This window comes from Phalacrocorax carbo, chromosome 4 (assembly GCF_963921805.1).
Source record: "Phalacrocorax carbo chromosome 4, bPhaCar2.1, whole genome shotgun sequence".
NCBI lineage: Eukaryota > Metazoa > Chordata > Aves > Suliformes > Phalacrocoracidae > Phalacrocorax > Phalacrocorax carbo.
This window is the reverse complement of record NC_087516.1, coordinates 65,894,370-66,144,165: the sequence shown is the minus strand read 5'-3', so window position 1 is coordinate 66,144,165 and position 249,796 is coordinate 65,894,370. Positions and strand designations below refer to the sequence as shown.

The following is a 249,796-nucleotide window of genomic DNA, read 5'->3' as shown; positions in this document are numbered from 1 at the left end:
TATTTCTCTCAAGTCTTCACCAAGGAGGCATCCCATTTTAATGTGCATTGCCTTAAATTTATACATATTAGTAAAATATAAATCACTGAAACATTACATACTTCAGAAATAACTTTGCACAGTATTTATAGCAGCACTTACAAAGTGTATTATGTGCATGTATACGAATCCTCAAAAATTATGTAACTAACCTCTGGAGGTTTCTCACTTTACTTCATTTCTGATACAAAAATAAAACAGAGAAAAGAAAACCCTCCAACAGATTACTTCAGATCCCTATAAAGATGTCATATACACACAGATACTCACTTACCATGTCAAAGGAGGGAAAAAAATGTGGCAATTTATAATGTAGTTTTATTTTTTAAATAAATTAATAATTAAAGGTAAGTGAATGAAGGTAAGGATGCAGAAAACAGTTGGCTGAAGACAGGTAGGGAAAATAGCCAAACAAGATTGCAAGCACTGGTATAATTACAGGGGTTTCCTCTCTCCTTGAAGTCCAGTAGTTATGCTGCAACTTTGGCAAGAAGCCTAATTGTTCCTTAAAATTTTTACTTCCCTTCCAAGCTGGGAGTGACCCTTTCAGAGTAGGTGCAGCCCAGTTCTTCAAACGGCAGACTGCTCAACAGCAACCATACCAGAGCTGGTCCTTTATCACCAGCTTGGTCTGGCTCATTTCAGTAGGTAGAGCAGTACAACCTTGCCCTTCTTCAGTCTCTGCTTCTGCAAGACGCAGAAAGCCGTATTAAAAGCATGTTCAATTACATTCTGGAATTAAGCCTTCAGGATTTAGGAAGTGTCAGTACCAATGCTGCAATACAGCCTTATCTCAGTCCCTTGGGCATGTGTGCCTTATGATGATCTTCAATTATATGATTGTTATTTTTTGCAGCGGCATGCAGCGAAGAAACACTGATATCTCAGTGGAAACCAGTGGAACTGCAAGTCCAGCTCTGGGCAGTGGTTGGCTGCATACCAAAGCGTGCACAGGTACTCTTGCCTATCTTTAACAAACTTCAGCCCCTGCTCGTCTCACCTTCTGCTGTAAGTTGTCCCTATCCCTATCTTGTCACTTTTCTATTCATGGCCTCCTTTCCTCTTCTTTTTGCTTAACCTTATCTCCCAAGGCTTCTCATCCTAACCCCAGTCTCTTTATCAAGGCAGACCTAGTTTGTCTTCTGGGTCTCCTTTCAGAGTCTGCCTCTGACGTTCACTCACTTGCTTTCCACGCCCAGGTGTATTTCTCCCAAACATCTTTCTTTGGATGTAGTTTTTGTTCTGTGTTTTAATTAGACAGATTTCTCTTCTCTACTGCATGGATTCCTACAAGACCAGGACCCTGTTTTCTCTGCTGGTGTCCAGCAAGCTGAAAGTGGCCATTATAAAGAATGTCCTTCTGAGCTACCATAGGCATTGGGGCTGCACTGTGATCACATATACATAGTATGAGTTATCTGGTTGGTCCTCTAAGTTTAAGCATTCAATGAGGTTGTAATTTTCTGAGGGTTTAAGTTCTAAGAGTTCTCCCTTGCAGGTAATGATTTTCTGCTCCAGAGCCTGGGGATATAGAATATTTCAAAACAAAGGTCCAAAAGATATTTTATATTTTTTGCAAGTCTCTTTCTCAGAAATAGCTGAACAAGGTAGTCATCTGACATGGAAAATTTAAGCTCAATCACTTAAAACATTTGGTCAAGTTATAAGAAGCCGAATATAAAATAATTTATTTTGGAGCAGAAAGCAATGAGAAGATGTCAGTCTGGATTTGGTCTTGAATGTATGCAACACACTATTAAAGAAATAATAGTGGGATAGCTGCAGCCACAATATAATCAAACTTAAAATTATAGTGGGAGAGAGCAAGCTAAATAAATTCAGTACAGATATTTTCAGTTTAAGGACAGAGAACCACATAAAAATGAGGCATGGTCTCCAAAAAAAGCCTTATAAGGAGCAGCCTGAAAAGCAAGCAACCTGAAAGCACCCTAAAGGATGTTAAAAGTTGCTGTGTTAGAAGCCTAGGTAAAAATTGTGCCACAATTCAAAAAGAAAACAAAGCAGTCCAAAAATCCCCTCCATGGCTCAATGTGAAAATTATGCAGTCCATCAAAAGAAAAAGGAAGGCTTTTAAGAAATGGAAAGCTTGCTCAAATGAGAACAGGAGAGCCCATAAAAATGGCAGGTCAATTTCAAACAAGAAATTAAGAAAGCTAAAAAGAATTTGAAGAGAGCCTTGCAAAGAATGCTGAAACTGATAGCAGAGAATTCTGTAAATACACCAAAAGCAGGAAGCCATCTTGAGGCTTAGTAGGACCACACAATGGCCAAAGTGTAGAAGGGGCTGCAGCAGGTCAAGGAAGCTCAATGAACTCTTTGAGTTGTTTTTTACAGCAGAAGCTGTCTGATTCCCAATTCTGATGCATTCTTTGTAGCAGATTAAGTCAGTTTGAAGTAAATACACAGGATGTATTAGTCCAAATAGCTAAGTCAGATGTGAGTATGTCACCAGGACTGGATAGCATCCACCCAAGAGTCCTGAAGGAACTCAGATATGAAATTGCAGAACTGATGGCCATGGTGTGTATATAATAACAGAGCCAGTGTGCTGGAGGGTGGGTGCATGGCCATCTACAAAATTGCCAGCTTCCATCTACCAGAAGGGCTCTGGTAGAGCCAGACAGGATCTTGAGAACTACAGACCAGTGAGCCTTACTGTCATTCCTAGCATAATGGTAGAGTACCATCTATAATAATAATTATAATTATGATAATAATAATAATAATAATTAATAAGATCAGTGAGCACAGGAATAAACTTGGCTTGTTCAGAAGCAGCCAGGTTGGCCTCTGTAATGGGAAATTCTGTCTCACTAAGCTGAAGTTCTTTGACGGTGACAATAAGAATATGGATAAAGGGAATCCATTGGACATAATATATTTGGATTTTCAAAATGCCTTTGCCAAAGATTAGAATAGAATAGAATAGAATAGAATAGAATAGAATAGAATAGAATAGAATAGAATAGAATAGAATAGAATAGAATAGAACAGTTCCAGTTGGAAAGGGACCTGCATCCTAGTCCAGCTGACTGAGGTTATTAAAGAAATTAAATTGCAGTAAGACTGGAGGAAAGATCCTTGTATGGACTGAAAACTGGACAAAGGATGGGAAGGAAAGATTAAGGATTAACGGGCATTTCTCAGGATGGAGAAGAGTCAGCAGTAAGGTCCCCCAGGAATTGGTCCTGGGACCAGTTTCATTCAGTATCTTCATCAAAGAGCTGGAGATGGGTATGAATAGTGAAATCTTCAGGTTTGCAGATGATTATCAACTGATTTTGCACCACAGGTTTTAGTGTAGATAAATGTGATCTAATGAAAAATAATCTAATCCCTACCTGCAAGACGCTGGACTAGGAACTGAGTTGATGAACTGAATTCAGGAAAGAGATCTTGGAGTCATTGCTGTCACTTCTCTGAAATCATGAGCTCAAGGTGCTGTGGCAGGAGAAAAAAAAAACAACCAAACAAACAAACAAACAAAAAAAAACCCCAACCCCAAAACCCGCAAGGAAAGTACTGGGTACAAAAGAGACATGACATTTTGCCACTGTAAAAAGCTGTGATGCACCCTCACGTTCAGTACTGTGTGCAGTTCTGGTTTCCACATCTCAGGAAGGGGATAGTGGAATTAAAGAAGATACAGAGGTCAGTCAAAATGCTTACCATGATGGAACAACAGCCTTGTGAGGAGAGACTAAAAAAGCTGATATTCTTCCATTTGGAGAGAAGGGTGAGGGGAGATGCAGTGAAGGTTCACCAAATCACAGATGTGATGGATTAGCTAAGTCTTACTAATATCAGAAAGCTCAGAAAGGAATTAGATAACTTCATAGGCACGATGTGCATAAAAGGATACTAGAATGACTACGCAGGAAGGTAACCTCTAAAATCTCTACAACAACAGAGAATGCTGGAGCAGTACAAGGGGAATACATGGCCAATAGCTGCCAAATTCACATGGTCTCCCTAAATACCGTTTCCTTCCATTGTTATCCCTGCTGGTTTCTCCACTGTGGGCCAGGCATTAGCCAACCCCCCACAAAACTTCCCATGGAGAAAGATCTAAGGGAAAAGTAAATAAAGGAAAAAAACCAAAACCATTTGAGGATGCAAAAACAACTCATGGTGCAACAGCTAAAAAAAGAGAAGGGGTATGAGGGTCAGAGTATCAATAATACATAGACAGGGCAGTGGAGGGAAACACACCGGAAAGCACCCAGGTGTGTCTACCTACAGGTGTGCCTATCCCTGAAGAGCTCCAGGGATAAAAAACTGGAAACAGTTGCCAAAATATTCCCTCTACCAGGCTGGATGGATCACTGGTCTTACTCCAGTGGGGTGTTTCTTATATTTGAATGGTCTTTTATTGGAGGCATTCTTGGCCATCCTAGAATTCAAGACAAAGAGTTGTAACAGGTTCTACAGAGACTTACCGTATAATTTGCATCTATGTTAAACTTTAAAGTGCAGTGGCAGTTTCCAACTGAAAAAAAGTATAGGGTATTGGATAGAAGACAAGCAATACATGGAAGAAGCTGCGAAGGGAAATATTTAGGACAGATATAAGAATATAAAGCTGTACCTCACATAAATCCGTGCTTTTTAATCCTTTTTGATTTCCAGTGTAGGTGTACAGCAAATTTAACCTACTTAGAATAAGTTTGCTTCTTTGAATTTCCTTTTGCAGATCCCTTCATTCTCTACGAGTTCTGCAGACCACAGGTTGATAACCACTACAGAAAAGATACAATCTTGGAAGTTACCTATTTCTAGATTCTTTTGGCAAAGTACGAGCAAATCTGCATGGAGACTGACCAGATTATAACAACAATGACCATGCTGTAGTAATATTTCTTCTGTAGAGCTGAGTAATTGTATAATGCATAGCTGACTTTGGGGCTTAAGCTTTTAGGCAGACGCTCATCTGTTTAGAAAAGCAGAGGGAAGGCTCCAAATATTAACATATGATCTCCCCCCATGGTGCATCTGTTCAGCTCAGACTTGCAAGGCACTGGGTTGTCATCGTCTGTGAAAGCGGTCACAAACCAGAACAAAATCCTAGACAGTGAAGCTTACATGTCAGGAAGAAGTGTTACGTTTTTTGTTTCTAATATGGATAACTGTGCTTATCCTTCTTTGTGATTCCTAGGTGCTACTGCACTGAAATAATGAATGCATCTGTTTCCCTTTCTCTGATACCAATCAAATGTGATTGTGAAACAGTTCTTCAGCTACAATAAATAAACATAGGTCCATTAAAGACAATTTCATTTACAAGGAGTGAGAATTTGGTGTTGTATTTTGTATGTGAGAAATGAATGAACTTGATTAAAAAAAACAAACAAAACAGAAGCAACCCTGTATCTTTTGCTAACAATTATGCAAATATTTCTGATAAAATCATAGAAGATTGCTGGAGACCATTTGGCAAAGAGAAGAATTAGGTAATAATTTGACTCTAAAGCAACCTTCTTTGTATAAGTGTTAGTGTCCCCACTAAGATAAGATGGTAAAATCAGGTCCAGTGGGCCCGTTTGCTTCTATTATACATTGAAAAGCACGTGCATATGTGTGTGCGCATGTGTATGCCTATAACTGATACAGTAAAACTTTTGCATACTGATGTCAACATTGCAAATTGGGGGGGGGAAATTCTGCCCCTTCTGTCCTTGCTACTCCAACTCTTCTCTTAGCTCTTTTGTTTCCTTTCTTTCCACCACTTTTATTTTCATTCTCAATGCTTATTTTCCTCTTCCTTTTTCTTTCTCCATAGCTATCATGCTCTTACCCCTTAATATTCCAGTTTTTCAGAGTTATTTTGAAAATGGCCAATATACTCCCTATTACGTCTCAAATCAATTTCATTTAGGACCCAACTGTGATCACCACTGAATCTGAACACTCCCTTGCCTTCTGAGGGCTAAGGAATACAGCACAACTCTGCATGAATAAAGGTATTGTAATCTGTACCTTTTTGTTTTAATAATTATTTTAAAGATTTTTCAGATTAATTCATTTATCATTTGAATCATAATTTGCGTGAGAAATTTTATGGACTGAAAATGGGTAAAACACAAAGGATGACTGCTTCAGAGGACTAATTGTTCACAGCCCTTACTTTTGTTTCATACATCAGCATGCACCTTTTGTAATTAAATACGTGAAATTCCTTTGAAATAACGTGGGCCAAGTAGTATATCCCAGAACTGCCTGCCCAGACACACATCCTGGCAAGTGAGATAACCTGGGACTTCTGGAATCCAGAGAGGTTTTTTTGTACATGCTACTGACTGGACAACTACTATTTAGCTTCCTGAACCCTTTTTCGAAGTATGTATTCTTTTATTTGACTCACCCCAAAGCCCACCTTGGTGTTATATAAACTTGAATGCAATTCATTGGCCGTGGGAAGTCGTGAGGCAGGCTGATATACTGAGGTTGGGACAGAACTCGACGGTCTGTGTCTCTTGAGCTGCATGTGGCTCTCTAACTATTTAAGTACAACTCCTTGCTGGCTGGCAAGGGGGCTGTGGCATAATCCCTGCTCTCAGCAGTGAGTCAGCAAGAGCCTCCAAGGCCAATATTAGTGGATTTCCCTGGCCTCTGCCTGCTTGTCTAGCTGAGCCCCATTCCTCGCGGCAACTCTGCAAAGCCATGTTATCACCAGCCTCTCAGAGCTGTTCCCATAGCCTCATTGCTCCAGAATGGGATAGGCATCTTGAGGCTTTCAACAGAGTGAGGTTTTTGACAAGGCATTTCAAGGGCTAAGAAGATCAGACATTATGGGAAAAGACTGTGAAATAGTCTGATAGGTTATGGTTTTAAATTATATCTTTTCCTCAACCACAGTAAATTTTTCCAAGCCATATGATCCTCAAATTGCCAATACAAATGGGAATACAATTAATAGTGGTGCCATATCTTTATAAGGAGCATCTCATTTTTGTGCCAGGAAGGCATACCGTTTATCCTATTAAACGGAGCAAAAGTCTTCTCCTGGGCCTCGTCTTCTCTGTATGGTGCCATCTTTTCAGGAATACATCATCATCAGAGTGCTTTGTCCCAGTGATGTATTACACTAATACATCTGTTGCTTCAATGATATATTAGTGTAATACCTTATCAGAGTGATGCATACCAATGATCTATTACTCAAATGGTGGTACCATTCAGGAATCAAAGAATTCATGGACATATTCAGTATAATTATACAGATAAAAGCCAACATACATTACACTGGAAGCTGCTTTCATGGAACCAAGAACACCAGTATTATGCTAGCCTGTTCAGTGCCATTTTCTAGTGCCATTGCACTAGATTTCCAATGCTGAGCTTGTTACATCTCTTTTAAGCCTTTTAAATATACTAAGAGCAACTACCATTAACCTTGGGTCACCGTGAAGCAGACTGTATCCAGTTACATTATTTTTACTATATAGTAGTACAGTACTTACTTACCCGTAACCATATGAAACCAAGTAACATTAACCTCCAAATAGTCTGAAGAACATATCATATCTCATTATAATAATCTGGGCTTCATCCTTTGCTTGACTTTAATTATTGTCCATTCTCAAACATTTTCGATTACATGACAGTTGAACTTCAGCCTGTCATTAACTGTAGGCCTCTTTAATCTCTACCTTCATTTCTTTTACCATTATATTTTTTCATTACTTTAGCCACTGAAAAACAGATGAAGTCGGTCAGTTTACATTGTTTTGTGTAGTATTTTAAACATTTCAAAACACCACCAGAGATTGTAGCAAAAACCAAGTTCTACTTCCTATTTTTTAAACTTCCGCTGCAAAGAAGGGTAAAAAATGTAAACCAATAATATAAAAGCCTCAAAACTCAAAGCTTTTTTCCCTCTGCCTTAACTTTCTCACTAATTGGGTCCAAGCTAAAGAGAAAGAGAATCAGAACAACATTTTGGCTTCTGGTAATTTAACTGAGGTGTAAATTATTGATTAGCTCATTTACGTTTCCCCTAAATATGTTTTACACCAAAGTGTGATGAATGTTGCTTAGTAGAACACTAAAGCCTCCAACTTGTTTCAGGTCACCAGAGTGAGGAAAGGTGTGTAGGTAGGTACCTCTAGAATTTTTGCCACATAAACCAACATAAAACAACTAGTAACACAACTGAGGGAGAAAAGGACTGGAAAAGCGTTTATAGTATGTAAATGCTGGATTTTTTTCCCCCTCTTTACTTTCTCTTCTGTTATCTTCAGCTTCGTTGCTAGTGACAGGTATCATTTTAATTTGCAGAGAGGGTTGCTAAAGCAACTTTCAGGAACGTATTTAGTTAGGTGGTAAACTGAATTCACAGAAGCTGTAAATAGGGATAACAGTATGATGGATGCAAAACATCCTACTCTCTACATTCCTGCTCCTCAAAGGTCACTCAGCTGACCTGTGACCTTCCAGTTTAGAAACTGCTGACCCAGATCTTTCTCCTGCCTGATGGGGGAATGAAGGAGCAGAAGCTGTCTTTGTAAGAGTCTGATGCAAGAAGTAAACTGCTCTCATGGGTAGAGCAAGACTGAGTAGAACAGCTGGTGTAAGTGTTATGGAATAGCTAAAGCAGAAGGTGGCGTAACAGGTTACAGTAGAGGGTGAGGTCTGGCATTGTGCAAATGAAGCAGCAAGATAAGGAGCAGTGCAGAACTTCTGGGGCAGTAAGTGGCAGTGCCACTAGTGGGGGCCTTTCTGTCAGAAGGTTTATCACAGCCAAACTAAGCCTTGGCTTGTGAAGCGTCAGGGTCTGAGAGGAGATTGCTATAGCTGAGTGACCCAGTCATCATCCTGTGAAACACCCTGGTTGTTTTTTTTTTTAACGTTTTATACTATAATCTCACTTATAATCTGGGAATTCATGGGTGGGGCTATGCTACCTGATCTCTGTCAGAGGTGGAAGCAGCCTGCTAGCACAGCGATGCAGGAAGTATGGCCGCAGTGAAAAGAGGGTCCTTCAATAAGAAACAGTGACAGATTTATTCTGATCAAGAAACCTGCAAGTTACCTAATTGCATCTTGGGGGAGTGGAGGAAGAAAGGCATCCATTTTATCTGACCTGAGAAACCCTAAACCTCAGCAGGACTGACCTCCAGGGCCAGGCTAGAAATCAATATTTTACCTGAAAGTATAATTGCTCAAGTCACTGCATGAGGATATTTGCAACCTTTCCTGCTCTTCTTATCTGAGGAAACAAGTTTTTTCATCAGTCCTGAAAATCTACTGGATCTGGCAGCTGAAGTTTCTGTAGTGTTGGCCTCCCAGTTGTGGTGTGTCTAATATGTTCCTCATAGAAGCCTGATCTATGACAGAAACCTTCCAAAGCATTTTTAACTCTTAATTCTGATAAAGTGCAGGTGAGCAAATAGACCTTTGTGTAACTCCCCTTCTGTGCTGAGCAATTGGAAGGCACAGGTTTAGTATGGGAAGAGAGGCCAGCGGGTGGATTTCTGATACTGTTGCTCTTCTTGTGTACATACTTACAAAGCTTATGCAATAACATACACATTAACAGCTTGTGACATGTTATATGTTTAGGATCACAACAGTCTAGTAAGGTAGGGGGTGTGTTAGTCTTTTCTTAAGAGATGGGGATCTGCATGGAGAAAGAGAATAGAGTGAAATGCTTAATAGTGTACAACAGCCTAGGGGACTGCAGGCAAAGTGTGTGGTCTTACCCGGCATGTCTTTAATGGCCATTCAGTCGTAGGCAGCCCTTGTTTTCTGCTTTAGAGGTGCAGTTTGTGGGGTCTTTGGGAACCCATCTGAATGATAAGTGACTTTGGGGTTAATTTTAGCAACATCTGTTGTCCAATCTTGTTCACTGTGTGTTACACAAATGCTTTTGCTAGTGTGGTGCAGAAAAGGAAGAATGATAGACAAGGTGGGTGGCAATTGCTTACATTTGCTCAAACTGTACTGCCACTGAATGTCAAACCATGCCATGTTGCTAGGCTGCGTCAGATTACGTGTGATGGCTTCGGACGCAGCACTCCTGTTAGTTAAATGGCGTTCGTTTTAGTTTAATGAATGATGGAATGATAATTGATTTTTTAAGAGTTGGAGTTTGCCTTTAAACTAGGTTTAGGTATCCACAAATTTGATGTTTTGTGCTGAACCAGTCTTTCAGTTCCCTCTGTAGTCTATGGAGAGAGCAAGGCTTCTCCAGAGAACTTCATCCTACCTTCCACTGGATGGGGAACAATTGCCAACTGGTTCTGATTACCTTTCTCTATTGACAACAGGTAACCTAGAAATCTAGTTACATTAAATTACTCTCTCTGTGTCATAGTGAAGACTAGCAGAATTTGCATTTGCTATCTACTGCCTAAAGCTCCCCAAGGCTGGTATCTTCCAATAATTTTAAAAAGCTTTGAAACAAAACCTGACACTACTGCATGGCTGAAACTCCATCAACCACAAAGTGGCTAGATTAGCTAAAACTGGCTTGAGGGGGAGAACTGTGAGGTGGCACACAACTTCTGACAGCTTACCTGTATTCCTCTGCTACAGGCTGCTATCTAAACAGCACAGTCTCCAGCAAAAGCTTAGTGTATCACCCTATGTTTTGTGTTTCTTAAAATAAAAAAAAAGCTCCTAAAACAATAAGATTGCAAATCTGAACTGGAAAATGGTAAAGCAGAAAGTGAAAACAACAGAAGGGAAGGAGGACAGGGTGCCAAGGCATCAGAAATGGGTCAGCAACTACTTAATCTGGATCAGGAGCAGCTAGCAGAGTTTGCCTGATTGTCTCTTAACACCTGGACTGCAAAATGCAGGGGCTAAGGTGAAGGTATATGACTAATTCTGCTGACTCTGTTACGGGAAAATTGACCTCTGGCAAAGAGCAGTTGGGGGAAATAAAGTGGCTCAAGCCTTGGAACAATTTGCTTTGGTGCATGAAAGCTAGAATCATTAGCTTCTATGAGCAAAACCCCAGCTATGTGCAGATCAGTGAGGATTTTGTCATTGATTGAATTGGGACCAGGCCGTCACTGTAGTTACCAATTATGGCAAATGTGCAACAGTTGTGCTGCTGCTTAGAGCAGAACTGTTTAATCCTGGGTTTTTTTGGTCAATGATAGAAGATGGTTCCTTCCCTCTCCTAGCTTTTTGTCACAGGAAGCAGGGCTCATAAATCCCTGTGCTACTTGCTTTTAAAATGTGTGACTTGAAGAAGTAGGATATAGCTGATGAGGATGGATGCATGGAAGATCCATTCAAGCAAATGAATGGTGAGTTCTTTCCTCTTCAGCCCCTCAGGCACTGCTTGCTGATCTAAGTGAATTAAATAACTGCATAAAATATTTGTGGATGTGGATTCAGGTGCAGTAGAAAAAACTGATTAAAAAAATAGAGGAACTTGTAGCAGAAAAGGGTCTTTCTGTAAAATACTAGTACTATGTCAGTGGTAATACAGGCATTCTCATCTCCTGTTGACATGATAGCCGTTTCTGTTTATAGATACTTCTTGGGGATACTTTTTTGCAGAATAGCTCTCTTCTGTTTCCAGTCTAGCTGATCTCCAAAGAGCTGTGATAGTCAGTAAAAGATATATAAGCCTAGAAAACAAGTTCAAAAAACTGGTGGATTCATCAGGACAATTGAAAAGAAACTGTTAAAATTTGAGGAAAATCTGTCATTCATTTGGAAAAAAAGTACTTTTGGGGAAAAGTGTGCAGAGGACTGTTGATTTATCAGAAGCCAGTTTTCTCTAGCAGTGTTGGCTTAGCTCACCAGCTGAATACCCCACGCCAAGTTATATATGTACTGGCTAGTGGGCCCATCCTCTAAAGTAGAACAGGAACATACTTGGTAGGATTTCAACATCAGGATTTGATCCACCTTTTTCTCTAACATCCACTCCTGGAAAAAAAAATGCTGAAGTGCTTTACAAAAGGATAGGATAAATAATGCTTTAATCAGCTGCCCTGTAAGTCTTGGTCACTGGATAAGCAGCCTGATTGCCACCTGAAGTTGTGTTGGAGTGAGAGCTGGTATGCATTGTGTTCTGGCCTGCAAGGTTTCCTTCAGAAGGAAACTCTGATGCATGGGGAGGCAGAGAGGCTGGTGGCCAGGAGAACTTCCCTGCAGTGAAGATGCAGTCTGAGACAGACTGACAGGAAAGTAGCTGAAGACTAATCCTGTTATTTTGGTTCCTTAGCATTTGTCCTATATCTTTACAGGATGTTTCCATCAAACACCCAGGAAAGGTTATTACTATTTCTCTTCTATAGAAATAAACTGAACTATTGAAAGTGGTGATGGGGAAGATACAATGAGTTGCCCCATGCTTCTGTCTGCCCAGACCATGTTGAGGGGCTAATGTTAAATAGTTGGTTAAAAAAAAACAAACGGCCAAACCACAAATCAAAAAAAACCCCAAACCTACCCAGCTGCCGCCTCCTCTTCCCCAACCTAAACCTTGCCTACATCTAAGATTGCAATTAGGGAAAAAATCCTCAGCTGCTATTTAGCTCTGGAAGCACCTAAACTTAGCTTTCCAGATGCTAACTGAGATTGAACCATAGCACAGTTTGACCAGTGATCATAGTTCAGCCTGATCTGAATCAAGAACATGTTCACCAGCATCCATTGATGGGTGGCAGTGGTAAGCGATTGGGCTGCTCAGAAAAGGCATTGGTTGCTGCTGTTATCTTCCAGATCAAAAGAGCAGAGGAGAAGGGAAGAAGCTAAGAGAAGAGTTGATGACACACAGTCTTCCATACTGTAGACCACTGGGTAGTGAACTCCAGGATACAGGTGAGCTAAGTTCAGTTTATTTCTTGAAGGAACTGTTTCTTTCCAGCCTATAACTTACCCTTTATTAAAGTGTGCCTGTATTACCTGATATTTGGCTATATAGGATGGGGAAGCTTATTGAGGAAAATGCATAAACCACTTGTAAGAGTAAAGTCCATTTTCTACTAGCCCTAGGCAGCTACTCGGTGTGTGGGTTGGTCACAGGTCTGGTTCTGAGGCACCTGCAGTCACAAGCTATGTAGGGACCTCAGTAGCCTAACACAATTCTGGATTCTGCCCTAGAGGTGAGACTCCAAAAAAAAACCACTCTTTTTTTTAAAAACCAATTTTTCTATATTTGTACATTGTGTAATGCTTTTTCTCACATTCAAATGTGACTGCATCAGCAATGCTATTGCTATGACCAACTTAATAAAATCAAATGAACAAGCAGAAGGTGCAGACCTGAGGAAATCACTCTGTTTTCAGTGATAAAAGTAGCAATTTTCTAGATGCTCAGTAAATAGTCATCAAAAGATAAAACTAGAAAAGGTTAATAGTGACAACTGACAACTTGGCTCTTGAAGCCAGGATGAGTGGGCACATTCAGAATGAATCCTTTAATTCCAGTATGTGTCCTCCAACTCGGAACTTTAAAAACCCACTGGTTTAGGATTGTACTATCGCAGGCTATTGAGTTGCAATGGCATAATGAGGTAGCTGGCTGTGTGCTTTTCTCATCTCTGGCACGTTTGAAGTGAAACAAAGGTATTTTAGTTTAACACATTGTACTTGCCATTACAACAGTCTAAGAGGGTGTGCAAGAGCAGTTAGGGAAGCTCAGCTGATGAGCAGCAACTTATTAAACCACAGTAACTTACCATGGGGGATTATCTATATCCTAATTTCTGTGTTTAATTCTTTCTCTGACACTGCTATGGAGTTTATGCATTTTAGCAGCAGTTGCTCTCTGCTTTCCTGGTGGGTAGCAACATTCACAAATACCCTGTGAAGAAAGGCTTAGGATATAAATTGCAGTACCAGAAAACTCTTTTTGGCAGTTGAATGGTTAACAGCATTAGCATTTACACGTTTGACTGGTTTGAGACTAATGGGTGAAATTCATAACCCCTCTAGAGTCTCGTTGGTATTTTCTGTGTTAATAATGAGCAGTTCCACAGCTAAACCCACATGGGAACAGCCCAAGTGAAAGCTGCTGCTCAAGTCCTGTGGCAGAACTTACATGAGATGGGACTGGGGAAGGTGGGGAGATGTTCAGGGATGTACAACAGCTTTGGTTCATCGAGAATCTGGTGGAGCATGTGGGGGGCTTCAAAAGTGCAGGTGGATGTGCTGTTCTACTATATAATTTTCTTTAAACCATTACTACATGTTGTAGTTTTAATTAAGCAAAAGGAAAAAGTCGGCTGCTAAGCACAGCATCTTCGAGCACGTGGCGAGGCACAAACTGAGCCACACAAACTACCAAGCAGCTTGGGTTACTTTTAAGATGGTATTGAGGAATTCTTCTGAGCTGTTGGTTCCCCCCCAATTCTTGTGTTAACTTGCTAGAAAGCTGACATTACTACAGTTTTCACAACATAAAGGCCTGTCTGGAATTTTGCTTTAATCATCAAATTTTTAGTGATTCTGCATATTTAAGGAGCAGAAATAGCAATATAACGGACTGTTGCATGTTTCCAGGGGACCTGGGGGTTTTTAATAGTACTTTTTTTAACACAAAGAAAACTAAACACTTCCTTCGAATGGAAGGAGTTCCATCCAAACCCCGTTCAGGATCACCCTGTAAGAATCTGAGATACAATCAGAAGCAAGGAAAGCCAAAGTTAGGGCCAGAATCGCCCCAAGAGCCTCTAACACCGCAACGCCACGGGATATATCCTTAAGTAATTTCTAAAAAAGCCGCCCGCGGTGCATGCTAATGCGATGAGGCGGCTTGCTGCCCCCCCTCACGTATCACCGCGGCGTCCCCGTCCGACGGCGGCTCCGGCTGAGCGCTGCCCCCCCGGGCGGGCGCGCAGCCGTGCCCTTGGCGCCCGCTCCCGCGCGGCCTCCGCCACCGCCCGCCGGCCCGGGCCGCGCCCCGGGGGCGCCCGCAACGCCGCCCCACGCTGCCGCGCCGCGCCGCGCCCCACCCCGCGGGCCAAGGGCGGCCCTGGGAAGGGGAGGCCGCCATCGCCCCGGTGCGGCCCGGCCCCGCCGAGCATGCCCAGAGCGCGGCCCGCCGCGCCGGCAGGGCAGGGGAGCGCCGGGAGCGGGGCGCCCGCCGCCGCCCCGCTCTTAAAGGCGAAGGCGGGAGCCCCTCCCCGGGGAGGCCTGCTGTCAGGGGCTGCCGTGCTGGAAGGGCTCCCCTCAAACCTCGGGGGGGAGACCCGCAGAGCCAAAGGAGCGCTCTGGAAGAGTCGGTACTACTATGGGTGCACTGTCTCTTAGCACCTGTTCAAACACATCAAAAAGGTGTGCTGTGTTTCAAAAGGTAGCTGTGTCTCGGGCTGATAGAATGATGAGCTTGTCCTTGCTTAGTAAGATGTAAAAATCGCTTAAATTCGTGCAGGATTTTTATTCCTGCACCCATAAATTAGTCACTATCTTCAGTATTCTTAACCTTATCACTAGGAAACAAGTATTGGCCTCTAAAATAATCTTTCTGCATTCGTGACTTTGTCATCCTCTCTATAGTGACACAGCCTTTTCCCTCAGCTGACTTTCTCCCTTTTGTGAAAAAGATTTTGAATGCAGAAGTTAGGATGTTGCCTGTCCTGAAGTTAGGCCTGGAGAGTTGCCTGCCTCTTGGATGTGGGCCAAGAAAGAAGCACCTTCACTCCAAGTGTCTGCTAGCATAGCTGCCTCAGCCTGGGGCCTGAGGAGGTACAGTCCCTTAGGACAGAGCTCTAAAGGCTCTTAAGGTTTCTTTAATATTTTGTTTTCCCTCCTAATTATGTGGAAAAATCACATTACCACTTTGTATATAAAACGGCTCTACTGTGCCAGTAAAAACCTGAGGCTTGGCTATACAAAGAGCAGCTAAAAAGAATAAGACACTCAGTAGTTTGGGAAGCCCCACTGGGTACAATGTCACTGAGTTAATGGGAGACTTTAACAGGGCCTGGAGATGAGCAATTTGTCAGAGAAGGATGGTTTGAAAAGTATAGGCCGCCCATTTTGAAAGACACTGGACAAAGAAGCCTTCATACTACAGGAAGTTGTTGAAGGCACAGAAATCTGGAGATGGGAAAGAGTTTGGTAAGGATGGTTGATTTTTAGCAACAAATTAAGCTAGAAGCTTTGAACTAGATAGGATGGGTGATCAGAGGGAGAATATGAAGTTTAGGTATTCATGTAGGTTGCAATGTCCTGAGGCAGAATGAAGAGGGATGTGCCTCAGTTGTAAAGACAAAATAATGGGAGAAACAGGGAGGAGTAACAAACTGGATGCAGCAACAGTTCAGAAGTAACTCTGGGAAGAGAGGGGGCCCCTAAGCGTAAAAGGCTTATAAGTTAGATATTCTCTGTCATTACATGACGGAGTGACAATCTCAGTCAGCTGAAATGTTTGAGCTGTCAAGCCAGAAAGTTAAGACTTTCCTCGCAACCTAAAATGTCTTAATCTTTTTAGCATCTTCTGGGGGTTTTTATGTGGTTTGTGGGTGATGTTTTTGTTTTTATTTTTTTGTACTTTGGAACCTGGAGTATCTTGCTCCAGGTAACTTGTTGGACTTCATTCTTTTTAATAATATATAGGCGCTGATAGCATAAAACAGAACCTTTGATAAAAGACCATGAATTGTGAAGATCTCCAACAATGTCAGCAATGGAGGATGACAGTCTTCATATTTTTATATTCTCAAGTGAAGACTGTGATGAGCTCTCAGCATTTTTGATAAGCTGATTAAAAGCTATGGGTGGGAGGGAAGTAGGTTAGGGTCAGACTTGACCCACCTTCCTTGATTAGCATACCCTGTTGGGCAGCAGAAGTAATTGTATGTGATGTGGCACCACAACTGTGGGGACTGGAGGGTTGTATGAATCATATAAACATGATAAGCCCTGAGCAGGGGAGTTCCTGGCATATTTTCTGCGTTACTCTTCTTCACTGAGCAGACTTTTTTCTTTTTTACCATAGAAGATCAGAAAGATGTTCCACACTGCTTCTTCCTAATCTCAGCTCCACTGCAGTACCTTCTCCAATGCTGTTTTCTCTTGGAAAGCCACACTTGAGTACCTTCTTGGCCCTCTTCCCAATTGCTTTGCTACTCAGCTGATGATTTAAAAGCCACCAATTTTGCTTTCCCCCCGCATGTAAATGAAGGCATCCCAGTATCTCCCTCCTGAGTTGACCTGATACAGCTCTTGTAGGGTATATGAGGCAGCCAAAATGTTTTGTTTCTGATGGCCACTGTTCTTGGCACTTTGGGGTAGAGGCTACCTAACTTAATGGTTTTTGAGACCAAGAAAGATTACTTGTTTTCTCATTAGTTGCCATTCAATACATTGGAATGAACAAAACTTCCCAAATATAATAAAGATTTCCAAGAAAACACAACAAAAATATCTTAAATCTGATAGGCCCTGTGTGAGTCTACTGCCTTGCTGGACCTCTTCTCTAATAGTAATTCACTTTGATTTTTCCTTTATATTGTCTGCTTGATGACCTTCACAGGACTAAGTGAGAGATCTGTACCTTCTCTGGCAAGGCAGAGAATGCTTACTATTCAGGCTCCTGCCAGCTTCCATCAATTTGCCTCATGCAAAATCCTCCCCATGTAGGAAACAGGGAAATAGTACTCCTCCCTTTACTTGAAGAACATTTTGGCTTTTCTCTTCCCCACTTTATTCTATAGTACGAAAATGTGGGACATGTACAAAGGGATAAACAGGTCCAATCAAACGCTTTCTAGTATATTCTTCCATTTTTCAGACCCTCAATTCTTCATTCACACAGTTGCCTTTCGAGGAGGGAAGCATACAGAGGGGCAAAACTCCTGCCCCACAACTCCTTCATTTTGTTTCCTCACTTGGGGGGAAAGAGGTGTGCAAGGGTGTGTTGCATGGGACCGTTACTCCCTCTGCAGGCAAGAGCATGCTACTCTTTGCCAAGAGCCACCATGGCCTCTATGCAGTGTTGAGCGCCTTAGCTCTTGAATAACACTGCTTGAACCAATGGGTGTACAGCTGTGTCTGTCCCAAAATCTAGATAAGAACAAGAAGTCAAATCATGTGGGTACCTCATGAATTTTACTTCCATGAAATAGGAACCTTTAGGGCAAGCAGCCAACATATATGAGGGGATATACGAGTAAGCTGTATGCTTACTGGTGAAGGAAGAGAGTTGTGCAAAGGAAAAATTGGTGCAGGTTAGCAAGAAAAGCAGTTAAATCCTGCGGCCACATCACCCATACATCAAGTATGTGTTGGTGATAATGGTTTGCTGGGAACAGCGCCTTAAAATTCTACATCTAGCTTTGTTATTGACTACCAAGTGCTGCTGTTGGAGGCACAGTCCATGTCCCCAAATGAAAAAAAAGATAGCAAACTTCAAGTGCATGCATTTTAGAGGAGCTAAAAATACAGTTGCCCTTCTACCTGCCCTGCAGTTTTCCTATAGCTTCATTTAGTTTGTAAAATCTTTGGGGTAGTAACTATATTGAGGAAAGAAGAGTGAGGGAGTAAAACACCAACCATGGTTTTGGTATGATTAGTGAACATTTTCTATTAGGAAGTAGCTCATAAACCAGTAGTAATTTTAAAAATATGTATTTGGACATTAAAGAATTCTGGATATCGTAGGGGTGTCTTCAGTGAAGAGTCCTAGTAGCTAAACAAGCAGAGTGGAATATTTGTATTCTGTAAACTACTCCCATAAACCCAGACATGAATGCCATGTTTTGGAAACAGTAAATGCTCATGTTACAATACTTTCACAGGACCATTTAGATTGGGAGGGTCCTCCTGAGATCATCTAGTCCAACCTCACTGATCAAACCAGGTCAGCTAAAGCAGGTTGTTCAGTCAACCCCTCTGGGCAACCCATGCTAGTGTTTGACAATCCTAACAGTAAAAAATTGTTTTGTTGGGTTCAGATGGAATTTTCTGGTCTGGTTTTGGTTTTGGGGGTTTTCCTTGTTTTCATTTGTGCCTGTTGCCTCTTATCCTGTCAGTAGGCACTGCTGAGAAGAGTCTGGCTCCTCCAACTTTACCCCTGCCCATCAGACATTTGTACAAATGGGTAAAATCCCCCCGAGCCTTCTCTTTTCCAGGCTAGACAGTCTCAGTTCTTTCAGCTCCTCCTTATAGGACAGAAGCTCCGGTCCCTTAATCATCTTTGTGGCCCTGTGCTGGACTCGTTCCAGTAAGTCCAGATCTTTCTTGTACCAGTGAGATGCAGCACCCCAGATGCAGCCTCACCAGTGCTGAGTAGAGGTGCAGGATCACCTCCCTAGACCTGCTGGCAACAATCTTCCTAATGTTGTCCACCTTGGCTGCAAGGGTGCATTGCTGGCTTGTGGTCAGCTTGTTGTCTACCAGGATGCCAAGGTCCTTCCTGGCAAAACTGTTTTCCAGGTGATAGGCCCCAGGATGTGCTGGTGCCAGGGGCTATTCCTCCCTAGATGAAGGACTTTGCATTTCTGCCTTTGAACTTCATGAGAATCCTCTCTGGTCACTTCTCCAGCCTGTCAAGGTAATACTTCTGAAAGGTGGCACAACCGTCTGGTGTATCAGCCACTCCTTCCAGTTTTACATCATCTGCAAACTTGTTGAGGGTCCACCCCTCAGCTTTTTTGTGTGGGAGTATAAGCTGCTTCCCTCCAGGCGTTCTCTCTTCTCCTTTCTTTCTACTCATGAAGTTTTCTGCTGCTCTGTGTCACTATTATTAGTCTACTTCTCATGGACAAATAACTTATATCTTACTGTAAACTACAAACCTGAAAATACTGCTGGCCTTAGGGTTGCTGAAAAGTAGGGACTAGAAAGAATATTTTCATCAAACCATGTCAGCAGAGGTTGTGGAGACTATACTTTATTCCTAGTATCTCAGAAGACAAATAACCTTTTCCTCTGTTCTGTTCGGTATGATGGGGAATTGCCAGTGCAAGAAGATACTCCCTACAGGAGGAGACTGGCCACATGACTTCATCCTCAGCAGGCAGCGGTGACAGCAGGCTGACTTGCAGCCCAAACCCTTCTGCCTGCCAGTAGGTGAGGGCTGATTACAGAGGACATGCAGCATGGTGAAGCATAGCTGAATGCCATGTGAAATTCATCACACCAGGCAGGTGAAGTCTGCTAGAAGCTTGATCGTCATGTACTCCTCCTCCTCCCTTACTTTAATATGTTTCTTTTCCCTGTGAACATAAGATCTCAGCACCACCACCTTTTCTTGTCTCCCCATTGCCCTTCTATTCTATCTCACCCTTCCTTAAGCTGTTAAAGTATTGCAAAGAGGACATAGTTGGCATCAGTACTGCTAACGTCCACTCCTCTGCTTGCTGTTCTCCTGCAGTATTTCTGGTAAGGTGCTATGTCAGAGAGAGAGATGAGTTTGGTAAATGCACAGTCCTAGATGGTAGATGAGCTCCTTGGGATCTTGCCAGTTCTTGGGGTCCAGAGCAGTCTCAGTATTACTCTAGTGTTTTCACAGAAAACTAGCTAGTGAATTGAGAAACCAGAATTGATTTCCCTGAGGAATTTGCCACCTTGCTGGTGCAGCAGAGACTCTGCCTCTCAACGTATATGTAACAAGGTGTTTAGGAACTTAGACACACTTTCATTTAGCAAACAGCTGTGGCTTAAAATGCTATTGCCTTGCTACTTAACTAAGCTGCAAGACTTCACACTGAAGCAGATGAGGAGGCCAAAACATTCTGTTTTGCCTGTTTGGGGGTGGAAGTAGTTAGCTTCTCCAGGAGGGCGGTAATGTCTTAAACCATAGCAGGTGTTTGCTAATGAGCATGTGCCTAAAACTTCAATTAACCAGTGACTAACAAAATGTTAAGCAGATGCAAAATGACAGAGGGAGGGCTCTGGGTCTTACTCTGACGTAATTTAAACCATTCTTAGGATGGGGTACAGTTATTGATTTCAATGCATTTAAATGGAGAATGGGAAACGGTGCAAAAAGATTAGAATTGGAGCAGATATTTATCCTTTTTTATTTCCACATTTGTAACTGTAATAGCCTTGAGCTAAGTGTTCCAGTCCCCAGTTGACTAAACAAATTCTTCTCATCAGTTCAGAAGTTGCTTAGTAATTTATGTTGTAAAATATTAATTTATTTTTACTATATTTAATCTGTACTGGGTAAGATGTTGCTGGCGCAGATTTGGGGGAGAAATTCTGCATTTCAAGAATCTAGCTGTAGACTTACGTCTAATAGTCATAGGCTCAAGTGAGGTTTTTTTGCAAAATGTGCTTACAGAAAAGGGGTGTGAAGAGGTGGTGTAGTGAATTACAGAATTGAAAAGCCAACTGCACTTATGGTAAGATAAGAATCACAAGGCTTCCTTGGTAAATATGAAGAAACATCCCATAGCGTTTGAGTAGCAACAAAAAGGTGTGGATGCTAATGTAATCCCTCTCCAGGCCTGTGTGTTTCTAGCCTCCAAAATACAGGATTATAAATAATCATGGGTTTATGGCTAGCAGCTTTAACTACTGATTTTTTTTTTTGTTGAAATTAGGAGCTATATCACCTTTCCTAGGTAGTGTACTATACTAACAGCTGAAAAAATATAAACACTGTGGTTCTTCTGAAGAGGTATTAACATCTTAAATTTGCATTTCAAGTGGAAGCATCTTGTGTTGAAATTATTATAAAATTATTATGGCTAGTTTGCCAGGATTTCGACAAGACACTGAGAAAACCAGTTGTGGATTAGCTAAGAGATACAGGGTATATTGCACTCCTTGGTGCCTCTCCACTCTGAGGCTGCAAGATTGTAGTGGAATTCATGAGGATCTTGGTCTTGAAGAACATTCCCGATTCAATATATTCTCTGTTCCCAAGCATGGCATAGGCAGCTAAAGAGTTGGGGGAGCACTGCCAGTGACTTCAAGGGTTGCTAAAAGAGTTCTTGTCTAGGTTGTTATGATAGTTCATTGACTGTGGCTTTTCCATTTTCCTTTCATTTTAAGAAGGAAGAGGTTACAAAAATTGGAGGAGGAGAACTTGGTTGCCTTTTACAAAAGCTAAAGGCTCTCTGTCGTTTAGGATCCACTGGTTATGCAACTCCGCCTCCCACTTCGTAATTGTTTGTAATCTGTCCCAAGGTAATAATCACCAGATAGTGATGACTTCTAATCATTGTTTATTGGGCTTTGTGAAACTGGTTGGTGGCCTCACCAGTCACTAACTTGTCATTATTTATTATTATTACAAATCCATTATTTAATGCTATTTGTTTACAGAGCATTTGTAAACATGGATGATGGTGTCCGTGAGCTGTTATCCTATGGATTTGTTCATCCCCTGGTGTTTGCCTCTAAAATGCTTTAAAGCAAAGAGAAGTTTGTAATCAAGTCATGTTTGCAGATTGATTCATAGTTACTGCTGAGCATAGAAATATTGACAACAATTAAAATAGAAAAGAGGAGGAGTTTAGGCCATTGAGGGTATTCCTCCGAGAGGTTTGGGGGAGAGAGGGTATTTTTGATGAAAAACAGCGTGCCTCATATTAGATATTGAAGATACAGAGGCTATAGGCAAATATCTCCTGTGTTGAATAGGGAACTAATCTAAAGATAGGAGTACCATTAAAGAGAGCCCATGGAGCCTGGATAGCTCTCCTCTGCATGCTCAGGGACACACAGCTGACCTGACCATTGTCTTGGTAGGCTGTACTTTAAGCAGAGGCGGCCTAATACCATAGTTTGGTTTTGGGCCCAAGCACTGGTTAAAATGGGCCTGTTTTTCCACTCAGTATGGTTTTTTAAAAAAATCTGAGCCTGGGAACAGAACTCTCTAAAGTTTCAAAGAGTAAAGCAAGGATGTCGGGTAATTTTTAAGTTTCTATTTAGCAACCTTCTCAAGTATTTTTTTGCATTATATAAGAGATAGTTTGGATGCTAAACACCCTGCAAAGGTTTTAAGACTGTTACATCATTTATTACTGCGTAAAATCTTATTTACTCAATTTGTTTCATTTTTCTTACATGTAAGTGAAGAAAATATTTACTTTGTTCAAAAGTGGTTTCTGAGACGGAACTTAAATCATATGTGTAACTAGGTTTGGTGTTTGGAAGGTGCCATACAATCATTACTTATTAATAGCAGGACCTGCAGAAGCAATGCATTATTTATATTATGTTGTCTGTGGAAGACTTGCAACTATTTTCTTGTGTTTGGACTAGAAATGTTCAAAAGTACGGTCAGCTGACTTAATTCTTTTTCTTACTATACCACCAAACATATAATGGAAGATTATTTTTAAAATGGTGTTATGCCCTTAGTCATTTTCCTTAAACCAATGTCTACAAGAACATGAAGTTAGGACTCGTGTATCTCTTATTTCAGTGTGATGGCTGGATATGATCTATTGACCAGGACAGTATGTGGAGTAACACAATTAGCCAGGAGAGATATGAAGAACCAAGTTGTTCCTGTACAGAGTATTTCCAGGCTTGAGATTAGAAACTCTTCAATGCTAGAGTATATAAAGTTTCTCCCTGATAATTCATTCGACCATTGGGATTTCTTTCACTGCAGAACAGGCTTAAGGCTTGGCCCACTAAACTCTTAGGCAAACTGTTGGGATGTCTATCGAAGCCAAGGTCACCCTCAGTGAGATTTAGTGCTGCTCTATTGCTTGGCAGTCCCCATGGCCCTTTCAAAGTGCTGTGTTCTCATAGTGTCTTTGCTGCAGCCACCTCAACTCCCCTAAAGGGGGTTTCAAATGATGGCGGGGGGGAAAAAAACCCACACAGCATATTGTAAATTAATGCTGACAATGTCAACATTAATTTATGCCAGAAATGCGTGAGGAATAGAGGGTGGAAAGCCCGATGATGCAGAATGCAGTATTTCCTACAACCCGTTCTCCTAGAGCACCTCAAGAAGGGCTGCCACAGCAGCAGTGGATCATAGCACAGAGCCAGTACTGTCCCTTTTTGAAAGGGAAAAGTAGCCTTTTTGGCTACTGTGTGGCCTCCCTGCACAGGCAGGATCAGACAGGCAGACAGAAAGCTGCTGTTCACAAAGCTGGCTTTAGTACAACATAATTGCCAGTAGAGTGTATTTTAAAAATAATTAAGAAGGGTTTAGCACTGCAACTCTTAGTAGTGAACAAAGTTCTGTTGCTAGTCCCAGGCATGTCAAAATTGAGGTTTGTGAGCAATAGTAAAGAATGCCTCTGATATTCTTGGTTATCATTACTAATGCTATACAAATCTCCAAAACCAGCATAATCTGGAGAATTGAAGGAAGAGACAGGACCTAAATATTCTGAGGGAATTCTGACTCTGGTACTCTTGATCATGACTAAGTGTAAGGCAGCTGTTTGGATTCGTCTCCACCCTCAAAAACCTCCAGCCCTATTTCTGTCAGTATACATTTTGGTTTTTACTTCTGGATTTAATAAGTGAATCTCTCCATGAAAATGAAGTAATTTAGCTGTATTATGAGATGATAAACCAGCTGAAGACAGGAGGTGTCTATTTTGTCTCAGTACAAGTGTACTCTGTACATGTGGTTTTAAAACTCAGAATTATATGTGCATGCTAGTGAACCTGAGATTCTTGTATATATGTAATCTTTGAAATCTTATTTAGTTTTTTTTTCCTGTAGAAAAGATAATTGTGGCTGTAAAATGGGTATAAAATTATTTGAAACCATTCTAACTTGAGGTGATCAAGAGTATAACTTGACTTTAAAGGATATAGGTTGCAGATCTGCTGTTTGGTGTTTTCCTAGACAATTGCTTAGTAAAAAAAAAAAAAAAAAAATATGAAGTTAGGATAAAAAATGATTGGGCAGGCTGGGTCAATGGGCTGAGGTCAGTTGTGTGAGGTTTAACAAGGCCAAGTGCTGGGTCCTATACTTGGGTCACAACAACGCCATGCAACGCTACAGGCTTTGGGAAGAGTGGCTGGAAAGCTGCCCAGCAGAGAAGGACTTGCGGGTGCTGATTGACAGCTGGCTGAACATGAGCCAGCAGTGTGCCTGGGTGGCCAAGAAGGCCAACAGCATCCTGGCTTGTATCAGGAATAGTGTGGCCAGCAGGAGCAGAGCAGTGATCATGCTCCTGTACTCAACACTGGTGAGGCTGCACCTCGAACATTGTGTTCAGTTTTGGGCCCCTCAGTACAAGAAGGATATTGAGGTGCTAAAGCATGTCCAGAGAAGGGCAACAAAGCTGGTGAAGGGCCTGGAGAGCAGTTCTTATGAGGAGCGGCTGAGGGAGCTGGGGTTGTGTAGCCTGGAGAAGAGGCTGAGGGGAGACCTTATTGTGCTCTACAACTCCCTGAAAGGAGGCTGCAGTGAGGTGGATGTTGGTCCCAAGTCACTAGTGATGGGATGAGAGGAAATGGCCTCAAGCTGTGTCAGGGGAGGTTTAGGTTGGATATTAGGAAAAATGTCTTTACTGTAAGAGTGGTCAGGCATTGGAACAGGCTGCCCAGAGAGGTGGTGGAGTCACCATCCCTGGAGCTGTTAAAAAACTGTGTAGACGTGGCACTTCAGGACATGGTTTAAGAGGCCTGGGGGCGTTGGGTTGATGGTTGGACTTGATCTTAGAGGTCTTTTCCAACCTTAATGATTCTATGATTCTATAATGTGCTAAAATGATGAGTCAGGTTGTCAAAAGCAAAAAAAAAAGGTAACAGGTATACATGCTAGAATAATGCATTGTTTAATTTTTGCAACACCTGACTCATGATTTAGACTATGTATTCTGCCAAGTTCAAAGTTTCCTTACACAAAGAGAGAGCTATACAAAACAACGGTGCTTCAAAACATTTTACTTCAATTGTAGTAACAGGTTTTGTAGTTTAAATCATTAACAACCTCTGCATGAACTTTTATCCAAATGACTGCAAGTCACAAAGAGAGCACCTCTCTTTTATGAAGTACCTTTTGTGCTTTAGTGAGACCCAATCCCTCTTCTTTTTTTTTTTTTTTTTTTCCCCATCACCTTCATGTCTGTCTTTGAAGAAAGATGTGTGATTTGTGAAGTAATGAAAGTATGTATCAGTTAAGGAAAACTGCTATCCTGGCTTCATAATGCATCCTGGAATTGCTTCAGGATAAAGCTTCATATACCTGCATTACAGCAGGAAAAAAAGTAAATTTCAGAAGTCCAGATTGCTGCATGCATTGTAGGAGTATCATGTAGCAGTTAAACCAACCATTAGGGGTGACCTAATCTTGATTTCCTCCCCCCTCCCCACACACACATCTCAAGGAGTTGTGATGTTCATGCTACTTGCATTCTTTCCGCTTTTTAACACCTGCATTAGAAATTGTCAGAACCTGATACTGGAAGAGCGTATCCACATACTGACTTGCCCACCTTCCTTCCTTGCTGATTTTGTACACTTGATTTGGCACAGAGGGAGCTGTATCTAACTACCTCCCCCCCCCCCCCCCCCCCCCCCAAATTGAAGTTCAGTTCCAGTAAGCCCCTCCGGCCCCTGTGCTGTGTGAAGGAATAGCTGGCCACATCCAAGAAATTCTGTGAGCTTAGCTTTGCACTAATGCAATTTTTCTTTTCTAACAAGGAAGACAGAACGTCTTAATTTGGAAAAGGGTTGTTATTATTTTGTTTCCCACCAGAAATGAGGGAATTACAGTGCGAATGGTCGAGACCCACAAATCCCCCCTCCTTTTTCTTCTTTTTTTTTTTTTTTTTTTTAAGAGCGAATTAGGAGCGGGAGCAGGACCGGGGCAGCGCATCCTCCGCCTGAGCCCCGCCGGCGCGCAGCGCCGCGCCGCGCCCGGAGCGCGGCGGGGGAGCGGGGGCACCTTCCCCTTTGCTCTGCCCGGGAGAGGCGTGTGTCTGTGTGTGCGTGTGCCCGCCCGCCGGGGTGTGTGTGTGTGTGTGTGTGTCCCTGTCTGCCTCCCGCTGCCCGCCCGCCGCCCGCGGGCGAGCCGTGAGCGCCGCCGCCGCCGCTGCCCTTTGATCCCGGCGTTAGTGTTAGTTAGGGGCCGGGAGGCGCGCGGGGCGCAGCCCTCGGCACGGCCGCGCCAGCCCTCGCCCCGGCACGGCGCCCGCTCGCCCGCCGGGAACACATCCCCGGCCGCTGAGGGATACTGCGACCGGGGACAAGCCAGGTGCACGACCGGGTTGGGGGGGGTGGGGGGGGGGGAGGAAAAAGAGAGAGAGAGGGGGGAGAGGGAGCCCTTCGCCGTGGCTCCGGGAAAACCGGCTTCAGCCCCCGTTCCCCCGGCGAAGAGGGAAAACCCGCCCCGGCTAGCAGCTCCCCCGGGGGCCCCGGCTTTGTGCCTGTCTGTGCCCCCCCCTCCCGGTCTTATTTGATCTCCCGTTAAACCAAGGAGGAGAATGTGAAAAAAGGGGGAAAATGCCCAGGAGGAAGCAGGAGCAGCCCAAGCGCCTCTCTTCACGTAAGTGCCCCCTCTTTTTGCCATTTTCTCCTTCCTCCTCTCCCCGTCTCCTTCCCCTCTGCAGCCGCCTCCGTCGTTTCGTGCATTAGTTTAGGGTTACAGAGGTGAAACTGACAAAGACACAGCCTGGGTTATTCCTCTTTTAGGTCTGAGCTAAGGCAGCCATGTTGGTGATGAACAGCCTTGTGCCCTTTTAATTTTTCCTCTCTCTCCTTTCCCCCCTTCTTTCTTCGCGTCTCTCGCCCTTTCCTCCCTCTCCCTCCCCTCGCCCGTGATTGTGCATTTGTGTCGGGGTGGGGGGGGGGCGGTGTGGGTTTCTCTTTGGGGCCGGAGGGGGGGGGGGTGTCTGTTTTATTGGGGTGGGGAGGGGGGCTAGCACCGGAGGGGAGGGCGGCGAGAGGGGAAGCGGCTGCTGGCGTCTTGTGCGGAACCAGCCGAGAGGTCCGTCCCCGGCTAAAGGTTGCGGCGGGGCTGGGCGGCCCGTGAGCGGGGGGGAGGCTGGCGGGGGCCGCCGCCGGCGACGGCGGCGGGGGCACCCCCACACCGACCCCACGGGCACCCCGTGGGGGGCCCGGGTCTCCGGCGGCGGCGGGGGAGGGGGCGGCGGGGAGGCAGACCGTGGCAGGCGAGGTCCCTGCAGAGCAGGGAGAGGCGGCGGCGGCTCGGGGCTCCTCCTGGCCGCAGTGAAATGAAGGGTCAGGCGAGACTCGGGCTTCGGCGGCGCTGCCCCAGACGAGAGCAGCAGAGCACAGGGCTAAAGTGCATCCCGATCCGCCGCCTGCGGGCACCCCGTGCGCACGCACACACAGACAGACAGACACACATCCCCTGACACAGCTCACCCTGCTCCTTCTCGCTCCCTCCCCCCTCCCTGCCTATTTTCTCCCCTCTTTGCAAAACAGTTAACTTTTCTCCCGCTCGCTCTCCCCCCTCCCCTTGTATTAAGCGCTCGGCAGCTATTGCGAGGCAGGCGGAGGGGAGGGGAAGGGACCTAAAAATACTCTGCCCCTGCTTGGCCCCAGGGTTGGTTTAAGGAGAGCGGGGGGGTGGATGGAGGGGTCATTTGTCAGCCTCCAGCACATCTGCTCGGAGCGCGCCTGCAGCCCCTCCGCGCCGGGCTCGGGGCAGGGCGAGAGCTCAGCCGCCGGTGCGGGAGCCGGGCTCGGTCACCGGGAGTTCACCGGGGCGGCCCCGGCCCCGGCCCCGGCCCCGGCCCGGGGGGCGCCGCGGCGGGCGGAGCGCGGCCCGTCCCGTTCCACCCCCCACCCTCCGCTATGCGGGCGATGGGGCTGGGGCAGCGTGTGTTCCCCCCGCCCTCCAGCACCGGCACACGGGCCGGGGGGGGCAGCACTTGTAGCCCCCCAAATATTCCTCTCTCCTTTCCCTTTCTGCCGGAGTCGACTCAGGGGCTTGAGCAGTGGTGGGGTTTGCCTGGGGGTGTGTGTTGGTGTTTTTTTCCCTCCCTTCCCTTCCTCTCGCCGTTTGCCCCCGCGCAGCCCTTTCGCGCTCCGCCCGCTAGAGGAGCCGAGCCGGCAGCCCCGGCGCTAATTCGCCGCGCAGGGCGCCGGCCGGGGCGGCGGGCGCGGGGTGGGGGGAGCGCGGCGCCCGCCTCTGCAGCGCCCCGGCCCCGGCGCGGCGGGCGGGGGCAGGGGCCAAGCCCGGGCGCGCAGGGCCTTGCGTGGCCGTGGAGGGGCGTTCTGGGGGGAGCGGGGAAGCGGCGAGTGCCGCCGCCCCGGTTTGGCAGAATCCCTGCGGGAGCTGGGAGGCGAAAACGGGCTCTCGCGGCGGGAGGAGGCGGCGGGGCGGGCGCTGCGGCCGGCCCGGCGGCTGACCTTGCCCTCGCCCCCGCCCCGGTGCGGCTGCCCTCCGCCTGCCTCTCGGGCTGACATCAAACCTGGGCTCCATTTTAGCTCGCTCGGGCGTGCCGCTCCCGTGCGCGGCGGCGGGGGCTCGGCTGCCCCTGCCCCGGGCTGCGCCTGAGGCTCCCCCCCGGCCCCGACCTCCTGACCGCCCGCGCCGGGGGAAGCCACGGCTTTTTCTGGGCCGAGAAACAATTGGCTTCGTTGTGCAAATCGACTTGTGCGTGTGTTATTTGTTTGGTTGGGTTATTTTAAATTTTTTTTTAAATGCACGGCCTAATTTGCAGTTCTTTCGGATTAATTTTTTAGTTCAATTCATGGGAGTTTTTTTTTTTTTCTGGTGTATGAAACCCGCACATGCTATATGTCCCACACGAATGCTACTTTTTAATGCGAATTATTTAATTTTTTTCCAAAAATTTGTTTTTACAACTAGATTGCATTGGATTAAAAGCTATTATTTGACATTAAATATAATAATATAGTAGGTAATTCAGGAAGAATTGCAGGAATACTGTTCTAGGCTGCAGTCCTGCAGGTTCAGAAAATGCCTTGGAGTCCATTGCATTCAGTGTACAAACGCTATAAATAGTGATTGATTATTTTTTTTTTTTAGCAACATGTTGCTTCAGTGGGTACTCAGCATCGAATACATTTTTATTCCACAATTTGTGCTAGTTTTAACAATACATTTCTTTGAGAAACAGTGTGCGTATTTCATTTTGAAGTATTAATGATAGGAGAATGTAAAGTGCACCATGCGCGTCTAGAAAGAAGATGGCTAATACTGTGTTCAACCTTAACTCTGCCCCGTTGTGGGTATCACGCTATGATTCACCCCTAAGTTATGTTACAGGTTGCTTGCTGGTACAGGAATGATCCCCAGGGCGCCTAAATGATGCAGCATCTTACTGAACCTCTCTGTGGTATTTTGGATTCTGTTGCAGTTGTTTGGGAAATAAATAGTAAGAGGTTGATACACAGACTAATCTACCGGTGTTACAATGTAACTGAGCAAACGTAACTTAGTCTGGCAGGTCCTGTGTATAGCTCAGTATAGTCTAGTACAGCTTAGGTAGGAAGCTGTGTTCCCAGGATCTCTAGGCCTTAATTAATCTCTAATAATTTATTATGTGTCCTGAAACACACCTGAAAAATGCTGTCACACTGCTTGAAGTGACGGTATACAGCTGCTGCTGACCAGGGCCTTCATTTTGTACCTCTGTCCAGTGACTTCATTGGAGACCCCTCGTGTAAATGTAGAGGTAATTTCACAGGAGAAGACTGCACTGCCAAAATGCGTGCTGTGGTAAAGAAGTTCTCTGTACGAGGGTTTGCTAGGGATGTTGTTAGGCTGTTACAACAATTTAGTTTCAAGGGAGATACTGATGCTTCAGTTGTTGAAGGAAAAAAGAATTTATATTATTAGACGCAATAATACTGTGTTTTGGTGACATCTGCTTAAAAGGGCAGAGTTAAGGTTGAGCTTTCAGTCATTGGAGTTGTTTACAACATAATTTAGTTTGGAGGTCATTTGGCCTAACCTCCTGCTCAAAGCGGGACGAACTTCAGGGTTCAGTCAGGTGGATGGGCCCTTTGAGACTCCGGTATTAAGTTGTATTGTAAGTGGAGTTTCCGTGTGCAAGGAAGTCAAGTTTTGAGAACTGTTTAGTCACAGATGCCAGGAGAGAATGTCTTCGCTCACACTCTGTGAAATACAGGGGAAAGTACATCCTTTTTAATTTAAGACGTGAGTGAATGAGGAAAGGACTTCAGGAGTTCCTGGATAGACAATGGCTCATTCATTCCCAATCTAAATACTAGGGCCATGTAGACTCAGTTTACAATGACAGAGTTAGGTCCATAAGTTAAAAATTTTCCCAGTGCACATGTGTCTTATGATTACTTTTGGATGTGGCTAACTCAGACAAGTCAATTCATTTTCACTGGAATGTTTAAAGGAAGCTTGCTCATTCCTCCGTATGTGTGAGGGTTCCCCCCTCCCCCCTTCAGCCCTTAGTTTTGGGGTTTTTTTCCCCCCTCATCTCTTCAATTAGCATCAGAATCTTTAAAAATGTATGTATAAATACAATTTTACTCTGTTTTTCTTCTCCTTTTGGCCTTACTTTCTATTCTACCTCACACAATTATTTTCTTTTCTGAGAATTCCTGAAAGTCTATTTCCTCTGAACTGCACAAATGTGGCTTGGAAGAGCTCAGCCTGAAAGTAGAAGTTTTGGGAAGTTTTGAGGCACTTAAGTAAATGTTTAAGATCTAGACCACTACATTGCCTGAAGTGTAGCAATCGATACTCCTTGGGGTTTGATTCTGTCTCAGAGACTTGTAAGCAATGCAGCTTGTGAATGAATGCCACAATGCCATTTATACAAAGCTCGCATTTGTTATAGGGTATCAGGCAGAATTAGATACTATGTTGAGAAGCTTGGACTACTATTACTTTCTGAAGACTGTGTTTAATGTAGGACAAACTGTGATGGTACTTTCTGTTGCGTTTATTTTGTTAAAGAAGGAGATGCAGAATTGATACAATATTAGTTTCAATATCGAAAGCTAGATATGTGATAATGAGGGGGCATAACTCTTCTTGCTTTCACAGTCAGCTATAGTGTTGGGTATTCCAGATACTGTGTTGAAGTGTTTAGCTGTTTCTATACAGTTAAAAAAACCCTTAAACTCTGTGAAGCTTTTTATTATATTGTTTTTTATTGCTGCGTTATATCATCAGAGTGTAAAGAAAATACTGTCAAACAAGTAAATTAACAGTGATTTAGAGCTTCCTTCTTTTTTATTTTTGCAGCTTGCTTCATTTGATACTTTCTGATAGCAGGAGAAGATGTGTTAGATGGGTTTTTCAAGAGATTTCCCAATATCAGAAAAGCCTTTACTATCATTTGGCATTTGAGAGTTGCCTCCAAGACAAAAGGCTTTTGCCAGGAACAGGAATCTTTCTCTTTTAATAGAGTTTATTACCTTACTAGCAGACATGGCATGTACAAGAGGAAGCTTTTAACATATTGTCTGTTTACTATTTTTAACCTCTTACCACTGCAGGGATCGTGATATAGCTCATTGTCAACAACAGGATCCATGTAGGGAAAATTATTATTCTTAGTATGATTAGGTTAATAATCTCATTGCTGTCATCATGGTTGTCCTGGTAGTACTGTAATGCACCCCTGAAACGAACAGCAGCATTCTGGTGGATGAGGTAGCATCCATGTTACTTCACCTGAAAACACTGATCTTATTTTGTCCCTCTTGTGACAGCAAAGTCATCAGAACTTTTCAGAAATACCTTCTCCCTTTATGGGGATTGTTTCTGACACGGAAAGTCTCTGTCTCTTTAAATCTAGATGCCTTTTTTTTTTTTTCCATTATACAAGCTAAGTCACTTGTATAAAATCATTCAATGATCAATGTCTGAAGCCATTCAATGGTAGACTATGTCTTAGTGTTGTCTGATGGTACAAAATACGGATAAATCACACTGGAGAATAAATTGGACTACCAAAGAGTCAGTGTTGTGCTCATTAAGCCGTTTCATCCTTAGGATCTTATGAATTAGATTTTAGAGGGGGTGGGGGTGCAAAAAGATTATAGAACAAAACCCACAAACTTTTTAGCTGGCCAAACAGGAAAACCTGCAGATAGAGCAGTGGAATGGGAAATGTAAGAACATGCAGACAGAATGCATTTTTACTTTTAAATTTTAAAATGGATGAAAAAAGAGTATGACTTAATCTTTGTAGCAGTGTGATTGTTGTCTTTTTCATATGTAAGAAGGCAGGAGTAGGAGGAATTAAGTTTAGAAAAAAAAAAAAGAAGAGCCAGGAGGAGCTGGCTGTTCAAAGTGAAGTATTAGTAATTTCCTATAATTTAATCAGACCAGATCCCAGAGCAAGATAATGAGAGCATGACCTACAAAAGAGGACTTTTTGGAAGTTAAAAGGGTTTCTAACATGAAGCTTCACAAGGCATGTGATTTGTCATGAAGCGCCATATAGAGGACTTTTTTTCTTTCACATTGCAAGGAAATCATAATGTAGACATTAGTTCAGATGGTTAGGGAGAGCTAATATGGCTTATGTCTGGAATCCTTTTATTGTTACAGCTGTTAAACTACTCCAGAGTCACGCTTGAAGAGTGTGTCTTCTAAATAATATTTTGTCCTGGTTTCCAGTATACCGTACTTTTGTTGCCTAGTTTGCTATCCATGGGACGTGATTTGTATTATTTAGGTTTACTTATACAGAACCCTTCAGGATGTATGGAGGCTGAAGTATCATGTGTTTTACAAAAATAAGAATATGCAAAAAATCCAGACTACAGAGTAGCTAGCAGTATGTAATAAATCCAGTTCTCAAGGGGGTGGGGGGAATTCTCTTTCTCTCTCTTTCAGCCCCCAAAGTAAAACTTTTAATTTTTATTTTACTTTAAAAAAACATTTTCCATGAATAATAATGAATGATACAGGCATGAAGAATAATAAATTACATTGGGCTGAAGGGAAAAAAAGAGCTCAAAAAGGTGGACAATATCCCTTTCCCCAAGGATTTTTTTTTTTCTAGTGTAGTTAAATAATAAAACTCAGACTTGACCCATACTTTAGTTGAAAGAATGCGTGCTGCAGGGTACGGTCAGCATTGGTTCTGCACATACACACTGCATTGTGGCTACTTTAATGAAGGATTCAGCAACATGTATCCATAAGCTCACATGAGAGCTTGTCTTAGTTTTTCTTTTTTACAGACTAACTTAGGGTCACAGTTATGGAAGTGTTATGCTCCTAAAGACAATTTATCTTTTCCTCACGTACCTTCAGTAGCATTTACAGGCTGGTATCCTCTTAGGTCTAGACTCCAAATATTTTGAATGCTCAGTCTGAACCCTTCGGCTTAGTAGTTAGCCCTATTCCTTAAAGTTTCTCCTGCCTTTCAAGGGATTTCCTACTTGTGGTGTAATTACACTGAGTAGTAGAATCCCAGGTTAAGCCTAATGCTAAGACAAGCCTGTTCTGTTTTGCAGGTTAAGAATTCACACAGAGTCCAAGTTTGGTTAATTTGGAACCATGAAAGAGTTATGGGATTTTTTTGAGAAACATGCAGTAAGGAGAGAAAAACTGGGCTGCATAAATATCCCTTTCCTTCATTCTTTTCAGTACGTAGGCTGTAGGAATGGAAGCTGGGGGAAAGAATGACTAGTGTTGATACTATGGTAGACCAAGAGAGAGAAGTTTTTATGCAAGACTGATGATTTAGCTGCTATTTAGAATAAATTGTGTTAAAAATGAAAGGGTTACCGAGTGGTAGAGGTCTTGTAATGGATGGTTTAATCAGTAGTTTCAGAAAGTGAAATTAGGTTTCAAACACCTGCGCTGTTTTGTTTCTTTTATTCGGGATGCTCTCTCACTAGGGTAGAAATGAATTTTTTGAAGCAACTCAAAGCAATCTACTGTCATCATCCCTTTGAATTCTGCATGGCCCCACCTCTAGGGATTCCCTTCCTCAAGAAGGGTTTGTAGCTCTGCTGGCCCTCATCTGGGGTTTGCTGCTGGGATCTGTTTTTCCTCTATTGTGGGGCCTTCTCTGCAGGTACAAAGAATTCTTCCCTGCATTGTCTTAAGTTTTTCTGAAAGTTTCTGTAAGGAAGAAGATTTGGCACAAGCTTACTTTAAAATTACAACTTCCTATTTTAAGTGAATGTCTTGTATGTGCCCTGGATCTTGGTACCTGTTAGAATTTGTAAGATGTTGTATCAGGGCAAAAATGGAAATTCTGGTGAATTCTTAACAATAAATGGCAAGTAACTTTTAGGAAAATGCATTAAGAGAACTGATGGCTTTAACAAGTGTGTGTTTAGCTTAGTGAGTGATCCCCATGTGTGACTTTATTAATGGACACAAATTCTTTACAAGCTACTTTTAGACTTCGCTTTGGCTTGTGTAGTAGTACAAATAATTACTCATTAAAAAATTATCAAAAATTAAAATAAGAACAGATCTTCCACAGCTAGATGATCATGCAGTGAAAAGTAAGGAAGGAACAGAGAGGGTGGCAGACAAGTGGATTTAGATAGCAGCTGGTGGTGTAGCTGTTTGTGTTTGCTTGCTTTCCTGAAGAACAGCCAGAGTCTCTCCCTTTATAGACTACTGTGCCAAATCTAGACTTGGCAACTAGTGACTGAGGACCCATTTCTTTATCTGTGTTTGGAGCAGAACTTCCCCTTATCTACCTCTGTATTTCTAGCACTTTGAGCCCACGAAGAGCCCTTCTCAGGCACCAGTGTAAGCATAACAGCCTATGGCTGCTCTAATTTCTGCTGCCCACAGGCTCTCGCCCTGCTCCTTGTTCTGCAAAGGAAGGGCTGACACAATCCTTTTGTCAATTCTGCGTTGCCAAAGGAGTTCTTTGCACAGCGAATAACTCTGATGGGGGCTCTTCTGACCACCTTGAGGTACTTTTACATTGCCCATAAGGTCTAAATAGACTTCGCCATAATTGTTTATATTGTCTTCCTGCACAGTGCTGTGCCACGTTGTGATAACAAAGGAAGCTCTAAATAAGCTACCTTGTGTACGGGAGGCAGTTATCACAGCGGTCTACCCAGGTTAATTCAGCTATAATGCTTGTGGGTATACTCAAGCTGGCTCAGATATCACTACATAGCACTGCGTTATTTAGTATAGACATACTCTCATGAGAATCAGGGTTGTTGTCTTTGAAGGCATTTACTGGCCTGCATAAAAAGTGTTGGTAAAGCCCACAGAGTTTTCAGCCAAGAAATGCACTTTGAAAAAATAAAATCAAATCCCACTGCCATTGGCACACTTGTTTGTTTTTTCAGCAGAAAAGCCAGCAATGGAATGGACGTGAACATGAAACTTCCCCTTCACTTCTAGTTATTCCTCTGCATCAGAATTGTAGGTGGGTTTTTTTATGCAGAGTGTAGAAATGGGTTGCTGCTGTTTGTGCTGTGTCTGTGCGCTGAATAGCCATAGCATTAGTTTCTTGTACCAGAAGCTTGGCATAGAATCCTAAATCTCTTTAAAATAAGGTAAGGTTTGAGGAATGTCCACTTTTTATTCAGTGCTTGCACATTAATTACGTGACCTCTGACTTTTCTTAAGGTTGAAAGCTGAGGCAGTGCCTTAAACAGTGTGTCTAGGAGTGAGGAGTGCCTATTCCACATGGAAAGGTCTGCTTCTGTGCATTTGCCTATCACTAGGAGTAGCTTCCTAATCCTCTCTTATTTGGCTTTGCTTGTTAACCCCAAGCAATCCTCTCAGGGACAGAGAAAGCAGCTGTCTTTGGTAGCAAACACAGCACGACAAAACAAACACTTCTTGAAGCTTCCCTTAGATACGTTACCATAATATCCTTGTGGGAGGAATTAGAAACACAGAGAATATAATTTGCCATGTTTTAATCTGACTTTGGGAGAGAGGAAAGAATTAAATTATAGGGAACTAGATTCCTGTGACACTTACAGGAAGGAATAATTTCAGTATCTGAAACCTAAGGCTTTTGTTTCTGAACCAGTGAGAAAGGTAATGTGCATAAAGCACCTCAGGTGAGTAATGGGGCAGAGTAAAATGGTAAATCAGAAGCACGTTATTTACCAGAAATAGAGCAAAAATAAACAGGAACTAGTGAAAAACAAAGGAGATCTTTGTTAAAGCAGGTACACTGGTCTGGTGTCACCTGCTGTGGTTGAATATCGCCAGGTTTGTGAGCTCCTCCCTTTGCTTTGTGACCCCTTGATAGAGGTTGCAAACACAATAGGGATAATTAAAGGCACTGTAGCAGCTTGATCTGAGGCTTCCCACATTTAGTTTATTGCAGCCTACGTATTTAGGTGACATAGGGATTTCTAGTTGATTTTGTTGTTTCTTTTACTTTATTGATCACTGGAACAACCTTCATAAATGTGTTCTAAAGCAGCAATTCCATATATCTTAAAAGTCTTTCTAAGAGTTAATGTTCTGAGTGCTTAGTGTGAGTTTTTCTCATTCTGTATTCTAATAAAAGAGAAAGTTCACAGTATTTGCTGTCACTACCTTTCCAACTTCAATATTTACAATAAATTAAGATGACTTCACCAAGTTCCACTTAAAATTATTTTTAAACTAGGACTTAATATTTATTATCAGCAATGGGCCAACTTTGCAGCCTTCCTCTGATTTCCCTTGTGCTACTCGGGTGATGCAAATGTTATGGAGGTTGCCTTGGCCTTCCCAGATGGGCATTCTCATTGCATGGAGATGTTCCTAGGAGAGAAATAATACTGTTGTTTCATACATCTTCATATCACTGCAACTTAGAATAGACTGTGAATCAGAGGTGGAAGGGGTCAGAGATGAAGCCACAGCTGGAACGCCCTCAGATCTACTTATTCCTAGTTAACAGCCACTTCCAGATGCTGTTGATAAGCCAGTCTTCAGGCTGAGTCTAGGTTAGAAAACACAAGGGAGAATCGGAGCACTGAAAAGGCTCACGTCATGTTCCTCCTTTGCCAAATACTCACATGTCATACACGAATGAACCTGGCACTATGCATAAAGTGAACAGAAGTGTCTGGATTATTGAATATGTAGCGGTAGTGATTCTTCTGAATTGAGTGGAATGAATTGCTTCTGCCAGAATGCCACGGGGGCTGTTGGGAAGTTGAGATGTCTGATTCGTGCTCAGAGAAGGAAATAACGAGCTGACCAAGAAAGTCAAAGTAAGCATAGGTCAGAATGTACAACAGTACACCATATCATCAAGGCAGGCAAATGCAACCACTTCTTTGACAGTTTTTCAAACTCTAGTACTTCCTTTATAGGAAGAGCAGCCAGCCAGCCTCCCGCAGCAATAAAGAGACAGAGAGATAGAGAGAAAGGCTGTGTTCTTCCTTCCTTCCTTAGAAGCTAGCTAGGTTAACTTTGTGGTCAGGAGATGAAAACCTCCCTTTGGCAAGCAAGACTTTTTCTCTTGCTATTTCACTGGTGCTGTAAGTTTTAACTGTGTTCTTTGGAATGGTTTTTGGGTCCATGAGTTCTAGACTGCAATGACGGAGCTGTTGGGGTTGTATGATGTTTGTGGGAATGTTTGGAGGCTCGGCAGGACTGTTTACAGACATGAAATCTCCAGCTATGAGTTCTTGTTGAGCCAAAGGAAAAAAAAGAAAAAAACATGAAGCTCTCTTCAGAGGTTCTTCACACCTATTGGGAGAGCTTCACAGACAGCTTTTTTTTTTTTCTCAGCTTTAATCCTTGTGTAGCACTACTACACTGATGAGGACTAGTATTCTTCCTTTTTCTCCCAAACCAGTTGTGATATAATCACTGCTTTTATCACTGATAAATCTTCTCCTTTTATTCCACCCGTTGCTAGTCAGTGTTTATGGTAAGTTTTCTAGACCAGCTGGAGAAGGTTAGTCAGGAAAGGTAGGAAAGTAGAGAAATATCAATTTTTCATTTTGGTAATATCACAGCTTTATCAGTGTCACTCCCTGAAGACTACTGGCAGTTTCAGAAGTTAATAGAATGGGAAGTTAGTTGGAACTGGTTCAAGAGAAGTCATAGCACGCCTTTAATCCATTGGAGAAAAGAGGAAAAGTGAAGGTTGCCATTTGTATTATCCCCAACATTGTTGGCCTGGCTTGGGAAATTAAAGGCAGTAGTCATGGAGAAAGCAGATCAGAATTACCATGTTTTTCTGCAGGTCTTCTGATTACTCTTTCAGGTGAGTGTCTCCTAGACTTCTGTTTCCTATGGCAGTGATTAGACATCAGAAAGTGCTCTCAAGGATTACCATGTGCATGAGAGAGACAAGGAAATATTGTTTCCTTCTCCTTTGTTGCTTTTGTATAGCGCGTATGAGTACAAGCCAGGGAGTCAGCCTGCTGTCCTAGGCATATGTGACCTGACAAAAAATAGTTTCAGCCTGAAAGCAAGCCTGTATTCTAATGAGATGTCCTGTAGGAAAGATGCACTTGGCAGTTTCTCGGGGAAACCAAGGTAACGATGATAGAGACTGCGCACTTGTAGAGCAGCTCTCCCTCGGAGGAACAGAGGTAAGCGGGGGAAAAAGGTGGAACACATGCTCTTGAAATGACTAGATATGTTCTGGATGTTGCTGTATGTTTTTACAGTGCTGCTGAAACCTTCTAAAGAGCTTTCCTGAAGTGTTGAAGCTATGCTGGGCTTACATGAGTCTGTCCCTCTGCAGACCCTGATGGGAGTTCTCTGCTTCTCAATTCCAAAATTTGACTCTGCCTTTGAAGAGATACAGGAAACTATGTCTATTGCACAGTCCTTTGTATTTAGTAACTTCTCTGCATAGAGGAAGAAGGGTGATATATCATTGTCATTTTGGTTTCAGCTTCTGTGTCATTAGTCAGGTATTTTCTGTTCTCCTTTTCTGGAAATCTCTTGCTATTATCAGTGAGGGAAGAAGTATGGGAAGGGAAATTTTACCTGAGATCATGTGCATCTACCTTGCTATAGATTTGATATTCCATTTTGAGCCCAAACTGGTTCACTGACAAGGACGATGGCCTTCTGTGGCTTTCCCATACTTTCCTGGCACCTGTGAGGATTGGACTGTTCTTTAAATTCCCACCAGGGGCACTAAAGCATATCTGCCTTGAAGATGAAGTCAGTAACTGCAGTGTTTCAGTAGTATTTGCTTGTTTTTACCTTTCTCTATATGGTAATGATTTTCTGTTTTATAGGGGTGGGGGGAGCACGTAGCTTGGGGAGGAAGGTGATTTTGACTTCACAGGAGGAGCTGAGGGGAGACTGGGAATTTCATGCTCTGTGTATATGCTCAGCCATGCAGGGGGTATCGATGGAAGGACGGCAGGGGCTCTTGCTGTGGCGTTCAGGTGGGCTGAGGGAGCACTGGTGGTCATGCACAGAGCAAGAGTAAAGGCAGAGCCTCAAATAATGACAGAAAGGGAGCTTTATTTTCTGGAGCTATTGCTTTGGTGTTTAGAAACCTTTTTAATAAGCCTGTTGTAATCTTGTTTATAGTAATTAAGGATTTGCTAGTAATAGTTGGTTTTGGCAACGTACAGATTGTCTTCTTAGAGTACTGGTAATGTAAGGATGAAAACATTTACACAAGAATAAAAGTCAAGGAAGCAAGTAATTGACTGATTTATCAACCTTAGCAGACAATTTTTTCTGATACATCATGGAAGCTATGGTAAATTTACTCTGGATTGCTTAAGGGCATGATCCTATATGGTATGTACAACACATGAAGGCAACTTCTTGAAATGAATGGGTGAAGGAGCAGGTAGTCAGCCAGTGTGGTTTTTGGTGCCTCGATTAGCCTTTTGGTCAGTGGTTTGTCCCCTAGGAAAGTTTGGAATTGCTGTGCACAGCACAGCTCAGAGCATAGGTGATTTATGGCTTTTTCCTGGAGCTTTGAGATCAGTTTTAGACTTTCAGGTAACGTGAGAACTTTTTGTAAACTTATGGCTGTTCCCAGGCCATAATGCTAACTTGCAGTTATGATCAGGGAGTTTTTTATTTTCATCACAAATTGTTTGTATGCAACAAAGTGGCATGTTTGAACACTTTTCTCACTTTAGTCAGCCCCTTTTGCCAGCTGAATTGACACTTGCAACTTCTCATCTGCTTCCTTTCCAACTGTAAGGGTGACTAAAATCATGTTGCTGTGGTGACCCTGTCAGTTTTGAATGACTAGCCACACTAAAATGAGTTGCACGTATTGAGGGTAAATCAGCGTTACAATAATCGATAACATAAACAGATCACTTTATTCTTGGCTGCTGTAAATTGTGAGGAACGTGTGAGGATTCCTGTGCATACTTTTTACTGTTGGGATTGTGACTGTGCTGAGGCTTCCAGTGCATTTGAGGCAATGAAGGTGCATTTTGTCGCAGTAAAGAATTGAGACAGCTATCACTGCAGCCAGTTCTGGGGAGGTGGCCGGTCAGGTGCAGGCCTTAATTAAGATGAATTGTTAGCTGATGAAGGCACTGAATTAGAGCAGGCAGTTTATAGATGTAGATCAAAACCAGAGAACATAGTTATACAAAATAAAGTGGACCGCCAAATTTATTTGTTACCAAGTTAAATGAAGATCAGAAAGCAAAGCTTTCCTGACTTTTTTTTGGCATGTAGATCATACACAAGGTGACATAAGAAACTACTACTCATGCTTAATGCCTTACTTCAGTTTTGCTATGGAGGCTTCTTTCCTTGGGAAGTGCTGACTACATAAAAGTGATACCGTTAAGGGTGCTTCACCCACTTTTCTTCTGATGTTTGCTAAAGCCTTGTGGATACCACTGATAGCCAGGAAGAATATAATCACTTTAAAATGCCATGAGCCGTCCAGTCAGCAGATGAATTCTCTAAACCATGTCTTATGCCTAGTCTTTGTCTTAGAGACTGATCATCACAGCACCAAAAAGCATTGTAGGGTATGCACAAAGAAATTTTGCTGGTCTTACCTGAGCTGTTCAAGGCAGAGGCTTACCGCTCCGAAAATTAATAAATTTCCTTTATTTCTGAGCCTTTTATTCCAGGTCATAGGGTAAGTTTTTGTCTAGTTCTGTGATCATTCACATGTGGCCATCTCTCCTTTCTTGAAATCCATTGCCTTTTAAGGGATGAAAGGTGTAAAGAACTGATGATGTTATTCTGCTTTTTTCTTTTAGATATCCTAATAATATAGTATGATCTTTCAGTTTTCTCAAGCAGAATTGTCCAAATGAATGGATCTTGTCTTCCCTAACACCTAAACAGAACTGTATGATAGATTGAGAGCGCTGAGTTACTTCACTGCTTGAGCTCATAGTGATTGGCTAGTCTGACCATGATTTTCCTTCTTTCTCTCTCTTTTTCTTTTTTAAGTCAGGGATAATTGCAGCCTGAGACCTCGTCAGAATAAATAAATAAATAAACTCTGTATTTTGATGTCTTCTACCTCAAATATACAATAGAAGACTATGACCTAGAATCAAACTACTACAAAGCAAGTAGCCATTTGGAAATGAGTAACGGAGCCTGTGGTTTGCAGATAGACTATGTTTAAGATAAGGCAGTTTTGTGTTTCTGCTTAGAATGTCCTAACAGACACAGTAGTTCTGTTTCTGTAAGCAGCTTTTCAAAGATTTCATTAATGACCTGCCAAAGGAATAAAATCTCTTCTCATTCATGGAGTTAATTGTCATTCAAGGATGGCTTTAAAATATTATGGATTCCTATACCGGCCATTTGGCATTCATGTGATTATCTCCCACAATAATTTATTCTAGAGTGCAAGCGAAGTTCCCTCATTTTAGAGACCTTCTGGTTGTAGCTAGCTTTTCCAAATTGTTTGGAGTTTAATTTCTAATGAAGACCCATGGTGGGAAATCTTAAAATATTTACCCTCCTCTATGAAGTAGGCTGAGATGATGGGTCTTGACTCTATACTAAGGATAACAGAAGTTTTAAGAATAATGTTCAACTCTTCTTGTTTTGGAGGTACCAGCATCCCTATTACCTTTTGGTATTTGATACTTTCTCACTGCAACAGCTTATTGCCATAGAATTCTATCTAGAGCAAAACAAATGAACAAGCAAAGTGAATTTTGGCTAACTAGGAATCATTTTAAGGGTTTTTTTAAACTTCCTTATAACTAAGAAAAGGTAGAATTTCTAAACACCATACTGCACTTAACAGCTAAGTGAGCCCACAATGGTATATGTGTGCTGATGTAAATTATACAGTGCCGCTCCAGGTGCAGGGAATCTCTCTGGGTAGAGTTGCTCATGGACTGCTTGAACCGTCAAAGATTGTTAAAGTTGATTCCCATTTCAAATAGAGCTTTGGTAATAACAGTTGATCTCCCACATATTTAGTTTGTCCTCAAATTTATAATACTCTGTGAGTTCTAATCTGATATCATAGCTGGTTTTAGAAGACCCAGGGAAGCCAGAAATTCCTGATAAGGGACTTGAGTCTGGCTGAGAGGTTGCTGCCTAAGAAAGTGTTTGGTTTTGTAGCAAATAGTTTATCATATTGTCTGTTTTTGTCAGGTAGAAGTATATTCCTTTGATATGTCAATGTATAGATTTCAGGTTTTTGTTGGCGATATTACTTTAGTGCACAAATCAGTCCCATCACTGTCTCGTGCTTTATGAAATGTGTACCCAAACTCAGCTATAGGTTATTATAGGATGCTCACGAGGGCCCATGGAAGAAACTTTCAATAAGGCTTGCTGTGGTATTTTGCTCAGTCTCTGTAAAAGTGTTACAAGAACATCAGTACCATAAAATATGTTTTGTAAGGAACATGGTTTTCTATTGTTATACTGACACTTTATGTGCTTCATGAATCTGTCTTGAGGCTACTAGCCAGCCTTTGCAGCGTAAGCTGGCTTCAGAAATATTTGTTTCTTCTGAAAACCTCAATCATAAAAATCAGCTGTCTTTGCCTACCTTCTCTCCAGAAGTTCTAGGTATTGGTCAAGTCTGCTGATGAAAGCTTTTTGTGTAGGATGCTCTTTGTGGCATACCGCTTGAGAAATGGTCTTCAAAACTATTCCCCTCCTCTAAGGTCATGTGTGTTCTGTTGTTTCATGCATGCATCTCAAGTACTTCAGCTCACTGAGCCTCAAATAGTGGCAAAATCCAGCTAGAACAAAGTAATTCTAAGTTGTAGTGAGACAAATATACTCTATTTGTGAGACACATACTCTGTGTGTGTACATATATATCTAGCATTGTTATACATAGATATTACACTATAAGACATACTGCTCTGCCCACCTGCTTTTCAGGGTTGCTGACTACTGGGCCTTACTGTTAAGATATTATTTCTTGGTCTTCAGGACTCTTCTTGTCCTGGGAAGATGCTTCCAACCAGTTCTAGAGAAGAGGGTTTTTTGTTAGTACAAGAAGAGTCTGTAGTGGCCAACCCAGCTGCAGATGTCCCAGATAAAGCTTCTAAAGCAGTCTGCATGACATTGACTACTGTGGCCATCCTGTCTGCACAAGCCAGCTGTTCCCTGAGAGGTGTAGTACATTGTTGAGGTTTGGGATGGGAGAGAGAATCCACTGGTTCTTTTCATTGACAAGGTGTGAAATGCTTTGCACCCCAAAAGACCTCAGGAGATAAGTGGCTCAGATCATTGACTCCTCCTCCTGGTTCCCCATTCCTGCCTCCTTTATATCAGTTTTGTTCTGATTTCTTGGCAGAGTGATTAGTGAGTTCAAATTGGTTCACCAAGCAGTCAAACAACAGAGGAAATGTAAGGGAGGGCACAGGACCACCACTTCTGTCTGTCTTGAGCTTTTGTCACCTTAACAGTGTCTTCTAACTGCACTCTAAAGCAGTTAGAGCCCAGTGGAAGCAAGGGTCCTCAAACACTAATCCCACAGCTACTAACTATAACCTCTTGCCTAAAACAGAAGAATGGTTAATCTTCTGTGGAGGCAAGATGTCAAGCATCCATCGTACTAGGAGTTATCTTTTGAAGAACTTGTTTTTGGGTGATCAGACTTGTCACGATAAGGTCCTATCTTGTGGTCTGTCAACAGCACTGAGAACCTTCGTCAAGCAGTGACAGCTCACCTCAGGAGAAACCATGTATTTCTGTCCTTTTCCATGGACACTTAGCTAGCAAAAGAAGGATGTCTTTGGCAGGTAATGAAACCCCCTTGACACATTTATACTCGGGCTTGTGGCTGAAAATAAAAGGCCACTGTCTCTGTTTCCCAGGTACCACAAAATTCTTCTCCTTTGAGGGAAAGGAAATAAAGACAGTTTTATGTTATCTGTGATAAGATTTTCAGTAAGCCATCCTGCTTCCCTTCATTGGAAGGGTCCATCACACCTGCATTCTGCCTTTGAGAGGAAACTGAGGTGCTGTACATGCATTTTGACCTTCTATGGTTGTCCAGCAGTTGGCAAACCTGAATGCATGGCACTTCTACACATTCACAGTTGTTTGCGCATATGGGCAAAGCATTCTGAAGAGTTCTAGTTACTGCAAGGTAATTAACTTTCTCTAATCTTGTTTGTCTTGGGGGTCTTTTTTAAAAAAGCAGTACTAGAGAAATTGCTAGGTGAATATTCTGGAGTTTTCTTGTAAGTGGATATTTCAAAGCCCCTTTAAGTTAAGGATAAAAGTAGAGGATATATGCCTTGTCTTTAAAAGCTGTGCCTTTCTTTTCCCCTTTCCTACTTCCCTCCAGTTAGGAAAATCATTATTTTAGAAGATGTGGAGATGAAATACAGAGTCCTACCTAGGACTTCTTTTCCTGTCTAATTGTGTGCGTATTTTCACACATCTTAAACACAGGGGAGAAGGACAGAACAGAAGAGCTATGGCTTTTTGGCAGTTCCTTCTTGCAGCTGTGCTGCTCTCTCTAGGTCAGCCTGCGGTAGAGAAATTTGGTTCAAGCACCAGCAACACTGCTAAGCCATTTTGTGATGAGGTCAAAAGTTGAATAATCATCCCGTTGATAAGTGAGTGAGCCAGAAACTCCATTCAAAGAGGATAGTGACTTCCTGTGCTGCTTACCTATTATAGGTCACAGAAATCATGAAGGGAAAAGGGGGGACTGAGGGCACTCTAGCACCTGCCTGTTTATGTAACTGTGACTTTTAAGTTTTATTTGCTGGTGTTAATATAATAAAAGGAGTTAAGGCAGGCCTTTGTGTCTTTATTAAAATCATTATTTTCTTGCAAGCATCCCCATGGGAAAATCAACATAGCTGCTGCTCTGGCTATATAGTCTAATCAGATGTGGCTGTAAGTCCTTTTTAGAGGTGGAGCCTGTGGGGTGTCAATGCACAGCATGCCCAGCTTCTCTGAGGTAGTTCTACAGCACACTCGTCCACATGGTCTGGCAGTTGTGGGAACCCACAAAGGTTGTTCAGCCCAAAGAAATGCCATTCACTCTTTTTCATTTGAAATGCTTAAAACCCAGCCTGAATCCAAAAAGGGTAGTTTGTAGGCAGCTAGACTGAGCAATTTACATAGGATACCACAGAACAGTCTTCCCAGATATGAGTGCCATTTTTAGGCCTGTGCATGCTACTTTCTTTAGTACCTGGTTGTGAAATCAGCAAGAGTTTATGTGAAGCTGAGGCCCAGAGACAATGTGAATTAGAAAGTCATGTGATATTAGCAAGTGATCTCTTGTAATTATTTTTACCATTGCTAAAATGATGTTCTTACACAGTGTACATACTTTACCTAAAGGTATCTACTGTATTGAGTCCTTAGCTCCTTCATTCTTTTCTCCACTGTATTATCTAGTCTGCACTAAATTCTGATGTGACACTTTTGTGGCTGATAGTTCTCATTGAATGTGCAGTTTGCAGTTAGGACTTCAAGTTCCCCTGCTCTAATTTTACCCTGGAGCTTTTCCAGTATGGTTTCTGCTCTCCTTGTTCCACTGAAACTGTTCTGCCCAGGGTGGCTAACAACCAGTCTCTGGCAAATTTCAGGGCTTCCGTACCAGTGGTACTTACTGGGTTTGGCTGAAGGAAGTGAGCATCCTTCTGTATTCCAGTTCTAAAGGGCGTAAGTTGGCTGACTGTCGCAGAGCTAAGATGGAGACATTGTAGGCCTGTGTTCTCTTCTTGAACAAGCAGCCCTGATGTGATGGGAAACTCCTCTTATTTGGATACAATGCTGATGGTAGCAGTCACGATGGGACCTAGGTGACAGCATCTGTAAATAGAGGGTATTCTGAAGTGGACTGCCAGAAGAGCAAACGTTGCCTTGTGGCCTCATCCCTAGTTCTCGTTTGAGGGTTCTAAGAAAGCAGACAGGAGGGAGTAGGCCATGGGAAGTCGTCCCAGAGGCCAAATATGAGCATACAAGTTTACTATCTGTCTCACGTCTTCCTTGTCCATGGCTAGTTAAATGCCTTTACAGTTGTCCATGCCTTCTCAGTTGTCAGCTGCTGCTTCTCTTCATTCCCTCCTCATTTCTTGCTATTCTTGATAAAAGTCACACGTGGCTAAGTTCTAGGTTGCTCCGGTGTTGCCTCTGCCTTATTTTTGATGCATCTGCCTGTTTATTTGGCCTTAAACTGATTGCTCATCTGAGTCAGTCTGTGTTTCCTCAGAACGCCTTGTGGATAACCTACTGCTTCATTTAAGTTTAATGCATTCTTTTAAATTCTTTAGGTATCTTTGCAGATCTCCTCAGTTCCCTAGTGTAAACCTATCACTTAATCCTAGCTCCTTCAGTAGGCCTAGGTATACTGTTTAGTATAAGATAATACAGAGAATGGTTAATGATAGGTGTTAGAGATGGAATAAGATAAGCTGTTAGGGCAACAAATTAGGAAGATGACCTGGGTGCCGAATAGCCAATAAATGCAATTGTAACTTTATTTAGATTGACATAAACTTGAATGATCATCTCTGAAATCTTTATATAGATCATGATAATAAAAATGAGGTTTGGCTCTCCTATATCTTTAAATCAGAGTCCTGTAGATTCCCAGATTTTTATTGAAATGTAACTGCTGGAGTTAGGGCAATCTTACCTAACTTATCAGCAATTTTCCTCTGTGCATTTCTTTGAAATTATGACTTCTACGTACTTTTGTATTTGTTTCAATTTTCATTCTGTAATCCCATAATTACAATTTCCATATGCTTCATATCACTGTAGCTTATGGATTTGCAATGTTAATTCTGTATTAAAGTTCTTTAATTTACCCATTGCACTGAATGATTAAAGTGAATTTTTGTCCCTCTTAGCATGAAAATTCAGTCTTTTTGGGATGGGTTTCTTAGCTATAGCCTCTTCTTAGGTAGTCCGTGGTGGTCCAAATGATGTTCTTTCAATCATGTTTTCAATGCCCATGTCTGTCCCTCAGTGCCACAACTAGGAGACCCTTCCATTTTCCATGTGCTGCACAGACTGTTTCGAGATCTAGTCTGGTACATTCACATTTCTTCACTTGAAGTCCTACAGAGTGGAACTGTGGATCATCTCACACTTGCTACTTTTGGGAATGGCATGTGTACATTGCATTGGGTACAGTTAAAGTCTCCAGCATTTGAATTGGGTGCCTCAATATATAAATCAATAAACATGTTTGTATTTTTCAGTTTTCAGATAGAAGTAGCCTGGGCAAGTTAATATTTACATACCTGTTGATATCAGGATCAAATTCTAATCACCACTCTAAGTAAAAGGGCAGATGCTCAGAAAGTGAGATAACATACTTCGGGATCAATAAGATTTGTCTGTCAAACAGATCTCTTGAAGAGGAAACAGATCTCTATATTTGAAAACAAGCAGATGAGTAGGCGAGCGAGGGAAACTGGCACTTTTTCAAACAGTGCTTCTGCACATGTGGCTTTGCCAGAGATTGTTTGATATTGGGCTACATCAGTGGCAGTACTCGCCCAACAGTACTTTGGTGCCTTTTATCATCTCTTACCAGAGTGGGAAGTACTTGTGTGAGTACTCCTGTGTGCTGTGTGATGGGGTAGTCCTGAAGCATGCAGGAGACCAGTAACTTCCACTAGCCTCTGCCAGTGCCAGATGGTTTGGTAAGCAGTTCTCCTTCCAGAACTGCCATGGAAATCAGGGAGGTGAAGTATTGACAGCTCTTGACTCTTGAATCAGGTTGAGAAGGGTTAATCTGATGAGCAGTAAAAGCTGGTGAGATTCCCAGCCAGGTCTTGTTCCAAATGAAGTTGGTGAGAATTTGCCTCTAACTCTGAAGTTACCTTTTCCTGCTTTGCAACTTCCATGTTGTTTCTTACCCATGTTTAGCATTTCAGGCTGCAATAGAAATGAAATGCCAGGAGGTTAATGTTCATAAGTAATTCTGTAATAACAAATACAGTATGTATTAAGATGGAGCTCCTTAGCTGAGTTGTGAGAGGAGGGAAAAAACATGTCATGCAGATCTTCTGCCACAGATGTGAAATACAGTTGAAGTTTCTTGACAGACAGAAGTTTCTTGACTCCTGTTTCAGACAAACCTGCTCTGGGTGTCCCATGAACCATTTGAGTTCTGAGGGAAGGTTTTATTTAATTTGAATTCATAGGAAAATTGGTGGATTGGGCTGATTTCTCCTAGAGTTCTCAAGCTTATTCAAACTCACAGTCTTACAAGTCAACGTGAAATAAAATCCTGCCCTGAAGGCCTTGAATGGCAACTTTGCTTAGAAATGATATCGCCAGGCTTCACCATTATGCTTCTAAACCAGTTCACTACTGTTTAAAAGGAGGTTTGACTGAGCTCATGATAAGACACTGATGCTGGCTTTTTCAGCATTAACCTTACAGCCTTAAAATACAGTGGACTTGATACTGCAGCAACTGAGGGAATTACTGAGAAGAGGAAAATTAGAACTATGTCAGCAGTTAGATGTCTGGTTTCTGGGTGCAGAAAGAAACTGCACTGGTGGTGGTGGTGGTGGAAATCCAGCTTGCTTTTGGGATAGAGATGCTGCAGAGGTAATTTGCCCTTTTTTATGGAGACAGCTTGGGGATTTGAGAGTGCTTGAGTGGTTACAGGTAGATTAGCAACAGGAGGGGGAGCTCTCACTGCATTACCCAAAGAGGAGGGAAATGATGGATTTGGTTGCAAGCCTTTAAATGAGGAGTACTGCATTCCTGCTGCTCCCTGTCAATAAAATGTTGGTGGCTGCTCTTCATATAGGCAACACCAATGGAGAATGTGCGTGTCAGGAAAAAGCAAGGCTATCCATGTCCTGTTCCTATCTCTCCTGCTATTGCTACCTAATTTGTTTGGTTCCAGGCATAAAGTAGTTGTATTACAGTCAAAGAAAGCTGCATTGCAGCTATGCCATAGCAGATGTAGTTCCTTTCCCTACATTCCTACCATCAACTTCAAATACCAGTGTCCTGTTCCTCAACTACTGTAAGTGGTCCCTGAGATGTTAGCTTTGGAGAGGAGGAATAGATAGTGAATATACATGTGGGACATTACTTTTATGGTTAGAGCAAAAACTGGTGCAGGTGAGAAGGAATAATTCCTTTCCAGTGCAAGTAGGATGAATAAGATTGAGAGCTTTGTAAAACAGTGTTATTTAACTGGTATTTTAAAGGCTGGTTGTGACTAGGAAACACATCAACATTAAGAAGTTGAAGTACCTGGCAAGGAACAGAGAAGTTTGGGGGTTTAGCAAGATGGAGATTTCTCTAAAACAGAAACTCACTTCTTCTTGTAACCATTTGCACTTAAATATCTCTCAAACTGTAATTTTTGGATGACTTTCTGAGTGAAGGGAAATGCAATTCTCCCTCCCTATTTGTGGATGGGGAGCAGAGACACAAAAAGAATAGGGTTAGCAGGGGAGAGGAGGGGTTGTTCTTACACAGACGGATGTAAACAGACATATGGATGTAAGTGGTTGGATGAAGGCTAGCTCTGGCCTAGAAGAGTGTAGTGGTGTCAACTCTAGGCTGTGTCCCAGAGGATGTGCCTTGCTCTTGGTATATCAGTTCAGGCAAAGCACCAGTAAGATCCTTTTTTGGCTTCCAGTACAGAACATGCTTGCGTCTGGGGTGAGTGGCTGGATCTCTCAGATGAGTGCGCCCAACTGTACAGACATGCCTCAAGTTACTTTTTAGTGTTCACAGGGTGAAAAGGGAATACATTAAGTTCTCCTTTAACCTGCATAAGTGCTGGCTCAACTGATTAGCATCTATCTTCTTTATTTGAATGTGCATGTTGGCCTTTACACATATGTATTGTTAATCTTGCTGTGTCTGTGATATTAACTTGGATAATATCAAAATAATTTTAGGTAAGTGCTTTGGGTTTTGCTTGGCTTTTGTTTGTTTTGAATAGGAAAGAAGCTAGCCCTCTTCTGCTTGAATTGCTAATCTTGGGTAACTGAGTGGTTTTATTGTGGGCTCTTAAAACATTGGTGAATTTTTTTCCAAAGGGTTTTGAGTAAAAGGAACCTTCTGTAAGAGACTATTCCTCATATTCTGTATAACATTAAAAAAAAAAATCTTTCCAAGTGTATGTTGGTACCTCTATACTCATGATACATTTGGCTGGGCTTTTCCTCCTTAAATTCATTGAATCAAAGCAATAATATAAATCTAAGTTTTTATTCATCAACTTTTCTTCAAGGTTTGTAATTTGCTGGAATTAAATAGGGAATCTGGGAATAACACATGATCATAGATATAGTACATATCATGCAGGCTTATTTCCAGAATGTCAGTGGAGGGTTATATTAAATCCTTTTGTTTTGCTGTAGTATGATTACAAAGATTCTTTTGTAGCTTGGGACATTGAGTCTAAAAGCAGGAAATATGAGAGGTATCTGGCAAGAGAAGGTAATGTGAATTTAATTCTAGCATTGCTGTTGTTCTTAACTATGTTCTGATTGGTCAGCAAGATCTGCAAAAAAGTCTCGGTCATGACTGTATGACTTTGAATACCTATCAGGAAGAAGAGCAATCTGGGGTCACAGTGCTTTAAATACTGTCAGTTAGGCCTCAGGAGAGACTAGATGTGTTGCAGTTACCAGAGAGAAGAAAATGTAACTAACTGCATTGAGATGGACATTTCTTTTTTCCTTTTTCTTTTCTTTTTTTCCTCTTTTCAGCTAAACTAAGTTCAGTTTAGGATGGTCTTTAAAACCTTAACATTAATGAAGAATGACAATCAAGTAGTGTCTATAGAAGAAGAAAAAAAAACCCCAAATATTAGTTTTGTGTGCCTGATATTCCTTTCCCAAATAGTTGGAGAGATGAGAACTTTAGCCTGCATTCATGTATTAGTCACTCATGAAATAGTCATTTCAGCTATTCAGGAATTAACTGTGTGTTATTGGTACAAATTTTATTTTATTTTAGATAGGGGCCATTGCAGGATTGGGCTGAGATTTATAGTCACTGGAAGAAACTACTTTGAGTAGCCACATACCTCATCTGCTTTTGAAGGTGTGCCTGTGCTAGCTGTACACAAGTATCTAGTAATTTCTGGGCCTGTTAAATCCCTGCTTTATACCTCAGAGTTCGTAATATTTTGCAGGATGTACAGACTATGCTGATAATTAAATATTTGCAATATATGAATATATATCACGTATATTTGTATTGTTGCAGTTTTAGCTGTTATACTGACTAAAAAGTGACAGGCTTGTCATGATTTTGTCTTCAAAGAAAGGCTTATTCATTTTCAAAAACCTTTTTTCTGGTCACTGTATCCAGGCTGATGCCAGGTCCATGCACTTTAGGGGAGTGTTAGGTGGCTGTTCAGTAGGGTATTACTTCATGCTAAAAAGGGAATAATACTGGTGTTCTTGGTTCCACACAGATGGTTCCAGACAGGAAGAAGTGGAAGGTGAACTCAGTGAAGAAGAACGCTGGTTTGGAAATTCTTCAGAAACTCCTTCAGAAGCATCATATGGAGAAGTCCAGGAGAACTTTAAATTGTCTCTTGAGGACAGAATCCAAGAGCAGTCCACTTCCCCAGATACTTCTTTGGGAAGTGCAACTCCTAGCAGCAATGCGGCGGAGCTGGGATCCATTGAAAATGAGGCATTAAGGGACACATTACAGAGCAAAGAGCACCTTTCTCCTGATGTGTCATCTCTGTGTGAAGAAGAACCTCCTGGTCCAAATAAGCCACTGAGTAGTAACCTGAGGCGGCTACTGGAGGCTGGCTCCCTCAAGCTGGATGCTGCTGTTACAGTCAATGGCAGAGTCGAGTCCCCGGTAAATCTTGGCTCAAATCTCTCCTTCTCTCCACCTGTTCATCATGCCCAGCAGCTAAGTGTTCTTGCCAGAAAGCTTGCTGAGAAACAGGAACAAAGTGACCAATACAATGCAAGTAGTCACTTTATATGGAATCAAGGTAAGTGGTTGCCAAACTCAGCCACCACCTGTGGTTTGTCCCCTGATTCAGCTATCCTGAAACTGAAAGCCGCAGCCAATGCTGTTCTGCAGGACAAATCTCTTTCAAGGACTGAAGACACTCTAAGATTCGAATCCTTTTCCTCACCTTTTAGTTCTCAGTCAGCCAGCTCCACGTTAGCAGCTTTATCTAAGAAAGTGAGTGAAAGAAGCATGACTCCTGGGCAGGAGCACCCGCCTCCGGCTAGTTCTTTCCTTTCTCTGGCTTCCATGACCTCTTCAGCTGCCCTTCTCAAGGAGGTTGCTGCAAGGGCTGCAGGCACCCTGTTGGCTGAGAAGAAATCCCTGGTTGCTGAGGATCCCCTGAAGCTTTCAGAGATGAAGCAAGAGAAAGCAACTCCACCACAGTCTTTGGAATTATTGTTACTACCAGTCCCTAAGGGAAGAGCATCCAAACCCGCTAGTACAGGTATGGATACAGTTTGAGCCACATTCCAGTAAGTGAAATGTATTTATTTTCCTATAGGCTTATATAACATCTCTTCAATGGGTCTGGATTTGGTTTGATTCCATGTATTATGAGAAGAATAAGAAATAGGTACTTTAGGTAAGCAATAGAAAAGCTTTTAAAAATACCACTTGAAGACCAAACTGTCACAAATGTTCCCATATTTGAAAGATATGAGTATGCAGTTCAGTGGTGTGGGTTTTTTTTTGTTTTGTTATGTTTGGGGGTTTTTTTGTTCCATACAATGGTATTTCCCCCTCTTACGAAGTTCAGAATAAGCCCACAAAAAATATTTAATGGAGAATATCAGAGAGTCCCTGTTAGGGAGCTCACGCTATCAGTGAGCATGTACAAAACTAGTGCTTTTGAAATATTGGACAAGGGAGAATTCTCCCTCCTGCTGTCTGTATCACAAATGGACTTTTGTATAATCACTTACTACCCTGTCCTAATTTACTAGACTATATTATTATGTTGCCACTTTTCATTAAAATTTTTTGCAGCAGTTCAGTATTTTACAATCCTGTGTCATTAAGAAGAAAAAAAAAAAAGGGGGAATTGCATCTCTAATTTACACAACAAGAACCATTTTACACTTCTGACTTCCCTCCACCAGTTCCAGCTGTCAGCAGTCAAGGAATTAGGCTTATAGGGAATATGCAGAAACAGTCTTGGCAAGAACTGGCAAGCCATGCAGGGAAATTTAAATGATCCATGTTCAAAATAAGGAAAAATAAGATTTCTTTCATCTCTTTCTATAAAAAGTTCATATCATGGATTTATATTTCTGGTAGAACATAAAGCTTCAGATGTTGTCAAAATGCCTGGAGTGGCCTTCTGCTGCAGAGGGGAAGGATGCATGTCAGCTATCTTCACAAGATGCACAAAGTAGTTGGGTATATTAGAGCTTTATCAAGCTGAGTTTTATCAGGAATACTAGCTTGACTGTACAGGTGTAGCAAGCCAGTGTACAAACATGAAGCCTAACATGGACGTTGTATAACTGCACTGCCGTCTTTCTGACCTAGCCTTTTCGTTCAGAGATATTATGAGGTCTTGTCTATCCCTGTGCAGTAAAAACTTATAGCGTAGAAACTATTGGATGGACAGCAATGCTCATTCCTCCCTTGGAAGAAAAGAGAGAGGGAGGGATGCAATGAGGTGCAACTGGTACCAGTTTCTTGCTCTGAGTTACATGTGTTCTACAAATGCTTTGCTGGTGTGTTTTGCCAAGGTGATTAAAGTGGCAAACTATTCTTGGCATGGGTCTGGCCTAAGGTTTTCATTAGTTTATGTTACTCCAAAAAGGACTTCATCTAAGCTAAATCAAGAAAAGGTCCTTTTGTGTGGGAATAGGACTACCCACGCTGGCTGCACCAGTGTGACTGTGGGCGTTAATTTATTGTAACTTTCCCCATGAAGACCAACCTTCATATAAGAAAGGCAACAATGTATAGAAAAGGAGTAAGGTTAATTTATTTGAAGTTGTTAGTTTATTTCCTGCTGGAGAAAAAGCTGTTCACGTCAGAAGTTTTTACTGGGGAAAAGTAAATGGTTGTAGTAAAATCCAGGTTCTGTGTTTGACCAACAAACTGTGGGATTTGTCTGTGCGGCTCATACTAGCGGAGCGCTCTGTACCAGTGGGCAATTGTGCTGGTAGTACCGGCACTTTATAAACTAGCTCTGATACAGCAAATTCCTAGCAACTATTCTCTTTGCTGAAGGCCCAAGCATACTGTGCTGTGAAAAGATAACAATGGGGGCTGACTGCCTCAGGTCTTTGGTAACCAAGGAACAACTATTCATTTTTTATAATATATGGGACTAGTATCCCAAGAGGAAGGGTGTTTCCTTTCAGTTCATACACACTGGGCCAATGCCAGCTGGCATCCAAGCAAACTTCATAGTGCAATGTTCATAACAAAAGTTCTTTAAGTCCATTTTCTGATATGCTATTAAGTTTTTCCTTTCTAAATAATTAACCGACTGAAACTAAAAAGCAAGCTGTTGGTTGGTGTATCTGGATGTTGATTATGGACAGCCAGGTGCCTTGATTCCTTCAGTCACAGAGAAATGCAGCTTGCAAAAAGAGGTCACTGTTTAGTAACCTTTGATTGAAGATTTCATTTCTGTAAAAGTTAAGTAGGGCAGCTGAGCCTGTATATTCGCCATGAAAATAAATGCCACACGTTCCTGATTCCTTTTGCACCTACAGCCTTATGGCACTAAAAGCAGAAAATATTATTTCACTTTATAACATTTTATCTTTTTGTGTGTGTCTGATTGCTCCTTGAGACGTGGGTTTTTTTTGTCTTGTTCCCAGAGACATCTTTTCCCAGTAGGCGTAGCTTGACAGGTGGTTTTATCCCTTCTCACACTTTGAATGTTTAAGGCACTGGTGAGTTTGCTTTGTTGTGGTGGATCTGATTCACTTACCCACCAGCAACATGTGGCTTTGATTATGAGATCAATACTCAGTGAGGTTAATTAGATGTCTACAAGTAAGGAACAGCAAAGATGGAGGCTATTTAAAGAGGAATATGTTTATACAAGAGTATGCCTGCTGTTCTTTTGTCCACCATGTTAAGCTATTTGCTTAGAATTATTACAGGCAAGAAGCTGGACCCATGGCTTATCAGAGTGTAGACACCTCTGAAACTGTGTGTCAGGTTTGGTGGACCTAGCCATTACTTGCATAGGCTATAGTAAAGTGGTACAGAGAAGACTAACTTTTCTATCAATCTGTTAGTATTGCCAATTTTATAAGATGCTTGTGTGTTTTGGATGAAATTTAAAAAGGAAGCCTGGAATCTGCAGTAAAGTTCTGATGTTGTTTTTGAGAGTGTGGATGGCAAACCCTTCTTTTACTGACTGAATGCTTGTTTGGTGTAACTTTTTGCCTGCAATGCTTGCCATTTTGTTCCTGAAACTTTTTTGGGAAGCACTGGCTGATTCTCTCCTCACTGGTGTCACTCTTTCCAACTAATTGACACTGTGTGACATGAAATAGACTTCAGTATAAATGAAGGAAAGCTGTAAGCCCGCAGTTTTTTTTCTTAGGCTGAGGTTTATGTAGTAAAAAGCTAACATAGTTCAGCTTTGGAGAGCGTTGACATAATTACTGTGTGCCATTAATTGTCATTGTTATTGGTGAAGTCACAAACATTCAGGCCAGTTCTTTGTATATTTTGTAACTTGCTAAATTACTTTTGATCCATCTTATTTGCAGATTTATTTTTAATGGGGTGGAAAACAGGTAATAGCTTGTTACCCATTTCTTTTTTGATCCTTTGTGATGATAACCAGAGGCTGGAGAAAAGATATGATAGAAGGAAGAGAAATGATAGGTAAAAATGCTACCAATATATTTTCTCCTGTGGTTTGTCTTTCTCCTGCCTTTTGGGAAGAAGTAAGTAAAGATATTTAAAAACTGAAACACAAGCAATTATAGGGTTTGGCTTTGGCTTACAATTTAGAGGTGCAGAGAGGGGAACAGTTTGATAATATGTTGACTGTGATAGAATATTTCACAAGGAGAATTTCTGAACTTGCAGAAGTGCTTGCTTTGACAATGTGTCCTTTTTTGTACTTAAGTAATGACTACCTAATCAGTTGAATTACAGTGGTTTTGTTTCCTACCTAATAGCAAGAATTGTATTTTTAGGATATGACAAATCTTTCTGGAGCTTTTTATCACTTAGTTCCTCATCAAGGGAATTTGATGTTTGCTCTGTCCTTATCAGTAGGAAATAACTGATAATAATGAGATTAAATATTCTGAGAGAAATTCCAAATAGCAGGATGCACATTGCTGAGCTCTGAACATTTGAAAATAGTCTGTCTTTTATACTGAGGAAAAAGGCTTCCAATTCGACAGTAATAGTAGGCCTTTCTTTATAATAAGCAGAGAAAATCGTGGTGAGAGGATGACTGGATGGTTAGTTGTGTTAAGTCAGCAGCAGGAATTTCTCTTTTCTTCAACCTTGAGGTGGTTCCACACTCAGCAGACTAGCCATATTTGCCTGATAAATGCCACCAAATCCTTTTTTTATCTTAGGTGAATTGGGCAGTAAAGCAGAGTGCAAACATTTAGGAAGGCAATAGATTTAAAACCCTGGCAACTAGACGAGCAGAAGGAAACCCACGACCTGAAGAACCCTGATGGCTGAAGTTGCAGCAGCATCTGCTCGAGCCATAACTAAACAAGTTAAACAGCAGGGGTTCTGAAGTCATTCACTTCTGGAGTTAAGTATATCTGATATGCAATACCAGTGTGCTTTTCAGTTAAGTTGTGGATTGTTCTGTGCTTTATATCCCACTCCTCTGCTGGCTAACTATCAGATATGGAAATGTATAAATTTTTAACAGTTAAGTGTATTTTCCATACCCTACTACAACTGGCCTTTGATAGGAAATGAAGCTGCAAAGTGATGATTATGAGAGACATCCATCTCAGTTCAGTTAAATTATAAGGAACATTAGGACCAGGTGAGATAGAGTAGCATCCCCTACTGATTAGCCAAAGGATGTTTGGGACATTAACCTTTATAAATTATGGTGACCTTTCTCAGAGGGAGAATAATTAGATTAAGGGGAAAAGGGATATGCAGGGGGTAGGAACTGGAATTTCTGGTACGTGTTGTTGTTTAACTGATGTGTCTCTTTGCAGATGAAATTCTAGCATTGAAAAATGGTATCTTGAGTATGTTTACAAGGGGAAAGTATTCGACAAGTGGCTGTAAAGGATCCTCTCTTTTTCTTCCCCCCTTCTGCTAAGCCTCAGAAGAAGAAGGAGGAAAACCTTTCCAGTGTCCGATCTGTGGTTTGGTTATCAAGAGGAAGAGTTACTGGAAACGGCACATGGTGATTCATACAGGTTTGAAAAGTCATCAGTGTCCACTCTGTCCATTTCGCTGTGCACGCAAGGACAATCTCAAATCACACATGAAGGTAAGGGAAATGTTTCCTGACAATCCAAACACTTGAATCATCAATCAAACCTGTTTGATATGCATTTGCAAGAACAAAATTTCCCTAGCTGTGCTACTAATGATGCATTTAAATAAAGAGACCATAAAACCAGAAAGAAATAACTTTTTCCCCTTTGCTTGCCTTTCCATTTTATGCAGTGTGGAAACTGTCTTGCGTTATGTCAGCTTGGTGCAGCACAAGCTGTCTGTGACCAGTTTAGTTCTGGACCCGGAACCACTAGAAGCAGGGATGTTAGCTGAGATGTGACACCATGCAAACTCAGCAGTGCTGCTTTTCGGGATGCCAGCTAGTGTCTCTGTGTGCCGTTGCATCACACTAAGTGGGCATACCAAGTTGGGCAGTACTAGCAGGGGTTCTCCCCATTACTTTCTATAGACAGGCCTGCAGTTTTAACTTTTTTCTTGCTCTAGCTTTTAACTGCAGGCATTTCAGCAGTGAGGGATCCAAAATAAAATGAACGACAGATTAGACTGTAACATATTGTTTTCAGATGTTTCTGTTAAGTTTAAAGAGTGCTTTTAACTCAGCCTAAGTTTTAGGCTGAAACTGAAAATGACCTTTTGAAGGAAGAAACATCCGTGTTGATGTGGAAAAACATAAAAATGTAAAGAAACTCTGTCTGCTTAGCTGAAGCACTACATGGCTGCAACATACAAAGTGCCTGGCCTTGCAAGCTGTAGAACATGCTTGGTGAAGGAAAAATGGTACCTGTCCCATTAGCACATGGACGAAGAAGCTGAAGTGCAAAAAGTTTCCCTTGTTAATGCAGTTGAGCCTTATAATAACAGTAAAATGTTTTATTATAGTTATTTTGTCTGTTTTAGACATATGTGTCTAATAGAGTACGGGGCTGGTGTGGAGGGGGACAGAAATGCCTGGTCAGCTTTTATATGTGCTATTGCAGAATCTGAGGTCACTAGAGAGGAGTCTAACCTTGCTTACACCCAAGTAACTATTCCCTTCAGTGTAAATGATTTCAGATGATTCCACTAACCACAACAGCAGACCTTACTGTATTTCAGGTCCTTCCTAGGTCTGAAATCATGATCCTAAAGTCTGAAGGCTCATCCCTTAACTCTTCTGCTGTGGATCAATGCAGTATTCCAGGGCATCCTTGGTGTATCATGCTAATCCTTATCAAGTAGGAATAGGTTTGGTGTTTATGGCTCTTTCTCTTAGGACTTGGTGTTCCATGTTGACTAGAGGGTTCAGATGGCTGCCCCCTTCCTCCCCCTCCACCCCCCACCCCCCCAAAGGAGATTAATAGAATGGGAACACAACATGATAAAAAGTTGGGGGGGTTTTGTTTGTTTGTTTTCAGTGTTGACAGCCTGCATAGAAGCATGCACCACCTAAAAGTTTGCTATTCACTGGTAAAGACCTGTTGTTTTCTCCTGCTTTGTAAAGGGCATCCCTATTATTCCCTGCAGAAATTCTTGTTCTCTGCTTTTTTTTGCCTTTTTGGAATTGTTGTTTGCAGGTTTGAGGGCTTATCCCTTCCTTTTTGGCATGGTGATTTCCATAGACAGTCACAGGTAGTACATTGGAGAAATTAAGGGCTTTTTCACTGTCTCTGTGGTATCAAATTGATGGCTGTCTGAAGCCCTTGTGCTCTTTTCTACTCCCCATCTAACATAAACACCTTCATTAACTGAGCCCGTGTCATCTTAAAACAGACCCCTCATACAAACATGTAACATGTAGTGTTAATTATTTGGTAATATAGTAATTATTACCAAGTAATGCTCAGTTAGACATCATTGAGGTCAGAGGCAGGCCCAGAGCTACCTGACACAACCTAAGAGATTACAGCCTCCTTTAGCCTTACTATGGAGGTAAGATCTGAAGTCTCCTCAGTCAGTGCAGTCCAGCCATGCAGGTCATGGTGGACCTAGTGGTCTTTGCTGGTAAAACTGCTCCCTATTTAAGATGAAGGCAATTGTCTTACAAAACTAGACTCCCTGTAGTTGGTCTTTTGTACTTATTATAGTCTTATGGACAGATGTAAAGAATCACAAGTACAAGATTCTGAAAGATAACATTTTACCTTAATTTCAGTGGGTTTCATACACTTTTCTCAACTAAGCCATTCGTAAAAATATTTAATATCACATCAAAATTGAGGCAGGTGAATGAGGTGGGAGCATGTTAGTCATGAGTCCAACAGTGGCAGGTGTAACTTGAATTCCCTTTGGAGAAAGTACAAATTGATAACAAGATTAAATATAAAAAAATATCAGATTTCTTTTCTCATTATAAAAAAGTGCTGCTTTTAAATCTGTATGTAAATAAGTATAAGGTCATAATAACGGACACATATATAAACCAACAGTGTTCCGAATGGGATGAATACACATCAGAAATGGTACAGCACAGCTGGGACCTACATAGGATGCAGTGTTCTCGTTAAGCAAGTAGGATGTTTCAGTTTTCTTCGTTGTCCTAGGATCCTTTGGGAGCTACCTGGCCTTATCTCTTTCCTGACAGGCAACCCACAAAGGTAGAGCTGCCTCGAGCTCTCCATCCCTCTCTCCCTCCCCATAAGGCAGCTGTAGCTGCAGGTGAAGACACATTTTTCAAAACCAAAAAGGCTACTCAAAATTAGGGTACTAGGCTGGTGTTTGTGATTCATGATAAGCCAATTTTTGTTCTAGGATGCTATCATAAGCCAAGCTTTCTCCTTTATGCTGCTCTTCAGGTTTTATATTCTATTGATAAGGATGACAGACAAAACCTGTTGAGGTGTTTTGTCCAGCAGCAGTCCTCAAAATCTAATAGCGTTGTCTTTGTAGGCAGCATAGCCCTGAGCTCAAGCACTTCCTCTTTTTTCTAGGTTCTTGTAGGCATTTCCACTGAAACTGGTCATCTAGAATTTAATTTCCATGTGTGGTTTGTGTGTGTCTCCACATGGGCTTTCCTTATTGTGTGTATCTTTAGGTTAAAAAATAACAACAACTATATTATATAAATACTGTCATTTTACGGTAATTATAACATGTCAAACTGATTGACGCAGCACACAACTTTGCCAGCATTTTTGGTGTCTTGTCCCCTGCTAGAGAAAATCTTAAGCTGGATTAATTCCAGCCGTGGTCATATTCAGATCTACGTGTGCTACCCACCATGTTGATGAAGGATTCTTCCAGTAAGGGCACTTTGCCAGGACCAACTCACAACTGGAGGTGAGGAAGTGAAAGGCAAGAAGGGAAGCAGAAGGAAAGTTTCCACACAGGCACACAATGAACAAGGGACGCTGAGTAGACTGCCTTTTAAGGAACACAGTGTTATCTGTAATTGTTATATGGCATTTAGATTCCACAGTGATAGGCACCTTGGAAAAATCCTAAAATAGGCACAGTACAGAATTGTATTAGTCTGTTTTGGAGACAAGTTATAGTACATGCATAACTACAAGTTTTGGCCCGTATTTCCAGGAATCTAGGGGTAGCATCACAGGACCTGATTCTGGTATCATAGCATGGTTTCCAGGGGCACTGAGAATACTGAAAATTAAGCTGTATGAAATGAATGGGTAACTGAGGGAGGTATCTTGTCAAAGCAGGCAGCAAGGGTTATGCTTGAGTCTTTATCTCTGTTTATCTAAACATATATTCAGTTGGATTATGTTGTTTTCTTCTTGAGAGAGACTATCTTATGTACTACTTCTGCAGAAAGCAACAGAAAGGGATGGTGTAATGCAGCAAGATGTATTCAGGCTTTTCTGTTTTTCCTGGTAGGGATTAAATTTACCTCAGAGCAATACCACAAGCATCAGTCAGACTTCAGCCAATTGGTGCGTTTGGATCATGCACATATCTTCCTCAGCAACTGGTGGACGGATAGGCTGTGAGATCATACAGATACATTCCAAGAAAGCAACAGGATATTAGCCTGAGCACTTGGAAGGGGGCATGAGGAAGAGGAGCATATGGCCAAAAATAATATCTATAAATGTTCCCTGTGCTGCTATATAGACGTAAGGCAGAAATGGGTGAGCCAGCTCTTCTAGCAGTGGAAAAGAAGGTTGGCATTGTGAACAGGTGCTGAAGCATGGTGGTATAACAGAAAATCAGGAAAATGAAGATTACGCTTAACAGAAAAGATAGATGCAGTGGCAGGCAGGTTGTGTGATGCCCAACCATGGGATCTTCCTGCTTCTGTTGCTTATGAAGAGGGACCATGTAGTGAGATCTTAGTTTAATATTCCTGTGTAATATGAAGAGGGTTATAACCAGCCTCCTGATTAGGGAGAGGCTACTAATTACATGATAGCAGAAATATGAAAAGGCTCTGAAGAATGTGGCCAGGTCTTCACTACCCCTTAGTGATTTGCTTTTCCCTCTTTCTTCCTCAAGCTAGGGTCAGACAACTGAATATGCATTCCTAATCCATTTTGGTGAAGTGTAGGACAGGTTATTTTAAAGCATCTTCACCATATTGGGAGAAGGATGCTGACTGTGTTTTATGGAAGGGACTTTTGTATTGTTTGGTTTAAGCTAACCTTAAAGAGCCCTGGGAGGTGCCTGTGATTCCATTGCCTCTCTTCAGGCAGGGGAGGTAATGCAAACTCCTACAGCCTTTCAACAGGTGAAATCTGTGCCCTGAGTCTTAGACAGGTACCACAAGTGTCTTCAAATATCTGCCTTTTAATCTTGTCACTTCTTGCATATGAGGCAAGGATAAGACAGGAAATGCATTGATACCTTAAATCTTCAAGAAAAAAAAGAAATTTTTTATTTTTTGAACAACTAGTCCAGTCCAGCCCTGCAAAGAGGCTTCTTTTTATCCCTTTGCTTTCAAGCAAAGCAAGGAAATAATTTCAAAAAGAAAATACTATATAAATAATGCATGTGTCCTGAAGGGAAGGATCATATCAAAACTAGCACCATAGCACTAAACTTTTGAAAGTGCAGTATTTTAAAAATGAGTGAACTTGTCAGGAAAGAGCACGAAGTGAAAAAGCAGAGGGCACATGATAGATGCAAAATGGAGACCTCTCAAGTGTAGTCAAATGCAGCCGCAGAAGAAGGCATTTACTAAAAGAGATTTAAAAAACCCAAACAAACAAAAAAAAACCCACCCACAACCAAAACCTGAAAACCTCAAAGAGAAAAAAATCAGTGGGTAGGCAGGTGTGGCTAAATGGCCAGATTGTAGTTGTTGTTATTTGTAGTAGTTGCTTCAACAGATGCCCCTCATGGAAATGTTAATCCACTTGAAAGTTGGTGAGAAAAATAAAACCTTATAGTAGGCAAAGAAAAAAGTCATAATTAGGTCACAGAAAGTAAGTAAAGACTGAGTAGCCAGAAGCAAATATAGCAGTGAATGGATTCAACACCCCAACTCCCTTATGTTCTGATTTTGCTTAGGGGTGAAGGTTCCCTGTTAAGTCCCACAAAAGAAAGGTGAATGCCAATCCTTCCCTTCCTGAGCCTCATAACTAGAAAGGAGAGTCTGTGCAAAGCATTACCCCAACTTTAAGGAAGGAGAAAAGAGAATATCCACCTCACCAGCACTACAAAATGACAGGGCATGTCTGTGTCACCGTTTCCCTCACCCCTGCTCCTCAGTGTACCCTGTTAGGTGGGATCACATGTGTTCGTGGTACATCTGTACAGGCCAGTGTGTACTTCCCATGACTTATATTGGCTGGTAAATCAGCAGGGAAGTTGTTTTTAAGTATGAAAAGATGATTTAAGAAACTGCTTATGATACTAGAAATACTAGTATGTCAACAAAAGATGTAACATAAAAAAATACCATATACAAATGATACGATATGATAGGGACATGTGGTTTCTGTAAAAGAAAATCATGTGGTCTTCCACTAAGATGTTTTGAGCATGTCAGGAAAATCATGGACTTAAGAATCAGTTGAAATTTATTTGGTTTTTAAAAAAGCCTTTGGCAAAGCTTCTCCCTGAGAAGCTGCCAAATAAATTAAGCAATGTGATGTACTATGGCAAATTAGAAATTCACCAAGAGACAGTAAAACAAAGGGTAGGAAGGAATTAGCAATTTTAAGCATGACAAAAGGCTAACAGAGGGGTATTCTATTATTAAGAGTGGAATTGTGCATATTTTAGCAAATGCGATCTGCACAACATGACTGTGGGTAAGAGAATTGTAGACAATACAACCTTATGTGCACGAATGAAGATTAGAAAAGGCAAACTTTGAAAGGGAATAAAAAAAGGCTGGCTGACAGGTAAACAAGGAGGCAAATGAAGTTATTGACAAATATAAGGTACTGCATCTTGGAAGCAAGAGTCTAATCATGCACCTGGCTGTCTGATATAATGAACTGTAACTACTCAGGGAAAATATCTGAGTATCGTTGTAGACAGTTCAATGAAAACCTTTTCTTGGCATGTGCAGCAGTGGTTAAAAAGTATATTAGATACTTGAATGTCTGTAGAATAAAACAGAAATAACACTGGAAATATTACAATGCTATTATTAACATATGGTATGCTGCCACTTACGATATTCGCTTCTGGTCACTGTATCAAAAATGTATCAGAAATAGAAGGGATTTTAAAAGTTGGCAATGAAAATGATTAGTGGGACGGCAAGAACTCCCTTTGAAGAAAGAAGCTGGGAACAATGGGACTGCCAGGTGTGATCAAAATAATGCATGTGATAGAGAAGATAAATTGAATGGCTTCTTTTTTTCTTTCTTGCAATGTGAGAATGAGGAAGCAGCAAGAGAAACTGAAAGAAACAAATTTTTAAAAAAGAGAAAAGACAATAGATAACTTGTACCCAAGTCCTCAAGCTAGGCCTAAATTTTGTAAGGAGTATATAGTTCTGTTGAAAATTATTGCATACGTCATATCAAGCACACACTGAAAAAAACTGTAGAACCATTAAATATTATTTGAGACTGGGAAGACTGTAGGGTTAAAATAAAGATGATACAAGTACTTTGCACAGTCAAGGAGAATATACACAGTTATATGAAATAAACTCAGAAGGTAGAAGACCTTAAATGTTTGACATAAGTCAAACAGTAGTTTATTAGGATTTTGAAAGAATCATTCTCTGGGAGCAGGTTTGTGCACTGTGGTTTGTTGCAGCGTAAATCAGAGAGATCCAAATCTGGCAGCAGCTGGGCCTAGAGTGGAACTTTGGAGAACACCTGTCAGCTGTCCTCATCTCCTCGTGCCTGTGGTTCTTGCAGCAGCAGCCTAGTCGGTTCTAAAGAGGACATCTGATGGTTTGGGTAGCATTAGCACACTGTAAGACCCATTCCCTGTCTCATGGAGGGAGAAGGCAGCTTTTTGGACTGCAACACTGCATGACCTGAGTCTCCCCTGTGGCTTTCTGTGTAGCTCTACAGGGTTTCTTTTTTCTTATTCTGCACCAACTACTTGCAGCCTTGACTTTTCCCTCTGAATAGCGCAAAATGGCAATTCTTGGCTCTTTTAGCTGCTGTTAAATGAGAAAATAAGGGATAGTTTTTCCTTTAAAGGGTCTTTAACTCTTAGTTTCTATTCCTAATAGTGTTCAAATTTTAAAATAAATATCATTCTCAAAACGAAATAATAATGTGGTTTTTTTATTTTAGCTAACACTGGGAGCTGAATATTGGGCTTGACGTTGTTTCATCTCAGTGTTTCGTAGATCTAAAATTATTCCTTTCAAAACTCTAAATATTTGGGTTTGAGCTCTGTCATTCCTTGGCTGCAAGTTATAAATGTACTTTATTTTATAAGAAATCCATTGGTGATGCTGCTATTGTCTTTGGGCAGGAGAAAAATCCAGATCAGATGAATCAGCTCCCTCTATTCTCATCCATTCTCAAAAGATATTGCAGGGGTGGTATGCCATGCTCCTGGGAAGAGAAGGTGGGCTCCCACACACTTTGTGACCTGACTGCAGCAGTGACAGCCTTCAGAAGGCATCGTATTGATGATTGTGATAAGAGGCCTCTAGAAGAAGTGGTTAAATATGTAGGCAGGGAACTGTTGATTGAAGGGGATCCTGGAGAGAAACCCTGGCACACAGAATCTCAGTGGGTGTAAGAGATAAAGTTGCCATGGTGAGAGTGCTTGCCACCATTAGTATATCTCAATGCTCTTCATGAAGAAGAGTGCTTACATACTGCTGTGCTCACAGACCATCCTGTTTCTAGTAGTGTAGACAGGCAATCTGGTTGGCATTTCTGTTGTAACCTGTTAATATTTAGAATTTATCGTTCCACTATTCTTCTGCAAGGCTGTTGCTTTAAAACTGTCTTAGGTTAGTATTAGCTTCTAATTTTTTTTTGTTGTCAGGTACAATTTTAAGATTCCAGTATTACTTTGTCTGTAAATGTCATGTTTATATGATACTGAGAATGTAATTCTGTAAAGTGGCTGGCCAAGAAAAATTCTCTCCTGCTGTCTGTTTGTTTAGAACCTAATCTCTGGAGCCCTTGAAGAACTACTGAATGAAGAACTAAGCAGACTAATGAAATGTGTCTTCACTGAATGCAAAAAGAGCTAAAAGAGGGACATCTCCCAGCTTCACATTTTAGCAGATCTGAATTGAGGTCCTGTTTCTGTAGAGCTGGGAATGCTGGATACAAGCTTGTGCCTGAATTCCTCTTACTATACACAAAATTAATCAGGGCAAATCTACAACCATGGGAAACTCCAGCCTGAATTTTGACAGATCTGTGTTTGGGAAATGCTGCTGTTACCCCAGAGCTCTGCAGCATCTGTACCAGCACTCTCGGGATCTAGATGTCAGCTCTGAAGGAAACTGGAAAGTGCTGAAAGCCTTAGCTAAAGCTAGGTTCCCAGGCTCCCTGGTGTAGAGCTGAGCTTTGACTAGAGCTGGAGCTCTCAGGGCTTTTGGATTCCCAGGCTACAGCAGTAAGCTTTGGATCCCTGGCACAGCTGGCTGCTTCTAAGCCAAGCTCAGGGAGCGGGGGGTAGAGTGCCACTCAGTAGGGTAAGGGAATTGTGCCTCATTTGCCAAGAGTTCAACAAACCCCTCCATGTTTCAGGTGAAATATTTTGCGTTCAAAAAATTGCCGTTTTCCAACAAAAATCTGTCTCACTGAAATGTTTCCAACCAACTCGAGTCACAAGTGAAAACGAATGTGTGGAGCTCAGTCTGGTGCCAGTTTGTCCTGATCACATGTTCATCAATTAGAAAGGAAAAAAAATGTATGTATTTGCCAGTCTTTCTGCAGGGAGTAGCCCGGAGTGCTACTGTCAGGATTTAAAATTCATTTGTGAAACTATAGGGAAAAAACTTTTCAATATACCTGCCACTGCTATGCTGGCTCAATTATTCCTTCCCTTTCACGAGTACTGTGTTAAACAAGAAATTGTATAATTATATGTATAGAGTTTATATCAATGAGTGTGTCTGTCAAATAATATGTAAACCATTACATATGGACGGATGGAGTTCTCTTCAAAGGGTAATCAGGATCAGGCCTGAGGATACTAGGCATTGTAGTCACACTGGAGCATACAACTTCTATGAGAAAGAACCTGCAGTCAAAATATGAGGACAGTAAGATTAACTGTAATCATTAATTGACTGATAAAATAGAATAAATGGCAAACACCATCTCTCATGTTTGTATTTTATCATAATGGATGTTATTTTGTGGTCGAATTAATTTACAACAAAGTTTTTCAATAGTGCCTTGGTATTGCCAGGTGCTGCGTTTTTGCTCTAACGATACATGAATTGATGATGGACATTGCTATGCGCATTGGTGTTTTGCTGGGTTGCTCTGAACAGCTGTTATTTATGAGGTTGCACAGAATGATCATGCTTAGCAGAACATGTAATAGGGGTGTTTTGGTTTTTGCTTTTTAATCAAGAAAGCTACTGGTTATAGCTTGGAAGTCTTTTTGTGCACTGACAGGTCATCAGGATCCAGTTGTAAGGACTGTTTGATCCAAAGCAGACTTCATGATTTCCATGCCACAGAAAGAGATGTTCCTGTGTTTTTTTTTTTCAATCTGATGTTTATGTTCTTTGACTTATGTTTGTAAGAATCCTACTGTTCTTAGTGCCTGACTTCTTTCCAAGTGCTCAGAATGAAGAGTTCACCCATTAGTTAATTTTTTTTTTTCAAATGGTGTGAGAAGTGTAGAGTTGAGATTTTTGTAATGCTAGTAAACTCTTTTGCTTAATACATGCTTTTATCTTTCACCTCTTTAACCAGGTTCATCAGCACCAAGACAGGGGTGAGACCTTTCAATGCCAGCTATGCCCTTTTACCTCCTCCCGCCACTTCAGCCTGAAACTCCATATGCGTTGCCATCAACATTTCCTCAGGACAGAATCCAAAGTCAAGGAGGAAATACCAGAAACTGAGGTGAAGGGGTCACCACAGCTAAATAGTGACTCCTGCCCAGGACCACAGAGGGAAGGAGGTGGACCTGACCCTACGGGATCAGCATGTCTACCTAAAACACCTGATGTGGCTGGGCAGCCTAGTGGAGGTATTCCACCTTTACTAGTGAAAGAAGAGCCCAAAGATGACAATGGCATCTCAGCTGCACCTTTTGCTCTTAGCACTGTTGACAGAGCTCCCAACAACACAAAGCTGAAAGACTCCTCTGACTTTGTGGCCAATACAGCATCAGCACTATTCAGCCAAGACATCTCTGTCAAGATGGCATCAGATTTTCTCATGAAGTTGTCAGGTAATTAAGCAGGAAAATGCAGCATCAGCTGCTCTTTTATGGGCTAAGAAACACTTTGCTGTGGGTTTGCTAAGTCATGGAATTGCAGGGAGAAAAACATTGCAACTTCTTAACTTATAATTTCTTGTTTCTTTTGATAAGGAGAGGTGCGTGATGGAGGGAAGAGGGGAATTGGTGAGAGAAGAGGGGGATTTTGCTGTTTAATTGCTGGGATTAGGAGTGAGAACTTTTTATCTAGGCTTTCATGTTGTTTGACAGTTACCTTGGCAGATCTCATCTGATGTGTTTTTCAGGCACGCTGAATACCTGTAGTTCTGGTTTGAAATCACTGAGGGACACAAGTGCCCAGCATGTTAGAAAATTCAGCTCTTAAGTTCTCTGCCTTTAACCATCTGTTAAATAGGACCAATAAAGTATGGGTCACATTCATTTGAGAGTAGTATTTGAGGTCTAACTAGTAAATAAGTGTGAAGTATGAACATTACTGCACTACTTGATTAATAAGAGTTTAAAAAAGGTAGTCCTAGAGATTAATGAATAGTTTTTAATTTTTTAATGTTTTAATTGAAATCTACATCTACTGCAAAGCATGTGTTTGTGTTTTCTTTCACTGTCAGATTATTGCTGTGAGACTGATACTCATGTGAGATCCTGAAGTGGAGGTCGTGTTTAGGGTGACTCTGTTATATTTTATGTGCTCTTTTATTGATTTGACTGAACACTTCAGAATTATGGATATGCTGGGGGGATGTTCTATACTAAATGTTTTCAAAATTGGCCTTTAATTTTTAAGGAGAAAGAAGTCAGGAAAAATGTCACTAAAGAAACTTCTATTTCACAAGGAGATGGCAAGTCCCTATGGCAAGTTATAGAGTTTGGAGGTAGAAGATACCCTTTTCAATAGAGCATAATTTGTCGCCTTTTCCTTTAAATAGAATGAAAGTGGCATTTTAGCAAATTTTATTGTAAGGCAAACTAAGGAATTAGCTCTGTCCTAATGCCATTGCCTTGGTGAAACTGCAGCCATTTATTTTGGAAAGGCTTGCTGTCCTCATCTGCTCAGACCTTTATACCTCTGGGATTGCAGTTCTGTGGAGAATCAAGTAGAATGGGTAAACACAAGAAATCAAGCCTTGAGGCTTCATGGAGCCAAGCAGGAAAATGAAAAAGAGCTGAGGACAAGCAGGAAGTGAAATGAGCTGGCATAAATGGTTTGCTGTGTGGATTCGAAGAAGCTACAGAAATCTCGCCTTTAAAAAGAAAAAATAATCCATTGATATAATTTATTATTATGACCAACAAAAAATGAGCAAGTTGATTTGCTTGTACATTTTTTCCTGTACATTTTTTGAGTTTCAAATTTGGACTTTATATGAAATCAATTTTTTATGTTTTCTGACAGCTGTTCCATATATGTTGTTGTTCTGATCCGTGTCTTAAATTTGGGTTGCTGTGCACTAAGTGGCACAGCTGTACTGATCAGTAGATGGTAGTGCTCATGATGGCTGCATGCAGCAAGAATAAGAGCAGAAAGCAGGAGAGGGGGGCAAAGCCTGAAAGCTGAGAAAACATACAAAATTTTGGTGTGTTGTTTTTCATGTAGCAGTTGATGGGGAGCTGTTTACAGTTTGGCAGACAGTCATGTTTTCAATGTCTGATCTATTGGCACCAGAAAAAGGATACAAATGTACATTATTCATGCAAAAGGCCTATGCAGTTATTTTATGGTGACTTACTAAAGGTCTTGAAACCTGACTTGTATGCACTGTTACCTAGCAACATGTTATAAAGTCACTGGGGGAGTGAGATGTATCTGTAATTTTGTATGTGTGCATATTTGGATGAAAATGTACTGCCAGTCACCAAGTTTACTACACAAGAAGAGCAATGGTAAAGGAAAGGAATTTCTTTTCTCCTGAGATTTATATTGTGTTATATACACTTAGCTCAGGCTTTTCTCCATACAGTGTGCATAAATTTAGAGTAGAAGTAATTACCTTTTAGCAAGTTGGCTAAGTATTAGCTGCATTTTTTGACTGCTTGTTCTGCTGAACCGAGTTCCTTTGAGTGATTTCTTTATTATGACACTCTCTTGTTAGGCCCATCAGAACTTCAATTATTGGCCCTACCTTCTCAATGATATAAATCTTTTGACATCTCAAATTGTATATGCCAATTGTAACAGCCAGCACAGATTTGTCGAGACCAAATTATGTCAAAACAATCTAATTTTCTTCTCTGACAGGCCTTGTGGCTAAGAAAGAAGCAGTAGATAGATATATAGACTTCTAGAATTTGGCATGTACTGTTATTGAATATTGATGGTTTAAATGAACATTTATTTTTGCTTCCCAATGTTTATTTGCTGCTCTTCTTCTTGGTTGGTGTCGGTTCATATGCCTCCAGTTTCGTGGGAGACCTCAGGGCCTGTTGGTTTTAATTTCTGTGCAGTTTTCAGCCTCTCCTCTTTCTAAACATGTGACTCAGAGGAGTGCTTATCTCCCTTCAGACCTAAGAGTTACAGTTTCCAGAAGTTTAACTGGTATGCCTAGGGTGAAAGACAGTATAAAATTGGTGTTTATTTACTATTATGAATTTTAAAACTGTATTTTAATAAGCATGTATCTAATATTGACTCTCAGTATTATTTCTGACTGTACAATGCAGTACCTTTCTAGTCTAGGTGAAGTGGATATCAGATGGTTGGAAAACAGTACATTGAAAGTAGTTCACAGTCAAAAGAGATCTGTAAAACATGTGCAACTGTTCAACAAACAGTTGCACAAATATAAAACTAGGAACAACCAGCTAGGTGACAGTTCTGTGGGAAAGGAACAGGAGTTAATGATGTCACACTGGTGCTAAAAGGCAGTCATTGTGCTGGCATGCGTACAGAGAGAAACAGCCTCAAAGAAGGGGGAAACAGTCCTGCTCTTCTCAGTCTTGCTTAAGTCCAAGGTTTTGACACTATAGTTTATGAAGAGTGCAGACCGTTGGAAAGACTTCAAAAGAGAGCAGCAGAAATGACTGGAGGTTTAGAAAACATGTCCCGTGAGGATGGATAAACAGGAGTGAGGTTGTGAAGCCTATAGAGAAGACTAAGGAGAGTCATTAATAAATCTTTAATGGATTAAAAGGTTTGTTGCAGGGAGAAGGAAATAATCTGTTGGTGATTCATCCTAATTAGGACAAAAAAATAACAGGTTAACTGTAGGGTTTAAGTTGGCATTAGGAAAAAGCTTTCCAAAAGTTCACAGAATCACAGAATCCCAGGTTGGAAGGGACCTCAGGAATCATCTAGTCCAACCTTTCTGGGAAGAGCACAGTCTAGACAAGATGGCCCAGCACCCTGTCCAGACGACTCTTGAAGGTGTCCAACGTGGCCGACTCAACCACTTCCCTGGGGAGATTATTCCAATGGGTGACTGTCCTCAATGTGAAGAATTTTCCTCTTGTGTCCAGTTGGAATCTCCCCAAGAGCAACTTGTGTCCATTCCCCCTTGTCCTCTCCACGTGACTCCTTGTAAAAAGGGAACCTCCATCTTCTGTGTAGCTACCCCTTTCAGTACTGGTACATGGTGATGAGATCCCCTCTGAGCCTCCTTTTCTCAAGGCTGAACTAACCCAGCTCTCCCAGCCTATCCTCATTTTGCAGCCTTCCCAGTCCTCTGATCATCTTGGTGGCTGTTGAGGTAGTTAGATCTCTATGATATTTTGGCTGGAGAGATTGTGGCATCTCTGCCATTGGAGAATTTTAAAAACAGGTTAGATAATTACGGGTCAGATATGGTTGATCACGTTTTAGGCAGTAAGATGGACTAGATATGTGTGTTTCCATCAGTGAGCCATAGGACATCAGAAGCAGTTGCAAGGAATTTCAGCTGAACAGAAACAAGAAGCAAGCTGTAGAGAAGCAAAGTGAGGAAAACATTTACAGATGTTCAGAGTTAGACCTGATTTCGAGAGGCCCAGAAATTAATTGTAATGCCAGTGCTCAAAATGACCCCTGATTTTTTTTCAGATAAGCTATGGGGAGCTTTAGATTTAAAGAGGTTGAGAAACATTGGTGTGGGTAACCTTTTGAGATCCCTTCAGCCCTAATTCTGTGCCATTGCTTGCCAGAAAGATTTTCAGTTACGTATTTTATGAAATAAGGCATAACGCAAATCAACAAATTTGAATCTGAAAAGAAGAAAAAATTTTGAAATTTTATTCAGTTCTCTAGGTCCTAGTTTAAGGTAGGAGATGCTTTTAAATTCACGAGAAATTTACAAAACTTTGAAATTTTGTTTAAATTTGGAAAGGGTTTTTGTTTGTAAAGACAATTAGCAGATGACTTTTAACATAAACAGAAGCATATTTAAGCATGGTCATGTGTTTACCTTCAAATCTTCCCCCTCTTATTTCAGTAGGACTGCTTGTATGCTTTAAGTTGCCTGAGTACTTTGCTCGATCAGTGCTTTGCCAGAACGTTTTCTTCCCCCAGTCTATTATTAATTCCACACCAAAACTTCGTAACTGCATTCATATCTTAATTTGCAGAGTATTTGTTTTTACCGTCTCAAAGGTTTCAGTGGCAGATATTATACAATGCACCTCTTTAAATACCAGTGTCCTTCCACCCACTTCTAAGGCTTATTTTCTTCTGTAATAAAAAACAGCTTTCACAGTGATCCAAACTACAATGGCCAAGGTACTCTAGTGAAGTTATTACTGTGCCTATGTTGTGTGCTGCTGTTACTTTTCATAACATTTGGGGAAAAAAAAAAAAAAAAAGAATCCCATCAAAATGAATGGGATTCTTGCAGTATTGTTCTCTAAGGAATTCTGTGTGGAAACAGTAATTGTAAAGCATACTTCATTGCTGTCCGCTCTCCCCCACCTCTCTGTGTTCAGCAAGTGCATTACTCTAGAAAGCACATCTCTTCATCTTGCGATGGTGTATATTATCAAGTGTGCCCTGCTACTGCAGTTCTTTTTATGTTTCCCAAGTTACTCGCATGGAAAAATATTTTAAAATAGGGAGGAGGAAGGAGAGATAGTATGCTGAGGGTTTGGGGCTGGCCTTGTTAAGACCAATGAGAAACTATGATTTCTTCCAGATTAAGTCATATCTGTTGTCACTATCGTGTGAGGAATCAAATCTTTATTTTGGAAAATAATGCCACCATGGGATTTTTGTGACTGTCCAAAGTACTTGGACTTTGCATTTGTGTTTTGTTAGCCGATTCCATTAACGGAATAATGAAATAGTAAATCATCAGACAGCTACATACAAAAATATTAGGAGATAAGCTAAGTAATCACTTCGATTATTTGTTCTGTTTGGCTCTTGAAAAAATACTGCATTCCTTAAAGGTAACACAAATAATTTGAAATGTTGTAGCATTTGCCATTGATAGTACTGAACTCACTGGCTTGAACTCTTCAAACAGCTATTTTTAATAAAATAAAAGCATGTCCAATTAAATTGTCATAATTGATGTATTTGTGTAGCAAGTTCCAAAGAAAAGACCATGCTGCCTATATTTAGGATTCATAGCTTATGCCAGAAAGTAAAATTTCAATTAGAATATGTAAGCTCACAGGACTGGCAATTATTGAGCCATATCCTTAATTTAAAAATACTGTGAATTCTATAATGCTGCTGTCAGTGTAAATACCCTGATGTCATCAAGATCTCTTTGAAGTGCCGCTCCAGATTCACATTTTCATAATTTCTATATAGACTTTTAATTTAAAACAAAACTGAAAAAGGGCAATAGCACAACTAATTAAAACTTGGGCAAATAAAAGCTTGTACTAATCTTTGCTACTGATATAGCACCGCTGTTACAATCTCTTTTCAGCCATTGCTAGTCTTACATCCACAATTTCCCGACATCCTTAAAATCATACCCATCGTGCTTTAAACCTTGAAGGAATATGTAGAATTTAGCAAGACAAAGTAGTGTAGGCTCTGTTCTAATTCACTCATTTAAAATGCAGGATAACAAACTGCTTTTTTGTGTACTTATCCCAATACAACTTAAAAGAAGACATAAATATGATTCTGGACCAGCTCTGTGCTTAAAATTTTAGTTTTAATACCTTCACAAACCCTTATACTTGACGTATAAGACTAGACTAGACTGATGGCTCTTTTGCTTCCCTGATTACACCATTACTCTGGGCAGAAGTCCTAGCTCCTGAGCCTTTCTGTCACTTCTATCCAAAATGGGAATTTAAGACATTGTTAGTTCAATCATGTCTGATAGTTTGTTTTGGGTTTTGTTTTCTTAAAAAAATATAAAGGTCAGTCTGGTGGTGTTTCTCTCCTTCTCTGTTTCTGTTCCTTTGTAGAGAGAAGAAATTTCCATACTGCAAACAGTTCTTTCAGCAACAAATTTCCCTTGGCTCCTTTCACTGTCCCCCCCTTTTTTCTCCATCTTCCCCAGAATATTACCTGTTCTGCTGTTGTTTTGATTTTTACCCAGAATGGAGAAGATGGTCTTGGCAGATATTACAGCCTTGTTTAGCAGCTGGGACTTTGGCTGTATAACGGACATCTTGGGGCTTGGCGGGGGTGTGGGGTCCTACAGGTGCCTTAACAATTTGCCCAATTCCTCCATTCCACTAGGACTAGGACATTGTGAAATTTTGAGGGGACAGTAGGAGGACTTGACATTCTTCAGTGCTGTGTTTCATTTTGTTTGACTACAGCTCCTTAAATGCAAAGCAGCTTTAGAGAAGGTCAGGATAGTTAGCTGGCCTTTTCTTAACTTCTGCTTACACATTTTTACCATACTTAAGCAAGGGAGTTTGGAAGACCTCATATTTTAAGTGGTGTCTGGAAGCTCAGAGGTGGCAACTCTTGGCATCGTCATACTTCTCATGATGGTCTTTTCTGCTGTTCCACAGCTTTGATAAAAAAAGAAATGTTTTAATGCTGATCACCCTTGAGTCATAAGTAGGTTTTTCATTGATAGTTCCCATCCTCTTCCTTGGAGCCCTATAGATTATTTTATCTGGCTGAAGGCAGAGTAGAGAGCTTTGAAAATGAGATGTAATTGAGTTAGTAATCCCAGGAGGGTTTGGTAACATGAGGTCTCTGGGTCAGATTAATACTCCAGGGCAGAAGGCACTAAAAAGAAGTGAGAGACCAGCTAGACTGTCCTGCCAGAAGAACAGTATTTCTCCTTTTGGGCCACTTAGAGTGTAGACAGCCTCTATGTTTAATAAGTTGAACATAATTTATCAGCCCAATTGGATTTTAGTCTGGAGATTCTCCAACAGGTTCCAATTGCATGGATTTTTTTCTTACAAAGCAGTTAGCTCACTGGTGGCTTCTTCTGCAGTGTTTGTCATCAAATATAAGACAGAGTCTCCATGCAGAATGCCAACACCTACCTGCACATTTCAATTACTAGAGCAAAAATAGTGGAAGACTCAAGTCATACCCTTTATTGACCACAGCTGCCTTCAGGACAGTGACGCCCAGTGTTGGGAAAATGTGTCTTCCAAATACTGTGGAACTGATCTCTCAAAGGTCCTTCATTTCTTTTAACGACCGCAACTTAACAACTTACCACCTGGAATGGAAGGCTTCCTGTGCCATTCAGATGCTCTAGCTCCAGTAAGGACCTGGATAAAACACTATCCTTTCTTCCTCAGGTGGAACTCACGCCATGGTTCTCTTGCCATGGTGGCTCTGAGAAGAATCACAAAGGTAGCTTTTCCTGCAAGATCTCAAGGAGACCAGTTCAGTTTGCCTTTTGGAATGTGTCAGCAATTTCCCCTTTTCCCTCAGCCACGACTGGCCTGATCTCTCTTGTCTGTATAGCTGTAGTCAGGCACCACTTGTAAAATAATACCATGGTGCAGCAGTGTACTGTGGCGTTTTCATCACAGTTCCTTTCGACCCCAACTCTGTAGATACTTTTTGTCATGGCCTCTTTTGTGGCATCATTTTTGTTGTGGATTCTTTTTTATTTCTCATGTTCTTTGGTCAGACAGATGGAACAGTGACCAACTCCTTGCTGACTGTGACTTGTAACATTGAGCTTGGCTTGAAGTAATCAGCCCATTTTTCTTCTTTCAATTATAAACATTTTGAGCATTTAGAAATCCTTGTAAGTGGACTGATGCAGTTAGCAGCTTCTATCAAGAGTGTTTCAGATTAGTGGCAGATGCCCAAAGCTTTTCTTGTGGCATTTGGCAGTTTGAGGAAAGTGTTATAACTTTCATCATCTACTTTTGCCAAATGGATCAAATGATTCCAGTCTTCAGGAAGATAAAAATGAGCAGCCTAGATCCTTCTTTGGGTTTTTTGGTGGTGTTGGTGGGGTTTTTTTGTTTGTTTTTTTTTTTCCCCTGGATATGGAATGGAATTAATGGAGAATTACCAGCCCTGCTTGAGAGTGCACTGCCTGTTAGTTGCATTTGCTAGGAGGTTTTGGGATTTGGTTTGGCTTTTTTTCCCCCCCCTCACTGTGTATTTAAAAATTAAATTGCTGAGTTTTTTGGATTCAGTCTGCAGGCAACACATCCTTCAGTCTGTTCTCATTGCAGTTCAAGATAAATGTAAGTTAAATACTAATTAAGTATATGTATATGTATCTATTTTTATATGTAGATAGAAGACACTATTCCTTCTGGGGAGTAATAATTTCATAGTAAAAATATAATTCATAGACTTCAACATCATCTTTTTAATCCTCGTCTAGTACTAATTTTTAAAAGATTCCACAATCATAGGGTTTTTTAAAAACTGGTCTCAGTCAACTTTTATTTCCCTATTTGCAATGATTTTTCTTACATCTGTTTATTGTTCTCCATAATATGACTAGTGGATGCATCACAGTTGCTGTTTCCCATGTGTAGCAATTCTGCCCATAACTGTAGATCCAAGATGGGGCAGAAGCAAGGGTGGTGGCGATTTTGTTGGGTTTGGGGTGGTTTGTTTTTTCAGGTTTTTTTTCCCCTCTAGTTTTAATGTATAGATATGAGAGACTGGACAACCTCCCCCTTTTTCCTTTGTGCTCTATTTAATCTTCATCTATGTTGGAATCTGCCTTAGTATATTTCAAGAGTAAAGGACCCACTAATTGAAGCAAAAGCTCCATTAATTGCAACAATTGGGTCTGATTAATCAGACCAAATAGTTGTCTGGTTTTGTTATTTGTTTTCTGGGGGAAGAAAAATGAGGTAAATAACTCATCTGTTTTTGTGATTTGTCTACAATTAAAATGTTTGGGTTTTGGAAGGTGTGGTCAGTTCAAGCAATGTACTGTCAGTTAATTAAAGAAATAAACCCCTACTTCTTCCCTAATTTATTAATTCTATCTTTGGTCCAAAGCAAAGCAGCTAGAGCAGGCAGAACCATTAACACAGGTAAGAAGAATAGTTTGGGTTTCTTTCCCCCTTCACGTAATACTTCAGGACTTCCTCTGGATTGTGGGACTCTGACTATGTTTTATATTTCTCATAGGTGATATCTCATAGACACACAGGGACAAACTGAGGATACAAATCTTGTGGAGAGCTTGTTTAGATGATGGCTGATGTTGTGCTGGTGGGTTTGTTGTCAGCGTAGTTTTAGCGTTGTTATTCCAGGTGGCAGCTCAGAAGTGTGAGGGGGCAGTAGCTTATAGCAGCATGTGCTGTCACAGTAGAGCCAATGTGTGGGGTAGGGAGAGAATGGGAAAGTGAGGCATAAGAAAGGAAGGAAATTTGATGGATGCCCTCTTCAGGTTATTCTGGGTGTGTTGCTATCATGAAACTATTTAAACTCTGATGACCTGCCTTGAATTTTTTGGTTCTCTGAGCTATTGGAACTTGGCCTTATCTCAGTAGAGTTTGAGAACACCCTGGGATGAAGAGCATAGAGGTACCACTTGACAGCTGCCCTCAGATTGGGTCAGATTGGCTGCTGAGTTTTGGCTTGGTGATAAGAGGGTTTAATGAATGCTGATTTCTTCCAAAAGTGCCCCCTTGGATCCTCCTTCTTGTGGTAGGGGAATCCATAAGGCATCTGCCACTGCAAACGGTAGCACCTGGCTCTGAAAAATGTTCCACGTTTAAGGCTGTGCTATTATGTGAATTCTGTTACAGTGATTCTGTTTCTGTATGGATGTTTTTACATTGTTCTTAGCCTGGCTTATAATGGTTACAAACTTACACTGATCAATGTACGTGAGTTTAATATCACCTATGTATTTTAAATGGTAAAAGTGTATGCTGGTCTGTAGTGCATCTTCTGTCTGGTTTGTTTTCTGCCCTGGTTCATGGGCAGAAACATAGCTGGCTTTACAAGTTAATGATTTTTCTCAGTGGGTCATCTTTACGTCTTCACTCAGATTCATGTTTCCTTTATTTTCTGGGACAATTTGAATTAATTCCTTCTTGAAATGAATAAATTAAAAATTTTTTTTTTTCTCCAGGTTCTCTGAAATTTCAGGCAGAATGCTCTCTATCAATTGTACTCAGCTCCTGGTAGAGGTATTTTTCATATCAGTAGCAGGTAGAGGGGCATGTTTTAAAAGAGAAGGAATGCAAAAAGTAGTGTGGCATAGAAGGTTTGGGGGTTTTGGGTTGTGGGTTTGGTCATTGGCTGGTTTTTGGTGGTCATTCATCACCCCATGTCAAACCCCAGAATAGACTGAGCAAGAAAGATGTAGGCCTGAATGAAGAAGATAGATGGTTTGGGTTTTGTTGGGGTTTTGTTTGTTTGTTTGTTTTTTAAGTACCTTGGTAAAATTCAGGTTGACTTGAGAGCCTTAACCTGTATTTTGATTATTTAAAGCATGCTTCAATGTTTCATATTTCTGCTTTTGCTCTTTTCTTTTTTTTTAAAGAAAAAAACAATTCCTGATACTGGTAAAAGTGCTTATAGGTCATATTTAAAATTACACATATATAAGGTAATTTAATTTCTGAAGTAGTGAATAGCACCAATGTGTATGTACACGCCGCTTATGTGTACACTGTTTATATCACTTGCTTTAATCTTGTTCTTTGGTTGTCAACCAATAAGAAAGGAGAAAAATCAAACAATCCTGGAATATAAACTGAAAAGTTGTAAGTGCTGTGTTACATGGTAATGTGTTAGCTTTAAAAGATAGTAATAAAAACCCCAAACGCAAAGAAAAACACAAAACAATGGACTGTGTGAAAATGAGCAAAGCTCAAAGTAGCAAATGGAAGTGTCTATCTGCGACAAAGATGGCAAATGTACCCCATATTTTAGGTTTGAGGTCTCAGGGAGATGATGAGCACTTCACAGTGGGATGCAGGAATTCAGATTCTCTAGGAGTCAGATTTTGCAGGAACTGCTGAGAAGGAAAGTATCTGAGTAAATAAGCCAGGAAAGTTGGGAGTTGGAGAGTAGGTAAGAACTAGTGAAGTAGAGGAGAAAGTAGACCAAGGGCTTAAGCGGGTGAATGCTGCCAGATTTTGTTGGGTTGATTTGACCTGTTAGTACCCTGCCCCTTCAGTTGGATATCACCATCCCTGTGATATGCCAGTTCCTTGGCTTTTCCTCTTCATGTAAAGGGTTTGTAAAACAGCTCTCTGCAGCAAGGAGTGCACGTTGGCTTCTAATGCCCTGCCGCAGCCTGTGATAGGGGTGGTGGGGTACACCCTTCTTACGTGGTCCGAGTGAGATTTGACAGAGCTCATCTGCAAGAATCATGAGGGTAGGCAGGGGATTGTCATGTGGAAGGAGGAAAACATGTAGAAGAGGTAGTGAGGTAAACGGTGAGAGAGCTTAGAAAGATAAAACAGGGACAATGCTCTGTCTTTCATATTTGTAGAGACAGAGGTTTAGAGAGGTGAGAAAGATGTAAACTCATCAAAGTTTGGGGCACTGAACAAGCCATTTGCTGTGTGTTACTGGGAACTGAAAGTGAAATTTTGAACAAGAAAAAGCCACTAAGGCAGGGAAGGAAGTATCTCTTAATGGCCAAACATGAAGAATTATAAGAGCTGCTGAAAAGTAGTGCAATTTCTTTAGCCTCCTGTTTGTCCTGCAGTCTGCCTATGAATTTGTATTGCTTGGGTTTGGAAGTATCATTTAAGAGGTATTTTTGGTTTTATCCCTTCAACAAATGCAGTGTAAAGGGTCTACTGCTGTCAAGGGGTATCAGAAAGACTGTTCAAGAACAATGTTGCTCATTGTGTAGATTTTAAGCAGCACCAAGGTCTCTCTACCCTTCTCTGAGGCTGTACAGCTGCTTACATGGAGTATTTGAAAGGATTACTTTACACTTGCTCTCTTTCTTTTTGTATGCATGTAGTACCTGGAACAGTGCTCTAATAGCATCTTGCAGTGCAGAGCTGTCTTCTGAAAATCCCTCTGTTCTTTCTTAACAAATACCAACTTTTAGGACCAAAGATTTTTGCTGTTCTTTTCCCTTTTACTCCTCTCTCAGGTTTCTTATCTTTCTACTCTTCATCTCTTACCTCTTTTCCATGCTCTAAGGACTCAATACCTAGTACCCATGGTCTTTGCCAAATTTGCCCTTATGTGAAATGATGTTTTAAACTTACATCAAGACCTACAAACCAATGACCAAGGGAATGCTTTTAGGAGGAGTAGGGGCAAAAAAGTAAGAGAAGGATGGTTTCTTGAGCAGTTTTTGTGTTTCCGAACTGTCCCTTTGTACAAAAGATGCAGAAGTTTGTTTAGCTCTTGAAGCATCTTTGAATACTGTTTGACATGCTTGCTTCCAGTACCTGCTCTAGCATTTCTCAGGTTATAGTTTCTTCCTGTTACTAGCTGCTCTATGATTATATATTACATACCTCATGAAGTCTCACTTGTTTCTCTCGACAGCTGCAAATCAAAAAGAGCCCTTGACTCCAAAATTTAAAGTGAAAGAGGAACCTAAGGATGAAGAAGCTGCAAGTTCAGCCTTGTCTCAGTCCAGCTATGTGTTCAGCCAGGAATCCGAAGTCTCAGCTCCAAATGCCCCTGAGGAGAAACTCAAGCCACAGGAACCGCAGGCAAATGTGATGAGGCAGGACATGTCAGTGAAGGCAGCATCTGAGCTCCTCATGAAACTCTCAGGTAGATATTTAATTTAATAATATTCAACGGGTTTTTTTCATGTATGCTAGCAGGTTTACCTTGCAGAGGAATGTTTAGCTTTAGTAGCAAGTGAAGGAACAGTTGAAAAGGTCTGTCGACACAGGTTCATGTCCATGACATCTCAGTTTGATCTGTCGCCATAGTATCCAATTATCTGTGCTCTGGTTTTCAAATTAATGACTATGGGATAAGTCAAAAGAAATGATGCCTTCAAGCTTTTAGATGTTGTCATTTTTAAAATGTACCGAAACATGTTAATAACATTTTGTTCACGTGTCTCTTCATTAACGTCATAAGAATGTGTCTGTACTGAACTATACCTGATATAGCTTTATAAATGATGACTTTTAAAGCCTTTTATTTTTTCTGACAATATCTTGTACTCAAAATTGTAAGATACATTATTAAAAAAATGATGTAAACTGAGCCAGATTCCTGCTCTTAGGGAGACCACTTGAACTTGCCCACATTGCCTTAGTGATACATCCTTCTGCCAGACAAGTAGACAGTATGCATGTGTACACATGTACTGTTACAGCTGGAGGAAGTAAAATAAAAATCTACATTCTGTTAATTTCATTGTATCTAACTGTCAGAATCAAGGTTTAACTTTAAGGGAGAGTAAAAGAGTAGATTCTCCCTGCTGGGTCAGGTTATGTGAATGATGAAAAGGCTTTGAACTTCTAACAGACTTCAATTTTTAGGACCGAGCTGTGAAAGTCAGTCTGGGAGTCTGGGTTTCGTACTTCCGCACCTCAACTGGATCAGTTAATTTTGTCCAGTTTTGAAGCAGACTGAGACTTATTTTTTTTAAGTATGCTAGAGTGACACAAGAGGTGCCAGTGGAAATGCTTACCAGTTTAGTAACATCTGAGATCCCTGCCAACCCTATCTGAAATTCTTTGACTTGGTTGGATACTGTCAACATTGAATTTGAGCTCAAATTTATACCTGAAAGACTTTAACTGACTAGGATCTCCCCCATAATTTCTAATGTGAAGTTAATCCACTCCTGTTCATATCTGCACACTTCATTTGCAGAAGAATTTGAATCGTTGCTTTGCAAGCCTTCCATGTTAATGGTGCACAAAGTGCTTCCCAGGTACAAAAGTTGATCAGAGCCAAAGTTTCCCAATTTTTTCACAGACTCCCAAATAGTAAACATTTTGTTATTGATATAGTGCACTGTTGCTGCTGATAACTGGTTTAAGTATGGTGTTCTGGTAACAGAACTTTACAGCCTAATGAATGTTAACCTGTGACTTTATTTTTCTTGATGCATATAAATTTATATAACTATTGTAATAAAGAGCTCCATAACTTAATGATTTCTCAAGTACTTCAGAGACACTAGGGTTCTTGGTTGTGAATCTTGAATTCAGCACTAGCAGGCTGTGTTTAAAAGGTTCTATCAGAGACTATTATATTAGAATATTTGTGCCTTAAATATCTGTTTATATGAGTGAAATCTGGCATGTATAAAATCTTGGTTGAGTCTTTAGACAATTCTGTTGGGAACTTCCAATCTTCAAAGGTTGTAGTAAGAAATACACTAGTATAACATTTCTCCTACGAACTCTTAGTGATTGAGCAGATTTGCCAACAGTGGTCTTTTGGGTTAATTCATAGATCAGAAGGTAAAGAATAACTCCAGGGTTTACTCCCTTGGTATTGCTGCAGCTGGTATTCCTGAATCAGCCAGTGGGTGGGGTTATACCAAGTTTATCACATACACTCTTTCCAACTTGCACTTTTCTGAATTACCATCTAAGGCAGAAACTATAAAGGAGGAAAATACTAAGATACAGCTTAATGTAGGACAAACATAAGCGGAATATCTAAGATCAGTAGCCTCCTTGGTAGTGGTTTGGGTTTTTTTTTAATGTTTACTTTATCTAGTGGAATACTCTGAGATCACTATTTGCTTCTCAGCTTATCTTAAGCAATTCTGGACTCTGGTGATTTAGAACTTAAACAATTTAAGCCGCTTCCTCAGAATAAAGTGAAAACAAGAACAGAATTCCTCCTTTTTCTTGGTGCTGGGGCGGAGGGGGGGAGGAAAAGAGTGAGCACATCTGCATGTTCTGCTGTCTGTGGGAAATCTTCAGTCAAGTGCCCTTATTAGATTTGATACATTATGTAATTGGATTTAAGTCAAGTCCTTCCAGGCTCTATATATTCTTGGTGAAGATTGAATGGATTGCATCCTTGCTTTCTTATTTTTACTTTCTTCTGTGTAATACTAATTACCAAAACCTGCAGCGCATACAAATTCAGCAAGGGATTTCTGACATAATAGTATTTTGCTTTCTGCATTCCTGACATACATGCTTCTGTTACCCCAGAGCAATAATACTGCCAATTGTCGCAGTCTCATGGGAGCGTCTTGGGATTTAGCTATAGACCTTGCTGCCTCCAGGATACACTGGTTTATATTTTTTCACTGGGAAGTCTCTTTTTCCAAACAGAGATGCTGTGTTGCTAGCTCTTAGCTGAGCTTGTACAAAGTAGCGGAAGGTCTTTCCAGCTCTGGAGCCTAGTTTGGGCTGGTGCGCACTGTGAGAGACTCACTGCAAATCACCAGCCCCTATAATGGAAGGACTTGTCAGCTACTCAGCTGACAGTCAGCTACTTTCTAAAGCTAGGAAAACTTAGAAGAATAACCATATCTTACTGTAGCAGAACATTGACAGAACACTTACTAGTAGTCATCGTAGAGGTAGGTGTACCAAAACAAAAGAAAAATCGCACGCAGCTGTTTAGTTTTTCTACACAAGGATCTCTCTCATTAAGCTAAACAGCTGTCAGGACATTTGCGTGCTTCTAGCAGCACACAACCAGTGGTTAAGATCAGGCCCTTCCCTACTCCTTTGGTGGAGTTGGACCTTATCTGAAGATGCTGTGCACTTTTATACCAGTGTTTTCTCCACTGTTTCTGCTTGGATTCAGGTCTTCAACCTCACAGTTCACAAACTTGATACCTTGTCACCTGATGCTTAGTTGCACTTCTGAAGGATTGTTCAAGCACTTCTAGGCAGAACCCATTTCCATCCAGATCATCAAAACAAAACCTCCTAACAACTGATCTGTTATTTAAAAATAAATGAAATGCCCATTTGGAAGAAATGGTCTTTGAGGGTTAACAAGCAAAGTTCTGAGCCCCAGTGCAGACTTTCAACCTACATTTTACAGAAGAACATAAAGTTACTACCATGATTTATAGGAATGTACAAAGGTGAGCTGTGAATTCTGTCCATTACTAAGTCTTGACTGAGACTAGATCCAATGGTAAGCAAATAGATCTGAGGAGATAGCGGAGTGGGGCAAATCGCTCTCATCTCTGGAAGGGTGCCATCCCTGCAAGATTTTAAATTCCCATTAAATGTTGCACAAAATCCCTTACAAGAAATGGAAGTAATGTATTTCAAATAAAACTGAACCAATTTTCTACATTCTTACCAGTTCTCTTTCATGGAAAATCTAATTTATTTCTTAAAATGTTTAATTAAGTGGTGCATCCAGTGATCCCCAGTCAGTTTTATATGCTCAGTCTTGTAAATTGAAAGGTAGGTTTCAGAGGAGACTGAAATTTAAAATAAATGTTTGCATTTACATGCTAATGTTTGAGTCTAAAAAACTCATTTTCTGTTGTAATAGCCGTGCTGCTAATGTTTTCAGCATGTATTATCTTTCAGAAATGTACAGTGTTTTGCCTTGTCCAAAAATGAACGCTTGCTGAAGGTATATAAAATCTATTCCAGATACTAGCATTTCATAAGTAATGTTTTACCCTGGTGCCTTGAACTATGACATTAGTATGTCCCTGTCTTTCCTAGAAATGTTGTCTGAATCACATTTGCCTTTATTTTAGCTATATCTTATTTGTGAAATGTAATCATTTTGCATTTCAGTAGTAACTCAGGTTGTTTTCCTTCTCTTTCTTTTTTCTTTTTTTTTTTTTTCCCAGTGGATCGATTCTTCATGTATTGCACATATCCTTGTTATCACTGGCAAATGCATGACCTTTGTACTGTTCAGTTCCTTTGGATTTTTTTGTACTTCACTCAGGTCACACAGTGCTTCTTGTAATACAGCAATTCCCCAATACCAATGATGTATCGTAGTTTGGGGTTATCAGCAGATGCAATTACTGCATACTTACTTTTTGTGCCAAGGTCAGGAAGTAAAATGTTGCGTGCAATCGATTCCAAAAGCATTCTTGATCAACTCCATTTATTATCACCTAATTATATGGCAATTCCTCTTTCAGCACAACTGGTTATTGCAGGGGTTTGGTGTGGTTTTTTTCCTCTTTTGATTAAGTCTTTATCCACCTCAAAATGTTTATGCTAATTTCCTATTTCATGCCTTGTAGTTAATTTTTATTACCTTACATTTAACTGAAACCACATGGATTAGAACTTCTATTTAAAAAGAGGAAGAAAAATTAAAAAAAAGGAATGATGGTACAATTGTAGCATAAGATGAAGGCCATCTTATGCTCAATGCTACTCCCATTCCAAAAATGGCACATTGTGCGTTAAGACACAGCTCGTAACAAAACCAGTCCAGTCCCAACAGCACAGACTTCCAGAGGAACTAAATAACAATATCAATTTTAAAAAGTTTGCTAACTAGGAGTGCTCTATCTGTGTGTGGCTGGGCAGCTGGGGCCAGATTTACCTTATTTTTAGGCTTGGGTGACTTGATGCTTGGCTGTCATCAGCAATATGAATTGACAACAAAAACGAGTCCATGGCTAGTAAGCTGTTATTCTTAGCAGTCACAAAATCTTTCCAGGTTTAGTGGGTTGTGTTGGCAGCCTTTTGGCTTATTGTTACTATGGTGAAGAAAAATCACTTTACTGCATTCTTTGGGTGAGGTGGGGGACAAAGAAACTAGCCTTCCTTCGTGGACTGCTCCGGGAAGCGCCTGTGTGAAGCTAGGCTGCTGTCTTTGGAGGTAGCTGTTGCCAGGACCTCGTAAGAGTCTCTGTGCCTAGATTGCAGAGGAGCTGTCAAGAGTGCTTTCACCCCTCCTTAGAGAGCCTTGATAATGGGCAGAGGAGTGAAAATACAGGGAAGTCTTGTTCCTTGGTCTCTGCATAGCTCATTAGAAAGCTCTGGGCAGCAGCGGGTGCTTCTGTAGAAGGCCAGAAAAGTAAGTGAGGAAGCGTGTGACCCAAAACAAGACTTTCTCTTGATTGGGAACTAGGGAGATGGTAAGCCATGGCAAGTCACATCACCAGATTAAATCCCACTACTAGCCAAGTGGTTTTTGTTATTTGGGTTTGGGTTTTTTTAACCAACAGAAATGTGAAATACATTGTGAATGGTTAGAGTGAAGCTGTGTTTTAATTACAGTATAGAAAAAGATACAAGTTTCTAGATAGCTAGATTTATTGTTGCAATGTGTCAGGTTCCAGATTTTTTTTTAAGATTTTGAGACTCCTGCCAATGCTGTACTACATGAAGTTCATATCAGGCCGTGGTACATTCATTCAGTTTAATAAGCTTTTCCATGATATCTGCATAATAACATAATCCAAAAAGAACTCAACTAGTAATGGATTCTTACCTACTGATGGGTTTTGCCATGTTTCATGACAACATTAATGTCTAAACCAAAAAGCAGGAAAAATGTGGAAAAAATACTGCCCATTCATGGGAAACATATAGGGGTGGGAAGTATGGGAGTCTGCAAAGTCTAAGGGTTTTTTCTCCTATAGATCTTGAAAAACCCCACAAACCAACAAAAATCACAGAAAAACAAGTACCTTATAACAAAGCCTAGCTTTTAGTTCAGTAGATGCTCTACTATACCTTTAAGTTATTGGGATTTATCTTCTTCCTTTTTTCCATGTCAGGATAATCTTGACATTTAACGAAAACTACATTAATTTAAAAGATAAGATAATTTGGAATAATAAGAAATCATAATGTCTGTGGTTCAAATGTGATTCTTTTGGTGTTCCGGATTTTTTTCTTATTTTTATTAATTTATATTAAATTTTTATTTAATTTTTTAAGAATTGTCACTAAAGAGTTTAAACAAACACCCCGATCCTTCACTTTACCGCTATTCCTTGATGATGTTCAGCCAGTGGCTGCAAGGCTATGAAAAGTGGGCATGTCAATTTTTTTCGAAGTATCAGGGGACTGTGGATGCACAGAATTTGTAGAAGGGCCTCTTGCAGTCCCTCTTGCCTTTGGAGAGTTGGCTTGTAAAGACAGGAGAACTGGAGCCAGGTATAACTTGCTGTAGAAATGCTAGACCAGAATTTTCTTGAACAGGGAGACTTGCATAGATTGGAATATGTTGTAAAATAAAAATTCACTGCACATATAGACTTTTTATCACATTCTTCTTGATCTATGTTTTGAGGGGTTGGCTGCATTCTGCAAGTAGGGTCTTTCAGGTAAGCACCATAACCCCACCATTTAAATGGAAGGAGCAGCAGGTGCATATCACAACTCAAATTAGTCTATTGCTTTAATTTACTCTTTGTTTTTTTTTCTTGGCTTGAATTTTTGTAACACTAAGCTTGTAGTTGAAAAATTTTATAACACGTGAGTACAGAGGTTCCATTTGAACAAATATGAACCATTTTATGATTTTTTTTTTTTAATGCAGGATCCTTTTACATTGATTCAAGGCCCATTGACATTGTCTTACATAAAACAGCAGCAGCAAAATAAAGCATCAAGCACAGTGCCCTAGGGAACGTCAGATGTTACTTGTTGTGTCTGTGTAGCAGAACCTTCAGGGCTCGCCAACTGTTCCCTACCTCTGAGGTTTTAGTTAAGCTGTTTTAGGCCATGTTTATTTCTAGCAAATCAGAACAATTAGCGTAACAAAATGCCAGATTCTCCATACTGAAAGCTTTTGAAGTCAGTACAAGTTGACCCACTAGTTACCCCTGTCTGCTTGATTGTGAAAACTAGTACATGAGTCCAATTTATGAGACGTATGGGAAAGGCTTTCTTTTCTACGTTGATTCATAAAGTTGATTTGTAAAGCTGATGGGCATTTCAGCAAATATGAGCAACTTAGAATTTTAGTTGAAGTATGAAATTTCAGATAAAATGGTGGGAAGAACCATGAATGATTTAACAAGGATTTATTTGATTTCAGCAATGGAAAGACATTGGACAGTTATTGTATCAGCAAAAGCAATATTTACAACACGACTTGTGTTTTTTATTAAATCTGTGCATTTGGTTTTTACTTTCATTTCAAATAAAGTGAAAAGCAGACTGTGCTGCATTAGAAGAGCATGTTCAGTGTGTCCCCTCTAGAGCAGGTGAGTGCTGCATAGAATCATAGAATAGTTTGAGTTGGGGGGGGCCTTTAGAGGCCATTCAGTCCAACCCCCCTGCAATAAGCAAGGACATCTTCAACAAGATCAGGTTGCTCAGAGCCTCATCCAACCTGACCTTGAATGTTTCCAGGGGTGGGGCATCTCTCTGGGCAACCTGTTCCAGGGTTTCACCACCCTCATTGTAAAACATTTCTTCCCTATATCTAGTCTAAAACTACCCTCTTCTAGTTCAAAACCATTACCCCTTGTCCTATTGCAACAGGCCCTGCTAAAATGCTTGTCCCTATTATTCTTCTAAGCCCCCTTTAAGTATTGAAAGGCCACAGTAAGGTCTTCCTGTAGCCTCCTCTTCTCCAGGCTGAACAACCCAACTCTCTCAGCCTTTCTTCACAGGAGAGGTGCTCCATTACTCTGATCATTTTTGTGGCCCTCCTTTGGACCCGCTCCAACAGGTCCATGTCTTTCCTGTGCTGAGGGCTCCAGAGCTGGACACAGAACTCCAGGTGGGGTCTCACCAGAGCAGAGTGGAGGGGCAGAATCACCTCCCTCGACCTGCTGGCCACACTGCTTTTGATGCAGCCCAGGATATGGTTGGCCTTCTGGGCTGCGAGTGCACATTGCTGGCTCATGTCCAGCTTTTCATCCATCAGTACCCCCAAGTCCTCCTTCGCAGGGCTGCTCTCAATCCCTTCACCCCCCAGCCTGTATTGATATCAGGGGTTGCCCTGACCCAGGTGCAGGACCTTACACTTGGTATTCTTGAACCTCATGAGGTTCTCACATGGGCCTATTTCTTGAGCTTGTTCAGATCCCTCTGGATGGCATCCTGCCCCTTGGGCATATCAACTGCACCACTGAGCTTGGAGTTGTCTGCAAACTTGCTGAGGGTGTACTTGAACCCACTGATGGGATCATTGGTGAAGATATTAAACATGACTAGTTCCAGTAAGGATCCCTGAGGGACACCACTTGTCACTGGTCTCCATCTGGACACTGAGCTGTTGACCACTACCCTCTGGATGTGACCATCCAACCAATTCCTCATCCACCAAACAGTCCACCCATCAAATCCATGTCTCTCCTTTTTAGAAAAGGATGTTGTGGGGGACTGTGTCAAAGCCCTTACAGAAGTCCAGGTAGATGACATCCATAGCTCTTCCCTTGTCCACTGATGTAGTCACTCCATCATAGAAGGCCACCAGGTTGGTCAGGCAGGACTTGCCCTTGGTGAAGCCATGCTGGCTGCCTTGAATCACCTCCCTGTCCTCCATGTGCCTTAGCAGAGCTTGTAGGAGGATCTGTTCCATGATCTTCCCGGACACAGAGGTGAGGCTGGCAGGTTGGTAGTTCCCTGGGTCCTCCTTTGTACCCTTTTTGAAAATGGGTGCAATGTTTTCCTTTTTCCAGTCACCAGGGACTTCACCTGACCACCATGACTTTTCAAATATCATGGAGAGTGGCTTGGCAACTACATCAGCCAGTTCCCTCAGGACTCTGGGATGCATCTCATCAGATCCCATAGACTTATGTATGTTCAGGTGCCTCAGGTGGTCACAACCCTGATCTTCTCTTACAGTGGGAGGGACTTTGTTCCCTGAGTCCCTGCCTTGCAGTCCATCCGCTTGAGAGGTGTGGGAAGAGAAGACTGAGGCAAAGAAGTTGTTGAGTACCTCAGCCCTCTGTTGTTACCAGTTTGCTAGTTGTGTTCATCATAGGTGGGGGTGGGGTATCCTTTCTTTGGCATGCATTTTCTGGCAAAAAAAAAAAAAAAGTCTAGAGGAAGGCAGCAGACCTGATCAAGAGTCTGGGGCTCATGATCTACAAGGAGGCATTAAGGGAACTGGGCCAGTTCAGTCTGGCAGAGGGGGACTAAAGGTGGATCTAATTGCAGCCAGCAACTACTTGAAGGAAGCTTAGAAAAGCAGCGGAGTCAAATTCTTCTCTATAGTGGCAGATGGTAAAAGAAAGGGTGGCAGCTGCCAGCTGCAGCTTGGAAGGTTCAGAGTGGACATCAAGAAAAATTTCTAGTGCAGCACTAGAACAAGTGTTACCCAAGGATGCTGTAGCTTTCCCAGGCCTGGAGGTTTGAAAATTCTGCTAGATAAACCTGCAGCTGATCTGATCTAGTGCCGATGATTCATGGAATAATTTAGTTTGGAGGGGACCTCCAGGGTTCATCTAATCCAAACTCTTGCTCAAAGCAAGACCAGGCTGCTGAGGATATTGTTAAGCTTTGCATGTGTCTAAGGATGGAGAACCCAATCTCTGTCAGCAATGCATGCTCTCTCTATACCTTAGAGAGCTGTTGACAGCAATCAAATGTCCCCTTAAGTGTTGTTTTCTTAAGGCTGAACACACAGAGTTTTTTTAGCTGTTCTTCTCTTATGTCTTGCAGCAGCCCCCTAACTATCTTCGTAGCCTTCCACTGAACATGCTCCAGGATGCCAGTGTCCATCCTGTACTGGGGAGCCCCAAATGGGGCACAGAACTCAAAACACAGTCTCATAAGTGCAGAACAGAGGGTAAGAATCTCTCCCTCTACCTGATGGCTGCAGGTTTGATAATATGGCCCAGAACATTCTTGGCTTTGGTTGCCATAAGGGCACATTGCTGACTTGTGTACAACGTGTGTAGGATTGTGGTAGTCCCAACTTTCTGAGAGAAGTAACTTGAATAAGCTCTTTCTAAAACTCGGCAATCTCTGTCCTATGCTGTAAAGATGTGCTGTCTAAGAGTAAATTTCAGAGGCACTCTTACTGCTACACCTTATTGAGGTGACACTCTCAGGCCTTCAGAGCTTTTAGGTAGCACAAGTACTGTTCTATGTTTCTGTTGTGTTTGGGTCTTCGCAATTCCTTGCGCTTATGAATGCCAGAGAACCTGAAAGCTGTGGAATAAATTACTTCCTCCTGGAAGAAGCCTGTCCAATATTGCGTTTTTCATATCTGATGTGGAAAATTGTCTCACTTGATGTGAATAGGATGAAGTTCATTGAGGGTTTTACAGATAAGCTGATTAAAAGTTATACTGCTCTGTAAAGAAAGAGCATCTCTGTGGCTTGATGATAATACATCCTTGTATGCAATAATGTTAATTTGTTAAGCTGATTCTGTATCACAGAGTTAACAGCAGAAAAAGGTGTGTTACGTGATTTAGCTCATCTTCTGCCAGATGAGGAATGTTCACTGCTGCACTGCTGTTCTGAACTTCATCCTGGTTAGTTTTGACTGAATAGCAGACCATGTTTAGGAGATCATGGTCTTGATACTTTAAAGCTACTTAAGTCTTTATCGCCCACTGATTTTTGCTAGGAATTAGGTGTCTGTACTCCTATAGAAATCTGGCATGAAGAAAGTGATTCTCTTTGTATAACTTTGTATTCTGATACATTGCCGTTTATTTAATACCTTGATACATTGCCGTTTATTCTGATACATTGCCATTTATTTAACTTAGCCCATCTACTCAAGGAGAAATGCAAAAGTGGAAAAAAGCCAAAGCTATCACGATTTTAATTATTTGAACCAGAAGATCTTTCAGTGTACTGGTCCTTGACTTGAAAAACTTTAGCTGCACTATGACTACATGAGATACCTGTGTAAGGAAATAAGGGGTATCACCTTACTCTACAAATGAAATGTCTGTAGCACAGAAGGAAAAAAATCTTCAAGAAGTTACAGTTTGACTGCCTGTATGGTGAGATGGGTGTGGGGCATAACCTTAATTGTGGTCTTTCACCAGCACGAGATCTACGAGAGCTGGGCTGTGTGCCTGTGCTGCTCATGGGACAGACTGCGTTTCCCTTCCGTTAACTCTTGTAAAATTGTCACAGAGACCCTCCTTCAGTCTTGTGTGTGTGATTGCTTTTGGGAATTGGAGTACAGCAGGATTCATATTTGGCAGGGACATTTTGTCAGATCGAAAGGGTGCAGCTGGGAAGAGAAAGGTCAAAGGAAATGATCAAATATGTAAATTTAGTTAGGGCAAGTTGAGTGCTAGCTGATTGTGAGGGAGAGAAGGTCATCGGTATTGCTCGGTTCTTGCTTTGATTGGGGTCGTATCAGTTCGTCTGATTCAAAAGCATCTGCAGGACAGGGAATTAAATTGTGTGGAGCAGGAACAGAAATAGAAAGAATATTTAAAAGCAGAGAGAGCAGCAAAGGTCAGCTTGACTCTGCGCCTAAATTTGGCAGCTGGGTGCAGAGCTCAGTCTGTCAGACATCTGAAGAACTCATTTGTTTGCAGAGTTACCTGAGCTTTTGATTGACAGTGTTACCTGATGCATTCCTTTGCTGTTCTGTGTTCAGTTTCAATGCACAGCATGCTATTTTTACACTTTTCAACACAGATGCAATGTTCTGTGGTTTTATAAGAGGCTAATGGAAGCTTTAAATAAGAAAAAAAAATTTTTTAAAAAAAGGAAAAATCTGCTTAACAGGACAAAAAAAGGCAGTGTATGATATTTCTAACTTGCCTTCAGTTGAGAATTCATTATGAAAGTTTCCAAAGTCTGAAATGTATCTGGTAGATTGTGGATGGTAAAGATTTTTATCAATATTTATACATTTCTTTTAAAGGTCAAGAAATGTTGTAAGAAAAGACTGAAAGCACTTAATGTAAATCATCCCTGGAACATATCCAAGTGGCTTTTATCTCCTGCCTTTGATTTTTTTTTTTCTTTTTTTTAATAAAGACCCGTAGGCAGCAAAGCCACTTTTTCTCCACTTGAACAGGAATGTGGGGAGAGGGAGAAACTAAGGGAATGAAAAAAGACTTGGTGACACACATCAGTTTGATTTTATGTGGAATGCATGTGCCTTCGTGCTTTCATGCTAAAGGGATTCTGTTCATCTTTGGCTAGAGTCTACATGATGACACCAAGCAGTTGACTAGCTTGAGGATGTTATCAGGGATGACTAAACCATGTTTTGATGCCTCTGAGGTTCATTGTAATATTAGGCAATTGAAAACAAAAGGCCAAACTGAAACATTTGCACATGGAATAAAATCTGTGAGGCATATGTGAGTTAGAGTTGGGGGGGGGAGGAAAACAGAGAGAGCAGCAACAGATTAATTTATCAAGTGAAGTTAGTGGGTTCAACACACAAACACACACACACACCCCCCCAAGTTTCTAGAAAACACTGTTTGTGTTTGGGCTTTTTCTTACAAACTGGTGCTTATTTATTTATTGTTAATATTAGAGCCTTCTAAGTAGTAAAATTTGACAGATTACAAGGAAACTTACATGTGAGGAAACACATTGTGCAGAGTACCTCCATCAGGATGCTATCAGGATGGTCAGCCCCTGTCTGCACCAGTTAACATACTGGCCCACAGTCATAGATCTGATCATGCCACCCCACTCCAGACAAGGGCCAGACTGCTCTCTCAGGTCCTAATCCACTCAGCATCTAAGCTGTGTGCTGCAGCGTGCCTGTCTCTACCCTCTACCACAGCCTCTTTCCCTGGGTGCTAGGGTTGCCTTTTCCTCCTTTGGCTCCTGAAGTCTGAGCAATTCAAACTCACGCTTTCCTTTGACTCCAGCTGTGGAGGCTACATAGGCAACAGTTTAGGGCATGTGCTAATCATGAGTAAACAGAAGCAGATTTTCCTTAAGGTTTTCAGTATCTTGGCTAGTTTAGGCAAAACTAACAAATCCATGTACATTTTTTGTTGGAATGATTCCTTATGTAGACGGCCCTTCTGGTATTTAACTGTGTTCATGCAATTATTTATTTTCTTGATTCTCCCAGGTGTATTGCCTGTCTTAGGCTGCCTGTTTTTGGAGTGTCTGGTCAGCATCCAGCCAGCAGAGGCTACACCTGGTTGGGCAGTTCTGCCGTGATACCAGTGTCCTTTCAGAAGCACACTGAATGAAGATCATTTAAAAACTCATCATCTTTCCCTGAAACTAAATTGAGAATAAATTCTATATGTCTTCTGCAGGTCTTCAGCTTCTCTTTTCACAGCAGAAAGTCTGAATCAAAAAGACCGTATAAGTATTTGGGGTGTGGTAGACAAATTACCTTGGAGTCTTGATTTTGATATTTCAGCGCTTTTATTCTAAAGGAAAAATGGTTACTTACCTTGCAGCCAAACCAGAGTATTCAGCAGCACCCAGGGAATCTCAAGTGTAGGAAGTGAACTACAAGTTGCCTTCTAGACTATGGTTTTGTTTACTAGACCTAGGACACCAGAGAAAAAGGCAAGGAAAGAAGGATATTGGCTTATGGAAACTGGTCATTAATGTTATTGGATCTTGTAATGTATGAGGGAATATCTATGCTTGTTAGAAAATCAGACTTCAGAAAAGTATGGGCCCCAGAATACTCCTCTCATCTTGAAAACATATGCAGGTATAACAAACCGGTTCTTCACATAGGTGTCTGGAATTTTCCATAAAAGAGACAGGGAGTGGAAGAGGAGCAGATGAGGTTTCCTCTTCCACCCCTATCCCTATCCCAATACTTCTGACTGACTGTGCTGGTACTTCTGCTGATAAAGATCAATTTAGAGGTTGTAAAAGGTCTTCAGTGCCCACCTTTGGAGATTTGGTGTGCAGTTGCAACGTCATTTAATAAATAAAAACAAAGCTTCACTAGCTGGTGTGTGATCACCCAGTATTCCTAGAAAGTGATTAGTTCTTATATGTAAAAATGTGCAACTGTTCTCTGTTCTCTAATTTGAAAAATTATTTTCAAGAGATTGCTTCTATTTATGCCCCCAGAAGAATACTGTAGCAGTCAGCGGTTTGCTTCCCTTACCATTTGCAGTGATACGGTATACAAGTTATAACTTTGTACTTGTGATTCCTGCTTTGAGTACTCTGAAAAATTGTAGGCTAATTCAATAACTGTGGTGGTTGTTTATTCTTTTAAACACATATTTGCAGCTGAGAGTTACAAAGAAACCCAGACGGTAAAGATAAAAGAAGAACCAATGGAAGTTGACATTCATGATTCACAGGCTTCAGTGTCACCCAGCCAACCCAGCCAAAATGTTGGCTACAGCACTTTATTAGGGCGAGACATTAGTGAACACATACAGAAGGCACCAGAAGGTCGTGTGCTCCCAGAAAGAAACCTGTTCAGCCAAGATATATCAGTGAAGATGGCATCTGAGCTGCTCTTCCAGTTATCAGGTAAAAGCAGTGGAAATAGTCGATAGTTGAATTTAAAGAACAAAAAGAGATTGTGTGTAACCATTAAGGTGCTATGAAAGTGTGAGATTGCTATGGCTGAAAAATAATAGGAGTTAGAGCCCTTCTACCCTCACATTTTAAACGCAAAAGCCTTGCCAGATGTCCCCCATAGTCAGAATATGCTTTAGAGCACTGTGATAGTCAGGTCAGGTTTACAATGTTGAACTGAATTGGAAAAGCTGGAGTTCAACTCCTGTATTTTTGAAAGCTAATTAAATAATTTGTGGCAAGTTGTTGATCCAGGCCTTGAAGTGTAGGGGAACCTATAGATGGCAGTTACTGGCATAAGTGGCCAGTGGCTGCAGCATGTGGCGCTCCTGGGGCTTCACTGTCCAATTGTCTTGACAAAGAAGGTGAACCCCAGCTATTACATAAAGGCAGTGATATCAGCACTGTGTTTAATGAATGCTTGTATTTCATGCTTTGCATGGAGCACTAACACTGAAATATGAAGCTGAAAACATCATTGGGTGTTAGTTTAAATAAAGCCACGCCCATTCTCTAATCATGCTGTAACCATTTACCCTAAATTACCCGGGATTATGCTGTTATCAGAAAGCATTAAAATAGTTCTACTGAATAAAACCTGATAGGGAAAATACGATTTATGCTAATCACAAAAAAACTATGTATGTTCCTCTACAGAAAAGGTGAGCAAAGAGCACAACCACAATAAAGATAACGCCATCAGAGCTACAGCCAGGTAAGTACAGTTATCTGCAAAGCTGTAGTGTAAATGGCATTGCTTCATTTTGTCTTGTGAACCAAAACGTATCTGTCTCCTGCAAATGTGACCTGATACTACAAGTATAAGATATTTTCATGAGTAATGTAACCTATATCTGAAAAATTACACCTATAGATCTGATTGCTTAGACTTCATGAGACAAAAGGCCTTTAGGCCAAAATGACTGTTCTCTTCTGATCAAGTATTCACACATCATTTTAAGAATTTTTTTCTACTTTTTTCTACAAAAACTGAAACTTAAACTGCATAGTACATGCAGTGCCTGAGGGAAGAACAGGTTGACAACTGGATTTTAAGACCTGGACCAATGTAAGAAGAGGATATTTTGATTTTGAACTCTTTTGAGTCTTCTGTCAAACTTGGATTTCTTTAATAAAACTTCAGTATTTCTATCATCTTAATGCCTTCTAGGGATAAATTTTTAAAAGTCAGACTGTAAGACAATGCTAATGAAACATTTGTTAAAGATTACAGTCACATGAATACAATAAATTAAATTATCTAAGAACTAAATCATGATGCTATTATAGCACGTGCTGTTAAAGAAATATGCGCTTTACAGCATTGTGGCTGGGAACAAGCCCATGAGTTATTTATATGTAGGTGAGCAGCAAAGTGATGAGTCCCTATGGGACAAATCAAAGCTTTTCTGTATTCAGTGGTAGCTAAAATTGATAAAAACTTAGGAGCCCGTGGTGGGTAGGCAGGAATTGGCAAGGGTACATGTATTTCCTACCTCAAAGTTCCCTAATCAGTGTGGATGGGTTGGAAACTGAGCACACTGAAGTGACGAAGAATTCCTTCAAAGATAGGGTAAGAACTTCTGTGCCTCTGCAGCCCCTTCTCCAGAAGTTCCCAACATGTTCAGTGTCCACTAAGACAACTTTGTCCAGGCAGAAATTGAAAAGTATTTCAACTGCTGAAGAAAAGATCTCTAAAATAAGTTGTTCTTAATTTCCTAGGCCTATCTCATTCATTCATGGCAACTATAATAAATAAATTATTTGTTTTTAATAAACTGACCAGCTCAGTAAATGTACATTAGGGACTTTTTGATGTTACAAGTTGGAAGATAATTAAATTGAGCTTTTAACTTCTGGCTGCTGTGAATGCTTCCCATGTTTGCTAGTTTGGGAGTTTGTGCAATATGCAGCCTGCATAGGCTTGCTGTGACTACTTAAAAAGCATAAGTCTGAGAGATACACATGGAGGTAAATGCACATATTGTCCAAATACTTGTTAACTATCCCATGTGCATTGCAGGGAGGGGGTGACAAATAGTCAGTTGAAAATAGATTTCAGTGTCTCATGACGTTACCGGCAGGACTGGTGTGAGAATCCAGAGCTTCTTTTGGATCTATCAAAGATAATTCAAACTGGAAAGGTTGAGGACAGTTCAAAGATAACTTCCCCTTCTTCTGTCTACCCGCTTAAGAGGGTAGCACAGTTGGCTGTTGTCAAATTTGCATTGAGTTTTACTGAAAAGTCCTGATAATGACTGCTACCCACCAGGGCATGAAATGCTGATGGCCTGATACAATTCTTCCCAGTGCTTTTCTTATCTTACCTGTCTATCACCAGAAGAAAACTGGAGTGAGAAGAGCGTCTTAAGGGGAAGTGAGTCAGTCTACTAAATCCTGCAAGTTCAAACAGATTGACTTGAAAGACCTTGCCAAAAAAACCCCACCCAAAACCAAACAAACAGCTGGAAGTCTTTACTGGTAAGCTCAAAAATAGAATGTGATGGAGCAGCCAGAGGAGGATAGAGGCACTCAGACTGCATTAAGAAAACGTGTGGTGTTGCAGTTTGGCTTACCAGCCTACTTCTGGAGTAATGACAGAAAGGCATTTGAATCACAATTGTTATGTGAAGTTTGCTGACAGCTGCAGAGAGCCAAGGTGAGGTCAGTGTTGTCCACCTGTGAGTAGCTGGGGAGCAGAGAGATTAAGCTGTGTCATTGGTGAGAGTCTTAAATCAGCAAAGCCCAGCAAGATAGGATACACAAGCACTTTTTGCTCTCTTATTCCATATTAACATTTCTAACTGTCACCTATCTGTTACTATTCCTCCTGTGAGTATTCCTGGACTTTGTGAGCATATACTTCCATATGACTTTGCTTAAGCAGCCGAAACTGGCAAGGATTCCTCACAGTTCAATGGCTGAGTGAGATGGTAGAGCCTGCCATCTGTGATATGAAGACAGAAAGTGGAGAAGCAAATGATCTGGAAGTGAGTACGCCAGCGTAAGATGCCAAGATAAGTTTCTTTCATCTAGAGAACTGTGTAGCCATAAAACTGGAAAAGTGCAGCCAGAAAAAAAAAAAAAATCCTAAAGTTTGATCTTCATCAGAAGGGACTTTGCGCAGTGATTGAGAACAATTTATGTAGTTTCTTACTATGAAGCAGGAGTTCCTCCCTCCATACTTTGCACTGGGAATTGGAGGATGTATCTGCTGAAATAAAAATAATAATAGGGCCAACACTGAAGAGACTCAGCTGCCATTCTAGAGGAAGGCAGAAAAGAGGTACCCACGAATGGTTCTGTAATTCACTGGAGGCCGATGGCGGAGAGGGAAATCCTTGGGTCACAACATGATGCAGTCTTCAACAGCAACCTGCTCATGATATATGGCTTAGCCTCAAACAGATAAGCTCTGCATCATCCATTTCGCTTAGAACCAGCAATGAGCAGTGTTCCAGTGGCTGAATCTAAGGCACATGCAGGCAAGCCAACATGGAAACCTGAGTGGATTACAGGATTTTGAAGAGTTACAACAGTAATAAATTTTTTTATTTGGTGTTTTTCTTTCAAATCATTATTAAACCAGTGAGAGGAATGTTGCAATAAATGATGCCGTATTTTTATACAGTGTCAGTGTGTTTTATATTATGTCACCCCTGAGTGGGAGTGTGAGTCTTGGAAAAAGTTAAGTTTTGCACATGTGGGCTGGAGCTGTTTTGCTTTATCCTGATTACTTGTTTTCTTGATTATTACACATTGTTCAGTTATCTGCACACACTGAACTGTTCAGGTTTGGGGCAGCTTCATGCCTTACCTTTCAGCACAACCTGATGTTGACTGTGTTGATGGTTATGTTCAAACTTTTGTAGAAATACCAAAATATCCTATTAACTGTCACGTATGGAACAGCACAAAATAAGTAATGGCCAAAATCTTAATGAGAAAGTAAATAACATGGTTGCCAAAAGTGTTACATGATCAAGTTAACTACTTATCGACAAATTTCCCAAAGGCAGAAGAAATCTGACTGAGAATACAAGTGACTCAGTGGACAACACCTTGTTCACTCTTTGCAGAAAAACTGTATGAGGGAAAACTTATGCAAGTGCTGTTGTTTAGATTGACATCTGATCTGGTAGGGTCAACTTGGTTGGTGCGGCTGGCACATACTTTCTGGGTCTGGACTACTCACAGTGCATCGCTTTATGCTCATCACACTATGTTCCTTATCCTGAAAAGGTTCTTGGGTTTTGCTACTGAATAAGAACAGGCTGCAGAAATAAGCTGGCCTCCTGTTCTGTACCTTTAAAACATCTACTGTACAACAGCCTGTAGAGGATTCTCAATATGAGAGATATCACATTTAATGTAATCCTCATTTTGCATAGAAGAAATTGATAGTTTGCATGCAGATGGAATACACTGACTTAGAAAACAGTTTTCCAAGAAAGACTGTCCTTTTCCATCTTGAATTTTTTGATGTACCTCTTACTGATGTCTGTCTGTACTGTAGACAAGGAATTCTTGTTTCTGTTATAAACTTTAATTGAGCAGAAAACAAATTATTTTGACAGAAATCCCAATTCACTATTGGAATCGACTTTTTACTGCCTGTTAATTAAAACCAAAGCATGCTATGCTTTTTGGGGTCAAGTAGGTGATAATTTTTGCACTTAATACTCTTTGGGAAGTAACCAATTCAGATAGCTTATATGAATTGTTTCCTGCTTTAAAAATCAAACTCAGATAGTTAATTTAATTTACGGAATGCTGTGTCAAAAGAGAACTATTCATCATCTTAACTTGAAATTTGAGAAGTTTTGTTTTAAAAATGATTACTGTATACCTCAGATTGTTAAATAATAATATTTTCCACCTTTCCTGATTGCTCTCTTCAGATATGACAGTAGAATACAAATTTTTGAAACATTAATTTTAATGATTCATATTGTATTGTGACATAGCAAATCTGAGATGTTGAAATGTAGTTAAAAGCCTTTGGGGAGGACTTCAGTTTTCACTGTGAGGTGCAATTTTCCAAAGCATGCCTCTTCTCCATACCTTGCCTCATGGTCTGTATATCTTTCAGCATGAGTTCTGTAAATGAAATGGGGCTTTTAACAAGACGGTATTTGTTATAATATTAAGATGTTGGGGCCAAAATCGTATTTGCTTCTTCTGTTAACTGCTGTTTTGTTTACAAAAAGACATCTCATTTTTTCCTATAGCCCTTTCTTTTCTGAAGACACGTTTAGACAATCACCCTTCACTTCCAACTCAAAAGATCTCCTGCCTAATGAAACTACTCTTCATGGAAGGACATCTGCACCAGGTCAGATACCTTTTTATTACATTACTTCCAGTTAATATATCTTCTTGAAATTTTCTTACTGTAAACTCCACCACCTGACCAATGCTCTTGAAATGCAGTTTGCTTTGTCAAAAGGCAACTATCTCTTCATCACAATAAGTGCTTATTATTAAGAAGAAAAAGGAAAAAAGTTAAACACTGCTGAAGCATTTGTATTAAGAGTCTTTAAACTACTATTTCTGTGAATTGTACAAGGGTCCATAACAGTTTAAACTCAGCAGTGTCAACAGAGGTGGGGTTTTCTTGTGTGTGTATGTGTTTGTCTCTCCCATATGTAAATGAACGATACTGATGTCAGATTACTGTCTGCTATTCTCCTGTTACTGGCCATTTCCATCTCCAGCTCTCACAGTTTGTAGATTAAATGTTTGCAGTGCATATATCAGAGTGGCAGAGCTTGGCAATACAATTTTCCTGCCTTTAACAGTAATTTAGAAACCTTTTTGGAAGGATGTGGAGTTCTTAAAACATACTGAAAGGCCTCAGTATCTGTGGGTACCTTCCCACTGATCTTCTGAACTAGTTGACAGGCATTTTATGTCCAGATGTAGCTTGGGTTATATTCTGCATTAAAATGGAAAACATAGGCATGTAACAACACTAGACAAGGTGGCACTGAACATATGAAAAAACTTGATATGTGCCTTTACTGTCCTGTTGCAAAATAACTCGTTTGCTAGTTCACTGCTATCTGTTCTTAAATTAATAGCTTTTGGGTTCTAAAGGTCAGTAATTACACAGCTAGCCGTAGGCAGGGTTACTCACCTTTTCTTAGCAATCAATAAAGTTTTGGGCACGTTACTGCTAATTTTCAGATATAGACTGTCATTTAATTTACAACTTAACAGACCCTTCATTTTTTTTAATGCTTGAACAGCTTTGACAGCTTGTGAAGTGGCAGATGAGGTTAAGAGCTAGGTGTTGTCTAAGGGTAAATATGCAGAGCAGGAAGAAGAAGAAAAATTGTAGCATAAAGACAGGGGTCTTCAGGCTAGCCTCAGCTGTGCTTTTCCAAGGAAGTAGTGGATTTTGTATCTCGGGGCAAGGAGGACAGGATCAGGTGTGGTGCTTTTAAGTATTAAAATGTAAACCAGGTTAGCACTTCAATCCTGGCTTTTGACCTTGGCGTAACATGGAATATTCATATACGCAGATGAAAGATGAGAACTCTTAGTCTCCTCAGGCAGTGCTTGGTACCTCAGAGGACATGGCCTCTAGCAGCAGTGCTCTTACATCATCCTAAGATGAATGTATAAGAATTTTAATTCTCTGTAAGTCTTCATTTTAAATGAGGCCACTAAACTGTGGATGGGTTTTGGTGACATGTTTAATCTTCTGCTTAAAAGATATAAAGGATCTAGTTGGTTAGGACATCCTGGAGTGATTAAAATGGCTTCTGAGGAACTGGGTTTTGTATGTTTTTGCTGTCCCATATTCTGCCTTATGGAATATAAGTATTGCCTCAATAGAGCTGTGTATTATAATATATATTGCTTTGTGATTGTAAGACTCTAATATGTAATAGCAGCATGTATACTGAAAATCAAAAATGCCATTTTATCTTTCATTTTTATTTTTGGAACAATCCTGTCATTCCAAATATGTTGATTTTTCTCAGCTTCATAGTAAATTCTTGGACCTGAAATGAAACTTCACAGTAGCACCAGGAACGTGATTTAAATTTGTAATCAGTTACAGTTGTGATATCCATGTAAAAGAATAGCAGAATACCCACAGGTAGATTTCCTACTAGTTTCAGCCTTGCAAGAAGACATAGTCTATGTAGTGCTATGGGTAGCTCAGAGAAACTTTATCCCTGTAGAGAGCAGCATAAAGGAACAGTAACAACCACTGTAAAGGCCAACAGGATGTAACAGAAAATGGTGTGGAAATGTGTATGCGTTGTCCCATGGATAAATGGTGTGTATGCCTTCATGAGAGATTGGTTTTGGGTTACTTCTTTCCTGAAACAGGATAGTAAGAAGTAGAAAGAACAGCATAAGAATAATACGGGAAATTCCCAGTCCAGTGTCACTTTCAAGCCGTCAGCTAAAATCCAAGCAGATTAACTCCTAATGGCCAAGAGTATTCATCAAGCAGTGCCCATATCCAAAAATGCAACTCTATGCCACTGTCACCACAGCTAGCAGAGGCTCATGAGCAAGTGTGGGGTCTGAGCTGCTGCTCTGTGCTGGCTCTCTGCGACCAAGCTTGACTCAGGTGGGCAGGGTGGCTTGAGGAAGCCTTCACTGCCAGTTGGTCTGGGTGGCCTTGGTGGAACCCCATGTACATAGTGCTTTTTTTCCAAGAGAGCACCAATACAGGCGGTAGTATCTCCAGCCTTCTGCCAACTTTCTGCCTGCAGACTTCTTGGCACCCTAGCTACAGAGGAATTGGGAAAAGTGACAGGAACGTAGAACAGTAAAGATATCTCATGTGTCAAATTCAATTCTTTTCTATAAAAGGTAACAATATTATGTAATTTCATTTATTATCAAGATCCGTCTTAAACCTGTCATCCTTATTGTTTGTATGAGGGCGCTGTTTCAGAAGCTCACCCCTTTGAAGGGCTGGGACCACTCTCTTTTCCACCTGAATTTATTCACTGCAAGTTCTACTTTTGTTCTTTCACCAGCACTGTCCTTCAACTCTGATCATTCTTCCCCCTTGTGATGTTCACCATCTGATGTGCCATCTTACATCCCCCTAATCCTATCTTCATTTTGGAAAAGTAAGCTCGCCAACATCTTTTAGTCTCTTTCAGTATGATGGGGTTTCTATTTCCTGACCAACATCATAGCCTTTTTCTGCCTTTGTTTAGGGAAATTAATTTCTGCAAACATGAGTAGTCAAAACTCTATATGCTATTTTACAGGTCTTACCAACCTTCTATATGTATATCAGGAAGTCTTTGTAACTATAACTTGCCGATGACTCTCAGTTCATTTGCTAATCAAATGGTAACATGTTTTTCTTTTCCTTTTCAATTTCAGCTGATGATTTCAGCATTCAACAGAAATTCTTTTTTCTACTTTCTAGGCATATGACCTGTAATCTGAATTGTTTCACTTGTTACTCCAGCTCTTAAGATTATTTAATACTCTGAAATTTCTGTATATTGATGATACTGCTTTCATTAATGCAGTGCTGGGGTTTTTTTGTGTTGAAGGCTATTAAAGAGGCTTTTCAAGTATGATTGGTCCAAAGTTCAGTCCTTGAGACTTCAGCTTAATGGCTTCCTCAGTGCAAACCACTTTTCTTCGTAGCCAGTTTATAATAAAATTGCAAGATCAGGTATTTAAGAGGAAGAGCGCTCTTTGTAGGGCATTGAGTATATAAGATCCCCAAGGAGTATGAAATAATTAGGAAAGACTTATTAAAGGATGTGTGAAAGCAATGCACTGATCAGGGCATTTACTGGAGGAAAAAAAAATGCTAAATAAATAATGAAATAGAAATGGATTTGGCCTGAAATAAAGGTGAAGTAATCCTGATCTGCAACAGTATCACAGGCAGGAGAAGTGATTTTCATGCAGCAGCTTTTAAGTCTGGTACCCAAGGAAATGCCAATGAAATCTCCAACAGCTGTCAGAAGGGAACTCAACAGCCCCGCAGAAGTCATGGTAACTCCCTGACAACCTGTGGCGAATTCTTAATGTTCTGAGAAAGGAAGGAAGTAGTTACCTGAAGTACATAGTTCAAAAGTATTGGATAGATTTGGGGAACTACTTCCCTTCCTTTTAAAGGTAATTTGTATGTTAATAACCATACAAAGTTGGTTGTAGTTACATTTTTCTGTATTACTATTACCATCCAAATAAGCTCATTTTTGACTCAAAAATCGAAATAAAATAAAACAGTATTAATGTCCACATCAATCAAACACTCTTTGCTCAAACCCAAAGAAATTCAATAATTTCAGCTTTCCCCTATAAGAAAAGCAAAATGACCTTTTTTGGCCTAGCAAAAGTTAAGGAGAAGAAATGAAAATTTTCATTTCAAACAGTCGCTTTAAAAGGGCATTTTTATCTTCTGCTTTATGTGACTTTTCTTTTGACAGAACAGAGTTTAGTTTTATGTCAGACTATATAGTTAGTCCAGATCGCTAGATAAATTAAAAACTTGATCTTATGCTGGTGTTCCTGACCCTTAGCCAATCTTTAATGTGTTTTAATAGTTTTCCACTATCTCACTGGCTCATTCTGTAAATCAAACCTGCCTTCATGAAATCCAGATGAGTGATATTCACTATTCCTTTTCCAGTCAGTTCATTAATATTGGCGAAGACACCAGCCATGGGTTTTTGGGAGTATTTTTTCTCCTTGTATATCTGTGTGTAGTATAATAATATGTCATTATTTTCTCTCCTATTCACCAAGGACCTGGTATTCTTCATTTACATTGGCAGTGCCAAATATTGAAAGTGTCTCATCTGTAGAAGATTAAATTTTAAAAAAATTAATCTTTTTGTGAAAATTTACAGCTTCTTGCAAAACTGTAATTTTGATTTGGTAAGTGAATTTCACATGGCTAAAATAGACTTTTGGAACTGGAGGGTGTAGGTTTTGGGGTGTTGTAGTCCACGATAGCCCTGGCCTTTTAAATTTTGTCATTGGTGCCACAGCTAAATTTACTGGTGTTATTTATTTCAATAAAATAAAGCCAATAAAGCTTCTGACCTCAAGTACCTTTTTGAAAATGCATTAGAGCCTCTTCTGTCCACAGTGTCTCCACATTCTTTACTGACCTGTAAGATGACAGATAGGCCATGCTTCCTCCTCAGAAATGTCCAGAAGCCAGTATTGAATCAGTAGTATGATACTTAGTTTAGTAGAAAATTGGAAATATAGTGTAAATATTTTTGATTTTGTTGTACTGTCAGTTGTATTTTTATTGATGATGTAATTAGTGGCATTAGCCCATATTCATGTTTATTGAACTAAAGTAATAAGTGTAACAAAGATTCATGCATGTTTGGGACTACAGGGCTATTCAGGAGATGTACGTGTTTCTCCTCACATCCTCTTCCTACTTCTTTTCTCTAAAGCAGTAATTCCACTGTAACTTTAATAGACTTAAAGGGGAAAGAGGAAAACCTGCCTGCTCCCCGGGCCTCATCTTTGCACATTCTCCAACACAGCAGTACTAACATTTGTGTGGCCACTTTGTAAGCCAGACCAGGGGAAGGTGTGAACTAATCTCCTCTTTTTTTTTTTTTTTTTAATAGTTTGTGGGAACGTTGGGATGTGAGCAGGGTGAAGGCAAGGCCACATCTTTCGGCCATGTGAAATTTCAGCATTCTTGTGAGATTAAAGTGGCTGTGAGCACACTTAATCTTGTTTACTTTCTTCTGTGACTGTAGTTGAAAAATACCTCCTGAGGGTTTAGAGTTTTAACTTGAACGTGATAAATAATCAAGCTGTTCATGTTGCACAGATACCACATTCTTTAGTATGAAGTATTTTGCATGTGTCTTCCTTCCTAAGCCCTTTTTAAAGACACTTTAAGGTCAATATACCTCATACTGTTGTAATTTTGTGTGACTTAAAGCATATAGACAGTAGATAGCGAGAACTCTCTTGGTCCAACCTGCAGACATTCTCGTTCATATATACTATTTTCTGGTAGTATTTGTGCTTGATTCGGGTCTCCTGTGCTCTGCAGCAAACTAAAATTCTGCAGTCACCTACAGCAACCAGCTCTGAATTTTAGGTCATCTCTAGGGTAGTTAAGAAAGTCAGGACTTTAATAAATTGAATAAGAGTTTAGAGTGAATCTGACTATAGTTTCCATTTCTTCACGAGTTGCCAGTGACAGCTTTCCTTCCTGGTGTCTTTTAGCCTGCTGCCAGACTTCCTACTTTTAACTTACCTTACGTTGTCCCTGAGACCACTGTAACCGCACTGCAGAAATGAAGGGACACCTTGAGGGTTTGATTTCTGTGTAGGGGACTGTTGGAACTTCTGTCACCCTGGAAAATGTCCTGAGGCCTTAGAGGACTGCGAAACGCACAAGCCCAGAGGACTTCTGCTGAAGTGATCAGTGATGAAAAGCTGGCATTTAAATTGCCCTTGTATAGCTTCCCAGCTATGTACCCATGGAGTTAATTAGAACAATTTTACTTTCATTCTTCACACAAAAAGAATGTCTTTTGGGTATGCATTGACTGGTGTACATTCTCTGTCTTTGCACTCTCTAGAAGGCTACGGACTGTCAGCCACCACGGTTGCTCTCTGAAGTCTGATAGCAAGAGACAGATAGCTGGCAAGTTGTGGAAAGTGATTCTAGGAAGGTGAGATAGTTGTACTGCTATAGAAGTGGGCTGTGCTTGGCATCGTTCTCCAAAGCAAGACAGACTTGGCGAAATTTGTTCAAAATAATTCAGTGCTAAACTGTGTGACAGTGGTTCTGGCTCTAGCATGTTTTTTATCTATTGCATCCTCTCTTCGGATTCCCATGATCATCTGCCTTGGTGCAGCCTTCTTTCGCTATGCACCCAGCTGCCTTGACAACCGCTCTGCACTACAGTCATCGAGCAGAGGGTTCCAAATTTCTGGATCATTTAATGGGATCATAACCAACACGGCTGCAACTGATTACAGCCTTACATTTCCCTTGCAGTTTTTTCTGGGTCTGCTGCCAAACAGGTTTCCATCTAGTGCATGTGTGTTGCAGATCTGTGGTAAGGTAATAGCGACTGTGTCTTGAGCAGCCACACAGTCTTCATAACTATCAAAGCCCCTTTCAGAACTGCAAATGTTATTATGCAGAACAGACCATTTCAAATCAGCAAATGGCCTCTTGCTCAAACATGCACGGTGAGTTCTTTGGCTAAAATAGGACAAGTGAAGTGTGCAGCATGAGCATAGCTGTACGTGTTTTAATTTTTCTCAGTGATCAGTATTTATTGGCCATTCCCACAGCAACTAAGGGGAATATGATCAGATCCTTCTGAGGAACACATGAAACTCCTGGTGAATTGGCCAGTCCCTCTGTCGATACAACACGTGCTAAATAGCAGGACTTTGCATGAATTGTTATGGGCGTAGAGTTCACTTCTTCTCCTTGTGAAGTCACTGCACTAATTATTTCACCAGTTATTTACAGGACCTTCAAGATGAAATGTGTTAATTAAAATAGGCAAACAAAGATACACATTCGTGTCCATGTCTAATGGCTGTCTTGAGAGGTGCTTGATATCTCTATGAAAATTTGTGATCCTTGTTTTATTATGGGCTGCCTTTTTACAGGGTAACTTTTCCCCCTAATACTGTGCAATCTTCTCATATTGGCAAAAATATTTATTTTTATTTCATTTCCCTTTTACGTTTGTTCCTCCTAAAGCAGGACCAACCTTACATTTACCATGACAGAAGAACAAAGTAATTTCACTCAGGACAAATACCTCCTGGTTTAATTCAGAATAAACCCAAACTAGACCCTGTTCATTAAACCCAGCAAACTAAAAGCTTTTAAGAAATATCACCAACTTCAAATATAAAGCAAAATGGCCAAAGGTAACTGTTTCATCCCACATGGAAAAATAAAACTTAGCAATTGGGTTTTTTACCCTTTCAAACAGGGTAGGTTTTGTCATCTGTTATAATTTTTTTTATATATATGTTTTCTGAGTCTCTAGTAGTTGTTCAACCGCGAGTGACTTTTTAAAAAAGTAATTGTTGCTATCTATATTTTTAAATAAATTTGTAACACAAGTGGAGGTCAGATTTAAGAACGGCTTCCTGAGCAGCTATGATCCTCTGAAGTACAGAATGAGAAATGTGGGGTTTTGCCTACCTTGTCTTCTGCTGGCAAGTGAATTCAGGACGACACAAGGCTGTCTGGCAAGTTCTTGGGACCTGTGTTTTGATGCGGGTGACAGAAGGCAACTTGGTGAAGAACAACCATGAAGTGACAGAATGTGTTTTTGGGAAAAGAAGGAGGGAAGACAGCAAAGTAAGAGCAGTTGGCTTCAGGAAGGACAACTGTAACTGACTGGGAGATTTGCATGGAAAGAAGCCTAACAATAGTTGTTGCCGGGTCCTTAAAGAAACTTGACCTCTTGAGTCGAGTGAGGATTTTGGCGCTGCCTCCCACAATGTGTTCATAGTAGCAGGGAAACCAGGAGTAGGTACAACTATAATGAAGTGGTTAAGTGTAGCTGTCAAACACCAGGGACCATCTACAGTTCTGCAAGGGTCTGTGCTTGCTCTGGTATTAATCAGTCCTTTTATTAATGTCGTGGATGATGGAAGAGAAAGTGTGTTTATTAAATGTCCTGGTGACACCATGCGTCGAGGTGCCATAAGGATTTCAGAGGACAGAACTGGAGTTCAGTCTTATCTTGAGGAATTGAAGAAACAGTCTGGAAGATAGTAGCCAATTCAGTGAGGACAAAATTCTGTGCCTGGGGGAATGACAAGTGCTGCAAATAAAGGGGAGGGATGAATGCCCAGGCAGTGCAACTTAAGGGAGGAATCTGGATTAGTCTTGGTCAGACGCTGTATGTAAAGCTGACAGTACACATTGCAGAGAAGGCAAACATCCAGCTGAGATGTCAGGAATGTAGTCTGTAAGGCACATGTGGTAATTCTACTCTACAGCTGGAGCCCTGAATTCAATTCTGGGCTCTGTAATCCAAGAAGTATGGCAGCGGTCAGAGGTTTAGAAAACATTAGCTGTGCATAAAGTTGAAGAATTTGTGTTTATTTAGTCTGGAGAAGGAAAGAGGGGAGCCATGATAATGGTATTCAAATATGAAAAACGACAGCTTTAAGAGAAAAAAAAATAAACCTTGCCTATGTTCATGTGAGCAGAATAACAGGCTTAAATGATGGCAGAGGAGATTTAAGTTAAACACCAAGTAAAACTTTCTAATAGCGGGCTGGTTTTGCACTGGCACAACTGTCATAGGAGGCTGTGGAATCTCTGTCACAGGAGGGTTTTTAAAAAAATAAGTTAGATAAGCACCTGTTGGAATCGACGGGTATGCTTGGTGTGTGGCCGGTGTGCCTCTGGCGAGGGAGAGACAAGATGGCCTCCTGAGGTCCCTTCCAGCTCTAGTTTTGTGATATAAATTCAGAAGCACAGCTATAATGGCAATTAAATAACCCCTTGAAAAAGACTTGATAGATGAGGACTTTTTGTTTATAAATGCTCGGCATGCTGTGTCTTAGACTCCGCATCTTATTCAAAGCCATCTATAGTTTCATATCCTTTGTCTTTCATAATATTGGAATCTTTTGTAAAAGTGAACATCGGCATTGAGTCAGGCTGTTTCCTGAATATGAAACTTTTCCAAATACAAGCTCAACATGGAATAGAAAGACAGGTTTTAAAATTACTTTTCTCACTCTGCAAAAGGAATTGGAACACATCATTCCTGACGTTTCTTTTTAGAGTTACCTTGGGACTCTCCAGTCCTCACCTATCTTATCTTGTATGACATTGTCTTCTACAATATTTGTCAGCCTAAGAGTAAATTAAATGTAAAATTTATCAGGCTATTTGGACAGCTATATATATATTTTAAAACTCCTTTGTTTAAAAATAATCTAAGCAAAGATGAGAAGTTTTTCTTCTACAGTATGATTTCAGTGAGGGTACAAATTTGCCCTACTTGTTGCTGGGTGTCTTAGCTGGGTTTGGGGCAGTCGTGGTGCGGACTGGTGCCCTGCAAATGCAACCCAAGCAGAAGGCAGGTGGGAGAGTAGTGCAGAAGGAAGGAGAGGATGGTTTGCAGGTAGATGCATATGCCTGTGACAAGAGAAAGAGCAGGGAGACAGGTAAATCTCTTAAAGAGTGAGTTAAGGGCTTCAAGGAAGTGGCAGATTCACTGCTTATCACTCGGGGAATCTGCAATAATAGCAGTAAGAACGTTTTCTTCTACAGCAGGAACCACGTACTGTGAAGGGTCGTGCCTTTTCCCTGGCAGCTTGCTGAAACATGAAAGGTGGATCTGGCTGAACGTTCACTTCCTTTCATTTCATTTTGACTCTCTTGTGTTAATTCAGTCGGCTTGGAAGAGGGACTCGGGCTGCATGTGGGGCTTCATTTTGCATTCCCCCACTGAGGGGGATCACCAGCTTACAGTTTCTCTAGAACAGCAGCTTTTGCTTCACTGAAAAGAACGCAGAAGGCTGAAAAGAAAAACGTAGTCTGAAGACCAATTTGTCTGTATTTGTATCTGAATTCTGGATGGGGAGCGTTAGCCTCTGCAAAGTGCCCTAGATGTGTTATTACCTTCTCTCTATGAAAAAAAGGCTCCTATTTCAGGTGGAATTGCAAGTAGAAATTGGCGCAGTGACAAAAACAAATGAAAAAAAGGAAAATTTGTACATATACCGTAATAGTCCTAAACGTGCACAAATGTCGCTGAGTGATTTTTTTTGTTGTTTTTTTAAAAGGGTTTCTTAGGAAGCGTGTCTTAAGCAGAATTGTAGGAAAGAAATTAAAAGGATAGAAACCTATTGGCATTATGGAAACTAATTAATTGTTGTTCAAAAATAACAACAGGAGCAAATTATGCTTTCCTAAGTTCATATGGACTCAATGTTGTAGCACCCAAAATAAATGTTATAAGCAGTGTAAATGGCTGAGCTACATGTGAGGGCCACCTGCTTGGGAGTGAGTTAGAGAGAGCTTATGTAAAATCATTATGGCACATATGAAAGTTATCATTAAGGTGTTTTCAGGAGGATATTCTAGCCTTATATTGAAATAAAATATATTTTGCAAAGATAACAGAGAACACCTTATCAGATTTTTCTCTGACAATAGATGCAGACTAACTTTATTTACAACAGCTATTATTTCTAAACAAGCGAAAAAAGTAAAGTTCTGATGATGGAGCTCTTTGCTACTGAAAGGACTGATGGTTCCCTTGGCCAGCAATGATCAGGTAAGCTTTTGAAAAACACTTTTGGGGCAGCGGATTTGTTGGTGCTTTCTATCCCTTCGTTGCAATGTCTCGATTCCCTCAGTGGAAAAAAAAAAACCCAACAGTGTCCATCTGGGCCATATTGCATTACTTCATCTATAGTCATGAAACCAAATGGACCTTCTTCACTGTGGTAACTGTGTATGGTTGAGGGACTCCTGGAGCCTGTGCAGTGAGCTACACTCTTCCACAACTACTCTTTTTTTGGCCAGTAAATTCACCGCTCAGGGCCTTACTTTGCACGTGTCAGGAATTTTACATTGTTCTGTTCTTTCATATTGTGTGAGGAATGAAGTTGCCACCAAGGCAATTCTGTTCATGCTTTATGCTAAAGCATACAAGTTGGGGGGAATAGAGGGTGTTGCCCAGTGTTATCCTCAGCTTGAAGTTATAGCGTACGTGTTGCAAAAATAATTTTAAAGAAATGACTGCAATGTTATTGCAGCCTTAGGGTTCATTAAAAATCTGCAACTCCAGCTGCCTTGTACAGAATCTACATGGGCTGATTTAAGTTTTGAACTGGGGATTTTCTCTCCTCTTGGTTGTTTCTTACATTTTGAGTGTAACACAGACAATAAAAGCAAATCTTGAAGCTTTAAAATGCAGATGAAGCTTAGCATAAGCCTTACTGTTTACTCAGCTACCTTCTGTTGTATAAGTGAACTTAAAATAGGTGTTAGTTTTGACGCAAAGGTAGAAGGTGGGGAGTGGCCTTGTAGTTTGAAGTCAGTGAGTCCCTACCTTGTCTTTGCCCTGACTCAGGTTTTGTTTTTCTCACCCTGCTTCTGACTGTCCATTTTTGAGCAATGGGCTCAGTCTTAGCAGTGAAGTGTAGGCTTCACTGTTTTCCCATGTTCCTCTGTGGAGGCATCTTTAAAGTTCATCTTTTATTTGGTTTGACTCTTTTCACAAACCCCGACATCTTCATCACTTGTCAGTGACCTTTTCCAGTGTTCTTGCCTATCATTGTGCATTTGGAATACTTCCGTGCACAATATTAGTGGTTCTTTTTGTGGGTCATGCAAGCTCTTTATTGATATATTTCCAACTCTCGTGGTTGATTTAGAAAAAGCAACTTAAGCACCACGCTTACATAAAATCACTTGGATGTTTTCTTCCATATTGAGGATTTTAAATTATCATAACATTACTGCTTTTTACCATACTCCGTAGTAATGTTAGATAGTTGCAAAAAGCATTTGAGAAAAAAAATAAGAGCATTAGTTGGTAGAGTTTAGCAAGATTCTCTCTGCTTCCTCTGTGCAGTTGTTCTGTCATTCAGGCTGTCTGATTATGTGCAGCTTTTCTGGACTTACGAAACACAAAGGACATGCTCCCCTCACAAATGGAACCAGGGTTCTTTTATTTGAACAACTGTTTTGTGTTAATTTTTATTTTTATTATTAGAGTATTATCAAATCCCTGCAAATAATGTCTCATACCCATTGCACGTTGTGACTTAAAGCATGGCTACACAGACCCTTCCTTTGTTCATGCTTCGAACATGCTAGCTTGGGCACAGGGCTCTGCTGCTGGTGCTAGATGGCTCCCAGGCTAGTGCCAGCTCACCTCTGGCCGGCCCACAACACCACAAGGGGAACTGGGTTTGTCTGAACAGATGCCCCCAACTTGGTATTAGAGGGGTCAGCACCGACTGCTTTTAATAGCTACAAAAAGGCATTAATAAAATCACCACAAAGAGGTCAGGCAGACCAGCTTGCAATTTCAGCTGAAGCTTGAGTTTTAAAGAAAAAAAAAAGTTTTCTTAATTCTTTTTATTTTTGTGGGGAACATAGAAGATTTTTATGCCAAAAAAGCATTTGCGTATCTCCAGCTAATATTGGATGAGTCTGCTCACAGTAAAAGACATATCCTAAAATAAGACCAGACAGGTTGCTGAGATGCTGGTGGTGACAAACGAAGACTGGAAGATCACTCAGGATCACACAAACCTTAGATAAGTCACAAGACATATCTTACTTGGGAACTACGGTATCTCACAGGATTCCACCATTTATTTTAACCAACTTACTAGAAATAAGAATTCTGCTGCTACAAATAAAACTTTTGTGCAAGTAAGTTGGGAAGACAGTAAGATATATAGTATTTGCAGCACTGCAATTTCATATAATCAACATATTTTTGAGCTTGTGAGCCTTTTGCTGGCTTTCAGCAAACAAGCTTGCAGCAGAGCCTTAATTACATGTTTCACAAAAGGAGTTCTCAATTTTTAAATACAGTGTGCTTGCCAGAGGTGATAGATGAACATGTAAGTGGAAGGCTCCAAAGCAATAAAATGCATCGTTGATGATGGGACACTGCAGAGAGTAGGAAGACATTATAACATAGAAGAATGCAGAGAGAAAAAGGAAAGGAAATTTCTTTGACCAAATAAATGTTTTTAAAGCAGTGTTTGCATGATTGCCTGACCTGAATACCTTGTTCCTGAATAAATAATTTCTTGAACTTTTTGTCTTTTAGACACACAAAATAGAAATAACCTTACAAACGGAACAAGCTTCTGTGACGTTCATATAGAGTTGCTTACAGTGTAGGTACCTTTGAGTAAGCGTGAGGTACTTGAAAGATTGCAAAGGACAGGCTAGCAGCCATCCACTTCAGGCTGGTGGTAACCAAAAGTTATCTGATGACTGTTTCATGTCCTAAGTCTTTCAGAGCAAAGTGAGGTGCCTTGCTATGGGACATGTGCATTACTGGTAGTGTTCATCCTCTTGCCATGAGCTCAAAGAAACCTGATTGCATTCTCCAGCACTGTTTCTCAGTCAGCTTATTCATTTTCTAGTTTGGTGGATTTTTTGAGATGTACTCTCCCATGGGAGCTTCCTTCTGCATCTCATGTTCTTTGCTTCAAGTTTTATCCCCTGGAGTATGAGGACAGCGGTACTGTACACTTCCTTTTCTCTTTTTTCTGTATCAGCTATCATCTACCTTTTCCCATTCACCTCCTGTTCTGAGTTTGGCCATCTCTCTCAGCCTCACCTGGGTGGCTATTTGGTCACCAGATCCTCTAGCCACCTAACTTGTTTTTTTTCATCACATTTGGCTTGCAAGCAGGATTGACTGAAAATAGTCTAACCACCACACTCTATTTATTCCCTTCACAGGATTTATGTTCATTTTCAAAATTATTTACCTGATTTCTTCTTGACCATCTGTGTGGTGTCAAACTGTCTGAATAACCCAAAGTATAAATATGACATACAGCTCCAGAAGAATGGAGAGATAATAAATTTTGACCTTCCTTGTTAAGGCTCATCAGCACCTCTCACTTCCACCTCTTCAAGGAATACTTATTGCAAAGGACAATCTATTTAATTTATATCTGTAGGATTCCATGTGACCATAAGGATCTGCCCTTGTGGATTTTGTTGCTTCTAAGGTCTATGGAGGTGTGAAGATGAAACAGAGAAGCAGCTGTTTAAGTGAGTTATAGGACATGAAAGCAGACAGTAAACCAGCAAAGGTTATAAACGTTAATTTATCTTCTTTGAATGACACTTCAGGATATTTTTATTTGGGTTTTTTTTAGCTTTGTCTTTTTCAGTTAAACAGTGGTTTCCTTCTTTCAGTTATTTGTATAAAGATATAAAGGTAGGCATGGCATTGAACAACAGATTAAAAACAATGTAGCATAAAACACTGTGAAGCAGTAATTGGAAAAATACGTAAGCTAAAGAAAAGGGAGTAATCAAAGTACCACGTATCAGAGTCTAGACCCAGCCCCTGGGGAACTTTTTGTGCATGACAGCTACTAGCAGTCACAAGGCTGATTTGGTGGCTCTAGACAGTTACTCATGTATTCAGGTCACACTCTGTTCTCTTCTTCAGTTAAAGCTTTGACCAGATATGGCATCCTCTCTCAGCACTTCTTGACAAAAGTCAGGCTAAAGGCTTTTCAGAAGGGGCGGTTAATGCGCTCTCCATATTGATATTACCAGTCTGAGGATAAGAGAAAAAGAATTAATCACTAAATGTGAAAACTGAAAATACATACCTGTTCAGAATTATGCTCAACAGCTTAGGAAAGGGGTAAATAGTAACTCTGTCAAGCTACTGGGCTTTGATTGCCAGAAATTAATCCATTTGGAGGGTCAAGAGGAGGGACAGAGTAATATTTCTGCAGTTGATGTTCACCATATCCTCACCTCAGGGAAGATACAGATGGTGACAGTCCTGGCAGTTTCCAACCCTATCTTGGGTGATCGGCTTTACACAGCTACTCATTAGGAAGTTGGCTTGGAATTGGCAGGGAAATGATACCAGGTGACACAGAAGGGCAGGAGGGGTGTCCATGAAGATGTATTCCGCTCAATTTCATTGAGAATTAAGTTCTACCTTTATGTAAAATTTTTAGCTCTTAACACTTCTACACAAAACGCTTTCAAAATCATTTTACTACTAGCCTGTAATACACTGAGTCTTATTCTTTCTATTACTTTCTAATGATGTACTGGAGAACTTGGAGGCCTTCTATTTTACGAACCATATTTTGTTTTAAAACCCATACAGAAATGCAGTTTATTACTTAATTTCAGTATTGTTTTGTCACATATGCTTTTCTAACGTAGAAGTTTTGGAATTTGCTGTAGACTATTAATTTAAAGCAGAAATATTATATCAAGTCCTTCCCCCCCGCCTTTTTTTTTTTGTCCTTCTTTTTAGTATAGGGATGTCACGGTGAAAGATGGATTTCTCTGGGACATCTCTCACAACAGTGATTTATAATTTGACATTACTTGGTCTCAGTCCACCTTCTTCCTGGCCACTGTGTAAGGTATTCTTAAAGGATAACAATGCTGACTGTCTTGGTAGAGTGCTTTGGGATACACAGAGAACGCTGTGCACAAACCAGTATTGTGGTCTCAGAGTCACTGGACGTGTACTCGCTTCGCAGAAAACACCATTCCCCAGCATTAAGCAGAGACAGAGCCCAAGGACTGAATGTGGATGTTGACGCACCTGATTCTTCAGGTCACTGGCGAGGTCAGCTGCTGGGCGTGTTCTGGGAAGATTTCTGGACCACTGTATGGGCACAGAACTCCAGTTTCCAGGCTGCAGACAAAGCTGCCCAGAGGGTAAGGTGGGTGGAAGTAGGTGGTTTGCTTTGGAGCTGAGAAATCTTCCACCAAGGGCTGAGGCTCCTGCTGCAGCAGAGACCAGCTCTGGTTTGCCATGAGCAAGCTAAGAAGCTTCCTGAATAGAAAAAAGCTCTTTGCTACAGAGAGAAGATTAATTCAAAAGAGAAGAAAGAAGCACTGTAGTTAGGACTCCAGGAGTAAATCTTTAAAGTAAATAGAAATACTTTCACAACACCTAGAGTATCCTCTTTTACCTCAGTGAAAAATATGGAGCTGCTTTGCAAGGGACTAGCTTTTACCAGCTCAAGATCATCAGAAAGCTGGTATTTTTCCAGCTTCCCATGAGCTTCCCAGAAGTGATAGCTATAAATCCACCATAGGGAAGAGGATAATATATTTCTTCTTCTCATGAGATAAAAGAGGGCTGATGACTAATGCTGGAGTGAATTGTTAAGAGACTTATTTACTTAATTGAGCCTGCTTGTTTGGTATGTGTCCCAATTAATTCATTTTTGTTGTGACCATATTGAAGCAACCTATGCCCTTGCGACCTTCTCTTATAATTATTACCATAGTCCTCTTTTGAAGCACTGTTTTGATTATGTACTCAAAAAGCTCTGCTCAAATATCTGTAGCATTGGTACAGAGTCAGATTTTTCCATTGTTTTGAACTCAAAGATAGTAACAAAAAGAATAATTCTTTATTGAAGTTCTTGGAGGTTATGGGTCACTTACAGCCTTTAGGGGATGGTGGGGGGTTCCTTTTCATTTCACAATACTATTTTGAATAGGCAGAACTTGTTCTCTAATGAGAAATTCTTTTAAGAAAAATGCATTGTTGGGTGGTAGCACTCAGAGGTGCCTCATAATTCCTCTGCTGTGCTGAATACTGTACATATTACAGGGTCACGGGAGAAAGTAACAACAGCTGAAAAGGGGCTGGCAAGTATGACTGTCCCTAAACTTGCTGAGATTGCTGTGTGGAATCCCCATCCCAAATGAGGCATTGTTTTTATTATTGCTTAAATTAACTACAGTATTTGACAGCTCTTTGCCTAAACCACAGTTGGAGCCATCTGGACACCTTTCTGTGAAGGGGAGACTCTTTCAGACATGGCAGTCAAATTTGCAGTGGTAGGTGACTGTCGGTGAGGAGTTGCCTGTACAAGGGGGGGTGTTTATTCCTCGGTGCTTCATCGGATGAAGATTTTGCTGGTTTGTGCCAACCTCCACAATAGTAACTTACATTCCATAAGATATTTTTGTACTCCTGTCCTCAGCTCCTCTCCCCCTGTTTACTTGAAAATCCCAGCCAAATGGTATTCCTCCGTCACGGCATGCACGTGTGCGCTGGCGGAGCTAGTTCTGGGCAGCAATCCCACAGGCGGTGTTGGTTTAGAGAAAGGTGCTCTGCATGTTGCATCTTTCATTCCAGTGTAAATAGAAGGTCTTTTACCAGAACGAAGTCTTAAACCAAGCCTCCTCGCCACTGGCTGTTGTATTTGGAAAGCTGCTGAGTACCCTTGCGGTTTTACAACAGCGGTCGCTTCTCCTCAGGCAACAGGACCCTTGCAGAGAATATTTCTTTACACAAGGCTCGCTGATACTGTTTCTCTTATTGAGCAAAGTAGTATCACTGCTATCCCCAGTCTCCATCACCTCTCTGCTCCCTTCTGTCCAGATCAAAACTGGCCACGCTTTTAACTTCTTGAAGCACTGTGTACCTTTTTTTCCTCTTCCTCATTCCCAGTCCTTTTCTCTATACTTCCTTACAGAGTGCCTTCGTGTCTGTGTTTTATGCTGTGTGGAGTTTTCTTTTTGTATGGCAGATTCTCTCTGGTTCTGAAACAATTAAAAACACTTCTTAAAAGATAATGGCTTGCTCTGGATCTCAGTTTTTCAATGGGTGGCACTAAGCTGCTGGGGATTTTGATGCCTAAGGACAGCAGGTGCTGGGTAGAGCTTACCCTGGGTGCCACCCCCTTATTGGTGTGTTGCGTCCTCTTGGTTTAAAGTTTGTCTGTGCAATCTTCTGTTCTCCTTCAATGTAAGACTGCTCATGTAGCAAAAATTCCTGCGTCAGTAGAACAGAACAGGTTTGGAAATCTTCCTTCAGCCATGAACAATAATCCAGCATAAAATAAAGTACCATCTCAGACCAGGCCTTCTTCATGCACCAGGCAAATGTGGGTGATTGAAAAAGCCAAAGGAGTGGTCTCTCCACAAAACCAGAATTAGAGGTTAATGTTTTGCCCTGCTCTCTCTTGACTTTTTCCTTTACATAATCTGGTTTAACTCTTTGGCTATGTCTAGAACACTTCGATTAAATGTTCTGCTTTACAGCGCGTATGAAAGGTGCTGTATGAAAGCTTAATTTCCCCTCCATCATTGGGAGTTTCCTTCTTACATGAACTCATGTGCCAGATTACACAGCACGCAGCTGAGGTGTTGCATTTTGTATGACACCTACAGGACTCTACTGAATGAAATCTGCAAGTCTTCAGAGTTCTTAATATACGACTTTCTGTTTATGTGTTTTTTGGCATAGAAACAGAAAAGCTGGGGCTGGAGGTGGGAAACGGATTGCCATCTTGGAAATTTAACGACCAGCTCTTTCCCTGTGACGTGTGTGGAAAAGTGTTTGGCCGACAGCAGACTCTGTCCCGGCATCTCTCGCTGCACACAGGTAAGCCGATACTTTGTGGTTGGTTGTTACAGCACTGAGGAAATCTGTGTGTTCGTCATGGTCTGTTTAAGTGGAGGGGGAAGAAGGTAAGCAGAAGAGTGTGTGAGCCATCCTCAGCTCCTTGCACTTAGAGCAGAGCCAAGCGCAGAAACAGGACAGAATGTCAGAGTGGTGTTCGGGGAGTTAACTGGCATTTCATTTCTTTACAGCCTGCTTGTAATTTATCTTTACAAAATGTGTACATTCAAGTTTGTCCAGGTTCCAGTAGACCAGCCTGTAGATACCAACTGGTTATCCAAGACTGTTACGGGGCTCTGAAGAGAAGGCACAGCCTTTCTTACATTCACCCAATGAGCTTTTTAAATGTCACTGAACAACAAAAGATTTGGCCTTGGTGAAACTGAAAGGATTTAATATCTGTCATTCATCTTTCCTCTCATCATCCAGTTCTTCCAAGAGGAACAGGGGCTACCCCATACCAACTTTCTTAGTGAATCATCTTCAAATCAACCGAGACTAACAGGATTTTTATACAGAAGACGCACCTTGTCAGCCTGCTGAGGTGCACTGCACAACATGAGACTTGAAAGCAAGAATTTCTGATGCGGTGCTGAAAAATGTTGTTGGTACAATGCCAGCATATGTTGTACCATCTAGTGGAGCCATGCTGAACAGGTTGAAATGCCCTGTTCTGTGGCATTGTGGGGTTTTCTTAGTCCTAAGCTGCTCTATTGAATGCCTTTCCCCTAACACTTGTAGCATTATATTTCAAATTCAGAGCAGCAGCTCCTCAAAGGGAAAGGTTGTCATGTTTGGTTGTCTTAATCAACGCTTCGCAAAACAAAGCCTGGCATGTACAAAAAATGTGCTGCCAGGATTTGGAAATGTTTAATTTAAAATAAAAATTATTTTATTTTGAATCGTTTAAGTTGTGAAGCATCAGAAACTCATGATGAATTTGTTTAATTTCTCCAACTATTCTTTGAGTGATGTTTTTTTGGTCAGTGTTTAGAACTGGCCTAATGATACAGCATTCCCTTTCTTCCCCACCCTCGGATTTTAATAAAAAGTCATCAACCACCAACCCTCTGCAAGTGATCACATGGGCAACCTCAAGAATAACTGGACCCAAATCAAATCAAATAAAAGATGCTAGGTAAAGGAAGTAGTTGTAGATTCTTGACCTGTTTCTCTACTGGCTCTGCTGCAGCTCTCAGAGCAGCAGTTGCCCCAGTTTTCCAGTTTATAAAGGTTTATATTATCTGACTACAAATGGTAGAGCAAGTTCAAAAAACTAGCCCTAAACTACCTCCAAATTAGGGTTTTTTTTCTGAGTAGTTGCTGTGAGCTCCTATAAGTTTCCAAAATGTTGAGCTTCCAGAGTGCCTCATTCTGCAAGCCTCTTGGAGAAACCCAAAGGAATGCATACTTGGTTGCTGGCAGCTTCAAACATAGCTTCCTTCAAAATGAAGGATACGTTTAAGGTTTTCTGTTTCTTTTTCAGAAGAGAGAAAATACAAATGCCACTTGTGCCCCTACGCTGCTAAGTGCCGTGCTAATCTGAACCAGCACCTGACCGTCCATTCTGTGAAGCTGGTGAGTACAGACACTGAGGACATTGTCAGCGCTGTCACTTCTGAAGGCAGCGATGGAAAGAAGCACCCTTATTACTACAGGTGAGGACCCAGACAAGGGCTGTGCACCAGACGCTGGAATCTGAATGTCTTATCTGCCTGCTAAGGACGCGCTCCAGGGCCACCCTTCTGGTGTTGCAGGGTGGAACTGCGATGAAAGTATTTGTCTTGCCTGTTTCTGACTTAGGCTAAGCAGCAAAACCCAGCTGGCTGCCTCACGCTGTTTGACTTGGCTAGCCACCGGGAAAGACTGTGGGGTTTGGTTTAAACGGATTTGTGCAGCAGGCGGGCGCTTAGAAGCCTCTTTAACTTTTTATGCAGTGTTCATTTAAGTTTTGTGTTTGGAAACATCCCATCGTGTACGCAGATTCACTGCAAATGTAAAGCGCTGTGCTTCTAGTTGCCTCGGACAGCTCCATTGTTTTCAGCCAAATCAAACAGTAAAGCGTAATAAGAATTGTTCTATCGATATACAGATTTTCTCCATTTGCTAGAGGTATATACATTCAGTGACCATGTGATGAAAGAAAGAAAACCTTTAGGAGAATTCGCCTGAAAAATTGAAAGGAATTGCCCAGATAAAATGGATATTTGGACGTTCTCCTTGTTGCATGCGCTGTTGCGCGCTCTGCAAATGGTGATATGCGCTCTGGTGGCCAAGCAGATTACCAAATCACTCGTACTCTTGGTCAAAGTGCCAAGCGCAGATTTAATTACAAAATCATAGAAGTTAGAAATAAATGAGACCTGCTGGATTAGATTATCTAGTGCACCCCCCTGGGAAAGCAAAACAGTGCCCTAGAGTATATGCCTTTTAAAACATTTTTGGCTTGTTTTAAATGTTAATGGCCTAATCAAAGCAAGAGGACGACTCTGGAAAGAAAGTTAAATTAAAGGGTCCTTTCCATTGCCTCTCAATATCGCTCTGTTTATGCACTGGCTGTGAAATCTGTATCCCTGCTAATTATTTGCATAGCTGATGACTGCTCTTTTCCAGTCAAGCATAAGAAATGTTTGAACCCATTTTTACTTGCTTACACTGAAACTGCCAGGCAGTTTTGCACAAGATCCCAGTTTGGTATGGGAACCATTCCAGGGCTTGAAAATAACTCCTGGAGTGTGCAGCAAGCTCTCCGTTTGTCAGTGTATCAGCCGTACTAAACATCTTGGCAAAGCTGCAATGCCTCTTATTGCCCAAAGGAATCAGCTAGGTGATGCGCAGCATCTGGAATCTGTAGTTTTTAATTAACTTTATGATTATTTAGCGTCATTATAGCATGTACAGGATTGTTGCATTGTGCCTGCCCTTAATCACGTTGGCATGGCCATCAGTTCAAAGGCAGTTCAGCAGACAAAAGAATTTTGCAGCGAACGTTCAACAGTCAGGAACAGAACAAATCTGTGCAGTGAGTTTTTTCTTGCAAATTCAGGGAAAGGCAATATGCTACTGTTTGTGGTTTGCTTCTTACTTTGAATTCCCTTCTGCCTGCAGCTGTCACGTGTGTGGGTTTGAGACAGAGATGAATGTCCAGTTTGTCAGTCATATGTCCCTCCATGTGGATAAAGAGCAGTGGATGTTCTCCATTTGCTGCACAGCATGCGATTTTGTCACTATGGAAGAGGCAGATATGAAGGCTCATGTCAACAGCAAGCACACAGGTGATGATCCCTCTCTCCCAGCTGTAGTGATCTCTCTCTTCCTTGCTTTTTAGGTGCAACCCTCACACTTCCCATTAGCACTCTACTTTCACTGAAAGGCTTGCTAATTAAGGCCTGATCTCTCAAAGTTGAAGTGAATTGGACTCCAGCTGGGCAAATAATCTGCTAGCGCAGATCAATTTTCAAGCTTAAGGAAATAAATGAAGGACTACTTAGCTCTCCTTCTTCCTATTCCCCTTATCCCCCCAAATCCCCCCCCCCCCCCCCCCCCCCCCGTTGAAGTCAGCATACTTGGTTTGTTTTCCTGACTGGTTTAGTATTTCATCAAAATCCTGCTTGACTTCAGTGAGGAGAAGGTGACTTTGAGGGCTAATTGTGCATACCTGGCTGTAAGTTTGAAATACACAACGTGTTGCGCTTTGCTCTTCAGCGTGTTTGCCTCCACAGTCTATCAGTTTGGAATTTCACACTGATGTGTAGCTGACACTGTGACTCAGCTATACCGTAAATGTAACTTTATATTAAATAACAGAAGGAGTCATGTGTTCTCTCCCTGGTCCTGTTCACTTAATAGCCAAAGATAAGAGCAATAACAGTTTTCAAACAAGCTCCATATGCTTAGTCCAACTAATGAAGTCTAGCATAATTTAAGGAGAAGGAAATTAGAATCCTTTTAATTAATTTCTCTTATAACACCAGGCAGAAGCATTTTGCCGCCACAAACTACTAACAATTGTGTTGACGATACCGAGCCTGAATTGCATCCAGCACAATTTTTCCATTGCTAAATTGCTTTTCCTGTCCTAGGAATAAAATTGGGAAAACAGGGAGAGGTTGGGAAGGAGAAGGGAGAGAGGAGTGCAGTTTGTGCTCACAGGTACGCAAGTTAAGCATAATTACAGAAATATAAACTACTGGAAAGGGATTTTATGCCAGCGTAGCTCCCGGCACCACTCCCTGCTACCTGAGACGTTTGCATGTAAGTCCGCTTCATACATAGGAAGTCAAGGCAGATGAGAAATGCCACCCATAGCCACATTAAAATCTTGCATCGGAGCTCAAAGCTGAGCTGTACTCTACTGTATCTTCCTATTGTGGCTAAAAGATTGGAGCTGCTGCTCGTCTTTTAAAGAAAGACAAAAGCCCCCTTGTTCTTCCTTCACCCCATCAAACGGAGCCATTCAGCTGGCGATTCAGCCCCGTGCTTACACATACGGCAAACAGAGAGAGTGAAAAAATAGAATGGATTTTCTGGGTCACTTGACTCCGGTCCCTTATCCTGTGATGTTACCAAGTCCTAAAAGGCCTGTTTGTAAGGACGTCGGCATATGTCTTCAAACCAGTATAAATATTTTAAACCAACTACTTCCACAGACAGGCAGCTGCAGATTTTCCTGCGTTAAAGATTAGGGACTTTTTAAAAATTTCCAGCGTGTGTCTTACTGACAATCAGGATACACATACGTTGTTCTTGTGCCAACACTGTCCTTCATCTGAAACAGCAGTCCACCTCTTGCTCCCTACGCTTTTCTTCCCTCCTTCCACAGAATTTATTCCCTTAGTATATTTATGGAGAACAACCCTCTCCCCAAGTTTTACTTGGCTGTTTCCAACTGAAGCACTCCTCATTTGTAGGAAAAATTCTTGTTACTGGCCCTTCAGGTCATAACCTTGTACTCTGTACTATTAAATTTCATCCCACTTCTATTACTCTAGTCCCCAAGGTCAGTGAATCTTTCTATATGATATCCCAGTCATCCTCCCTATTGACAGCTTGGGTCATCAGATTCCATTAGTACATTCCTACATTTTTGTCTTAAGACTTCAAGGTGCCACTCATCAGTTTAAAGCTAGGCACATAGGTACCGGTGTTTGCAGAGGCCTTGATCAGGGGACATTATCACACAGAGAAGATGAAGTTTTAGTAAAGTCTCTTCTTAATACAGCTTTGATTAAACCAAGACATAGGCGGGAGGTAATAATTTGCCCGTCCTTGCCTCGTTGGCTCACAGCAGTTCTCATATGAGAACTCTCGCTCTTGTTCATTTCTAGTGTGTGATAGGGTTTGGGATTTGAACTTCATACATTTATTGCACACATAAGGAAACTCTGATGGGCTTCAACTTTAGATCCAGTTAAATAACATTTTTTTAATTAATTATCTTCAATAAGAGATCCTAATAAAAACAGATAAATCTTGAGACCACAATGTTCTCTCTTGCAATCATTACTGAGGATGCTCCTCAGTACTATGAGTGAGATTATTCTCCTTTGCCCTTCCTCCTGAATTTACCCACTGGGCCCACAAAAATGGAAAGGTGGGGGGAGTTTAGTTTGGACCAGTAGGAACTTTTGGTTTCTGCACCCCAAAACTGACAGAAGCTCTTTCCTCCATAAGTGACAAGTCCTTCATTGTCGTTGAACTCAGAGCTAATCAAAGTGTCTTCTTGGGATTTTTTCAGCCTGGCAATGAGGTAGAGTTGCACGCTTCCTTCCCCCTACTATTACAGATAGACTCAGTTCTGGGATAAACTGAGAGATGTACTGTTGTAAATGCTAATCAAAAGGAAGGAGGTAAAAATATGATTTCTTAACAAATCAATTAATTTCAGACTTGTCTAATAAGCACGTCTGGATTAACTTTAAATATGTTTCCTGAAATTTAAACCAGGATCACTGAGAGTCCATCTAATCTGCTGTACTAGTTATTGCTCGTCATTCCTGTTTTTTCAGCTGAAGAGAGGAAGACACCCAGCGAATCTAACAGTCCATCTTCATCTTCGCTGTCAGCACTGAGCGACTCTGCCAACAGCAAAGAAGATGCAGATATAACCCCAAAAAACAAGGGTTCAAACAACCTGCTAGTCATTTCTGTAGTGCCTGGTAGTCAGACCTCAGTGAACACTGAAGAGAAGTCAGAGAAAGGTAAATAAACAAATACAAACTGTCACCTTCTATGCGGTCGATCTGGCCACAATGTAAGGAACACATTTTGCTGGTTTATTTTTCAGGCTTTGAATGTGTTTTCTGTAACTTTGTCTGCAAAACAAAAAATATGTTTGAGCGCCACCTGCAAATCCACCTGATCACACGGATGTTCGAGTGTGATGTGTGCCACAAGTTCATGAAGACACCTGAACAATTACTGGAGCACAAGAAATGCCACACTGTCCCCACCGGTGGGCTCAAGTAAGGAAAGCAAGTACACAAACTTTTACTGTGTTAAGCACCTCTAATACTGGTGGGGATAGGGCAAAAGGAAGCCAATTAGAAAGGGTTAGTTAAATGATGTCTAGTAATCCAGATCTGGGGCTTCCTTTTATTTAGATGACCCGAGCCCAGTCCTTTAGCGTAGCATCGTCGCAGCAGGTTGGTAACCCAGCAGCAGATGTAGAGTCCGCTGCTCTTAGAGCCGTAACAAACTATGGTCCTTTCCCTTTCCAAGTCCAATAGGAGACAGTATGTGCTGGGTCCTACAGAGGGTGAGGCAGCACTACTCAGAGGCGTTGGCAAACTAAGAGGGTTTTTTTTTCAAGGCATCAGAGCAGAGGAGAGCACATAGCAGAGGCACCTCAGAGAAACTAAGCCCTGTACAGTCTCTGCAACTGGGTATGAAGTTATAACCTTAAAGGCTATAGCCTTTGTAGACCAACACAAAGTCTGTCCTCTCCAAGAAGTAATAACTTTGATGCTTTCTGCTTTGGTTTGCGTGCCCCAGAACGACTGCTATTGTACAAATTAACATGTAACGAGTAATACACTCTTTTAAGGAAAAAACCCTTTGGCTTCGGCTACAGTGATGTCCTTTAAGGTCTGTTGGTGCAGAGCAGTGTTTCTAGAGAATGAGCATGCCCTTATGTCAAAGTTGGACCCCTGAGGGAAGGAGTGACTGCTGGGGCCATATGCTTGCTCTCTGTGGGCGGGCAATGTGACGTTATGCAAGATGCACGTCCCCGGTCTCTGTTTGTTCCAGCTGCTGCAGGAAAAGAGGCTGGACCTGCTTCAAGCCCAGCTAGGGTTCAGCACAGGACTCCCTGCTTCTGTTGCTCTTGCTAAGCAAACTGATGTTTTCAGTGCACTGTAACTGTCACGTGACGAGCACACCACGTTTAGTGTTACCACGAGTAGCTCTATCAGTTTGCACTGCAATTTTTGAAAACTGGTTCTGTTTGCCAGGCAGCGTCTGGTCTCCAGCTCAGTAGTTCCATGAACTGAGATCTGTGGTCACTTGAGAAGTGATGACTGAATCTGGGAAGAAGACCAGACTGAGAAACAAGTAGTGTGCCAGAACGACGGGATGTCTGTCTTGGATGTACAGACCAGTTGTCTAATGCACTTTGGGTTTAAGCTGCACAGAATCTGTTCTATTTACCAAGAAAAAAAAACCATGACCTATGACTCAGACCTTCCTGACAGAATGGGCTTCGCAGTCTACATAAGTTAATCCTTCCCAACTCGAGTAATAATTAGGTACCGTCAAAGCTGCACCTAAGAAAAAGCTCTGCTTTATTTTTTTTTTAAGGCATCCAGAAGAGCCTGAAGAGATCTAAGTAAATTGTATTTTTCTGTCTCCTGTTTGCTGTGGGGGAAGAGAAAAAAACATGATTCCTCCAGCTCCAGGTCAAAATCTGAGATTCTGATCCAGAGAGCACCCAGCCCAGGAGAGGTATGTGTGCATAGACAGCTGAATCCTCTGTTGCAGTAGAGCTAATCACGTTAGCAGCCTCAATGCCAGGCTCCCTCTCTGGATCAGAGTACTTGATGCGCATCAGGAAAAGCATCCGGATGTTTTAGTTAACCGTTTGTCCTCCTGTATTGCTCACTGTGCTCAAAAGTCCCTCGATTAGCAGGTAGAGGAATATTAAACCTGTATGTGCAACCAGTTGTAGCAAGGGAAAACCCACGTGGGGAGAGAGGATGTCTGCCTAGAAATGCTCTGAAATGCTAGAACAGAAGTGGCAGACCTGCTGAACAGGGAATGCGGATCAGTGGCAGGTGGAGCTGTCTGTAAGACACTAGCCAGGTGCCTTAGCTATATCTCTTTATCTAGACCTGCTCTTTTAGCTCACCAGTTAGAGCTGGAAGGGACCATGCTTTGTTTAATACAGCAGGGATCCCTGGCAGGTAGCTGTCCTCACCAACTTCCTCTCAGCTACATAAAGCAAAAGCGGGTGTGTTTTGGGGTTTGTTGGTGTCGAGGCTTGTTCAGCCCAGGCTTCCTCCCAAGCTTTCAAGATTCCCTCCTCCAGCCTCCTCGGCCCTTCCTGGTTCAGGAACCAGGGGTGAGGCCCTTTGCCACGTCCAGCCCGGCCCGGACGCTTGCCGCAGTGAGTAAGCGGAGCCCGCATCCTGTTCCCACACAGGAACAATTCCTGCCGTGGCAGAGGCGGCTGTAGGCAACCACTGCCAAACACACGCCCCCTTTGAGCATGGCTAGCTCATCTCCCAGAAACGGGAATCCCTGCAAATCACCCCAGCGGACTGGCTTTCAGCTGCTCCTTACAGCATACCCAGCAAGCTTATTGTTCAAGGTCACATAAAAGGAAATTTCCTAAGCTTTTGCTGTACATGTGGTATTACAAGTTTATTCCATCTTTACTTAAACAGCTGCTTTCATACTCATCTGTAAACACTCACTTTAAACCACTTCTTAATGGAAAAAATGGCCAAAGCGACTTCGTGCAAACACTAGGAATGTCGTTATACAAAGTACCTGTGAATCAGTCACCCACCCTGCACTTCCCGGCCTGCTTTGCAGAATCTTCCCCTTCAAGGTAAGCCAGATTAAAGGGATGCTCCTTCAGAGTGACTCAGTGGTTTCCTAGGAATGCGTGAGCTCCACTGCCACTAAATGGGCAAACCTCCTCTAAGTAGAGGCCTGTCGAGGTGAACCAAGTAGTTGAAAGAGGCTTTACAGGGAGAACTAAGTGCCTTTTTCTCCTCCATAGTAGGTCAGAGAGGGGTTGAGTGGCAGGGTTAAACCAGGAATGCAGGTTTTCAAGCTGAGTGACTTCTTTTTCCTCTGTCCCTGCCTGTCGTTGCTGTGTTGCCAGGTGCCCGTTCTGCATCTACTCCACTAACCGCCCCGCAGCAATGGAGTGCCACCTGAAGACTCACTACAAGATGGAGTACAAGTGTCGGATCTGCCAGACAGTGAAAGCAAATCAGCTGGAGCTGGAGATGCACATCCGAGAACACCGCCTTGGCAACCATTACAAGTGCGACCAGTGTGGCTACCTGTCCAAGACCGCCAACAAGCTGATTGAACACGTGCGTGTCCACACCGGTGAGCGCCCTTTTCACTGTGACCAGTGCAGCTACAGCTGCAAACGCAAAGACAATCTCAACTTGCACAAGAAACTGAAGCATGCTCCACGCCAGACTTTCAGCTGCGACGAGTGCCTGTTCAAGACTACCCACCCGTTTGTCTTCAGCCGCCACGTGAAGAAGCACCAGAACGGGGACTGCTCCGAAGAGGAGAAGAAGGGCCAGTATTCAACCTCCAAGGAAGCCAGTCCACTCGTACCAGTGAACAGCTCCAGGAACCTCCTGTCGCCCCTCTCAGTTATGTCTGCCTCCCAGGCTCTGCAAACAGTGGCTATGTCAGCTGCACACGGCAGCAGGGCAGAGCCAAACTTGGCAGTGAAAGCCCTGGCCCTCAACGGCACTTCCCTGTGCTTTGATAAATACTGGAACTCAGAGTTTGCCCACCTTATTCCTTTAACAATGTTTTTCCCCAAAAACCACTACGATCTCACATTCCATCCACCCAGACCTCAGACTGCACCAGGAGGTGCCTCTTCACCTAAACACTCCTTCCTTGCCTACCTTGGACTAACGGAAAGGGCAGAAACTGTCTGAGGGCAGTTACATTCTGTACCAAAAATACCCCAACAAACCCAGCAGGTATACATTGCTGCAAAACGTAGACCGAAGAGGTAACGAACCCTTGTACTATATCATTAGTAAGGTTTAGAAAACAGCTCTGTGTGTATACTTATTGCATCGACATGAAAGCTGCTTTATTAAATCTTCAAGAGGTGACCTACTGCATACTTCTACCTTCAGAGGCATGTTCCCAGTACTCTTATCTAAGAAACTATTTTGTCTTGTTCAGCTGAAAAGGAGTGTCCTTAATGGCAATCAGCACTTGTAAGGTTACATATTGATGCATTTTATTTTTGGGCTTTGGGTGCGTGAAAGAGAGGCTGCCTGTAGCGTGCCATAACGTTGCTTTTGCACATCCCTTGTATTAGCTTATTTAATTATTATTCTTTTCCCCTTTTTGCCGACCTGCTCCCTCCCTTCCCTCCGTCTCCCCTGAACTGCAGAGGTGTCGAAGGCAAAACGCTCGGTTTGGGGGGGGGAATTGGCGTATTATTTCAGTGCTGTTTGCGGCTCCCTTTAGTTGTTTGATGCCTTGTACGCAGTTGTCAAGGTTTGAGGATTCGGGGTAGACCGGATGAGGAAAAAGTTGCTTTCAGCACTGCAGGATGAGAGTATGACAACGAAAAGCGTGTGTATGAACTCACACACGCATCTGCGGTGCGTGCAGTCCACACACCCACGCAGCAGGCCCACTTCTTAACTGTCACACAGGTGTAAGTGGCACCTGTGTCTGGGCCATAGCATACATCTTTTGTTTTAAAAGGGCATATAAATATTATATATATACTGTATTATGCAGTGGTTACCTTTTAGTTTGCAGGAACAACTTGTATAACTAGAATTCTATGGTGGAAAAAAAAAAATCCAACAAGGGGATTTAAAAAAGGGTATGGATAAATTCTGGGTATAAATACTCAGACTAAAAAAAAAGGCAGTTTTGCACAGTGCTTTAGTCTTGCACTAGTTTGTTTCTCACATGCAAAAAAAAAAAAAAAAGATATCTGTGGGCTGAAGGTAAGACGACTGTTTATTTGAAAAGGTACCAGTAACTTCTTTGAAATATAAAGCTATAAAGAGATGCTGTTTGAACCATACAGTTCTCTTTCATACCCTCAGTATTTCAACTGTACTGCAAATTCTAGGGTCCTATCGATACCCTCCATGTTATTAGTAATACTTTACTCCTTTCTGTTAATGGCGGATAGTGTACACCGCTAGGAAGCTAACTCTATACTTATTTAACGCTCCTACTTGTGGTCATTAAAATGACATGTTCTATGTAGCACTTTATTGCAGGAAGAGGCAAATGCGGATTGGTTGTACAACCTTCGTTAATCTCAAAATGCCAAGAGTGATCTTAATTTAAGAGAAGCTAACTGACTGTTAATTGCTTTGTGTTTCTTAGAGAACTTAATATCCAGGAAGAAAGATCAGGACTAAAAATACTCTGCATTAAAATTGGAAGCGTAAAACATGAAACACTGCAAAATTATCATGTGACTCACTGGAATGCTTCCTCACGGGATTATTGTTTTCCACGGTGTCTCTTGGATTCGGATCTCGATGTCTTTCACCAGGTATTAGCCAGGTCTGACCTAGCTTTTGTCAGAGACCCTCTCTGTCCCTTGGCCAAGCCGCCGTAGGAGGTGCCCTGAGTCCCACCTGCCGTGCTACCCACCCATCTCATGCTGGCCTGAAGGAAATTTTTCTGCAGGTTGTTGTGGGATGGGGGGATCCGACAGGCCAGTTGGAGCAACCCCTTGTTCGTGACAGCACTAAAGCAACACCCAGTGCAGGAGCTTTTCTGGTCCACAAGGGCTCTTAGCCATATGCACAACTAGAAGCAGAACTCGATCTTCATTAGTTCTTAAATGAAGCTTGTGCAGAAACACTTTTTTGACACAAAGCTTGCCTCATTTAACATATTTGCAAGATTCCTACATTTGTTTTGCACTGAGATGGCCAAACATTCTCCACTGTCATGACCAAACTCTTCCTGTTCGGGGAGGACATCCTGACCTGTGCGCTCCTGTTAACATACTGGAAGCTATGTACAAGGGGGAAATATCCAAAATAGTAGCAGGTTTTCATTTGGAATTATTAATTAAAGGCCAGAGAAATCCCGCCATTTTGTTTACATTCCAGCAGACAGTTTTGGTTCTAACGAGCACGTGGCAGTTCTGTCTCTCCTCACAGTAAAGCAAAGCCATCTGTTCCAAAGCACGTATAAACCTTTGTAAACAACCCCCGTAACTCAGGGCCCTGTTTGCCATGCTTTGCTCCACCAGAAGTCCTGGTAGCCTCCCCCCGCCCCGGAGTACAGACAGAATGGAAAATGCTGGTTTAGTAAATGCTCAAAGCATAAAAAATTTAGTATCTCGACAGCATGAAATATAAAATTTGCATCCAGAAACTACACCGGTTCTTTAAAATAGACTCGATGTGTATATCTCTGACCCCACCACAGCAGAGCAAACACTTCCACATCAACAAGCTTATTTTTCAGACCGCCAGGTAAAGTCCAGCTGTCTGGGAGGAAGAAGTAGGAGTATTAGTAGGGCGCTTTATGTAACCCAAACGGCAGTTTAAACAGGGCTGGAACTTCCAAGAATGAGCTGTCAGCGTGCGGACGCCACGCCGTCGACAACGTTCCACTGTACCAGTATCTGACATCAAAATGTTTAATGTACCTGGGAGGTTTGTTTAGCACTTTGGAAAGGATAAATTAATTCTTTCTGGCAAGTTACAGAAGTTTTCTCTGTAAGGAAAAGTGTGTTAGGAGGTTTTTATTTTTTTAAGAAAAAAAAAAAACAGTATTTATCAGAGCTCATGCTTATGAAGATAATTGGTTTGCAGTTCAAGGCTAAAGAAAGGAATGTTCTCCAGAGGCCCCCCCACCGACTAATGACCAACAGTTCTGATAAATTCCCCCCCCACCATAAAGGTAATTTCATACTGGTTTTCACTATGCATTCTTTAAAGAAAGCTAGCGTGTTTTTCCATTGGGTAATTCAGTTAAAGTTCTCAGCACTTTTTTCTTTCTTCTGTCCTTTGTTTTTTTAAACTTGTTTTATTATGTTCAAATATCATTCTGTCAAGGTTTGTGTACATTAATAAAAATTTGTATTGTATAAAGCTTTTTGCATTATAAGGCTGTACAGGGTCATTTTGACAGTAACTGGTATATTCCTTTGCATCTTATGTTGCATTGCCAATTTCTAGTGTATCCAGTTTGGAAGTACAATATACTCTAATTAAAAAGGTTGGCTATATTCTTGTTTCTTTTTGGTTTTCCTTCCTCTCTTTTTTTCACTGTAAATAGATTTAGGCTCGACTTGGAGGGAGGGGGAAAGGATTCTTCTACAAGGCAAGAAGATACCAAGAAAAAAGGTAAGATGTTATCAATTGAAAGTGATTGAAATTAAAATTGATTGAATTGGTTGGAATTGAGAGGGAAAGCTCTGGTTATTAGTACTGATGGAAGAAACACAGCAAATGCTCCCAGGCCGGCTAGCGGAGTTCTCTCTGTGGGCTCTGTACTGGTACCAACCTGCCAGGTCAGTGCTGGGAGGGGGGCGACGTCTCTTGTGAGGAGCCCACGCAGTCACGTGGATGACGGAGCTCCGGCCCTGCCCTCCTCAGCCCCACTGGTCAAAAGTCAGATCCTTAAGCAGTAGCTTGGTGAACCTGGTCTCGCGTGGCAGCCGCCCCAATGAAGCCAGGAGAACTCGTTCCTTAAAGAGGAGCTATGCAGTGAATAAAGGAACATTGTGTATTAAAAGTTTGTAGTGGAAATCTACTTTTTTTATTGTAAAAATATAATGGACGCAGTTTGTCAGCATTTTAGAAAAAGGTTTTTTTTTTTCCACCAAAGATTAATGAAATAATTAAAATGCATAGAGGAGGCCAAAGAAGGACACCCTAGGAGCAGACAATTGCCAAGAAGCAAAGATATTATTGGCTCCACTGAACATGAAATGATACTAAACATCCTAATAGGACGTTAAGAGCATTTAAACACTAACCAAGGCGGGGAAAAAAATCTGGGTATTCATTAGACAAAAGTTATCCTTGGATAAAGTAATGTTAACGTTACATACATGTGGGTTGCCCTTTGCCCTCAGGGCACTGTTAAGGTCTAATCAACTGAAAATTCTTACAGTTATTTCTACTGGGGTGTGGACACTAATTTTGAGGGCCTCTATCAGTACCTTGTTAGAGGACGTGGTGCTGTGGGCAGCCTGTGTATTGGGTCCACCGCCCCTCCTTTGCTAGTGCCTAGTCAGGTGAAGGGAGGGCATCTCCAGCTTTGACAGAAGGTTGGTAAGTTGTGTTTGGGAAGAGGTGGTCTTCCTCTCCACTTGCGCTGTTTCTGTAGCAGAAAATACATAGTGATAGTCTATGTGGGGTTTTTTTGCACTAGGCATAAATAATTACCCTAGCAATTAAAAGACGATCATGCAAATTCTCTAATTTTGAAAAGTATTTCAGCAATCGAGCTACCAGGGCCTGATTATACTGCGGTGGTTTTAAAACAGACCTCTGCTAGTGTAAACTGCTACAGTGCTGTTGTAAATTATAACCGTACATTTAACTGAGACAATGGTTTAAGATATAGGTTCAAATGTTCAGTTAAAACAAGCAGAGGAGGCGTGGGGAGTGGGTCAAAGAGCACCTTGACTGCAGAGGAGAGGGGACACAGCTGTCCCTGGAAGCAGTGTACCCTATACTGTTTGGTGGTGTCTTGATGTCTCTAGGAGGGGGCTGAGCGAGGTCTGGCTTACCCTGCCCTCGTTGTAGTCAGCTGGCGGCTACTTGCAAGTCTTGTAGTAGCTCCAGCCCTTCAGTCTTACTGTGAGCTTTTCTTTAAAAGCTCAGGCCCAACCTCAACCAACCCATCAACTGCCCTCTTGCAGTCAGCCTCTCCAGCTTCACCAAAACCCATGCAGCTGACAGAAGCTCCCTCTGGGCACCCAAACAGGGCGTTAGTGTCACATGCTGATACGCGAGGCAGAGCTGCTGTCCTTTGCAGCAGGTGGCTGTGACGTCCTTGTAGACCTGCACACTTTTAATCAATTAGCTCAACTTTCCCTAACCTGTCTTTTCTGATACATCCACCAATAGACACGTGAGGTGATAAACTGCGATGCTTTCTGGGTACTGACCCTCTCAGGACAGCAAGAACTGCCCTGTTGGCATTCTGCATCTACATATATTTTTAATATATCATATATGTTAATTAAAAAACATCATTATTAACTTAACTTAAAAGTGGGCATTTTTTTAAGCAGCATTAATTCTTATAATCCTACACCTACCATAGTCATCATGAGCCCAGCAGAACAAGGGTTGGCAAAATCTTTGGAGAATAAAACCAAAAACAAACAAGCAAAACAAAGGAAAAAACAAACCAACCTAAAATTTTCTCTAACACTTGAGTGTAGAGAAGGATTCTTTTGCAGGAGATGCTCTCATTTATGCAGAGCCATGTTTTAAAATACATGTTGTGTTAAAAATATATCAGTTAAGCTCCTAACAAACAGACATCCACCATCACATCTGCCGCTAATTGGCCTCCTTGTTGACAAGGCTCAGCAGCAAGGTTAAGTACTGGCTGTAAAGGCGATCTAGCCTCTTGCCCGAGGGGTCAGCGCTCAGGCAGACCGTGCAGGAGCCTGCACAGCCTCTTCCCTGCTATATATTTTCTTAGAGCTAATAAAACACCAGCTTAATCTCTCCTACCTGGAGGTCTACCAACTGCTACCGTGTCTGCCGAGCTGCAGTAAGCGGTATGTCATCTTCCCACCGCAGAGGCACTCAAGTAGTCTGCGAGGGACGAGGCATCGTCTTTTGCATCAAAGTTTTAGAAACTGCCAGTGACGCGTCTAAAACTTCCAGAGGTGACAGCTGACCGTGGGCGTGGGGCAGCCGAGGCCCGAGTGCCCGGCAGGAGCCCCTGGAAAAAAGGGAAGGGGGGGGCAGGGTTTAGTGCCCTGCATTCAAGGCCCCCCGAAAGGTGAGCGTCTTCAAGGCGACTCATCTTGACCAAAAAATATCCACCAGCTGCTTTTAAAAATCTTGGCCTAAAAACCCAGCTGGGAGGGCGCAGGGAGGAGCCTGCTGCCCGTTCCCCCAGGAGCGCGCACCGGCTGCAGCACGGCACCGCTGGTATTGAGCCAGCCAGGGCGGCTCAGACGTCACGCGTGTCTTGGCAAACCTCGGCCGAGTTAACAGGTTACATCTGAACCAAAGGCCAGGATTTTGCTTGGCTTGTGGGCTTGTTGCGTAGCTCTCGGGACCGTAACGCTCTGTGTGCTAGGAAGCCATCCAGCTGCCAGATACCAGGCGATACGTCAGAAAGGCAGCTGCTGCGCTTCCACATGTGCGGAACAGCTGCCTCTGACCAACCCGGCAGTGGCTATATTTACATGTAGGGCTCTCTTAAGTATCCACCATTTTAAAAGGAAAAAAAGAAGAAAAAAAGGGTAATTTAGAGCTGGAGCTGAGCAGTAGTGGGGTTGGGAGGACACACCAACTGGAAATGTTCCATTAAGTTGACAAAAAAAAACCCCACACAACAAACCCAAACATAAACCAAAAAACCCACCCCAACAACTGTACAGCAGAAGAGCACAAAGTGATCTTCTGGCGCTGCTTTGCAGCCTTGTGACACCTCTGCAGCCTATTGCCCTGCTTTAAGCAGGGGGAGGGCGTTCCATGCTAGGAGGGGGTTTTGCTTTGTTTTGGACATTTTTATTTAATTGTTCTCTTTCCCTCCCCCTCAACTGTGATTACAATGCAACATATGGCACTACTGCGGGGCGGGGGGAAAGGCAAACCCAACAGTTTTTCCAATTTAGGCTCCAGTTAATGAAAAGAGACTTGGGGTTCCTCTAGTATCCTCCGCTGTTTGCACGTAGCTCTGCCCTACTTTACTTTACTTTTCAAACCTCTACTTTCTATCACATACCCTTTTTTTCCAGCACTTCCCAGACAGCTTTTCACTGGAACCGCAAACCGTGGATTGTTACTCTTCTGGGAAGGTGCCTGTTTAAATAAAGAACAGAAAAACACTCTCTATCGCTGAGCCCCTAGACCTTCATGCCAACGTTCACAGCACAGCCTAATGTGACCAAAACCAAAAATAGGCCTCACTTTCTCACTGGTCAAATACTTTCTTGATTCTTTCCTTGTTATTTAAGACCGGAATGTTCATTCACACACGAGCCTGAAGAATTTGCTTTTTAACAGATTTAACAGGAAGCCAGCTGGGAGGGCCAAAGCTGTAACTAACGTGCTCACACATAGCTGAGCAGGACTGTAGAACCCATTTACTCCTAACTGCGTGAGCGAATGAATATCAGCACGTTTTCCCCAGCTCGCCCTCGCTGCCTCCTGAAGCATTTTGCCACAAACAACCACCTGAGCCTGGTCTAGCCCCGACTCAGAAAAGGCTCGCTGCTCCTCTCTGCCTGAGCACCTGCAGCGGCACCACCAGCGCCGTGGCCAGCGCTGACGCTTGTGCCAAAAGCCAGCCCAAAGGGCTGGAGCAGAGCACGGCCCTGCCGGCAGCGCCGGGCCAGGCTCGGGCTCCTCCACGCCGTCGCACCTCTCATGCGGCGCTGCTCGAGGAGAAAGCAAAGAGTCATTCGGCCTCCTCGTAGGACTAACTTCTCCAAAACTGTGTTAATGAAAAATTTCTTGCTAGAACCAGCAAAATAAATTATAAGGAAGTATACATGTCTCCTATTTCTTGTATTGCAGGGATTAACGCTTTCCAGACGCCTAGACTTCCCAGCACACAGCACACATTTGCACTCCACTACAGTTAGGAGCAGTAACTGTTTTAGCAATAAAATCACAGTGTCTTTTTTACCCTCCAGTTGAGGGGAAAAAAAATGTAAATGGCATATAAATGGCATAAATAAGTAAAGATAAATAGTTGCAGGAGTGTTCCCTCCATCAGTGTGATTCTGAAGTAATAAGCATACATTGGTGGCTGTCAGTCATGCTGGTGACATTTTTAAAACATACCGGAATAGCTCTATTTGCGGGTGTTATCAGAGCAATGCCGTTTGCACTCTGAATATTTAGTAAGCACGCATTAAGACTTCGTGGTTTTATACCTAGCCACCTACTTTTAATGGGACTGCATACCTAGAACTTAATGAAAAGATCTAAATATAACGTTAATGTGATTTTAAAATATGCACTGCATCTTTTAAGTTGACATTTCAATTAAAAATAAATAAGATCCAGTTATATGGTGATACTGTGATAAGATTGCATTTTTACCAGTTGGGTTTCATTCTTATTCAAAGTGACAGATTTCTCTAAGACGAGGACTCCTCCAGCCACTCAAACCAGGAAAATATACTTAAGGGTGCGCTTAATCACTTCCCAAAATTGGGATCTCACATTCCATGAATAAATGCATTTTGCGATACACACATTGTTACTTCCCTGTGGTTAGTCTATTAAAGCCAATAAATGCATAATAAAACCTAACTGACATCCAATTTTAACAGGAGAACAATGCCATGGACACTGTAAAAGGTTATTAGGCACTTCTACACGCACGCACCTACCGTCTGAAGCCCTCACGTACCTTCTTCAGCTGGGTTGCAGCAGCTCTGCATTACGACAGCGAGCCCATCGGCACACACGGGTTTGGCAGGACTCGGCTACGTGCCCTCCACAACATTCCCAGTATCCTGGGCCAGCTCAACTCGTGTAACAAGGAATTTAACAGGAAAAAAAGAATCCACTCATGTTTTCTTCTAAGCTCTATTTAATTAACTACAGCCCCTTCGGCGCTGCCATAGTAAATCACATCTGAGGTCTTCCTAACGTGGCTGCACGAGACGTAAGTACTTACGATAGGGAGGCAGGATCGACCTGTTGTCACTGAACCTGGTCTTTTCTTTAAACCTATTAGTATCTCCAGGAACGTGGTTTTCCACAAGTTACGTGTAAACCCACTATGTAAAAAAATACTTTGTTCGCTGCACTGATGCACTGAATTGGCCCCTCACTACCTGCGCTGCAAAAATGGTTCCTGATGAGCCTTCCCCAGGTTATTTTACGGCTGCCTGCTGCAGGCCCTTGAGCAGGACAGTCCCACTCTTGTTTGCTCTCGCCACAAGCAGAGGCTACTTCGACCATCGCTGTTATCCCCCTCTGGCCCCCTCCACTTACATGAAAAGCCCATTCTGCTCACAGTTCACTTACATCTGTGGTAAAAGTGTTGGCCCTGCTGGATTGTCCCAGTCATTCCTCAATTCCAGCCAGTGTCCTGCTCTCAGGGTAAACACTGCAGAAAAAAGAAGAATTTTAAAAAAAAAAAAAAAAACACAACCAAAAAACCCAGAGATGAGGGCCGCTCAGAGGTTTCTTCCAGTGGAATGTTTTGCTGCCAGGCAAGTTTTAAAAGACACAGGAATTTCCTGTGGAGCAGAATTTGTGGTTCCTGCCGATGAGTGCTACTGACCATGTTCTGACCGACTGGCTTTGGATCTGGTTCCCAAAATCCTTTACACAGAGAGGTTTTCCTGAGCATTCTTTGGAAACTGTACACTTTCCATCAGGAGTTTTGATTCTGTCACCGTAATAGCCACCTCCTCAACATTTATATTTGCCACTGGCAGCAGAAGTCACACGAGTGCTGTCGTTAGTTTCTTCTCACCTACTCAATAGCTTGTCAAGATCCAGGCTCTTATTTGGCCATAGAGACTTCAAGAATCCTCCATGTTTAGGGAGCCAAAACAAAATGGGTGGGGTGGGTTTTTGTATGGTTCAGAAAATTTGTTTCCCATGGGACTTTTTTAGCTTCATGGGCTAGACTAACTCAGACACCTAACTTTTAATGACCAAATAAAAATAAAGTAGATCACCAAAAACTGTCACTGGCAGCCAAAGAGAGGCCAGGACTCTGAAGTCTCCAGTGTCAACGTTCCCCAGCTGCCAAAAGCTTGCACGGTTCAAAGCTCGCTCTTGGCACTGCCAAACGACCAGGGACTACCTCCTCCCAGGTCATCTGCCAATTCATGACAGGCCAAAAACTCAAAGGAATCCCTTAGCTCTGCAGCTTTTTCTAGAAACCTCAAAAAGAAAGGCTATTTACCTCTAACTCCCCTGAGATCTGCTGTCTGTACGCATGTTGACATTGAATTTACTGTGCAAACACTGAAAGCCAGAGAACTTCCACCCCAACAGTAGTCACATACCTTGTCTCCTCTTGCTCTGTTCTTGCAGAGGGTGCCCACCTGTAACAAGGTGCAGTGTCGTAACAAACTCAAATCAATCATCCGCCTTCTACAGTAAGACTGCTAAGTGCCTCAAATCCTCTCATCACAGGCCCAGTAATGCGCGGGGACTTTCTGAAGACTTCTTTCCTGTTAACATAAAAGGAAAAAGCACTTGCAGCACCCAATAAGGCAATTAATATTGTCAGTCAAGTGCAATCTGAAATCCTACACCATCCCAAGGAAGCATTCAACATGGATTCTGATGGTAGCCTTGTTTCCCCTTTCCTTCCTGGCAATAAACAGGACAGTCAATGAAGAAAGCTACGTTCAGGGTAAAGTCCCACCCCAACCTGTTCAAAGGTCTTTGGAAGATCTCCCGGGAAGGTGGGAGAACACAGAGAAACCTCCCACCCACAGCCACAGGCCAGAGACAGCTGCGAAGTGCTCTGAAACTGCAGGGAAGAAAGTCTCACCCTTTTCAATTCCAGCAGGCAACCTGGACCCTGGGCAGAGACAGCCCATGAGAGGAGAGCAGCCTGTCCGCATACCATCCGTTCACCCATACTGATACATCTCGTGGTGTGCTTGATAATAAGCACAGTTTCTCTTGCTAATGGACAATCGAGCATGTGCCAGATCACATGCAGTCTTCAGGTCATTAAAGGGAGGACCTGAGACTCGGGTGGCAACACCTGAGATTGGCAATAAAACTCCAGGAATGGAGAGGCAAGAGTTTGAGGCTCTAATCAAAGAGCGGCCGGAGGACCCGGAACCAACACTTTCTCCCCAGCAAGCTCTGGCTGTGCCCTGACAGAGCCTGCAGGTCCTTTTGGACTTGAGAGGTGTCAGAAAATAGATTAATGCAGCCTAACTAGGAAATGGGGAATGTATCCACCATGATTCGCAGGCTGGCCCTGAAGCAAAACAACTGGGTTTTCTTAATTTATAAGGCATGGAAGTTAACCTCGAGGTGCTTCCAGATCAAAATATCGTTCTTTTTTTCCTGGTTATGATCAAACAGTACAGTGTAATTCAAACGCACCTCCTGGAAAGGTGAACAGCAGACAGCCATACCAGCTGCTCAGGGCACCTTCCCTGCACAAATAAAGTTGGAAGATGAACACCTGATTTAAGTAATTATCTGTCCTCATCCCCTGACTGCACATCTTATTTTGTCTGTGCTGCCACTATATCATATGTCCCCCCAACTATGCAGGACTTCTTTTACTAAAAATATGAAATGATGAAAACACACTAAATACCACAGTGCAGTGACTTTTTTTTTTTTCCTTTTAAACACTAACAGCAGTGTTTCTTCTTTTTTTTCAGGAAGAAACGGCAGACAACCCATGTCAGCAGCCAAATTAAAACAAACAAGTGTTTCTGAACGAAAGGTGCTCTTACTAGAGACTCAGACTCACTCTTTAATGCCACAGTTAATGGACTGTAGATTCTTCAGCTTTTTGGAAATACAATTTGTAGAGGACAATTGATTTTTGTTTATATACAACCATAAATAAAGATTTCATACTGTGACACCAGCCACTCAGATGCACAATAAAAGTTCAGCATCTTTTGAAGAGAAGCGGTCAGGATTTTGGGCGAGGGACTAGTACAGATCCTTTTCTGACTCCAACTGAAAAATGCATTTCCCCTTATCACTTACCACATCTAACTCTGGTGAAGAGGGCGCGTCTGTCAGGTGCCTCTTACTGCCAGGATTGCAACCTGCCCTCTCAGGCTGAGAGAGGTCTGTCAGCCTTTGCCAAATGAGTCAGAAGACAGTGATGCAAAGGCACCACATTGAAGGAAATAAGAGAGACGAGCTTTGCTAAAGTGGTATTTTGCTCCTAGTAATTAAAAGTAGCATGAATTTCACACTGGCTTTAGCATCTTTCCATCTACTGACAGAAGTAAGGAAAATGGGAACAACACACAGTGCCATTCACTGCCAGAAAGACTGCAGAAATACACCTTCATGAGAACCTTAAAATATGAGCAGAAGGAAAAAACTATCTTCCCTCAAGTGAGCAAGGCCACAACACGTAAACAAAAGATAACAAGGAAAAATAAAGTGCGGTGGGGAACCAAATGGAGCGGAATCTCTTGGGGCTACAGAACCCAGGTTTCCTGACTAAGAGCAATGCCTTGAACTACTTTACCAGAAACAGGCCTCTCAAAAAAAGTTATGCCCTTAAAGTTATTTACACAACAGATGCCAGCCCTGCACCTTCTCTCCTCCAGCTGCAAAACCTTTTCTAACCTCAGTAGCTCTTGCCCATCACAAAGCAGTGAAAAAATCCTGGTCAAAAACAAGCCAGAAACAGAACCCAGAAGAAAATGATACCCGAGGTAATTGATTTAGGACTCTGCTTGCTGTTTTCTTTAGCACATTTTCCCTGGTTCCGAGTAGTCCAAATCACTTCTGAAGGAACAGAGAGTGGTTTGATATATTGAGGAGGGGAAAAAAAAAAAAAGATGGTAGCAAGTGGTTGTTCCTTTTACCTTGGCTGTAAATCTGAGTACACCACACAGTGCTCTGCATCAATTCCACACAAGTGCAGGCAGATATACAGCATGTTGCTTTCCCTGACCAAGCCATAGAGCAGCAGAGAAAAAATAAGGCTCTCTAGCAAGACATAAAAATACTCAAATCTGTTGTAAATAGGAGCCCAGTTTCAAGGAGGTCTAAACTCTCCTAATTCCAGAAAAACATCACTACTGCCTAGACAGAGTAAGCCTACGCATAGATCCCAAACAGCCCTATAGCAGATGCAGATTTCAGCTGGTAATGTGAGCATTTTTAAGCAGCAGTGTGGTGCAAGAAGGCTATTCACCAGGATTTAATGAAAAATAAAAACATTCAAATCAGTTCAAACTGAATCTTTGATAGGGGCAACACGGTAGCTATACCTTGGTGGTTTCTTAGGGAGATATAAAGACGTTCTGAGGAAGTATAGCTATCCCCATCTGAACCATCCAGGCACCTTACAGGAGGTGATCTAACCACCAGTGCCATGACTGCTTTGCTGTAAGTCCAGCAGATCTGGTGATGGATCACAAAATCTATGGGTTGTTTCATGTCATGCTTGGTGTTAAAATACTATGTGTTCTGACAGGCTTGTAGGATGAAAGTTGAGGACTGACAGCAACTCCCCTAGCCTTTGGAAAGGATTCATACCAAGAGGAACCACTAAGCCAGAAAACACAACCCACATGGACCTTGAAAACTCCCTTTCTGCCACAAGGATTCAAGCTTCGCACTGCCCAAATGGCGTGACCAGAAGCATGAACTGAGAGACTCTAAAGAGACCATTTGTCTCTTCTGAGACAACCTCGCTCCCTACAATTACCTGAAAGGAGGTGGCAGTGAGGTGGGTCTTGGTCTCTCCTCCCACGTCACTAGCGATAGGATGAGAGGAAATGGCCTCAAGCTGCGCCAGGGGAGGTTTAGGTTGAATATTAGGAAAAATTTCTTCACTGAAAGAGTGGCCAGGCAGTGGAACAGGCTGCCCAGGGAGGTGGTGGAGTCACCATCCCTGGAGGTGTTCAAAAAACATGTAGATGTGGCACTTCAGGACATGGTTTAGGAGGCCTGGGGGTGTTGGGTTGGTGGTTGGACTTGATGATCCTAGAGGTCTTTTCCAACCTTAATGGTTCTGTGATTCCATGTCTTTTTTGCAGGATGTTTTACTCAGGTCTCTCTGGAGTTCCCTGGTAGGGAAGGCAGATGCACTCAATGCTGAAATTATGTAGCCATCAGCATTTACCACGAATCATTTGGCATCAATGACAAGAGATTATTTTTTTTTCCTCCCTCACTGGAAGTACACTGTTTTTCCTATGTGGGACTGTTTGACTATGTCTGTCTGACTTGATCACCAGAAGAATGAAAGCAGGATGCCTGATCAAGTACCAAAACATCACTCAAAAAACACTAACATTTACAGTCTCTGATCAGTTATTTAAACAACTTCAGTCGTGAAAACTCTTCTGCGGTTTAAAAAAAACAACACAAACCACTCAAAAAATCTGAATCCACTTAAAGACATGAATTAGTAAAAAAAAAAATCCACCACAAAACCCAAACCACCAAAAAACCACACCACAATTCAGTACAAACAACAAACTAGATAGAGGCAGGGAACATCTACATTGTTTTTTCAAAGCAATAACTATTTATGACTGGTACATCTGAGAATTAAACTGAGCAAGCTCTCCTGTGTTTTGACCTCCAGAAGGTCATGTTCACAAGTCAGTGACCGTAAGAGCCAAGCTGGCATTCCCAATGCCCACAACAATAGATCCAATTACTTCAACCAACAAGCATTAAAAATCAAATGCAGCACATAAAGCTCCTATTGCTTTGTTAATTCAAATACATATATATCTGCAGATACAAAGATGAGAGAACAGCACCCTTGCCATTTCTGTATGCTATACATGCTCTGGTTTCGTAACTCCCCTTACACATTTTCTTTTCCACTTTTTTTTTCCCCCTGGTGTTTGCCAGTTTGGAAACACTTCACCTAAAGTCAAAGCAAAACAGGGCTGAGTACATTGATTCAATAACTGTTTGTTTTGTGAATGTTGTTCTTCCCACCATAATTCACCGCAATTTTTCAGACTTGGCTAAGAGAAAATATCATTTTGTTCTTCTTTCAACTGCAGATGCATAGGTCTAGGTGCTCAGTGGAAAAATAAACTCAAGCTTCATACTTACTACTCAGTGACTATTTTGAATTTGCTAAGTAACCTAGCAGTTCAAATAATCCATTTAGAGGAAACACAAGAAACAGAAAGCTTCAGTAAATACACTGCCGAAGCCGATAAGTTCAAAGGGGATCAAGAGCATTTTATAAAAGGCAGATTAAAAAAAAAATAATAATCTATAAGATCCAGCAATACCTACTGGATACCCCAGCCCTGGGGACATCTGAGGAATGGCTGGGACCAAATCTCAATGAAAACCCCTTCACAAGAATTCAGCATTCTCTCCCCTGTCCTGCTAGGTAGGGATGGGGTCTGCCTTCCTCCCTGGAAGGCCTGAAGACCATCACCAAATCTGGCATCTCTGTGGACTCCCACGCTTGCACAGCAGCTCCTGCGCTGCCCAAGTATGCTAGTGTTGTCTCCATCTCGCACAACACAGTGAAAAGGTTGCCACCAAAATACTCTACCACCTCTATATTCTCCCGACAGGCAGACAGAGCTCTGCCTAACGGCTTCAAAGTGGCAGAGGAAAGTGCCCCGTCTGCTGCCCGCTGGCCCACAAACACGTACGGATCGCAGTAGAGGAGCTGCACTGCTCTGATAGGCGAGCTGAATATGCTGTTTAATGTGACTGTTAGCAGGGAGGTTATTTATGCCTACTTTGTGAGCATCCCTGTTTACTTCATTTAAAGCTGTGTTAGAAGAGCTAAAACAAAAATACTTATCAAGAGTATAGCAGACAAAACTGTGGAAGTGATACTGCCCCCGAAAAATGCAATGTAGTCAATTTTGCAAGGTTTCTACCTATGCATTATTAAGGACATTATGCAGAGACCTATTAATACCTCTAGAGCCCTTTGTTGCCCTATTATCAATAACAAACGGGAACCTTCTGCACTATTTTGAGAAATGACCTTTCTCCACAGCATTGTAGTGTCGCATGTGCCAGGAACCTCCCGAGCTGTAACTCCAGCTCCACCATTGACTTGCTGTGTGATGAGGGAAAGCTTTAACCTCTCAGGGGCTGCTTCTTTTTCTGTAAAGTTGTAGTGACACTCACCTACCTCTCAGCTCGGTGGAGTGCTTTACTCCGTTCAGATATTTAAGCAAAGCTTTGAGGATGCAAAATGCCAGATCAGCGTGACACATTGCTGTAGCTGCTGAAGGATTTTACCACTGCAGAAATTCAGCTGCAGCTGGAAGAACACATTGAACAGAGATACGAGATTCCCTTTCCACAGGTGAGAACTTATAGCCGTGAGCTTTAGGCTACAAGTCCCCACCTAGTAACATTTCACTTGCCAGTGATTTCAGCTACAGAGTTTCTCAACACAGAGGAAAGAAAAGCTCAGTACTTGTTCCCACCTACACACCAGCAGAATTCGGGGTAATGTTAATGACTTGCATAATGGCAAAGGATACACCTAAAATAACAGCATGCAGAGACCATAGGATGAAAATTACTGGGACAGTGGATACTCAGCTTATGCAGTCTGGTACATTTCAAAGGTCAAAAAAAATAATTGGGTTATAGGAAGTTACAGAGATTGAAAAAAGAGCTGAGACTATAACAACACCAGCTCTTTCTCTCTCACTCTCTCTAAATAAATAGAAGCCATGACTAAATGAAGTAATTCTGAAAACATGAAATATTTAATTTGTTTTGGCGGAATATTCCCAGGCCTAACCCCCTCAAATTGTGATATAAAGTGGGAAACAATCTGATCCATTTACAAACTACAGGAACGTGCATAAGCACACAGTAAAACTAGAGGAAGGCTATGCTCCCAGCTCAGAAAAAAACCCAATCACTTAATCCTCTTCCAACGAGCAGAGATAAATTTATTTTCAACATCTCACTTCTCTCCTGCCTCACTACAAAAGAAAATGCTAGATTCCAATACAGTATTTGAGAGTCATCTAATAACTCCCTTTCATGATTTCACGAACAGCTTCCAAATAAAACTTACTTCATGGCTTGAGACCCATCCCGCCGGAGGAAATTCCATTTCAATTCCTTTGTAATTGACAGCACAACTCAAATTCCTAAATCTGCATCCCCAATTCTTCAGAAATGAAGCAAGTTTCAGAGCGTGGAAGATTTAACCTGAAAGCTACAACACCGCACCCATATTTATGTGAGGAAGTTCCCAGGGTGAACACAATTCTTCCATCACGCTGATCCTCAAATGCCCTCAAAAACTATTTAGCTATTATTTAAAAGCACTTTGTTTTATAGACAGATAGACAGCAACATATTTGACACAGATGTTTAAGCATTGCATGATTCAAGTTTCATAAGAATTATAGCAGTTATTGATATCCATGTTCGAATTTAATATTTCATAGGTCTCTGCTGACAGACTGCATCTACTGACCTTAATTAACAGTGCCCAGAGACAGCTTGTCTGTGTTCTCCGGACTGACGTACGGCAAAATTTTAGACCTGGACTATGGATCCACGGATAGACAGAAAACAAAGGACAGGGATACGCGTTACTTAGCAAGTGGCTGGGTGTAACACTTAGGAAACAAAGGGGAGCGTTTCCTCTCCTTGGCAGAAAGCTTTGACTTGTGTGGAACACCCTGATGGGAACACACAGGAACTTTTGCTTCTACAGCTTGTTCATGCAACATTTTGGAATTAATTTTCTTCGACCCAACAACTTCACGAAAGAAGTTTAACCCTCATCAGTGGGCCAAACAGTTAGGCAGTCGCTAAGGAAGCCTTTTACCAGTTTGTTGACGCACAGGCTCAGCCGGGGCCGCCGCATCCCGAGCGCGGCCTAACCCCGAGCGCGGCCTGACCCCGAGCGCCACCGGGGACGCTGAGGAGGGCGGGAAGGGCCGAGCGCTACTACCCAGCACCACCTACGGGCCCTCTGCGAGCACTGCAACCCAGGCCGAAGGGCTGCAGCTGCCCCCAGCCAGCCTCCAGGGGCACATTCACTGCCCTTCCAGCAGTGTTGGCCTAAGAAAACTTTCTAAGCAGTTGTTTTCTCTGTGAATCGCTGTCACCGCTTCATCAAAAATCATCCAGGAAATGAAGTTACTGAGAAGCTGGCTGAGGAATAATTTTCAGAATAGAAAGATTTACCTTTGTCGTTTGCAGCAATTTGCTTCTCTCCATTGGAATTTCTTGGTATGCAAACATGGTAGTTTACTACAAACACTCTAGACTAAGCACGAAAGGAGAGAAAAATGTTATGGCTTTTAGATTTAGAAACTGAAAAACAAGAGTAGCCTTAATTCTATCCAACTTATGCAATATTTAAATCTCTATTTCAGCTTTTCAATGCAAAATTATTTTTCTTTCTAAGTTATACAAATCTTGTTTGTAAAAATCTTTTCTTTTGGGGTGATTTTGTGATGCGATCTACATGAGGAAATGCCACGGTAACCTGAGGATCTGCTTAGTCCAGCCTTAATCTCAAGCAGCAGCCAGTAAAGAAAAAAAAACCTACAAAACCAAAACCATCCAAACTGTCCCGCAGAAATGTCCTTGCGCTTTAGATGCTAAGGGATACCTGTTCAAAATGTTAAGATGAGAGCTATCCAGACTAGCTTCATTTACAGGATCTGTGCATGTCTCCAGAGCAACATTTTCTAAGATGAAAGAGTTGGCAGTGGACCAAATGAGATTATTTTAATTATTCCAGTTTCCCTCTGAAATTTCCTGTCTCATTGCATATGAAATGTAGTACCCCACAAATGGAAAACTGACTCACCTACTGGGACAAACCTCAGGCAGCCTGTACTGTAGGACCCCTATTCAATTCACTTAGGCACATGCTCAGATGCCGTCCTTTCCTGATATCAAGGTATGGAGAAACAGTAGCCTTTCTAATATGAGCAAGTGCACAGCCAGGAATTGTGTGCGGCAGAAATGGGTGTGTGGAGCAGTGTCTGCAGCTAAACTGAAAGCCACGTGCACCCTGCAAGACATGAAACCGGGGCTTCCCTATTCAGCACATCAAAATTCAGAATAACGGATTAATCTTGGTACAGAAATAAGGCATTCAGTGGGTTTTAGTTGTGCTGGTGCTGTACAGCAGGCATGGGCTGCCTGGTTGTTGCAGACGTGGAAATGAAATCACTAAAGAGTCTCACAGTAAAGACGCTTTCTCGCTTGTAAGAGAATACCATACTCTAACGGATAGCTAGGAGGGAAGGCGAAGGATAAAAATGTTTTAATTATCTAAGGTTTGAAACATTAATTTTCAAATCTACTCAGGTCCTATTGCCACTGCACACAGGAAGAACCAGTCAGATATTCTGCATTACACCACTTACAAACAGAAAAAAGTTCTTTGCTTTTACTGAAACTGTTTTTGAAAGGTTATTTTGACCTAAGTTCCCTCCTTCTGTGAATCAGAAGTTAAGAACATGACTTCAGCTACTTGTTCCGAATCCTGCAGATATCAAATATTAGCAGCTGTTGTTCACTGCAGACAGACGAATTGTATTCGCAGCTCAAAAAAAAAAAAAAAAGAAATCCTGTTTTGGTGAATAAAATTTACTCTGTTCAGCGAGCAAGGGTGTGGAAAGCCATTCCTCCTAGTCTCAGACAGCAGTCGGGATTTCCAGGTTGATGACTTAAGATTTGTGCAACTGAAAAAAATTAATAGCAATATTTGCAATGTAATTCACATTCTGGTTTGCTGTTTACTTTACTTGATTGAGCTCTGCCAGACACCATACACTTGCCATGCTTTTGACATGACACATAGGACAGAAAGCAGTTTTCTTGTGCAGCTGCCTTTTCTGCAATGAATACCTGATCTCAGCTGTGCGATAACAGTGATATTAGTCCTCTCCATTAATTTTAGGAGACTGGAATAGCTGAAGAGCAGAGTTGCTCTTTGAACTTCAGAATAGAAGGGATACCAGAGCATAACAGGCTTTGTGAAACACATGCTGACCTTTTAATATGTTGATCCGTACTGCTGTTAACGGCCTATCAACAAATACTGAAGTGTGGATAGATGGGAGAAGGCCCGGGGCGGGTGGGGGGGCGTGGAGGGGTGGGAGGAGGTGGAGGAGGAGGAAACCAGCTGACTGACAAGGCCTTATTTTCCACATAACGTCTACAAGCTTACAGATGTCTCAGGATCATAACTTTTTTGGCAGAAAATTATACAAATACTTAGCTGTTCCTTATTTAGATATAGAAGTAAAAGACAAGCGTCTGAGTAACAGTGAAAGCTCCTTGTCTGAGCTTGTGACATCAGAAGGCACATTAATTGTTGCAGTTTGTGATGTCACTGAAGATCCTTTGTCCAGTTAGACTAATAATTTACAGTTTACAAGCAAGGTGAAACAAGCAACTTACTCTTTCCACTTATTTTCCAGGCTTTACCAGATTTGATCTGAATTACAAGAAAAAAAAAAGGCTGGGGGGTCAGGGAATCGTCTTTATATCTACATTCAGTGCGGATCCCAAATAATTTTCAAACACATTCAACACCCCTTCTAGTTCAGTTTGTGAAATCCCTCCTAAAAGATGTAAACCAGGAAATTCTTAGCACCCTAGTTTCCCTTTCCTCTATGGATTACTCTGCCTACTCCAAAATACTGGGAAAGCTTCTCTAAATAAGAAAAATCCTTACAGTGATGGCTGAAGTCTGTTTCTCCTGCCATGAGAGGAGGGTCTGACATCACAGCCTGGGAACCAGCTCAGCTGCTTTTCCCCATAAGCAGCAGGATACATCTTAGTACAGCTGGCTTGTCTCTAACTTCCCATCCTCCACACCTTCCTATGATGGTGCCTGTTTCCTTCTAAGACTCGATGAGAGAGAGAAAGGAGACTAAAGGGCAAAGGTAACTAAGGGGTGAAGAAGAGAGTTTGCCACAGATGCTGCTAACAGACACTGAACAACAGTTTCACACGACTTTAGAAATCCTCGTCTTCTGCTGGTGAGCTCTGTCCAAGCCTGGGTTCACCAAGGTTACAGGAAAAGAAAAGGTTGTACTTTTGTTGATCAACGCTGCTAAGCAACAAGTCATAAAAACTAACATTACTCTTGTCTTCCGCTGGTTGCAATTAGAAAACTACAAACAGGATCTTTGTGCCATAGATTCAGGGCTGAGAGCAACCTTTAGCAGTGTGACTCAGTAACGCTGCGAGCCACACAGCCAGTGAGAGCATCTTCTTCATTATGCGTTCATTCCGCAGCCCCAGCCGCTGCAGCCGGCCACAGTGCAGGTCAGCTCAGTCATCTGAAGTTATAATAGTCTTTAGGTTATAATGGTCACTTTCAATATGAGAAACAAAGCAAAAATATCGTTAATCCCTGATTAACTTCATAAATATTTGAGTAATTTGAAAAGGTGTGTAACTAAACTAAAGCTTTTTTATGTTACTCTACCAGTGAAAGAGATCTAAACATAAGAGAAAATGAAGACATAGTAACTAATACATAGCAGGAACTCACTTTGCCATAGTACTTTAAGGAAAAATACAGAAATCTCACCATGCATCTGAAAAGTGAAGCTTTTGACTTCTCTGTTACAAGTGAATAACCATTTAATCAAACTACAAGGACTTGTAGCTTTTCCCCATGTAGAGCACAACTGCAAACAAAACCACCTAGCTCCAAAGGACAAGTGTCTGCTCTGCACTCGTGCCCCGCAACATACAAATCCACAAGATAGAAAAGGGAAGTGAATTTATCATTTTTGTAAACCTCATACAGCAAACACTGTGGATCACATCAGTTTCTGTGACTTGCCAGTGAATTGTCTAAGATAATCCTTACGCTCTTATGGGAGAAAAAGAGAAGAACAGACGCTCTCCTTGTTGCTCCATAATGTACCTTCTTCATAGACTACCATGAATGTCAGCTCTTTTCCTTGTTTGCTCACCAGCTGAACTATACCTTGGTTAGGCAGCAGGGAACAGGCTGTCTCTCTCATACTTCCAATCTCAATATACATTGTAATTGCTGATGAGTTTTTTGTTTTGGAATTTTTATTCTAAATCCACAATTTGTGTTAATCTAACACAGGGTGGGTGGGTTATTTTTAAATAAACTGTAAGGAATATGACCATGAAGTACCTGAACTAGTTTTTGGATGAGGAACCCTGTTTCTAGTCAACCTGTGCACTGTTGATTGTCCAAATCCTAAGTTCCAGGGGAACCTGCTGATTTTTCTTTAAATACATGTATAACGATTGTACAGACGTTGATAAAACAAATTATATCTGGTTTAGAATAGTCCAGCAGGAATAGTTATGGAAGCACTAAGCTCTATAAAAATGTTTCTCATTTTAACTCATGGATAATGTCCTTGACTGTGCATCCAAGGGGGGAGAAATAGAGCACTCTGAGTAAGGAAAAGTAAAGCAGAAATATGTATGTTTACATCAGTACAGAGAAAGTCAATAATTGAATCTTACCACATTAAGAAAGATAATTTTAGGAAGGGAACTGCATAGGTTAAAAAAAAAAAGTTCATTTGTATCCTTTAGCTTTCCTCAAACCCCATCCCCAAAAACCTCAAGACCCACAAACAGACTGCAGATTTCACAAATAAGCAAACGCTGTATGTGAGGAGAACAAAAAGACTGTACAAGCATGCATAACAGGAAGTAATGCATTTACAAAAGACGACGGCAGATTAGATATCAAGGGAAAGTGTTCTATTACTTAAAGCAGGACATTACAACAGAGCAGTAGTCAAGAAAGGGTCACTGGGCCCTGTCACTGAAAACAGAGAGATTAGATATGAAAGGAATAAGTCACACTAAGAGCATGAACTTGCTAAGAGCATTTTTTCAACCTTAAGTAACATGGCCGTAAATATACATGGGGCTCAGAGTAAAGACTACTGAACTGTAACCCTTATACTCTACTGACCTGTTTCAGAGGCCTGGGTAAACCACTTCATCTCACCATACTTGTTTTTCCAGCTGTGAAACACCAGCAACATCTATTACATAGGGACCTGGGGAAGTGTTTCACACTTACATACATCCACAAGACTTCACAGGACACGAGTTTGTGTATCTGAAGTTTGTTCCTTACCTCCCGTGTCAATTCGCTAACAGTTTATCATACCTCTAGCTAAAAACGTAATCTAGCTATTATTTTCTCATAAATTTATTTTTTTTCTCATAATGTTCTGCAGTAGCTGTGGTTTTAAATGTTAACATGATAGCAACTTAACAATTCTAGAAAGTAAGAATATATCAATATCCTACTCAACAGATTGGTTTACTATCTTTTTTCAGAAGCCTGTTTACTTCAATGACAACGTTTTAATACATTTTACCCCACTTAGTCCCACACAGCTAGAAATGAGCTGGAAATGCTCTTCCCTCTCTTGGGAAATACCGAATTGTTTACTAAATTGTAGCCTACCAGCTAAAGCTCTGCGGTCCTTCTGAAGACAATGCATTTCCCCAGCCCACGAGGACATAAACAAAACTGCACAATTAACTGAACAGCAGTTGACTCTAAAACATGTCACAGCAAAATTTTACAAGCTATAAACCAAACAATTTGATCCTCACATGTGAGGCTCAGTTCATAGTTTTGCACAGTACAGCTTTTCAATTTGGTAGGGGAATCACTGAGAAACAAGGCAGGGACCCTTATCTACTGTGCCATTTCCAAAGACCCTTTTCAGGATAAGGGTATTTTTCTGTCTACTGCAGTACGAGGCACAAATGAACACATAAAGAAAGTAAATCTAATTTTCTTTCAATACTCTACTTTAAGAAGAAAATGCAGCTGAATGAAAAGTAGAACTTGCTTAACCACTATACTGTCTTCTGCTAAGAGTTCATTAGTAAATTAACAGTACTTTAAAAGAAGCAACAAAACAAGAAAATAATGATGGCCCAAGGCTTGAGCAGATGGACAGATCTGCACCCAGAAAACATCCTGAAGCAGTGGTAAAGAACAGCCATCATTTAAACAAAGCTGCAGGTTCTATTTTACCTGCTTGACAGCTCAAATACAACAGACAAGGAAAGCAGCAGTCCCTGACAAAAGAAAAATTACAATAATGGGTCTGATCAACAGATGAGCACAAATGAGGTCCCCTTAAAAACTGTCACTTGAAACAAATGGACTACAAAAAAGTTGAGAACTCACCAGGTAAAATGCTGTTACTCTCATTAATTCATTTTCCACCTGACTGTCATTTCTTCTGCTAGGTACCACCAAAATACAGTTAATTTTCAAAGCTGAAAGGATAGAAGACATTGCTTTTGGTTTGGGGCACTGTCATATTCAATAGAGACTGTTTTTAAGTACAAAAGAAACTGAAGTGCTACATTTTTTTCACAACTCAGCGTGGTCCCATCAAAGTCGCTGTGCTTCTGTCACGCCGTAACGTTCCTTCAACCTGCTTAACAGGTTGCAGCAATCCAAATTACTCATTTGGGATGCAAAGTTTAAGAAGCAGGAATAAGGGGGTCAGAGCACTGAAGTTTTGACAATTTATGTGGTGGAAACCAGCTACACCGGTGTAAAATTTCTTAACAAAGAAATGCCTCAGCTGTGGGTCCCACAAAACACCATGACACTCTTTGTTAGAATTTCATGGCAAATATACATGGGGATCATTGCTTTTGAAGTATTTTTACTTTGCCTTGCAGTTTGCCTTTTACTTTCTGGTTATGCTTCACCTTTCTAGCATAAAAACATATAGCCAATTACACAGATGCCATCATACAATGGGAAAAATAACTGAAATACTAGCATTGAGGATGGAGGTTTCTTTTACATTGTTTAATTTGTGCTACTTTGACAAATGAAAGGATACAAAATCCTCAGCATTTTCAGTCATTCACCTTTTCTGATAGTTGCCAAATTATACTTATGCAGGAATCAAAATTCTGAAGCACAGAGGTCTAGCAGGAAGAAAACTTAGTTAAGAACACACTAACAATTGGGATGAGGGGAAGAGAAAAAAATCACTATGGGAAAATATGAAGGAAAAAAGAAAGAGAATCTAAGTAAACCAATTCACTGCTATGCTGGAATTGTCTCAAAAATTTAGACTCAGGTTGCCACAACTCAAACTCTGGGTGAAACACACACTTCTTAGGAAGCCAAACAGATGAAACTGAGCTAAACTAAAAATTACCTTTTATGTACGTGTCTAGAAAATCAACACTATAAAAATCATCACTTCTACTTTTTCTTTTTTAAAGTCACTGCATGTAAGCAACAACAGACTCTCAAAATCTCCTGCTATTTTACTAGTTTTCTGACAGGTCTCCAAAAATCAGTATTTTTCCACTTTATCCTTCATATTTAGTAGGTATCAGATGAGCTCTGCTTTCTAGATCATGGCTTAGGAAAATGCTTCCTCCAGATTTGTTCTCAAGGGAAATTTGAAAAAAAAAAAAAAAAGTAGTAGTATTTTTGATTATAAGCAGCCATGTCTTCTACAAGAGAAGAAAATCCCAAACCCAACTGGGCATTTTGTTTGAACCAAAAAACTTAAGTCAGATCAGAAAAAGTCAAGCCATTGTCGCTAGAGATCAATTATTCTAGTATAAAGACATTTGCGATTAAAACATCATGGATGACATTTGTTCCATTTAGTGTCTGCATTTTGAAAAATTCTAAATAAATTTTGCTTTTTTATTAAAACATCTATTTAGAAACTGGGAGAGTTAAAATTCCATTCTTCTGTGTATAATCACTAACTATAGCTTCCAAACAGGGACCGAACGCCACTCTATTCTATTTATACGCATACAATTTATTTAAACTAAGACTGTGGTCAGGTGCTGCCAGGTGGCCCAATGTTCTTGCTGTCACTCAAGGTGAGGAAAGAAAAAGCAATCCATACTGGCAACAGCTGATGCTATATTAGAATGGAAAGCTGCAGTGTCAACTGCTCTAAGACGGTGCCATAACTGGAACAAAACACTGCACTACCACAAACCTGTGTCTCCCACCCTCTCAAAACCAGTCACACTTTCACTCAGGCATACACTTTTGACCAACAGATCTACGGCGTGTACAAATAGAAGACTCAGAAATGTACTTTTTCTAATATAGTCTAGTAATCCCTGAGTGGATTTGTCATGATCTTTTTTGCAGAGTACTAGATAGGTAAACTATTAATGTCTGCTGTAGCAAAACATTGGAATCCACACATAGGAAAGCTGTATTTAATGTTCACGTTTACATAAAGCACTTAACAAGAACAGAGTAGAATCTAACGCTTAGAGACCATCTTTGAATGCTTTCAGTAGCAGGTCGGCTGCCAGCCCGGGGGACAGGACACCACTAAGAACTTTTTCTTCTAGAAGTGGAATCTTATCCTTGACTGCCAAGTGGCTCCGGAAATGTTCCAACATATTTTCTTGGATGAGATTCCACATCCACACTTTCTGCTGTTTCCGTCGTTTGGCAATCAACTCGCCACTTGTGAGCATGAGGTCACGAAATTCTGTCATTTTATCCCACATGTCTGAGATACCTTCGCCAGTTTTGGCAGAGACGCGCATTACCTGTTGGATTCAGAAGATTTTTTTAAAGCCAAGTAACTACAGGGCTTGAGAGTTCAATTACTGCATCAGGTAGGTTGCATGAAAATTAAGAAATGCATAAGGCAAGTGTACCTCAGTACACTCACTTCATGAAGCTCTAGGCGTTTTCTGCTCCTTGGTTGTTTGGGTTTTTTTTTTGGAAAAAAGTCTCAAAACTGGGACTCTACCAACTATAAGTGGACCCTGAGATCCACAGTATTTGGGATAGATAGGCCTTGTCGAAGTGCTTTTATAAGGAGTGAGAATCATCTTTAATGAGTCCTTTAGCTGAAAGGTACAGTGTTGCTATTTTACTTTACTCTCAATGTAGAGCTGATTACATATTCTGGTAGATGTACTCCGGTAGCTACTCTTTTATACTTTAAATATTCCAGAAAGGAGGTATTTTGACTATTTTTGGCATTTGTTTTCCAGACTAGGAATTCATTTTGCCAAAAAATATTTCAGGCATCCAATGTGTTCTTTTAAATGGAACAGGTTTGCGGTTTTATTATTGTGTTTTATTTTAAAAAGTCTCTCTCTCTCTGTCCCCAGTCTAATGGATAGGATACAGCCCCTACACGTCAATATTTTCCTTCTTCCAGTTATCAGACAGTGCCATCACTGAAAGGCAGGCAGATTTCTGACAAACTGTTTAGTTCACTGGTCTTGAACAGTTCTTTTGGGTCATGTTTATCAGACATGACCTCTCATCAGATCTAGAAACAAAAATTACAGAACATTGGCTAACTCTCAAGCAGCCCAGCTGATTTAAACTTAATTCAATGGGTCAATTTTAATACCAGGGTAGAGCAAAACTCCTTTAAATCTACATGTATATAAGTCAAGGGAATGAGGGTGTGTCTGTGCTTATTTTAGATACACATATTAAAAATTAGTACTGAATCTTTTCCTTAATAATATACCATAACCTCTTAATAGATGGAATACTGCACTAAAACTAAAGGCCCATAGGATGAGAATTCCAACAATCTAAGCATTGCATACACAGGGCGGTGAGGTTTGTACCACTACTGATGTTAGGAACAGGTCTGCTAGTGCAGAGATCAGAGGTGAAACGGGAACAGCAGCAATCAACTCTCTAACACAGTGTAAAACTAAACAGGACTGGAATTTTTATAGAAGAGCCCAGGAAGACTGGTATAGCTAGATGAGAGAACAAGCCTAACTCATTCAGCACTTTTTTGGGGCGGGGGGGAGGACAGGGACAGACAGGCACCCCAAAAAACCCAAACACACCAACAAAGCACCCAACCCCCCTCCCCCCCTAAACCATAGTGAAATACACATACCTTTGGTCTCCAAACCTTTGAACGCTTGCGAAGGAGCTTCATAGCACTAACATATTCAGCTTGTATTCTCCGTGCAGGCACAACTAAATCACCATCAGCTTTATTTATAGCTACTAGATCTGCCATCTCAATTATGCCCCGTTTGATGCCCTAAATGGAACACAGAGAGAAATCATGAATACCCAGAAGGACTGTGACATGCTGATTTATGATAAAAAGCAGGTCAAAATGCTTTGTCAGTTTCCGGTGGCTCTTGATGACTTTTTTGTGTGGGCGTGTGTGTGTATGTGGTAGTTGTGCAAAAATAGTAACAGCAGTCTCTGGCATTACTAGCTATTACTCTACTTTGACATGAGAAAACTAAATATGAGTATCAGAGTTCAGAGGACAACCTATTTCATGCATAGAGACTTAAGTCTAAGACCAAGTTTGCAAACCTATTTATATTGATTTCTCTTTTCCTATAATACAAAGGCACTCCCCAAAATCATATATAACTAGTAAACAGGTCAAAGTCAGTCAGAGTGTAAAAATTTTACTTACACCCTCATACCTCCAAATCAGGGAGGGGAGGGTAGATATCAGATCCTAACCTGAAAAGACTTCAATAATAGCAGTGTAATTTACAAAACACTATTGATACGGACTTTCTGCCCAGACAGATACCACATCGTGGGTTTAAGTTTCTAGTCCTAGGTAATACTTAATAAGAGAAACAGAAAAATACCTGTAATTCATCTCCACCTGCAGGTGGTAGCAGTAATATAAACATATCAACCATATCAGCCACAGCAAATTCTGACTGTCCCACACCTAAAAATTAAATCCAGAGTTCACCATTTATTGCAGCCTTTCAGTCACATTAATGACAGTAATTATGACAGATCCCAGTTTTGCACCACGAACACATCCCACTAACAAAGACAACACAAAACACATTAGTTTTGTAAAACAGTGTTTTTACAAAACGTACAGGACTAGAAAATCGACAGAATAGGCATTCACTTTCCACCAGTAACCATGTATGAAAGCATGAGCAAAATCAAGGATGAAACTATGTAATTAGTAGCACACCTTATTTAGACAACACAGTAGGATAATGAAAAGAAAACCCTAAGCACACACCTACTGTTTCCACAAGAACAACATTGTAGCCGCCTCCTTCACACAGCAGAATGGCTTCGTTTGTGGTCCTTGTTACACCTCCTAGCGTCCCTCTGGTTGGAGATGGTCTGATGTATGCATTCATGTCCCTTGACAATTCAGTCATCCGTGTTTTGTCACCCAATAGAGAACCTTAAACATTTAATGTTAAATCATTTCAAAAGTGCAAAACAGCCAAAATCCCCCCCCCCCCCCCCCCTCCACCAAATAATAGAGTGAGAAAAGACAGATTTGGACAAAGTCAAAGAAGAATATCCCAATAATAGTTGCTCAAGACTTTGCTGAAGACTAGGAAGTTACTGCCTGGTTCTTCTGCCTGCCAGAAGCTGGAGAGGCCTGATAAGCTTAGTGCTACCAAATATGAAGACTTTGTTCTAGGTCAGAATGAATTCTGCAGTTCCTGAATGGCTTTTTGAGACCTATACACAGCAGGCCACACAACTAAATCTTTGCTGTTTCCATCCAAAGGGACAAAACTCTGCCTCACTATTCTGATATTTGTTGATGGTGGATTTATTGTTTTGAAGAAAGCTGACATGCATCTCTGCCTTCCCTCTACTCATGCAAACTCTAAATTGTATTCAGTGAGATCTACACACACAATGCACGTTCCAAAAGATGAGAGATGCTCAATTCTTTTAACTGATGCAGTCTTGCTGTCTTATTTTGCTATTCCATTGATGCATCCTGAATGTATACATTCAAGAACATAGTCTTTCTTAGCTCCAGGTCGTTGCAACACTAAAGTTTTTTGTCTTTTTAAATAGTTACACATTGCAACACCTTCTCTGACAGCATAGAAGCTGGGAAAAGGTATGATGTTCCCTGGCAGCTGCCCATTAGAAAACAATCAAAATCAAGGTTCTGTTATTTATGTCAGAGATACCATTAATCAAGCATGGTCAGCCTATAATTTCCATATATATTTTTGATTTAAGAGTGACAGATTACAACCACACAACTTTGAAGAATTTCAGGTTGGAGGCGGCGGGGAGAAGAGTCGTGCTACAAGTCAGACAGATGGTCAATGATACTGCATCAGGAGACCGCAGCTATCTAATGTTTCAGACAAAAAAGTTGTAAAGCAACATTTGAACACTAGAAAAGAGAAACCCTGACAAACTTAGTATGCTGATACATATTTCCCAATTTCATATCACATGGGTAAAAAACCGAAAACTTAACACAACATCTATTTTTAATATTTTACTTTTACATGTCCCCAAATTTTCCTCCACCTGGCCCAAGGATATACTCCTGTAGTTGACAAGGCATTAGAAACCTCACTCAAACTTTAATTCACACTCACCACCACTTGTACTAGAAGAAGGGTCTACAGCCAACACAGACACTTTGTATTTTCTTTCGGTAAGCATTTTCCCGAAGCATTCTATGAAAGTTGATTTCCCAGCACCAGGAGGACCAGACAACCCTAAATAATTATATTAGGAAGAAAAAAACATTTTGTTAATCAAATAAATAATACATCACATGACTACCATCAACATCTAAGTTGATAACAACTCATACTTCAGCACAGTATCACAACAAATGCAAATGAAAGCTGTGTCACAACTGATACACCCAACTAAGCAGTTGGAACTGACGTGAAATATACCACCTTGGTTCACCCAGCCCAGCAGTACTCACTTCACCACCGCTTGTCCTGCCTACACCAACACAACATTGAGCTTATCCAGCCTTATTTCCTCTCCTCCAAATAAATTTATCTATACTGACTTACACTTCAGAACTTTAAAAACGTCATGTCTTAAATCTGTATTTTTCAGGTTTACTAATTATTTATAAAAGACACTCTAAAAGCAAAAGCCCTTACCTTGAAGAGCTGTTACTTAAAAAAAATCAGGCTATTTACTTATGCGTCAAAGCGTGCCAACTAAGGGTAACTTGTTAACTTCTACCAAATATTTCTCACTCCTATGCCCAATTTGTTGTTCTTACTACCTTTGTACATACAGGAGAGATGACAGCTGGACATGACACATTTAGTAGTCCATCTCTTCACAAAGCAAAAATATTTTATAGTTTCCAAGATAAGTTCAACTCTGCTCAGCTGAAAAGCAGGCTACTTTAAGTAAGTCCACAGAACAAGAAGGTACGTATTTTTCCTTTTGTGGATTAATAAAGGGATTCAGGAAGTATTCAAGCAAACACCTTCTTTGGGAAAAAAGAAGGTCTGCTTAACTACGTCCTTCCCTATCTAAGTGTAGATAATAGCTGTATCAATCTGCAAACTACCTAACATTGCAGCTTATAATAGTTATTAAAAAAAAAAAAAAACAAAACACAAAAACAAATAAGTGCCCCTCCTCCCCCGCAAGAAGCAACAATTATTTCTAGAGCTTTTTCAAAACCATTTTCCAGCTCAAGCCATTATTCTAACTGGTCAAAAGAAGTGATCTAGACCGGTTACAAACCACATGAAACCAATGACCCAAAGCTACAGACCATGATGATTAAAGAACAATAGTGATAATGAAAAGCAAGGACTGTAATTCTGTCAAAGCAACTACCGGACAGACATAAAAGGACTAACCCACTCTAAAGGCAAGTGGCTTTCCTTGATTTAACTTTTCTTGTTCCCTGTGGTAGGATAATACCTTCTGAAGGAGCACCTGGGCTATTTTCTTCTTCCTACTCTGAGTTGATTCTACAAGTGTAATGGCTTCTGCTAGAGAGGCTCTATGACCCTGGATTAGTCCACTGTAAAGTCTGTCTATGAGCCTTTGTTCTCTGTCAGAAAGTCCCTCTATTTGCTGGTCAGGAGCCACTTGTTGACACAGCTCTCTCCTCAAACCATTTGACGAACATATCCATTTCGTGTGGTAGTGGTGCACAGGCGTAAGAGATGCAACGGACAGGAAATCTGCTCTGGAAGCGAAGTGAAAGCTCGTGAAGTAAGTTCTTCTAGAGGAATAACAACGAGGGAATCTCAGCAGCAAAGAGGGGATCTTCATCTTTTTTGGAATTAAAAGTACCAGAGGCGTCAGTTCACTTCTGCTTGCAGACACCCTAAAGAGAAGGAAAAACATTTTTACTTCCTTCGAAGCAATTTTAGGGATTCAGACAAAACCTACGTACACAGGCAATCATCAGCTTTTATTTTATCCATACCTACTGTTTTAAACAAAGACAGCTCCCTCTTCCCACTGAAAAAAAAAAAAAAAAAAAACAGAACAAAAAGAAGCTATAAAACCTTCAGTAGCATAGCATCTCTTTATTATTATACTTAATAAATTAAAATATTATTTTAAGTAAGCAGGTAAATAAAAAGTCCTTTTAAATAAGGCAGCCTTTAAGAGCTATCTTATTTAAAGGGTATACACAGTACCCTAAAAATCCAGGAACAAACCAACCAAACCAACCCTTATGCTTACTGAAATTGCTGTATATTCTAGTTTCACGGCGGCAGGGTTTTTAAAAACAATTATTCAGGATGAGATCTTTGCACCTTATTTCCAGAAGAAAAGAAAGCAAGCGGTCAAGACGCAAGAACGTTTAGAAAAGAACTCCAGGAGCTGAAACCTGCCAGAGGACCGACACAAAGCCGCAGCACCAGGCACGACCACGACGCCCCCTGGGGCTGCTCGGACCCCCCTCAGCACCGCTACAAGCCCCACCGAGGCGGAGGCCCTCCGAGGGCCCGACGGGCCGCTCCCTCACTCAGGCCGCCTCCCGGCTGCTGCCTCGCCGCGGGGAAGTGACGCCCTCACGCTGAGCCGGAACCCGGCCGGCTCCGGGGCGAGGGGCCTGGCCCGCCCCGCCCCGGGAGAACGGCCCGGCCCGCCCCGCCGCGGCCCTCCGCCGCGGCAGCGCCGCGCATGCGCCGCCGAGCCCCGCCCACTCTCCTGTGGGGGGGTAGCCCGTTGCGGCTGTGGTGGCCGAGGATCCGAGCCTGAGGGCAGGGGGGTGGGTCAGGAGGACGGCGGTGGCTCCGGTGGGGCTCCATCAGAGCCACCGCCATCCTCTTCGCCCTTCACCAGGCATCCCGCCCCTCCCCGGCTTTGGCGGCGGCCCTGGAGCGGTGGCACCCTGACAGACTCCAGAACCTTCACGTTGTCAGGAGCGTCTCCTTCACCCTCCCTGCCTCCAGCGATGCGCCTTCGGGCAGAAACGGGGTCACCCGCGAGACAAACAGCCACCCGCCCGCTCAACCGCCGGCGTAAGGCCTGGGGTTGTACCACGGTACCAGTAGCTGACTGACGTAAACTGTGCCTCAGGAGAGGGATGCTCGCCTTATGCTGCACTGGAAGACAAGGACCAACCCCACAGGCATGCTCTAAGGAGGTCCTTCCACATCAAACTCAGCTGAAAACTCATACCAAATGTAACCCTAAACCCTAATCCAGCCAGCCGGCGATCTCAGAACCCAGACAGTGCCAAAATAAACTTTCTCTGAAGGAATGTCACGATCAATGAAATATGCTGTAGGTACACAATGCAACAGTGGCAACCAAATCTCCTTTCAAGTTCTTGTTTTGGAGACATGCTCAACACTCATTTCTGGCCCTATCATGAGTACACAAACTTCCATGTTTATATAATAACAGTTTCTTTGCCCTGTCCTTATAAGGAAGGATGTTGCAAATTATAATTTCTCTCCAGGTCTGAAATCTTAAAAATGTCCAGTTTGACTTTGTGGACCACAATTTATTATTGCCTGATTTCATTTCAGCTACCAGGACAGGAAAGGAAATTCTTAAACCCCCAAAATGGGTTTATTAAATTTTTTTTTTTTCCATTCTTCATTGTGCCAAGTTAAACACACCTCATTTTTAAAGTTTCCTCTCAAGGAATGTTGGTTTGGTTGGTTGTGTTTGGTTTTGTTTGTTGGGGTTTTTTTGGTGGTGTTTTTTATTTGGTTGGTTTGTTTGTTTTTTATTTTTTAATAATTATTTCTCTAGTCATCTTAACCATCCCTTTTCTGCATCTGTTCTTGTGAAAGTGCATGCATTTATTTCCAATCAACAGAAACAATCCACTGCCGGAGCTGTTACTAGTGCCTTACAATGCTACTAGCACTCCTCTAGAATGCATTAGACTTGTTCATGGTCCTATCAGAGTGGCAGTGGACCATATGAAATAACAAAAGTTTTGTTTTTAACTGCTGAATGCATGATTTAATCTCATTCCTATTATTCCGGTCCACAAGATTATCATACAGAGAGAACTGAACAATCCACTCCTCGGCAGAGAAACCATGCAATTTTGTGTCCCTACCAGCATGTGATGAAACCACAGCAGAAAGGGACACAAATTCTCATTTTAAAATAGCCTTGTGTAGTCCTCCTGTTTAACCAGATCTTTATTCATCAGAGTTTGCATATATCACTATCATCTCTTCCTTAAACAAGTTTTCTAAGGCTCCTTGTTTCAAGTGCTGTGCTTAAACCTAGATAGCACATGCCCACTATTATTTTAATAACAGTGGCAACAACAAAAAAGCCATTCTGCTATGGTTTCATCACAGATCATTGATCCTGCATTTTATTCCACTTTGTGTGCTTTCACCTTGAATACTTTTGTCATTGACCTTGTTGCAAGAACTAGATGAATGGGTACACAAAATTGCACGTTATGTCAATGCTGAAGAGGAGAGGGGGTTGTTCGGGTCTCTCTCTGTGATAATCCTGTGGACTGGAATAACAGGAATGAGATTAAATTGTGCATTCAGCAGTTAAGAACAAAACATCTGCTATTTTATACAGTTCATCAGTTGCACTGCCAATCTGATACAACCATGAACAAGTGTGTATGTGTTTCAGAGTACTCTTCCTACAAGAACTGTTTCAAGACCTAGCACACTGGTGAGGTGTAGAAATCCAAACTGTTCAAGTCACCTCTTTTTTTTTTCCCCCTTTCCCCTCAACTCCATTATTCAACAAGCTTGCTTTTCTCCAGGCTATAGTCCTCAAATGTCAGATAGCACAGGAAGACTTCCTATTGTGTTGTTAATTATATACACTCCTCCTCTCAATATTCTGGAATAAGAATTACACAGGTCTCCTAGATCTGTTTGCTCCTCTACCATCTCTGAATTTATGTTACTCTAACCTCATCCAAAATAGGCAAAACATTTCCTCGGAAGCTGGACCATATCTAGGGTCTCCTTGATCTACATTCTGTCGTATTATACAGTCCTCTTATGTTTTCCCTATAGTCTTTTAAAATTTGTGACCAAATATGTAATTTTTTGGTCCTTACTACATGCAGCCCAATGAATTTTGGTCAGATTTACTGTTTTTTGGCTTTCTGGTCTCCAGCATATGGAGTTCCCTTGGCTCATGTGTTGCTTTACCCAGTCATTATTAATTCACTTAACACCCTAGCTGAGGTATTCAGGAAGGTACTTCAGTAGTTTTCCACATCAACCTCTTCGTTTTTCTGGGTTGTTTTTTTTTCTTTTTTTTTTTTTTTGGGGGGGGGGGGAGGAGCAGGGGCATAATTTGTGTGTTGTGGTTTTGTTTTTTATTTTAATTTCAAATTTAAGTCATCTTCCTTTTTGTGTTCACACTGCTTCTTTTCCCCAAGGGTGTCAGAAGAATAAAAATGTGCATCCCATAGTTATTCCATCACAGTCTGCAAACTTGTCCAAGATTTAAGGAAAATGATCTGTTTTAACCTCCTTACTGCAAATCTGCCCCAGATGTTAAAGAAAGCGGTACTGCTGGTTACTCATGAAATGGCAGTCTTCCTTCTGAGCCAATACTAAACCAAACATCCTGTAAAGTGTTAGAAAGTATTGTGCCATGAAGTAAAGGCGTGGGGAGGCACCAATCTTCAGACAAAATGTGCAACTGAATCCCAATCATTATGAAATGATAGAAAAAGAGCCTTCTGTAACTTCTCACAGGAGAAACAGGATTACCATTAGCATCTTTGCCAAATTCCACCATGCAAATCTACATTCCGTCTAACTGGCTTCCCCCTGGAGTTTTAGTTGGATACCTTCGTTCTTCCTTTCTCTGGCAGCACTCTCATTTCTCTGCTCTGTTCACCTCCTCTTTAAGAGGTCCTAAAATAATCTTTGTGCACATTATTATCACAACAATATTGAATATGTTCATAGACATAGCTATAGGCAATGTGCTGCAAAGGAAAATACAAAACTAACAATCTCTATGACCTAACAATTATTTGTCCTATTGTAATTTCATTTAAAAATAAAAAAACAACACTAGCTTGAAACTCACCAGCTTTTCCCTGAACATATAAAGACGTACTTCTGTTAGGAATTCTCTGTTGGTCGGTCCCTCTGTATGTTAAAAGGTCTGCCACGCCTGCAGTCACTGCTGGTTACAGTTACAGAATTATGAAATTCACGTCACTTACAAGAAGAAATTATGATTTCTTAGAGATGAGACTTCATTTCATCAGTTCTTTCTCCCCCTGTGAGGCTGGGGAGGGTGTTTAAGAAGGCTCTGCCATGCTCCCAAATCCCTTTCTCCACTATGTCTTATTGCAAAATGATCTTCTCATTCAGGAATACAAATTCAGTGGCAATTCCTGCGCTGACTGCTCACATTGCACTGGCAATGGTTGTCTTCACTCTCTCTGTTCCTCCAACTTTTCTCCATTCTGCATGTAATAGTCCACCCTGCTCACTTGCAAATGCATGTTTTTAGCTAGCATGATTGCAACTATACTAGTTGTTTTATTGCTATTACAAGCATCCAAGAAAAAAACCCACTTAAACAACATTAGAAGATTTGGCTCACATTAACGCAGGTTGAAGTTCAGCATCCAAATGCTATCAGGGTCCTGTGGACACCACCTGCCTGTCCCTCAGCCCCCAGGGAACAGCATCACAGCGCTTCACCTTTTGTGGCTATGAACCAGACCCATTGCCTCCCAACGCACAGGAGAGATGAGGGATCTCCTCCATTGCAACCTACCTCAGCTGACCAGAGCAACAAACATGTCCATTTGTGGTGAGGGTTAGCCAAGTTACAGAACAACCACAGTCCCTACCGAAACTGTAGCGGCAACTGAATGGCCACTTATACTTTATTTTAGAGGACACCCCCTCAACTCATTTCAGTTCTTACACAAGCAGAGAAGACTGAGCCAATCTCTGCTTTGCAGCACAAGGCTAAGGAAGGTAACTGCTGATTACAACCTTATTTTCAGTAAAGAGCACTAGCCTTTTAGTAAGAGAAGTCTCAACACTTTAGACAAAATATTCCTTCTGCCTCATCTTAAAAGATAATTGAACACCTGAAATTAAAACAATAGGAAGCATATTCACAGCCAAAAGTTTGCCTGTTTAAAGGCAACATGAGCCCAGGCCTCAGGTTTTGCTTTGTGACTCAGGCAAGGAAACAGCACAAAAGCAGCAAGTCTCCCCAAAGGCTCATTAACAACTATACAAACACACACTCACAGCAAACCCAGCATTCCAAGGTTTTACTAGAAAGGCCAGGACAGAGCAGCAAGTCAGCTCCCTGGCTAGGTCTGGAGACAAAAGCCTTACCACAGCTTTCCAGGTTCAGCAAGCTACAAAGAGCGGATGACTCCAACAGCTGAGCAGATTCACCGTACTTGTGCTGGTGAGGAGCCATAAGGTTGTCAGAGCTGTTAGAGCTGCCTGAGAAAGCTGGAAAAAGAAATCTGCTCTTTGAGCTTTGGCTGAGACCTACAAGAGAGTATCTGAAGAAGAGGAAAAATTCATCTTAAAAAACCCTCTAGTTTACATTTGTGTGACATTTTTATAAACATAGGGGCTAAGTTTCTTCACAAAACCTTATAGCAATGACTTCAACATTTTCTTGTGGGTATGAACTGACCTATGATTGCACATTAGTGAGAAATGACATCAACCATTACAGGAAAGTTTTCTACTGCTTATGCACAAGTTCTTTAATCGTTCATGATGAACTGCCTGATATAAAATGACATATAAAGGGGACACATAAAAAAATATTTTCTGATAAAAGCAATTACCTTTTCTGTAAATGTTCACATTTCTTAGAAAATAAAAATAAAATTATTATATGGGCAAAACCCCCTAAGCATTATTCATATAGACTACTGGTCGTAAAAGCAAGTTAAATAATGCTCTCCAAGACTGATTTGTTGTTAAAATTATAAACCTGGAAGGGCAAGTCACTTGCCATTAAAATACTAAATTTTTTTTCTTTCAATTAAGAAAGTATTTAAAAGCTTGGCTTAAAGAGTGTTTTTCTCCATGGCCGCCAATGACTCATGATATCAAAACACTTCTCATGTAGTTCATTATGGCACAGCTGAAAAGGAAATAAATAATTGACTCCTGATTATTTTCAATACAACAATGAAATGATATCAAGTGTATTAGTAAACATATGAAGTATAATACAACCTGACACCTGACTTTGACAAGGCGTCCTCATTCCCAGCTACTTTTTACTTAAGGAAAGGCTTGATCAGCTGCAATTTCTAAGTTCTGTAGGAGTTGACAGAGACAGGAGTAAAGGACTGACACTTTCAAGAGACTAAATACAATCCTCCTCCCCACCACCCCAGTGTGCTAAAGATTTCTTAGACTGGTATGAAATTAGCACAATCTCATACACCAAAAAGTGAATACCTTAGCTCTCAAGGTGAAGCATACACTGGGGCAAGGAATGAATGATAAACGCGTAACCCAATTTATAACTTGAACATTAAGAGTAAAGACATAATCTTTCATGCACTTAAGTGTTTTTCCCTGCATCTCCAACAGAATTGTTGCTCAGAGGTCCCTCTCTCAACACCCCTATGCTGAGTGCTTCACAAGCAGGTGAAAAACACAATTGGTGGAAGTGAGATAGTGGGTAGAATTGTCCATAAGAACACAACATCGCAGCAAAACATATCAAGACACATTTTTGGTTCCAGGATGACACTTACGGCCAAGATGAAGAGGAAGACCAAGCCCATGATAAATCTGATAATCGGGATTCAAGACCAAGATACATAGGAAAACCTAAGTATTTCCAATTTGGACCAAACCCGTGGTATGAACAGAGAAGCCTGTTTCCTGCGGTCCACCTAAGCGTCTTAAACACGAGGTGATCATTTATCACGCAGGAAGCTTCTGTTTCTCTGGTATGTATGTATGTGCGTGCCTGCTGTGTTTGTGTACTTACTCTCCAAAATGCCCACAAAAGCAAGACTTTGGTCTTCATATAATGCAAAGTTGTTTAGCGATTTAAATGTCCCATTTTTCCAGGCAGCTGTAGCAGACAGGAGTGAAAATGACAGAGGAAAGATTCTGCTGACATTCAATGTTACATGATCAACCCATCTGGAAACGTAGTAATGTGATGTTGTAAAAGGCTGGCAAACTTTCAAAGAGCTTGTTAAAAAGCACGTTGGATCATATTGCGCGTTGTTGCTTTATACCACAAAATAAACACCTTTATGCTAGTACACACTACATTTACAAAACTTATACTAATGCTACAAAATATTGTGCCATAAAATTAAAATGAAAGAAGAATCTTTAAATAAGACAAAAAGGCAAGCAAAAAAACCCCAAACTCCAAACAAAAAAGTTACAATAACTGATGCAGCTGCATGGGGAAAATTAGCATACAGAATATGAAAAGCAGGGAAATATTTGTTTCTAGCACCAGCTAATAGGGGTCTAGAAGGGACACTGGGAATCCTTCTGTCCAGAAGTCAGTATTTTTATCTAATTGTTTTCCAAATTAGGCACGTTTAATTCTATGTTCCAACAGCAACCCCATTTCAACACATCATTGTATTATGTTGCAAGAAGCAAAGATCCCACCAGCAATTTTTCCCCCACCTCAGTGGCCGTTAAGCATGAGGTTGTTCTTTGAAAACTAGTGTTTAGCACATAGAAATGAGATTGAGAAATAATTGACTCTTGCCTTCAGGATCACTTACTTCTTTTGGCCAGAAGGGGAAGCTAGCGCTATGCATTTTTGTCACGCAGCTTGGATGTATTCTGAACACAGAGGAATTCAGTATTACTTCATCATCACAACCATAAATCTACCCTGTTCAGCCATGGCAGACTTTTAACAACCCAAGCAACTTAAACACATTGAACATTTATTCAGAGTGCATTCAGTAGGCTTCAGAACGTAAAATATAAAAGTCACACCTCTGCCAGCATGAATTCCATCTCAGTTTTGTTCTGGAGAGCTACTCACAGAAGACTAGCAGCAAGTGGCTATAACCCTGCTTAGGAGTCCTTTACAGTGAGTTTCTGACTTCCCCACAGAATTTTGCTGTTGCCCTCTCTATGGTCATTGTGGTAAGTCAGGGATCACCGGGTAACATAGGTCTTAGGTAGGAATGTCATCTTATTTTCCACCTAAAACCAGAAACAAAATACAAAGCATAAATGTTAACCAGTAGTTCCGTTTTTGTGATAAGGGACCTATTCAGAGTATCAATGTGGGGAACAAACCGAAAGCTTCACATGAAGGGTATAAAGATTTGCCTGTTGCACAAATCAGTGTTAAAGGACTTTATGTTTTATTGTTGAGAATGAAGAAGAGACATCTGCAGTATTCACCTCAAATGACTTGCAGTCATATGCACCCTTCATCCTTTTCCAAGGTTCAACTGCATTTATTTGATGCTTTGCAATTTTAGTAGAGAAGGAGACAGACTGAGCGACTGAGTTTTTTCTTTCTGATCAACTATTCTGTTTCAGCTTCTCAGCATTAAACAAACAGCTGTTTATTTGATTAAAGGTAATCTATCAGCCATGTTAGGTGGCCTCTCTCACAGTGCTGTAGTAAGGAACACCAACAGTCAGATGTCAAAAGCTGTATCTAGTTCTTTCCAATTTTTTTTTTTTTTTTTGTATCTAGCTATGTGTCGCTAGTCTGGCCTAGACTCAGACTTTCTGCCCATTTCTGCTAGCAGCTATACCAACTCCCAGGAGCGTTCCTACTCCCAGCTCTCGGCCCAGCCAGAGGTGGACTATTCAAATTGTCAGTGGATGCAACATTAAAAAATGAATAGAGGAACACCCAAATACAATGTCGTGTTACGTATATATATTTACACACAACCCTCCCCATTCTCTGTCCTTGTTTGCCACTTGTTCCAGAAGAATATATTCCTAGTGCTATTTCCCCCTCATGTAACAAGTCTGATACTAGAACATGATAAAGAGATGCTGACTACTTCAATGAAATTGTCAATCACCAATAGTGGAGGTCTGACAGAAGGTCTCACATGCCCTTTAGATCTTAAAAATGACCTACAATTATGAGATAAGCAAGAACGGATAGTGTTGCATTAAAAGTATTCAACAAAGGAGGCCTGCTTAAAGTGTCTCTTCCCACCACCATCCCTTTCTGCTGGTGACTTTTTGTACCTACTTATTCTAAAAGAGACAGCAGACTTCCTTGAGGAATGGGAAGCTTCTTGAAGGGATGGGATCTTGAATTTGTCTTTAAAAAAGCTTCTCATGTTTTATGCCACACACTGGGCTATAAAGATGTTTTTGTTACAGAGCAACATCTTTAACAACAACAAAAAAACCCAACCCCCAAAAAAACCCAAAACAACAAAACAAACAAAAAACCTCAACCCAAAACCCACCAAAAACATAACCCCAAACCAAACAAGAAAATCATAGCCCGAGTCGGAGCTCACAGCTCTTAAGGCACATTTAGCATCATGTCAATGACATTTCACCTCTTCTGTGCTACTGTTCAACTGAAGGAAAAGTAAGCAGTCATTCAAATCCTCACTTATTTTAGCTGGTGTTCTGGAAGAACAGCATTTCATGACTTAAAGCCTCATGATCTGTCTAATTGTGGAAAGCATAAAAACTCTGATGTCATCTCCTTAGAGTGAATCCATTCTTATAACTAAGCCTATGACAATAATAAAAATGGTATCAACAATCTGTTTTATTGACACTGTTTGTATCATTTCCAATTACAAAAGTAACGTTTCTCCAAAGTCATTAGCACCCTGCCATTATAGCTGTTGCTGCTTCTCCAGTGTTGCTGCTCTGAGAGCAAAGACTCTGGGTAGGTTCCTGTTAGAAATATTGATAAGCCTCAGGAGAAGCTCTTTTCCAGATGGTCCCCTATGAGGCATTCGTACTCCAGCCGTTCCCAGAGAAGGTTAAATGCTATTAGCAGAATACGCTCTCCAGCGGAAAGTGAGGTTTGTCACTAGGGTAGCTGTGCAAATCACTACATTTTTTTAGCTGTAACTCATCTTCACTTTAACTGCACAGACATATGGAACAAGGAGAAGCAGGGAAAAATATACTTGCCTGTTTTATATTAAATCAGTATGTCTCGATAGGCATGAAGATATGCTCAAGTGACAAAGGGATCCTCAACATCAGCATCTCTGACAGAATCCAGTTCTTAAATGGTCAGACGAAGCCCTAAACACTCAGTCACAGCACAGAGCAGGAAAGCATCCAAGAAAGCATCAAAGACACCTGTGCTATTCCCAATATGCATTTTTCTAACCCGTCATTGACGATCTCCAATGACCAATTCCTCAAAACTTATCCAGATAACTTGTTACAGTGTTTTACTATCTTCTCTGATAGGAATTTCTCCCCCCTGCCCCCAGTATTAAACTAAATTTTTTTCTCTGCAATTTAAGCCTGCTATTTCTTGTCCTGTTCCCAAGGAAGCAGAGAAAAGGGATTGAACTTCACTTCATTGTACACTTCAGAACAGCTTTCTATGATTCTATGTTTCAAGACCTCCAAGTTTATTGCAAAAATGTGAGTACAAGCCAAATAGGTCAGCTAGAACCACTAAGGATGCTCTTTCCTATCTAGCCCCTATATTCACACAGTAGTTTATTCTTGTTGCAGTGTCAGATATCACATTTGTCCCTATAATATGTCCCTATTTTTGCAGCTACAGAGTTACCCATCTCAGTACCTCAAGGGCTTTAGGAGTCAATGCAAGCAGAAGGAAAGCTGGCCTTCTTTGTTTCTCACTTTTCTGGTCTTTGATTTTTAAATTAATTGTAGCAAACAAAATTAAAAAAAAAAAAACCAAACAACCACTGAGCTTTTCTCCCTTCTCCCCCTCCGCAAATTTCTACTTACTTTTAACATCAGAAATTGTCCATATTTTTTTCCTAGAAATCTGTGTTGCATATGTTTTATCATCTTCAGATCAGAGAAGCTAGAGAAACTAGTTCACTAGTCAAAGCCCTTATTCTTCAGGACAGGGACGTTCCAGGAGTCTACATAAAACAAACAGGGTAGACCACAAAGATAACTGTGCATTTTAACAGTTAAATCTGGTTTGGTTTTGTTAACATAGTATTAAATGCCAAGACAGGTGGTACAAAGAGCTCCTTAACCATAAATACAAAATCCCCTATCTCTTCAGTTAAGAGCAGACACAGGGGCCACTGACCAGAATCTTCAGAGATTTCCAACAAAAGAAGTACAATCCTGATCTGATGCTTTTTAGCAAGCAGAACAGAACTGATTCGGGGGGGGGGGGGGGGGGGGGGGGGGCAGGGGGAGGATATCAAGCCTTGTTTACATTTCACAAATCCATTCCTCTGACCTTTTCAGTTAATGTTAAATCATATTTCTTTACCACTATATTTTAGAACAAAGTGTTTTGTAAATAACAGTAGTAATACAGTGAGTATAGTGGACTCTGGTGGACAGTTTCCTCATTTGATTTTCCCACCATGCACACCAACACTCCTGGATTACTTAACGATGACTGCAGTGTCTCAAAAGCTCAGACAACACGAAGCATGTATTTTAGTGAAGGTTATTTCAGAAAAGTTTATGGTTGGCCTTTCTGGAAGAAGACTACAAGTACAGACCTAATGCTAGTTATCTAACCACATACTTTAATACATACGTTCTAAATAACAAAGACATTTTGAAGTCTGACCTGTAAAAGAAAACTGTTCCCTCTGATCTATGAAAAAGGTGAGAGCACATGCATTTTTCCATTGAAATAAGAGGGAGAAAAAAAAAATTCTTTTGCCTCCCTTCATCGCTTTAAAGTAACTGCTGAAGGGTTCCCCCCCCATTTTTTAAAAGATTCTCTCAGTTGCTTGTTGGATAAATATTTCAACACTTACTTAAGAAAGAACAGTAAATACTTACAAAAAAAAAAAACTTCAAATCCTTTTCTTTTAAGTGTTTTAGTTTAAAAAGGTATCAGAGAAACAGTCAAAAAAGAAAAGGCAAGAACAAAAAAAAGTTTCATGCAATGGAACTATCTTTGCTGATTAGCTTAATTAATCTTTTCTGACAAGTAATCTGGACATTCCCCATGATCAATTTCCAGGGGATACAAAATTTAAGATTTTGTCTCAATTATGTGTTCAAGAGTCCTGGAACTAGGCCAACTTTTTCCTCCCCTTGTTGCTCATTCTCACAAGAGCCTTATGAAAGCATCACAAGAAGATGAATGCATCAGGATTCCCAGGAAAATACAATGGAACCCGGCTGTATTTCTAGTGCGGTGACAATCACTAAGGCAAGCACAAGAGACAACATTTTATGTAAAATACATACATACATGCACAACGATAAAACAAAACCGTTTAGCCAGGCAGTCATCTTACTAAAAGGGCTTGGAAACCACAGGCTGGAAATGCTGTTGCAAAATGCAATTCTGAGGTGTATTAAGAGAAGTGTTACAAGAAAGAACAGAGGTTGTAATTTCATTTTCCTCAGCTCTCCAGTCAATAGCTTTGAAGTACTGGTAAGTCCTCAAGCAGACTACAGCGCTCAGTTGCAGGCACCTTACTATAAAGGATGCAAGCAAACTGGAACCCAGAGGAAAACTTCACCAAGTACATTTTAAAACGGAGAAGTGCAAAGAATTCTAAAAATCAGGCCTTTTTGACAAGAGGAGAACTGGAAAAGTAGGGGAAGGAGTAGGAACATACCTTTCTTCAATGCATAAGGTGTTAGGAAGACGATAGTGAATGATTTGTGGCATCACCATCAAAAGCAGACTAAGAAGTAATCAGCTTCATTTGTAGAAAGGTAAATTTAAGCCAAATCATAGGAGAAACAGCCTAACTACAAAGGTGATAAAGAACTGCAACAGAGTACACAGGAAGACTGCAAAATACCTTCAATTTGAATTTCACTTAATCCCTATACAAAGTCCTTCTGTCCACACCATCTACTACCCGAAAGCACACACGATGCAGCCAGCCCATCACCTGACTGGGATTTACTGCGCTTCTGCATATGCATAACATGTATGAGGCTCAAATATGCTTCAGATGCAGCATGCCTAAAAGAATTTCTCTCAAATCTCTATGCACCCAAAGTGTTATTTTGGTTTTTTAAAGTACTTTCCCTCCCCTCATAGCCCTCAGGCTTTTAGACTGATCTTTTTAGAGGCCAAAATTCATACTTCCTCTGAAGAACACAGCATCTGTTCCGCTCCGAGATCTACCCCTGTTGCTGGGTCAGCTTCAGCCAGAAGGAAACCACATGGAGCAAGTCCCTCCAGGTTTTTGCCTTTCTTCCCGTAAGACCTACGGAGGCAGAATTCGCTGGCGGGGTGGGGTGGCAGGGAAGGAAGTGAAGCAGAATCCTGTACGCCCCCTCCCCAAATATCAGGACTGTAATTTCTCACCTCTTTTCATCCAGCTTTCCAGAAAAACACACCAAAAACAAAACAACCAAACACAAATACAGGAGATTATTACTTAAGCACATTTGATGAGACAAAATAAATACTGCGATGCACCCAAACTTGGTCCTGCCATCAACATTGTGTATTTCCAAATCATCGTACCACGTGAATATTACTTCCAACGTCGCCGGGGTTTGATTCTGCACACTATGCATGTTTCATTTTGTCAGACACCAGAGGCTCTCAACTTCAGTTTCTTAACACTTAGTCCATTATAACTTTGAGAAGCACTGCTGTATATCTAAAGTGTATAAGCACCTGTGGAGCAAAACACTCCAGGACTACATGCAGACCTGGGCCCTGTGCAACTGCTGTGCCAGCTAGTAGCCACTGGGTACTATAAAAATGGGACTGAGCTCCATTTTTCAAGCACAGTCATTTCAGGTACTCTCCTATTTTGACAGAGAAAACACAGCTCCCAAGAGGTGCTGCTAGAGAACAGCAACAAGCAGGCAGCTCCTACAAACATCACAGACCCATTTGTTTGGCTGTTATCCTCAGATCTGCGCTCCTTTGAAAAGTAACTAAAGGGTGCAACTGTGCACAACAAACCCATGCTGAGCAAAGTAAATCACTACTTTCTCTTCTCACTTGTGCCTTAAAAATAGTGTCTTATAGGATTTGCCATCTCTAAAGAAAGGCAATTTAAAATTTAATTCCAGCTGTAGAATTTGTACCTTAGTAGTGAACCAGCAATGCCAGGTTAACCATGTCAGAGCTGCAGTCCAGAAGCTGCACTCCCAACAACCCACAAACAAACATGATACTTAAAAAAAGCAGCCCAAAAACCAACAAACACAACTCTCTGTTTTTCCAGGTAGATACTAAATACCTTCTCATGGTTCCACATTAACTTGTACTCTACTTTCTTTTATTAATCAGCCTTTTTACTATGCCCTCAAAAACCCTGGTTAAGAGCTCAGAGGAAGAAAGATTTTTGGAAAGAGGGAGCAGGCTACAAGGAATGAGAGGTAGGAACATCAGAGAGTGTCTGATTCTGCATTTGAAAAACCAAACCCAGACACAGAATATAATCCATAGATTATACATGTGTAAATATGGAACTTCGAGTGCCTAATTATTATATATGCCTAAAGAGGAGATCATCAGTCTATTGTTACATTACATGATGTTCTTTTTAAGAAGATTAAGCCAGTTTAACTGAAATAGCCAGCACTTAAAAGTACAGCGTATTCCATCTCTGACAACTAAGTCTTTAATAATGTATGCTACCTCTCTGGTTTTTACTACTTATTGTCATCACAAACTTCAGATGATCAGAGAATCCCCAACCTTGCTTCTAGTGCTGCAGGTCCCGCCCAGTTCCTGTGTAAATAACCTTCCCTCATGCAGGCTTTCACCCACAACCGCTGTATGTAAAACATTTGTGTCCTGGATCGATTTTAGAAAGACTTAAACGTATAAGGCAACATCTGGTATCTACACATTCATCCAGCATGTGGAAGCCAGTTACAACCATGTTTCCCAGACTTGCGTGGCACTGAAAGGTTACCATATGGAGATGACTAACAGTGTTATTTGGATTAGGCTTTCAGCTACACTCAGTCCCCTACAAGGGCAGTTTCCTGTTTACGTGACAGGCATGTCACATTTTTCAGGCATGCCATATACAGTTGTAGAAATAATGAACTTTGAGTGGGTTTCTTGTATACACCACCTGTGTGAGGTCACGATGATTTCCAATGCAAGGAGACAGAGTAATGTTTTACAAAATGCAAGGGGTGACCAATGGAAAAAACAAAGGGAAGGCCACATACTCTGCATACGCTTTCATCCACCTTACTATTGAAGGAAAACAGTGCAAGAGCACCCAGACAACTCTGAAAAACACTCAAAATAAACACCACACAATGAGATCACTCACACTGTGATCAAGTGATCCCTTTCCCCCGCTATAGTCCAATGCGATGCTCACATGCAAGACAGCCTCCATGCACGTCCGGCTGTGAGGTTCCAGGTCTAACCAACATGTCTGGGATTGTTCTATGTAACAGCACAGGCATACCCCAGTCACCCACCCACAGCTGCCGGCACAGAAAGGAACGCTCCCTGTACTTTCTCAAGCAACAGTAAGAAAACCTGGCTATGAACACACTTCCTTGGTATTTCCTCAGCCAGCCACGCTTCCTGTACCTGCTCTTCACCGTCTCCGCTCCCTGGCTATATCAGTGTCACCAGTGCTGCTCCTCCTGCTGCCCCCTGACACGGCAGACACCAGCACAGTGCTGGCTTGCGTTTGTTTCTTAGGGCGACTGGGACAGAGAAGGGAGACAAACTGGACTACGAACAGCTTTCAGTTCTCTTCATCTCTCTAACCAGTTCTGCTTATCATAGAAGCAACAACACCCGCACCTTCAGCTGAGGGAGGGGGTGTTGGGAGGGAGATATCAGAGGCCACTACACTAAATCTACCTCTGAAAGAAGATCGGGAAATCCATTGCTGTTGCATAGGCCTAACCCTAACAGCCCAGCCTGTAACAACAACAAAAACCCACAACAAAAAAAATTCACCAAGTTCAATGAACCCTCCCTTGCTGCTGTAAACACACCTTTTTTGCTTTGCTTCTGTTATCACTCACAATACAGATTAATCCAGGGCTTGCATGGTGCTAATAGATCCCACAAGCCAGAATAGGTGGCCCCTTGCTGAAAGCATGCTCTGCTGAACCAGGATCCTCAAACTTGGGGTTCCTACCTCAAGGCTCAAGGTAACAGCTTAAATTGCTACGCACGCCCATGCCACCATTAAGACATCCCAGTGCTTTTCTAGGAGCCATTTTGAAGATGATAACTTTCTAGAAAGTTTAATGTTTTAATATTTCAATTCTAAGAATGTAAACAGCTGCTTTCTATCAATGCATGCTCATCAAATTAAAAATAAGCCCTATTGCTATATCTTCAAAATCGCTCCTGTGACTTGGGGAAATCACAGGAACACTTAGGGCAATGACATGATTCCTGAAAGACCAAGAGTAATACAGTGGGTCAGAAAACAGACTGGCCACATTGCCCAGAATGTATTCTGAATTAGCGCCAAAACAATCGTTACTAGTAGGGGTACAAAGAAACCCCATTATACCCAAATTAAAAGCTACCCCATGAAAGAGTATTTACAAAGCTACACTCCTGGCACAAGATAAAAATCCAACTCCTGGAACCATAAGTCTTCGGAGCATGCAGATCAAGGTAGCTTCTTTCTGTACTGCTTTAGAAAACAGCATGGACCAAATCCAACAGACACAGGGATCAAGCTGTCTTTGAGAGCTTTGTAAAGTTTGTTTGTAGTCAAACCATTGCCCAAGTCATGTTCAAAATGAAGCCATGCTTGGATCCAGTTTTTAACTAGTGGTGTTGCCAGCGCTACGGCCTATGGTGATTTTGACTTGAGGAGACTGGTTCACAAGCTTGAAAAAATATCTGACGGGACAGCAGCCATCCTCCAGTCTCCACATAAGTATCTGAAAACGCTCAGGATTACCAATCCCAAAAGTATCAACAGAAAGCAGAAGTGAAGGGTGCAGAGATGAGACAGAGCCTATTTTCCTGACATGAACCAAGTGCTCTGGGAAAATGGAATGTCTTCCTGCAGCACTACATGCATCAAGTCTCATTCTCCTGCTTATACTAAGTTTGACTCAGTGATCCAAAGAAAGAGAAGACCAAGAAGTTCAAAGTCATCATATAAGGAAGGGTAAGGGAAAGTGAAGCTAGGCACACCATTTTTGTTCACATAAAAGGATGTTTTTACATGTTACAAGGATACTGGGGAAAGAAAGAAGCTGCAATAGGAAAATCAGAATATTCTTTGCAAAGGCAAACCGTGCTGTTCCCACCACGTCTAAGCAAGTAACCTGTCCACTTAAACCAAACTCTCTGAGCAAGGTATTGCTGTTTGGTATGTGCACAGTCCCCCCTGTAATGCAACTATAGCTCATTTTATGTTTACTACAATACAGAGCTGTAAGTGGCATGTTTTTATCACTGCTATGAGAAATCTTAAGTCCTGTCTACAATCTGAAGCACATGAAGGTGCTCACTTCTTCAAAATTTACCCACAGCAGCCTCCCCTGAGTTTGATGGATTTAAAGTCTCAGATGAGCTGGCAGGATCATGAAGAGATGATACAGATTTTTTAACTCGTACCTTAGCAGCAGGATGAAAAGAGGAAATCACAAACCAATTCCTAAGAGCAAAATAGGAATGTAAACCCATTAGAGTAAAAATTCTAATTCCTGAAAGACGACTGAATCAAATCCCAGACTTTTGGACTTTTGTAAAATTTGGGGGTTTGTTTGACGTTACTTTTGATTACTTCAGCCACATATGACAAGTTAACATACACAGAGGATCCACATGCCATTTCTAACTGTAAAGGATTTATCAGACCAGAGTGAAAAGTATACCCATCTTGTCCATTCAGTGCAATAGACCTGCTCATCTTTGTACCCACGTCAAGCCCAGGGGATGCTTACATTATAAATCTTATTGGAGCTACTTTTGTGTTTGTAACAGGCTTGATCAAGAGGCTGTCTCTCCACTGCAACTGCTTCATGAAAACCAATTCACCATATACCCTGTCAGATGTAGCTGTTGCAGCTGAAGAGATCATCATCCTCCACAGATGGGATGAATGAAATAGGAGCCGCCTTGTCAGCCACCTCAACCAAAGTGAAGTGGGAAATTGGAGCCCTCCACCTCAGCAGTTCACAGCACATGAACACACGCAGACAAACCAATGGCCGTTTGCGGCACCGCACAGATGCGTGACCTGCAGTGGAACAGGCACAGCACCTCATGAGGATGGCAGCCCCTGGGAACAAGGACTACTTTGGTGAACCCGCACGTACCAGCATCCCCTGCGAATGAGAGCCAGGTCCCAGCTACACAGCTTCACCTGTCTCACGGAGGTTTCACCTCTGAGCAAGTCACCAAGGTGAGCAGAGAGTACAGGAGCTTCATTCTACAAGCCACACAAGTTATTTATTCTGGAGCCTGTTGGGCAAGAAAGATAACAAGTGCAGGCTTACTTGTGAAGCTGAAGGCAGCAGCCAGGAAACACAACAGCTAAAGACAAAGCCTGAGCACCCTGGCTGACAGTTTCTGCCATTTCAGTCAGATGCAAACCAAGTGACATACTAGCATAGAGAGGAAAAAAAAAAAAATCAGAGAAAAAGCTATTTGAAAAGAGTTAAAAAACAACAGGGACAGTCATCAAGAATACAGGAGTCAAAGAGAAAACGTTCCCTAAAAGGATAACATGACACAGATGTCTCCCTTCATTGAGCTGTTTAAGTCACAGACAGAAAGGGAGAGAGCAAAGTAAGAACCATTTTCACTTCTCTCCTGCACAGAATTACAAATATATTTGAAAACGAACTGTGAGATGATGTGTGTAAAAAATATATTGCTCTACCATGACTGGTGATGGTAGAGTTATGTTGTACATTTAGGCATGCATCCAGAAAGAGGTGACTGCCAGTTCATGGTTATGAATCATGAATCTCAAGAGCAGAGTAAGAGGCTACAGTGTGCTGAACAGAATGAACCAGCAGCAATTAATAAGGACACCATCAAAACACAGCTAACTTCCAAGATGTCAATCAAAGGTTTAAAGTGTGGCACGACAAAAGAAAAATCAAGGAGATAGGCGCACCAAGAGAGGACCATATAAATTTCAGACGTCTCTGCATTGATTTATTTTCTTTAAATGATGCTAGTCACAGAACCGCATTCTTTGGGGCTAGAAAAGACAACTGCAGTTGCGAAAACGTAGCTACAGTAGCAAGAGAAGTGATTTAGTAAGGGAATGGCTTTATCAAACTAGATACCAATAAAAGGTTAGCAGTATTAGTGGCATTAGAAGATCAGGTCCATGATTCTGATACAGGATATGTTAAAACACGAATTATTTCTCTCCACCCCTTCCTAAAACCACACAAGTAAATATGACTATCTCCCTTAGCTTTCCCTCAAGTCTTTTAAAGATTCACCAGAGACTTTTAAATGGTTAAAAAGCCGTCACCTGGGGAGAATTTTCTTTCCAGCACATAAAAACCAAAGCATAGATTTCAAAACACATTCAGCTCCATGGAAGTATTTGTCTCCACATCTACTGTTCGTAATTCTTCCTCAGTTATTTTTCTAAAAGAGTTATCCGTAACTTTTCAGTTTCTCCTAACAGGGACCATCTTGGCTTTTCACCTTGAAGGAGTGTCTTCTGTGTTTAACTCTGTTGTTCAGAAGAGTAGACCCAGGAAACTAGAGTGAAATAAAACAAAATAGGCAGCAGGGACTCACCCGGTTATAGAGTTGACATTGTAGGCTCTCTCCGAGTGTCTAACTCTCATCATCCTTTGCTCTGTGACAGGTCAGCAAGAAACTCTTTTCCTTCTGTCTTGTCCTGTGTCTTTTCCAGCTTTCTGACTCCAACTATCTGAAGTGGGGCAAATCAGTAAGAAAACTTCTCAAAGATACTCCAAAAGTCTTCCCAAGAACCTCAGGCTAGCAGTTGCCTCCTCCAAGGTAACTTCTGTCCCACCTCCTATTTTTCTGGCTATTAGTCTCAGGTGCTACTCCAATCCACTCAGCTTATTTAATGAAGTGCAGCTGGGATACTCTGCGCCATCACATGAAGGTACACTTTTTCCTTACACCTAATGTCTCCTCACCACAAACAAAAAGCTGGATTACAGATAAAGAAAAGATTATATATAGTGCACCTCAACAGTATCAACAGCATAGACAAATTCACAACAGAAGGAACTTACAAAAACTGGGACCCTGCAGAAGTACTACCACTGAAAGTTTCTGAGACACTACAGAGCTAGTATTTTCTGAGTTTAATCCCTGTTTAGGAAAACCAGAGAGGCATTACAGCCCAAAATATACAAGACATTGACATAAAAAAAGCAGTCACAACATAAAACTGTCTTTTTCTACTCCAAAGCTATTTCAAAGTTTACCCAAACTTGCACAAGATCAGCCAAATATGAAAATATCCAAATAGAAACACTCTTAAGACTTGCATGATGGATGGTTACAGCACTGATAAAAAGAAAAAAGTCACTACCTCAGTGCTGCATTCCAACAAAAGGAAGGAAACTGGGAGTTAATGGAGCAGGGGCTGAAGATGGAAAAAACAGTGACTGAACAGCAAACAGCATTCTTTCTCTTTTTGGTTATCTTTAAATTTTACTTATTTTTAAGACTTATATTTGTGCTTTGACTGCTTCTTTATGAAAAATATGTTAAGCTGAATAAAAAAAAACAACAAAACAAAAATCCTTTCTTGGAACTTACAGATATCAAAAAGTCACTAACCAAGTTCTCCTAGAGAGGGACCTTGACCATTAAGGATTTTTTTTTTCCCCCTTAGCAGGGGAAAAAGGGTTAGTTTTAAAAATGTATATTGAACCAAGCAATGGAATTAACTTTTCTTTTTTCAAAGATGAGATTGACTCATTCTCCAAAATGGGCTGTTACTCCCTACAGTGACATACGCACGCATACATCTGGCTGAACACACATTCATCTCTGCTGCTCAGCTTTCCCTCATGCTCCTGTTGCGCTGCATGGTCCATTATAGCCAGGCACAGGCACTGGATCTCCAGTCAACCCCCAGTCTCTCAAACTCCGTCATCCCAGCACCCAGCAGACACTTTGCAGCTGCAGAGGGCCAGTCCTTCCCACACCTCACTCCCCAGAGCAAAGGCAGAGAGGTGTGGGGAAGGGAGCATGGAGGCTCTTCACCACAACCATGGCAAGGAGCAGCGAGAGCCTGCCGATGGTGCAACCTGAGCAAAATTTCTTCTCATACAGACAGTGTATGTTGAAATCTCACAGAAATTTAACCAAGCGGCTAGGATTCTTCAGTGTTACTGCATCCATTCTGATCTTGCCTGGTTAAGAAATCTTTCTAGAGTACTTACTTTTCTCATATACTGAGTTTAGTAGGGTTACTAACCTGTACTAATCATAAATGCCTAAGCTCAGTGTATCTTCATTTCTAGTTGCTCCTCCTCCAACACCATATCTTTATCTGGTTTGTTAAGAGTCTACTAAGAAGTGGACAAGACAAGGGTTTAATCAAACGTAAGCAGTAACAACAGGTTTTATTCAAAATTTCCAGTAAAGAGGACCCACTAGTTTTGGAATAAAGGTACTTAAAGTACTACAGCTTACATGAATATAAAAGATCAAAGAGAAGAAAATAAACCAAGCAGTTAAAAAAAAATAAAAATATATTTTTTTTAAAAGTTTGCAATAGACCCACGCAGGGATTTTGAAGTCCTCCAAACAATTAACAGTTACTAGGTTTGGCAAAACAAGATTCTCTTACAAAATTAAAAGCCTGCTTCTGTTACATAAACTGTATAAAACTGCTCAATAGTTAGAGAGCACTCTGTACAATTTTGTCTTGAAATACACAGAGCTGCAGTCTTCAAACTGCAGGAATTAATCATTTTGTCCTCTTCACAGGTAAAAGAATTAACCAGCTGCGCAATTGTTTTGGGGGAAAACGAAGAGGCAAAAATAGTCAGAATTAACAGGATGAAGCCGCTATAAAAATGAAATGCACAGCAAAACTCAGACCTCAGTTTAAACTAACAAGCTATGTTTACAATATATTCTACATTTCAGTTGTCATTTTCCCTTCCCGCTCCCACCTCCCCCCATTCAAATATTCCTAATTCCTTTATGGTCTAAATCTAATTAATTTCTAAACTTTCAAATACACCGTACATATATTTAGCAAAAAACATACCTAACATTCTTACAGCAGTATGGTCAGGACACAATTTCAAAGATTATTAAACAGTTATTGAGGTTAAACCTTATGACTTTTTTTTTTCTTTTAAAGAGAACAGCAACCATCCACTTAGACAAATGGTTTTAAAATGTACTGCAGAGAGCCCGCAAAAAGCAGACTTCACCAACATCGGCTCTTAGCCCCAGAGGACACAGGGGGTAACAGCAAGCGCTGAACGTAAGGAAGAAAGAGAATCTCAGAGTGCCAGCTACAGGAAGATCCTTCGGGAACTCGGTCCGACAGACTGTAGTTTTGGCTCGGTCGTGCCCGTTGCACTAAGCCCTGCAAATCAACTTTGCAATAGTACATTACAATGTAAACTAAAATTCTTGATACCAACAGTATGTCAAAGGGGTTTGGGGTTGTTGGTTTGTTTTTTTTTTTCTGAATCCAACAGTTGGTCACAGAAGTCAAGTATTTTCATGGCTCTTATTCAGCTGTTGCCAGTTCGGGGTGGGGGGGGAAGAGGGGGGTGAAGTGTGTGTCTGACTCATACGTCCTTCAAGTACATGCAAGGCTCAATTGTTTCCAAAATGTTGGAGCTTGGGACCTTTTAAGACACTGAAGAAATAGGATTATGAGGAGAGCCCATCTGAGTAAGTACTTTATCCAGCCACTGAAGGGGACCATGAAGATGTATCTCTATCCAGCATGGAGTGCTCGTCACATCTTGGCGATGATATTCAGCTCCCCAACCCTGGAAACAGAATTGTAAGTGGGAAAAGAAAAAAAAAAAATCACCTTATTTTATAATATCAAATATGTGAGAAGCATACTTCAATCATCTTTCTTACGAAAATACTCTAGCTTTCAACAGTTATCATCAGCATTATAAGACCCTTGATGCACCAACTATTATTCCGTTTCAACAAACAAATCTGAAGTTAAAAAAAAAACAAAAAACGAAGTAAATCTGGGGGAAGTGTCATTTTTTTAGATCTCTTGATCTCTTGGAAGTCTTTAAATTCTTAAAGACATAACCTGTGGCAGTGCAAAATTCCCCCCATACCTCACTGCCAGCTGCATGGTGTCCCAGTAAAGCCTCTGAAGAGGGGGATAATCAAATCTTCTCTGCCAAGACCAAAAATAGAATAAACTGGGGGGAAACGCTGCCAAACAGATCAAGAAATTAAAAAATGAGGTCATAGACTGACATTATGGAACGGGGGGTGAGGCATCTGTCTGATAAGAACCAAAGCATCATTTGCACGAAGGACACGATAAACCGAGCAATAAGTCAGGAACACTTCTCTTTGGAGAAAGAGGGCACTGTCATTCCCCAGCAGGCTATTTCTCAAGTCAAGACAGCACAGGTTTTGTTTCAGCTTATACTTGATTCAGTTACAGTAATTAACAAAGATATAAGCAGATATTTAAACAGGATTCAAAATCATTTTGTAAGCGAACCATTTTTGGGGCAGGCCTGGAGACAAGACTAAGATAGCCGCAGGTAGAGTTTGCTCTGCTCTACATTAACCCAAGGGATTACCCAACTTCCAACACAGGCGGCAGCAGCTTTAAACACTGTGCAGTGCAACATCCAATACGCAGAAGGTCCTGTGCGACTGGTCAGGCAACACTGCTGTACAACTCTATAGGATACAGAGCTATGAACAACCTATACCGTTTCAGGAACCCCTGTCCTAACACATCTGAAAGTTTCTATCCTCCTACCAAGAGCAGCCCTTCAGCCTTTTACCATCTCCATTTGACTACTTTCATACATGTGACCAGCCCTTTTCTATCAGTACCTATGTTGACACTCTCAGCCACATCACGAATCTTGACCGCGCGTGCCCCCTTAGAATAGAAAGGCATGTATATTACTCTAAACAATTACTGAGGCTCCTAATTCAGGAGCTGCTGGTTGAGACAGATTTAGGGGATTATGCTATCTACACTCCCATAACCGCTACTTACACTGCGGTCCCAGCTCAACTCTCCAAAAATACCACCCAGGAACAGGAGCATGAAGTTCAGCTGGGCCTCTTACAGAGCAAGAGATGGCACAGACTGTAACAATGGGCAAAAAACAGGGCAAAAGCTGATGCTACATAAAGAACTGGTGGCTTTTCCACTTTTAGGCCAAGTAATTAATGACTCAATTCTTTTCAAAACTCACTTGTACTGTATCTTGCCATATCCCACAAAATTAAAGAGACAAGCCCCATAATTCCAGAGTAATTATACAAATAATTCTATATATATATGCACAGAATCTATACACATACTGAATATAAGAATTCAACTGAAACACTAAAAATTTACAAGAGGCAATTCAATGAAATTAGAATAGTTAACAGACATGACAGAAACTCTTCACAAGTGACTATAGACTTATGTGAAGAAACACCTTCTGCAAGTCACCTGAAGCTTTCAAGGTATGTGCATCAGATTGATTTTTGTCCACAAAGACAACTTCATTTCATTAAGATCTGTCTTACACTTAGCAAACATTATTCCATGCTTAAAATTCAGCAGCTATTAACAGGTCAATGGAGGGAGGCACTGGACCATTCAAAATCACCACATTAAGAAAAAAAAAATATTTTGCTTACAAAATAATTGCAAGCAAATTTTCACATACCTTTACAAAACTCATACGGAGAGTGCACATCTTAGTAAGCTCATACACTGTCTCAAAGCCATGGTTCACTGACTGAGCCAAAAGCTGAGCAAACTCTTGATTATTGAAAATCTTCAAACTGCAGCCACTGGGGATTTTGCAGACCGTGGTGGGATGGAACCCATGATGGTAGTTGCAGTTCCGACTTTGCACAAAAATACTGCTGTCGCTAAGACATTCAGCATACACTTCCCCACCAACATAATAGAGATGAACACCTGGGAGGAAAAGGTTGACATAAGGAGGTTCGACGAATTCACACTGTGCATCTGTTTCTCATGCTCTGTTTCCACAGAGATATGTTTCTGCTTAAAGAGATTAACATTAACTGCATACCAGACCAATATCCATCCGACTTCAAACTTCATTTTTACTTTTCTGTTTCACCAGTAGGCGATTTGAAAGGAGGGTATGTATGTATGCATATATAAGGGAATTCAATAATTCCTGCATTTTAACATGTTGTATATTCAATGACAAACTAGCAAGCACTGCAGTACTTTCGATGCAGTACACTGAATGGCTTGACCACTAGAACTTTTTTTCATTATGTTTATGGAAAACAATAATTGGGAATGCAAGAGGAGAGAGTAGAAACCTACTGCATAATTTGTAGGTACTAAAGCAGCCCCAAGCTGGATTCTCTGGAAAAGTCCTGAATGCTATTTTGGGTAGCATGTGTTTTTTCAGCTCGCTTTAATTCTAGAAAGCTGAAAAAAGAAAATGGCCCTTATATTCCTCAGATGTATCTGTCAAATGAGGGTACACACCAATTTTGAAGTCCTTTACCCTTCTACCGCCTGCTCCCTCACCTGCCACTGATGGCAGCAAGCCCCAGAAGAGCGATATACAGGGAACCTTTGTGGAGATTTGCTCAGTAGGACTCAATTCCAAAGGCTTTGAGAAAGCAAGAAAATATGCCTTTTGTGTTTAAAAATTGATTATTTGCCATTTAAACCTTTCACCTCCCACAATGTCAAGAGTCAGAGAAGTGAACACACAGATTTTAAAAACTGAAGTCCAGTCAGAAAGCCTTGACTGTGCTCTGTCACGTAAGATTTTGCCGCTGACTACGCATGTACCTGTGTGGGCACATACATACTCCCACCTGATCTGCTAAAACATTTATGGCTATGTCTTCAAGTTTGGGATTTAGTCCTCCTTCCTCAAAGACTAACAGTTCTACGTCATCATTAGTTGTACACATTTACTTCAACAGCATCCTTGTCTCTTCCACACTCTGCTTCAGTACATATGCAGTTAAGTGCTTCAGCAGAACTTGCAGCTGGGTTACTTTTAACAGGGAAATGAATGAGGTGTTAAATAAATATCCTGATACTTGGTAAGATGGATGGGGAGGAAAAGAAGGAAGAAGTATTAGGACTTGAGCAGCACAGCACAGGTGTGGTGTATTGCTGAGAGCTTGCCAAGTCCTCATGTAGAGAAAAGCTCTCCACATCGAGGGCTCAAACTTGAAGACCTGACAGTTCTCTTCAGTTTCAATTCTTGCCTCCTCCTCCAAGAAGGAAGATACTTCGTTAATTGGTACTTAAAAACATACACCCCGCTGCTAGGGCATGCTGAACCCTGAACTGTCTCAGAAAAAATTTAGAGTTTACTAATAACATAAACACCTGAAAAAATTGTCTGGCAGGAATGCCCCATTGCAGGGGGCAACAGCAGTGTTGCCTGTCATTTGCATTATAGGCGAGTTCTCAGAAAAGATGACTGTATTAAGGCAGACGTAAACCAGAAGCTTTTCCTCTGCTGCAGGACACTGTCACAGCCATGGAAGAGAAGCACAAAATTCCCACTGAAAGAATCACCAGCTGTGAAAAATGCATTTGGAAAAACTGTTTTAGCAGGTTGTCTCTCTAAATACATGTTAGGATAGCTAATTTATGTTGGAACTAAGGCTAGCTAAGAATTTGGTGCCAAGAACTGTAATTTGGATTTCCATATACACCAATAATCAAGGAAATTTCATTAGACAAACTGCCTTAAGCTCTCATTCTAATTAAGATTATAAAAGCCTTCAGGCAATTAAAAATTGATTAAGGGTAAAAGCTTCCTGTAATTAAACATCAGGTAAGAACAATACTTGGCTTATAAGACCTGGCCAGAAAATTATGTATTTACCAACAGAAGCACTTATCGCATGTACTTAGGAAGACCAGCCTGCCCTTGAGGCAAGTGGCCCAGGTTGTCAAGTCTAGGGGAAACGTTTGTGTGTCCCTGTGTGTGTGTCCCAAAACTTCCCAAAAAGAGATGCAAAGATCCCAAACTCACCTTTGCCAATATGCCGCCTAGTGTTCTCGATGGTGGAATTGCGGTTAACATTCGAGAGCAGCCCCAGGCAAAATCTGTTCTTGTTGTTTGAAGGATCAGTGAAGCCATCCACCAGGATGCTGGTAGAAGAAGCGTGGAATGCCTCCCCAACACGATTATTCAGCTCATAGTAGACAATGGAGCACCAGTGCTTCGGCTCTTCATAAGCAACTGCCTGAACATCTGTAAAGCAACAATGGAAACGTTACAATCTAACGGTGCTGGAATACAGGCTTGAGATGTAAAGATTCATAAACCTGCAGATTTTGGCTGAAGATCACTGAAAGATGAACCAGATAAGCAATTGCAGCTAGATGAACGCTCTTCTATCTTCAGTTATTTTTGAACTTTTCATAGCCACAGACATACAATAGAATAATTTCACCTCAACTTTACTTGCACAAGACTCGCAAGAGACAAAGGCTGGCAATAGATATAAACAGCAAAGCGCAGAAAGCTCCTAGGCACATAGCAAGCAGTGCCCCAATATTCCTACCGCATTTTCTACAACACGCTATGGTGCAGACCCAGACAGCAGAGGAAGGCTGCAATTATACAGCTCAGCTTTCTTTCCAATTTAGTAAACGAACTTCTACTTCAGTTCATTTTACTCCGCTACCAAATTACAAGTCACCTCTGTGCTTGCTGCAAAGTTGTATAGCGACAGGGAGAAACAGCATCTCACAATTACAGAAGACATTTGTAACTTTGGGTACCAAGGTAGCTTAAATATACTGTCAGCAGATCCATCTTTCAGCATTCAGGGCATGCAAAAATCTGTCTCTGGGCTTCTTGGGGGAAGGGTAGGAGACTTCAAAAACTAAGAATTGACGTTTGCCTGCAGAACATGCATGAAGCACACCTTCAATATGAACTCTACTGTTTGGGATCAGAGGCTGAACAAGGGCATAAATCACAGGATCCTAACAATTATGCTGGGCTGAACAGCAGATGAAATGAAGGAAGATATTATTTATTAAGAACCTTTTACTCATCAAGTGCTACCAAATGCAAAATCTGCAACTGTTCACCACCAAAAGAATTACTTGTTGCGTAACAGCAAGGATTTCTCAGAACATGGTTTTCCAGAGTATGGTAGCAAGAAACTCCTCCGCAGCAGCTCCTAACTGGATCTGGGAATTGTCCAAAATGCCAACAGGAAATTTCTGGTTCACAACTTCTACCCATCAAGCTCTAGAAACACATGAAAGACTTGAGGTAACACTTGTGACTATGCACAGGGAACAGTTTCTCCAGATGATGCCAAAGGTCTTTACCAAAAAAAGTTTCCCAGTGCGTGTCCAACAACAGCATAGGCTTCTTCAGATATCTCCACCCAGTGCGCATTCTTTCAAGTGCCAAATACAGCTACAAATTATTAAACTGCCTCCAAATAAAAGGAGGCTAGCGAAGGGATGTGGTTGCTTTATGTGGTTTCTTTTAAATGAAGGAGGCTATTTCACTGCTAAGCCGAGCACAGTTGGGTTTGCTGCTGAGATACCAACTTTGCAGATTAAAGCTCCAAGTACAGGTCAAAGTGCTAAAATGAAAATCAGACTAGTATTATGGAAAAACTTGTTTCTCTGGCCAGAGGTTTTCTTCTCCCAGCCCCAAGTCTTTACTGAAATCAGCCAACTAAGACCAGTGTTCTTATTTTCCTCTGTTCGCAGATCATACCACTGTGAGTTTTCTGACACGTGCAAAACAAAAAACAAGAAGTCCCATCCCCCCTCCCCCAAACCAGCGGTACACAGCAGGTACAAAAGGCAGCAAATAATCAAAGGCAGGATAACGCATCCTACATCACCGTGCAAAACTTTGGCGCATAGTGTCTATTGCTGACTAATAACTTGCTTAAAACAACGGTAAAAAGGAGCTAATCTTTCCTGACACCCTAGCATTTTCTATCCTTTCACGTTACTGTAAAAAACCTACTAAAAACCAGTCATTAATTATTAGTAAGAGGTTGCTACACTTTTAATTCCCATGAAGATGCCAGCAATTATCAAAGCTGCAGCTTTGCCCCAGTTCTCAAAGTCAGGAAGAAATCTTGCCAGCTGGCCATTCTTACAGAATGAATCATATCTCTCTCACACAGATTTCATACTAACTTCCTTACATTTGCTTTAAGTCATGCAGAGCAGGTGCGTTTAGTCTCTCTATTCCCAGCATGGGCCAACAATGGAAATTACCCAGCTTCATTGACAGGATGCAGCTTGTTAAATCAAATCTCGTAAGACTAACAAATCACCATGAAGAACATGCTTCTAAAAAGTTTGCAACAAAAATGCTGCAGTAAGTTCACAGTAAAAACTCTTTAAAAAAATAAATCTGCTACAGGTTGTAAAAGTAGTGCAACTACAGCATACGTATGCAAATAACAAAACATATGAAGGTACACAGAAGTAAGGTGGCTTGGTGGTTTTTTGGTTTTGTTTTTTTTTTTTAATGAAAGGACAGAGATGAAAATCCATTGTATTAAAACTACTAGGAGGGAAAAATACTAATAGAGACAGTTTTTATTTTGAAATGGTTGAATGTTAAAAAGCAAGAAGAAAAATGTAAACCCTTTCCTCTTTATCAACTCCCATATAATAGAGGAATTCTACCGTACTTGTGTATATTTTGAGAGGACAAAGATGCAAAGGCCCATAGGCATAAACATTCATAAATGTACTTTGGGCCAGCAAGAACCATACATACATGCAGAGTGTACTGGATCAGTGAGAAGTGGAAACGCTACAAATGGCGTTTATCGCATGAAAAACTCATTCCATGCAGAGAGTAAATAGGTTAGCACAAAAGCTATCCACATTGTTCTGAGTGTGCAAATATACTTCCTGAAACCAGACATTAAGCTTAGCAATGAAACAAGTTAAGAAAAAAAAAATAATCAAACAACAGTTAAATTGTTCATACGCTTGTGATCTTGATAATCATTCTGGCATAGCATCCAGCTTGCTGCTCTTTCTTGGCATGGGCCACAACTGCGTAAGCTTATGTGTTCTCTAAAGGGGCTATTTCTCACAATGTGATGAATGCACTAAATCCTTTACTCAGCAGTCACGGCTGGCTGCAAAGGCTTTAAAAAGCAATGTGTAAAAAGATGTCTGTGTCATAGTACATAAAGCAACAGGATTTTTTTAATACAGATTTTGAAGTCTGTAGCAATGCTGCACCTCAGGCAGACAGCTCTGAATTCTGAACCAAGTGCTATCACTGCATGACTCAAAGATGGAACAAAAATGTGAAGAGAAGGTGGAACAACACAAAATACAAAAAAAACCTCAAATGCCTTTATGACCAGGAGAAGAGTAAACTAATAAAAGCAGAGCTTACCCTTTAAGGACTGACGTTTACAATTTAGGACAAAAACATAATAAAAAAGACAATTTTAGGAGATGTATTTTTACCTCTGAGACAGTACAAGTACTCCAGTTGCCCATGTAAAACATCTCTGGGCGTTTACGCAACTGACATTTATTAGCATCCATCCTCTGATCAAGGCTTTGCTTGGTGAGCTATACTTGACCACATTTACTGTCATCCACAATTCAGTAGGCTTTATATAGCATTAACTGCACTGTTCTAATAAATCAATATTATCATAAAAGAGAAAGAGATGCCTCTCCTTGCACACATAATTTCAGCATCGCATGCAGAAATGTGTGGCATCATAGGAATTCTTTCCGTTTGGTTATTAGTGGAAGTTCCAGATACAAAACACAAAATTACTTTGGTCCTTGAGTTGGTTGGGAGTAAGAAAGTAATAAACCCCATATATTTTACATTTTTAAAGAGAGTCATGTGATAGCTTCTTGTTCTAACTATTTACATTTATAAATTTTTATCCCCAAATATACTATTTCATCCCTTACAACAACAGAAAAAAATCATATGGCTGGGTTTTTTTTCCTTTTTTACAGCTAAAAATTTCCATAAACAACATATATCAAAAATTAAAACTCAGTTACTAAAAGTAAGTTCTGAACACACTTTACTCTTAAGAAGTGAAGCAGAAAATGAGAAGGAAGTGTTTTTACCTCCTCTGTGTATGTCAGGAGGAATTGCAGGTGCCATCATGCTGGTATCCATTGGCTGGGAGGTATCGTGTGTCATCTGATCTTCCGGAGGCAGGTAAGCAGGAGGCGGAGTATCAGCTAAATATAGAAAAGTCAGAGATATGAGAGTCCTTTCCTCTCTTTAAAGTATATATACATACCCACATAAACAGTTTTAGCCTGGAAATGCTTCCAGCCTGACTCAGCTGTAAACTTCCACCCACCAGAAATCTGAGAAAGCAATCATGGACCTTGAATCAGGAAAGCAAAGAATTACTTTGCATATTAAGCACCACTGCAATAAAAACAAGTCACTTCTCCCCATCAAGCCACAAAAGAAGGCTCAGCTATGTTTCCATCCCACATTTTTTGCAGGTTGGAAGTGCCATATAGACATCAAGGCACAAACAGGTCTGAGGACCAGACTGGAAGTAGATATCGAATATGGTAAATGTGAACAGAAGTTGGAGCAGAAAACTTTGAGTCTGAATTTTTTTTATTTCCAACATGATTCTATCAGCAAAGTATGCAAACATCCCAGATATATTCAGGACCTTATTATTGCCATTGTGAAGTATTAGCTCTATTTCCCTAGACTGGGAACAGTAGGTAGTGTTCAGGAACCTAAATTCTACAGAAGTAGCCATCTGGTCTGGAACCCGTCAGTGTCTCTTACTGGCTGTACTGCCCTCTTCAGGACTGAATCACTCGCGTAAAACTAGCCCATGCACAACGGCTGTACTCACTAATACGCTGCTTTCAGCCCTGTTTGAAACGTCCCAGCCAGGTACTCATGTTGCCCTTCAGCTGCCTATTTCACTTCTGGGAAAGCTTCCCAAACAGCTGCTTAGAAGCTACGGGAAGTTGCCAATGTCACCATCTCCCAACACACCAGAGGACACTCCTCCAAATCAACTGCACAGAGGTACATGCAAAACAGAGAAACCCTTGCCTGATCCTGCAAGCTCTTGCTGCAAAAGCTGAGATTAGACTACCACTGTGCTACCTCTGGTGAACACGGCTGCTGTTCATCCCAAATTTACTTTCATTACTGAGAGCATGGATTGCAAACTACCACAGCAAATAATCACTCTAAAACCCTGAAAACCAAATTAACATCATCAACAAAACACAGAAGAATCATACCACAGCTTTGTAAGTTTTGGGCACTTGTGGGTGGTTTTTTTTCTTTTTGTTGGTTTTGGCTGGGGGGGGCTTTTTCGTGTTGTGTTTGTGTTTTCTAAAAAAAAAAAAAAACCAACCCAAACAAAACACGTTAATGAAATCTATTAACTGCTTATGGTTTAGGAGATATTCTGCTGAGACCTTTACATCTAACGCTGGCAGGTATGTAGCTAATTCCTTTATTTGGATACCCTCAGTTGGGCGAGGGAACAGCAGAGAAAAGACAGAGATGACAACAGGACTCCATTAAAAGCTTAACAGTCTGCACTGGAGTTTAAGCATCATGTTTTACTAAGCCTTAAATGTGTGTGCAAACATGATGCTAGCGATGCACAGTTAGGGAAACAAGATTGTAAGGCTACAGGCAAAAAATTAGGCAGTATCTAGAAAGTTTTTAAGATCTCTGGATAACTGCTTTGCTTTTTTTTTTTTTTTTTTTTGTATTTTCCAAAAGTCAGCCTCTTTCCCCATTAGTGCAGGATGGACAACTGTCCAGAGCTAAGCATCGAGGACATCAGTATCCTGACCTCTGCTCTAATTCAACTTCTTCACTGCAGCTGCTGACTTGTCTTTACTGGCATGCAGACAGAACACCCTCAAAGATCAAGTGGACTTCCACAAGCCAGTGTTCAGGAAGACCTTGTTAGAGAAGCCTTTATCTCTGCTTGAAGAGCCTCAACCACACCAATAAAATAAAAAAAAAAGGAAGGAAAGACAGCTGGTTTTGCAGCAACTTTTCACATTTTTTAGAAAAGCCAATACAAACTGTCTTTCCTTCTCTCCTGCCTTTGCAAATTCAGTAGTCTTCACTCACTCACAAGAGAAAAATTTTAAAGAGAAACAACTATCAGCAGCAGAATTCTACGGATGTTAATTTCATGTAATAGAAAACAGATTTTCACAAGTCTGCTGCTTTGTTTATACATACCCTCCCTCAGCCCCCAAAGAAAATATGCAAACAGTACATCAGTAAGCATTTGCATGGAGTCCTTCTCCTAGCATTAGGTCAAGAAATCTGTCACAGACTGCTTCTGCAGTGTTTTTATCCACCCACATGTAAAGGCCAAAAAAAGACAGCTTCACAGAATCTACTGCAGACAGCAGTTAACAAAGAAAGGCTGTTACTTCTTTGACTTTAGGAAGTAGAACAGCCTGAAGATTTCTTTTCAGGGCTTTAAGGAACGGTTTTTCAGTTGAATTATATTTGTTTCTTGAAATTACATCATTATGTGAAGAAATTTTATCAAGTAGCAATAGCACGATCCCCTTGAGAAACATCCTTCTTCTGCAGAACTAAAGCCATGTGCTGAATTTATGATGATCCCTTTCCTAAGCAAGGATTATCTGTGGCATTATACTTCTTGTGCATTAAACACTATGCTGTGTGGGCTAAGCTGCTGAACTGGGCCCCAAAACATTCTGAGTCTTTTCCCCTGCCCCAGAAGAGTTTTACAGTAATGTTTTAACTCTGTTTAAAAGTGGCACAATATTAAAACCCTCATTATTGCTAGACAAAGCAATTACATAGTCTTTATTACCTTACACCTCTCAGCTTGCTATTGAACACAAGTGTTGGCTGATAATCTCGCATTACTAAGCAAAAAAAAAAAACAAAACATGAACCCAGTGATGTCCAACCTCCATCTGAAGAGGAACCAAAGTTGACTGTACCTGGCATCTGGAAAGGACTTCCCGGGTCTGAGCTGGCTGGAGAATGTGGGTAGGTGCTACTGCTGCTTCCAGGCGAGTTTGGATAGCTGCTGTTGGGCGAGTGGGGGAACGGGTGACTGTTGGGCTGCTGAAAAGAGTCCGGGAAAGTAGCGTTGTGCGGCATGTGGGGCTCATTCTGTCCCAGGTTGCGGAATTGGGCCAAAAGGCTGTGCTGAGGGTTGTACTCGCTGTGCCTTGGAACCAGCACGGGAGGAAGGACTGGAAAGGGAGAAAGAGGGAAAAGCCACAGTATTAGAGACTCAATTCTGAAGGACCAGGCTATACAGAAGAGAAAAAACCCACATTCTTCCTCCTCTAGGGCATATTCACATCTGTCAAAAACAAGGTAGTCAAATCTAGGAGCGCATGTCTAAGCAAGAACTCTTTTCCTTGTATCCAGTTACTGCATAGCTTGAATTCATAGCGATCATGCTAGCTACCTGGTTTGCCAGATGGGAGCTTGTTTTCACAGAGGGCCAATGAAGAAGAGCCAAGAACAAACCTCAATTCTGTGTTTTAGTTTTATTCACACAAAGAAATGCTGGGAAGTAAGTGCATTACAATGCTAACATGCAGTTTGTTTTGCTACACTTGTGATCCTGCTAATCACGTAATGGCCTGTAACCCAAAACCTTGCTAATAAAGACAGATATTTTTTCTGAAGACAATACTAATAGGCCTTGAACTCAGTCTGGTCCCAACAGCTGTAATTTTATTTTTAACCTGGCCTACGTTCATACAAGTTAGTATTAAAACAGTTATTAAATCTTCAAGTCAGTTTACAAAATGTGCAATTTAAACAAAATTATGTAGTTCAAAAAAACCCAACTAAGCAGCGATTGAGCTCCAACTATATGGTACTATGGGATCAGAGAAACACACATCAGAAACTACCGGTCTCACCACACTCCCAAGGCCTCCTCACCAGTGAGGAAACAAAGGTCTCTTTTCAACTGGGAATATGAACATGATAACAGATACACTAAGATCAAAGAATCAGCTCTTTTTCCAGTGCCTCCACTTCTATCTTTGAATGCCTCACAGCAAAATCTGAGCTACTCGAAGGATTAAAACCTAGACCTGTTACAGATTGAGATTTTTGAGTGATGGGGGAAGAGGAGAGGCAAGTGCAGGGACAGGGAGATCCATGCACAAAGTAGTGGAAGTGAAATAAAAGTTATTCCTCTCCACATCTGCCCCTCCTTCAGCACCCCCATTTCCCAGCTCCATGGCTGAGCAGGACTGGGAGAAACCCCCCAGGATAGCCTGCCTTCGAGGGAGGGTGCCAAAAAACCACAAAAACCAGCAAAAGCAAGCCAGGCTACCATCCCCTCTCCCCGAGACTCCTGCCCTGTCTCGAAAACCTGGTGGGCAGGAAGAAGAGCATGTATACAGGACAAGCCTATACAGACATAACTATCACTCAGATTCAGAAAGGTGTTTCAGAGACAGCTGCTTCACCAAAAGGCCGAATTACAAACTAATTGAAAAACAAACCAAGAAAAAAAACCCCAAACAACAACAACAAAAAATCATCTTGCCAAGACAAACAGGTACTTCCAAGACACTGGGGCATCTTTACTCCTTGAACACTTTGCTTATACAGAAGCATTCAGATACTTACATACTTACGTGAGCACCAGGACACCGCTCAATGCATAGACTAGGCCTGAGGTCTAGGTCCATGTTTGAAACAGATAAAAAAGGATGCCACAGACAAAACTCTCTCTCTCTCTATTCCTAAAGCAAGTCACAGATTAACTAAAAAAAAGCAGGTTTCCCTTGTCTTTTTTGACATATACTGAAGAGAGAAATTAAGCCACCAGATTTTTGCCCACTAGTAGCATTAACGCATGAAAAGTTTGATGCCAGAAATCTTCACAGAACATACACTGAACCTACCCTCCACCACCACTGAAATTAAGGCTGCCTGGAAAGAGTCATAAGCAGGTTTTAAAGTCTTAATCTATTGTCTCACTTTCTTAGAGCAGCTTCACTGAGATTCCAACAGATCTCAGGTATTTGAGGCAGACATCACCCCTAAGTAGATTTATTTAGATGTAAAAATTTTACTAACTCCACTTTACAAGGAATATACGAAGTTCCTAATTATGGTATTTTCTGAAACAAAACATGTCCATCTGCCATTTTATGGAAGTTCTCAATTGCAAAACACCCCAGGAGAAGCTGCGTCTCCCTTGGATGTGCAGGACTGTCCCTTGCCTCTAATGCAGCCATTCTCATGTCACTGGAAAAAACCATTAGGAAAAAAAAAGGAGTTACTCAACATTCAGGTGGGCATCACAAACCCCCTCATTCACAACACGGCAAATGTCATATCCAATCTCTCTGAATATTAGGATGTCTCAGAATTACGCTTGTTCTGTTAAACTTAGCAGTCCTTCTGCAGTGAGGTCAAGCACTATTTAACTGTCATAGCCAACATTTGCTGGGCTAATAAATTACCAAGTGAAAAAAAGTAACAATGAGATCATGTGTTAAAAAGTATCTTCCCTTTCCTGTCTTTATGAGTCTTCCTTACTTTTTCAAGCATTAAAAACACAGCTTTCCTATCTCTCCCCTTCCTATGGATGAAGGTCAAACCATTAACTTTCCTGAAGTTCATTTGTGCAGAAAGCACATCACCTACCTTTCCCATCCCCTACTTCACATTAAACAATGACACACATGACATCACAGGAAGCCACACAATTTATAGCATTTTAAAATAGCAGAACAGGATATTTTCTGTATGTTTTCTGTAATTAAAATAAAGCAGCGCCAGATTTTTCCCAAGGTATATGCACGTTTCCTCCTGTTGGGCAGATCCACTGGTGAGGTTTAGGACTCGAGATAAGAACAAGCCTCCTCTTCCCAGCTTTCCCTCACACAAGCCTATATTTTTTGTCCAACATGATTAAATACCAGCTTCTTCAAAAAGCACACAGAAAACGGGGAAAGGGGAAAAAGAATACAACTGGTACTGATACAGCACAAATGGTCACAAAAAAAAAATCACTGCAGAATTTACTTTGAGTGCTGCCCCTAATACACATCCTCCCTGCATGCATACAACCTTAAATGAGGAAGAAAAACCCTGAAAGGCCATGTCAGGTGGGACAGAGACTACAGCACTCCAATTAGTCCAACTCCAAGACAGTCACTCACTGCTATAACTTGATACCTCTGCAGCTCGTGGGCTTTTTTGTGGGCTATAGCTGCTCCTACCAGAGTCACAGAGGACTTAATCTGAATGCTGTTCACTCAGGAGTCAAGACATGAGCAGGGACTGGGCCCTTCGCAAGCATGGAAGGATGCCAGGAGTTCAAAACATAAAGGGGGATGCATACCCTTCTTGCTCCCCTCACCCCTGTGTAAGGCGCTGAGCTTCTGGTCAGGTTGCAGACCTCAACCATATGGAATAACAAATTACTGAGGCTCAGTACAGCAGGGGAGGAGGCTGATCTCTGTTGCAGCTGCCAGCTCCAGGAAGAGGTATAACTGAAGGGGAGAAAGCATGAGAGAGTTATTCTATGCTAAGCCAGCACACCTGTTGCTATAAAATAATGAACCAGCGCGCATCTTTGCTGTGCGGATCTCCGCGGGACGCTGCTCTAACAATTTGCAGAAAGAATTTCTCCCTTCCCCTTTACTTTCTTCAGCAGAAGGGAACACAGATACAAAAAATAGAAGATAAGGTTCTTTTAAAATTATCATTGTTTCAATTCAGCAGGGATGCATATATTTAAAGGAAACATACTACTAAATACACTGTTGTCTTAAACAGCTACTGCAACAGATTTGCAAATTCAACCTCATTAAAATGGTTAAAACCAGTTAACGGTGTAGAACCACAAGTCATCTGACAGCTTGATGCCTGTACTTTCTCAAACACCAGATTAAAAGGTTTTATAGGCTATACTATGGCTAAACTTTTCTCCAAGATTTGGAGTCAATGCGGACCTGGAGTTGAGAGTTAATACACGACTAATAGCAGTGATGCTACTAGTAATGGTTGAAGAGGAAGATAAACCACCTGGAAGCCAGGCTGGATATATTTGTGGAACTGTAGCTAAGAAGAGATCTTGTATCTGTCAAGACAGCCTGGGAACTGGGTAGCTTGTTTCTACGATGCAAATAATTCCCAGAGTATGCCCGCACCAAACAAGTAGAGTTGTATTAAAGGAATTACAGCTACAGGGCAATTGCACCCACAGGGCTATTTCATCTAAGAGCCAAGAATGCCTAAAATACAGAAGATAGACCAAAGACAGCCTGGCTGTTTAGATAAATGTTCCAACTAACCACACCAAGAAAGAAATGCTTTTATGAAAATGTATTGGTGGCCTTTGAAGAAAGCTAATCTCTACTCTTTGTATCTCCAGCATGTCACCCTGTTCTTCAGAAAACTAACAGGTGTGCTGTCCTAGAATAAAGATTTTCCTAGGGCTTTTTTGTTCTATTTTCACATTCCAGAGATAACTATTTTAGCAAACACAGAAAGACTCCAATTTATGAATAAAACCTTTTTTTTAAGTTCCCCTATTAAAAAAAAAAAAAACAAACAACTAATCCAAGCCAAAGGACCTGCTGTACTTTCAAAGAAGCATATTTGCTATCCAGATGGGTCTCAGTTGTCTTAGACAAGCCCAGATGACAGCTAGTTTTTTCCCTCTTTGCACGTTACATGAAGATTTGGGTAGGCACCTCTCTGTCCATGTCTGGAAACTGAAAGATGAAATAATGAAATACAACAAGGGGCTGTATGTATGAAAGCAGACATTGATCATCTTTCCTTGCCAAAGTAGATTCTATTACTTCTGTGAGCTTTATAATATAAAAAATTAAAATAAAGAAAAAGATGAGCAATTGCTGCTGTACTTTCTGCTCTTAAGAATCATGACAACTTGGTCAACGTATATTCTGTAGAAACGTTTGTACAGACTTATACCACAACAGGGCCCTCAGCCCTAATGAACACGTGAGAGCACTATCATTAGACAGTGCACTTTAATTTCCAACATGCATTTTCCTACGAATTTATGCAAAGCCACTTATATTTTGCCAGAAAAATAGAACTGTGGGTGGGAAGGAGGAAAATCCTCACACATCAGTCTGTGCTATCTGGAAATGGGTATGAAAACGTGGGGCAGGGGGAAGAACTTGTGGTTTGTACTCCATGCTCTAGATAGAAAATCCTGCAAAGACAAAGTTGTAAGAAAAACGAATAGTTAGGAGAAGAAAAAAAAACCCCAAACAACAAAAACCCAAAACACAGCAGCAGTGTTAAACTAACAAATTTCAACCCTCCTAAAGGCTCCTAGCTTAATTTCCTGCCTTTGAGGCCACAGTAGCCGAAGCTGGCTGTGGCACCCTGGTGAGCAGTCCAGTCCCACGGTGGGAACAGAGCAGGTACCGACGTATGCTCAGCTGAATGCGCTTAGTTATGCTTGCTGGCTGTAGCATTAGAGAGTCACTGAAGCATGCTGACTGAAAGGTCCTGCCAAGATTTTGCTTGTAAACAATAAAACACCAAGTAGAAACAAACGTTTTAATGTCATTAGCTTTTCCCGTGTTGCCTAAAACAAGACCTGGCAAAACTGAATATTCTTTGACCAGCGGACAAGTTCTCACATACAAAGACACTTACATGTCTACGCTTAGGAGAGAGTTTACTCTTGGTTAAAAAAAGAAATTAATAGTGTTGTGGCAAAAGCAATCTCTGAGGATCTAGCTACTTTATGTTGTTCCAATACCACCTCGCTTAAGCAAGGCTGTGCTATTGGCTGTGGTAGCACAGCTTTGCTTTACTGCTTTCTCAAAAGCAGAAATGCCAGCCTTTTAGACTTTTCCTCCAAACCTATGTTATAGTAATTGCAAGTGAAAAGGCTCAATAATAGCTATTCAGCAGCCCGTTTTGGGTGACAGATGGACAAACATGCCAGACTTTCTATTCTGGGAGAAAGCTGAGAGGTCTCTTGTTTTCTCAAGTCTTACTTTTATTTTGCACAGTTTCAGTAGACGCCATAGCTTGATTTGCCATTTTACATAGTTACAACCAAAGACTGTATTTTCAAAACAAACAAACAAGAAAAAAAAAGGCAAGGCAGTTGTTGCTTTACTGACTTTACTTTTACATCAGACATCTGGTCTAAATGCATTTGGTGAGTAATATTAGTACATTTCCTGCATTACAATATTCAGCTAACATTAGATTTTATTTGCGGATGCTCTGATAAGCTAACATTTTGATTAAATTGACATTTGTCAAGGCCAATTTCAGAATTTAATACTAATTGTATGCACATTAGTGAAGGAGTTCTTGAAAGCGGATTTGGGGGAAAAGCAGTCCTGATACAAGAGGAAGTTACAGTGTGATAGTGTATATTAACTCAGACATTTACACAGACCAGAGTTCAAATTATGTGTATGAAAGCCACAGTCACCGTCCTACTGAGTAGGTTAAAACTTGGAAGCCCGGTCTTTTAAGTCAGAAAAAACATCTGAATCTGGTTAATTTTAAAGAAAGAAAAAAAAAGAGACAAACATATCCTTCTTGACAACTTTTATCCCTTTATTGCAGCTCATTTTTCTGACACGTGGCAAGGTTAGACAAGGAAAACCCTGCTGTTAGACTATTCCCTCCTTTCTGCCTCCCTATTTCAATTCCTCTCCCACAGATCTGGTGGGGAATTTTAGAGCAGAATTCTGCAAAACTGAAATGAAGGAAGTTTTATACTTCTTGCCAAGCAAACTGACAGTTGCTTGCTATTTTGGGGAACCATCCTATGATTGTGCCCACCTGTTGTAGCATGCTATTTTTAAAGTTACATCCAACAGCGGCGTTACACGGCAATACAGAAAAACTTCTCAGCAACGACACACTCTGCTCCCACACCCCCAGCCTGCGGAGGGGCAGAAATCCTGCTACAGAAATCACACAGGAACAAGGATTTTTCTAACGTGGTTCTACATATTAACGGCGAAGGGACGCACTGATTTTCCCCTCCCTTACGTCCCCCGGAGCAGCGTCTCTTTCCCCTTCGCTCCCCTGGCCCCTCTCCCCCTCCCTCCAACGCCTGGCGCTGCCGGCATTATCCTTTGCCAGGCCTGGTGCTGTGGGAGTCGCGCTGGCAGCTGCTCCGCTGGGTTCCCTCCAGCCCTGGCCATCAAAGCTCTTCCATCTGGTCAGAAACTGCACAGAGGCTCTCACGCCGACCCCCATTCTCCCCGGTGCTGGGGAGTGGGAGCCACCAAGCAAGCCCTGGGACCCCAAAAAGCCCAGCCAGGCAAGCTCACAGTCCTAAAGGGACTCAAGCACTTACTCCCAACTTTTCTCTCCTGGCTCCAAATTTGATCCAGACAGACTTGTGGCACCTGCCAATCTGACAGTCCAAGGAGCTGCGTTTGAACCCTGCCACTTGCCGAAAGCGGCATTAGTGATCCGACAGGCGAGCACTGCAACAGGCAGCGTCAGGTTTGAAGCGCAGGGCGAGTACGCCGTGACAGGTTTTTAAAGATCCTCTTCTCAGTCTAACCCTTTCTAGAAACAGTTTGGGAATATTAATTTTCTATATAGTGATCCTAGGCCAGTTGAGTACAGGGGGGTGAGACAGGGATGACTAACTGACCCATGTCATTATTTCATGAAGTACTTAGAGAGAGAGAGCTCACAAGCATGACCAGACCAATATACACAAGCGAACATCTGTGTTATTTCAAATGGCATTAAAAAGCTCCTTTAAACGTGCCTTATTTTTCTTTCACTCGGGGCCAAAGCTGCAGCACTGTACAGGGGAGCATTCAAGGAGCATTTACTTCCAGGATCATGTGAGTCTAAACCTGCCTTATCCAGGATTTTCATTATTTCAAGTTTCTTTCTGCACCCCTGGTGCCTGCAGGAGGTGTGCAGCCTTATGGAGACTCACTGAGAGCAAACAGCAGAGGAGATCAAAGACAAATATGAAAACAATCAAGTTAAAAGTCATATGTAAGGAGTCCACGCCAGGAGCAAAAACAGCACGACACACCTACCGCTCTCCTGAGAGCCTGGGGACCTGGCCTGTTCTTGTGGCAAAAAGCAGCTGTATGCTTAGGTAAAACGTTTCTTGCCAAAAACAAGCTTGCTGAAGCAGACATCCACTTTGAATTCATGGTTATAATGGAAAGGAATATCATGATCTTTAGGCAGAACTGAAAATTCAGCCATTCTGACAATGTATTTGTCCACGTCACGAAAAAGCAACTGCTGCTCATTCCCCGATTCGGGTGTTACATGGGCACCATCAGCTTCATAAAGCCCCTTGACAGAGAGCAGACTGCAGCTCTCCGAAGAAGAAAACTTAACAGAGGAAAAACATCCAGCCTTTTTTATCTAGGCTTTATTGGTAATTGCAAAAAAAACCTTGTGCTAGTGTAGTTATTTTCTGCCTCCAAGTAGCTGTGCTAATGGGCTGATCCATGCACCTAGAATATTTCAGAGGACAGGTCAACAGCTTCTGGACTGACTGGTTTTAGTAGCCCCTGGCCTTGCATGCTTCTTAGTGATGCTCCGCTGTGCTTACACCTCCCAACAGTTAACAACTGCATTTCCCAAGGCAGGTTTAAGCTCACTCAGATCAGTCAAGAGTAGGTTTCTCCCAAGCCTGACCCCTGAGGAGGTATCAGCGAATTCTGGACTCTCAGGAGAAGACAGCACTCAGTTGCTTGGCAGGAAGTTACCATTCACAGCAATACTCTGTACCTCCAACCACTTCTGCGCATGAAGCATAAAAGAGAAGTTAATTCCCCTTTTGTGTCCTTTGTAACCTACTATAAACTCAAATCCTCTTTAACCTAGCAGGCTGATGAGCTGGGATGCTTAGTAGAGGCAAACTAACACAATTCTGCATCAGATGGAACCGAGAGCTAGTGCTCAGTAGTACTTTTAAGAAAATGGAACATTCAGTTTCTTCATCTTCCTTTCCTTCAGCTAAGGCAAAAGAACTAAACATCCTCCCCTAAAACCACATTAGAGGTGTGATTTATTATTATTTTTTTAATAGCAGTGTCAATTCAAGCACCTCTTCATCCTGCTCCCTGTCCCATTCCTTTTGTTTTGCTGTAAGAGCACAGGGGACCCAGGCTTAAAAAGAGAAATTTGTTTTCCCCTAAATTCTGGATGACATCTTTCACCTGATCCCATTGACGTAAGTGAGGAGAGAGGCAAGCAACAGAGGCTGCATCTCCATAGAAATCAAAGGAATAAAAGGTGGCAAGGGGGCACTTCCAAATGCCATTTCACACATCCTCCCGCAAAACCTGAGAGGTCATTTGTGGCATTTTCAGAAAGAGATGAGGAACATAGTGTTCACTTTTTCCTCACAGCCTCTACATATGCTCTACACCTCATTACTTCTCAAGTCTTGATCATACTTAAGGATAGTCCCAAACCAGGTATAAGCCTGATTTCCTGATATCTCTAAACCAAAAAATAAAACTGAGGCGAAAAAGCAGATTCAGCCAAGTGAGCACACCAGTTCAGCTGAGTGTGCCAGTTTTTAAAAGGCATCAAGTTCAGACCCTGCCCTCCTTAATTAAAAGCTTTGCTTTGCCTTGCCAAGGGAGAAATTTGATGGCCATTAACTACCCTGCACCAGAAATAATTCTGCACATAGACATATGAAAGAGCAGCAGTGGGCTACTGTAACACATCTCGAGGAGGTATTTCTTCCTGGCGGTGGAGAACAAGGTTGTATTCCCATCCCCAGCAACAAAACAGCTTCTACTTTCTCCTCTCATTTCCCACCATCTCCACTCCTTCCTACATGCCGTCCACACGGCTGTGTTGGTACAGATGTTCCCACAACCACAAGGAGAGCCCCAGCACTGCTCTGATCAGCCTGGAACATAGCACAGCAGGAGAGGGGAAAAAGTGACTGTGATCTGGTTCAGCACAAGGCCACACAAACAGCTGTGCTGGCCCAACACAGAGAGCAGGAGCTGTTTATGCACCCTGCCATGGACCGGGTCTCCATCACCCGGGGGGAAGCTTGCTGATACCAGGCTGACCAAGTGTCACACTGTCACAAGGCCACCCTTCCTCGCCTACACCCCCTGCCCCGATGCTGCCTTGCCCCCATCTGACTTTGCAGCTAGTTAGCTGAGGGCACCGAGCTTGCCAAGCTAGCCATGCGAAAAAGCAGTTTTCTGTCTGTTCAGTTTCTTGATTGACTCGCCGCAGGATCAGATAGGCACCTGTGCCTGCCCAGAGCGTCTGGGTCAGGTTAGGCACGAATATGGTACGACCACGTCACACCTACGTGCCTGCCAGATGCCACGTTCCCTTCATTGTGCTGGGGCAGCAGCACAGCCTGCGCTCAGGGACACCTGGGAGGCTCCCTGTTTGAGGCTGCTGATAGTTTTCCACCTCCTCTTGACTGTTTACAAGCCTTTCCTATCTAGCCTGGCTAACAGAAAAATCTTATTTGGATTCAGGTGTAGCTTTGCAGCTGGCAGACACACCACAGCGTGCCGATTCTCATGTTTTCCAAGCTTATCTTCTCAAGCTAAACAGCAAGGATGGAATACGGTTATCAAGGTAGAAAATCCACGCATCCCTCTGGCACCATGAAAACTGAGACGCATCCACAGCACTAATTTCCCAACAAAGAGCATTACCTGATTTTACATATTTGAGGATTTACCGCTAATCTGTTCCTCAAAACTTACAAAACAAAAACAAATCACAAGACAGCCAGCAGAAGAGTGAACATATAGGTGCCATCCTACACATGCACCATACACTTCAGCTCTCCACTAACTGGATCTGCACAAAGCAGTTAAATACCAACCACACTGTGAAGCAGAGCCAGAGTTTTGCTACGCACCTTGCACACAAAATGCACACCGTACACAACCTGAGCTTCCAATTTTGTTTTGTCAAGAGAGTACTCTTCTAACCCTCCCGGCTGCGATGATAGCCTTGGAAACACAAACCCTGATACCTGCTCAAGTCGATAGGCTGTTGGAAACAGTGACTCATGCATGAATTCCCACTACCCATTAATCTCAAAGCGTAAGCACTTATGCGGCAATAATAGTGTTTTAATGTCCTGGCAGAAATGGGAAAAAACAGTTAGCAGAATTTGGGAGTGACTGTCAGGAAATGAAGATAAAGATGATGCTTGGAGGACAGCAAGAACAAGGAAGGGACAGGAAAAAAGAAGTCATAAGTTATGAAGCACAGCTCTCCAAGCCAAACAGGAGTTCAGCTACCACCTGTTTCCAAAAGCCTCGTTTTCCCACTCATCTCCATGCAATATCCCTCAAAACAACAGCAGATCTGTAGCTGACTAAATATAAAACCCCCCTCCTTTACATACCCAGCCAGGGACCTCAGTAAAACCACAGTGGGCTTCAACCCCGCTCTCGCACTTTGTCGAGCTGTTAGAACTTCACGGTGTAACTTCACCATGCACGTAACATTGTACCTCCAGACACTCATTTAGCAGAGCACCTCAGCAGAAGTGAACCCTAGCTCCTGGTCAGCAGCAACCTCCGGAATATTTTAAGTGGCTAGAGCAGCACATGGAGCTTGTGAAAGACTGAACACTTCTGTCAGCTCTGTCAAACTGACTACAGCCCTAACACTTACGAGAACGCTGCCCAGTTGCCTGTTAGGCACCTGACCAAGAATATCTAGTTTTTCCTGAAGCAGGGTACTCTCCGGACAGAAAGGGAAGCATTTTATTTCTACCATCTCCAACTTCATTAAGTTACTTGTTTGGATTTTTTTCCAGCAAAAATTCTGTAGCTACATAAATGCAGAGATTTTTATCTCCTCCAAAAACAATTAGAAAGCAAGCCAGAATTCAGGCTTACAGTTAATAACTTCTTGCTTCATTTCCCAAATACAAAATTTATAAGATGACTTAACACCCAACCCCAGCTTTCCAACCACTTAAACTACTTAGGAGCACTCAGCTAAAATGCACATTTTAGTTAGACACCTTTTAAAAGTTTTATTCTATTTTTATCTTGCATATCTCATTGAAGTGAGAGGACATTTACAAATACTTATTTTTAAATATGGTATAAATGGTCCAAATCATTCTCAAACTCTGTAGTTGTTTCCAAGATTAAAGCAAAATGAGTTAGAACATGTCATTTGACATTACAGTAACAGTAAGAGCCCAACTGTTGTTCAATCTGATGGAAACAGATGTCTTTCAGGAATCTTATTTTTCAGTATTTTTCAATACTGAATACAAGCAACTAGCGCAGACGTATGCAGACAGCTAGCAGTACAAGGCATGACTATTTTACTACCCCACTTCTGCTTAACATGGATTTGTTAAAAATTTTAACATTTTTTTAAAAATTAATTTTTTAATAACTTTTTCCCAGTGCAAAGTACCTTTGTTCAAGCTTCTGCTGCATAACTACATACATTATGGGTATTATCTCTGCCACTCACATGATTTCCAACTGAATACTAACATACCAAAGGGAAATATTTAACATCTAGATATGCATTATGTGTTGCAGATCCAAGACAAATGCAATTTCCGTCCACAGCAAAGCAATCTTGCAACAACCTTATTTCCACTGTAGTTCTTAAGGTGTCCATGCCACTCTGCAGAGACAGCTTCACAGTTTATGAAATGCCTAACACAGATGGACTTCCCAAATTTAAATCAGGGAAGTCCACTCACATCTGCAGTGCATTTTTGCAGATGTCCCTGTACAACCTCACAAGTAGCTGGAGACTAGTGTAGGTATGTTCAAGCACATTTCATCTTAGTCCCTGGAAATATTCCCTGATAATAAACTTGCATAAGTAAGATTAAGCACAGATTTATCACAAAGAGGTTTGGCCTCTGAAGAGGAGACAGAGAAAGCTGGTTGCACCTTAAAAAAAAGAAGTGGGGAAGTGGGTAACCGGTAAGCAAACGGTGCCTACAGAACAGCTGACAGTAATGTGTCTTGTACAACCAAACAGTGCTATCAAAACTTTAAGCTGAGGGGATTATATTCTGCTGTCTAAAATCACAGTCTTTTCAAAAGACCAAAATTGTGGGAGATCCTAAAGACAGTACTATCTTCTGGGGGATGAGGAAACAAAAGTGACAGAAGTGAAATAATGATTTGGAAGTAATAATAATAATACCACTGCCGCAACATGTCAGAATGGTTTTCATGCACAGACTGCAATAACTCTTTACATTAGCTTGCAATGTTTCATACAGATTCACTGATTGGCACAATTCAATAAAAAACAAATTAATTGAGGGAAAGTGGTCACCAGCAAAACCAGGTGACACCAGGTCCAGCAGCTTAAGGCATGTACTAAGACTATAGAGAGGCATAGTGATAAAACATCTACACAAGTGAAGCATTCACCATGTGAAAGGGAGAACTGCTTATTAATACTTACATCCAGATAGGTTGCAGAAGAAGAATCTGACATGTGCGAACAGCCACTTTTGCTTATTTAAACTGACAAGTCAGATGATTAATTGCCATACTTTGCATTGTTCAGATAAGGTGTAAAGGTACAAACAAGGAAGGACCTACCAGGACTCTCTACACGCTTGTAGTGGTAGGGATTGATGCAAACTTCTTTCTGTTTTGAACCAAAGGGAAACTCACAGCATTCCAGTGGTTTCAGTTCATGATGGCTCTGCAGGTCTGGCCAGCGCCACACTCTACAGTAAATTACATGTGGTAGCCCTTTCCGGTGCGAAACCTGAAGCCTGCCGTCCAAGGAACGAGGAATTGTGACACAGTTGCTGGGCTGACCAGGACAGCTTAATGCTTTTTCCAGCTCTTCCATAGCACCTTTTTTCTTCTTCAGTTTTTTCACTAATGCATCAACAGCCTTCTCTGCCCATTTTTCTTCTTCGTCCCCCTGCTTCCATCCCAACAGCCTTTTCACTGCTGGGCTGGTGAAGGAGAATAAACTTGTCACATTCATGGTGACCTCACTGTGGCAATATCACAGAACCAAGCTGGAGAGACTGTCCTGTTCTTCCACCACCACCAGGGTACAGCAGATTGTGTCAGTAGTCAAAAGCAGCCTGTATCAAATAATTCTGGTCCTTTCTCTTTTTCAGTCCTCCAGTCCCAGGAAGGCAGTGCTGACATCCCCCCTTGACAGACGCGAACTTCTCATTCTAAACCCTTCTGGCCAAGAACCTGCAGAAGAATATTAGAGGGAGAGAAAAAAAAAAAAAAAAAAAAGGATCTTACATTTTAAATTAACATACAGCAGTTAACCTTCCCAACCCACAAGAGTGGTGTGACCAAAAACCAACCAACCACCAAAAAAAAAAAACAAACCCCAACCCAAAAAAGCGAAGGTGTGGACAACCTCCAGAACTGGACTCAAAGCACATCTGACAAAGGCATTTAAGCAGCAGGGCCTGCTGCTGAATACTGTATATTCCTCTCCCTAAAATAGCCCTGAATAAATGGGGTGATCATCCTGGAAAGTAATGGCACACAGCATAAACAAAACCAAGAGAGGTTGGGGAGGGTGGGAGGAGAGGGAAAGGTAGAGGTAGGTGATGGGACAATTCCCCATCAGCTCAGTTCCCTCACCCAATTTGCTGTGTGGCCTCAGTGACTTTTTTGTGCCACGCAGCAAGGGGGACAATAACCGCAACTGCGAACTTCAAACAATGCTTCTGCTCGGTGCCCAAGCATGGCCTCAGTTAGTACCATGAGAAGAAGCTCAACAGAAAAAGACAAAACACAAGAGGACATGGCTGTATTCCCACACATACTCTGCAAAAGACCAAGGGTCCTACGTAGAGAAACGTAGTTCACATTAAATCTAGCCTAAAACAGTCCCTCAGACTTCATTTGTCACTGCTCAGTGTGAAGAGCACTCCCCTCTGACTATTAGCTGTTGCAACCTCAACTAGCAAAACATCCCAAGGAACCAGTGCAAGATCACTAGCACTTTTTATTTGCAAGAGCAGCTGGAAGCAATATGCCCCAACAGCACTGTGCTACCCAGCCCTCTCCAAACTGCCAGTGATGCAGCTCAAAAAATTACTGCACAAGACTTATGCGTACCACAATCTGAAACAAAAACAGTTCAGCTTCACCTCTGCCTTACTTTGAGGAACAAACCAAAAAAGAAGAAAGGAAGCGAGAAAGATCTTTGCCCTCAGTCATCTCACATGAGAAAGAAAACTCCATCTCCCCACCCCACCAAAAGCTCATAAGCAGACTGCAAGGGAAAGGTATTATGAACTTACTTCACTGATTACATCTTGACTGTTCCCGTTGCGATGCATGCCTGATGTACTAAAGGACACATGAAGTAGTGGGAAGGAGGAGGAAGTCCTGATAAGAGAATTTTAGACGGCACTGTGGTCCTCGAACTGGGAGACATGGAACCGGGCTGAAGCAATGGGTGAAGAGGGGGAGGAACTCCGCATAGGAAGAAGCCCCTGCTGTGAGCAGCAAGCTTCGTACTTGCCCGGGCTGGGAGCAGGCATTAGAGTCTGCTAGAGGAAGTACAAGAGACCCTGCACTGGCAGGGAGGGGAAAAGGAGACAAAGAGTACTAAACCACTGATTTTCAAACAGAGCATGAAGACAGACAGGAAACGTATCCTGGACTGGATACCAACAGGTTGCAGAGGAAGGGGGAAGGGGAAAAGGATATGAATGTTTTTGTCGCCGTCAGAAAGACACAAAAAACCCCAACCAACCAGCAACCTATACACACACAGAATAGGTGTCAGCACACCTGCCTCAGGCAGTTTCATCGTTATACTGAGAGAAGATTGCAGATCTTAAAACTGTACATGCTACGCCACACTTGCCCTCTTGACTATCACGCATTATAATGGCTTCATAGTGTACCACTATACTTGAAGTACTTCACGCTGAAAACCATCCACTTGATTCAAATTAATTTGTCACTAAAAAAATTACCTAATTGCAAAGGTCCAGTTTTATTAGGCTGAATGCATAAACTACATTTATGTGAATAATGATTATGGACTAAGACACAGACCATGTCTACCTGCATTTTGTACTGGTACTTCCCATTCCTTTTATGCTAAGAACTGTATTTGAAATAATAATGTCTATGCAATGGAAGATTTGCATGAGCCTGGGGCAAATTTAAGAATTTAATAATTTATTTTGTTACCTGGGCATGTGCTGTACTGTAAAATTAACTGAAACTCCATTATTGTCACCGACTGTACGCCAGGTATACTTTATCCTTACATGCTCTATGAAAATGCTGTGCTAATTTAAGAAGCATATTACCAGAACCCCAGTACATGTGCTTCAAATATGTTTGTAAGTAACAGAGTTATTCTCAACTCATATATAGTCTGCACCTCAATCAATATTCTAAATAGCTCTTTTCCGCATCTTTCAAACAAAAGATACAAGTTCCACACACAAAAGTTACAAGTTCCAGGGGTATATCACCAAGTAATCAAGTCAAGCTTTCTACTTCACATCCATTTGAATTAAATTTTAAAAATGTTTTGAAAAGACTTGAGTTGAAGTTCTAATAAAAAAAGAAAGTACGAAGTCTAAATCTCGATCCAAACTTCTTTCAACATTGACAATGAATGCAGACATGGTTCTACCTAGGCCTGACCCACTTCCACAAAGCTACCTTAAAAATAAGTGGCCAACTTATGTGAAAAAGAAAAAAAGTCTCATCTATTAAGACTGTATATTTATACCAGTGCCTGAAAATATAACTTTAACATGAGCTAGTACACAAGCTCTGCAAAGACTACGATGACATTCAGATGCAGCCCCAAGTAGTCAGACCATAGGAACAGATTTTCTGAAGTTTTTTGATCAAATCCTGCAAAACACACACCCCCACACACACACTCCCACAATCATACACTCCAAAACATATTTCACCATCGCAATCAAAGGTATTATCGTAACAGCTGGCACCTCTGTAGCAACAACTGCAGCAAGAAATAGGCTGGGAGTGGGAGGAGCAGCATTAGGTACGGTACTTGTAGATATGCTTGTAAGTAACACGGACCTAGTCGGCCAACAGCTTCCGGCCCAGGGACTCCTGCTGAAGTCCTGCCTGCCCGAACAAAGTCTAAGCACACTCCAAGCCCTGAGCAAGCCACAAGATAAAGTAAAGGGGGCGAAAAACCACAGGCTGCTGTATACTACTCACACTAAGCTCCAATACCGGCATTAAGCTTAAAGAAAGAAAGAAAAAAAAAAAATAGAGAGAGAGGCAGCGTAGGTGGAGTTTTTGGTTTCCAAGAAGCAGAGAGTGTCTCTGCAGCGCTGAGCCCTTGCCAGTACATTCCGTTTCCCTTTCTGCCACTCTTGGTTTTTGCAGTGCATCATTTCCTGTATTACTTTTGCACAAAGTGGTCTTATCAGCTGGAAGTGCAAAATAAAGATTAAACCACGAGTCAGCAGATGACACAGTCTGTGTCCTTCTTCCCCAAACACATGCACGCTTCTGGGAAAATGGAAGTTAGTATTTCCAATAGCAGAGTGACCACCAGTCCTTGAAGGGTATGTTTATTCACGAGGTACGGGTGAAACAGAAACCTAGGCCAAACAACAGGACACTTTCCAAAAGGCAGCCTGGAATCAGTTTAAAGGAAATTGAGTTGTTGCCCACTTATCAGCCACTCTTTACACATCAAAATACACGCACTTTTTATTATGCGTTCTGTCTGCTGATGAGTGAGTTGGAATCAACCAAATTCTTTTAAATCCCAATGCTACTTTATTTGTCCCTCTTCACTGCTGTTGTCTGTTGTGTGATCTTTGGACTGACATACAGCCCTGCACGCAGCTTGTGAGAAGCCTATAATAAAAAAAAGCAAGCATTATACATATGGCTGTTTAGCCAGCCTTGTATTTAAACAAAGGTATTTAGGCAAAATGCCTAAGAGTGAAGTTCTATTTTTCTAGCCCTCAAAGAAGAGATAGTTACTCTGTCAGCAACACTAAGCAGACAGTAAAATATTCAATGAGAGTGCTTTCAAACTCCCACAGGAGATCCCATAGGAAACTGTCCCACTTTGCATGAATGACTCTTTTTGGTGGGTGGAGAAAGGGTTAGGACAATTAGATGATCCTCTCCCGGGGGTGGAGGGGGGGGAAGCGAAATTACTCCTAGCCAAAGTTTCAGCAAACAAGAGGCAGCTCTAACTCTTCTACTAATTTCATTATTTGTACAACAGACTTAGTGATGCAGGCAAAAAGAATCCTATCAAATATTTTTAATATATGCTCAGCACAGTTAGGCATAAAAAGGGGCAGGAACCACACTGAAGAGGATCGACATAATTGTTAATGGAGAAAACTGTCTAGTCTTTGACTACGTTTTTAAAATTCAATTTTTCTTATTTTATTCGACATACCCCTTCCCAGCTTCCATTACTTATTGACAATATAAAGAAATAACAAGCCGAGAGAGTTTAATTTACTTCTTTAAAATATATTTAGTAATTTACCTCCTCTGAAAGACACAGCTTTTCAGCAACTCATGTACTCAGTACAATATTTATATAGTTTTTAAAAAAAAAGAAAAAAGATCAGATTTTGGCATAGAAACCAGGGACCTGTCATTATACTCCTCCAAGAACTATTTCCATGTTTTACTAAAAAGCATGCAGACGAAGCAGCTGTAACGCTAGAATTTGTTACAACAGATTGTGCACTAACATCCTCTGGCTCCCTATTCTTGGAGTAAGCTGCAAAAAGTTTCCGTTTCTTTTTCAAGCAATGTGACTTGTAAAACAAAAAAGTCCAGAGTTTTCTGTTGAATTACTCTGTTTCTAATCAGAGTTCTTTCTTTGCACCTTCTTATGGTAGCAGATCAGATCTTGCTCATCTTGGAAAAACACATGGAAACCTCGTAGAAGCCTCAGTGGCATTACAATACACATGCAAAAAGAAAGCAAGTTTCATTTCAAAGTGCTGTAGAACTCATTAGAGAGTTTATACAGAACCTGACTTGGCTTCCCTTGTATTTCTGAGAAGGACAAGGAGAAAAATGACAAAAAAATTTAACTCTTTTATATGCCTTCATGGCACAGTAGAAAGAATTCAGGTAAACAAATATGCAATCCTGTGTTAATTTCTGACACATATATTGTTCAAGGAAAGAGAAGCACACTGGTGTTGAAAATACTTCAACATACTTAACAGGAGTAGGTAGTTTTTTTTCCTGACACTGCATTAGACTCCCTTATTTAGGCCCAGCGAGGGCAAGGAGGACACTTCCAGCCTGTTCTGCAAAATAGTCTGTCTTGGATCCTGAGAGACAGACCACAACACCCAGTCTGTGAAACCTCCTCTAAGACCACTGCTCACGCTGTTTGGCCAAGGGATTGCCCTTCCAAGAAAATCTCCCATAAATCTTTGTTCAGCCCACAGAGAAAATCCTTTTAGATACCTATGTGCACCCCTGTAGTTCATAGATGGTAGGTGAGCAAAAGCGTCACATAAAGAGCAAGTGCTGACTGCACCCCAGCTAACTCTAACAGCAGCCCGTACAGTTTCTTGTAAGAAATACCCAGCTGTTCTCAACAGAGCAGTAATATTTGCCTTTAGAAGATGGACTTGCACAACTTCTAACTTATCTGATAATCAAACCCATCAGTTCCGAGTGTGACCTCAGCACCAAGGAGCAGATTCACCACTCGCTCAAAATGAGACCGTAGGGCCAATGCACGCTTTACTGACGGAGGGGGGAGGGCACCAGTGACCCGAACAACAAATCCCGCACTGCTCAGTTACTCCAGAGCATGAAGAAATAACCTTATACTATCAAAATCTGCCAGCTCCTTCCCAATGCTCACCACAGCTCAAACCAAGTACACAGTGTCCAGCCAGCTTCTACAGTGAACCACAGCTTTTCTTCCACTCGCCTACCCACCCAGCTTCTGGCAGACAAGGCACTGATCCTTGCCCTTGAAGTCTCAATTATCATGATTACAAGAGTAAAACAATAGGAAATTCTTACAGGTTTTCTGGATTTGTACTTTGCCTTCTCAAATTGAAGTTACTAGATTTGAAATACTTACATAACTTCACTGTTGCTTCTCCAGAGAAAATACGCGGTTTCCATGTATATTAGAAACTGAATCCTGCGTAACAATCCAACTAAAATGACATAAAAGTCTTTGTAAGCAAATACACAGATGTGAGAAAAGCTAAAGAAATGGCAAAGGTGCTTTCCCAATTTTAACAGAGATGCATCAACAATTAAATCTGCCATTTTTCTGATAAAGAACACTTCCTCCCAATGCCTTGCAACTATTTTGACATATTAAAAACTGTACGCCTGAAAACAAATTTGAACACCACATCTTGCAAAAGGCTTATCTTCACCTTCATTAAAGCACACCTCCTCCCTCTTTACAAGAAACACTAACATGTACGTCCTCTTAAATGATTACCAAATCCTCAAATCATGCAGTTTTAACCAGAGTCAAGAAATAATGGTATATTTCTAGTTTGTACTTCTGAATTTTACTCACTCCTATGTTCATATGCGCATAAGACTACATGAAGTTGCAAACTGTCAGCTCTTCCTTTAATGCCTGCTGGTCTCCTCACCATGCTGATTTGACTTGCCAAGACTACAGGAAAAAAATCTAACACCACATTTGCCAAGTTAGTTGGTCAGGACGCTGGAGAAGCCTGGTGCGCACCAGGGTCAGGACAAGTAGGACACATGAAAACCTACGCCCAGGTGTGGACAAATCCCTTCTGGTGTCAGCAAGCAGTTGGACTGAATCAGATGCATTACCAAAGCTTACCTCTAAAACCTCAACTTAATATTTTAACTGAACTCGGGAAGGAACTGTAATTTGATGATTCAGTCAAAACTCTGGTGCAGATGGGATTACAAAACTACAAACTTCACTAAAATAACCTATAAGATGAATAGAGTGCTGTGAACCACAAAACTTGCCAGGATGGTGTTCATGAGGGTTTTTTTCCTAAATGCTACAAAGGAGGAGGCTCTTCATTTTTTCACACTCTCTCAAGCTCAAGGCCTCTTAAAGAAATCCTCAAATCAAGAAAAACCTTTCAAAAGAAAAAAATTATCCAAGCAGTCATCGAGAGAGAATGAATTATCAGCCATCACAGTGGGTATTTCATTGTGGATCTTTGGGGAAGGTTTATCCACTTCACTTCTGCTGTGGGGTAGATATATGAACTCCACACATTGTCCCACCCGGCACCAGGAGTGCTCAGGAGTACAGAACAGGCATGGAGCTCAGTCAGCACCATTAGATGACACAAGCCAAGTCCTGAAAAATTCAGAACAACCTATAGACCAGTTTGGAGCACTGGCTATGGCTTTGTGAATATGGGATATCCACAAAGACGCCATGCCTAGTCTAGCTATTAAAGTTGGAAGTCCCTTTTTAAAAGGTCATAAAGCTGGGGAAAACAGGGTTGGTTTTTTTTTCCCCTTTCATCATAAAACTCCCTTTTTCCACAAGGACCATTCCCTTTCCTGACTTTCTGAACTGTCTTTAGAAAACAGGTGTTGTTTACAACCATAACAAACACACATCTGTGTGGGTGTGTTAATACACACAAAGGCAGGATAACTGAAACCTCTTCCTATATTTAGATCTGTCTGGTCAGCTCTAATTGCATAATTTAATCAAAACCCTCTCCAACGGAAACACATCCATATTCATCACAGGCATCAAAGGAAACATCTTTACAAACTATATCCTTTTACAAACTAACACATGGTCCCACACCACTTGTCCAATTGTTGAATTCCTCCTTTGGGAAGGGCATGGAATTTTATTTCTTTTTATCAGCTGAAAAAAGCATTTCCCTCCAATTCATCAGCACAGGGCGGGAGGAACTTCCTTCACAGGTGAGATGGGGAAAATTTACTGACATGTCACTTTCAGGGAATTTTTTTTATTTTAAGTAGTTAAAACATACATTTGCAGCATAAAGGGAAACCTTTGAAAACAAAAAGAAAAATGCCCATCACCACTCAGGCATCAAAATTTTTGAGTAAAGCTCATAAACCGCAAGATGTGCTTTCTCTTCGCAGAATGGCACAGCCTAGCACATACTGCATAGATTTAGAAAGGGGTTTTTCAGCCCCAGCCAGAGTAGTGCTACAACGGGCTACTTTTAAGGGGGGAACCCCACCAAATGCACTCCAGTTATGCTCAGCTTATGGCTTATGCAAGCCATTGCTCCTACAAGTGATTCATTTTACAAAGAACATACACCAATACAGTTACATCAGCCGCATTAAACCACTTCTAAAGACTGTGACCCAGACCTCATTTATCAGAGATTAGGTAAAGATGTTAAATTACAGCTCAAGTTCCTCAGCTTTAAAGCAGAATGTTTCACCAAAGCAAGAGACAACAAAAACCAAGACGGAAAAATTATTTATTCACTAATAAAAGCATTATTAGGTCAAGCTTCAGCAAAGCAGAATAAAATGATGAAAATTAAACCAAAAAAGGAACATAGCTAAAATAAATAATGAAAATCTTTTCATAGATTAGTCCCCATCCACCACTTATACACTCAAAATAAGAATAGCCTCTTCAGTTTGCCAATATTGAAGACGTTTCAATGCATTTCATGAGATGCACAGTTTTTTGAAAAGGATTCCTCTAACTTTCCTCTTTTTTGTCTTATTTGCAAAAACTAAGGAGGTATTTTTTGCCTTTAAATGACCTTTAATACACTGTATCTTCATCATGTCTTTAAAATGTCAAGAGGCAGAGCGAAAGATCTGTGTTAAATTTTGTTAAGTGGCCTGCGATTGACAACTACCATTCTGGACAGAGAAAGTGTTTAAAGACGATGCAGCTTCCCAAGCCAAGTTTATACAACCCAGAAACAAACATCAAGATTTGCCAGATTTCCACCCTCCAATGAAACATTGTTTAATTAAGGCATGCCATTAGTGGCCTTCTGAAAACCAGGACTGGACATCAGATGACACGAAACCCAGTCTGCTCCTGGTCCCCGGGACAGTGAGCAGCAGCTGCACTACCACATCACAGCAGATACTCCCGGGCAGTATCTCAGTATTGGTCAAGCCACCTGAACTCACCAGACCCTTTACAAATGGAAGGAGTCAAGATCAGTGTTTAGAGATGCCCCTTCAGCTTACACACAAGAAAATTAGACTCTTTAAAAGATTACAGTTTACAGGCAAATACAAATTTATACAGATCCTCTTGAGATCAGGTCAAGGAAACTTTGGGTTTGCATTTAAAATACACCAGCAAACACAGATCCATGTTGGTCAAGGCCTTTACTAGCACGTGAGGTACAAGTCTGAGCTTGCCTACACTAAAAACTTGAACGGCCTTCAGCTACACCCCAATGTAATCCTACAACCAACACTAAAAACTGTACTTGTAGAAGAATAAAGCTATTGACACACAACTACAGAACCATTTACATGGTCTCTTACTTGTACAAATGTTTTCATCCAGACGATTACTCTATAGAACCAAGGAACAATTCTTGGTTCAGCTGAAGACCAGGCATTAGGAGCACCCACTTTCCCCTGAACTGGCAGGCACGCTTGGAACAAAACAGGGATCACACATTATAGTGGTTGGAGGCCAACCACCTTCCAGATGACAGCTGGTTCACTAATGAAGTCTAAAAGCTCTTTCCTCAGGAGCGTTTTAACCCAAAGAAGTCTACTGACTGCAGCTGAATTGGCCATCAGAGCAATTTTTTCCTGCCATACCCATAAAACCTTACTGGCAGGAGGAGCACTGTCACAGAGAGCGCTGGCTGCTGCTCAGAAGACACAGCTCCCATTACCTTTGGGCAAGCCACTTCCTCATGTCAAGCCTTAGCTTCTCCTCCTAAGTGGAGAACAAAACCCTTGAAGGCTATGGATTGAGAGGCAAGTATTAGACTAAGAAAGCTGGAGCGGTGACCGCTGGCACAAAACGTTTGCTGGCAGGATGGCACCAAGACAGCTCTGTGAGAACATGGGTCATCACCCCAAGCAACGCCTCCACGCCATGGAGGAAGAGGGCAGTAAGTCACTTGGCCAGAGGCAGCTTGCCCTGAGCAAGAACAATGACCACTGCAGCGAGTGGCCAGAGGGCAAAGGCACCGGGGCTGAGGCTGGGGCATGTGCCGGTGCTACTGCACTCGTTGCACCCAGCGGAAGAGCCTCCTAACCACTACTGACAAGGACTGGCTGAGCACAGACCCAGGAGTCGCAGGCACACCTTCCACCTTCTAAAAGTGCAAAATGAGTGTGTCTCTGTATGTGAGGATTCAGAGAGATCCAAAAAACTGTGGGATGAGGCAAAAGCAGCCATCACAGCCCTGTGCCAGAACATCTGCAGAATCTCACGTCAAACTGTTTTCTCATATTCCTGAGATCAAGGCTTTGGAGGGTTTTGTACAAAGGCCTCAACCCACAGATAGGAACTGATAGTTCATACAGCACTTGGCAACTGCATAGCTTGAAAGGAAGTGGGAGATATCCTCCTACATTGCTTACCAGGAATACGGAAATTTTACAACATGAGAAAATGGCTGTAATCTACCTATCTGATCCCCTGGTTATCTGTAAGCTTTTTATGACTTTGGAAGAGGAATCAAGCCACATGAAGAATTACTCAGTACCCTTTCCTTATCTGCGAGCTTTTTTCATTAACAGAGCTTATATGATTCTGCATACGGAATTAAGGCATCTTATTATTCATTCCAGCACAATTTTCCAAGACCAGTTTAAAGTTTCAAAATTCAGGTTTTGCAAAGTTGCAGTACTGCAACCTTACAGCTGAGACACCAAAACACGGTATTTCCCAAACACCACATGCTCTGCAGGGTCAGCAGCAGGCTAGCTAAAACAGCCATAATGCTTCCCAAATTTTCCACTGCTCCCTACTACTGAACAGTCATAGCTGTGCTAGTACAGAGGGCAGGAGGACTCCAAGCCCTGAATATGTCACAAAGTGAGACTGTAAGAATTAACTTCGAGGACTTGCAGCTTTCCAAAACTACTTACTTCTAGGCTGAAAGCTAGTGCAGTAAAAGAGCATACAAAGATTTTGGACTCCTTGTCTTTAAGCTGACAGTCTAGATGCTTTTAATTCTGAGACTGAAACCAGTACTCCCCAGCTCCTGAGATAACAAGCCTTTAGGCTCAAATGACCCGCCGAGTGCTGGCTGGTCTGGAGAGCCCTCGTGTCCCAAGTCAGGGGAGGCAAGAAGGTAGGCAAAGGTGTGATGGAAACCTGCCTATATTCAGAAATACAAGTCTTCAGACAAAGCAGCCTGCCACCAGCATTCCCAGTTCTGAGCTGCTCCCAGTTCACAAACCACAGGAGATGCTTCAGGTCTGACCATGAGCAAGAGTCATAGCTGATAAATTAGTGGGGACAAGGTCAAAGAGAACAGTTACCTAGTAAACTATAGTAAATAGCCCTGGAGTGTTTATGCCAGTTAGGTAATGTTTTCTGCACAGAACAAAATTTCAAAGATGCCTGTAGTGAAGCCAGATTTTTTCTTGGGGGGTGGGGGGGCGGATTACAGTCAAGTTCCCAAGGGTCTGGATAGTTCCCAGGCACAGCAGAAGGCTACGACGGAATTCAGTGAGAACATCGCTCCAGCACTTCCACTAGAGAAAATCCCTAAAGTTTGTATTTTAAATTTGTATAGTCTAATACCTTGAAGTTAAGAAATATATTACAAAGACACAATGCTTGAAGATGTTAAATAGCTAGCAGTAACTAGAAAAAGTAAGGGTTTTTAAACAACATGTACCTATACTTATAAAACAAGCGCTTGCTAAATTTCTTTTGAGAAAGTGGATTGAAAGCCAAAAATTTCAAAGTGACTTATACAGTGGTGCAGAACCCAGGAAAGCTACAAGCAGTGCACTGGCTTACCACAAGTATCAGCTTCAGGTGCACTAACTGTCTTCACTGGCAGTGATTTCTGGTAACACCAGCCTGCTTTTGCACAAGCGGTTTAAATGGATTTAATATTTAGCTTTTCTCTAATTTCTTGATAATTCTGCTAACAGGATCTGGTCTGCCAGTTGTTTCAAGTTATTTCATCCTCTAAGGAGGAAAAGGAAATTTCTACTGTTAAGAAGTTAAACTCGAAGGACATTCTTTTCCCCACGAGGAAAAAATTTTGCCCTGTCTCATACAGAATTTACACTAGATGTACTCTGCTCCTATGGTTGCCTTAAACTAGAAAAAATGCTTCTAATATAGCTTGCAGTTTATATTAGCAAAACAGCACTTGACCAGAAAAGCTTGTTTAAGTGTTCCTCCCTCACCCCCATAAAATACACTGTATCATTAATCATTGTCCTTTTGCTGCCAATATAACTACACCAGGGCTTTGTGACTGACGTAACTGTTGGCAGTCTAAGCTCACCATGCTAATCACCAACCTAAGTATCTGGGGAAAAAACCTGTAAATTAGACCTTTCCTTGGCAAGTATATTAAGGAAGTCTTCATCTGGAAGTACTACAGTACTCGTTTATAACTGGCCACCTCCAACAGCTGCCTTGGGCCAGCAGGGTCACAGGTCCACCAGATGAGCGACTCTAACAGCTTGCTCCCACCCAAAGAGAAAAGGCTTCCCTTTACTCCCTTGTTCCAGCTTTGGTACTCCAGCATAATTTCCCCTCTGCTTACAGTCTGTCAGCCAATTCACCCTTCCTAGCCTGGCAAAAACAACAACAACAACAATGTTCTGCAGAACAGCTGGATCAGCTCAGCAGGATGAGCACCAAAGTCACCCAGCCGGCATACATGAAGAAATCTGTGGCTGGGGCTGAGAGAAGCCAAACTGTTAAGAGTTCCTTCCACCTTGTGGAGCTGCCACCCCCTACTTTTAAATGTTATACAGGACAAAGATTAGCTCACACTCAGACATGAGTACCTTAGCAGTTTTGCAAAAATCTCATCTCACCCCCAGAGCAATGAGCTCTGCCCCAGCTGGTTCTGAATAACCAAACAGTCTAACAAGCACTTCAACCCCCGCCTCTGCTACCACTGTCTTCTGGTCTAGGTAACTAGACGGCAACCTTCAGAACAAGGAAGAGTGATTTCATATCCATCTGTCCAAAAATACCACACACTATGAAGTTTTAAGCTGAGGGTATTTATAAAATATTTTCCAGATGAAATCTAATATGACACATTACAAAAACTATAATTACATTATCTTAAGTTTTTAGGTTAATAAAGACAAAGATTCTTTCTTTGGCTACTACATCCAAGTAGAAGCACTTAACACTAACACTAGCTAGCATGGATAATAAAGGGCCTGTTATTAAGTATGCCAGACTGTAATGCCAGCAGCAGGCAAAAATGCAAAGCAGGAAAATGTAATAGCCAAGATGGCAACCTATATATAAGCCAGGTTTTCCAAGACATTTAGCAAGGTCAAAACTGAAATTTTTCAAAATAGTATAGTTCGTCACTGCATTCACCAGGTAATTAGCAGTCCTGTCTTATCTATTTATTTATCTCCTCACTGATAAAAAGGCAGAAGTGTCTGATGACAAGAGGAATGACCAAGAGACTGTGTGAAGGGAGATGAAACTCTGGCCCTGAACCTTGGAGATTCATGGTGAGACCTCAATGAAGCCATATCAGTTGAGTCTCTGTCCCTCACCTCCCTGATCCCTCCTTGTGCAGAGGAGCACACCCTTTATATGTGTTTGAGATTCCTGAAAGACTACACATTTGAAATTAAACCAGAATAATTATATTATGCATTTAACAATCCCTGAAGCCATCACGTACATGTTGTCAGGTCTTTGAGAAGGCCTAGGTAAATTTCAAATCTACTTTCATTGTTGTTGTGACAAAAGAATAATGCTGTTGTCATACAACTGCAAAAAAAGGAGCCATGCGGACATGGTCCTGGGCAACCTATACGGCCATGCTTGAGCAGGGGGTTGTACCAGATGACCTCCAGAGGTCCCTTCCAATCTCAACCATCCTGTGATTCTGTGAAGTTCTCAAAACAAGCACCTGCTAATCATCTGAAAACAAGGATTTGGTCCACATCAGAAAAGCAATTGGTTCAGTAAAACTGGATGGAACTCTGCTGCTTCAGCACAAATACAAAATCACATCAAGAGCTACCAGACAGAGGCAGGATCCGAGCTCCATTTGCCATGCATAGGCAAAGCCACAAGAGAACTCCTTTTTGAAGTAATATGGCATATTCACCAGGAAGAAAAACTCAATGGATTCAGTGCTATTAATCAAAAATCATATGCTCCAACAGATCATACATTTGTCCAGAATTCTACAAGGAATAGACTCTCATGAATTATGATGAAAATCTCAGATTAGTTTGTTTCCCCTAATTTTGACTTCACCAAGTCCTATTTAAAATGGCCTGTGGCGTTATTGTATGCCTTTTAAGAATTTCAAATACAAACCAAGGAGAGCAGAAGGCGAGGCAAAGTATCATGAGAAATAATCCCTCTCCAAATTTTACATAACTTTTAGAATATTTTCAAAGCATCCAGAAGTCTTCTGAGCTGCCCCACTCATCCTTCCTTCACTGCTTGTACCCCTGAAGTTTGGCTTCATGTGTGGCTTCTGTTCCAATAAAACGCAAGTCCTCATCACTATCAGCTCGCTTTACATACAGCCCTGGTAAGAAGCCACTTTTCCACCCCTTTTTTTCACTGCTTGTGAGCTACTGTAAGATTCTGATCTACAGAGGTTCCAATACCATGCTCATCACTATACTACCAGATACCCTTGCCGCATTCACGTACTGTTTGTCTCCCAGCCTATCTGCAAAAGCAAGCTGGATTATTTTAATATACATGGAGTAAGAGGGGGCGGGGGGGCAGAATGGGATCATCAGACAACTTGTAGTTGTACTAACCTGAAGAAAGTCCTCCCTAGGTTAAAATAAAACCAAATCAAAACTGCATTCCCCAAAGTATATTTCAGTCAGGAAACCACAACAGTGGTAAATATACGTCAAATTTCACAACGGAGCATTTAGATATCAAGAGAAAGACTTCACTGGATAGAACCATGTTTTATTGATGAGCCAGTTTTAAAAACTTTTCAGGACCTGTGAGTAGAATCTACACTCCAAAGCAGGTGCTTGGGGCCAAACCTGAAAGTAACTTTCTTGTTTCATACAACACAACTCCAGAAGCCCTTGAAAAAACAGACAACTGGCCAACAGTAAGCAAAAGTGTTCTGCCAACATTTTTATTTTTATCCTACCAGAACACTAACAGAGTTTGTTTTGCAACATCTTGGGAGGGCTAGAAAGAAAAGAAGGACAAAGAGTTAAAAACCAACAAACAACAGAACACCCCAACCCATACACTTTTGCAATTCTTCAGCTTTATAATTTACAGGAACACCACAGAGGATTAAACCTCCAAGGGAAACAGCAAAAGATGTCAGTTCCACACCACCTTCCACCCTCTCTCTCTCTCCCACACACAGACACACACTTCCAAATTTGTCTTGAAGAAAATTTGAGAGCCCTCTCTCCACTGCCTCAGGAAATACAGCTAATTACAAGCCACATATTTTGTCCCTCAACATGTCAGCTGAAAGTCCTTACTTCCATTCCTCCCACGTCAATATTCAAATGAAACCTAACAGATACAAAGGTGAAATATATTGGTAGGATAAAGTCAAATATGCAACTCATTAACAGCATCTGACCAAACAGCAGATGTTTCCTCCTCCTATCACCCTTAGAAACACATTTACGTGGAAGCCACAATTTGTTGCTTTGATTGAATCATGCAAGAACATGATTCTCCAGTTATTTGCTTCATCTTTAACCAAAACTGATTTTATGCTTTTAAGCAGCATTTAAATATTTATATATAAATAGTTATTACATACACACACCTTGATAAATTTATAGGCTATTCTCAACCATATATAGGTTTAATCTACCTTTATCTGATCCAAATAAGTTAACTTTCAACAGCAGTGAACGGTATTTTAGGCATTCATATGTGCACATGCACATGTAGCATACCTATCAAGTGTGAATAACCCCACATATGTACCAGTGTAAGAATAATGTATCTTTACAGAGAGTCTCATGCACTGGTTTCATCACACTACGCCAGACAGAATGCTGCTGTTACTCCCAATGCTTTAAAATACTTGAAATCGGAAGTCTGAAATGATTTATATGAAAAATATTCTCAGTAAATCAGTCTTTTCTGTAAACACAGAAAAATGAGACAATAATTCCCAATATTGAACAAAGTTAAGAAAAGCAAGCACAATATGACCAACTATGGTCACTGCATGCCCCAAGCAATCTGAACATAAAGCACTCTCTGAATTCATAGAAAACTTGCTGACCTGCTAGATAAGCGTCAAGTGTTAGCTCTGTGTGCACACATGCTTTTTTGCTTTCATGTACCCAGACTAGTTTTTAAATATGTTCATCAGTCTTGCAACCTCTGTAGAAGAAACTCTGTAACACACTCAGACCTGAAATCCAAGTTCTGCTCATGCACAAAGCCTGTATTAAGAGGGTACATTTTCGGCTTCCCTCCAACAATAGTTGTGAGTACTGAAAGAAGGTCCATCAGTCCAAGGTGGAGGGCAGACGTGATTCTTAAACCCATGCTGGGGACAGAAACAAGGAGGCAGTGAAAACTCCCGTGATTCAGTCTATAATCACTTCAGTATTGTAAAAATATTTTAATGGCTATCTTATTTCCTAGTTACCCAATATTGGATTGATAGTCCCTAGATTACTTTGATGTGGATTGGCATTTTAATGATTTTAATGACAAAAACTTGCAAGTTAAATACTTCTGAACACCATTAAGTGCTATAATTCAGACTGTCAGTACTGACTTATTCAGACAGTCTCATCTGCTGCCATGTTGGGAAGAGTGTTCCTTTTATAAGCACAGAAATATGAAATAATGCTTCAGAAATCACTGGTGAACCACATTAATGATTTGCTTACATGCCAAGTCAACATAATAGTTGCCTTTGGATGATACTGCCTTGAACAGTGCCTAAATATAATGACTTATATAAAGGCATGTTTAAAAATAATTTGTTTCCCTCCTCGTACTCTAGACTTCGCCTGTGCATGCTAGGGAATGGGGCGGGGGGAAACAAAATGAGAAAGACGGGTGACATCGATTCTAATATCACTCTCCTGAGTGGATACCCCATGGACATATAGTCCAGAACAATTATAGAACTACGTTAGAATGACTGAATTGTACAAGTAGCTGGAATAGCTGTAGCCGTCCAGTTCCCTGCACTGGCAAGTCTAGAGGGGGAAAAAAATGCTTCAACTCAATCTAAACTCAGTTTTTACGCAGTCTCCCAAGACACAGCCTCACAAAGAGAGTACAGCTGAGTAAAGGAATTTGTACTTGCAGAAAACCCTTTGTAATTTAATGATAGCTCAAGCCAGCAGCTGTGTCACACTAAGCACCGCTATCAGGGGGCAGCACCGTGGTCACACAGCTGCGCAGCGCTTCCACCATAGCAATCCCAGTGCCACAGTACCTGACACACATCCTCCCTCCCTCTCCCCCCCGCCCCCCCCCACCCAAAAAACCAGACCTATCTGCACAACCCAGCAGAGTTCAGCCTTACGTGCACTGAACACTCGACTTCACGCAGGCTAATTAGAAGTAGCGGGCTCGATCTTTGTTCCTGTTCAACTATGAGGTGCTTCCAAAGCCAACACATGCAGGCATAAAACTGAAGCTGGGTGAGATCCTGTAGATCTGGGTTCATTCTAGAAAATGCTTTACATTCCTTGAAATTAGCCTGTTTACTTTATGAAATGTTTGGCTTCTCTATCCGATTAAAAAACAAAGACGCCCCCCACTCACAAAACCGAAAAGCTTCTGTAATGCAAATTAACATTTGTCCCAGGAGGAGGAGAGGGATCTTTGTGGCAGCCTGTTTGCAGCCAAGACTGTCCTTCTCATCCCTGAATCCACCCTCTGCAAAGCCCTTCACAAAAGGCCCAATCTAACATTTTCTCTAGTTATTTTGAATCTTGAAGAACAGTGACATTCTAATGGAAATAATTATACAACAGCCTGCAGGGACACAACCCTATCAATTAAAAATATCAATTTAAAGTAATTTCTTTCCCATCCTAAGCGAAAAACACTGTTCTAACATAAAAATCCTCTATGCTGTTCTAACGTTATGCCACCGTAGCTTGAGCAAAATGGCTAGAGAAGTGCAAAATCCCTGTGTAGACGAACTTTTAAGTCACGAGCATTTCAAGCCACACTCGCCAATCTGGTGTTCATGTTTTAAACTCGAACTTTTTCATCAGTAAACTTCAAAGGTAAACTCCTAGGAACTGCATAGCATCTTTATGGAGACTTGTATGCACTCAATTTTTTGAGACACTGCTATATACAGAAGAAAGGACGGTGGAAGAATACTAGTCTGCAGGTACTAGAGGGAAACAAGTGAAGTTTTTATGGGCAGGACAGACCTTTCCCCACTCTAAAAGCACAACTGGGTGAGTTTGTCATCAAAACCTAAACCAAAAAATAAAAAAAATAATTAAAAAAAACCCCACAACCCCAAAACCCCACTAATAGAATCTCTTCATTAACCATAAAGCAGTTTGTGAAATGTGATTTTCATTTTCACAGGTTTTATGGCTCTCTCTTGAATAAGGTAGTTCCATTTATTCATCTGCATTGAAACAGCAGAAGAGAGCTCCATATTCACATTTTGTAAGACACTGCACCCAAATGCGAGCCTTAATTCTTTTACCTGCCACTCAGAAAGCACCTTAGCTAAAGCACATCCTATTGAGATGCAACTGAACCTGGAGAGTAGTGGCTCTCTCTCCACTAGTGACCGTTTATTTTCTGTGCTTCTCTTGTATCCCTCCAAAAAAATTTTTTTTAGTTACATTTGTGACTAAAAATAAGAGCTATTTCTTTCTTGGCTGGATGAAGCTGAGGCGATGCAGCGCAGAGTTCACACCAGTTGAGGTATGAAGAGTTCGTTTAACCACTAATACATGCAAAACCCTCAAATCACCAAGCAGCACACGGACTAGGAGAAAGAAGAAAAGAGGAGCTTCAGCAGGATTTTCCCGAAACACTTCATAGTGATTTTATCAGCAGAAACAGCAAGACCTAAGATGTTTAGTATGTGATAAACATTTTATATCTGTGGCATGCTACTTTCTAAGCTACTTAGAGCAGAAACATGAATCTGAAGCCACAGTTGCCTTCACTAAGAAAAGCAGGGTAACCTATATTCAACCTACGTAGAGTGACCTACACCAACCTATATTCAAAATTACAGTCTCTGTTCTAAAATAAGTTCGGTCATATGGCTCAAGAGATGACTAAGATGCTCTGTCTTATATGAGACCTCAGATCTGCAGGAATATTTCAACAGGCCGTTACAAAGTAGTAGGATAAAAATACTAGGGAAAAAAACCCTAAATAATTAGCTTGTTTGCCTATTTGTCCCTTTGATATCTGATAGCACAATCTGCAGGTAGTCTAACTGATTTTAAGTCTTGAGAAAGGATATATAAAATTCAGAAATATTCACTCTCAACCACTTTCCCCCACACACACCTCCAAGCTGCACATGCCTTCATCTATTTTGGTTGCTAATGACTACAAGATAGAGGTTAAGAGTCAACCTAAATTGGTTCAGCATTAATTCTTCACAGGGCCACAAGCCTTAGTTTCAACTACTCTTCGCATAACTTCAATAATAAACACGGTGCTCTCTTTATTTAATTCTTAAACCACCCTTATCTGAAGCACAATGGGACATGTCACAGACACTTGCTTTGCTGCCCTCATAATATGGTTTAATTATGATGACTGAACTAACAGGCTCACATCATAGACTTTTACAGGTTGACCCTGTGTCATTCTGATGTATCATTTTGCACCAGTTCAGTGCTGTAAATCAATTTAAGATCTCCAGCAGGTTGAAAAGGCTGGTAATGATGCTTTCTCTGCAGTCTCTGGGGACTCCACATTATACACAACTTACATTATTTATAAAGCTGAGATGATGCCTCCATTAGGCTGTAAGACTACTCAAATGAGCTTTTATTTTACACACACAACTTGGACTTCATAGAGCAGAACATTGTCTATATGTAACATGCAGTGCATTCGTGCTTCAATTTTAAAAAAAGTCACAACCCTTATATTTTTTAAATTTATACCTTTGTACCAAGCAATGAAACTCCACTTCATCTGAATAATTTCCCAGTATCAGAAGCACAAGTAACACTTTTATTAACCTTTGTATTGCTTTTCTTTACATGCAACTCTTTACTTTGTGTTCAAACTACAGAGGAAAAGCAAACACTGAACTCATCAGCTTTCAAACATTTGATCTGATAGTTAATATTTATACAGAAACAGAAAGATCCCCATCTGTTTATTCAGTTGCTTTTCTCAAATGTATTGGATCATCACATCTTCAAGGGTACACAAAAAGGCAAGCTGAACAGGACAGGGTAGGAAAAAATGTATTTAATTACCTACCCAATAGTTGGTGGGGTCAAAACCGCAGCAAGGACAAATCCCTACCCTTAGGGTAACCTGATTATGCCTTGAACCGATCCTCTCTGGTAGCTGTGGAAGGCTTCTGGATCACCCAGATCAAAGGAAATTTCTCTCAAATGCCTACTTACAGTCTCAAGTAAGTTGCAAGATTTTATCCCTAAGACCAGAGCAAGAACTTCAAGAAGGGCTAGATATCTTTCATTTTCGTACCAATGCTCTTGCAGGCACAGTAAAGAAGCAAACACTCAAAACTTGCACTAGAATCCAATGAGAGTCTCTAAAAAGCTTCCTAGCACTGCTCTCTGGTTCAATGGGAAAATAAAATGAGCATTCATCAGTTGCAACTAACAAACTCATCTCCCATAATTCAGCAGAGCAATTACTGACAAGTCAAAGAAAAAATTAAGTCAGCGTTAACACCTCAGGTTCCCTCACATGATTTGCTCCTATTGTTTGACAGGACAAGGTGCAGACAGTTAGCCACATGAAGACCAGCAGAATTAAGAGACACACGCCTGCAAGGAAAAATGATCTCTGTGGGCTGGGTTAGCTTCAGTTTTCAGTCTTATTCTTGAGTGCTGCTTAAAAACACATATAACTATTAGGGGAAAAAAAATTAAACAAAGTTTTCTCTTTTTCATTCTCCTCTGCGCACAAAAGAGATTGAACTATCAGCTATGACATGTTTGAGATACAGCTTTTTCCTGAGCATGTTAGTTTCAAGATGCCATATCTTTAAACGCTGACATCCATTAAACACTGATATGTTCCACGCAATGATCTTTTCCATTCGCTTGTATCTGAAATACACATCTACTTTTACTCTTCCTCACACGGATCTAACAATACTTCTCCTGCCCCAAATGAAACTGTTACCTTTTCTTACACGCAGTGAGCATAATTTTTCCCTAAAATGAACCAAAATAATGATTATTTTTCAGAACAAGCTCTAATTATTCAGACACCACAAAAGCAAACTGTAAGGTCAGGCCACATATCTTCTTCAGATTGATCTACTAACAAAACAGCAAGCACAGCAACCCTTCCTCGGTCAGAACTCCCACTGACTTCAATTTATATATTAAAAAAAAAGTCAGGATTTGGCCTAGATCCTTTCGAATGCATGACTGAATATTTCCACACCAGTAAATTGTAATAAGCTTTAAAGATCTATATTCAGGATAAGATTATCTGGCTGTAGAGCCCGACTATGTGAAGAAACTACATTGAGGAGGGGAAAGCCTCATGCATCCAAACCTTCTAACAGGGAGGAGGAAAAAAAAAAAAATTAAGTGAACTTTCCTTGACCTCTAAGCACAGATTTGTCATTAAAGGAGGAAAAAAAAAAGGGGGGGGGGGGGGGGAAGGGGGCTGCGGAAGGAAAGGAAGGGGGGGGAACCCCGAACACTAAACGGAGAGGGGTGCGTATGGGCCGAGGTGGGAGGCGAACGGCTTTCCCCCGCAAACACAAAGGCGGGCGGGCGCTCGCCCCGTCCGGCCGGGCTCCGTCGCGTCCCCGCCGGCGCACAATGGGCACGGGCACGGGCGGCGGCCGCGGCGCAGCCCCGCGCGGGGATCGCGGACGAGGAGGAGGAGGGAGGGCGGCTTCCCGGCGGGGAAAGGTTCCCCCTCCCGCCGGGCCCGACGCGGCACCTACCCACAAACTTGGAGACGGGAGCGGCCGCCGTGGAAGCGGCGCCGGGTCTGCCCCGGGCTGCCGGAGGGACGCCATCATGCCGGGGAGAAGAGGAGCGGAGCGGTGCAGAGCTGCGCTGCGCTCCCTCGGCGGCACGGAGCAGCCGCCTCCCCCCGGCCCGGCCCGGTCCGGCGCGGGGCCACCGCACCCTGCCCGGGAGCCCGGGACCACCCGGGGGAGGAAGGAAGGAGGGAGGAGGAGGAGGAGGAGGAGGCGGGCGGCGCAGGCACGGCCGCCCGGCGGGGGCAGCGGGGAGAGGCGAGGGGAGGACGCGAAGTTGTTACCGGCTGCCGGGCGCTGAGGGGGGGCCGGGGGCTCCGAGCCCCGCGCTCGGGTGGATCCGGTGTGGCCGGCGTCAGGCAGCCGCGGCCGCCCCGCTGCCGGCACGGCACGGCACGGCACGGCACCCCACCCCGCGCGCACACACCCCCGCGCACACCCCGCACACACGCACACCACGCACCGGCCCGGCAAGGGATCCTCTCCAAATTACCGCCCCCGCCGCGGCCGCCGGGCCCCGCTAGGAGCGCTGCGCCCGCCGCCGCCCCCCGGCAGCGGCCGCCGCCCTGGGAGCGGGAGGGCGGCCCGGCGCTTGGGCGGCCGTGTGCCCCTTCCCCACCCCGTCCCGGTGGCCCAGCCCCAAGGGCCCAGCCCCGGCCACCCTCGCTCAGCGGCCCTCGGGGCTGGTGGAGGTGGGGAGGGCGCTTTGGCACCCGCCGGAGCGCGGCGGGGGTGCTGCGGCGGCGGGGGCTGTAGGGAGAGCTCCAAATGCTGTGAGACTCGCAATTAAAGTTAATTCTCGTAACGCTCTGACTGAACTGGATCTCATCCTGCCTCTTGCTTACAGGTGATTCACTCCCTGACTTAGTCTGTTCTTAAAATTGAAGTAATTGCTATAATATCTTCCAATAACAGACCACTCTCTATCCCCAGGTACTGTACATGTGGCCCTCGTCCCGGCCATACATACTGTTGCAGTTGCTCCTAATTTATGCAAGTAAACCTATTAAAGTGCATGAGGCTTCTTGTGCAATCAGATATAGAGTAATGAAGCCTCACCCCTACGGCCCTCTTGAAATTAATTTGGACTCTATCTGAATCTGCAAGCATCTGCTCAAACGGGGATCTCGCTGAAAGTTTGTAGCCCACTTGAGGAACGCTAAGTCCCTCTTGCCTACTACAGTTACGGGAATCTTTACAGTACTCAGATAAGCGTAGCACAAGTAGGATTGAACTGAAACTGATTCCTTAGCAAATACTTTGGCTTTTACCCAGTCATCGTTCCTGGAAGGAGATATGAAGTAACAAGGGCAAAGTGTTTCTACATAGCAAAATATTACAATACACCTATACTGGCGTAATTGTATCTCTGGGCTTATGCCAGTAAATTTTCACATGTATATGAAGTTCCAGGTATGGTATTAACCTAATTTTAAAACCCAGCAAAAGAAGTTAAAATGCAGAGAAGTTAAGCCCCTGAGCATTTTACCAGATGGACAGTAGTCCTGGACTTGCCCGCCTGCCCACCCAGGTGCAATATGAGTCTGAGGACACAGAGCCAGAATGCTTTGCCCAAGGTCCCAGAAGGAGCATGACAGCAGCAGTAAAAAATACCCAGTTTTATGGCTGTGAGGCTATCGGCACTTCTTCTAACTTCATAATCTAAAATTCATCCATTTCTTTGTCACATAAATACTACATGAATTGCAAACAGGTAAATTGTACAACATTGTTAGATAGCATGCTACAACAGAAGTGTAGTGAGGAATTCCTAACCAGAACAATGCCATAATATTGATGGGGGAAGCCTGGGGGAAGTATTTTACTCCTTAGGTTTTGAACCTTAAATGATTCACAATGACTGAACTTTGGTAATCAGCTTTAACTTGTATTTTGTGGTTGCACTTTACACAATGACAGTTAGCAAGTAAACTTTTCTTTTTGCGTGCAGTCGCGCACAGATACAGCACAGCACAGCACTGGGCTGCAGATGCAACTGGTAAAGGTTTATCTCAAGACAAACTAAAATATCTTTAAACTTTGTCAGTGCAATGAAGGTATTTGCAAGCAAGGTACAGAAGAAACATGAGACTGCTATGGGTTTTGTACTGTGGCAGTGCTTAGATCAGGGCCAGGTGTCCTAGGTCAGGAGTGGGGGATGCCGCAGTGGTACCAGCCCCAAGAGCTTGGCAGTCCCAGTGACGCAGTCTCACACAGAGAAACACACAGAAAAGGCCTTACATGCGCCTGAGCTCTGCTGTGCTCTGCTCTGCTGGCTGACTTGGCAGGACTGGGGCGGGTGGCAAGCTCCATCCACTAGATCCTCATTGCTCGAGTATCTCTTCAGAGCATGATTCACACTAAACAGATATGACAAGAAGATAGTTAGGAAAGCACTGCAGTTTGTCAGGTGTCTTGTTAGAACCACGTTTTTACTGCTTTTGTTGTTGTTAGGGTTGACTGGTTGGTTTGCTCCAGCATGAGAGAATTAAATTATTTTCTACTTATGCTGAGGCTTGGGGAGGATCACATTAATATGCTCCTTTACCTAAAAAGGGCTATAAAACAGCCCGGTATGGCCTTTTGCTGATGTTTAATAACCGGAACAGTTGTTCTGGAGAGAGCTGCCTGGCTTCACACAGATCAGTTGTGTGAGAGGACCAGAGGGCAAGCAGAAACAGCGTGCCATAGTCAAATCTGCCACAAGGTTTACCTGGCCAGGCTGTTTTGGTACTCAGCCAAGTCAAAACTTCAAGTCTGCTGCTCACTTCAGGATGTTCAACTCATAGCTAACTGTCCAAACCTATTACTCTGTGTGTGAATAGTATCAGCAGAGTCTTACTTGTACATTCACCACTTCTAACTCCATCGGCTACTTTTCATATACCCTAGTTAAACATCATTAGCATCTGCCTAGCTTTTCTGAATAACATGAGGAAACTGAAAAAAGGAGAACAGAGGGGCACATACACCTGGGTATCTAGCTTGAAGCTACTCCTACAACAGTGTTCCCACCCTGCAGCGGACTGAATAACTGTGCTATTGCAAGAGGGGACAGAATTCTTTTTTCCTCTTTTCACTCTGCAACTACATGATCATTCAGACTGGTGCGAGGAAAACAGGCCATGAGGCTATTTTCCTCATGGAAATGAAGAAAGAGAAGAACCATCCCTTCTGTAAACAGCCTGACTCTTCATCAGATTAGGTGTACAGTCCAATGGCACCATCAGTCAAAAGGCCTGGGAACCTGAATTTTAATGGAATTGGGGCACTTATGCAGATAAACTTCTAAGATTCTCAAAGGAAACTTTAATCTCATAGGCACTTTTTAACATCTCACCAAGCACCTGCCTAATCACCTTTAAAATCTGTGTCTTAGAAACAGCTTACCAGAAGGCAGAGTGCTAAACGATGTTCATCATGCTGCGTATTTTATACTATTATATTATGTAACATGTATTTAAGAAATAGTACTACTAACACTGCTACTACTACTATTAGCTTTCATTCTTCCTCTAAAATCAGAGTGTATAGGCAGATCATTATTTAGTATTTCTTGTTAACCTCAGCCAGGCTTCATCTGGCTTATTCAAAAGGTTCCAGGGATAAAGAGTGCCTTCTGGAGACAGTTTAGCTCCAAACTCAGTAACTTTGCTTCACCTTTATGTACACGAGGTTTCTGCCAGAAAGTAGAGTTTCACGGATAATTAATTGTATCAAACACATAACTTATTATTTACATTAAAATCACTGGAGTAATTTTCTTTTTAGCCGTTGCCCTAGCCGTGTTGCCCTAGCGTGGGAAAATACCAACAGTATTTTCTGAAAGAAGAGGCAGTTCTGTCAAGAAGAATAATAGCTTTCTAAGCATACTTGATTTCATTATTTCTTTCTTTCCTGAGCTGGCTGGTAAAGTTTATCTACCCCTATCCTTCATGGCTTGTCTGCTTCTTCTTTGAATAGGTCAGGTATGAAACAAGCCTCCCACCTCAGCGTTATTAAAATAGGATATGCAGACTGTTTAGCAGCTACACAAATCTGTTTGGGAAAGATGCCTCAGGCAGAAGACAGCATGTGGGAGAAGGTAAGGAGTATTTTTAGGAGGTCATCATAACTGTGCAGAGCTGCGGATGGTTTTCCAAACCCATCTGGACACAATGACCTGTCTAGTCACAGTAGCACAGAGTTCATAGCTGATTTCCACTGTTGAGAAAGGCACCTGGGTTTGAGCTAGTTTGAATACTTCAGTCCTGCACCACAGCAGAAGTGGTATGGTAGCATGGTCTGTCTGAACTGTGGCCTCCCGAGGCAGACTGGACAGGGCAGCAAAATGACAGCAGCAGCAGAGCTGCTCAGCCGAAACCCTGTCCTCATCAAAGAGGGCCCAGTGGCCCTCCTGTCTGCCCTCTGTACTGCCCACCTGCGCCACCAAGCGCTCTGCTGGCAGCTGTGGGCAGCTGGGGTAAAAGGGCTGTAGGGACTGCTCTCCTTCCCCTCCACCTTTCTCCCTTCCAACTCCCCTGCTCCCCAGCAGCAGAAGCACAGCAGGCTCAGCAGCCCCAAGCACCTGCCCAAGGCTGACCAAGCAGGGCTCTGCACAGAGGCCCATCACCGGCACTTTAATGCAGATGCAGAATTATCAGGGTGGTGGTACCTTGAGCTGTTTAAGGAGGCTGGTGCTTGGGGAAACTGTTCCGGTGCCATCCTCACAAAAGTGACTTCTGCATCACCCAGTGGAAGCCAAAGTAAGCTGTTTTATGCCAGAAGTTGATCTGTCCTCGTCCTTGAGTGCCAAGATTCAACTTTCCCTTACTGAAGAGAAACTTTGAGCTTGCACTGTGTAGGTTACACACACAAAAAAAGAGGAAATAAGTTGTGAAAGGCCTTGAAGACAGAAGTTATGATGTGAATACTCCTGCTTTGGTATGTCTAGGAGAACAATCACTTCTTGAGTTAGTAGAGTCAAATGTCTACTTGGGACCTGCCTTAGTTTCCTGACTCTCTCTCATATGCAAAAGTACAAAGAACCCATTTCACTCTTAGAAGTTCTTTTTAAACTGGCCCACCATGATTACGTGGGATTTCTATAGAATAAACATGGGACGGATAATTTTACAAGGTTATTACATTTATTTCTCTCTGTTACATTAAATAAGGCTTCTGCCGTAAATCTATCTGCAGATACCAGAAACGTCTTTGATCAGATTGAGCAGTTTCCACCCTTGAGATGATAGGTTTCAGACCAAAATTCATTACTTTACTAAGATTAAGGTACCCAGCTAAAGCTGCCAAGATCCTCATTAAAAGTTATGAATCCAAAAGGTTTGGGCCAAACCAAAGTACTAAGCGGGGTGCTCCCTTATCTCCTTTCTTGGTTGTTTTCTCTCTAGACTTTGATGTAAGGACTTTGCTCCAGCAATATCACATTGCTGGTAAGGAAGGGAGGTTGCACTCTGTTCTGATAGCTAATCACCTGCTGCCACGAAGCACAGTTTTCCTGCCCACTGTACTGCACCAGTATTGTTCTTCCTAGAGAATGAAATTCTCCTTTTGGATCCTGCCTGCATCGACGTAGAAGCTTTTGAAGGTAGTTTCACTTTCTCCTGGCTATCACCTCAGCAAGAGATAATGGACTCCATATAACCAAACATTATTGGTTCTTTTAAAATTAAATTTCTCTTCAGTCATTTGGCTTTAAAAGATTTACATAACTGGAATAACCTAGCTCTATTACAGGTTTCTTGGAAGCCACCGCTAATATTAATCTTATCTCCCATTTTAATTACTGTTTTCAAGTTCTTACAGTCTTTGTCCCAGTTACGTCTTGTTGCAAAAACCACCAGAGAATGATATATTAAAATTTATACAGACAGGTGGCAGATACAAAATTAAAGCTAATAACTCCATGCGAAAAGAAATCAAAGGTGGTTTGGCAATCCTGAGCTCTTACTACTCGGTCACTCGGTTGCACTGGCTGTACAACCAGTGCAGTGATGACTGGTGCCGTGCGAGTGGCTGTGTGTCACAGCTTGCTACGCAGCGCTAGGGAGGGCCACGGTCGGGCAGTTGCAGTAGCCTCCATGGGCTAAAGAGGCCTTAGGGCAGGACTGGATTGAGGCAATGGATGAAGGCTGGGCAAACCACAGTAACTGACTGGGTACAGGGCTCTTCATCTCATTCTTTATACAGGAAGAGGAGACAACTGTATTACACCATTGGAAGACTAACAAAATCACACATATTGCATCTAAATGCACCCCTTTACTTCCACGTTCTATTGATATTTTGTGAAAAAATACTCAGACCGTTTTACATAATGATTGAAAACATAAAAGAAAAAGGCACCATGTCTTCTTTTTATTCCCCGCATAAATGGTACTTCTCTTGAGTAATTTAGAAACCTCTTTTCAATTTTTCTGAACTAGTGTGAGTCTAAGTCATGTTGCCCAGTCCAGTGCCACTCTTGGCTGCATAAGCCAGTAGTAAAACAGTCCCACCCTTCCTCTTCCACACCAGCTGCTCATCCCTAACCTCCTGTCACCCACCCGCTTTGTGCTGGCACAGTTGTTGGTGCAGCTGCAAACTGACTAGGCCTAGGGAACTGATCTGGCTGGGGAAAACTAATGTTTCAGGGGCCAAGCTCATTTTTAATTTGGATCAGTTCCCTGATCTGGTTCGTTGTGTGGTTGTCCAAATCCTTGTGCTGATCTTGTGCAGGGGCAGGTCTGAGGTGGGAGAAAGAGCAAAACCTGTCTTTTTGATAGTGTTGTTGGCTTTTTAAAGTGGTTATGAAACTGTGGTAGACTTAGTGAGCTTTTTATTAACCAAAGAAAAATACCTTCAGTTTGAGCACAACAGCAAACATGGCTTTAGAAGAACTACACTAAGCATAGAAGCAGGGCTTGCTGGTGAATAACAGAGGGCTAGGAAAAAGCATGACAGGACTGAAGAATTAAGTGAGCTGGTGTGATCACTGCGTATTAGAAAAGGCAGCTGTTGGACACTGCATTATATGGTAAAAATCCAAAAACCTGCCGCCCTTCTGCTGTTCATGAATGAACAGAGGCCAAAGAATCACAAGGATCCCAAGAAAAATTATCAATTGGCTTTTCAAAAGGCAGAATTGCACTCAGCTGGTTTAAAGAAGGCAATACCTGGGCAAAGACTATGCCTGCATTCGCAAGCTTTTTTTCTTTCCTGTATTCTCCAGTTCCAGAGTTTTGCTTTGCTCAAGGTGTGGAAGAAACTGAACTGTGGAGAGTAAGTAAATCAGTATTTAATCAGTCATCCCAAGGCAATGCGTTCTTAGTGAGTTCTCAATAACAGATAGCCCTGACAATAAATGTACGTGTATCGTATTAGTTTCCATTTGCGCTTTCAGGAGGAAATTACCTTGTAGTTGTCAAACATCCTGGCAGTCACACAAAGTGTTGAAAAAGGTTGCCCACATGAGGAGGGCATTTAGACCAATTTTAAACTCTACTGGTTTCTTGCTTGACCAAAACTAGTGAAATTTTTGACAAACAAGTTTGAGCAGCTTTCAAAGCAGCCCCCTCTACACTTAATGCAGAAATTGCATCTGTAAATCCTCACTATAAGTAAAAATTGGAAAAAAAAAAAAGAAAAGAAACGCTTAAAAGTAGAGACCGATCAAAATTACTGTTGCTGATATAATCTTATTAAGTGTTCAGTTTGGGTGCATCCTGGTACTTGTCTTTAATTGTGTGCTCATACATGTTCCTCCCTAAAGACCCCGTCTCACTCAGTGAACAGAACAAATAATGGTCAAATAATGGACAGTGATTTTGTTTTCTCCCCAGGTTCACGCTGCAGCTCACCGTTATGAAAACTGTTTTTGCAATATTTAGTTGCAAAACTGAGACATAACTGAGGCTGGCTTACAGCTCATAACTCATCTCTCGACACAAAATTCATCTTTCCTTTCCCTGCCAAATTTCAACTCTCCTCCTGAGCGGACAGGAGCACCAGAGCCTCTCAAAAAACAGTTCTCTAATATTTTCAGCCCTGGCAAATAAATTAGATATTCTTTATCCTGTTTTCAGAAATACTTGTTCTGTTTTGCTGACATTTTCTACACATATTCTGTCTGAAGCACACACCAAGGACAATTAATGTTTGATGAAGTTCTAAATACATAAAATCAACCTAGTCTCAATGTAGGAAGTACTGGACAATCTGAATTACAAGTGATTATCTCAGTCCACTAATAATATAGTTTAAAGGACCAAAGCATACTATGCATATCCAGAGGTTCTGCTGTTGCTGGAGATGTCAGAGAGAAGGGAGAGGACTACATGGCTTACCAACACTTAGGAAAACAGTTCTCTAAATACCATAGTCAAGGGCTTTTTAAAACTGGGGGGGAGGGGGAAAGCCAATGCGAAAGTAAGGCACCCATTTGCCTCTTTGGACAATTAAGTATAAAACAGTTTTCAGTGTAAAGCATTTTATCTGGACATCTAAAATATCACCTTTACAGACAAGGATCAAATGTTCAGTATGGACATCACCACAGAAGGCCCCCAGAAAACTGTGAACAGCAGAGACAGCAATGCTGCTTTACTCTAGCTGAAAACCTGCGATCTGAAAGTGGCCTTACAGTCAATGCACAGTTGGTCCAGCTTCTGCAATGTCCAGTCACACAGTACACAAACCCTACAGCTTAGGCTCCTGTGCCTAAGGCCTTCAGCACCTAGAGACAGCGCTGATGGACTGTATCACCCTGGTTAAGCAAAGCATATGCTTGTCAGAGAGCGACCAGCTGGAGGAGTACAACAATTTATGGCCTGCAGTTAGACAGGCTTGCACTGTGATCTCATCAAATCTTGAACAAAATAGGTCAAGCTTGGTCAGTGTTCCAATGAGATACGCTCTAGGGAAAACAGAGATACTGTAAGAAACAGTTCAGGATTCGGATTTAGGATTCAGCTGACAAAACTGCTAAGGCACTGTCCCAGTTTTAGGATGCTGGAACCATAGTTCTCATTTTTCAGATGAGAAATAAAATTACAGTCATGCCTTGTGATGAATGAAATAAATGATTCTTGCCTCTGCTTGCGGACATGGCATTTTCAGAGGCAACATAAATGGAGAAAGGGAGCTTGTTTGGTTTCTGTGATCCTGGTACAACCTGCTAGTCCTCCCTTTCTGCAAAATCCTATTTTAAAGCTTTACAATACTAGGGCACCAAAAGCAAGAAACTTAAATTCCTTTAAGACTGCAAACATCATGAGAACTTCCTAGCAAGCTATATGGAAAATAAAGCAACTTATATAATCTGTCACTTTACAGATACGTTCCTTTTCCTTTACATTCACAATTCCCATCCATTCACATTCCCACTTACTAGCCTTTACCTCAAATCATTTCCCTAGATGCTGTTCTAGTGTGGTTTCACCTTACGTTGATTTTAAGCTCCTTGGTTCAAATCCTGCATCTTTGTCTGCAAAACACAGTGAGAATGTAGAATTTTATGTGTAACTATCATGCTCCAAAAACCATGCAAATTTGTATCTCCAGATAATTAAAGACAATGGCAACCATGCTTGGGAAATTACGTAGTCAGAATGTAATTAATCAAACTGAAATTTAGCTAGGACACCAAAATGACACCACTGGCTCAAGAGGAAAAGGTTCGTGAGGATTCTGGTAATTGCAAGTGGTTGGGACTCTGCTCTCCTATCTCTCTCACAGTACAACACCTCCTGTGTGCTGCCTGGTGCAGGACGCTGCAGAGTGAACACTAAACCTAAAATTAATTTATAAACCTCACATTCTCTCTATTATTGTATTGCTCAGATGTATCAATCTATCAGTTTACAAAAGAATTAATTTCTAGATTTTTTTAGGCTGAAAAGCATCCCCATATTACGTGCTTTGTTTTGATTTTTGTTTTTCTTTGCCTTATGGTCATTCGTCTTTGGCGAAAGTGAATCAGGGAAGCAATGCCTGCCTTATCGTTGATCTGTGGTGTATAATCATGTTAAGGACAGATCACTGGTCTCCTCCTTACTACAGTGCCATTTATAACAGACAATTATCCCTGCATGGTGCAGTTGTCATGATCCAGTGATTGTAAATGCTTGTTATCAGTGCGGAGCCAGCTAAATGCTGTGTGTTTCTCTTTAAAGCTGATTTGATTTTCCAGAGATGTCTGTCATCCTTGAAGTTTTCTCTAGTGCAGCTCAGTTCTCAGTCTATGCACAAGTGAGGTCCTTCTGGTGTGAAGCATGGGGGGCAGAATCTGTGTACTGCTCCCACCTACTCCAGGCAAGGACTATAATCCAGAAAAGAGAACAGCAGCAAGTCTACACCAGGAAATCTGCAGCCACTGTGCTGCATTGAATGGAAGCCCTACAATGTGCAAATGCCAAAATGAAGTGCAAGGGAGTTTGAATACAGTGGCATTGTCTACAAAAATGAAAACCACTATCAAAACACTCTAGTTGGTTTTAAAATTAGCTGGAGAGGCTGCAAAGAGGTCTAAGTCTTAATGACCTCAGTTCTACAATATGCCACTAATTAGCTCCACGATGAATAACTGGGAACAAAATAAGGAGTGACAGACTAGGTCAGCCAGTGGTTTGCCAAGCCTTTGCCTCATCTTTCCTACTGTGGCCTGTATGTGATGATTTTTGATTGTGTATACACTATCTTTTAATAGTAATCAGGACCGGAATTGCATTGTGTTATACACTATACAAACATGCACCGAAATACTGCACCTGCTCTTTGATCCTGTAAAGCATGGGGAGAGCAGCTTCCCCCAAGCTGGTATTTGCACAGCTCCTTCTGGTGGGCATGCCCATGACTTCGTTTTTTCTCTGCCAGCCATCTCCCTGCCTCCTGCTGTCCTAACCCAATAAACCCCACATTTGTTTCTCCTCTGCCTCTTTCTGCAGCTTACATTGCGCCTATGCTCTATGATTATTTTTCTCCTCCCTGTATTTACCTCCCTGATCTCCCTCCTAACATTTTGTTCTTTCTCCCCCTCATTCCCACATAATGAAGATCTCATTGTTTCAAAGGAGTATCTTATTTGCCCCATTTACATTTTAAATGTGTAAAAAACTGAAAATGCAATGGCTTTGAGATCCTTATTCCTCCACCGAACAAGGAAAACGTGACCTTATCCTGCCAATACACTGCCTGTGTGTTGAGTGTGCCTGAGGACCCAAAACACCTCTTGGGGGATGCTCGTTCTGCTCTGGTGGATTTTACCAGAAGCAGATAACCATCAGAGTGCAGCAGCAATGCTTTGCTCGCACCCCTTTGACACTACTGGTGCGAAACAGAAATGGCTGAGAGTAGCCTTAAGCCTGTTAGCAAACCCACTGCTCCTGAGAGCAGCAGTCTGGTCCTTTGTAGAAAGAACTTCAACAGCATGCATGTCAAGAGGCAAAGAACATTATCCTCTGCATTTTCTTCTGCAAGTTAACTCTTTCTTCTTAGAGCGATACACATATATACAGCTTGGTGAAGAAAGATTTCTGGAAGCCTTGAATATTTTATCACTCCCAAAAGCCTCACTCCTCCTTAAAATCCATCAGGCTTCCTCAGACCCCACATGTTAGACATTTCCGTATCCAGAGCAATTGCACAGACCTCCAATTCACCTTAACATATGTCGTAAGCAGTCAGTCAACACCGAGAAACCCCTCTGAAAGACTATCAGTTTGCTGAGAAGACTGCTGTGTATAGCTCCCACAGTGCCCAGCTAGCCGGAATTGTTTTGTATTCTTCTTGCTAGGATTTGCCATTTGAGTGTGTCTGGCGGCGGGGGGGAGGGCTTGTCTTTTATTCCTTTTAAAACCCATCAGCTACCAAGAACACAAATGCCACAAAAAGGATATTAAAAGCACTGTAAGTTATTACATCACTGGGGATCTGGCGAACACTAGATCAATGTCCTTACATTAATAAAATGGATGGCTAAACATCATGATTCTAGACCGCTCCACCAGCATATATTATCACGGTATACAAGCTATCAAGAAGAAAGTACCCTGCAGGTATGCAGGTGTTGCTTATGCAGGGGTGGGGCACTGCTCAGCAACAACATTTAGAAAAGGAGGCCAAGGCTTTTAAAGGGCCCATGCTTCTCTCACCAGTAAAACAACAAAACCCATTCGTTAATAAGTCAAATTTTTTTTCCATTAAAGGGCTTGCCATAAGTAGGAATGCTGTAGTTCTCTTCACATCATTAGTCTTTACTCCATTCATGGTAAGTACTTTAACCACCAGGTACACATTTACCAAGCAGTGGGTAGCTAGGAAGACTTCAGCCCTTTCATCCAGCTGGGCCAGCAGAGTGTGCATTACATAGCTTTCCTCCCATCCCCATTTAGATTAGTGCTGTGTTCCCCCCACTCACATTTTATTGATGGTTGGAACAAATGCCAGCTTAATTCTCACCTATTGGTCATGCACACAGAGGCATACATGCAGCAAGCACCTTCGTGACAGAACTTTCTTCCCCTTTCTTGTAAGGAACATGATGTTAGCCTTCTAGCATTAACATGTATGAAAGTAGACTCAGTTATGCACTGGTACCAGCAGATCTTGTGAACCCAGAGCCTTGCTTTCAGCAAGACAGACATGATAAAATCTTTCCTCTTTCTTCAATAACATGACTAATAAATGTAGAAATTCCCTTGTCCTCTCCCCCTTTGCCAATATCTGTCTTATCTCTAGTTCTTCCTTAGACATAATTTCAAACATGAAAGGCATGTCTGTGCTATGAACAGGCAACCTTGGTTCTGGCATAAGATCCATGGCACATTGCAGTTCAGTGCTAGAGAGCTGAAGCTTAAGATCTGGCATCTACAAAACTCGGTAACTGGAATTGCTGCTGCTGACTCTCTGCTTGCCTAGTGAGATACTGCGCCTGGGGTTAGCATGCTCTGTCTTGTGAAGGCAACATCAGGCTCCACTTCAGATTTCTTTCCAAAGCAGGTGCACAGCTGAAAAAAATGTGGCAGGCATTTATGAAAGGGGTTTGCCGTTAAGCACTATCCAACAAGTTAGGGGGACCATCCTGAAGCCTTTCTGGAATTTTGGCAGCGTTTCTGAGAGATCATCTGCAAATTACTAAAGATGGATATTACATGCATGTTGTAGGCAATAAATAAGAGCCATTTTAAGGGGCAGTGTATATTGACAAAGTAACACCTCTAAGAATAGAATACAACCACTGGCATAAGCAACAGAGACACGCTAATAAAACTGAAGAGGACCTAGGGAGTGTCTTAAAAGTGTATCTAATAGCAAAAACACTACTTTAAACAACAAAATCCAAAGAATGCAAAAGGCTACAACCATATTAAACCCACTCGGTTAACTTGCTAGTTTATTGTATCCAAAGATCACAGTAACTATACCTTAACTTCAGCACCCAGAATACTCCCAAAATTCCAGCTATGTTAGAGCCTCGTATCAGAGTGAGACATATGCGTTCGTCAGGCTCCCACTTTTGCCTTTCCTCAGGGAGAGAAACACAGGCACGTTAGCTGAGAGGGAACCATGGCATGCTTTGGCCAGGTTCCTGGTCTAGAAGGCTGGGAGACCAAAAGCATGATTGTTATTCAAGCCATTTTTACTTCAGCAACTTTTATTTTACTGTTTGCTGCACACCACATGACAGCTTTCTATCAAGGGAATATTTAAGTTAAGCTAGCTGAAGTTGTGTTTCTTAAGACCTGCCTCTAATTTGGTGGGAATCAATGGGAATTGTTCCAGTGACTTTAATAGAGACTGGATCCTTCAGAATTGCTGGATACCTCAACTTTAGAGCTATCCTGTCTTTTTTTCATGATAACTTAGAACTTTTGCAGGGGTGAAATTTTTCATTTCAAAAAAAGTAAACACTTTGGGTTTGTGTACTGATGACCAAACCAAATAACCATACTCCCTGAATTAAAGACTACAACAGTCTACTTGTATTTTGCCACCCGATCTGAATTTTGCAAAAGCAAGTTTCTTTTTTTTTCTTAGGCCATAAATTTTTCCTGTGACTTTTTCTTTTAATTTCCAGTGCAAGTGGCTACAAGGGGAAATAAAAAAAAATCTTCTTGCGCTGCCTTATATGCAAACACTGAACCTTTGTGCATATGGAGGAAAACCTGCAGGCAAAACTGCTAAGCAGCCGAAATAAAACAGCTGTTTCCAGAACCAGGCATGAACACCACAACACTGTGTGTTGTAACACAAGTCATAGAATCATGGAATGGTTTGGGTTGGAAGGGACCTTTAAAGGTCATCTAGTCCAACCCACCTGCAATGAGGGACATCTTCAACTAGATCAGGTTGCTCAGAGCCCCGTCCAACCTGACCTTGAATGTTTCCAGAGATTTGGAAACATTCCCATCTACCATCTCTCTGGCCAACCTGTTCCACTGTTTCACCACCTTCATCATAAAAAAATTTCTTCCTTACGTCTAGTCTGAATCTACACTCTTTCAGTTTAAAACCATTACCCCTTGTCCTATCGCTACAGGCCCTACTAAAAAGTCTGTCCCCAGTCATGACATTGCACCAATACTGAGACTCTCCAATGAGGAACCTGGTATTTCTGTACCATACGAGGGAAGAGTTAGGACAAATGTTACACAGACAGGTGTTTTTCTCAAGGCATAATTCATTTCTGTAAAATAATACCAAGGAGAATTGTAGTGTTGGTACCATTCTTAGCCTGCTTCAATAGGCAATGACATTTATCTTGCATATCTTTTCCAAACCTGAATCAATTCCTTTCCACATGAATTCCCCTTGCTCCACTACCGGAGTCAGTAAGCGCATTTGCTTACTGACCTAATGAGATAGATTCATCTGGCATTAGACAATGCGTACGAGGAGCAATCTTTTGTAGGTATATCTAAACAACATTTTTAGCAGATAACATTTGCTCCTACTTGTGCTCCAAGGTGACCTGAAGCCCCTGAGCTTCGTTAGCGTGGTGCTGAGCTGAAACTACTAAGAACAGCTACAAGTGCCAAGTTAGGGCAGCTCTATAGCTTTGTTGGCTGGTTCACAGCAAAAAGGCATATGCCTGAAATGTACCACGCTGTGTGTGAAGCCTGCCCATGGAAGGCCAGCTGCTTGTTCTTCTTCAACATCCACTGATGTTTGAAAAAAGTGCAAAGACTCCTACTAAACTCAGAGGGATGCCAGAAGAGGTTTCAAGACTTCTGAATGACCTTTGCTAACCTGGAATCTTTTAAAATACACTTTAAAAAATTAAAACTAATGTTCTCCTTTATGGGAAGGGCAGTTGTCCAAGCTAAATGAGGTCAGTGCATAGTTTAAAAATAGCTTTTAAAACTGCGTGGTTACCCAACCCCCCTCAAATGTTAAAGCATTAGGCAGCCATGTTACCCTACCGTGAATGACCACTCGCTAATGCCAGTGGACTATAAAGCAGCACTTTATTTTGTACTATCTGTTTATATTATACAGAGTTCAATTTGTGGTTCTGCCAAACCTGGAGTCAAAGCAGAGTGGGAATTTGGTAAGAGTTTTAGACAGGTGAAAGGGAGGGGAAAAAAAGACGTGAACATTCAGAATTCGGCCAGTGACAAAAGCAAACGAGAACTTTTTTCTGTTGACTGCATTGCCTTTCTGAGCAGAAATAACAAGATGAAGGTAGAAAAGAAACTTTGTGCAAACTCTTGTAGATCTCATATCATAAAGCCCTGAAATTCTGCTATCTTGAGAGTTTTTTAACCTACCATTGCTTTTGTCTGTGAATATAGGCTACTCTCCTTGCCCAGGAAAAGCAAATACTGGGATCTGAATGCTTTACAACTTTATGCTAGAAGAGGCCACAGATGGGGAAGCAGTTTGATCAATGTGGGAGGGATCAGCCCAAAATAACAGTAAGATATATTATACCATCAAAAAATGGCATGTCTGGAAGGAAAGTTTTGAGCATAAATTAATACTGACCTTAGCCAGAATAACTTGCTCTCTTCAACATCTGCAGCTGTGTAGTTACTAGGGAGTTATCTGGCTTTGTATGCTTTTTCACATCTGTCTACTAAATCAGAGATAGAAATACAAAAATCTAGCACAAAGG

The 249,796-nt window shown here is 41.5% G+C and overlaps 3 protein-coding genes and 1 long non-coding RNA gene across 21 annotated transcripts; 1 reads left to right on the top strand and 3 right to left on the bottom strand.

The window, feature by feature from the left end:
- Nucleotides 1-27,167: 27,167 nt before the first annotated feature.
- ZNF827 (zinc finger protein 827) lies at nucleotides 27,168-134,410 on the top strand. 8 transcript variants are annotated; one of them, XR_010372749.1, is made up of 16 exons: nucleotides 27,168-27,400; nucleotides 52,578-53,585; nucleotides 58,402-58,574; nucleotides 68,794-69,277; nucleotides 82,092-82,325; nucleotides 96,563-96,811; nucleotides 97,517-97,574; nucleotides 102,091-102,194; nucleotides 120,820-120,957; nucleotides 122,462-122,633; nucleotides 124,084-124,250; nucleotides 126,984-127,175; nucleotides 127,262-127,439; nucleotides 128,427-128,916; nucleotides 129,858-130,024; nucleotides 130,304-130,392. XR_010372749.1 is itself a non-coding variant. In XM_064450276.1 (14 exons), the coding sequence occupies exons 1-14, from the start codon at nucleotides 27,358-27,360 to the stop codon at nucleotides 131,109-131,111; spliced, it is 4,002 nt and encodes a 1,333-aa protein (XP_064306346.1). In that variant the 5' UTR covers nucleotides 27,168-27,357; the 3' UTR covers nucleotides 131,112-134,410. The 8 variants fall into 8 exon arrangements, 3 of the variants coding, with proteins under 3 accessions (XP_064306346.1, XP_064306345.1, XP_064306347.1); XR_010372752.1 differs by lacking the exon at nucleotides 128,427-128,916; XR_010372751.1 differs by having other exon boundaries at nucleotides 128,773-130,024.
- Nucleotides 124,128-148,831, bottom strand: LOC135313149 (uncharacterized). Its single transcript, XR_010372753.1, has 8 exons — nucleotides 148,477-148,831; nucleotides 141,365-141,532; nucleotides 140,370-140,451; nucleotides 138,109-138,185; nucleotides 136,881-137,094; nucleotides 135,350-135,510; nucleotides 134,689-134,884; nucleotides 124,128-124,202 (listed from the first exon to the last, which is right to left on the bottom strand). It is a non-coding gene; the product is annotated as an uncharacterized LOC135313149 (long non-coding RNA).
- Nucleotides 148,832-157,221: 8,390 nt separating this feature from the next.
- On the bottom strand, nucleotides 157,222-163,821 carry MMAA (metabolism of cobalamin associated A). Of its 8 annotated transcripts, XM_064450279.1 has the most exons (9): nucleotides 163,714-163,809; nucleotides 163,471-163,544; nucleotides 163,212-163,242; nucleotides 162,630-163,105; nucleotides 161,382-161,504; nucleotides 160,034-160,204; nucleotides 159,636-159,721; nucleotides 158,909-159,058; nucleotides 157,222-157,577 (listed from the first exon to the last, which is right to left on the bottom strand). In XM_064450279.1, coding segments are annotated over exons 2-9 (1,326 nt in total). In that variant the 5' UTR covers nucleotides 163,472-163,544; nucleotides 163,714-163,809; the 3' UTR covers nucleotides 157,222-157,289. The 8 variants fall into 8 exon arrangements, with proteins under 8 accessions (XP_064306349.1, XP_064306354.1, XP_064306355.1 ...); XM_064450284.1 differs by lacking the exon at nucleotides 163,471-163,544 and having other exon boundaries at nucleotides 163,208-163,242; XM_064450285.1 differs by lacking the exon at nucleotides 163,471-163,544.
- A 21,013-nt stretch (nucleotides 163,822-184,834) lies between these two features.
- Nucleotides 184,835-234,272, bottom strand: SMAD1 (SMAD family member 1). Of its 4 annotated transcripts, none has more exons than XM_064450273.1 (7): nucleotides 234,167-234,272; nucleotides 211,019-211,639; nucleotides 197,423-197,680; nucleotides 194,549-194,665; nucleotides 190,467-190,688; nucleotides 188,139-188,395; nucleotides 184,835-186,248 (listed from the first exon to the last, which is right to left on the bottom strand). In XM_064450273.1, the coding sequence occupies exons 2-7, from the start codon at nucleotides 211,416-211,418 to the stop codon at nucleotides 186,105-186,107; spliced, it is 1,398 nt and encodes a 465-aa protein (XP_064306343.1). In that variant the 5' UTR covers nucleotides 211,419-211,639; nucleotides 234,167-234,272; the 3' UTR covers nucleotides 184,835-186,104. The 4 variants fall into 4 exon arrangements, with proteins under 4 accessions (XP_064306343.1, XP_064306341.1, XP_064306340.1 ...); XM_064450271.1 differs by lacking the exon at nucleotides 234,167-234,272 and adding an exon at nucleotides 233,988-234,100; XM_064450270.1 differs by lacking the exon at nucleotides 234,167-234,272 and adding an exon at nucleotides 233,665-233,789.
- Between the last annotated feature and the right edge of the window lie 15,524 nt (nucleotides 234,273-249,796).

Coding starts and splice junctions, on each gene's coding strand:
- ZNF827 (XM_064450275.1), top strand. CDS start 27,358: ATGCCCAGGAGGAAGCAGGAGCAGCCCAAGCGCCTCTCTTCAC. Junction 102,195..120,819: donor TGGAAGGACATCTGCACCAG/GTCAGATACCTT, acceptor TTTTTGGCATAG/AAACAGAAAAGCTGGGGCTG. Junction 122,634..124,083: donor AAGCACCCTTATTACTACAG/GTGAGGACCCAG, acceptor TTCTGCCTGCAG/CTGTCACGTGTGTGGGTTTG.
- MMAA (XM_064450279.1), bottom strand. Junction 161,505..162,629: donor GCCACTTGCCTTTAGAGTGG/GTTAGTCCTTTT, acceptor ATAATTATTTAG/GGTTGTCTGGTCCTCCTGGT. Junction 159,059..159,635: donor CAGGTGGAGATGAATTACAG/GTATTTTTCTGT, acceptor TGTTCCATTTAG/GGCATCAAACGGGGCATAAT.
- SMAD1 (XM_064450273.1), bottom strand. CDS start 211,418: ATGAATGTGACAAGTTTATTCTCCTTCACCAGCCCAGCAGTGAAAAGG. Junction 194,666..197,422: donor AAGTCCTTTCCAGATGCCAG/GTACAGTCAACT, acceptor TTCTATATTTAG/CTGATACTCCGCCTCCTGCT. Junction 186,249..188,138: donor TCCGTATGAGTTTTGTAAAG/GTATGTGAAAAT, acceptor TTCTGTTTCCAG/GGTTGGGGAGCTGAATATCA.